The following is a 288358-nucleotide window of genomic DNA, read 5'->3' as shown; positions in this document are numbered from 1 at the left end:
GCAAAGTATTATTTCTCCCCTGCACTCCCCATTCTCCTCCCGATGTCAAAGTCAAAGCCCATGGCGGGCGACGGTAAATAAGTCCCGCGGCCATTAAAGCCGCGCCGGGTCGATGCAAGGCCGCGCTCCGGGTCTTGATGTTGGAGCCCCCGGCAGGCGCTAGCAAGTCCCGCAGCAATTTGAAGCCGCACCGGGCGATGTAAGGCCCCGCTCCAGGTCATCCTCAACCCCGCAACTCGGGCGGGAGAAGTCGCCGTTGCGGAAGCTCCGAAAAGCGGTCTCCCACCAGGGTGCTTGTCTGTACGGAATTTGTACGTCATACACCATTGTTGATTAACTTAATTCCTGTTTTTATTATTGAATTCCAGTACCCATCTGCCCTGTTAGCATTTCAGCTCAGCTCCAGAACTTTAGTGTGCCTCTCAAAGCCAGTGGTTAACTTACTGGACTCGTCTTGCTGTGTAAATGAATAGGACCAGGATGAGATACTCTCCTTCACGTTCAAATAGCTGCTAACCTACCGTATCAGCTGAAAGGCAAGTAACCACATTGATAACCAGTGGCTATACAAAATGACAATTCTTGCAGTCTGCAGGAGTGTTCCTAAGCTTCTGGCTGTTTGCTATTTTGATTCACCATCCCACTCTGATCTCTCTCTCTCTGCACCGTTACAATGAGGCCCAAATAAGCTCAAAGAATGACACCTCATTTCTCATCAGGACAACCTGCAGAACCCAATACCCTTTGCACCCACCCTCCCTCTCTCCATCTCTCCCCCACCCAAGTCTTAGTAGCTTCAAAGTCTTGTTGAGTCTCATTGTCTGTAACTCGTTTTCACCAAGACCCAAACAAGGGCCTGTTTCCTTTATCATCGTTACTTTTTTGCATATCTTTCATTCATTTGTTCTATATCTCTCTATATCACCGTCTATATCTCTCGTTTTCCTTTCCCCTGCCTGAAGAAGAGCCTCGACCTGAAACGTCACCTGTTCCTTTTCTCTAGAGACGCTGTATTTCGTTGTCTCTGTACTGTACACTAACAATGACAATTAAAGTCGAATCTGAATCTGTCTGACCCGCTGAGTTACTCCAGCTTTTTGTGTCTATCTTCGAACCTAATACTGAGTTCTTCAACTTCAGGTCACTTGGTCTGTTTTTGCCCGTCTCAGGATCGGTTATTTGGACGCGCCATTCCGCAACCCCGCTCCTTGCCGCTAATTTTTCTTTCCTTTTTTTCTATTCTGGCCAACTCAGCACATCCCTGTAGACTTTACATCGCCACCCAGGCTTCACAACATTAGCAACACAATACACTGACAAAAGAGCGCAACTCTCCATTCAATAGCAGCTTTGTGTCTCTCTATTACTGACAATCCATCGACTTGCCCAAGAACAACTTGCTTTCTTCTCTTGTAGAAACCAGGAACTGCAGATACTGGTTTACAACAAAAAAAGACAAAGTGCTGGAGTAGGTCAGGCAACATTCCTGGAGAACATGAATATGTAACATTTCATCCCTTCTTCAGACTGATGATTTATCTCTTTCTCAGCTCAGATGGGCTGGTTTCTTCTTCCACAGAAGGTAGGCAAAAATGCTGGAGAAACTCAGAGTTTGTCTTTTTTTTTTACTACCTTCGATTTTTCCAGCATCTGCAGTTCTTTCTTAAACATCTCCTTCCACAGATGCTGCTTGGGTGACTGAGTCCCTCCAGGTTTTCTGTTTGTGTTTCAAATTCGAGCAACTCCTGTTTTGCTTGTTTTCCATTTCAAAATTCAATAACTGTTTTAATCCATTTTTCCTTGACACAGTTGATTCTGTAAGCTGCCTGCAGGCCTAAATTCACAACTTTAATTAGTAACAGAAGAGGATTACGAATTAAAAATGCATTTTTTTCAAATGTTTCCAAAACAGTTTAAAATCCCGTCAAATGACTAGAAAACATTCATGGTGTAAAATGAATCACCTGCTCAATCATATAATCTTTTTCCATCCATTAGGACAAGTTGTTTATAATTACAAAACTAACTTGTAAACAGTCTTCGCAGTCTGTGAAATCGCTTGATAGTCTGTGAAATCGCTTGATACAAGGCAAAATACTGAATTGGGCCATATGGGCAAAAGACTGCAGAGGTTACGGGTAGAGTTGCTGCCTCACAGCGTCAGAGACCTGGGTTCGATCCTGACTACGGGTGCTGTCTGTACGGAGTTTGTACGTTCTCCCCATGACCTGCGTGGGTTTTCTCCAAGATCTTCGATTTCCTCTCACACTCCGAAGACGTAAAAATTTGTAAGTTAATTGGCTTGGTGTAAACGTAAAATTCTCCCTAGTGTGTGTAGGATAGTGTTAATGTGTGGGAATCACTGGTCGGTGCGGTCTCAGTGGGCCGAAGGGCCTGTTTCCGCGCTCTATCTCGAAATTAAAAAAGTCAACTAAAAGTTATAGCAGGCAGCTCGCCACTCTCTTCATGGGCAATTTGGGAGGGGCATTAATGCTGGTTCTACCTGTTGAAGCCCACATCCCTTAACTGAATAGAAAACTTGGCCTATGGCAACTACTCCACCTGTCTTTTCTCACCTGTGACACAGACTGTTCTCATACCTTGAAGTCAGGAGATACTTAGGGTTGGGAACAAGTGACCAGCTGTACACAGTCACTGTACTAGCGACTTTGATTGCAACTAATGACATCCATGAACTCAACCCGCCAAGGGAAAAATGTAAATATAAGCCTGAAGGGAGCGGTAGGAAACAAAGATAAAAAAGCTGTTGCTGTGACAACCTTTCAATCAACACCTGAAAATGAAAACGTCAGCATTACTGCAGACGAGATTCCTTCAATACCAGCAAGACAAAGGAGATTGTGATCGTCTTCAGGAAATGAAGAGGTACACATACCACGGTCAACATTTGACGGTGCCCAGGTCGAGATGGTTGAAAGCTTCAAGTTTCTAGGAGTAAATATCACCAGCAACTTTTCCCAGAACAGCCATATCGAAGCAATGGCCAAGAAAACACACCAACGCCTTTACTTCATTAGAAGGCTTAGGAAGTTTGGCGTGCCCCCAACAATTCTCACCAACTTCTACAGATGCGACTTCGTAGAAAGCATTTTATCAGGATGCATCAGAGCATGGTTTGGGAACAGCTCCATCCACGACCGCAAATATTACAGAGAATTGTGGACGCAGCCCAGACCATCATGCAAACCAACCTCCCTTCCATTGACTTCCTCTATACTTCATATTGCCTCAGCGAGGCCACCAGCATAATCAAGGCCGAGTCTTACCCCGGTCACTCCTTCTTCTCCCCTCTACGATCAGGCAAGAGATACAGAAGTGTGAAAACACATACCTCTAGATTCAGGGCCAGTTTCTTTTCAGCTGTTATCAGGCAACGGAAACATCCCATCACCACGAGGGAATGGTCCTGCCTACCATCTACCTCATTGGAGACCCTCGGACTATCTTTAATCGGACTTTAGCTTGCACTAAACATTATTCCCTTGGATCATGTATAGTCTTTCCATTGAGTGGATAGCATGCAACACAAAAGCTTTTCACTGAACCTCAGTACATGTGACAATAATCTAAACTAATAATCTCTAATAAAACTAAGAAAGACAAAGGTAGTATTTATGACTCAAGGAAATAATCGCTGGTTGGAGCCCTACTCTGTGCAAGACAAACAGTAGCCCATGATAGAAATGTAGATGAAATGGTGGTGACATTGAATTATAACTCTGCAGGTAACACCCATGCCTCTATATCACAAGGGCCATGGGTGTGAATCGCACTCCAGAAATTCGAGCACAAAGATCTTGGCTGATACTCAGAATAGAACTGAAGGGAGTGCAACACAGGACGTGCCATCATTCAAATGAGACATTAAAGCAAGGGCCTGCCTGTTGCTTCAGGTGAACGTATAGATCCCATTCTGTACTTCTGATATGAAGAAAACTAGCAAAGTTACTTCCTATGTTCTGACAAATATCTATTCCTCAACTCACATTGTCAAAACAGATTATTTGGTCACTATTCCCTTGGTTGTGGGAGTTTGTGCTTAACCAGTCACATAATTTGGCATTGCTGTCCAAGCTGACTTGCTTGCGGATTACGACTACTTGAAGTTGGCAGACATAAAAATAAATAAGCAAAATTATTTAAGTAGAGCAAGGCAGCAAAGGTATGGAAGAGGAAGTCCTAGCACATGCAACAAAAAAAGCGTGCAGATACTGTAAGTAATCATAGACACTAGAACAGTAAGGCAGGGGAACAGGCCCTTTGGCCCACAATGTCAGTGCTAATCGTGATGCCATCCATCTGCACAGGGTCCATATCTCTGCATTCCGTCTGTTTTGTTTTGTCTGTCTAAATGCAGCTGTCGTATCTGCTTCCACCACTTCCCCTGTTAGTGTATTCCAGGAATCAACCACACTAAAAAAAGTATTGCTTCATAAACCTCCTTTAAACTTACTATCTCTCACATTAAAGCTACGCCCCCTGTGGTACTTGACATTTTTCTTGAAAGAAATTCTACCTACGCCATCTACCTGACCAGGACGGCTAATGAAATGATGCCTGTTGCAATAGTCAGTGCAGAGATGGCTCACCGTCTCCTGGGCTTAATTGGACGATGTAGGGAGAGATTGAGTAGGCCAAGCCTTTGCTCACTAGGATTTAAGAGAATGAGAAATGATCTTTTTGAGTAAACACCATGTCTGAAGTTCCCCTGAGAGTTGTTATCTAAAATGAGGGGTTACAGTTTCAGAACAAGTGGTTCTGTTTTATTAATGATGAAAAGGGGGTTCTCGAGGGTTTTAGACCTCTGTACTTCTGTATCCCAGGGTTGTAGGGATGAAACAATTGAAAACATCCAAAGTAAAAATGGACATACACTTAAACTAGAGTGAATCAGCTAGTATGTGGTGAAAGCAAACCAGAGGAATGACAAATTATTTTACATTTCCTTTGTCATTCTTTTAGAAAGATATAAACAGAAAATAGGTGCAGGAGTAGGCCATTCAGCCCTTTGAGCCAGCACCACCATTCAACCATGGCTGATCATCCAAACTCAGTACCCCGTTCATGCTTTTCCCCATATCCCACGATTCCGTTAGCCCCAAGAGCTATATCTAATTTAAAAAAAATATGCAAATAATATTTCAAATGAGACTTCAAAACCTGGCCAGATCTGATGCAGTTTCCTGTTATCACAGATGTGTTGGTGTTGTCAGAGGTTTTCCTGGCATTCTCTTTACTTCAGAATTACTGCAACTGCCATGTTCTGTATCGCTCAGTCTCAGCTGGTTTCTTCCCTGCTCAGTCCCCTCCCTTCCTCTATCTCTGGTGGACAGATTAGCTGTTTTTTCTTTTCTCGTGAAGCCAAACCTTCACCATCCCCTCTCAATCAATAGTGATTTATCGTCCATTTTCGTGATCCCCACCGTATCGCAGACATTCCCTCAATTCAACCAACTTTCCTCAGCTTAAAACATCACCACTTGCTGAACTGCTTCCCAGTTCTAACAAAAAGCAATTGATCCAAAATGTTCACTCGGTCTCTCTGGATACTGCCTGCCCTGCTGAGCATCTGCAGCACTTGTTATTTTCATTTTAGATTAATCCATGGAACAGCGTGGCCCTTCGACCCACAATATTTGTACCGACCCTAATGCCAATTTAAACACCATGTCTACCTGTGAGTGGTCTATCTCCCTAAATTCCCTGCTTGTGCACGTGTCTAAATGCTGCTTTAACATTGCTATCGTACTTGCTTCCACCATTTCCCTCGGCAGTGCGTCTCAGACACCTACCACACACTGTGTTGGAAAAAAACGTACCTCCCATTTCTCCTTTAAGCTTTCCCACTCTCATCACTAAACCAACATTCCGAGGCCGATATAAAGTCTCTGGCTATCTACCCTTTCTATTCCGCTCATTTTGATACACTTCTCAGGTCTTCCCTCAGCCTCCGGCACTCCAGAGAAAACAATCAAAGTTTGTCCAACTACTCCTTACTGCCAATACACTCACCCGTTTGTTGTTTTTGTTGCACCTCAGTGGGAGAATGAAATCTGAAATAAAAACAGAAAATGCTGGAAATGTTCAGCATCGAGCGGGACAGTTAATATTACAGATTGAAGATAATTGTGCTTTGCAGCTTGAAAGATTTTGTTCAAACTATTGTGTAATGCTGCCCTCAGCTGGCTCACAATTTATTACAGATTTTTAATAAAAAATTAAATCACATTTTAGTACTCGTCAGTCCCCACGCAACAAATTACACCTCACTACTTATGATCTGAAGAACCAAATTTTAAATTATGGAAATGAATACCTTGTGAAAACATCTAAACTTAATAATGAATACATTCACATGCAACGCACATCTGCCTTCCCCACGCACCTCATGAGAAGGCAGTTGGAAGAGTAGCTACGAGTCTGTGCTTTGTCTTTCAGAGGTCCCATCCATCATCAAGGAGAACCCACCTTGTATAATTCTGCCCTTCCCCCAACCTGCATTGCCGAGGCCATTTGCAGCTGCCTCAACTTCACCTATACTGAGTAACGTAGTTTTACATTCCTTGTTCACTGGATAAGCTTACGGTGTTGTTCTGCAAACAGACTGAACTTGCAAGCATTCTTATCTTAGATACATTAGATAACAAAGCCCTTCTGCAAACTCAGGCAAAGACTTATGGTTCATATCAAATGATTAGGTGGGTGGAAAAGGAGATGGCATTACTAACCACTCATAATAGTTAGTTCAGAAGTCTCAAAATATGAGATTTTTTATTTTATTGTTATTTTCGGAAATATCAATGTTTAAAAAAAAATGTTTTACACAGGTTGAAAACCATTTCAATAGATTCCCCTCATAAATGTAATCGTTAACCAATCATGCTGATATCTTTATTGCTTTCAACATTGTGTGAAATGAACACTTACAGATAAACATTCAATAATGCAGTTTATCACTTGAATATTAACACAGTTTTGAATAAATACGTCAACTCTCACCCACCAGGTCCAAAGTAGTACATGCAGGATGAGCTTGCAGCTGAATGAGCATCTCCATAGTGCACAACTTAAGTACTTAGGCCCCAAAATGTTCACTCCCCAAACCAAAGCTTTCCTTATTTACCACTTTAATTAGTTTAAGGCAGAGATAGATAGTTTATTGATTAGTACGGGTGTCAGGGGTTATGGGCAGAAGTTAGGAGAATGGGGTTAGGAGGGAGGGATAGATCAGCCACGATTGAATGGCGGGCTGGACTCGATGGGCCGAATGACATAATTCTGCTCCCATCACTTATGACCTAACACAGAAGAAGCAGTCTGAAGAGTTTTTGGCTCCCTGCCAGAAACAGCAATTTAGAAAGCCCACTGAAAATGAAGATGCAGTTACTTGCAAAAAGGTTCTGCAATTACCACAAATCATGTGTGGGGAGTTAGGGTTGGTGGTGGGTGGACGGCAGAGAGAAAATGAAAAAACATGTTAGGAAGTTATTCCAGCTCTGTTGTGTTCCAAAGCTGCAAACACATTACTTGGGTTGATGAGGTTCATGATGAGTAACATTTCCAAAATATTTTAAGAAAGTAATTAAAATACACTGAATAATTAAAACATATTGCATATGTGAATGGAGGTGCAAATTGAACAATGGCAGTGAAATTGATGCAATTGTGTGATATCTACAAAATAGTTGCACAAGAGAAAAACATTCCTTCCAATTTTAACTTAATTTTAGGGCTCAGCAAATATAAGAGGGGCAAAGTGTTGCTGGGAACCAACTTCTCCTCTATAAACAAATACCTGCATTATTAAATATTAATATTAGGGAATATTAAAAGTATACCACAAAACAAATTTAATTCCTTTCTCTCCTCCCCCCCCCAAACGGAGAGATAAGACTTTGTGTGGACAAGGGACAAATAAATGAGGCAATAATACGAGACACCCCATAGCTACTGTCGACGAGGTCCTACAAGAGCTATCTACAAGCAAAGTATTTTCAAAGCTAGACCTAAAGTGGGGTTATCATCAGTTGGTGATTAGATAGAGAGTCAACGAAAATAACTACTTTAGTCAAACATTGCGGACTCTACCGATATAGGAAGTTGTTGTTTGGAGATTTGCCAATAGGAAATTCACAAGGTAGTTCAAGGGATTCCTGGAACTGCAAACATCTCAGAAGAGATCACTATTCATGGTACCACACTTGAGGAACAAGGTGAGACTCAGGCAGACACTAGCTTGATTGAAGGCTGCTGGATTGATAGTGAATGTGGACAAATGTTTGCTTGGTGTTTCAGGAATTGGTGTTTGTGGGCCACAAGGTGACCAGTAATGGCATCAATCCAGCTGAGGACAAGATTGAACCCGAGAAAGAAGTTTGAAAACCAAGAGATACAAGGACTATGAGACGTGTTAACATGTGAAAATGATGCGTTATCGATGTAACGAACGCCATATCCCAAATAGGTGTTAGAATGTTCAGTTTACAATATGATGCTGCGGAAATCCTTTTTGTTTGACAAGGGAGGGATGTCATGGTAACTGATGTCGCTTTTAAATGTGTTACTATGAGTCAGAAAGGGCACATGGTGCCAGGATGTAAGGAATGGAGGGGAATTAAACAGCATGTTCCGTGTTCAGTGTCCAAGGAGTGTGTTTATTATATTCGGATCAAGGCGAGGATCTGACAAGAGCCAACAGAGCTATGAGACTTTCTACTCAATGCATCAATCATCATTTCTACACACAAAATCATTAGTATAGTAGTGAATGACAAGCATGAAAATAAATGCTTTCAGTAATTTCTACCACACCTAGGTTTTAATTCGTTTCACAATTAGATTACTGAATACTTGATTATCGTTATTTCTTTAATAGCAAAAATGGATAAACAACTGGAAACATACAAAGCTACTATATTTCTTTGGAAATGAAAATCAATTTTGATTAAACATGTCAAATAAGCCACATGTTTCCTTATGCGCTGCATGCACCTGGTCTCAAATTTAAAAAAAATTAAAATCTACATATGCGCCTCTTTTGTTTTTCAGAACCCTAGAACTATGGTTTGGATTTTGGTTGGGGTGGGTGGGGTGGAATGGGGTAACCAACATCGGAAGGTCTAAAAGCCAAGGTAACCTGCAGCACAATTAAACAGGAAAATCCAGGTTAAATGCCAGGTTAAATCTGACTTTGTAAAGCATGAGCCAGGCTGGTCCATTTTCATTTATCTTGCATTTTCACACAGATACCAATCACTTAATGACAACACTTCCTATTCCGCCTACACTTGGGTAAAGGGAGGTTTGACTGCAGGAGGAACGTGCAATAGTTTAACCACCTCTATTAGGGATGGAGATGGATTCCCTGTCACTTAAACTGTAACTTCCCTACAATGATCCAAAGTTATTAATAAAGCAGTTTTACAGAGGAATGTTTTCTGATAAATCAAATCTAAGTATTTTCAAGACATTGCACAAGAGGTAAAATATGTATTGTTACACCACCAAAAATTAAGAGCTTCATTTGGTTTTAGACCTATTAAACTCCTGTAACGCAAGCCTTGAGCAGAGTGTACAATATAAAGGCCTATTTGCCTAGCCTTACACATCATTCTAGTTCAGAGTAATTGCATTATGTTGCAGATTCCAGCATCTGCAGTCTCATGTCTCTATCTTCTATCATGTCAACAGCCTTACGGTGTCACTGTCAAAAGGAACTCATCTTTTCAATAATTGCACCCACAGTTCATGCATTGACTGCTACAACTGGTTGTTGCAATACTTTCACCTTCACTGTAACACACAAACTACAGAGTTGCTGAGAACACATGTCAAGTAAGTGACAATCTATAACCTCTACCAAAACAGTAACTTACTATTATGCTTTGCAACTATCGATGCATCTAACCCTAAGTTAGGTATCCATTTTACAATCCAATACCATGCAACAAATAAAATTTAAATTTCACACACGGTCGCCATGGTTCTAAACCAACAATAATAAAAATATTCTAAAAATGAAACAGCACAAATTCAAAAAAATCGACATGAAGTTAAAGATCAAAACTGGAAATATGACATTAGCATCAAACTATCAGATTTCTCCTCTTGCTGCTTAATGGTTGTGTGTGCGCATCCCTTAAACAATGATAAATCGGACTGCTGTACACATACTGGAACTGCATTGTGCTTTCAAGGATTTGATCTTTGGGGGCGGTAGGAGAGAGGTGGTGGAAGGAAGCTGAGCATGAAGAAAATATACTTCAACTACAGCTTTTTGAATGAAAAAGTAATATCATCCCTAACACTTCCCTAAACATTTGCAACTCAGCAGCTAAATTCTGCACTGTTGCTTACAATCACAAATTATGAATGAAATAATTTATCCGACTTCAGTGGTGGGGGGGGGGGGGGGGGAAACAGACACCAACGAGGTCACAAGAGCTTGTTTGCACATTTGGATGCAAAAATCGGGGGTCTCAGAGGAACTACTGTTTAAACATTACATTAAGGAAACTGCAGAGCCCTTAACTCATGAAATTTGTCTGGACATTCCAGTGTTGAGGCGCACTGTGCAAGTGGAGAGAAAGTAAACTAGACTAGGGAAAATAAATAAAATAATTATCCATTAATTCAAATACAAACCAACAATTTATGCATTTAACCAGCCCCATCCCTACCACTGTCTCAGCCCACTATCCCCCCCACCCCCCAAAAAAAAAAAAGAGGTAAGGAAGTTATTCCTCCATATGAAATTTTGCAACAGTCAAGGCACAGATACAAGTTTGCTCCATTTATAACCTTGTTTCCACAACCTGTAATATTGCAGTGCAAAATGAACAGGAGTTGTCCTGATCAACTTAGCATTTTGCTCCGAGTTCATTATATATTAGAAGTAGCAGGGTCCACAGGGCATACTGAACTGCCCAAGAGTACAGCAGTTCCTTCCAAAATAACTGCAGTTTTCCATCAACAGTTTGTGTTTTAAACCTAATGGGGAGAGAAAAAAAAAAGACAAACCCATGAAATGCAGTTTAATTCTAATGTTTAACTAACTGGAGAGATATGTGCTTATTGGGCAGATATTTCTTCCAGTGTCACAAAAGCTAGAGACTCCACCAGAATTACCCCCCCCCCCCCCTTCTATGCACTCTCTCAATGACGCCCCATCACCAAAGTGAAACGAAGATCATTAGACATCCCCCCCCCCATCAATTGCAGCTCATGGAAGTTCCCAACGTGACACAATTTTAAACAATGTTTAATAAATCTTTCCTCTTCCCATCCCACTGCGCCCCACTCCACCCCCCTGTGACACTGCTCATCTTCATCAATTTGCAAGTGATTAATTTTTTCTTCAAACAACTGGCTAATCAGAAAGCATTACTACTTCCACAGCAGATGCCCTTTTCAGTCATCAGCAATATTGTAGCCCCTTGCAGAATTTTCACTTGTCAAACTGACCATGAACAGGTGAACACTTCCGAAATACACCAGCCAGATTTAATGAGGAAAAGTTTAAATTTTACTGGCTGAGGAAATAGGAAGCGAAAAGATGAGATGAGAATCAAGGTTTATAGTCTTTTTCTTGCAGGGAATCATGTAGTCTTATTGCAAGAATTTCATTGTCCTATCTGAGACAATAACAATAAACTCACTTGAATCTTGAATCTAGCAACATCATTAGTAAAATTACAATGGACCAAATATTCTCTCGGTATACTTAATTAAGAGACTTACGTTTGTTGGAGTACTATGTCATGTTTGAAGAACTTGCAAAATCAGTCTTCCTTCATAAAAATAGTGTCCGATACAGTAAACTTGCGCTTCAATGCTTCTGATATGAGTACTGATGGGTCATTCTCTCTCAAAAGCTGCGAGCCTCTCCTGGACCTAAACCAATAGTTTCAGTCGTTAAAATGTGCCCTTCCAATTACATTTAAGCATTTGTAAAACAGACTTTGTAAAATAAAAACAGTAAATGCTGGACCACTTAGCAAGTCACAAAGTTTCTTTGAAATCCAAGATGGTGCTTGGCCTGCTGAGTGCCTCCAGCATTTTTTAAAATTCTGCTCAGTTATGATATTAGATCTGTTAAGAAGCAAACACTCAGATCAGGCAGCACCTAAGTGAAGCAGAAATAATGCATCAGATTGTTGACCTTTCCACTTCTGATTAACACTGTCGCTCATAAGTTATAGGAGCAGAATGAGGCCATTCGGCCCATTATGCCTACTCCACCATTCAATCATAGCTGAAAGTGGGCATGCAGGTGCAGCAGGCAGTGAAGAAAGCGAATGGTATGTTAGCTTTCATAGCAAAAGGATTTGAGTATAGGAGCAGGGAGGTTCTACTGCAGTTGTACAGGGTCTTGGTGAGACCACACCTGGAGTATTGCGTACAGTTTTGGTCTCCAAATCTGAGGAAGGACATTATTGCCATAGAGGGAGTGCAGAGAAGGTTCACCAGACTGATTCCTGGGATGTCAGGACTGTCTTATGAAGAAAGACTGGATAGACTTGGTTTATACTCTCTAGAATTTAGGAGATTGAGAGGGGATCTTATAGAAACTTACAAAATTCTTAAGGGGTTGGACAGGTTAGATGCAGGAAGATTGCTCCCGATGTTGGGGAAGTCCAGGACAAGGGGTCACAGCTTAAGGATAAGGGGGAAATCCTTTAAAACCGAGATGAGAAGAACTTTTTTCACACAGAGAGTGGTGAATCTCTGGAACTCCCTGCCACAGAGGGTAGTCGAGGCCAGTTCATTGGCTATATTTAAGAGGGAGTTAGATGTGGCCCTTGTGGCTAAGGGGATCAGGGGGTATAGAGAGAAGGCAGGTACGGGATACTGAGTTGGATGATCAGCCATGATCATATTGAATGGCGGTGCAGGCTCGAAGGGCCGAATGGCCTACTCCTGCACCTAATTTCTATGTTTCTATGTTTCTATCTATCCTTCCCTCTCAACCCCATTCTAGCAAAATGCTAGCTCTTTCCATATACATATTTGACCTGTTGAGCCACAGATAACAACCACAATTTTCCACTTTTATTCCATTTTTTCAGCAACTGGCATTTTTATTTTTATTATATTCCAACTTTTGTGGGGTTATGGTTTTCTTCTGAGCTCTGCCAGTAATGTCAATTAATATAGCAACATTTCTCTTTGGTAACATAGTATTGTTAGCATTGTTAAATTCAGATTCAGGTCATTATCCACTCACGTTACCTTTCCTTCCAACTCACCCTTGTAAGGAGTTCAATTTGACTCTGTTCATGTCTTTCAGGATATCCATCATATCTGCAAAGCTTGTGGACTTTGATAGACAGGAGGTTTCATCATCTTCGTCGATGGTTATATCCTGTCGTTTATTTTCAAAATCTAGGTCAAAGTTTGATGAAGCAGCCATGGAAAATGATGCGATGCTTAAAGAGTCAACTGGATCAGTTTCTGGAACATCATCATTGAGTATAAATGATGCTAAAGGAGGGCATGCTGCTTCAAAATCTGGTAAAGAGCAGGCAACACTTGATGTGTCAGGAGAACCAAGTTCTGGTGTAAAAGGAGCAGATGCTGAAACACAGGAGGAAAATCTTAGACTCTCTTTTAATCCAGCGCAGTTGACTTTTTCATATATACAGACATTCCACAATTTACGCAATAGGTGACTTGTGTCAACTCGCACTTACGTAAACAATTCTGTACTCAGTCCCCAATGCAATCAAGGCAGTTTGTAATTTCCACAACACTGTACAATCACTCAAGCTTACATCGGCAACAAGCCGGCAGTGCTTACCCAGAAGGACGCGCACCTCAGCGAGATGGAACTCAAGCCTGCAATAGCAGCGGGTGTTTACCCTGAAGCCACACGCTGGAGGAAGTGCCCTGAACGCAGCTGAACCAGGTAATACACTCAGTGAGCTATTTTGGGAGGGGTTGATGATGATTCTGATTTATGTAACATCTGACTTAAGTAAGGGTTCACATAATGTAACCCTTACATAAATTGGGGAGTGCCTATAAACACTAATGTAACAAGCATGGAATGTTTAAGACTAGTTAATAACAGAGAGTGTGTAGGAAGGAATTGCAGATGCTGGTTTAAACCGAAGATAGACACAAAATGCTGGAGTAACTCAGTGGGACAGGCAGCATGTCTGGAGAGAAGGAATGGATGATGTATTGGGTCGAGACCCTTTACTTACTGAGACATTAGGCTGTCCTTATTCTATATCCACAAACTAAAAATCCACATATGTATAACAACCAATTCCACATATTAAAAAAAATCATTTACACTCAATCCCCAAATACTTTGGCCCCACAGTTCTGTCAATAATTGCACTCATGTTCAAACACACCAAAAGGCTACCAATTATGCAACCTGCATTAATTAAAGATGCTCCTCACAGGTATTCCAAAAACAAATCACCAATTTCACTATTTGACTTCCCATTCACCATATTTGACTGGCTCCAAGTCTTCATGCCTTCAACAATCTTCACCAACTCTATAGGCTTATGCCTATAAGCGGCCGATTCGGAAACTCCAAGCCGCTGAGTGTGTTCTTCCGTTCCGACGCCGGAGTTCCGATCATCCCGGCGAGAGGGCCTGCGTAGCGGCGACTGCGGAGGGCTCAAAGGCCCCGACCACGGGTGAACAATGAGGAAGATGACTGAACTTTATTGCCTTCCCTCACAGTGGGAACGTTGATTCCGGTGTGTGGGGATGTTTATGTTAAATTCTATCGAGTATTGTGTTCTTTTTTATTCGTATGGCTGTATAGTAACTCAAATCTCACTGTACTAATTGGTGCATGAGACAATGAATGTAACTTGAACTTGAACAATAGCACGATAATCTTCAGTCACCATGACATTTTGAACTGTATCCCCAAACTTTCCAATCTCCACCATATAAACAAACTCAATGTTATTTCTTTTCAATTTTCAACCACACAAATTTACCCCCCAAAACTTGGGTCAGATAGAAACATAGAAAATAGGTGCAGGAGGAGGCCATTTGGCCCTTCGAGCCAGCACCCCAATCATTCAATTGCAATCATAATTTCCAAGTTATTAACCTTTCCTGAATTGTTGTTTTAGGGCTGAGACAATATTTTCACCAACTTACTAATTTCCATTTTACTTTCTGGTTCAGCAACTATTTTAGCAATCTGTCCTCGCAAGCGGCTAAGTTCATCCTGAAGTGCAACCGTATGATTCAGAGCAGTCAGCGCGGGCTTCTTCAGAGTTTCATATTTCTTCCCTTCCCTTCGGAAGTTAGGGACGGATGAATTTCTGTGCATTATCAGCAGAGGAGTAGGATGCCAGTCATCCCGGAAGGGTCTGGCATCAGCTCTGTAATACAAACCAGATAGATTAAAAATATCATTCAGAAGTGATTTTTCACAATAAAGTCTCAAAATACAAACCAAAAATGACCCATAATTCAAGACTCATATGTTAGGTTTATTATTATTGTCACTTCTACCGAGGAACAGTGAAAAAACTGTGTTTTACATGCGATCCAAACAGATTAGATATACCATGAATAAATACAATCAACTCAAAAACAATAGAGTAAAGGGGAAGATACAGCACGCAGACTACAGCTCTCAACATTGTAGCGCATTAATTCCATAGACAAAGTCCAATGTCTTCAATGAGGTAGAGTTGCATTGGACAGTACATTAGCTTATAGAAGGACCATTCAGAACCCTGATAACAGAGGGGAACAGGCTGTTCCTGAGTCTGGTGGGGCGTGCTTTCAAGCTTCTGTATCTTCTGCCAGACGGAAGCAGGGAGTAGAAGAAATTACACTGGGTGGGCTGAGTTTTTGATTTTGTTGGCTATTTTTCCAAGGTTGCGTGAAGTGAAAATAGAGTCAATGGTGGGAAATCTGATCTGTATGATGGATTACATTCACAACTCTCTGCAATTTCTCGTTAAAACTACATTTATGCATGCAGATCAAAACAACTACAGGAATCTTTGCTCCACATATAATAGTTAAACTTTTGATTCCAGTAACCGGAAAAAGGATTATCTTTATTTTATGTTGTAAATAATTAAGATGTTTAATAGTCAAAGAACAGGTTTAGAACAAATTATTAAAAGCATCTTTCGTATGAAAATGTATATCAAAGCAATGGGGGTGGGAAATCCAAGAAATTTTCAATGTCCATCAAGATCACAAATTATTCCATTCACTAGTTAAAATTAGACAAACTGGAAAGTGCACTTTTTCAGGAAAATACAGAATGTATTGTAGTGGAATGCAATTTAGTACTAAACTAGACGATGTTTATATCAGCTAACTTTGTCTGCAATTGCACCGATACAAATGGAGGAGTTAGGTATTGGTTAGTAAAGTGATAAGCTATTGTGATGACAGAAATGTGGAAGATCGAGTTTCACATATAGCCGCAGAATTTAACCTCAAGGCTCCTTTAAATGGAAATCCTGCTCACAACTAGCCTGGTAGACAGAAACCCTTTAGGCAGAAAGCCTATTTCATTGATGCAGCCTCCCTATCCCCATTGACTATGAAGCAAGAGTGGTTGTAGGGCAAATAATTGAAAAGTCATCAGGTGGTGACATTTATCAAATGTCATTTTCCTTTCACAAAACCAATTTATTGGTGTTCTTTGAAGTAACATGGACTAAGTATAAAGTGAATGCACTATACGTAATAAACAAATACTTACTAGAAAATGTGCTGCTACAAAGGTTATTGCAGATAATAAAAACACATGGTTTATAAAGTACCAACGCCCTGGATGGAATATTTCGTAACTAAAAGAGCTTTTTGTTCTGACTGCCAAGTTGTATTATGTGGCGTGATACTGCGATGAGTGCTATTTATAATTATATAAATGACTTGGAGGCAATGTTATTGTTGCCGAATTTGCAGGTGACACAGAAAGGAAGCCAAGCAAGTTGTGGAAAAGAAGAGAAAAATAGATAAAGGGATAAAAATAGGTTGTCAGACCTGACTAATACATATAGTGCGGGAAATGATAAGTCTGCCTAATTGGATTGGAATAATAAAAAAAACATTTTACTTAATTGAGACTAGAGAACTCTGAGATGAAGAGAATTTGGGTGTCCGAGTGCATGCTTCACAAAGCCTTTTTGCAGTTAGTTAGTAATTAGGAAAACAAATTTCTGCTGGGGAAATAATATAAATATAGGGAGTTTATGTCTCAGTTGTACACTTTGGTGCAACACGTCTGTCATTTTGTGTACAGTATTGAGCTTCTTATTTAAGGATGGATGTTAATAGTTAGGAAGCACTTCAGAGAAGATTTAACAGATTAATATGTGTGATGGTCTATCAGGCCTTATGCGGAAAGACTGGACAGGTTCTTGGCTTACATTCACTGGAGAAGAGCAAGAGGCAACCTGATGGAAAGATAAAAGAGCCTAAAAGATCTTGACAAGGAGGAAGTGAACAAGATGTTTACTCTCGTCCAAAAAAACTCAAACTATGAGTCACTGTTTAAAAATAAGGTAGCAGCCCATTTAAGTCCTATGCGGTGATATAATTCCTCGGAAGGTTGCAAGTTTTTGGAACTCTGCTTATTGTGCTCAACAGGCAACAATTGTCCCAGTAGTTCTCAGTAGTTACCGCATGGACAGTCTCAGCAAGTAAGGTTTATTATTAAAATCAACAGTAACATCAACAGAAAACAGTTTGTCAGCAATCACAAAATCTCAGGCCATTGTATCTGATAGGTGACACTGGAATCACCAATGCTATGATTAGTGCAAAGTTCCCAGCATCATTACAAGGATCATATTCAACCTGACACTCAAATGCATTAACCACCCGTGTATGGCAGCTACGTAACATCAGGTCGCATGGAGGGGGGGGGGGGGGGAAATCCTGTGACAATTAACTAGTCACATGCCACCAAGAAAACCTTTCATGACCTGTGCTTGTAAATGGTACTTTCCCAAAATGCCTGATGAAATGCAGTTCCAACAACTATCATGTAGTGTGATATCACCCTGGCAAAACAACCGGGTTAGTTGGCATGTATAAACATTCATTCCTTGTCCTAATGTGGCTGCATGTACCATCTTATATGGCTTTGACAGAGTAGATGTGGGAATGTTACCTCCTCTAGCTGAAGTATTGGAAACTGGGGTCACAGTCACAAAATTAGAAATGGCTATGTGGATAAATGAGAAGATGGCAAATCTTTGGGGTTTCTCTACCAAATAGGATTGTGATGAATTAGAGAAAGGATTTTTAGACACGGGTCAATCGATGCCAAGATAAAATGATGAATAATCTTGGTCTATTTTACTTCTATTTATTTTCTTGTTTGCAAAATGCACTGCAGTTACTCACCTGAGCTACTCTAAACTCATGACCTTGCCACTAATAGAACAAGAGCAGCAGGAGCGTGGGGCCTCCACCATCGGCGGTTTCCCTTTTCAAGTTGCACACATCCTGATTCGGAAATATTTTGGTGTTAATTTATTATCACTTGGTCCAAGTCCTATAACTCCCTACCCAGTTATTGACCAAAAGGACTGCACTGTTTCAAAGAGATAATTTACCACTATCATTTATTACTATTATCATCTTATTATGAATTATGAATAAGCAATAAATTCTAGTCAAGTGATACCACGTCTAGAAAATAAAAATTCAGCTTAAGACTGGTCCAGGTTTTTTTGTGTTTTTTTTAAGATAGCCACCCCATCTCTGTCAAAAGCAGAATTAACTGTGTTCTGTTCCTGTTCCTAATTTCTTGCCAACATTAGAGACAACCCCAATCTGCTGGTCCCATTGGCGAATACCTCATCCTGGTAAAAGCTTCTCCTTCATCTGCAGCTATCCATGCAATGTCCGCCAGAGTTGGCACAGCTGGTTTATCACCATGGACTGAATTTAAAGACTCAGCCGCAGTGAGCCCAGGAACAAGCTGAGGGAAACAAAACAAAGATTACATTAATGAAGTAATCAATTAAATAAGGTAGCAACATATAGAAACATTTGGCTAGACAAAATGAGCCAAAGAAAATATAGCATTTTACTTTCCTTTTTAAAAGTTATATTCAGTATATCATGTATTTAAATTAAAAATCCAGTTAATAATTGCCTGTTAGAGAGTGAAGAAGAGATATGAAGAAGGGTAGAAATGCTTGAATGAATAAAAAGCTGCAAATTTAGAACATAAACATAGAACAGTACAGCACGGGAACAGGCCCTTTGGCCCACAATGTCTGTGCCGAACATGATGCCAAGACTTAGCCTTATCAACCTGAATTTAATCCATACCCTCCATTCTCTGCGTATCCAATTAATTTACAGAGTGTTATTTTTATTCTTTCATTCCATACAACAGTCACCATACTCTTGCATGAGACTTACAGGCACTGTGACATTCAATTATAGTATGTTAATATTTATATTCCTTAAAGAGGAGATGTAGTGATTCAGCAGGTAGTGCTGCTGCCTCAACTTAAGTGACCTGGGTTCTGGGTGAGCTAGCCAATTGGATTCAATATTTGACACAAGAAACGTGCCACAGGGATCTGTGTTGTGTGTTCAAGAAGGAACTGCAGATGCTGGAAGATCGAAGGTACACAAAAATGCTGGAGAAACTCAGCGGGTGCAGCAGCATCTATGGAGCGAAGGAAATAGGCGACGTTTCGGGCCGAAACCCTTCTTCAGACTGATGGGGGATTGGGGGGGAGAAGGAAGGAAAAAGTGAGGAGGAGGAGCCCGAGGGCGGGGGGATGGGAGGAGACAGCTCGAGGGTTAAGGAAGGGGAGGAGACAGCAAGGGCTAGCAAAACTGGGAGAATTCAACGTTCATGCCATCCGGACGCAAGCAACCCAGGCGGAATATGAGGTGCTGTTCCTCCAATTTCCGGTGTTGCTCACTCTGGCAATGGAGGAGACCCAGGACAGAGAGGTCGGATTGGGAATGGGAGGGGGAGTTGAAGTGCTGAGCCACCGGGAGTTCAGGTAGGTTATTGCGGACTGAGCGGAGGTGTTCGGCGAAACGATCGCCCAACCTCCGCTTATTTCCCCCCAATGTAAATCAGCTGACATCTAGAGCAGCGGATGCAGTAGATGAGGTTGGAGGAGATACAGGTGAACCTTTGTCGCACCTGGAACGACTGCTTGGATGTTGATCTGTGTTGTGTGCTCTGTTATTTTACATCTACATAAATGATTTGGACGACAATGTAGTTGATGTTAGTAAATTTGCAGATGGCACCAAAAATGGTGGTATAGTGGACAATGAGGAGGGCTACCTAAGTTTACAAAATGATCTAGATCAGTTAGGAAGGTGGGCTAAGAAATGGCAAGTGAAATTTAACTCCGAAAAGTGTGAGATGTTGTACTTTGGTATGTCACCCAGGGCAGGAGTTACACAGTGAATGGTAGAGTCCTGGAAAGCTTTGTAGAACAGAGGCCCAAGGTTATAGGTATTCCATTCCCTGAAGACACAGGTAAACAGGGTGATAAAGGTGGCTTCTGGCACTCTTGCCTTCATTGGTAAGGGTAAAAAGTATAGGATTTGGGTCATTATGCTACAGCTGCACAAGAGATGAGTGAGACCAGAAATCAAAGTACTGATTTGAGGGCTTGAGTTACAAGGAGTGGATGGGACTTTTTTTGTTTGAAGCATAGGAGGCTGGGTGACGACTGACCTTAAAGGAGTATACAGATTCATTAAAGACAAGGATAAAGTTAAGAGTCACAGCCTTTTTCGGGGTGGAAGATTGCAACCTTCACGTGGTCCGCCCTGTTTCGACGAATGCAATCAACCTGGCGTGCACAAGGAAATAAGATCAAATCGAACAAGTTGTCCTACAACTTTAGGCTGTGCACGCCAAACTCAAGAAGAAGACAGCCTTTTTCCTAGGAAAGAGGAGTCCCAAACCAGAGGGCACACTTTTAAATTAAGAGGGGAGAAATTTAAAAGAGACTAGAGGGTACATTTCTTCACACAGAAGGTAGTGAGTGCATATATGGAACCAGTTGCTAGAGGAACCTATAGAGCAGGGTGCAATGGCAGTTTAAAAACATTGAGCTAGGTATACGTATAGAGGGATACGAGCTAAATGCAGGCAAATGAGAGTAGCTCAGCTCTAAAATGGGTTGGCACGAATGTTGAGTTGCAGGTCTTGTTTCCACACTATATGAATCTATCTTTTATTATCCCACTTACTAAATCTGGCTCATTTCAGAACCGAATGAAATCTTCTCACTTGCTAGTTGTAGGATGCAAAACTATCTTGCACACAAAAAAATATCTACCTTTGAGACATGAGCTTCTTCACAAACCATCTACAGTTGTACACTTTGAATTACTGCTATGAAATAGGATTAAAAATCATTTTTTGTCATACGTGTATGGGAATATTTGATTATGTTTGACTATTTTTCTTAAAACAACCAAATGAGAAAATAAGCAAGATGCATATTTAACACAATCTGATCACTTTCAGTGTGTTAGAAAAACTTTAAAGCACTCAAAGGAATTATTTGAAATCCCCATTCTAACATACAAAAAGTAGTCAGCTATCCAAAGAAAACGTTCAGCATTTTAGAATCCTGTACTTTACATTGCAACACCACATAGAAAAATCTGTATGGATAAACATGGTGTTGTTTTGGTTGTGTTGTGTGTGGTTTCATAGAATTCATAATGGTGTGGTAAATCATGTGCTTTAAACAAGATTGTTTAATAACTATAATTGAGTACCATGGCCACAATTATTTAGTTCACTCAAGGACCAATATGGAAAATAAAACAAGGCCAAATATAAATTTGCATCTTGTCAAATGCAATAGCCACAAAAAAAATTTTTAATGTACAACTACTCCATATAATAGCATTACCTGGAAACAAACTCTAGGACATGGCCTCAGTGGGAGTTTTGACCCAATCATTCGAACAACACTGCGGGACGATCCATAAGGCTTATTCTGCCATATTGGAATCATCTGTAAAATATGAATTGCCACAACATTTGCTTAGAAAGTGGGAAAACATCCACAGTTGCTTGAACAATTATAACACATTGTAATAAGCTTAAACACAAGGCAATTAACTTTAAATATAACATGCATGCGTTTGGAAAAGAGCAGTGTGCAACAAAGGTCACCTGTACGATTGGACGCTAATAGTCAGCAGGAATTAGAGGAGGAAATATACAGTGCCCTCCGTAATGTTTGGGAGAAAGACTCATCATTTATTTATTTGCCTCTACTCCACAATTTGAAATTTGTAATAGAAAAAAAATCATATGTGATTAAAGTGCACATTGTCAGATTTCAATAAAGGGTATTTTTATACATTTTGGTTTCACCATGTAGAAATTACAGCAGTGTTTATACATAATCCCCCCAGTTCAGGGCACCATAATGTTTAGGACACAGCAATGTCATGTAAATGAAAGTAGTCATGTTTAGTATTTTGTTGCATATCCTTTGCATGCAATGACTGCTAGAAATCTGCAATTCATGGACATCACCAGTTGCTGGGTGTCTTCTGCCAGACCTGTATTGCAGCCATCTTTAGCGTATGCTTGTTTTGGGAGCTAGTCCCCTTCAATTTTTTCTTCAGCATATAAAAGGCATGCTCAATTGGGTTCAGATCGGGTGATTGACTTGGCCACTCAAGAATTGACCATTTTTTAGCTTTGTAAAACACGCTTTAGTAGTATGTTTGGGATCATTGTCTTGCTATAGAATTAACCACTGTCCAATGAGTTTTGATGCTTGTGTTTGAACTTGAGCAGATAGGATATGTCTACACTTCAGAATTCATTATGCTACTACTATCAGCAGTTGTATCATCAATGAAGATTAGTGAGCCAGTACCTTCAGCAGCCATACATGCCCAGGCCATAACACCCCCACCACCGTGTTTCACAGATGAGGTGGTATGCTTTGGGTCTTGGGCAGTTTCCTCTCCTCCATACTTTGCTCTTGCCATCACTCTGATATAGGTTCATCTTCTTCTCATCTGTCCACAAGACCTTTTTTTCCAGAACTGTGGTTGTTCTTTTAAGTACTTCGTGACAAACTGTAACCTGGCCATCCTATGTTTGAGGCTAACCAGTAGTTTGCATTTGTATTTCTGTTCATGAAGTCTTCTATGGACAGTGATCATTGACAAATCCACACCTGACTCCTGAAGTGTTGTTTCTGATCTGTCAGACAGATGTTTGGGGATTTTTCTTTATTATGAAGAGAATTCTTCTGTCATCAGCTGTGGAGGTCTTCCTTGGCCTGCCAGACCCTTTGCGATTAGTAGGCTCACCAGTGCTCTCTTTCTTCTTAATAATGTTCCAAACAGTTGATTTTGGTATGCCTAAGGTTTAGCTGAAGTCTCTAACAGTTTTATTCTTGTTTCTCAGTCTCATAATGGTTTCTTTGACTTTCATTGGCACAACTTTGGTCCTCATGTTGATAAACAGTAATAAAAGTTTCCAAAGGTGATGGAAAGACTAGGTGCTGAGAGCTCTCTTATACCTGCATTAAAGAGGCAATTAAATGCACCTGAGCAATTACAAACACATGTGAAGCATGTGTCCCAAACATTATGGTGCCCTGAAATGGGGGAACTATGTCAGTGAGGGAGTACTTTGGACCATTGAGCATAATTCTATTAGGTTTTAAATAGTTATGGAAATGGATGTTTTTGGTCCAAAAGTTGAACTCCTAAATTGGGACAAGGTCAATTTTCATGGTATTAGACAAAAAATATTCAGATGATTATATGGGAGGCTGAAAAAAAAAGGAATGTCTGGTAAGTGGAAGGCCTTTAGATCATAGTTTAAAATGATTTGTACAGTTCTGAAGAATACAAGGCCAAAACACTTTCCCGTTTTCTTTCCTTTTTACCTCCCTTGCGTTATCTTATCACAATTGGCTAACTTCAAGATTAAAGTGCACACAAATTGTGGCTGCGTGAAGGTAAAGTTTTAATTTGGTTCAAAATGAGACAAAGTACATGAACACAAGGAAAATAGCATGCACAAGAATAAGGGGTGGGCCATTTAGGACTGAAATGAGGGAATTGTTCTTCACACAGAGAGTTGTAAATCTGTGGAATTCTCTGCCACAGAAGGCAGTGGAGGTCAATTCACTGGATATTTTCAAGAGAGTTAGATTTAGCTCTTAGGGCTAAAGGAATCAAGGGATATTGGGACAAAGCAAGAATGGGGTACTGATTTTAGATGATCAGCCATGATCATATTGAATGGCGGTGCAGGCACGAAGGGCCGAAAGGCCTACTCCTGCACCTATTTTTCTATCCACCTGGTTCCTCAAGCCTATCAATCTGATCCCAGCTAATCTCATCCAGATCTCAACCCTTCTCTTTTTAATAATCATATAGGCCTCAACCTTTATGTACCTGCAGTTTAAATAAATTATTAATGTAATTCTATCAATGTCATTCTATTTGAAATGAAATTGAAGAAATACTATAGATCACTAGTATAAATACTAGTATAGTAAAATGTAAAATCAAACGTTTTCTGTATTCCAAAATGTTTGAATTCAAGTCAATATTTTTTCAATACATACAAGATGTGTCATTTTTGAACAGTGTAACTTTAACCAAAGATCTTATAGCGGAGCGGGGAGCTCCGCTATAAGATCTTTGACTTTAACCACTGGGTATTTCTATCACCATTTGGATGCAAAAATATTTTTATTTCAGTAAGAAAAACTGGACATCTATGTATGATATTTCAATTAATCATAAACATTTCTTAAATGTCAACTGGGATAGTATGTAAAATGTTACTTGATCTCTAATCTGTGGAGTTGCTAGATAAATAAATTACATTTTGGACATTCAGATATGTACAATATTATAATAGCTTTCTGGCAGTGCTAACAATCTGGCAATCATGTCTCACAAACTAGATGCGGGCCAAGAATTTGCTGGAATTTGGGACAGCCTGTTTTCGGCACTGTTATTTAATACATTACCCAAACAGAACATCAAGGTCAATTAACACCAACAGTTTTCTGACAGCTTGTACAAATGATAATGCACCATTCCTAAAGGCCTACTGAATTTTACTTTATGACAGTAGAGGGTGAATACAATGCCCAGAATATATTCGAATATATATATATTGATATATCTCTCACATATATATATATCTATGTGAGATAGAGAGAAAGAGAAAGAGAAAGAGAGAGAAAGAGAAAGAGAAAGAGAGAGAAAGAGAAAGAGAAAGAGAGAAAAAGAAAGGCCACCTCTAGTTTAAAAAGTTTCTTGTGTACATATTAATTATTAAGCAGCCGTACAATTACCCTTTTTTTAGGGACAACAGCGCAGCTAAATTGAACAATGTTTACATTCCGCTGTGATCTCCGATGTTGAGACAGGCAGGGAATATTAACGTTTTTGTATAAGTACCTTGCCAACTGGTAATTGGCGGTGGGTCGTTCAGGACACGGACACATTCGGGGAGTCGGAGTCCGCCGTCGCCGCCGCAACTCCAGGCTCGTCCAGGCCGCTCGCCGGGGAAGGCCTCATGGTTACCATGGGCGTTTCAACAACCTCGCCTCCTATTGGCCCTCCGTCGGGTTCCCGACCGCTCGCAGCCAATGGGGTAACGGGGATGGGGGGAGGTGACGCACTTGGACCGGGAGGAGGAGGAGGTACCAAGATGGCGGCCACTGGTTTTAATCTCCATTACGTCTTTAAAGGGCTTCCTGGTCTGACTCAGCGGTGTAGAAACTCGCTCGGATGCATGGAACAATCACAGCTAATAACATTCATTCCTGATCTGCCTCAGCGGCGCAAAGCCTAGTTTGAGTGCATGGAATGATCGCAGCAAGAGTCTGAACAGGGTCTCAGACTCTACCCAAAACGTCTCCAGAGATACTGCCTGTCCCGCTGAGTAACTGCAGCATGTTTGCGTCCATCTTCGGTGTAAACCAACATCTGCAGTTCCTTCCTACACTGAACACCGACATTAATTCCTGGTCTGGCTCAGTGGTGCAGAGTTTTGTTAGAGTGCATGGAATGGTCACAGCAAGAGAATGAAGGGTCTCAGACTCTACCCAAAACGTCTCCCATTCCTTTTCTCCAGAGAGATGCTGCCTGTCCTGCTGAGTAACTGCAGCATGTTGCGTCCATCTTCGGTGTAAACCAGCATCTGCAGTTCCTTCCTACACTGAACACCGACATTAATTCCTGGTCTGGCTCAGTGGTGCAGAGTTTTGTTATAGTGTAAAGAATGGTCACAGCAACATTCACCTTTTGTTTATTTAAGAAGGAACTGCAGATGCTGGAAAATCGAAGGTGGACAAAAATGCTGGAGAAACTCAGCGGGTGCAGCAGCATCTATGGGCCGAAGGAAATAGGCAACGTTTCGTCCCGAAACGTTGCCTATTTCCTTCGCCCCATAGATGCTGCTGCACCCGCTGAGTTTCTCCAGCATTTTTGTCAACATTCACCCCTTGCTTGATTCGGCGGTGTGGATCCTCAATAGACTGCTCGGAACGATCACACCAACATTAATTCGCTCCATAGATGCTGCTGCACCCGCTGAGTTTCTCCAGCATTTTTGTGTACCTTCGATTTTCCAGCATCTGCAGTTCCTTCTTGAACACAACATTAATTCCTGGTCTGGCTCAGCGGCGCAGAACCTCGTTAGCGAGTATGGAATGATCACCCCAACATTCATGTGGAGGAAGGAACTGCAGATACTGGTTTAAACCGAAGATAGACGCAAAAAAGCTGGCGCAACTCAATGAGTCAGGCAGCTTCTCTGCAGAGAAGGCATAGGTTCGGGATCTGAAGAAGGGTATCGACCCGAAACGACACCAACATTCATTCTGGTCTGGCTCGGTGGCGAACCAGCTTTCTTTGTGTAAATACAGGTGCGAACACTACTCAGTATAACACCATTGACACTAGGAACGTATGAATAATTTTTTGCATGATATTTGATTGATGGTGTGATTGCATGACATGTGTTTTATATATTTCATATTAAGAATAACGTTTATTTTTAAGAGAATAATATCTCATAAATACCCCCTCGCTGCTTTCTGTCCCATGTTTATACCTCAGTATTCACCTAATGGTGTTTCAATTATCTTTGTGGGTAATTTGCGATTATATTGCCCACTAGCTGTCAATACGTAAAGCGTTGGAGCTGGGCGGTGCATAGAATGACGTTTCATTAAGTGGATGGTTTGTTGTGGTAGGTGATTTGTTAACGCTTAAAACTATTCACATCAGTATTTTCGCTTCCTTTCCGATTTGTGCCATCTAAAATTAGGTGGCGTGTGATAAAATGCAGTAATTCCCGGGATGGTCTGAGAATTCATCTGATTAGACTTGAGAAACCATGTAAATGCTAATCGTTGCATTTGTTGAAGATCGCAATCGCTAAAACGCGGCATGATACAGGTGAGCACAAAAACAGTAATTTTTTTATGTATCTTTGTGGCTTTTATCATGAAGTGTTCTATATGTAGTGGTTTTAAATGCTGTGTATCTCAATGCTTATTTGGAAATGGTATGTGATTGCTGAATCATAGCATCAGATCCATAAATCTGTGCTGCTGATTTTGAAATAGAATCTAATCTTGCATGCAAGTTGTGATTTTATAACAGTAATCATGCTTCTGAGACCATATGCTGTGGGTTCAAATCTCACTTCAGACATGAAAACAAAATTCAAATGCATTACTGAGGATATGGAGGCATCAAAGGAGGTACTGACATATTTGACTCAAAAATGAATGTGCTGCATTGTTGAAAGAAAAACTAGAGGTTTTGCTGCTGTCCTGATAAGTTGTGTATCCCTTGGCAATATCACTGAAGTAGATTCTTTACTTATTATTAAATTAGATCAACGATTGCATGATGAAACATTAATCTTTTCTCCAGGTATTCTATCAAAACTGGTAGAAATATCCCCAACAAAATCTCCAAAAGTATTTTCCTTCATTTCCTATTTTTATTTCAGATTTCCAACACCTGTGTGTTTACACACACACACACACACACACACACACACACACACACAAACACATAACTATATATATCACACACATGCATATATATTATATATATATTTGCTTTTCAATCTGCTCATTATCACTTTGCTTTCTGTAGCTTACCATGTACAAATTATCTATTGCACTTCTACCTTCATAAACATGTATTATCATGGCTGTAAGGTACATTGAACCTTTGGAGTTACTGTTGATATGCTTTTAATACATTTTTCAGCTTAATATTTAACTCGCGTATAAAAATGGTTTGTGGTAGAAATGTCTGCATTTCCACTACTATGTGCAAAGGAATTTGTTTACTGCACGCTACTGTCCTGCTGATCGGGTGAAATAATCTTGTCAAAATATCATAGAATTTCATAATTTTGCAACACTTCATTTTATCAGCTATGTGATACATCTGAACAAAATTGGAATCTTTCATTCTGCTAACATCCATAATATGATGTATCATCTGATTAATAGAGAGCAGATTACAGCTGAGATAGACACAAAATGCTGGAGTAACCCAGGCAGCATCTCTGGAGAGAAGGAATGGGTGATGGTTCGGGTCGAGACCCATCCTCACACAATCTGAAGAAGGGTCGCAACCCGAAATGTCATCCATTCCGTCTCTCCAGAGATGCTGCATGACCCATTGAGTTACAATGGCATTTTGTGTCTATCTTAGGTATAACCAACATCTGCAGTTACTTCCTACACAGATCACATTCTTGGTCTTGGAGATGTCTAGATGTGCAGCATGGAAACAGGTCCTGTGGTCCACATAGCCACACAACCATCAACCACCCAATTTTACACCAATTCTACCCTAAGCTATTTTATTCCACCCATATTCTCATCAAAGACTCCCTGGATTCTACCTCTCTTCCACACAGTGGCCAATTAACTTACCCAACCACTTTCTTGGGAGGTTCGAGCAAACCTATGCAGTCACATGGAAAATGTGTAATCTCATCACACATCGCGGAAGGTCATTAATTATTGCAGATCACACGAGCTCTGAGACAATAACTTTAAGTGTGCTGCCCCTTTGATGGATTTTCTAAAGGTAATTTTGTAAAATTAAGGTGCGGTTGAAAACCATATCTAGGTACCTGTAGTAAGGAGTGAAATCACATTGACATCTTTCTTCTCTGCAAATAGTGACATCAACTTGGACGTATGCTTTATGGTAGTTGAACTCAAATGCTGGGACATTGGGATTTAGTTGGACTTTGTTACAGGTGCCATTAGCACAGATATTCTGCCATTATAGACAGCTCTGACACCAGTATGTCTTTGATCTTTTTGAAGGTTGTTTGCCCATGAGTAATGCTGCTGGTATATTCAAATTTCAGGGTAAATGGGGAAAGGATGACTTGTACATCCAGCATGATGTAGAAGATGGTAATTTGGACCAAAGAGCAATCCTGGAGAAAATTTGAAATGGTAAAGAGGAGGAAGCTATGCAGAAAGTAATAAATAGATTAGCAGTCCCAGATTTTCATGTCTGATAAAAATAAGGTGGTCCAGGGCTGATGTTACACGTGGTAGAATGCAGTTGACAGAATTTTGAAAGCGTTGAAGAGAATATAGTCTCGGGTGACTTTTGATGAGGCATTGAAAATGTCTAATTTCCTCCTTTTATGTTGGAAAACCCAAATTCATATTTCTACAGCTTCAACGCCATGCACCTCGATTCCATAATAAAATACCTGGCTATCACTTGAGTTGAACATGGAACCATGTAACTGTGGGGTGGGGATGGAAGGGAGTGTGAGGAAATGTAACATATACTTGTAGCCTGCTCCCTAGATTCCAGGGATGAAATATGGGGGGAAGGCTAAAGGCCCTGTCCCACTTTCCTGAGTTACTCACGAATTCTCCCGAGTTTTCCCCTTGATTCAAACTGGGAGAATGTCCGTAGCGAGTCCGTAGATATTTCATAGCGGCTCGTAATGCCAGCCGTAGTTACTCGGGGCATCAGGTAAGTCGGGACGTTTTTTCAGCATGTTGTAAAATGTCCACAAGTAAAAACAATAACCCTGATTACCTACGGCTGGCTATTAACGTAATTCTCCGAGTTTGAATCAAGGGGAAAACTCGGAAGAATTTGTGAATAACCCAGGAAAGTGGGACAGGCCCTAAAGGGATAATTTTCTTCAACATTTCAATTTTGATGACTTAAAGGGATAGTCAGATTATTTATGTTACTTGAGGCATTTACGGCTAGAGGATATAACCTCAATCCCAAAGATAAAGAAGACACACAATAAATGTATAGACACAAAAGACACACAATAAATGTATAGATCGACCATAATTTTACTGAATGTTATAACGAGTTTAAGGATCAAATAATAACCTCCTGATAATCCCTAAATTTATATTTGGCCTTTTTCCATTGCCAGCTTTTTAGCTTTGCTTAATCTTTCATTTTTCCACCCAAGGAGCTCCATATCTTATGAGGCCTACTTATTTTGCTTTCAGAGCTGCATAGCTTTTGACTATATAGTTGTTTGTGCAGTCCTTGGGAGAATTTGTAAGTACGGTTTCTCCAGTACGATAAATTAGGTCAACATACCTGGGGATTTTGCAATGTTTCTTGGAATGCAAGATCCAGAAGATTATTTGTTATTCTTGCTGTTATAACTTCATTACTAACCAACAGAACAACAAGAGGTGTGTTGTGGTATGCTAATAACCCTTTTGATAAAATAACATATTTCTTTATGTAGTTGTTTAATTTTAGAAGCATTGTACAAAAATCACAGCTGCATTCACAATGGCAAATGGGTTGGAAATGTTATTGACTAACCCATGAGGCGTAATGTACAACAAGGCCTCTCCAACTATCCTCGTTTTGTGAGAAGCTAGGAAAGAGATTGCTGAGATCCCAGTAGAGATATTTACACCATTAGCTAGGGAAGAGGTAGCAGAAGACTGGATGTTGACTAATATTGTATATGTATTTAAGAAGGAATGCAAGGACAGGTAATAAAACCTGGTCGGCATGGATACGTTTGGCCAAAGAGCATGTTTTGGTGCTGTACGGTTCTGCGACTGTGTGCTACGCAATGGAATTTAATCATAAAACTACTTGCGACATAGGACATAAAACTTACCATGTTGATTGTGAAGTTTGTAGTTTCTTTCTGGGTCCTCTGTCTAATGGGGATTCAAGTTTCATCTACTTAACTAAATTCTAAAAGTCTTTCTTATGAATGAGTAGTCTGATCTTTGAGAAGTGAGAAGATTATTCAACATCTAAACCTCTCCTCTAATTTAAAATTGGTAAAAGGCTCATCTTAACTAAACCCAAACACATCAGCACAGATCATGATATTCTTGTGAACATAAGAGATAGGAGAAAAAATAATCTATTCAGTCCTTCCCAAGAGAACAGAACTGAACTTTTGCATCAACTGTACTTTCTTGCTCCTAATTGCCATAGTTTCAAAACGTTTTATTTTAGTGTTGAGTATTTACGGCTATGTGGGATTCATAATCCTTTGAATGTAGAATCTTTTTTCCATCTCAGTTCTAAATGGTCAATCTTTTATTAAAAATCTTTTATTGAATATCCAGCCGGAAGAAAGAGTCCGTTAGCATTAACCCTGTCAAGCACTTTAAGAATTTTGTTGCGTAGAATGTCCAGTGCACCCTAAGGGGTGTGCACGAGATCAGTGCAGTTATGCTCCCACTGGATCAAAGTGATCAGAAACCAGCAGATCAATTGAGATACAGGGACTGTGAATGGCAATCCAATGGGTCAGAGGGGAATTGGAGATTGTGTGGGTGTGTAAAATTGAATTCCAATGCTTGAGTTGGTGGCAGGGAAGGGAGGGGTTGAAGACCAATAGTCCATTCAGGGTGAAGGGACTGGAGACTGGTGTTGGGTTGGGAGGGATAGGGGACTGATAGTACAGCCAGATTGGGCTCAGTGGTATATTCGGAGAATGACAGTTGAACAAACTAGGGAACCAAGGTGACATTTCCACTGAGGTGGATTACTGAATCTGGGTGGGGGGTCATCGATCAGGAGCAGGTTGAAGATTAGGTGTGAGGGGGGAGATTGGGCGTGGGCAGATGGTGTGAAATAATGATATATTAAAAAATAACTCGAGTGTGTATGCTTCCTTTTAAACCATTATGATTGGACACCGATTTGTAGGAAGGAACTGCAGATGCTGATTTAAACAGAAGATAGACACAAAAAGCTGGAGTAACTCAGCGGGCCAAACAGCATCTCTGGATTAAAGGAATAGGTGACATTTCAGGTCGAGCCCCTTCTTCAGACTGAATTTTGGGGGGAAAGGGAAACGAGAGATATAGATGGTGAAGTAGAGATATGTAGAAAAATGAATGAAAGAATGCAAATAAGTAATGACAAATAAAATGTGTTACTCCTTCCTGCTGCTATTGGCAACCAAATCCTTCTCCCTCTCAGCACTCCAGCTCTCCTCCTTACGAGGAACAGTTAGTGTGGTGATGGGGGTGAGGGGCAGAAAATGGGCCTTTTTATCTCCCTCATCCCTTTCACCGAGCACCAGGTGTTTCATCCTCTTGAGCCTTTTGTTCACTTTAGATAATTCAAAAGAGAGAATGGCTTTCACATCCCTTTCTCAAAGTGAGTTACAGCCATTGAAGTATCCAGATGGCATTGCAATATTTCTTCACTCCAGACATAGCCAGTTTTCACATGCACGGGACTAAAACAAAAGAGTGATACATTTACTGATTTATATTTCTTTACCTTTTTAGTTAATCATAATTTCGTTCTGAATGTTTCCTAACTTGTTGAATTTTATTTCTTTCCTGTGCAGTATTTTTACAAAATGTACACATCGGCACCACGGCACCAAGTCACTTCCTATTAATAATGAAGCTTACACTGAAGACGGAAGTGAAACCGTGTACCCTTTAAAATAACTAACATTTTCACTCTGACGCATTGGTATAACCATGGATAACAATGTCCGAGGAGGGTGAAACGGTAAGATTATTCTTCTAACGTGAGCATTCAACTTTTAGCAATCTTGGAAGTCTGAGAAACTGGTTAGTTTACAAACCTGTTGTGCTGCTGCTAGTAAGAATTTCAGTTTTCAGTTTTGATGGATATGGCAATTAAACACTCTTGACCCTTGGGACGACAACATTTTAGTACATTGGGCAATGAATTATTTCCAGAATCCAGGCTTAAGGGCCTGTCCCACTGACGTGACCTTTCAGCGACTGTCTTCGACCTTCAAGCTCGAGGGCACTCGCCTGAAAAACTTCGAGCTGATCGACCATCAGCGATGAAACCCCGAGCCGGATCGACAGTCTGCGCGCGCGCGCGCGCACACAGACACACACCGACTCACACCGCAAAGGTGGGGGCCGGGGAAAGCGGGGGAGCGCTGTCTGAAATTCACATCCACGATGAACAGAAAGGTAAAAGACGGCTGCACAGTGTATGGTAAGTCCTTTAGAGAGCGCGGGGGGGTGGGGGCGGAGAAGGAGTGGAGACACTTTTAAGAAGCCAGACAATATAATAAAGCATTTTACCTACTGGTCAGTTTTCCTTGGTCTTGAAAACTCCAATGAGCCAATTAAAATGCCCAGTCAGCGAAGGAGATTGCATGCGGCTGCACTCGACTGCCTGTAACTACATAGCGACCCCACTCCACTGCACTACGAGTTCAAAAGAACCATGCCGACCAATTTTTACTTGCGGAAATTTTTTCAACATGCTGAAAATCTTTCCTCGACCAAACTGAGGCCACGAGTATGCGGGAACTTCCCACGAGCATAAAGGAGAGTTCCAATGACCTCATAGGACCTCCTGGGACCACGTGTCGACCATGCTGCGAGTTTGATTCGAGGGCAAACTCTTCTAAACTCGCAAATTAGGTCGCCGCAATGGGATAGCCCCTTTATTGCCTGAAGGAATATTGTTAGTATTGAATTTAGTCCTCGAATCTCAACTAAAAGAAAAATGGATAAAACTGTCTTTTGTGCTAGAGTTGAACATCCTCTTTCCTATCACAATAGAAAAGGAGACAAAAATGCTGGAGAAACTCAGCGGGTGAGGCAGCATCTATGGAGCTAAGGAATAGGTGACGTTTCGGGTCGAGACCCTTCTTCAGCCTGATGTGGAGGTGGGGGGGGGGTGCGGGATGAAGAAAGGAAGGGGCAGAGACAGTAGGCTGTGGGAGAGCTGGGAAGGGGAGGGGAAGAAGGGAGAAAGCAAGGACTACCTGAAATTGGAGAAGTCATTGTTCATACCGCTGGGGTGTAAACTGCCCAAGCAAAATATGAGGTGCTGCTCCTCCAATTTGCGGTGGGACTCACTCTGGCCATGGAGGAGGCCCTGGACAGAAAGGTCGGATTCGGAATGGGAGGGGGAGTTGAAGTGCTGGACCACCGGGAGATCAGGTTGGTTATTGCGAACCGAGCGGAGGTGTTGGGTAGTGTGAACCGAGCGGAGGTGTTGGGCAGGTGTTGTTGTATTCTTAAACAATACAAAAGGGGGGGGGGGGGGGGTGGAGTTTTAGAGTGAATGGTCTCCACTCTAGCCGAATATATGGTATTATCATTGGCCAAGATTGACTGGCAATTAGTTCTAAAAGGGTTGACGGTGGATATGCAATGGAAGGTATTTAAAGACTGCATGGATGAACTACAAAAATTGTTCATCCCAGTTTGGCAAAAGAATAAATCAGGGAAGGTAGTGCATCCGTGGATAACTAGGGAAATCAGGAATGGTATCAAAGCAAAAGATGATGCGTACAAATTAGCCAGAAAAAGCAGCATACCAGAGGACTGGGAGAAATTCAGAGACCAGCAGAGGAGGACAAAGGGCTTAATTAGGAAAGGGAAAATAGATTATGAAAGAAAACTGGCAGGGAACATAAAAACTGACTGCAAATGTTTTTATAGATATGTGAAGAGAAAGAGATTAGTTAAAACAAATGTAGGTCCCTTGCAGTCAGAAACGGGTGAGTTGATCATGGGGAACAAGGATATGGCGGACCAATTGAATAACTACTTTGGTTCCGTCTTCACTAAGGAAGACATAAATAATCTGCCGGAAATAGCAGGGGACCGCGGGTCAAAGGAGATAGAGGAACTGAGTGAAATCCAGGTTAGTCGGGAAGTGGTGTTGGGTAAATTGAATGGATTAAAGGCCGATAAATCACCAGGGCCAGATAGGCTGCATCCCAGAGTACTTAAGGAAGTAGCTCCAGAAATAGTGGATGCATTAATGATAATTTTTCAAAACTCTTTAGATTCTGGAGTAGTTCCTGAGGATTGGAGGGTAGCAAACGTAACCCCACTTTTTAAGAAGGGAGGGAGAGAGAAAACGGGGAATTACAGACCAGTTAGTCTAACATCGGTAGTGGGGAAACTGCTAGAGTCAGTTATTAAAGATGGGATAGCAGCACATTTGGAAAGTGGTGAAATCATTGGACAAAGTCAGCATGGATTTACGAAAGGTAAATCATGTCTGACGAATCTTATAGAATTTTTCGAGGATGTAACTAGTAGAGTGGATAGGGGTGAACCAGTGGATGTGTTGTATCTGGACTTTCAGAAGGCTTTCGACAAGGTCCCACATAAGAGATTAGTATACAAACTTAAAGCACACGGTATTGGGGGTTCAGTATTGATGTGGATAGAGAACTGGCTGGCAAACAGGAAGCAAAGAGTAGGAGTAAACGGGTCCTTTTCACAATGGCAGGCAGTGACTAGTGGGGTACCGTAAGGCTCAGTGCTGGGACCCCAGCTATTTACAATTTATATTAATGATCTGGATGAGGGAATTGAAGGCAACATCTCCAAGTTTGCGGATGACACTAAGCTGGGTGGCAGTGTTAGTTGTGAGGAGGATGCTAGGAGACTGCAAGGTGACTTGGATAGGCTGGGTGAGTGGGCAAATGTTTGGCAGATGCAGTATAATGTGGATAAATGTGAGGTTATCCACTTTGGTGGCAAAAACAGGAAAGCAGACTATTATCTAAATGGTGGCCGATTAGGAAAAGGGGAGATGCAGCGAGACCTGGGTGTCATGGTACACCAGTCATTGAAAGTAGGCATGCAGGTGCAGCAGGCAGTGAAGAAAGCGAATGGTATGTTAGCTTTCATAGCAAAAGGATTTGAGTATAGGAGCAGGGAGGTTCTACTGCAGTTGTACAGGGTCTTGGTGAGACCACACCTGGAGTATTGCGTACAGTTTTGGTCTCCAAATCTGAGGAAGGACATTATAGCCATAGAGGGAGTGCAGAGAAGGTTCACCAGACTGATTCCTGGGATGTCAGGACTTTCATATGAAAAAAGACTGGATAGACTTGGCTTATACTCGCTAGAATTTAGGAGATTGAGAGGGGATCTTATAGAAACGTACAAAATTCTTATGGGGTTGGACAGGCTAGATGCAGGAAGATTGTTCCCGATGTTGGGGAAGTCCAGGACAAGGGGTCACAGCTTAAGGATAAGGGGGAAATCCTTTAGGACCGAGATGAGAAGAAACTTTTTCACACAGAGAGTGGTGAAACTCTGGAACTCTCTGCCACAGAGGGTAGTTGAGGCCAGTTCATTGGCTATATTTAAGAGGGAGTTAGATGTGGCCCTTGTGGCTAAAGGGATCAGGGGGTATGGAGAGAAGGCAGGTACGGGATACTGAGTTGGATGATCAGCCATGATCATATTGAATGGCGGTGCAGGCTCGAAGGGCCGAATGGCCTACTCCTGCACCTATTTTCTATGTATCTATGTATCTATGTAGATGAAACTAACAACTGCAGATGATGGCTAATACACAAAGTGCTGGAGTAACTTAGCAGGTCAGGCAGTATCTCTGAAGAACATCAATAGGTGTTACTCCAGCACCTTGTGTCGAATCACCTTATGGCTCCTTCCCTTTTCACCTGCTGCCACTTCTTCCTGTCGGCCATTTCTATGTCTACTCGGCCTCCCCATGATCCACCGCCGCTTCCTCTTCCTCCCTCGCAGTCACCAACATCTTTGAAGGTGGAGTATATCAGTGACTCCAGGGGAGGAGGTAGTGGAGAGTTGGGGGACCGGCCGAGTGGGCAGAGCAGGAGGAGGCAGCAGTGGAGTGCGGAGCTGACAAAGTGACAGAAAGTGTAGGAGGATAAGTCATTAAATGTATTTAAATGAGAGCTAGATAGTCAGGATCATTTTAAATGGTGGGGCAGGTTTGAAATGAGGAATGGTGTATTCCTGTTTTCTGTGTTTGTTTGTTTTCTATGTTTTGCTGTGAAAAACCATGACTATTGAGGCAAAAATAGTATTTATCCAACATCTTTGAATCTAATTACTTTCATCCTAAAATACTTGTGTGTTCTAATTTCATAGAATGTCCCGTGTCCTTTATTTCAGGTCACAGCCCTCTTCTGGTGAGTCGATCTTTAGTGGTAAGATCTTCATGTCACCACAGGGTGTCCTTGCTGTTCAAAGGTGCAGAGTCAACATTGAAGCTTTCGGAATAAATATGGCCAGTCCTTTTACATTTTCATCGTGGCAGAGTTTTTAAATAGCCGACAAGCAAATATTCTATCTTGCAGACTTACTGACATTTGGAGGGTTCTGTGGTGGAGTTATACAGAGCAGAATTTGCTCGAAGAGTTTTAATGGCACAATTTCTTTCGACAAGATCAAAGAAGAAATTTAAGCAAACTTAAGTCACCACAATAAAGTCTCCAAGGACAGAGCGCAAGAACGAGATGGCCTCCGCAATTAACAAAGCCATTGTGTTAAATGTAGCTTATTCCGCACCATTATTGAATCCATCAGGAAGGCAGAAAACTGATCTTCAGCAATTCTACGCAACAGGTATTTAGATATATATATATTTACACTTGTATGTATTCATGTGTGTGACATATACTATATTTAAAATAATAAAATAGCAGTTAAGGAGACCGGTTTTAAATGTCACCAAGTTTTTGCCATATCATTTTGAAGACATTGATTCCAATATCTCGCTAGCTCCCCTGGCCTACATGGAAATAACTTTTTAATCTTAAACTTACCTTATGTGGTTCCTTTGGCTTCTGTTTCAGCAGAGTTTGGTTGTGTAGCAAAGGCCCTCGCTTGTGCTTTGGTTAAATTAATTTGGTTGTTTAAATAAGACCTCACCAGCTCAGGCAGGTGTCCTTATTGCAGACAGCCATATTAGGAAATAAAATGAATGGATTTGTGTGGTGTTGCATTTTATTTTAACCCCTCCACTCACCCCCTCCTCCCCATCAGCTGGGAGAATTAAATGCACTCCTTCAACTCTATTTCATTTGTAGTTGAGACTTGGACATTGTATTCATATTGTGCTGCTGCAAGTAAGTATTTTGTCGTTCTATCTGGGACATGAAACAATAACACACTCTTGACTCGAGGAAAAATTCCCAGATCACCTCCTCACCTGCCAGTCATCTTACCCAGGGGCAAGAGTAAAGTAATTCAGTTGCATTTACTATCTTTGGAGAGGTCATTAAAGAGGCAAAACTGCCCATACTTCCTGCTCCTAGTCCGACTTTTACCTCTGCAGTGCTTTGATATTGGGTGAGAACAAGATTGGGTCTGTATGCCCTTCATATTAAAAAATTTCCAGGTAACCACTGTCAACTTGCGCAAGGTAATGGAAGTAAATATTGCTGATGAATCCACACTATTGTGAAATTATTTATTTTACAATTTAAAAGAAAATTGAAAATAATGAGAGTATTTTAGAATGTTGGTGCTTGAAGGGGTTTGTTTTGTTCCTGATATGCCAGATTTACAACCTGCAAGAACTGGTGAAATAAGGTGATTCTCTTATTTTATTAATGACTGATGCAATTCCCCATACATCTTCCTCCATCCTCTCGATTACAATTCATTTCGGATCATGAACATGCCTGAAAATAAGACATTTCATAGCCTCAGCCACATGACATATCAATAGTAATAGCTAGGTCCCAAGTATCAATTACTACAGACACAAGCAACTGCAGATGCTAGTTTATAAAATAAAAACCACAGTGCTGGATTAACTCAGCATGTCTGCCAGCATCTCTGGAGAACATGGATAGGTGGTGATTTGGATCTGAAACAGAGATGCTGCCTGACCCGCTGAGTTATTCCTGGACTTTGTGTCATCAATTACAGAAACTACAGTTCCCAATAGTCACAACCTGTCAGTGTGAGAAGGATATATACATTTCCACTCTTTGGTCTGCTCAATAGGTAATTCTGTTTCCATAACAATATATTACTCACAATTCCACATACAAGAGTATCTGGAACTGAGAGAATGCCTCTGAAAATCCAAAACACATTCAGAAGTTCTTCATTATCTATTCAAAGGTTTCAAAGGTCTTTTATTGTCATGTGTATCAATTAAAGTACAGTGATATGCAAATTATCATACAACCATACTAAAAAAGCAGCAAGACACACAACTACATGAAGCTTAACATAAATATCCACCACAGCAGATTCCCCACATTCCTCACTGCGCTTGAAGGCAAATAGGCATTTTTCTCCCACGGTCGGGGCAGTCAAACCATCCGTCAGGGCGATCGAAGCTCCTGCGTCGGAGCGTTCAAAGCTCCGCGTTGGGGCGGTCGAAGCTCCTGTGGCTTGGAGTTCCCGAAGTCGGTCTCTGACCAGAGACCGCGAGCTCCGTGATGTTAAAGTCCACAGGCACCCATGGTATAGCTCGGAGGTCGATCCCCGGTAAAGGGATCGCGGGCTCCCCGATGTTAAAGTCCCGTAGGCTCCCCGTGGTGGAGCTCTCAAAATCAGTCTCCAGCAAAGGCCGGCAATCCTTGATGTTAGGCCGCAGTGCGGATGGAGATACGACATGGAAAAAAATCGCATCTCCGTCGAGGTAAGAGATTAGAAAAAAGTTCCCCCCAAAAGTTCTACTGGTTACATCCTCAAAGAACTCCAGTGGATTAGTCAAACATGATATGCCTTTCGCATTGAATCCATTTTTACCCCCCCACCTCCCCTACTATGTTCTGTTATTAAATCTTTTATTGAGGATTCCAGCATTTCTTGTAATTCTGACATTAGACTAACAGGCTCCCGTTTAAGAAAAAACGAAGTGCTGGAGCAATTCAGTAAGTTGGGTAGGATCTGTGGAAGGGTTGGACAGATGATGTTTTGCATTGGGATCCTTCAGACATTTAAGAAAGGAAGACTCCTCAGTATGAAGACGAGCCCAACCCGAAACGTCACCCATCCTTTTTCTCCAGAGATGCTGCTTGACCCGCTGAGTTACTCCAGCACTTTGTGTCTATCTTCGGTGTATACCAGCATCTGTACATTTAGGAAATGATTGATGGCTTTAAATAATGACCTTGCTCCCCTTCAATATAGCACAGTCTGGCATGCAAATCATTGTATATAATCAGCCAGCTCAACCAGAAACCAAACACCACATTTCACACACATTTCTATTTCAGTGAGTTAATTCATAATGATGAAAAATGGACAAAATAACCTCTAGGTAAAATATTTTGATTGCTTTTGATCCAGAAATATTAAGTGGAAAAATTGCCATGATCTGCACAAGCATGAATGAATTCAATGATTTCAGGGAGCTAATCTTGATTGCTGACTATTCAGATGGAAAACATTGAGTTGACAGTATCAATGTACTGAACACAAAATTATTGTATGTTTCCAAATGAGTTGGCTGTTGCCATCAAACAGGTTACTTCCGACCACTCAGAAATACGAACAAGTAGGATAGTGATCCAAAATAAATACTTGAAAGAAAAGAAAACCAAATGTTTCTGAACTAGAACCATGTGATTACTGTAATATTTTGGCATGTTGATTTTGTTGGTAGTGTGAAGACAGTTCGATTTTTCTTTTTTGCAGTTCACTGTGTATTTGTTCTCGGTTATATTTTTGAAGCATTAGCTCAGTTGGATAAGCGTTGCAGTATTGGCCGTAGCTCCTGGATTCACCCAACCATTCATCTTAGAGTGACAAAGCACATGTCAGGGTGTGGATGGGCAGATGCAGAAAGCAGGCTATGCTGTGGGGATGGGAGCGTGGTTGATGATGGTGAAAAGCAAGTTACGACGACAATCTAACGAAACCAATACTATCTATTGACAGTAGAAACAGAAACCAATGAATGAGATAAAACAAGAGTGAAATCCATCGACAATTCTTTAGAAGTGATAAGATGATAAGAGAAATGAAAAAAGAAATAGCTGACAGGATATTAGATATTTCTTTTAAGTGGGTACACAAAAATGCTGGAGAAACTCAGCGGGTGTAGCAGCATCTATGGAGCGAAGGAGATAGGCATCGTTTCGGGCCAAAACCCTTCTTCAGACTCAGACTTTTAAGTGGGCTGGTTATAATTGTATACACAACAGAACAGTATTATTTGTACTAATTGAATTTTGTACTGCAGTTTGTTCATCCTGTATATGTAATTTATTATTAAATAATTGTTAATTCAAACAGCCTGTTGGTGTGAGATATGAGTACAGTATTTGGAGTGGTTCTGTTTGTCAGAGTTGAAACATTTCAGCCTTGGGATATTACTCCTGGAGTTTTCTGGGCAGAGCCATTGACCATCTTCAGCTCAATCACATTTCTTCCATTATAAAGTCATGCAGCAATACAGCACAGAAACAGGCCATTCAGCCCATCTGGTCCATGCCAACCAAGTTGGTATTTTATGCTAGTCCCATTTGCTTGCATTTGGCCCATATCCCTCTTAAACTGTATATTTATATCTGTCCAAATATTTTTGAGTCGTAATTATATCTGTTTCTCTACCTACCTCTGGCAGCTTATTCCACATATGGACTCCTCTTTGAGTGAAAAAGTTGCCTGGGATGTCTCTCTTAAATCTCTCTCCTCTTGCCTTAAGCCTATGCCCTCTAGTCTTATATTCCTCTACCCTGGGGTAGACTGAACGATCATTTTATCCATGTCCTTCATGATCTGGTACACTGCAAATAAAGTCTCCTGTGCTACAATGGAAAAAATCTTGATGCAATTTCTCCTTAAGGTCAGTTACCATCCTGGTTAATCTCTTTTCCAACATAATGACATCCCACTTTTAGCCCGGCGCCCAGTACTCCAAGTCTGGTCAAAATTAATTATATTCACTGATGTTTGCATAATGGGGTATCAACTCAGATTGTTATCAATTTTTGTACATTTTCTTTCAGAAAATAAAGGAGCAGAGAACAACACTAGAAAACTAATCCAAGGGAAACTGGAAGGCACTATTGAATATATAGTAAGTGCATTCCAAATATATCTAATTATTTACATATCTTAAGTAACATTACAAATCGAGATAAAGTGTGAAATTCTTTTTACAGGCAGGAATAGCGGATACACTCTGCAGCATAGCCCTGAAATTTAACAGTACACCAAATAAACTGGTTCATGTAAACAAACTCTATTCACAAAGTATTATTCCTGGGCAGGTATGTAAAAACCCCCCTGTAATCTTATGTATTCAAAAAAAAAAGAACTGCTGACAGAATATTGCAGGTTTGTTACCATCTAACAATAAAAAAGTTCATATTTCCTCTGAGATATTTTGAGTATTTTGTGTAATAGCACAGAGAGCATACTAGAGCCAACTAGGTTCTGATACCTGTTTTTTCTAATAGTAATTCCAAAATGTAATTTCTAATATATAAGGTTGCAAGATGATTAGAATTTAAATTTAATTGCAGAATAAATTCAATTGCAGAAGTTAAAAAAAATGTTCATGTCAACTAAGTTCTGATACCCATTTTTTCTAATAGTAACTCCAAAATGTAATCTATAATATATAAGGTTGCAAGTTGATTAGAATTTAAATTTAAACAAATTCAATTGGAGAAATTTAAAAAATGGTAGGTAGACACAAAATGCTGGAGTAACTCAGCAGGACAGGCAATATATCTGGAGAGAAGGAATGGGTGAGGTTTCGGGTTGACACCCTTATTCCGACTGACCCGAAACGTCACCCATTCCTTCTCTCCAGAGATGCTGCCTGTCCCGCTGAGTTACTCCAGCATTGTGTGTCTACCTTTGATTTAAACCAGCATATGCAGTTCTTTCCTGCGAAGTTTTAAAAAATGATGAATTATGAGGCTATGTATACACAGATACAATTTTATTAATTTATAATTTATGAAGGGAGTAGTTACAGTAAAAACTACCCTTTCAAGAACATGGGACGTGGGTGGTTGACAAAAAAGTATCTAGAAGTTGAATAGGGGACATAACATTAGCACCAATCCTTACATTGAGGATAAATAGTGAGTTGGCTGGGGTGACCCAATGGAAATTCCAAAATGGAAACAAGTCTGTGCAATTCTAATCTTGGAAGAATCTTCATCCAAAATATACTCAAAAGGCCATAAAATGCTGGAGTGACTTAGCGGGTCAGGCAGTATCTCTAGAGAATATGGATAGGTAACGTTTCGGTTGGATCGGGATCTCTGGATCCTTCTTTAGACTGATTGGGGGGGAAGAGAACTGGGAGAGAGGAGAGGCAGGACAAAGCATTGTAGATAATAGGTGGGCACTGATGAGGGAGGGTTCGATAGGCAGATGGTTGGGACAAAGGCCAGATATTAAAACAGGTGTGAGACAGACTGATTGAAAAGTTGCAAATTGTGAAGCCAGTGGAAGGAATGAAGGAGAGGGGGGTGGGGAGGAAATGGGTGCAAGTCCAGGTGGGGCACGGGGGGAGGGGGGGGGGGGGGATGGGTGCCAGTTGGGGCACGGGGGGTGGGGGAAATGGGCGCAAGCCCAGGTGTGGCACAGGGGGTGGGGTTGGGGGGGGGAGAAATAAAGGGAAAATACACTCTTTGGCTTCTGCCCGAGATTCCCATTATCATGTGTATAACGGCTGAAATCATTTTAATGCAGCAAAGGTTATGAATGGCTGATAGAGTAAATTGAAACAATCTCTGCGGGTACATTTCTCATTTGCCAGGAGTGGAAAATGTGACTAAGATAGTGCAGTTACATGTACATCAGATCAGCAAGAAAGCAATGTTTTGCATAAATGAACAAACTCTGAATTTTTCCCCACAGCGATTGTGCATTCCTTATCCAGCCCGTGCAGAGAGTGAAGACAGTCCTTTATCCTCGAGTCCAAACCAGTCTCCAAGTGTGTCTTCATCAGATGCTGAATATGACAAACTCCTGGTACGTTGTGCCAAGACCAGTATGCCATCGCGACATCCTATTAACTTCCCACATCCTCCATTCCACACCTGGCTTTAACCCAGGCCTCTAAAAATAATCATTTTAGGCTTCTTAGTGATTGCAGTTAAAAAGACGCCTTGTAAACGTTAAACTTGGACAGTGGAAAATAATATTTAGCTATCATAAGCATTGTGTAAGGAGTGGAGAAACAGAAAACATAACAATGCTACTTAAGAAGTACTAAATTAATTTAAAGTAAGAAAATGGATGGACAATTACTAGTCCAAGAATCACACCAAGAAAACTAATGGCATTAATGATATTGTGCCCAAATTATTACAAGGTTAATTAAATAATTAAAGGTTAATTAAAAAGTTGATTATTATTGATTAAAACATGATGTTAATAAACAATAGGTGCAGGAGTAGGCCATTCGGCCCTTCGAACCAATACAGCCATTCAATGTGATCATGGCTGATCATCCACAATCAGTACCCTGTTCATGCCTTCTCCCCATATCCCTTGACTCCGCTATCTTTAAGAGCTCTGGCTAGCTCTCTCTTGAAAGCATCCAGAGAGCCAGCCTCCACTGCCCTCTGAGGCAGAGAATTCCACAGACTCACAACTCTCTGTGTGAAAAAGTATTTCCTCATCTCTGTTCTAAATGGCATTCTAAACTGTGGCCCCTGGTTCTGGAACCCCCAACATTGGGAACATGTTTCCTTCCTCTAGCGTACCCAAACCTTTAATAATCTTATATGTTTCAATAAGATTCCCTCACATTCTTCTAAATTCCAGAGTGTACAAGCCCAGCCACTTCATTCTATCAACATATGGCAGTCCAATAAGATTTGCAGTAGTAAATATATAGTTCCAATAATGCTATCTCCAGAAAAGCTGCAGAATCATAAACATTACAGACAAATCTGTCATGCACAGTGAAACATGCATTATCGTGATATAGACAAAAATGATTTAAAATCATAATTGGAGATTGTTACAGTAGACACCAGAAATTTGTCTCATCAAGTGTGTGCCATCTTTCTTTCCTGTATAGAGGAAATATTCATGGACATGTTTGATAAAGTGAAGCCACAAACAAAATGTGAGAATCCGAGCAAAGAATGGTCAGGAGATTAGCAAACAGGCACGCAAAGCTTTTTTTTTTTTTTTTTACAAACTTTTAGTGACCCGAACTATGAGCTTTGGCCCTTCAACCAGAAATCTTAATTAAAATCCTCCAGCTAAGCCGTCTGCAATTGAAATAAAAAACCTGAACAGCTGTGTGCTACATTTATATTTGCTTGTACTATGCATCCAGGAAAACAATGTATTTTTATGCTACCTTTCATGACAGCTGTTAATAAAGTTCAATGTTTACAGGTTGAATTTAGAAAGCACAGCTGCTCATTTACTACAGTAAGATCCAAAGATCCACAATGTGAAAATTACAAAAGAATCCATTTTTTAAATTGAGGGTTAAATATTGGCCAGGGCATGAAATGAGAGGAAGATGACTAGTATTGACATTATATCACTTCAGAAACAGGATAAAATGTGTATAACGAGCAGCTTTCAGAGCATTTGCTGTTTTCCTTGAAATTTACAGGTAAAACTGTTCATCCAAAACATCATTTATATAAAGACATGATGGTAATATTCTTGTGCAGACAGGTCTAGGTGTTCATAGCATAAATGCATATCTTCTCATTGAAAATAAAACGCAATTCATTATGTTAGCAGTCATGATTACAATGTAATCTTGACAGACTGGCCATTTTAGCATAGAATTCTGCTTCAAGGCAAGATGTAAAGATGAAAAAGGCCCAGGCTATTGACTTTCACAGTGATTTTCATGTAGGAAATTGATATACGTTTGCGTACCACCTTTCGTGACCCACCTCCTGGTTAGTCTGTGCTGAAATGTAGAAAGCATGGGTGCCAATTTTCTCACTTTGAGATCTGAAATAAAATATCTCATGTCTGTCGGCACTATGAGCAAATCTGGGCCCCATAATCTGAGGAAGGATGTGCTGGCTCTGGAGAAGGTCCAGAGGAGGTTTACAAGAATGATTCCAGGAATGAGTGGGTCAGCATATGACTAGCATTTGAAAGCACTGGGCCCCTACTCGCTGGAATTTAGAAGGTTGAGGGGGGACCTCATTCAAACTTACAGAATAATGAAAGGCCACTTCATTATTCTGTAAGTTTCAATGAGGTCCCCCCTCAACCTTCTAAATTCCAGCGAGTAGGGGCCCAGTACTGGTGGGAGAGTCTAGGACCAGAGGGGCCCAGTACTGGTGGGAGAGTCTAGGACCAGAGTTCATAGCCTCAGAATTGAAGGGCGCTCTTTTTGAAAGGTGAGGAGGAACTTCTTTAGTCAGAATATTTTAATCTGTGGAACTCATTGCCACAGAGGGCTGTGGAGGCCAAGTCAGTGGATATTTTTAAGGCAGAGATAGACAAATTCCTGATTAGAACAGGTGTCAAGGGTTATGTGAAGAAGGTAGGAAAATAGGATTAGGAGACTGAGATCAGGCATACTTGAATGGCAGAGTAGACTCGATGGGCCGAATGGCCTAATTCTACTCCTATAACTTGTGAATGTCCTTGCCAATATGTAGTCCTCCATCAACATAAATAAAACCATTATCACCAAAAGATTTTTTTTTAAGTAAGTTGTGCATTCGTTTGGTAGGAATAATTAAATACCAAAGCCATGGTTTTCAAACAGGTGGGAGAACTAATGGATATGTTACTGCTTCACATACTTCCTAAAGATGTAGAAGGAGACATTGAATCAATGCCGGTGTGTTATTGTGTTGGTAACAATCACTCTAATTTGCAGGATGCTGATTCTGCAGAAATATCCAGTGTACAGTGGTGCAGCTCACAAAACATCATCAGCTCCTCATGTCCAAATAGGGATGAAATACCTATTTCTGAAAGATTCTTGAAAATCTGTTGCAAGTATTTCACAGACAGAAAGGTAAAATCCTTTAATTGCAACAACAGAATTAAGGTTACAAACGTTTAATTTAAATTATACATTATAAAAATATTATCTATCTTCTATCTATTCTTCTATATCTATATTACTAAAACTGTCATCTTATTTGTACATATATACATATATTTGTGCTTGAAACTCCACCAAAACGGTACACGATAGTGCTACAATTTTAGGCCCACCTTACTCACCATTGTCCTGTGATGTGCAGTAGCAAGTTTCATTCAGATTGATGTTATATTTTACAAATTATTGACATTTAAAACTTAAATTAACTTAAAACAGCGCCTGCGCAGTTGGGGGAGGGTTTTTTTGTGCATCACAACGGGGATCTCTGCCGTCACAACGGGAACCCTTCAGTCGCGCCTGCAGAGTTGGGGCCTTTCCCGATTTTCAGATGAGCATTTTTTCCCCCTTTCGTCTGTACTAGCAACGGGGACCCATCGGCTCCATGATTAAGTTTTGTTCAATTTTATAAATGCCTCCACGGGTCTTCTCTTCACTTTATTAACTGGAACTTAATTTCTTGTTCAACGGCACAACTTTGAACGGGACAGTCGTGTCTGCACAGTGCGGGTCCGTCAGCCGCACATGCGCAGTTTGGTGAAATATTGCGTTGGGGGAACAGGACCCAACGAGTCCACACTTGGTCTAGTTGTACATTAAAAATAATAGCTCTTACTGACCTAACAGCCAGAAAAGTTTCAGCAAATTTTACACAATTAATTTTGTATGACTATCGCCCGTGGAACATAGCAATGTACGTCACAGGAACAAAATCCCTTGGCCCACAATGTCTGTGCTGAACATGATGGCAAAATAAATTAATTTCCCCCATTCATTAGGGTTGAAGTCATGGTACGAGGGCATATGGGGCATTTTTCAAATGTTATGCTGTATGCACCAGTTTCAGAATGTGTGCCAGCATAAATTAGTTTACATTATCTGCATTGAAATCCCACCCACCCAGCAGTTTTCAACAGCGGAGTACAGAGTTTAACTCCATATGTGCACATACTGTATATTTAGTTGCCTGAAATGCATAAAAAATAGGAAAATTGCCCAATCCATATTTCTCCGCTATGTATACTCAAGACTTATATCATCATGAGATTGCAGTCTGAGCAAAAATAATAAGTGTGGTCCTCATTCAAAAGCTATGTCTGTATCAAATTGATGTTTATGTAAGTGAGTTTAAATATGAATGAACTATTTTAATGGTCAAATTGTGTAATAATGTTATGATTTCACGGTAATTCTCGTATCTAGCTATTGAAAGTAAATTAATTATATTGTAGATTTGTGTTTTAATATTTTACCAAATTACAAGATTGTTTGTCAGTAATCATTTTTCATTTGGTTGTGCTTTTTAATCTGTCTGCAGGGTGTTGTAACGGGAGTCCTATTTGTCACACCAAAAAAGATCTTTTTTGACCCATACAAATCTCATCCTCTTATCATTGAAAATGGCTGTGAAGATTATTTCTTTGCCTGCAGCACACAATCAATCATTTCAGCAGAGTCACACAAAGATATTTCTCAAATGAAGCTTTATACGTCTTCTCCCTTGTGAGTATGTAAGAGCAATCCACTTGAACCAGAATGTTTATGTCAAGATTATCTTCATCCATTCATTCATAAGAGCACTGGCAGGACCAGCATTTGTGGAAAAGATGATACAGATGGTGGTAATGTCATGTACCTGTTGCCCTTGTCCATTTGAGTGGTAGACTCTATAAACTTGTCAAGGAAGATTGGCAAGTTGCAACAGTGCATTTTGTCTATGGCACCCGCTGCTGACATTGGAAATTCGCAATTTGAGTCTATGGTGCAGTTAGAATCATCTATCCCATGCCATATTCTTCCACATTTTAAATAGCACTTCTATTCATAAAATAATATTTGCTTGGACTGCTGGGAACGGCAAACTCTGATGCAGTCCTGTGCAATATTTATTATTCATCGACAATGTTCCACATGGTAGGCTGCTCTGGAACGCATGGAATCCAAGGAGAGATAGGTGAATCCATGGAGATTCAAAGATAAGAGAGATCACATGGGATCCAAAGAGAGATAGCTGAATCGATAGAAAATTGGCTTAATGGATGGAAGCAGAGGGTGGAAGGTGGAAGGTTCTCAGACTGGAGGGTTCGGTGCTGGGCCCGTTACTGTTTGTCATCTATATCAATAGTTTGGATGAGAACATACATGGCAAGATTAGCAAGTTTGCTGATGATACAAAAGTGGGTTGTTTTGCATAGTGATAGAACTATAAACAATTGCTTTTGTTATCTAATTAAAACACACTGCTGGTTTAATTCGAATGTTTCATATCAACACTCGTAGCTTTAATGTCAAATCCATCCTAGGCCATAAAATGAATAAACTGGCTTCAAAGTGATGATCAAGTTATTATTTTTTAACTTTTTAATACTTCTTCCAAATGCTTAATTTACTGAATCCAATTCCTCAGCATTTTCACAATGGAAGAGGCTAGTCAACAGACCTGCATCGAAGAAGTTACTACAATGCTAAGATAATTGAACAGGCAACATGCAAACGCAGGTTCAGTTTACTCTGACCTCTGTGAAGGTTTTCAGTCACCACAATCATGTTTAAATGTTTACACTTGTTCAAAATAAAGTTCAAATTGCAATCAACAATCCATTTATCACATCAAATGCAATAAATAATATAAAAGTCTTCAAATTGTGCTTTGCAATTTCATTAAAAAAATGTTAAACCAACCACTCCCATAACACAAACACCACAGAGTAAAGGGCCTGTCCCACTGTACGAAGTAATTCAAGAGCTCTCCAGAGCTAAAAAAAAAAATCAAACTCGTGGTAAGCACGTAGAATGTACGTGGCGGGTACATCGGAGCTCGGGACGTCTCTTAGCGGCTCGTAACGCTAACGGTAGGTACTCGGGATACGCGGTAAGCTCGTGAAGACTCGTGAAGATTTTTCAACATGTTGAAAATTCAACATTTAAAATCAACATGTTGAAAAATGTCCACGAGAGCCCCGAGTACCTACGAGTGGCTATTACCGTAATTCTCCGAGTTCGAATCAGGGGAAACTCGGGAGAACTCTTGAATTAGCTCGTACAGTGGGACAGGCCCTTAACAGCAGATAAAAACTGGAAGAGTATTGCTGAATTAGAGCGAATGGACCCATCTAATATCCAGTTGTCTTTCCCCAAATGAATACAGAGAAGAAAAATAAACCACAGAAAAAGAAACTGAACCAGAGAGAGAAGGCCTGAAATCTTGGAACAAAGAAAGAGGGAAGGAAGTAGTAACCCAAAATTGAGCGGTCTGGCAAATTGTGGTGGTTAGGCAAACCTGGGTTATGGTTAAACTAAACCAAAAAGAAAATGTAGACCTTTGAGCAAAGGTGGAAGTGGAGTGAGTGGCATAATTAGAAATTAAATCAAAAAAGCAAACCTGTTATAAAGGCAGTCATTATGTTGTTGCCAAAGTCCAACTTCGATAGCCATTACTCCTCGGGGATAGTTTTATAGGGTATATTTTACGCACTCATGACACACTTAAGATAGTAAAAACGGATCTTCCAAACATTGTTTCTTGATTAATTGGTCTTTTATTGAAGAAGTACACAGCAAATAAATAATCCGTCACTTTCCGTTCTTAATCGCTGTTCCATTCATGTCATATAAATCATATGAAAATTTCTTCTTATAAAAGTATGTCGCCTCATTAACTTTGTGTATCGTGATCATGTCATGTGTGTGAATGTGAATGGTAAAAAACTGTATTCTCACCATCCTTCCGAGACCTTATTGACTCCTAATATCTCCCCTAGAAATAGACACACCCCTTCTATGTATCAAATCCCACCTACAAAATACAGACCGATACCCTTAGCCAGGGTAGGGGAATCATAAACAAGAGGACATGTGTTTTCGGGTGAGAGGAGCAAGATTTAATACTAACCTGAGGGGCACCATTTTCACTCAGAGAGTAGTTGGTATATGGAATGAGGTACTTGAGGCAGATACTATAACAGCATTTCAAAAACACTTGGACAGGTACATGGATAGGAAAGGTTTAGAGGGCTAAACAAGGGCAAATTGGACTAGCCTAGGTTAGGTCTCTCGCTCGGATTGGACAAGTTGGGCTGAAGGGCCCTTTTCCATGATACACGACTATGATTAAACTAAGAAAGTTAGGTAGAGTTGGAATAAAAGAGATGAAAAGATAATGATTGAAGACTGTTTTGTCATTAAATTTCCTTCTAATTCTCAATTGTTGCATGTTAAATACCTTAACATTGCTTTTTGCCTGCATAGAATATAAGGATTATTTTTCTCTCTCTCATTTGTAGAAGAAAAGTTCCTATCCAAAGTAAAGTACAAACAGAAAGAGAAACTGTAAACGCCGGCCATAAGAACAGTCGACCAGCTCGGATCAAAGGCAGAGGACTGTGTGCAGAGTTCAAAGAAACCAATTCATATCCTGCTGATCAGGAACCTACAACGTTGACAAAACTTACACCCATTCCGTACTCCTATCTGGATTCTTCATGTCCGGTTAATGTGAAATCATCCAATTATATTATGGAATTACAAGAGAATGTAACGTGTTTGAGCCTGAAAGAAAATTATGAACTTGAGAATGAAGAAACATTTCCCTTCTCAATCAGAGTAAAACACAGAGGGGAAAATGTACTGTCAGAGAACCAAGAGCGTTACTGTTCTGAAAAATGTACAAGAGAAAGAATATTGGAACCAGAGACAAATTATGATGGCAATCAGTACTCTTTATCCCATATATTGACAGAGCATCAGTTGTACAAGAAAAACAAGGTAGAGACACCCTGTGATTCCCGCAACGACACAGATGATAAAACAACATCATTTTGTGAGATAAATCTATCAGATCAAGGATGTAAATATCCGTGGTCTCCGATGGTGGAGAACACAAGAGAGAAAATAATTTCTGCTGAGTTGTCACGTTTGAAGGCTGAAGAAGTTTGCTGTAACATAAACAAAGCCAAAGATGATCAGTGTGGATTATGTAGTAAACAAGATAATAAAGAAAATCATACATTACCCACGTTTATGAAGAAACGTGAATGCGATCAAGGTAGGAGATAATTGCTCCTATATTCAGCAACTGTGCCACCTTCAATTTTTTCTCCCAGATTTGTTTACTTATGAAATCATTACAAACATGTTTCCAATCTGAGAGAAGGCCCTGCACCTAGCTCCCAGAAATTCTCCCATCAATGTTGCCTGTTTTCCTGCTGTATGACTGTGACTGTGATTGAAAGATACAGCATGAAAGGCCCTTCAGTCCACAGAGTCCAAGCTAATCATCGTTCACTCATTCACGCTAGTTCCCACTTTTGCATCAACTCCCTACACATTAGCGACAATTTACAGGGGCTAATTAACCTACAAACCTGCGCATCTTTTGGATGTGGGAGGAAACCCGAGCACTGGCAGGAAACCCACACGATCACAGGGAGGATGTGTAAACTCCACAGAGACAGCACCCAAGGTTAGGATCGAGCCCAGGTCTCTGGTGCAGCGAGGCAGCAGCTCGACAAAATGGTGAATTCTCCCTGAACGCAATGGTCCTGCTTTATCTTATTGATTTTCTAGTTGCAAAATAAAATTCTGTATCGGTTTTAAATAATTCTCCCTTGAAGGTGTTGGGCCAAATCAGGTTTGCTCCGACTAAAAGATACTGCTATCATTGAACTGCCCCACAAACATGAGACGCAGGCACATAAGTCACTCTGCTCCATCCCTCAATTCCCTGCCTTCTGAAATTTCCCTACATTATGCTGAGGAGTCCATCTCTCTGAACCTACAGCAGACATATCCAGCAGTGCACTGGAGACTCTGTTCATTTCATTGAGGTTTACAACCTGGAGATTAGTGGGGAAAGGGCGCATTCACTTTTATTTAAAAAAAATAAAAATATTTGTATTAACTTTGTGTTTAATTTATTGTTAATTTAATTTTTAATTTTAAAGTGTAATTAATTGCTATGTTTTTAATACTTTTTAAACTCTTCAGTCAGTTACTATAGAAACAAGGAACAGCATATGCTGGTTTACCAAAAATAGACAAAGTGTTGGATTAACTCAGCAGGCCAGGTAGCTTCTTTGGTGAACTTGTGGATAGGTGAAGTAGGGCCATCATTGAAGTGATGGACCGAATGGCCGCCACTGGTGTCATGTTTTCTATTAATCTGTTTTATTCTTTGTGGGTTTTTTTGTTTTCATAGTATATTTCATACAGAAAGGAACAATCTCTTGCTAGTTCAGTGACCTAGTTCATATAGCCTCTTTGTTTAAATGTTCATTCGCCATGTGAATCTCCCTTTGCTAAGAAAAGGCATTTCTCCAGCAGGTATGAATGCACAATGACAGAAAGCGAGCAACCCGGCTAAATTTTACCTTTCTTCAGCGAGGGCTGCTGAGAGCAATTGTTAACATGTGACCTTCCGCCTGGCCTGAAGCCAGGCAAGCAATTAGGCGCAGGAGCTTTCACGTCTCTGATATGATGCTAATTGTTTTGACTTCTAAACCAGCTGTGGAAAAGAAACTTTCCCAACGTTACTGTCCTTCCTCCTTCCTACAGATCATAGATTCATAAAGTCATGCAGCATTGAAACAGGTCTTCCAGCCCAACTTAGCATTGTCAACTAATACTCCCCATTAACATTAGTCCCACCTGCCTGCATTTGGCCCATATCCCCCTAACTCTATCCTATTCATGTACTTGTCCAAGTGTCCCTTAAATGTGATGATAGTACATGCCTGAACTACCTCCTCCAGCAGTTCATTCCATATACCCACCACCCTTTATATAAAAAACGGTACCCCTCAGATTCCTATTAAACTTTTCCTCCCCCTCACCTTAAACCTATGTCCTCTGGTTCTTGATTCCCCTACTCAGGATAAATGATTCTGTCTATTCCTCTCATAATCATATACACTGTTGTATTAGTATTTATTTAGTCACAACTATTCTACATCCCTGCTCTTTATTTGTTGAATAATTCATCTTGTCACATCCGGAATATGGCTGTTCCACATCAGCCCCCTTTACGTGCTGTAAGTGAAAATGAGTCATGGTGACTATATAAGTCTCCTACATAATTACATTCATAAAAAAATCCCAGACTTGGTCAATCAGCAAGTCGTTCCCAGCTTGAACATGTTGTGACTGATCATCTACACGTGTATTTCCACTGGGCATAATGGAACAAGAATGTTGCTCACAGGGGCACTGCCTACCTTTGTGACTATCCTCATCTGCAATCATCTGACTCAACGCTGACCAAAGATCAAACCAGGATCTTTCCTGTTCTTTCATCGATGAAACCAGTTTGATCTGACATTGGAAACTTATCACCACCAGGAATGAAATAAACATGATAGCTGGCTTAACAATATTTCAGAACATCAGATAACACAGTTACTACAAGACATTTTAGCTTTCTAGAATTTCTGATCCAATCTCACTGTTTTATAATCAGCTAAAACTCTTAATAAGTAACCATATGCAAAGGGATGTACAAATAAAAGGATTTTATCGCAAAATAATAATTATAAATACAAACAAATATACTCAACTGAATTTCTGGACACAATTTATTCCATTTGCATTAATTACACAAGAACAATTCAACATTAGAACCTGTTTTAACGATATAGTACAGTAAGTGGACAGCTGAATTATAAATGCAGTCAAATGAAATCATTGCAAATTGATCATCCTTCAAAAAGCATGTGGGCAAAATGTCAACTCTGAAAATGGGAAACCAGCTGTGGACTGAAACTGGTGACGACTGAGGTATACTCATTCAGGCTGGATAAAGTAGTTCGGAACATGTTCCAGTTCATTGGCTCAAGGCAGTGCTTCATTCGATCACTGCTCCATTTTGCTCCCCGTTGGTGCCTCTCCGGATAAACAACAATGACGAGACAGAGTTCAGGAAATATATCAGAAACCTGGTGTTACAGTGTCAAAACAGCAACCCAGCCCTTTAGGTATGCAAGATGAACAGGTTGGTTGTTGACCTAAGGGAGATGGTCAATAGCTTCAAGTACCCAGGTATCATGTCACCAGCAACCCAACCTGGTCTCTTAATACTGATGTAGTGATCAAGAAAGAACATCAGTTGTATTTATTTTCTTTGATGTCTGAGAAGATGGGACATGTCCCCAAGGATTCTCTTGAACATCTATAGGTGTGCTATAGAAAGTATTCTGACAGGATGCATCTTGGCCTGTTGTGGCAAGTGCTCTGATCTTGATCACCTGAACCTGCAGCGAGCACAGCCCAGTCCATCACACGTATGTCGTACGTCACTTCCTTCCATCCAGTCCATCTTCATGCGATGCATCGGGAAGGCTGGAAGAATTGCCAAGGATGCCTGCCACCCTGGCCACATTCCCTTTTCTCTATTTGACCTTCAGGCAGATGTTAAACCCCATTAAACCCCAAACATCCAGACTCAAGAACAACTTGATCCCCACTGCTATCAGATTCCTGAACCAACCCCTCTTTCACAACCCATTCGTGAGGTACTGGCTCGTATTCTTACACTTTACCTCATTCACTTATTGCACTTTAGTCTTTTATTTTGCACTACTTCAGCTTTGCAAAAACAAGCAATCCAGGTTGCACTATCTGATCTGATGCACAAATATTTGCATCGGTTTACTGTTTTGCATTTGTCATTGTATTTATTGTATGTTTGGTACTCTATGAGCTTCATGCAAATAATGTCATGACAATAAACTAATCTGAATCTGAATCTTAAACATAGTACTAACTAAATAATTCTCTTTTTTTTTTTAAATTGCAGACCTGTATCGTTCTAAAGATGAAGACAAACTTAGATTGATGTTTTTATGCCTGAAGGTTAAACTTCCTGTGAAAAGGATGCACATGCTTAAGTTAGGAGTCGCTGCATCTCTGGATATGAACAAATCTGAGGAATACTGGTTTGCAATGTCCCAAGAAAAGTAAGTTCATTAACGGGAATCCTTGTCTCTGATCGTTATCTATGGCACCACAGCACTTGAGGGAGTGCAGCGTAGGTTTACAGGGTTAATTCCCGGGATGGAGGGACTGTCATATGCTGAGAGAATGGAGCAGCTGGGCTTTTACACTCTGGAGTTTACAAGGATGAGAGGGAATCTCATTGAAACATAAGATTGTTGAGGGTTTGGACATGCTAGAGGCAGGAAACATGTTCCCGATGTTGGGGGAGTCCAGAACCAGGGGCCACAGTTTAAGTATAAGGAGTAAGCCATTTAGAACGGAGACGAGGAAACACTTTTTCTCACAGAGAGTGGTGAGTCTGTGGAATTCTCTGCCTCAGAGGGCGGTGGAGGCAGGTTCTCTGGATGCTTTCAAGAGAGAGCTAGATAGGGCTCTTAAAAATAGCGGAGTTAGGGGATATGGGGAGAAGGCATATCGAGCCAGCACTGCCATTCAATGTAATCATGGCTGATCATCCCCAATCAGTACCCCGCTCCTGCCTTCTCCCCTGACTCTGCTATCTTTAAAAGCCCTATCCAGCTCTCTCTTGAAAGTATCCTAAGAACCGGCCTCCACCTCTGGGACAGAGAATTCCACAGACTCACAACTCTCTGTGTGGTCTCTTAATCATAACTTGGGAGTGGGAATGGAGGCTGGGGCAAAGGTAAGAAGAACCAGACAATGTTCTTAGTGCAGGAGTTGGTCCGCATTTCATGCAGTACGTGGGGAATGCACTTGAAGCCCTTGAATGAAAATTAGTTCCACTGAATCCACCGTCAAAAAGGGATGGCAGAAAAATGGGCAGAATGAGGAGAGAACATGTAGTTTCCTCAGTTCATCTTTGCAAGGCAAAGCAGGGAAAATAAATATTGCTTTGACAGACGATAAGCAGAGATAATAGGAGCGAGGAAACAGATTACAAGCTGCAACCTGGTAACCAGAAAATGTTCTTCTTATCAATAATATAATAATTCAAGCGGTTAATGAGTGTGATGGTTATGTGTTTGGTCTTCAAGTTTGTTTTGTAAATTGGGACAGAACTACTTTGGACACGCAAGCCACAAAGAATAAATTACTTGACATCAGCAATTAAAACCTAATCATTAACTTAGGTTACATCAGAGATTATAACTGAGCTTTAACTATGTACGTAGACTGGCCTATACTGGCACAATGGTCACTCTAAACCTGTTCTATCCAAGAATACTTTGTTCATTGCCGCAGTTTAAAGATTGACTATTCAAGGTCAACAGAACTTGCTATGATATACAACCCTCAATTTAAAAGGAAAATCCTAAAAAAATATATCATGGGTTGGCAAATGAGGAACAGACCCTCCCAAAAGAAAAAGGGGGGAGCGATAGAACAGAAAATATGAGAAATAAGGAAGGCTTAGGAAAGGAGTCCGAGGAAAGGTCCCGACCCAAAATGTCTCCTATTCCTTTTCTCTAGAGATGCTGCTGAGTTACTCCAGCATTTTGTGTAAACCAGCATCTGCAGTTCCTTCCTGCACATTTAGGAAAGTAAATGTTCACTTGGTGAGCAGCATGATGGCACGGCTGGAAGAGTTGCTGCCTCACAGAAACCTCAGTTCGATCCTGACCTCAGGTGCTGCCTGTGCAGAGTTTGCATGTTCTCCATGCGACTGCAAGGGTTTAATCTGGGTGCAGTTTCCTCCAACATCACAAAGGCATGCAGAAAATAGGTGCAGGAGGAGGCCATTCGGCCCTTCGAACACAGCACCTAGTGTGTCAGGAGTGAGAAATTGGGAATAATATAGAACTAGTGTGAACAGGTGATTGAGGGTCAGCATGGACTTGGGATGGGGGTGGGGGAAGAAGGAATGTTGGAGTTACTTCAAATTAGGGAAATCTATATTCATACGGTATAGATGAGATCAGTTTAGCTTGGCATCCTGTTCGACACAAACATTGTGGGCCGAATGGCCTATTCCTGTGCTTTACTGTTCTATGTTCTTTGTTCTAAAAACGGTGAAAAAAAACTCCATACATTCTCAGTGTCTTTACCTTAAATGGTGTCAATACTCAGTCGTGTTCACATCCATTTTTAAAGAAAGCACTATTGCCACACATGCGGCTGCCTGTGGTGATATTCCTTCCCTTCACTTCCCTTGTTTGAGGGGTGTCCCCAACAGACACTGCCCCTTAACATCCAGCAGAAGAAGGACCATAGACTGGACAACACTCACCGGCACATGGGCAGCTTGTCCTGAAGTAAACCTCCAATTGTTGACTCCAACACAAAGGGTCTATCGCATGAATTGGAATCTGCCTTTCATTCCACATTACTTAATCAAGCTTTGAATGCAAAGAAAATCTCTTACCATAAACATTCAGCATTTTTGTCTTCTTTAAGAATTTAAATCTAACAGCCTTGTTGGTAAAAGTAGAATGATTGTCAAATGAAGGTAATCAGTCTCATTATCATAATTAAATGTCCCACCCATATCATGAGAGTAGATTGGTCAACTGGTCACCCTTGTCAAATCCACAAGTAGGTGGATTTGCATCTTCTTCCAGAGATTTTTTGAATCATTCATTTTTGATGCAGCCTCAACATATCTACATTTAGAATTTAAGTTGGAGCTCTATGTTTTAAAATTTTCAGTGGCTTTTCTAAATATCTCAGCTGCTGATTTATTTAAGCAGTTGGTATGCCATGCTGAGAACTGCGAATGTAAGCTGTATATGATTACCACCATTATCTCTATGTTGACTGGAGCAGGCTCCTGATTAGCCAGTGGAAGATTTATCTTTGTGTGTATAGCCAAATGAGGCAGAGTTTGTTCAGAGGTTGTTTCAGTTGCAAGCCGGGAGCGGTTTGGATTGGAAGAGTCTTGTTTTGTAAGTATAGATCTTTTGAGTGAAGAGACGAATGAGATTTTTAATTCATGTTTCTGGCATATTTCATTTGCGTTAATGTAGACAAAGTGAATCATTGGGAATAATGGAGTTACAATGATTATAAATGATTAATTCATCTACATGGTGATTCTTCACTTCTTAATTAACTTTTAAAATGGTTGTTTTGCTATAGCTTTCAAATACGGTTAAGAATTTTATTTTTTTTGGCATGTGGTCTTAAAAACATTTTATGGAAGAACCAGTCTGTAATTAAAAGGGACACAAAATGCTTGAGTAACTCAGCAGGTTGGGCAGCATTTCTGGTGAACATGGATAGGTGATGTTTCAGGTTGAGACCCTTCTTCAGGCAATTAATTGAGTTGTATCATATAACTTCTATTAAGTGATCATCTTGATATTGTATGTAAACTCTGGGTCTTGAATTCTCATCTGATTTGGTTAAAAAGAACAGAAATCCTGTTGAGTCATCTATATACAAAATTCACAATTTGAACACAAACAGTTGTACAAGTCTAGACACGAGCTGAATTTTACATGATAGTCTCTCACCACAAATGACCTTGTTCAAACACTCCTGGCGTTGCCTGATGTTTAATGAAATGTATACTGTCTGCTTCCTGTGTCGATTGAAGACATTATTAGCTTTCCCTTTTGCAAATTCAGCAAAGGTATGTTCAGTTTTGGACTTGTTTTTAAGAACTATTTGTAAGATGAGAGGAGGGAGGTCAATTATAAAAGTTTTCCAAATCATAATTTAAAATGCCTAGATAATAAACGCGTTTACAAGATGTGAAAATCTTCAAAAGTGTAAAAGGGAAAGTCAACACTTTATCTTCCTATTTCTGAGTATACAAAAAAAATCTATTTGATCTAATTGAATTCTGAGAAGCATAAATGGATTGATTGAGAAAAATGTTTAACACATTCTTTATTTTGTGTTTAGTATTTATGATATTTTCCTTATTTTATAGCAGCGGCCTAAAACATTATATCTTCATGTAGATTTTTTATTAATCAGTTTTTATACAAGTGTTGAAACCTACCAAAATACCTGTTGTTATTTGTATTAAAATTGGATGAATATTTAGAAGGATTGTCAGTGCAAAGCCAAAAAGATTGAGACTTCCAATTATGGACTCTGTAACTTTAAATCTTTCTTCAACAAATACTTGCCTGGCCCCTCGGGTGGACAAATCGATGTTGAATACTGAGGATGTTTTCCAGTACTTTTCCCAATATTAACCCTTTCAATTACCCGATAATTGGTGGGTTATTTTGATTGATTCCCATTTCAAAAGCTCTTCATTTGTTGTGATGCATTTTGATCTGAGGTCATGAAATGAGTGTGTATAAAAGCAAATGTATTGTATATTTCCTGTTCTATCATTGCAGACTGGTTGAATTCCACACGTACCTCAACCATTGGAGACCTGGTATTTATTTATTTGAAGAAATGGGTGACACTCATGTAGATGACTTTGTCCTCTTGGGTGAAAAGTGCCCATTCTCTTTGAACGAGAAGCTTTTCGATAGATTGTTTGATGATTGGGAGGTGAGTTAAATCATTTAAATTAAATAATTGATGTTGATCCACTGATGTTAAAAATGTTTTCACTGATTGCTCAATGCAACAGTAAAATACTGAACTGTACACCAGGTAATGAGTATAAAAGCAAGGAAAATGTGGACACTAATCGCACCTTCAGGTCAATTGGCAAAGGATCAAATTAACTTGTAATCCCATTGTTGAAGCAGTATCTTCTAGCCCATCTTGAAACCCGGAATTAGGTCAAGCTTTTACTTTGATGCACATTAGCTCAAAATGCTCCTGCTGTGCTCCAAATAAATCTGACTGCTTTTTAAGGGTCCAAGTCAATAATGTCCCTCTACCCACGTGACTTTTCTTTGTTCAAGCACTGTATTCCCATGGGTTACAGTTGACATCTTTAGACTTCTTAGTCAATGGGAGTGTTATGGTGCGTTGTCAGTGTTTTTGCTCTCCTGAAGTGCCTTCAGTTTTAAATTGGTAACGAAAGCTTGGCGTGGAAAAGGTCTGTAAGTTGTTTAAATATTTGTTACAGTGGAGGAGAACAACAGTTACTGCTGATGAACTGTGATGTGGGAAGCCTGAGGGAGAATAAACATTGTCCTTCTGAATTTCACATCAACCAGGGACTTAAATATTAAATCTGTGCACAAGTATAATCATAAGGCATAGGAGCAGAATTAGGCCACTCGCATCATTGAGTCTGCTCTGCCATTCGATTGTGGCTGATCTATTTTTCTCCCTCTACCCCATTCTCCTGCCTTCTCCCCCATAACGTATACTAATCTAGAACCTATTAATCGCAACTTTAAAAATATCCAGAGATGGCTTCCACAGCCATCTGTGACAATGAATTCCACGGATTCACCACTCTCTGGCTAAAGAAATTCATCCTCATCATTCATCCTCATCGCCATTCTAAAGGTATGTCCCTTTGATTTGATGGTGTGCCCTCTGGTCCTGGACTTTCCTGCTACTGGAAACTTCCCCTACACTCTATCTAGGCCTACCTGTAAAGTATAGTCTTGCACAGATGGCCTTTTCCAAAAATAAACTTTATTGAGAATATTTTAAAAATGTACAAAACGAGAACAGTGCAAAACTCTCAGCTTTTTCAAACATTGTTGTTATATTTGGTGGTGTTTACAATCTATTCTTATACCAAGCACCCTTGCCACTCATGTTCCCCTCCCCCCATTTTAACTGTATGTTGCCCTGTACCTAGATTTGTGATCTGATAATATCAGAATGCCTTTGACAAAGGAAATTAGTTCACGTGTGAGTCATTGCACAACTCTTATTTAAAATGGAATATAATGGTAGGCTGTGCTATCTGCCTGAATGAACTGTGATCAAATTATAAGCTGGTTTGAAAATGGTAAATTTATTTTGGATTTTCGTCACGTAGCGTACATTAAATTTTCTGTCTGGTTGTAAATTTAGTGGATATCAGGAACTGCAGATACGGGTTTACAAAAATGTTTCAATTTAATATTAAGGATGAGGGGAGACCTCATTGAAACATACTGAATAGTGAAAGCCCTAGATAAAATGAATGTGGAGAGGATGTTTCCACTAGTGGGAGTGTCTAAGACTTAGAGGCCATAGCCTCAGAATAAAAGGACGAACCTTTAGAAAGAAGGAATTTCTTTAGTTAAAGTGTGGTGAATCAGTGGAATTCATGCAACAGACATCTGTGGAGGGCAAGTCAATGGATATTTTTAAGCGGAGATTGACAGATTCTTGATTAGTAAAGATGTCGGGGGTTATGGGACGAAGGCAGGAGAATGGGGTTGAGAGGGAAAGATAGATCAATCATGATTGAATGGCGGAGTAGACTTGATGGGCCGAATTGCCTAATTCTGCTCCTGGATCTTATGAAGTCCAAAGGACTACATGCGCCCATATGAAGATGTGGTGCTGTTCATCAAGCTAACATTGGTCATGTTTGGAGTAGCGTAGCAAGCTGAAGGCGGGTCAAGGTGAAAGTGGGACAATGAGTTAAAATGATGGGTGACTAGAAGCTTAGGGTTGTCAGACTCTGTGTAGTGCTCCACATAGTGGTTGGCTATGTCTGTTTTTTCTAATGTGGAGACCACATTATGAGCAGGAAATGAAATGCACCAAACTGGATGAAGTGCAAGTGAAATGTTGCTTGTTGCGTCCCTGAATGTTGGAAGAAAATGTAAATTAAAAATATTTCGTGTGATTAACGATGTCTGCAGTGTTGAACGTATTATGTATGTAGTATAAGTGCACTCGGAACCTAAATTGTAACTGAAATTGACTCGGTGGGTCAGTCAGCATCACTGGAGAACATGAAATGACACCCCTTGTTCTCTGAGGGTGCTGTCTGACCTGCTGAGTTACTCCAGCACTTTGTTTGTTTTGTAAACCAGCTTCTGCAGTTCCTTGTTTAGTTTTGAGATAAAGCGCGGAAACCGACCCTTCGGCCCACCGAGTCCGCACCAACCAGTGATCCCCGCACATTAACACTATCCTACACACACTAGAGACAATTTACTATTTTACCAAGCCAATTAACCTACAAACCTGCACGTCTTTGGAGTGTGGGAGGAAACTGAAGTTCTCGGACAAAACCTACGCAGGTCATGGGGAGATCGTACAAACTTCGTATAGACAAGCACCCGTAGCCAGGATCGAACCCTGGCCTCTGGCGCTGTAAGGCATCAACTCTACCGCTGAGCCTATCCCCCTAGTATCCCATCTAATTTGTAACTGAGTCTTTCTGGATTAAAAGGCAAATTGCTCCGCTGGTTGGTATTTCCATTCATAGTGCTATAGGTAAGGGTTTGTGGCAATTTTAAGATTGTAAAACTAATTAGCTATTTCCTGCCCTTCACAGATTATAACGGAGGACAATGACCCTTTGAAACATTACAAAGATGCTTTTGATGCAGAATTTGGGAACATTGCACCTGTTCTTCAGGGGAACAGCTGTATCATGGAATCTTTCCACATTGAGAAGGTATGGCTCAGTACGATTATCCATAGGAAACGGGCCCTTCGGCCCACCGAATCTGTGCTGACCAATGATCACCTGTACATTAGTTCAGGTAATAAACACTAGGGAAAATTTACAGAAGTCAATTGGTCTACAAACCTGCAAATCTTTGGAATGTGTGAGGAAACTGGTGCACCTGGAGAAAACCCACGCGATCACAAGGAGAATGTACAAACTCCATACAGACATCACCCATAGTCAGGATCAAACCCGGGTCTCTGGCGCTGTGAAGCAGCAACTCTACTGCTGTACCACCGTGTTGCCCCTTGGTATTTGGCAGCACCTTGGCCATCTCCCTAAGAGTGCATTGTTGAAACAAGGAAACAATTAACAAAACCAAAACAGAAAATGCTGGCAGCATCATTGAGGAGAGAAATGGTTGACATAGAAAAATAGGTGCAGGAGTAGGCCATTCAGCCCTTTGAGCCAATCATGGCCGATCATCTAAAATCAGTACCACATTCCTGCTTTTTCCCCATATCCCTTGATTCCTTTAGCCCTAAGATCTAAATCGAACCCTCTGTTGAAAACATCCAGTGATTTGGCCTCCACTGCCTTCTGTGGTAGAGAATTCCACAGATTGACAACTCTCTGGATGAAGAAGTTTTTCATCATCTCAGTCTTAGTCCTATATGGCATTAAGATTGTCGGAATTTTAAGAAGCAATGAATACATTTTTGAGGGGGAGGAAACTTGCACGTGGGAACCAAACTGTGTTACGTAATTTAGTTAAGAAATATATTACATTGCAGAACCTTAATTCCTTACTCTGCACAGCTTGAGTAGTGCCTAAAATGGGTAGTTTACGTCTATTAGTAAAGGAGTGAGAATGGGTAATTAAATAGTTGATAAAGTTCATGAAAATAAAACTAGATACAGCAAATGTGAAATTAAAATGGCGTTGAAACACTTGGGTTAGGTGGCATCTGTGGGGTAAAAACATAATCAATTGAGCCTTTAACCTGATCTATTAATTCTGTTTCTAATTCTAAAGATCCTGCCAGAGCTGCAAAGTATTGCCAGCATTTATTGTTTCTGACATAAGATGGTAAAGAGAGCACTTTAAATTCTGGGTCAGTGAACACTTTATAGTGAGAGGGGTTGAGGCAGAGAATGAGAAATCTGGCTGAAATGAAGTGTTGGTAAGAATTATAAGTCTCCTTGTTAAAGTGTGAATTAAATTGTTTGTATAATAGGATTATAAACTTGTTGGGGATCTTAACACAACTGTTAAAAGAGCCATGGGGGGGGGGGGGGGGTGCTGAGGCGCGGAGGCTCCCTGTGCTAACTATTGTCGGCACCCTGATATTGTCTTTAACATTGACCGATGGGAGAATAATCCACAGGACTTCCCAAAAAATAATGAATTGGTAGTTTTTTGTCATGATTGTCACTTTATTTTTTTTAAACTTCCTTGGCATTTGGGTTTGGCAAATCTGCTGTTTCCTGGTGCTGGCTCAAAGGGCTGAATGGCCTACTCCTGCACCTATTGTCTATTGTCTGGCTTTCATTAAGACCAAGTCTGCTCTTCCAAAATCAAAACTCTGCTCCAGCTCTTCCCCAGTGGCTTGTACCAGGTCCTGGGAAGATGATGCACAGTAATCTCTGGCCGATTCCACTCGCTCTTGATAATTGTTCAATATCCAAAGGTTAAATTTGCAAGATATTCTGCAGCTTTGAAATCTCAGAATAAATGTAGTGTGTTGGAGATGATAGAAAGCCCTACTAAAATACGTAAATTGTTTTTGATAGTTGAGCATTGAAAACAAATTGTTTCCCACAAAATCTGTTTTAGAATTGTTTCAAATAACCAGATACTACTTTGCTGACATTCTCGCAGAATGCTGGTTAATAGACAAAAGGACACAAAGTGCTGGAGTAACTCTGTGGGCCAGGCAGCATCTCTGGAGAACATGGATAGGTGACATTTTGGATCAAGACCCTTTGAAATGAAGAATGTGTGCGGACTTGAAACGTCACCTGTCCATATACTCCAGAGATGTTGCCTGACCTGTTAAGTTACTCCAGCACTTTGTGTCCTTTTGCTGCCATTCTCCTTGGATAAACTGTGCTTTAATCTATATTCCTCTCTTGCTCTGTAGATTTCAAAATATCTACCACCCAGAACAGTGGGCTATCCCTGGCGATTGGCATTCAGCACCTCCGTGCATGGCTTCAGTCTGAAAACCTTGTACCGCAAAGTAGCCCACGCTGACTCGGCAGTACTGCTGGTCATAAAGGATACGTGTGGTCAGGTGAGAGAGAGGTGAAGATAGTGCAACTTCCTCCTCTGATGTACACGGCCAGCAAATGCTTAACTACCCTGTGTCTATTACAGGTGTTTGGTGCTTTGATTTCACATCCCCCAAAGCCGAGTGCCTATTATTATGGAACGGGAGAAACCTTTCTCTATACTTTTAACCTTGATTTTAAGGTATGTCTATCACAGCCTTGTTCTAAACATTTGTATCTATGGTAATGTCTATATAGATTTTTTTTCTTAATTGATTTTCTCCTTGATGGATACACGTACAACTGTGCAGCACAGGAACAGGAACTTTGGTCCACAATGTGTTTCAAACTGTGTGTGTGTGTGTGTGGCATCTCTTACCTTAAAATATGCCCCCTGCTCTTTGAAATTTTCACCCTGAGAATAAGGTCTGACTGTCCTATCTATTCCTCTTATTGTTTTATGTACTTTCATTGGATCTTCCCTCTGCCTCCAATGTTCCAGAGAACACTATCTGACTTTGTTAAATCTGTCCTTGCTAATCCAGGCAACACATTAGTGAATCAGTTTCATTCAGATCTGTGGCAACTTTTTGCAATTGTGATATACACCCATGTTGGGGTTCCAACCATGGACGTAGTTATATTCGGGCAATTTAATCATGGGGTGGATCGTAACCGAGCTTGTGGTTTTCAGCTATTGGATGAGAACTCTGCCATTGCACTGCTCTCAAATTGCCTTTCTGTGGCTTTCCATGGAGACTAGAGCTCGAACAGACTAGATGCTGGTATCCGAGCTCTGTTACTGAGCATGAAAATAACAATGCATATCCTTTTGTCATGTGAGATTAACTTTATTCAGAACATTTCTAATTGGGTGCAGTCTGATTTTAAATTTTCTTTTATTTTGCACATCAATCATGAGTTTTAGGTGACATCACCTGACCACACGGCGCGGCTTTAAATGGCTGCGGACTTGCTAGCACCCGCTGGAGGCTTTGACTTTGACTTCGGGAGAGGAATGGAGAGCAGGGGAGAGACAAGACTTTGCCTTTCATCACAGTGAGGAGGAGATTCACTGTGATGGATGTTTGTGTAAATTGTGTTGGTGTGTCTCTTGGTTCTTTTCTTGTATGGCTGCAGAAACCAAATTTCGTTTGAACCTCATGTGAGGTTCAAATGACAAATAAACGGTATTGTATTGTATTGTATTTCAGGTCAGGACCCTTTTTTCAGTTTGAAATATGGTCACCTATCCATTTTCTTCAGAGATGCTGCCTGACCCACAGAGATACAGCAGCATTTTGCATCTATCTTTGGTATAAACCAGAATCTGCATTTCTTTGTAATTACATTATGATTTTTAAGTGTCGCTCTTCTGAAGTGAGACTCTAGAAGATAGGGTTATAATTTTCTTGGGTTTTGATTACTTGTTGTGTTGGGAATGAAGTTGTAGCATACATTGGTAACAATATTAATACACTTGGAATAATTATCAATTACACAATACTTTTAGAGGTGCTTTGTGACCTTAATGAGGCAAAAGTTGATGCCAACCAAAAAGAGCAAGCTGCAACGGGCAACAACCGATCCATCTGGAACCTTTCCAGTGTTGGGGATACAGACTTTGAAGGGTGGCCATGTGTGGTAAAAGAACTGCATGAGTACAGGAGAACAGAATTTGTGTTCTGGAGAATGTTACACAGAGATGTGTAGAGTGAGACCGGGTGGAGATATGTATACAAGGGTGAGTATTTTGTGTTCATGAATGGATGCATAAGCATCAAGGTGTGTTCTCCAGTTCACGGTATTGATGGGCGAATTGCATGGTGTTGGGTAGGATACAACCAATAGGCTTTTGGGATGGTCTCAAATGATCCACTTGATCCTATTTGCAGGAATGTTGTTCGACGGCCTGACGTCAGTGTATCAGTTTACACTCGCACTTTATTTACTAAGTGTTATTAGTGTTGTAAAAATGTGAAGGTCTTTAGCTTGTCATAGCAAGAAGATTGGTTGCATCTATCTTTTTTTGTCTCTTTAAATTAAAGATTCAATGGCAGCTAGATTAAAAATCTGTAAAATAAGGGTCCCAATTTGAACAGCTGCTGAATTTGAAGAACCTGGGAGTAAAACTCCACCCCACATTTGCTTGCACACGCACATTTACTGTTTAAATGCTGACCATGTAAGAAGTGTGTTTCAAGAGGTCTCCGTTTGATTGGTACAAGTGGTTTTGGTGATATAGATTGGTTTGAGATGTAGATTGATCAAGAAAGTAGAAGCCGGCGTGGTCCAAAAGTGGCAAACTGGTTTAAGAATTGGCTCAGTTGGGGAAAAAGCAAAAGCTAACAGTTGACCAGAAATTTGGTAAGTGGGACTGATCTAGAATCCTTTGTGATTTTATGCTCATATTTAACTGGGGCATATGGGCCACATTTAATTTGTTGTTGATTTTTATCAAAGTGTAATTGAGAAAGGAAGTTCATGGTTGCAGGAAGCTATCAAAGGGCTAATTTGGTAGGCACAAAAGGGGCAAATGTAGAAGATTAGAGGGCAGACAAAACGAAGTGGTTTGGAGGAACACAAGATCTTGAGTGTATGGCCCTACAATATGAGCACATTTAAAAAAAAAAACCAACACAATTATTGTCACATTTGTCCTGAGTGAAGTTCCTTTCATGAAATAACGGGCTTCATTTCATTATTTTTCTTTTCACAGATCTTCCAATGGACTGGAGAGAATTCTTTCTTTATTAAAGGAAGTTTGGACTCGCTGGCATTGGGAGGTGGAAGGTATCTTGGAAAATAATTTCTGCCTTTTGGGTGGTAGGGAGTTGTCTAATAGTTCAATGTGCCTGCAATTGCAATTAAGTTGGAGGAAGGGTAAGGTAGTATCTCAGAGGCTAAAACTGGGGATGACCAAGGGAGTAAGCTGTAAATAAGATGATCTGCAGATGCTGAAAAATCGATGGTAGACAAATTTGCTGGAGAAACTCAGAGGGTGCGGCAGCATCTATGGAGCGAAGGAAATAGGCAACGATTCGGCCCGAAACGTTGCCTATTTCCTTCGCTCCATAGATACTGCCGCTCCCGCTGAGTTTCTCCAGCAATTTTGTCTACCTAAATAAGATGCTCTGATCAATGAGTGAAATGGGAGCAGTTGGAGAGCAGGAACTGACAGAAACGTTGCAGTTGCAAAATGTAGCGCTTGTATAGCTGCTGCCGCGGCACTAGACACGGGTTCGATCCTGACCTCTGGTGCTGTCTCTATGAAGTTTGCATGATCTCCCTGTGAACGCACGGGTTTCCTCCGGGTGCTCCAGTTTTCTCCCACATCCCAAAGACGTCTGTAGGTTAATTGGACCATGTAGACGACCACTAGTGTGTAGAGTGGTGAGAAAGTGGGATAACATAGAACTAGTGTGAACAGGTTATTGGTCGATGTGGACTGAAAGGCCTAAAGAATAATTAATTCAAAGATGTGCCCGGTAAGTCACACTGGGCATCTCCTGCCCTCCCACAGGAGGGTTGAGGAACAAGCTGAGCCAATATCTTCACATTGTGTTTTTTGATTTTTTTGTCTTTGGAGTGATTTCTGTCTTTAATTTGTGTATGGTGATGTCCTTATTATTTATTTTACTCCGACTATATGTTTTTTCTCTTCTGTTAATTTCTGTAAGGTGTCCTGGAGACTTTGAAAGGCGCCCAAAAATAAAATTTATTATTATTATTATTAAGATTTTATTATTTTTTAAACCCAGCTGATCGGGGAATCTTTAAAGTATGGTGAAAGCTTTGGTGATAAGTTTAATGTTTCTCTTCTGTTAAGTGGACATTTTGGCTTGTGGTTGGATGAAGATCTCAATCATGGAAGAAGCAATCCCTGTACAACATTCAACAACTCCATTCTGTCCAAAACTGAAGATTTCATGGTGCAGGATCTTGAAGTGTGGACATTTCGATAATTTTGTGTTAATGTCCCGTGTTTACCAGCTGAGTATGTGCTTGAGTATTGCTTGCCCGAAGCATCTGGGGAGGGTGGGGGATGCTGCATCAAATGGTCTAAGGTCCATTTCCCCCACTTGTGGACTAATTCAGTTATAAAGGACAGGACCTGCCATTCTGATTTTACACAAGGTACAGTATCTTGTGTGCAGCTGGGCGTATTAATATAGTGAGGAAGGCGAGCCTAGAAAATGGCAAATTAACCAAGTATGTGAGGTGATGAAACCTTGCCACCAGTAGCTGAGGGCTCCCTGATAGTGTTCTGAAAATAATGCTTTGCACTGCCAAAGTTAAGGTGGTTGTAATTTTAAATGCTGAAGCATTAGCTTGCTTCTGGAATACCAATCTGCTCACGTAATATCCCGATGTATTCCAAGCAAAGCATGGGGATAAAACCAAGTTTACCTACTTGCACTTTGCTACTACCTTGTCACTGTGTATCTGCAGTTTGTACAGGAACATTTATTTAATACACCGGAATGAGTCTATGTTTATTGCAGCCTTGATCTGCTGCTGCTGCCTTGAGAACTGTGGATTATCAATTGTGGATGTCTGTGGTGATGTTAATAACTTCATAGTAAATACCTTATTGTAATCACAAGTATAACTGGATTGCATAAGATCTAAAGTGTAGGTGATTTTAATGTTTTGAACTGCAGTCATGACAAAGCTGCAGAAAAATAAAATTCTGGCATTAAGTACTATAACCATACTGTGGATTAATATGCTGCCTTTCTGATGCAAATTGGGCGAATAATCTTGCTGTCACAATTTTTAAATGTTGAGTCCATTGCCAACATCTGGTAGTATCTGGAGTAACTCAGCAAGTCGCACAGTATCTGTGAAAAACTATGGATGGGTAACGTTTTGGGTTGGGGCTCTTCAGTCTGAAGAAGGGTTCCAACCTGAAACATCACCTTATCTATGTTCTCCAGAGATACTGCCTGACACACTGACTGAGCTTTTTGTGTCTATTTTCAGTTTAAACCAGCACCTGCAGTTCCATCCTACACATTCTCCAGAGATGTTGCCTGACTATTAAGTTACTCCGGCATTTTGTAAACCAGCATCTGCAGTTCCTTGTGTCTCCAGCTAGTAAACGTGCTTTACTAAAATAGTAACAATTGCTTGCTTCGTGACACAAACCTAGTTACTATAGTTTTGGATCAATGACTTTGTATTTAAGGTAGGGACCCTCTCAATAGCTGAAATAGTTCCTATTTATATTGAGCTGCAGAGTTACTGCGCTATTGATGTACCAATCTAAGATGGTGCTTAGTCCAGTTCAGAAGCCAGCAATTAATCCTTTTGGTCTACAAGATGCTACATAAGTGATATGGTAGTCTGTAAGACTCTAAGTGTTGATGGTATTATACTGTGTTTTTTTTTAATGGCTTGAGTGAAGGACTGCAGATGTTTCAAAGGTCTGTTTATTGTCATGTGTGTACAAATTAAGGTACAGTGAAACCCGATTGCCATACTAAAAGAAGCAACAAGACACACAACTACATAAAATTTAACATAAACATACACCACAGCGGATTCCCCACATTCCTCACTGGGGTGGAAGGAAAAAGTCTAATCATCTTCCCTCTCTATTCTTACCCCACAACACGCGTTACAATAGAGGTAGCATTATTAGGAGACATCAATCATTCTAAGGTAGATAAAAATGCTGGAGAAACTCAGCGGGTGAGGCACCATCTATGGAGCGAAGAAATCTGTGACGTTTTCGATCAAGTCCTCGTCTCCTCCTCTCTCCTACTTCTTAACTCAATCATTCTAAAGTGAGCTTTCCCAGGCTGGTCTGTCATCCGACTTTATCGTTGAGCCCTATCCCTTTGGCACCTTTGTGCTTTCTTCCAGATGATTCCACACAATGTAAATTAAAGGTACAGTGAAATTCTTTTTTTTTGCATACAGTTCAGTAAAGTATACCCAAGCACAATCTCCCGATCAAAGATCCTATAGCGGAGCAAGATAGACCACTCCTGCTAAATGCAATGGGCTGACGTGTAGTACGCAACGGAGCAGAAGCCTTTTATTCCATCCATTTCAGTGACCCGACCCCACCCGCAGTGTAATCAAGTTTGTGTTAATAAATTAAAATTCTGAAAATGAGAAGATTTTTACCAAATAACTTTTATTTTTACGAGGATGTTTCCGTAACCGGCTTTCGTCTCCGCACTAGTATTCTATGGGGTTTAGGATAGTTCCATACAAATTAAATTACCCATTACCGTACTACGTCTTTTTCGTCGAGTGGACCATCTTGCTTGCTTGCTATAGGATCTTTGCTCCCGATGAAGTAGAACGTGTATAGAAATCAAAGATTATAGAGGAGCTCCTCTATAATCTTTGATAGAAAGAGTCCACTGTGGCGGGGGTTAAGGGGAGCAGGTTTTTGGCGACATTGGTCCACTCAGACTCAGAGCGGCGCCCGATCCAGGCAAGCCCCAGGCTTCCCACCGATGCAACTAGGCCAGCCCAGGGCTTCCCGCTGCCGCTTAACCATGAGACTCAGGGTTAGAAACTCGGGGTTCCAACCCCCGTCCATGAAGCCCTCCTGCAAAGCACGGGAGGACACCGGTCCTTGCTCCTCGCGCCGGTTATCGTCGTCGTCGACCCCCTCCTCTCCGGTGGTCGTGGGGCGAGCAGGGGGCCGGGCTCCGCGGCTTCCAGTTACAGGCGGCGGCCGGAGGCCCTCTGCACTCTTGCCGGCCGGGCCCAGACCCCGGCATTGCGGACGGTAGATGTCGTACTGCCCGGCGGAGTAGCTGTGCGGCATCTCCATGGGTGACTGTGGTTGGCGGACGGTGGGGAACATTCCGAATAGATTTGCAGATTGACTCAGCAGTATGGGCCGCCCCGGCCCCACTGCTGGCCGCCCCGCCATCTGAGAAAGCTCATTGTTCTGGCCTTGTGGAGACGGAGTCCTCCGGTAACGAGGACCGAGGACCATTGCTCCTTGTGGAGTGGGTGGCTCTGGACGCGGAATCTTCAATTCTTCTATCATTGGTGCTGGTGGAGTGGGTGGCTCTGGAGACGGAGTCGTCCAGTAACGAGGACCGAGGATCACTGCTCCTTGTGGAGTGGGTGGCTCTGGACGCGGAGTCTTCAATTGTTCTATCACTGGTGCTGGTGGAGTGGTTGGGAAATGTTCAGATGGTACCACAGCTCTGGATCTGTATTATCCAGACTCTGAAATAGTTTTTCAATGGCGCGAGGTCCCTTTCTAGACACAATATCAATTAGGCATCTTGCCTTGTTTTTGGTTGTTTTATTTACTTGACGAATCTCTTCACATTCAGACTTGTTTATCACGTCTGCGTCCAGCATTCTATCCATTAGATCACCAATGACGCCCTCGCTGAGGCCATTCACCAAACCGTTCCTCAACCTTTCCAGCTTCTTGTCTGCAGCTTCCATCTTCTCTCAGTGGATCACCAAACAAACTCCTCTGTACTGGCACAGGGTAAGTAAAAATCAAAATTGCGCAATTTCCGATTATTGGAAGGGAAACGAGTTCCGGTATCAAGAGTTTAAGAAGGAACTGCACTTGCTGGAAAATCGAAGGTAGACAAAAATGCTGGAGAAACTCAGCGGGTGAGTCAGCATCTATGGGGCGAGGTTTCGACGAAACCCTTTTTCAGTCTGATGTCAGGGTGGGGGCGGGAGTAAGGACCAAGGATCCTATAGGGGGTTGCACGAAAGGTCACTGGGTCAGAGGGCACGACGCACGGAGCCGCTAAATCCAACTGGAAGACATCCGTCACTTCCGGTATATGTTATTAATGCAAGAAACGCGTACTTTCCTACTTGTTAAAAACCGCCAAAATGTTGAATTTTTGCGCTGAAAAAATTTGTGGGAGTCGGGGTAAATGTGAGAGACATGTACCCAACTTTAGAATTCCAAAAGTGAAGCGAAATGAAGGTATAGAGAAGCGAGAGCTGAAGGGACAACAGCAGCTAAAGTGCTTGGTAAACATTGAAAATATCGGGAATTATCGCGTTTGCTCACTGCATTTCATCAAGTAAGGCATTATTTGTGTTTTTTCTTGGTTCCTTTGGTATCTAAAAATTCTCAGAAGTGATAAATCTGGCTGTAAATTTTTCTTCAGATGCGTTTTTATTTTGTATGTAAAAACCCACGAGAACCATGGGCGATTTAAAAAAATTACAGCCAGATTTATCACTTCTGAAACTTTTTAGATGCCAAAGGAAATAAAACCCCCACAAATAATGCCTTAGTTGATGAAAGGCAGTGAGCAAACGGCCAATGTTCGCCAAGCACTGTCTGATGTTGTCCCTTCAGCTCTCGTTTCTATCTACCGTCATTTATCCTCACTTTTGGAATTCTGAAGTAGGCTAAATGTCTCTCACGCTTATCCCGATTTCCATAATTATTAACAGCGCAAAAATTAACAATTTCAGCGGGTTTTAACGGGCCCGCTACGCTGGAAACAATGGTAAGTGCCTACCTGCAGTACATCGCGTGTAATCCATTTGGAGTAGCGTAGCAACAGTACGGGTCATGGGTCGTGACCCGACTGCCGTGAAACCTCCCTATAGCAAGATAGATCACGCGACGAAAAATATGTAGTATGGTCATGGGCAGATTCAAAGACACTAGAGGTAGATTCATGCCCCTTCGGCCCTATTTCTGTAACCGGCTTCTGTCTCGGCACCAATACAGGCACGTGCCGTGAGTAATTACTCGGGGTAGGCAGTCAGTCGGCTTAAAAAAAAACTTAAACCGCGTATGCACAGATTGTTCTCTCAGTAAAAATAAAAATAAAGACAGTAACAATTCAATTTGCCCAAGGCTTCCAAGTCTCCTTTATTCTGAATTACTGAATGGGTGGGGGGTGAAGGGTGATGGCAGGTGGAGAGATGGTGGGAAAAATGGGAGCACACTGGGACAAGTTGAATCAGTTGTCATCTTATTGAATGACTACATTTGTTCAAGGGACCAATTGGGGGGAGAGTTCCTTTCACAGCGTGTGGAGAGTCCGTGCCAGGGGTAAAGTTGCGGGGAGAGCAGGAGTGTTGAAAAGAAGGGGGTCGGGGATAATGCCAGTAACTCACTCACTCCCCGCTGTTGCGGAATTCCAGACGAGGAGCCACCGCATTGTAGCCGGGGATAGAAGCAGCTCGGGTGGCTACAAGCGGCCGCCGGGACCCGACAGCAGAACTGGCCGCCACTTCAGAGCCTTCTGCCGGCCCGCTCACCTCTGGCAGTGCTCTCCATCTGAACACCTCTCGCCTGCCGCTCGCCAACGTCCCTCTTCCCGCAAATCCTTAAATTCCCACAGCCGAGTAACCTCAATCGCGCTGTCGGGATTGAAGGATTTGCGGGAAGCGGTTGACATGAATGAGGCCAGCGAGCGGCAGGAGAGAGGTTTTTAGACGGAGAGCTGCCAGAGGTGAGCGGGGGCCGGCAGAAGGCGCTGAGGTTGCGGCCGGTTCCCCTGTCCGGTCCGGCGGCCGCTCACAGCCACCCGAGCTACTTCTCTACCCTGGCCACAATGCGGTGGCTCCGTGCAAGGAGCGTCGCAAGTGGCATGATCCCGACCCCCTCCTTCACAACGCTCCTGCCCTCCCCGCAACTTTACCCCGGGCCAGACTCCCCAAACGCTGTGAAAGTAACTCCCCCCACCCTGGGAAATACGTTATTTAAAAACATAGAGCACCAAGAAAAGTACTTACCACATATCTGCCCCCCCCCCCCCCCCCCCCCCCATATCTCACTGACCTCTCCCCCTACCAACCCTCACGGTCCCTCAGGTCCACATCAGCCGGTCTCCTCTCCATCCACAAATCCAACCTCCGCAGTTTTGGGGACAGAGCCTTCTCCAGGGCAGCTCCCAGGCTCTGGAACTCCCTCCCCCAACTGATCCGCAATTCCGTGTCCCTCACCATCTTCCAGTCCCGCCTCAAGACCCATCTCTTCACCTCTGCCTATCCTTAGCCCCACGTCCCCCCTCCCTTTTCATCTGTGCTTGAATTGCCTCATATTGTGTTTTGAATTGAATTCTGTCTTTAATTTGTGTACTAGTCATGTCTCTACTATACTATTTATTTTATTCTGCATACATGTTTTTCCCCTACTTGCTAAATTTTTGTAAGGTGTCCTTGAGACTCTTGAAAGGCGCCCATAAATAAAATGTATTATTATTATTATTGGTACACAAACTCCATTCTTCTCTCTTTGTTTCCTAAGATACTCTTCAGATAATGGCAATCCATATTTGAAAAACCCGCCAAGAAACTAGCTCTGCGCATGCACAGTACAACAAAGACAGAATTTCAGCTGCCTTCAGCTCCCCTTGAAATTGACAGCTTGAAGCAGCGCTGACCAAAGATCTCATAGCGGGCTACACAGACCTTTGCGTGTTGCAAGTGCTGCGGTGGAAAGGCACGGAGAATTATGCCTGCCTAACAGATCAATCTCTTAGACAGGCATAATTCTCCCGTGCCTTTACTATTTATATTTAGTAATTATCATTATATAATTTTAGTCAGGGTAGGCAGTGCCTACCTTGCCTACCCTGGCAGCACGTGCCTAGCACCAAAGATCTCATAGGATACTAGTGCGGAGACGGAAGCCGGTTACGGAAACATCCTCGTAAAAATAAAAGTTATTTGGTAAAAATCTTCTCATTTTCAGAATTTTAATTTATTAACACAAACTGTTCCCCCGCAACGTCAAGTCGGGTTACGGAAATAGACGGGGAAAAAGGCCCACGTTCCGCTCCGTTGCGTACTACACGTCAAAGATCTTATAGCGAAGCCCATTGCATTTAGCAGGAGTGTTCTATCTTACTCCACTACAGGATCTTTGGTAAGGACAACCTGAAATTAGAGTCCTTCCTGTCTCCTCCCATTCTTAGCTCTCCCTCAGCCACCTGGCTCCGCCTCTTCTTTTCTTCTTCCCGCCCCCCCACCACCAAAGATTATAGAGCGAAGTCTTTGGCCCCCCACCTCACATCAGTCTGAAGAAGGGTTTCGGTCCGAAACGTTGCCTATTTCCTTCGCTCCATAGATGCTGCCTCACCCGCTGAGTTTCTCCAGCACTTTTGTCTACCTCCGGCATCAAGAGTTCAGGTGCTGCGGGTACTGGTGGAATTGCAGGGACTGGGTTAAGGAACTGCAGGTGCCGGTATAAACCGAAGATAGACACTAAATGCCGGAGTAACTCAGTGGGACAGGCAGCATCTCTGGAGAGAAGGAATGGGTGACGTTTTAGGTCGAGACCCTTCTTCAGAAGCTGGATCTGAAGAAGGGTCTCGACCCGAAACGTCGCCCATTCCTTCTCTCCAGAGATGCTGCCTGTCCCGCTTTTTATGTCCATGTACCTGCATCAAGAGTCTCAGCAGATGGATTTAGCGGCTCCGTGCGTCGAGCCCTATGACCCAGTGACCTTGCGTGCAACCCCCCCTATAGGTGACGCTTCGGGTCGATTCTAAAGTCAATCATCCTAAAGTGAGCTTCCTCAGGCTGGTCTGTCATCCCACTTTATCGTTGAGCCCTACCCCTTTGGCAGCTCCTACCGGATGTTGTGCTTTCTTCCAAATGATTCCACACAATGCAAATTAAAGGTTCTTTATTTTCAAAAGTACGGTGATTTTTTGGATTTTTTTTTGCATACAGTTCAGTAAACTATACCCAAGCACAATCCCTCGATGAAGTAGGACGTGTATAGAAATAGTCCACTGTGGCGGGGTTTACGGGTCGCAGGGTTTTGGCGCCATTTCCAAAGTCGAGTTGGTCCGTTCGCGCGTTCTGACTTCAGTAGCGGCGCCCGATCCACGCGAGCCCCCAGATCAGATCAGATCCACGCGAGCCCCCAGATCAGATCCACGCGAGCCCCCAGGCTTCCAGCCGTCGCCCCCGTCGATGCAGATGCAGCCCACCTCCAAAGCACGGAAGGAAGGCAAGATTCCGGCCCTTGCTCGACTCCCTGCTCCGCGGCTTCTAGTTACAGGCGGCGGCCGGCCGGGCTCCTGCCTTGCGGACGGCAGGGGTCCCTTTCCCTCGAGGCCGACTAGGGTGCTGGTGCGGCGCGGCCCCGCGGCTTCCCCTTGCCCCGCGACCCACCGGCTTTCTTCGGCTTTGGAGCCCCGGCTTTCTTCGGCTTTGGAGCCCCGGCTTTCTTCGGCTTTGGAGCCCCGGCTTTCTTCGGCTTTGGGGCCCCGGCTTTCTTCCGCTTTGGAGCCCCGGCTTCCCCCTGCTTTGGGGCCCCGGCTTTCTTCCGCTTTGGGGCACCGGCTTCCCCCTGCTTTGGGGCCCCGACTTTCTTCGGCTTTGGAGCCCCGACTTTCTTCGGCTTTGGAGCCCCGACTTTCTTCTGCTTTGGGGCTCCGCGGCCCACCGGCTTCCCCTTGCCGGGCTCTTTCTGCTCTGGTGCCCGCCGGGGTGTCTTTCCTCCCCATACAGATGGGCTCATGCTGAAATGCGGCTGAACGGAGACATTTGGCATAACAACCTGCTGGAATATCTGTGTGGCAGCTCCATGGGTGAAGGTGGGTTTGGTGGGGATTGTTCCGTCGTATTCCTGCGGCACGGCCCGCCCCGGTCCCACTGCTGGCCTGCCCGCCATCTGAGAAAGCTCATTATTCTGCCACTGTGTAGACGGTGTCGACCGGTCACCAGGACTGAGGAACACTGGTGCTGGTGGAGTGGGTGGCTCTGGACGCGGAGTCTTACATTCTTCTATCACTGGTGCTAGTGGAGTGGTTGGGACACGTTTGTTTTCCTTCGAGGAAATGTCCAGATGGTGGCACAGCTCTTTATCTGTAGTATTCAGACTCTGAAATAGTTTTTCAATGGCGCGAGATCCCTTTCCCCGCACAATATCAATAAGACATCTTGCCTTGTTTTTGGTTGTTTTATTTACTTGACAAATCTCTTCACATTCAGACTTGTTTATCACGTCTGCGTCCTGCATTTTATCAATTAGATCACCAATGACGCCCTGGCTGAGGCCTTTCACCAAACCGTTCCTCAACCTTTTCAGCTTCTTGTCTGCAGCTTCCATCTTCTCTCAGTGGATCACCAAATAAACTCCGCTGTACTTGTTCAAAAGGGAACTGCAGATGCTGGAATATCGAAGGTACACAAAATTGCTGGGGAAACTCAGCGGGTGCAGCAGCATCTATGGAGCGAAGGAAATAGGCGACGTTTCGGGCCGAAACCCTTCTTCAGACTGGCACAGGGTAAGTACAAATCAAAATTGCGCAATTTCCGATTATTGGAAGGGAAACGAGTTCCGGTATCAAGAGTTTAAGAAGGAACTGTACTTGCTGGAAAATCGAAGGTAGACAGAAATGCTGGAGAAACTCAGCGGGTGAGTCAGCATCTATGGAGCGAGGTTTCGACGAAACCCTTTTTCAGTCTGATGTCAGGGTGGGGGCGGGAGTAAGGACCAAGGATCCTATAGGGGAGGTTGCACGAAAGGTCACTGGGCCATAGGGCTTGACGCACGGAGCCGCTAAATCCATCTGGAGGACATCCGTCACTTCCGGTATATGTTATTAATGCAAGAAACGCGTACTTTCCTACCTGTTAAAAACCGCCAAAATGTTGAGTTTTTGCGCTGAAAAAAATTGTGGGAGTCGGGGTAAATGTGAGAGACATGTACCCAACTTTAGAATTCCAAACGTGAAGTGAAATGAAGGTATAGGGTGATTTCACGAAAGGTCACTGGATCATAGATCCTCGCCAACGTGACCGCAAAATCCAACTGGGGTACAAACGTCACTTCCAGTACATGTTATTGATGCTGAAAACGCGCACTTTCAAACCCGTTAAAAACCGCGAAAACGGTCAGTTTCTGAGCTGTAAATAACTGCCAGTCGGGGTGACCGCGAGGCACAGCTATCCTGCTTTACAGTCCAGAAGATAAAGAAAAACGAAGGTAAAGACAAGAGAGCGCTGAAGGGAAAATAACAGCGGAAGTTGTTGGGCGTGCAGATATAAAGATCGAAAATATCGGGAATTACGCGTTTGCTGACTGCATTTCATCAAAACATCAATAATGCCTTAGTTTTGATGAAATGCAGTGAGCAACCGCGATAATTCCCGATATTTTCGATCTTTATATCGACCCCCCCCCCCTCCCTTTTCATCTGTGCTTGAATTGCCTCATATTGTGTTTTGAATTGAATTCTGTCTTTAATTTGTGTACTAGTCATGTCTCTACTATTTATTTCATTCCGCTTACATGTTTTTCCCCTACTTGCTAAATTTCTGTAAGGTGTCCTTGAGACTCTTGAAAGGCGCCCATAAATAAAATGTATTATTATTATTATTATTATTGGTACACAAACTCCATTCTTCTCTCTTTGTTTCCTAAGATACTCTTCAGATAATGGCAATCCATATTTGAAAAACCCGCCAAGAAACTAGCGCTGCGCATGCACAGTAGGCTGCTGCGCCTGCACAGTACAACAAAGGCAGAATTTCAGCTGCCTTCAGCTCCCCTTGAAATTGACAGCTTGAAGCAGCGCTGACCAAAGATCTTATAGCGGGCTACACAGACCTTCGCGTGTTGCAAGTGCTGCGGTAGAAAGGCACGGAGAATTATGCCTACCTAACAGATCAATCTCTTAGACAGGCATAATTCTCCCGTGCCTTTACTATTTATATTTAGTAATTATCATTTTATAATTTTAGTCAGGGTAGGGCAGTGCCTACCTTGCCTACCCTGGCAGCACGTGCCTGCCTAGCACCAAAGATCTCATAGGATACTAGTGCGGAGACGGAAGCCGGTTACGGAAACATCCTCGTAAAAATAAAAGTTATTTGGTAAAAATCTTCTCATTTTCAGAATTTTAATTTATTAACACAAACTGTTCCCCCGCAACGTCAAGTCGGGTTACGGAAATAGACGGGAAAAAAGGCCCACGTTCCGCTCCGTTGCGTACTACACGTCAGCCCATTGCATTTAGCAGGAGTGTTCTATCTTACTCCACTATAGGATCTTTGGTAAGGACAACCTGAAATTAGAGTCCTTCCTGTCTCCTCCCCTTCTTAGCTCTCCCTCAGCCACCTGGCTCCACCTCTTCCTTTCTTCTCCCCCCCCACCAAAGATTATAGAGCGAAGTCTTTGCCCACATCAGTCTGAAGAAGGGTTTCGGTCCGAAACGTTGCCTATTTCCTTCGCTCCATAGATGCTGCCTCACCCGCTGAGTTTCTCCAGCACTTTTGTCTACCTCCGGCATCAAGAGTTCAGGTGGTGCGGGTACTGGTGGAATTGCAGACACTGGGTTAAGGAACTGCAGGTGCCGGTATAAACCGAAGATAGACACTAAATGCCGGAGTAACTCAGTGGGACAGGCAGCATCTCTGGAGAGAAGGAATGGGTGACGTTTTAGGTCGAGACCCTTCTTCAGAAGCTGGATCTGAAGAAGGGTCTCGACCCGAAACGTCGCCCATTCCTTCTCTCCAGAGATGCTGCCTGTCCCGCTTTTTATGTCCATGTACCTGCATCAAGAGTCTCAGCAGATGGATTTAGCGGCTCCGTGCGTCGAGCCCTATGACCCAGTGACCTTGCGTGCAACCCCCCTATAGGTGACACTTCGGGTCGATTCTAAAGTCAATCATCCTAAAGTGAGCTTCCTCATGCTGGTCTGTCATCCCACTTTATCGTTGAGCCCTATCCCTCTGGCAGCTCCTACCGGATGTTGTGCTTTCTTCCAAATGATTCCACACAATGCAAATTAAAGGTTCTTTATTTTCAAAAGTACGGTGAATTTTTAAAAAAAAATTTGCATACAGTTCAGTAAACTATACCCAAGCACAATCACTCGATGAAGTAGGACGTGTATAGAAATAGTCCACTGTGGCGGGGTTTACGGGTCGCAGGGTTTTGGCGCCATTTTCAAAGTCGAGTTGGTCCGTTCGCGCGTTCTGACTTCAGGAGCGGCGCCAGATCCACGCGAGCCCCCAGATCAGATCAGATCCACGCGAGCCCCCAGATCAGATCCACGCGAGCCCCCAGATCAGATCAGATCCACGCGAGCCCCCAGATCAGATCCACGCGAGCCCCCAGGCTTCCAGCCGTCGCCCCCGTCGATGCAGATGCAGCCCACCTCCAAAGCACGGAAGGAAGGCAAGATTCCGGCCCTTGCTCGACTCCCTGCTCCGCGGCTTCTAGTTACAGGCGGCGGCCGGCCGGGCTCCTGCCTTGCGGACGGCAGGGGTCCCTTTCCCTCGAGGCCGACTAGGGTGCTGGTGCGGCGCGGCCCCGCGGCTTCCCCTTGCCCCGCGACCCACCGGCTTACTTCTGCTTTGGGGCCCCGACTTTCTTCGGCTTTGGAGCCCCGGCTTTCTTCGGCTTTGGAGCCACGGCTTTCTTCGGCTTTGGAGCCACGGCTTCCCCCTGCTTTGGGGCCCCGACTTTCTTCGGCTTTGGAGCCCCGACTTTCTTCGGCTTTGGAGCCACGGCTTTCTTCGGCTTTGGAGCCACGGCTTTCTTCGGCTTTGGAGCCACGGCTTTCTTCGGCTTTGGAGCCACGGCTTTCTTCGGCTTTGGAGCCACGGCTTTCTTCGGCTTTGGAGCCCCGGCTTTCTTCGGCTTTGGGGCCCCGGCTTTCTTCTGCTTTGGGGCTCCGCGGCCCACCGGCTTCCCCTTGCCGGGCTCTTTCTGCTCTGCTGCCCGCCGGGGTGTATTTCCTCCCCATACAGATGGGCTCATGCGGAAATGCGGCTGAACGGAGACATTTGGCATAACAACCTGCTGGAATATCTGTGTGGCAGCTCCATGGGTGAAGGTGGGTTTGGTGGGGATTGTTCCGTCGTATTCCTGCGGCACGGCCCGCCCCGGTCCCACTGCTGGCCTGCCCGCCATCTGAGAAAGCTCATTATTCTGCCACTGTGGAGACGGAGTCGACCGGTCACCAGGACTGAGGAACACTGGTGCTGGTGGAGTGGGTGGGACACGTTTGTTTTCCTTCGAGGAAATGTCCAGATAGCAGCACAGCTCTGGATCTGTAGTATTCAGACTCTGAAATAGTTTTTCAATGGCGCGAGGTCCCTTTCCCCGCACAATATCAATAAGACATCTAGCCTTGTTTATGGTTGTTTTGTTGTCTTGACGAATATCTTCATATTCAGGGTACACAAAATTGCTGGAGGAACTCAGCGGGTGCAGCAGCATCTATGGAGCGAAGGAAATAGGCGACGTTTCGGGCCGAAACCCTTCTTCAGACTGATAGGGGGTGGGGAAAGAAAGAAGGACAAAGGGAGGAGGAGGAGGAGCCCGAGGGCGGGCGGATGGGAGGAGACAGCTAGAGGGTGAAGGAAGGGGAGGGGGGGAGGGGACAGCACGGGCTAGCCAAATTGGGAGAATTCAATGTTGATGCCAAGGGGACGCAAGGACCCCAGACGGAATATGAGGTGCTGTTCCTCCAATTTCCGCTGTTGCTCACTCTGGCAATGGAGGAGACCCAGGACAGAGAGGTCGGATTGGGAATGGGAGGGGGAGTTGAAGTGCTGAGCCACCGGGAGGTCAGGTAGGTTATTGCGGACTGAGCGGAGGTGTTCGGCGAACCGGTCGCCCAACCTACGCTTGGTCTCACCGATGTAAATCAGCTGACATCTAGAGCAGCGGATGCAGTAGATGAGGTTGGAGGAGATACAGGTGAACCTTTGTCGCACCTGGAACGACTGCTTGGGACCTTGAATGGAGTCGAGGGGGGAGGTGAAGGGACAGGTGTTGCATTTCTTGCGGTTGCAACGGAAAGTGCCCGGGGAGGGGGTGGTGCGGGAGGGAAGTGAAGAGTTGACGAGGGAGTTGCGGAGGGAGCGGTCTTTGCGGAAGGCAGACATGGGGGGAGATGGGAAGATGTGGCGAGTGGTGGGGTCACGTTGGAGGTGGCGGAAATGGCGGAGGATTATGTGTTGTATTTGCCGGCTGGTGGGGTGAAAGGTGAGGACCAGAGGGACTCTGCCCTTGTTGCGTGTGCGGGGATGGGGAGAGAGAGCAGTGTTACGGGGTATGGATGAGACCCTGGTGTGAGCCTCATCTATGGTGGCGGAGGGGAATCCCCGTTCCCTGAAGAACGAGGACATTTCCGATGCCCTAGTATGAAATGTCTCATCCTGGGAACAGATGCGGCGTAGGCGGAGGAATTGGGAGTAGGGGATGGAGTCTTTACAGGGGGCAGGGTGGGAAGACGTGTAGTCCAGATAGCCATGTGAGTCAGTGGGTTTATAATGTATGTCGGTCAGGAGTCTGTCCCCTGCGATGGAGATGGTGAGGTCAAGGAATGGTAGGGAAGTGTCTGAAATCGTCCAGGTGTATTGGAGTGCCGGATGGAAGTTGGTGGTGAAGTGGATGAAGTCAGTCAGTTGTGTGTGGGTGCAGGAGGTGGCACCAAAGCAGTCGTCAATGTAGCGGAGGTAGAGGTCGGGGATGGGGCCCTGGTACGTATTGAACAAGGATTGTTCAACGTACCCGACAAAGAGGCAGGCGTAGCTGGGGCCCATGCGTGTGCCCATAGCTACGCCTTGGGTTTGGAGGAAATGGGAGGAGTCAAATGTAAAGTTATTGAGGGTGAGGACCAACTCCGCTAAGCGGAGGAGAGTGTCAGTGGCTGGGTATAGGTTGCTCCTCTGGTCGAGGAAGAACCGGAGGGCTCTGAGGCCATCCTGGTGGGGGATGGAGGTGTAGAGTGACCGGACATCCATGGTGAAGATGAGGGGGTGAGGGCCCAGAGAGTGGAATGCGTGGAGGCGGCGGAGAGTGTCTGAGGTGTCTAGAACATAGGTGGGGAGGGATTTGACCAAGGGGGATAGGATGGAGTCAAGGTATGTGGAGATGAGTTCGGTGGGGCACGAACACGCAGAGACAATGGGTCTGCCGGGAGAGCCGGGTTTGTGGATTTTGGGGAGAAGGTAAAAACGGGCCGTGCGGGGCTGGGGAATGATGAGTTTGGAGGCTTGGTCAGGTAGGGCGTGGGAATTGATGAAGTCGGTGATGGTGCTAGAAATGGTGGCCTGGTGCTCGTCAGTGGGGTCATGGTCCAAGGGTAAGTAGGAGGAGGTGTCCGAGAGTTGGCGCGTGGCCTCAGCTTTGTAGAGATCGACGCGCCAGACTACCACGGCACCTCCCTTGTCGGCTGGTTTGATGACCCAGTCTGGGTTTGTGCGGAGTGATTCGATGGCAGTGCGTTCAGAGGGGGAAAGATTGGAGTGAGAAAGGGGAGTGGAGAAGTTGAGGCGGTTGACGTCGCGGCGGCAGTTCTGAATGAAGAGTTCCAGAGCCGGGACTTTCTGAGGGGGGTTCCACGAGGAGGGGGTGCGTTGGAGACGGGAAAAGGGGTCATCATTAGGGGGCGAGGACTCCTTCCCATGGAAGTGTGCTGTGAGGCGGAGACGACGGTAGAAGCTCTCCAAGTCATGGTGGGCGCGGAACTCATTGAGATGGGGACGGAGGGGGACAAAGGTGAGGCCTCTGCTGAGGACAGACCGTTGGGTGGGGGAGAGGGGGAGGTCGGGGGGGATGGTGAACACCCGGCAAGGGTGGGAGTTGGGGCCAGAGGGAGGCAGGTGGGTAGACTGGGGACGGGGCGATGTGTGGGGGGGGGGTTGTGGGTGTTGGAGGGGTGGTGGGTGGTCAGGGGGTGGGGGGGAGAGAGGGCTGTAAGGTGGGTGGGGAAGAGCGGGTGTGACATGGTTGGGGGGGGATGGGGGAGGGTCAGTGGAGCAGCCACTGAGGTTAGCACGGCTGGGCAGACGGGCGCTAGGACCCGGTGGAATTAAATCGAGGAGAGTGGGAGTAAGCAGCGTGAGGGCTGCAGGCCCAGTGCAGAGTCCAGGCTCCAGGTAAGGCGACGGCTGTGGGTTGCTGGAGGGGGGTGGAGTGGCGCGGGTCAACGGACCCGATGGTCGGAGTCCAGTGGTAGTTGAGTCGGGGTCCGCGGGCGATGCGTGGGTGGTCCCGGTGGGCGGATGGTCGGCGGGTCGGCGGCGAGATGAATCGGGTGCGTAGCGGCGGCCATGTTGAGATAGCCCCGGTCCGGTGGCGTTGTCGGGTAGTTGGGGTCGGGTGGCGATGTCGGAGGAATCAGCGAGGGGGAGCGAGTCCAAGTTACCGTTGAAGCTGCGAGGCTGGGCGTCATCGGTCGGCAGGTGAGGGTCGGCGGCGGCGGCGGCATCGATGTAGAGGTCGGTGAAGGCGGCGTCCCGGTCAGTGTGGAAGTCGCTCCTAGTGGCCAAGATGGCGTCGCGGGACTCGGGCAGGCGATGCGGGCCAGGGTTGGGGCCCGGAGTCTGCGAGCGGTCGAGTCGCGGAGTGTAGGCGTCGGGAGCGGCCTGGAGTCGGGATAGTTTAAGGTCCTTGGTGGAATTAAGGTAGGCCAGGAATTTTTTATTAAAGAGGTGGATCTTCCGGCGGATGAAATACAGCTGGGGTCCGTTGCAGGTATGGGTTAGTGAGGCCTGAAGTCCAGGGAGTGTGGATGTGAGGTCCTGTTGGTGCCGGCGCATCGCAACCAGGGTGGATCTCAGTGCCCGGTTGGAGAATTGCTGGGTATGCCGGTGGATGGCCAGTCGGTACCGATGGTCCGGTTGGGGTCCGAACTGGGAGGTAGGGAACTGGAGCTGGAAGCCGTGGGGTATGAGATGGAGGCGCAGGCAGGCCCCGAGGAAGCAAATGTGGCTGTGGTATCGAGTCTGGGTAAGGGTATGGTCGTACAGTTGGAGGGCAGGGGGGATCACAGAAGGTGTGCAATTAGAGAGGAGGTTGTGAAACTGTCTCCGGAGAGAGGAGGAGAACTTCTTCAAAGTAGGCATACCTTGAAGAGATATCGCAGTGGAGTAGACAAAGTGTTCAAAAGGGAACTGCAGATGCTGGAATATCGAAGGTACACAAAATTGCTGGAGGAACTCAGCGGGTGCAGCAGCATCTATGGAGCGAAGGAAATAGGCGACGTTTCGGGCCGAAACCCTTCTTCAGACTGATAGGGGGTGGGGAAAGAAAGAAGGACAAAGGGAGGAGGAGGAGGAGCCCGAGGGCGGGCGGATGGGAGGAGACAGCTAGAGGGTGAAGGAAGGGGAGGGGGGGAGGGGACAGCACGGGCTAGCCAAATTGGGAGAATTCAATGTTGATGCCAAGGGGACGCAAGGACCCCAGACGGAATATGAGGTGCTGTTCCTCCAATTTCCGCTGTTGCTCACTCTGGCAATGGAGGAGACCCAGGACAGAGAGGTCGGATTGGGAATGGGATGGGGAGTTGAAGTGCTGAGCCACCGGGAGGTCAGGTAGGTTATTGCGGACTGAGCGGAGGTGTTCGGCGAACCGGTCGCCCACCCTACGCTTGGTCTCACCGATGTAAATCAGCTGACATCTAGAGCAGCGGATGCAGTAGATGAGGTTGGAGGAGATACAGGTGAACCTTTGTCGCACCTGGAACGACTGCTTGGGACCTTGAATGGAGTCGAGGGGGGAGGTGAAGGGACAGGTGTTGCATTTCTTGCGGTTGCAACGGAAAGTGCCCGGGGAGGGGGTGGTGCGGGAGGGAAGTGAAGAGTTGACGAGGGAGTTGCGGAGGGAGCGGTCTTTGCGGAAGGCAGACATGGGGGGAGATGGGAAGATGTGGCGAGTGGTGGGGTCACGTTGGAGGTGGCGGAAATGGCGGAGGATTATGTGTTGTATTTGCCGGCTGGTGGGGTGAAAGGTGAGGACCAGAGGGACTCTGCCCTTGTTGCGTGTGCGGGGATGGGGAGAGAGAGCAGTGTTACGGGGTATGGATGAGACCCTGGTGTGAGCCTCATCTATGGTGGCGGAGGGGAATCCCCGTTCCCTGAAGAACGAGGACATTTCCGATGCCCTAGTATGAAATGTCTCATCCTGGGAACAGATGCGGCGTAGGCGGAGGAATTGGGAGTAGGGGATGGAGTCTTTACAGGGGGCAGGGTGGGAAGACGTGTAGTCCAGATAGCCATGTGAGTCAGTGGGTTTATAATGTATGTCGGTCAGGAGTCTGTCCCCTGCGATGGAGATGGTGAGGTCAAGGAATGGTAGGGAAGTGTCTGAAATCGTCCAGGTGTATTGGAGTGCCGGATGGAAGTTGGTGGTGAAGTGGATGAAGTCAGTCAGTTGTGTGTGGGTGCAGGAGGTGGCACCAAAGCAGTCGTCAATGTAGCGGAGGTAGAGGTCGGGGATGGGGCCCTGGTACGTATTGAACAAGGATTGTTCAACGTACCCGACAAAGAGGCAGGCGTAGCTGGGGCCCATGCGTGTGCCCATAGCTACGCCTTGGGTTTGGAGGAAATGGGAGGAGTCAAATGTAAAGTTATTGAGGGTGAGGACCAACTCCGCTAAGCGGAGGAGAGTGTCAGTGGCTGGGTATAGGTTGCTCCTCTGGTCGAGGAAGAACCGGAGGGCTCTGAGGCCATCCTGGTGGGGGATGGAGGTGTAGAGTGACCGGACATCCATGGTGAAGATGAGGGGGTGAGGGCCCAGAGAGTGGAATGCGTGGAGGCGGCGGAGAGTGTCTGAGGTGTCTAGAACATAGGTGGGGAGGGATTTGACCAAGGGGGATAGGATGGAGTCAAGGTATGTGGAGATGAGTTCGGTGGGGCACGAACACGCAGAGACAATGGGTCTGCCGGGAGAGCCGGGTTTGTGGATTTTGGGGAGAAGGTAAAAACGGGCCGTGCGGGGCTGGGGAATGATGAGTTTGGAGGCTTGGTCAGGTAGGGCGTGGGAATTGATGAAGTCGGTGATGGTGCTAGAAATGGTGGCCTGGTGCTCGTCAGTGGGGTCATGGTCCAAGGGTAAGTAGGAGGAGGTGTCCGAGAGTTGGCGCGTGGCCTCAGCTTTGTAGAGATCGACGCGCCAGACTACCACGGCACCTCCCTTGTCGGCTGGTTTGATGACCCAGTCTGGGTTTGTGCGGAGTGATTCGATGGCAGTGCGTTCAGAGGGGGAAAGATTGGAGTGAGAAAGGGGAGTGGAGAAGTTGAGGCGGTTGACGTCGCGGCGGCAGTTCTGAATGAAGAGTTCCAGAGCCGGGACTTTCTGAGGGGGGTTCCACGAGGAGGGGGTGCGTTGGAGACGGGAAAAGGGGTCATCATTAGGGGGCGAGGACTCCTTCCCATGGAAGTGTGCTGTGAGGCGGAGACGACGGTAGAAGCTCTCCAAGTCATGGTGGGCGCGGAACTCATTGAGATGGGGACGGAGGGGGACAAAGGTGAGGCCTCTGCTGAGGACAGACCGTTGGGTGGGGGAGAGGGGGAGGTCGGGGGGGATGGTGAACACCCGGCAAGGGTGGGAGTTGGGGCCAGAGGGAGGCAGGTGGGTAGACTGGGGACGGGGCGATGTGTGGGGGGGGGGTTGTGGGTGTTGGAGGGGTGGTGGGTGGTCAGGGGGTGGGGGGGAGAGAGGGCTGTAAGGTGGGTGGGGAAGAGCGGGTGTGACATGGTTGGGGGGGGATGGGGGAGGGTCAGTGGAGCAGCCACTGAGGTTAGCACGGCTGGGCAGACGGGCGCTAGGACCCGGTGGAATTAAATCGAGGAGAGTGGGAGTAAGCAGCGTGAGGGCTGCAGGCCCAGTGCAGAGTCCAGGCTCCAGGTAAGGCGACGGCTGTGGGTTGCTGGAGGGGGGTGGAGTGGCGCGGGTCAACGGACCCGATGGTCGGAGTCCAGTGGTAGTTGAGTCGGGGTCCGCGGGCGATGCGTGGGTGGTCCCGGTGGGCGGATGGTCGGCGGGTCGGCGGCGAGATGAATCGGGTGCGTAGCGGCGGCCATGTTGAGATAGCCCCGGTCCGGTGGCGTTGTCGGGTAGTTGGGGTCGGGTGGCGATGTCGGAGGAATCAGCGAGGGGGAGCGAGTCCAAGTTACCGTTGAAGCTGCGAGGCTGGGCGTCATCGGTCGGCAGGTGAGGGTCGGCGGCGGCGGCGGCATCGATGTAGAGGTCGGTGAAGGCGGCGTCCCGGTCAGTGTGGAAGTCGCTCCTAGTGGCCAAGATGGCGTCGCGGGACTCGGGCAGGCGATGCGGGCCAGGGTTGGGGCCCGGAGTCTGCGAGCGGTCGAGTCGCGGAGTGTAGGCGTCGGGAGCGGCCTGGAGTCGGGATAGTTTAAGGTCCTTGGTGGAATTAAGGTAGGCCAGGAATTTTTTATTAAAGAGGTGGATCTTCCGGCGGATGAAATACAGCTGGGGTCCGTTGCAGGTATGGGTTAGTGAGGCCTGAAGTCCAGGGAGTGTGGATGTGAGGTCCTGTTGGTGCCGGCGCATCGCAACCAGGGTGGATCTCAGTGCCCGGTTGGAGAATTGCTGGGTATGCCGGTGGATGGCCAGTCGGTACCGATGGTCCGGTTGGGGTCCGAACTGGGAGGTAGGGAACTGGAGCTGGAAGCCGTGGGGTATGAGATGGAGGCGCAGGCAGGCCCCGAGGAAGCAAATGTGGCTGTGGTATCGAGTCTGGGTAAGGGTATGGTCGTACAGTTGGAGGGCAGGGGGGATCACAGAAGGTGTGCAATTAGAGAGGAGGTTGTGAAACTGTCTCCGGAGAGAGGAGGAGAACTTCTTCAAAGTAGGCATACCTTGAAGAGATATCGCAGTGGAGTAGACAAAGTGTTCAAAAGGGAACTGCAGATGCTGGAATATCGAAGGTACACAAAATTGCTGGAGGAACTCAGCGGGTGCAGCAGCATCTATGGAGCGAAGGAAATAGGCGACGTTTCGGGCCGAAACCCTTCTTCAGACTGATAGGGGGTGGGGAAAGAAAGAAGGACAAAGGGAGGAGGAGGAGGAGCCCGAGGGCGGGCGGATGGGAGGAGACAGCTAGAGGGTGAAGGAAGGGGAGGGGGGGAGGGGACAGCACGGGCTAGCCAAATTGGGAGAATTCAATGTTGATGCCAAGGGGACGCAAGGACCCCAGACGGAATATGAGGTGCTGTTCCTCCAATTTCCGCTGTTGCTCACTCTGGCAATGGAGGAGACCCAGGACAGAGAGGTCGGATTGGGAATGGGAGGGGGAGTTGAAGTGCTGAGCCACCGGGAGGTCAGGTAGGTTATTGCGGACTGAGCGGAGGTGTTCGGCGAACCGGTCGCCCAACCTACGCTTGGTCTCACCGATGTAAATCAGCTGACATCTAGAGCAGCGGATGCAGTGGATGAGGTTGGAGGAGATACAGGTGAACCTTTGTCGCACCTGGAACGACTGCTTGGGACCTTGAATGGAGTCGAGGGGGGAGGTGAAGGGACAGGTGTTGCATTTCTTGCGGTTGCAACGGAAAGTGCCCGGGGTGGGGGTGGTGCGGGAGGGAAGTGAAGAGTTGACGAGGGAGTTGCGGAGGGAGCGGTCTTTGCGGAAGGCAGACATGGGGGGAGATGGGAAGATGTGGCGAGTGGTGGGGTCACGTTGGAGGTGGCGGAAATGGCGGAGGATTATGTGTTGTATTTGCCGGCTGGTGGGGTGAAAGGTGAGGACCAGAGGGACTCTGCCCTTGTTGCGTGTGCGGGGATGGGGAGAGAGAGCAGTGTTACGGGGTATGGATGAGACCCTGGTGTGAGCCTCATCTATGGTGGCGGAGGGGAATCCCCGTTCCCTGAAGAACGAGGACATTTCCGATGCCCTAGTATGAAATGTCTCATCCTGGGAACAGATGCGGCGTAGGCGGAGGAATTGGGAGTAGGGGATGGAGTCTTTACAGGGGGCAGGGTGGGAAGACGTGTAGTCCAGATAGCCATGTGAGTCAGTGGGTTTATAATGTATGTCGGTCAGGAGTCTGTCCCCTGCGATGGAGATGGTGAGGTCAAGGAATGGTAGGGAAGTGTCTGAAATCGTCCAGGTGTATTGGAGTGCCGGATGGAAGTTGGTGGTGAAGTGGATGAAGTCAGTCAGTTGTGTGTGGGTGCAGGAGGTGGCACCAAAGCAGTCGTCAATGTAGCGGAGGTAGAGGTCGGGGATGGGGCCCTGGTACGTATTGAACAAGGATTGTTCAACGTACCCGACAAAGAGGCAGGCGTAGCTGGGGCCCATGCGTGTGCCCATAGCTACGCCTTGGGTTTGGAGGAAATGGGAGGAGTCAAATGTAAAGTTATTGAGGGTGAGGACCAACTCCGCTAAGCGGAGGAGAGTGTCAGTGGCTGGGTATAGGTTGCTCCTCTGGTCGAGGAAGAACCGGAGGGCTCTGAGGCCATCCTGGTGGGGGATGGAGGTGTAGAGTGACCGGACATCCATGGTGAAGATGAGGGGGTGAGGGCCCAGAGAGTGGAATGCGTGGAGGCGGCGGAGAGTGTCTGAGGTGTCTAGAACATAGGTGGGGAGGGATTTGACCAAGGGGGATAGGATGGAGTCAAGGTATGTGGAGATGAGTTCGGTGGGGCACGAACACGCAGAGACAATGGGTCTGCCGGGAGAGCCGGGTTTGTGGATTTTGGGGAGAAGGTAAAAACGGGCCGTGCGGGGCTGGGGAATGATGAGTTTGGAGGCTTGGTCAGGTAGGGCGTGGGAATTGATGAAGTCGGTGATGGTGCTAGAAATGGTGGCCTGGTGCTCGTCAGTGGGGTCATGGTCCAAGGGTAAGTAGGAGGAGGTGTCCGAGAGTTGGCGCGTGGCCTCAGCTTTGTAGAGATCGACGCGCCAGACTACCACGGCACCTCCCTTGTCGGCTGGTTTGATGACCCAGTCTGGGTTTGTGCGGAGTGATTCGATGGCAGTGCGTTCAGAGGGGGAAAGATTGGAGTGAGAAAGGGGAGTGGAGAAGTTGAGGCGGTTGACGTCGCGGCGGCAGTTCTGAATGAAGAGTTCCAGAGCCGGGACTTTCTGAGGGGGGTTCCACGAGGAGGGGGTGCGTTGGAGACGGGAAAAGGGGTCATCATTAGGGGGCGAGGACTCCTTCCCATGGAAGTGTGCTGTGAGGCGGAGACGACGGTAGAAGCTCTCCAAGTCATGGTGGGCGCGGAACTCATTGAGATGGGGACGGAGGGGGACAAAGGTGAGGCCTCTGCTGAGGACAGACCGTTGGGTGGGGGAGAGGGGGAGGTCGGGGGGGATGGTGAACACCCGGCAAGGGTGGGAGTTGGGGCCAGAGGGAGGCAGGTGGGTAGACTGGGGACGGGGCGATGTGTGGGGGGGGGGTTGTGGGTGTTGGAGGGGTGGTGGGTGGTCAGGGGGTGGGGGGGAGAGAGGGCTGTAAGGTGGGTGGGGAAGAGCGGGTGTGACATGGTTGGGGGGGGATGGGGGAGGGTCAGTGGAGCAGCCACTGAGGTTAGCACGGCTGGGCAGACGGGCGCTAGGACCCGGTGGAATTAAATCGAGGAGAGTGGGAGTAAGCAGCGTGAGGGCTGCAGGCCCAGTGCAGAGTCCAGGCTCCAGGTAAGGCGACGGCTGTGGGTTGCTGGAGGGGGGTGGAGTGGCGCGGGTCAACGGACCCGATGGTCGGAGTCCAGTGGTAGTTGAGTCGGGGTCCGCGGGCGATGCGTGGGTGGTCCCGGTGGGCGGATGGTCGGCGGGTCGGCGGCGAGATGAATCGGGTGCGTAGCGGCGGCCATGTTGAGATAGCCCCGGTCCGGTGGCGTTGTCGGGTAGTTGGGGTCGGGTGGCGATGTCGGAGGAATCAGCGAGGGGGAGCGAGTCCAAGTTACCGTTGAAGCTGCGAGGCTGGGCGTCATCGGTCGGCAGGTGAGGGTCGGCGGCGGCGGCGGCATCGATGTAGAGGTCGGTGAAGGCGGCGTCCCGGTCAGTGTGGAAGTCGCTCCTAGTGGCCAAGATGGCGTCGCGGGACTCGGGCAGGCGATGCGGGCCAGGGTTGGGGCCCGGAGTCTGCGAGCGGTCGAGTCGCGGAGTGTAGGCGTCGGGAGCGGCCTGGAGTCGGGATAGTTTAAGGTCCTTGGTGGAATTAAGGTAGGCCAGGAATTTTTTATTAAAGAGGTGGATCTTCCGGCGGATGAAATACAGCTGGGGTCCGTTGCAGGTATGGGTTAGTGAGGCCTGAAGTCCAGGGAGTGTGGATGTGAGGTCCTGTTGGTGCCGGCGCATCGCAACCAGGGTGGATCTCAGTGCCCGGTTGGAGAATTGCTGGGTATGCCGGTGGATGGCCAGTCGGTACCGATGGTCCGGTTGGGGTCCGAACTGGGAGGTAGGGAACTCTGACCGACATACATTATAAACCCACTGACTCACATGGCTATCTGGACTACACGTCTTCCCACCCTGCCCCCTGTAAAGACTCCATCCCCTACTCCCAATTCCTCCGCCTACGCCGCATCTGTTCCCAGGATGAGACATTTCATACTAGGGCATCGGAAATGTCCTCGTTCTTCAGGGAACGGGGATTCCCCTCCGCCACCATAGATGAGGCTCACACCAGGGTCTCATCCATACCCCGTAACACTGCTCTCTCTCCCCATCCCCGCACACGCAACAAGGGCAGAGTCCCTCTGGTCCTCACCTTTCACCCCACCAGCCGGCAAATACAACACATAATCCTCCGCCATTTCCGCCACCTCCAACGTGACCCCACCACTCGCCACATCTTCCCATCTCCCCCCATGTCTGCCTTCCGCAAAGACCGCTCCCTCCGCAACTCCCTCGTCAACTCTTCACTTCCCTCCCGCACCACCCCCGCCCCCGGCCCGTTCCGTTGCAACCGCAAGAAATGCAACACCGGTCCCTTCACCTCCCCCCTCGACTCCATTCAAGGTCCCAAGCAGTCGTTCCAGGTGCGACAAAGGTTCACCTGTATCTCCTCCAACCTCATCTACTGCATCCGCTGCTCTAGATGTCAGCTGATTTACATCGGTGAGACCAAGCGTAGGTTGGGCGACCGTTTCGCCGAACACCTCCGCTCAGTCCGCAATAACCTACCTGACCTCCCGGTGGCTCAGCACTTCAACTCCCCCTCCCATTCCCAATCCGACCTCTCTGTCCTGGGTCTCCTCCATTGCCAGAGTGAGCAACAGCGGAAATTGGAGGAACAGCACCTCATATTCCGTCTGGGGTCCTTGCGTCCCCTTGGCATCAACATTGAATTCTCCCAATTTGGCTAGCCCGTGCTGTCCCCTCCCCCCCTCCCCTTCCTTCACCCTCTAGCTGTCTCCTCCCATCCGCCCGCCCTCGGGCTCCTCCTCCTCCTCCCTTTGTCCTTCTTTCTTTCCCCACCCCCTATCAGTCTGAAGAAGGGTTTCGGCCCGAAACGTCGCCTATTTCCTTCGCTCCATAGATGCTGCTGCACCCGCTGAGTTCCTCCAGCAATTTTGTGTACCTTCGATATTCCAGCATCTGCAGTTCCCTTTTGAACATCTTCATATTCAGATTTGTTTATCACTTCTGCCTCCTGCATTCCATCCGCTAGATTACCAATGACGCCCTCGCTGAGCCTATTCACCAAATCGGCCCTCAACGTATTCAGCTTGTCCACAGGGTCCATCTTCTCTCAGTGACTCACAAAACAAAAGCAGTACCTATATAAACCCGCCTTGTGCAAACCAAATTGCGCAATTTCCGATCAACGGAAGGGAAAGCACCTGCAAGCAAAGATCTTGTGCAAGAAGGAACTGCAGATGCTGATTTAAACCAAACATACTAGAGGAGCATCTTTGGTTTAAACCGAAGATCGACACAAAGGGCTGGAGTAACTCAGGGACAGGCAGCATCTCTGGGGAGAATGAATGGGTGGCGTTTGAGCCAATTGTGCAGGGCCGGCCTTAAACCAATTGGGCCCCGCGCAAGAGTAATCTACACGGCTCAGGTAGATCTACCCCGGGTGGAGGGGGGTGAGACGGGTGGAGAGAGTAGAGGCGTGGAGGGGGAAGAAAGGGGTAGACGGTGAGGGGGAAATGGAGAGGGGGAGGTGGGTCGTTTCCTTACGGTCCTGGGGTAGCGCTCCCGTCCCTCCAGTCGCCGTGCTTCACGCACACAGCCCCGGCTCCACCCCTCTCTCCCCGGGGAGACGCGGTTAACAATACAGGAAGGGCCGGGCAGGAGGTTGGAGCAACGTTTACAAACCTCGGCCTCTGCTCACACCCGTCCGCTCACACCCCGGCATCCGCTCCTGCCGCCGGCCCTCTCCTTCCCTCCCTCCCTTCTCTCCCTCTTCTCCTTCCCTCACACACACATCACGCACAGACAACTAACACACACACACACATAACTAAGTTAGGATGGGGTAGAAGCCGAAAATCTAGCCTGGACTGGTTTTTCGCCAATGGTTATTGGTTTTCCAGGATCGAGTTAAATAACTTTTTTTTTCCATTTCAGTCACTAAAACAAGTGGTATTGTAACTATGTACTTTTCATAGGTGATCTACACATTTTGTTTGTTACTTGTAGGCTTACCTATGCGATTTTATATTAAAATGTAGCTTAGATCTGTTGGTCCATTAACTCGCAGGCACTTTTTAAGCGCACATTTTGATTACTTTCCATTCTACCATAGAGATACAAAATCTATAATAGACTTTATTTATATTTCTACGATTCTACAGACATTGGCTGGGAACCTGGGGCTCACCAAAATTGTTCCCAATTGGGCCCGGCACCTCCTAAGGCCGGCCCTGCCGCTGAGTTACTCCAGCTTTTTGTCTCTCATTTCGTGCATCAAGAGTCTCAACAATCAACATCGAACGAAGGAAAGAAGCCACACTGAAAGACCACAAGTTGGATTCATGACTTTGATTTATTCAGCAAGGGTGGCATCAGGAAATTCTTTCTGAAAAGCAGCTCTCTATCATCAGGCTGAACCCCGTCCTCTTCGGGCTTTGGGGCAGAGCCGTCACAAAATGCTGCTTGTGTGAAAAATAACCCACGCCCATCTTGACCTTGCTCCAGATGGCCAGGTCTGGATTGTCTCCACAGCCATTTGTTTGATACATATCATGGTACCACCAGCATAAAAAATAATACTGATAAAAGCTGGGCTGTAAGTGTACAAAATTAAAACAAAGCACAAAAATCTACTTCTGATTATAAATATTTTGTAAACTTGATAAAAATAGTTTTAAATGGAGATGTCATCTTTGCATAGGTACAGTAATGGGATCAGATTGTAGATGCAATGGTTTGAAATGACATGCATGATATTAAATGACATGGCTTGGAGCGCACAGTGGTGCAGCGGTAAAGTTGCTGTCTTTAGCGCCAGAGACCCGAGTTCGATCCTGACTACGGGTGCTGTCTGTACGGAGTTTGCACGTTCTCCCCATGACAGAGTGGGTTTTCCCCGAGTGCTCCGGTTTCTTCCCACACTCCAAGACGTACAAGTTTATACATTAATTAGCTTCTGTAAATTGTCCCTCGTGTGCAGGATAGTGTTAGTGTATGGGGATTGTTGGTCGGTGCAGACTCGGTGGGCCGAAGGGCATGATTCTCTTGAACAAAAGAGGAAACCTGCAGAAAATCTAGAGGCGGTTACATTTACCTCTTTCAACTAGCGCCGTGCTCAGATTGCAAGACAGTCTGACAGCATTTTTAGCTTCATGTCTGCCTAGGTTTTAGTTTAGTTTAAGATTAGAAACAGGCTCTCGGCCCACTGAGTCAGCGCCAACCAGTGATCCCTGCATACTAACACTATCCTACACCCACTAGCGACAATTTACAATTATACCAAGCCAATTAGCCAACAAACCTGCTCGAAATCGGAGATCCCGGAGAAAACATGGTTCCAGAACCAGGGGCCACAGTTTAAGAATAAGGAGCAAGCCATTTAGAACGGAGACAAGGAAACACTTTTTCTCACAAAGTGTGGTGAGTCTGTGGAATTCTCTGCCTCAGAGGGCAGTGGAGGCAGGTTCTCTGGATGCTTTCAAGAGAGAGCTAGATAGGGCTCTTAAAAATAGCGGAGTCAGGGATATGGAGAGAAGGCAGGAACGGGGTACTGATTGGGGATGATCAGCCATGATCACATTGAATGGCGATGCAGGCTCGAAGGGCCAAATGGCCTGCTCCTGCACCTATTGTCTATAAAACCCACGCAGGTCATGGGGAGAACGTACAAACTCCCCACGGACAGCACCCGTAGGCAGGATCGAACCCGGCTCCCTGGTACTGTAATGCAGCAACTCTACCGCTGCGCCACCGTGCCGGTTTTGTATGGGACTAGATGATGCTGACATTACGACACCCCAATTCCTCTTTCCCCAATGATAAGATCACATTGGCATGTGCCAAAGTTCAGGATAGAGGAGTTGTCTGCATGGAAGGTGAAGATCCCTCCAGCATTGTGAGGCAAACACTCTCTTAGCAGAAGAAAGTGGAAACATAGTTTAAAATTCTGCTATGGGCCACAGCAGTCTTCCTTGGGCAGTGGTGGAAGCATTTAATACAGATTTACCAAAATAGAACGCTGACAAGATTTATATCAAAAATAACATTTTGAGACATGGAACATTAGATGATAGGGTTGGATGCAAGCAGACTAAGGAGATACATAGGTTCACTGGTTCCTAAAGCATTCCAACCCTTGGATTCCCCTCTACTATAGGGACCTGGGGTAGAGTACTGGTAGAACCTGACTGGATAACAACACACAACACAAAATATTGGAGTAACTCAGCAGGTCAGGCAGCATCTCTGGAGAACGTGGATTGGTCTCGTTTTGGGTCAGGGCCCTTCAGACCCAATACAGTAACAACATTATTACTGCTGTATAATGGGACAGTGAGCTGGATGGATTTTTGGTTCTGAAGACTGACAAAATAACCAAAGGTTTACCGTTCATTAACAATTTTTAAGGGGTGGTTAATTGTCATTTAGGTTAATTCTGTGCGAGTTAATAAAAGTGGAGGGCCATTCATTCTCTGCACAGCTGCCAGCTCTTTCAACAAGACAATTAATTCTATTTCTAACAAACCTTGTCTTTCAAACATCTATCCCATTCCTTCAGGTATGCTATGCTGCTCTCCCATCCTTTCCCCCATTACATTTGTGTGGTCTTCTAGTTATTCATTCTTCCATCAGTGCAAACAGTTTAGCTTAATTTACTTTTAAAACCCTTCACAATTTTGGCTTATTGTTGATTCAAATTTAGTCGAATCAGGCTTGTAAATTACTGCAAGAGGTTCTAATACCAAAACTGGGTTATTATGCAGGAAATGGGCCATCTTCCCAAAAGCTCAATAATTGCATTGGAAAGTAGTATATTAAGTACACCTTCCAGTTTGCAAAAGTTGTCACAAGTCAGTCTCTCTTTTTCAAGATGTTGTAACAGATAAAGGGTGCTGCTACGAGGCATAGTTGCTGACTTTGAGGGCCTTATAAAGAGTGGTCTTCCTGCTAACTAGAATCAGTCTCATTAAAAAAAAAAATACAAGTATACGCCAACACACGTTTTGTGCCAATTGTTTTGACTGAAACAATTTTGAGGGGCTGGAGACAAACAGATCCTATGCCCCAAACCAGCCTCTTGCATTTTTGCTCCTTATCTGAACCTTAACCTTTACAAAATGAGCTTGTATTGAAAACTTTGGGGGCTAAAATCTAGCATTTGACACCTAGTATTTGGACCTCTCTCCCGTTCTGCCCTCCCCTCTGTTGACCTTGCAGAGCAGGTGAGAATGTACAGCATTAATGAGCCGCACATTTGCGTAATGGAGGAGCAAGATCTCTTCAAAGCAGGCAATTTAAAAAAGTATTGGGACCTGAAGTTGTAACGGGGTTTCAAGCAAATCACTCAAATATCCTGATACGGGAACAAGGATGGAGAGGGCAGGGAGGCAAGGATTCAAGCTCCAATAATCAAAGTCCCTTTCAGTGAGGAACTAATTCAGAAACTGACTCTCACCAGCGCTGCTTACTGAGCGGGAAATATGAAATTCATTGACGTCTTGGAGCCTGCCAGGAATCATTAAAATTTTACCAGAAAAAGAGGTGAGAATGTAAAATAAAGTTCCTGAAATAATACTGATTACAAGTGTTGAAATTGACTTTCTTTCTTTCACTTCCTCTTCTCCGACTATTAACGGGAGAAGGAGAGTTCGTAAAGCGACAATGAAATCTTTCAGTGATAACTCGAGCAGCACTAGTTTCTCACTGTAGCTCTTCATTCCGCCCAGCAAGATTTACGTAGAACGATTGATTCATTATCTTAGGAGGTTGAAGAGCAACATATACCTCATACAGACTTCAGCTACAAAAGTCGTCTGCTTCAGGGTTTCCGATTTGGTTTTCTGAAGTCCGACTTACTGGGTTCCCTGGGCATTTAGTTAGCGAGGTCCATGCACCAAGGCATGCAGAGGAGGAGCAGCAAGATCACTCCCTAGTTTCATTCCGATGTTATGACGGTACAAACTGCTTGGCCAATTCGAGCCCTTCCTTCAAAAACTGGACGTAAGCTGCAGTGGAAGGGTCCTCGAACCGTGAAGAGGTAAAGAGGCCTTTGTCCATCTCGTCTTGCTTCATGGAAGTAACATCCAGGAAATAGTTTGCATTGATGTGGTGAACCTGTTAATACCAATCATGTTGAGTTTAGTTTACTTTAGAGATACAGCTCAAAAACAGGTCCTTTGACCCACCGAGTTTGCACTGACCAATGATACAATAGACAATAGGTGCAGGAGTAGGCCATTCGGCCCTTTGAGCCAGCACCGCCATTCAATGTGATCATGGCTGATCATCCCCAATCAGTACCCCGTTCCTGCCTTCTCCCCATATCCCCTAACTCCGCTATTTTTAAGAGCCCTATCTAGCTCTCTCTTGAAAGCATCCAGAGAACCTGCCTCCACCGCCCTCTGAGGCAGAGAATTCCACAGACTCACCACTCTTTGTGAGCAAAAAGTGTTTCCTCGTCTCCGTTCTAAGTGGCTTACTCCTTATTCTTGAACTGTGGCCCCTGGTTCTGGACTCCCCCAACATCGGGAACATGTTTCCTGCCTCTAGCGTGTCCATCACCCATACATTAGTTCTCGCCTACACACTAGGAACAATTTACAGAAACCAATTATTCTGTAAATCTGCACATCTTTGGAATGTGGGAGGAAGCTGGAGCATCCGGAGAAAGCCTAGACAGTCACAGGTAGAACGCTCAAACTCCTTACAGGCAGCACCCGTAGTTCACGATCGAACCCAGGTCTCTGGTGCTGTAAGGCCATCGCTAGGTCACTATGCCGTCAAACAAACCAAGAAACATAGGGAAGTACGGTGGGAAAGAAGGCTTTTGGTACATTGACGTTCATCAGTTAGGGCCTCGAGTATAGTAGCTGGGATGTTATATTACAATTGCACAAACGTCGGTGAGGCCGCATTTGGAGTATTTCCATTTCCATCCTGCATTGAAATTCACTTGGGCCATCTCCGACATCTCCCTACCGTTTCTGATCTCACCGTCACCATCACAGGAGACAGACTATTGACCGACATCTACTACAAACCTACTGACTCCCATAGCTATATATACGACACTTCTTCCCACCCTGCTTCCTATAAAGATTATATCCCCTACTCCGTCTATACCACAATTCCTCCGTCTATACCACATCTTCGTCGAGGATGAGGTTTTCTGTACTAGATCATCGGAGATGTCCTCATTCTTTAGGAAACGGGGGTTCCCCTCTTCCATTATAGATGAGGCTCTCACTAGGGTCTCCTCGATATCCCCCAGCACACTCTTGCTCCCCCCCCCCCCATTCACAACAAGGACAGAGTCCCCCTTGTCCTCACCTTCCACCCCATCAGCCGTTGCATACAGCATATAATCCTCCAACACTCCCACTACTGGCCACATCTTCCCATCTCCACCCCTTTCTGCTTTCCACAGAGTCCGTTCCCTCTGAAACTCCCTGGTCAACTCATCCCTTCCCACCCAAACCACCCCCTCCCCGGGTACTTTCCCCAGCAACCGCAGGAGATGCAATACCTGTCCCTTTACCTCCCCCCTCGGCTCCATCCAGGAGCCCCGACAGTCTTTTCAGGCGAGGCAGAGGTTCACTTGCACCTCCTCCAACCTCATCTACTGTATCCGCTATCCCAGGTGTCAACTTAAGTACATTGGCAAGACCAAGCGCAGGCTCGGCGATCGTTTCGCTGAACACCTCCGCTCAGTCTGCATTAACCTACCTGATCTCCCGGTTGCTCAGCACTTTAACTCCCCCTCCCATCCCAATCTGACCTTTCTGTCCTGGGCCTCCTCCATAGTCAGAGTGATGCCCAGCGCCCCCCCCCCCCCTCCCCCACATCAGTCTGAAGAAGGGTCTCGACCCGAAATGTCACATATTCCGTCGCTCCATAGATGCTGCCTCACCCGCTGAGTTTCTCCAGCATTTTTGTCTACCTTCAATTTTCCCAGCATCTGCAGCTCTTTCTTAAACAGATAAGATGACCAGCTGGTTTTGACTGACATCAACAGGCAAGTGGACTTACCACATTTCCATTTGGTAAAGCGATCATCATCTCAACAGGAAAGTTATAGTGTTCTAAATGCAGGCTTGCTAAACGGGCATGCTTTTCATTGCCTTGGTTGCTCTAGAGAAAATAAAACACATATCAGCCACATGTTCACATCTACAACTCCACACCTATGCTCTAGTCAAACATCAAAAGGTGTTAGCAGGGAACTTCCTTCTCATTGGAACTTCACAGCATGTTAACACAATCAGTGCAGAATTTCCCATTTAAACAAAACCCCCATTTGCATTTGCTATACTGCACCTTCACACACACCAGACTATTTTCCATCTCATTCACAATCAGTTCCCTAATCACCAACTCCATGGTAACAGACTGAAACTAAATCAGCTTTGATGTTGTTTGCCACAAACAAGTAAGTAAGTAAGTTTATTGGCCAAGTATTCACATACAAGACGAGCTTCCAGCTACACTTGGATTGGCTGGCCTACCTCTTGTCTCTAAAGAAGGGCGCAAAATGCTTGAAAGTACACAAAGTGCTGGAGTAACTCAGCAGGTCAGGCAGCATCTCTGGAGAAAAGGAATAGGTGATATCTGAAGATGGATCTTGACCCGAAACGTCGCCTCCTCCTTTTCTCCAGAGATGCTTGCTGCCTGACCCGCTGTGTTACTCCAGCATTTTGTGTCTATCGTCTATCTTTAATCTGGCAGCTACCGCATATAAGTATGCAATAATATCGCATCCAGGGTATACAAAGTTATGTGAAGGACAGATAGGGTAGACAGTCAGAACCTTTATGCCAGGATGGAAATGTCAAAGACTCAAGGGCAAGGCTTTATGGGGAGACTAAATTTAAAGAAAAATGCAGGGCAAGTTTTTTTAACACAGTGAGTGTATGGAACGCGTTGCCGGGTGTGGTGGTGGAGGCAGATATGACAGTGGCTTTTAAGAGACGTTTGGATAGGCACATGTATATGCAGGGAATGGAGGGATCTGGATTATGTGCAGGCAGGTAAGAATTGTCCTTGGCATCATATCTGGCACAAACAAGGTGGATCGAAGTTCTTGTACAGTATGTTCTATGTTCTATCCTAAATCATTCACTGAATTCACATATTTCCTGTGAATCTCCTAATGAGGTTGAGCCTGTTTAAGCCAACCGCTTCAGGATTCCAACATCGCTCATCATTCCCGCATTTACCTGAAGATCCTCCAGCTCCTTAACCAGGGCCCAGCTGCTGACAAAGCTCTCGTTCAGCAGCGAGAGAACGGGCGAACTCTCGAGAACGGTCTCTCGAAGAGTCCGCCCCGAACCTGCACAAACAAGTAAGTAAGTAAGTAAGTTTATTGGCCAAGTATTCACATACAAGGAATTTGCCTTGGTGCTCCACCCACAAGTAACAACGTGACATACAGTGACAGTTTTGAATGACTCAGAAAACACTAAACATTAATAATAATAAGACATTAATGATAGAACACCATTGATCAAGCATGTGAACCAACAAAATACCAGATCAAAGGGAGGCTACAGATTTTTGGCTGTTGAGTAGAGCAACTACTCGTGGGTTAAAAACTGTTTTTATGTCTGGCTGTGGCAGCTTTGACAGTCCGGAGTCGCCTTCCAGAGGGAGAAGGAGAAGTAAAACGGGGCGTTCAGTTTGTGGAACTGTGTTTGGGGGTTTATTATGTAATCTGAGTACTGTTAGGCTGCTCCAAGTGAGAATCTCATAGTTCCATTTCAGTACCTATGATAATTAAATGCTCTTGACTCTTGTCCAAGTGATGTAGCACTAACCTACCTGATCTCCCGGTGGCTCAGCACTTCTACTTCCCCTCCCATTGCGAATCTGACCTTTCTGTCCTGGGCCTCCTCCATTGCCAGAGTGAGGCCCAGCACAAATTGGAGGAACAGCACCTCATATTTCGCTTGGGTAGTTTACAGTCCAGCGGTATAAACATTGACCTCTAATTTCAGATAGTCCTTGTTTTCTCCCTACTTCCCCATCCCCTTCCCAACTCTCCCACAAGCCTGTCTCTGCCTCTTCCTTTCCTTTTCCCGCCCCCCCACCCCCCGACATCAGTCTGAAGAAAGGTCTCAGCCCGAAACGCCGCCTATTCCTTCTCTCCAAAGATGCTGCCTCACCCGCTAAGTTCCTCACGCATTTTTGCCTACCTTTGAACAAAGGGAAGCTCGCATTACACAAAGCAAAAGAGCCGAATCTCGCTTTCAGTGCAATGAGCCGTGACGTGAACTAATGCAGATCCACGGCCACTGTCCCCTCTCCCCCCCCCCCCCCCCCCCCCCCCCCCCCCCCCCCCCCCCCCCCCCCCCGTCCCCACAGACACTGCTCCAACCCTCACCTGGCACCAGACCCGGTTGGCACTTGGGCAAGGCTGAGGATGGCCGCGTACAACAAAAGCTTTCACCATACCCTGGTACACATGAGAATAAACTAGACTAATCACTGCACAGACTGAAGACTAGAACATACCTCAGCAGGACTGGTCATCAAGTGCCCCCCAAAGTAGTATGGAATGCACAAGCTTGTCTTCTGCCTTGGCCCGGTCGAAGGCTTCGATGAAGGGATGGTAGGAAACCTGGAAAGAAAATGATCCAAAGAGTTAGCTCTTCTCTCTCGACCAGCTGAGTCACCAAAGCTAAGAAACAGAGACCCGACCTGAAACATCACCCATCCACGTCCTCCAAAGACTCAGCCTGACCCACTGAGCTACTCCGGCACTTTGTGTTCGAAGTAAAATTCCACCAAAGTCAAAGTTAATTTTATTCGGCACATGCACCCGAAGGTGCAGTGAACTGAATTTGCCAGCAACGACACACCAAAGGGCCTGTCTCACTGTACAAGCTATTCAAGAGTTCTCCCGAGTTTCCCCTGATTCGAACTCGGAGATTTACGGTAATGGCCGCTCGTCGGTACTCGGGGCTCTCGTGGACATTTTTCAACATGTTGAAAAATCTTCACGAGTCCTCACGAGCTTACCGCGTTTCCCGAGTACCTGCCGTTAGCGTTACGAGCCGCCAAGAGACGTCCCCGATCTCCGACGTACCCGCTACGTACATTCTATGTGCTTACCACGAGTTTGATTTTTTTTTAATATGGGAGAGCTCTTGAATTAGCTCGTACAGTGGGACAGGCCCTTTAAAAATAACACACAATACACAATAAGATTGAACACAAACATCCACCACAGCATTCTTCACTGTGGTGGAAGGCAACAAAGTTCAGCCAGTCCTCCTCCTTTGTTCACTCATGGTCCGTTCACCCATCTGCGGTTCCTCATCTCTGCAAGTTTGGAAGCGCCTAGTTCCAATCCCCATTAGAACTGGAAGTGGCGGAATAACTCAGCAGGACAGGCAGTAAAGGAAGCTGCCGTTCCAGGTTTCCCAAGCCGCTGTGAGGATTCTCCCGACGCCGGAGCACCATCATCCTGCGAGAATGGCCTGGAACATCGGGCCTCCGTAAAGGCGACTGCGGAGGCCTCAGTAGGCCCGACTATGGGTGGACATGGGGATGGGGACTGGACTTTGTGCCTTCCCTCACAGTTATTTTTATGTTTAAATTTCTTTATTGTTGTTAGGTTGTTGTCTTTTTTATGTGCTACAATGGCAATCCACATTTCACTACGCCAATTGGTGTATGTGACTAATAAAGAACCTTTGAACCTTTGAACATGGATAGGAGACGTTTCAGAACGGGCCACATCTTCACACACAAGATTACAAATTTGATGCACGATTCCAGCATCTGCAGTTCCTGTTGCCTCCATTTTCAAATCTCCTCAACTTTTACCCACTTAGAGGTCTCCCCCCAATACTGTGTGTTCATCATAAGATTCCAGCATATGCAGTCCCTGCGGAGATATGAGGGACTGCAGATGCTGGAATCTGTTTAAGAAGGAACTGCAGATGCTGGAAAATCGAAGGTAGACAAAAATGCTGGAGAAACTCAGCGGGTGCGGCAGCATCTATGGAGCGAAGGAAATAGGCAACGTCTCGGGGCGAAACCCTTCTTCAGACTGGGTGGGGGATGCTGGAATCTTATGGATTACCTTTTTGAACGGATAAAAAGTAGTCTCCAGTTTCCCGACGGCCTCTTCGAAGCTGAATTCCTGCTGCCAGATAATCTCCTCGAAAACAAACTGAATGGGCTCCCCTGCGGGGTCTAAGCTGTCGATGACGTTCCCATTCTCGTCCACGATGACGCTCGGAATTGACGGACCAGCAGACTTGAGTTCCATCTGTAGAGGACAGAGGGAAGGGCACTTTGAAGTACACGTCCGCCACCGATTTTCCGGCAACTGATCCGGGCCAGCACCACCTTTAAACTGGACAAGCGCACGCACTTGAAATTCACCCGCGGAAGTCTCCCGGAAAATGGGAGTTTTGTGTGCAGTTTTTGGTCCCCTAATTTGAGGAAGGACATTGTTGCTATTGAGGAGTGCAGCGTAGGTTCACAAGGTTAATTCCCGGGATGGCGGGACTGTCATATGTTGAGAGAATGGAGCGGCTGGGCTTGTACACTCTGGAGTTTAGAAGGATGAGATGGTATCTTATTGAAACATATAAGATTGTTAAGGGTTTGGACACGCAAGAGGCAGGAAACATGTTCCCGATGTTGGGGGAGTCCAGCACCAGGGGCCACAGTTTAAGAAAAAGGGTTAAGGCATTTAGAACGGAGACTTTTTCTCGCAGAGAGTTGTGAGTCTGTGGAATTTTCTGCCTCAGAGGGCAGTGGAGGCCGGTTCTCCGGATGCTTTCAAGAGAGAGCTTGATAGGGCTCTTAAAGATAGCGGAGTCAGAGGATATGGGGAGAAGGCAGGAACGGGGTACTGATTGTGGATGATCAGCCATGATCACATTGAATGGCGGTGCTGGCTCAAAGGGCCGAATGGCCTACTCCTGCACCTATTGTCTATTGGGCGAGGCGATCGATCTCGACCTCATTGGGACTTCCGATCAGCGGGTCGAATCCCCACCGGAGGCCGGGGCGTTGGAACTCCGGCACGGCCAGAGCCGGCGGATCCTTTACCAGAGCCGGCTTCTGAGTCCGACTTTGCGTACCGGTATCTCAGCTCCCCGGCGGCCTAGGCAGACCGCGCAATTCCTCGCGGAGGCCATGACCACTGTTGGTCCAGAAACACGGATAACCAGGCAAGGCTCAGGAACCAAGAGTTCCAGAAAAAAAAATCGATGGTGGTTCTGCACGAAGTTAGGTTTTCCAGGCAAAAATCTAAAACATTTTGCGACCGAGCAAATTAATAATATTAATATAATATCAAGGGGGGTAGTTAGCGTGTGTGTGGGGTGGTAGTTAGTGTGTGTGACACCACATGCCGCCCCCCCCCCCCCCCCCCCCGCACAACCGCACGTTGGGGGAACAGACCCAACGGGTCTGCACTTGGTCTAGTATATTATAACATCGTCCCTCCTCAACCCACCACGAAACAGCGTGAAATTTCGTAGAATTACTGAGTTTCATATCTCTGGAAAAACATATAGTCCTTCATCTTCAGTGTCGACTTTCTGGAAACACGATCAAAGCCCCACTCCTCCTCAGCTTCAGCTCTCCTGCAGTGACAAGCTTCTCTCTGCATGTGTCTTACTGACAAAGCCTCTTCCACCAGTAAACCCATGAGGTGTAATAAAGACTACTCCACTCTCCACTGGCTCTTCTGCAAAGGAACCTCTCCCTGCATTTGCTGATTATTGATCTTCCCATCGGGGATATTGATCTTTATTTACCAATTATTTACAGGAGCAGGGAAGCAGGGAAGCAATGGTGAGAACCAACCTGGGGCAGGTAGCCAATGTCCACTTCCATGTTGCCCCCGTCCCCAGTCCCGTACAGCCACTCCATGTCCACATTCAGAGACCTGGATGGGAAGACAAGCCGGCCTTTACAAAGCTGCGTTAAGCTGGAGTGTTGATGAATGGCAAAACTCCCAACATATCCGGGGGCAGGGAATCATCAAACCACTGTCAAAGGACAAGCACTCAACCCGATAGGGCAAAAAAGGTAGACACAAAATGTTGGAGTAACTCAGCGTGTCAGGCAACATCTTTGGAGAGATCTGTCTGAAGAAGGGTCTCAACCCGAAATGTCGCCCATTCCTTCTCTCCAGAGATGCTGCCTGTCCCGCTGAGTTACTCCAGCATTTTGTGTCTATCTTCGATTTAAACCAGCATCTGCAGTTCTTTCTTACATTCTAAATGCCTTACTCATTATTCTTAAACTGTGGCCCCTGGTTCTGGACTCCCCCAACATCGGGATCATGTTTCCTGCCTCTTGCGTGTCCAAACCCTTAATAATCTTATATGTTTCAATAAGATTCCCTCTCATCCTTCTAAACTCCAGAGTGTACCAGCCCAGCCGCTCCATTCTCTCAGCATATGACAGTCCCGCCATCCCGGGAATTAACCTTGTAAACCTACGCTGCACTCCCTCAATAGCAAGAACGTCCTTCCTCAAATTAGGGGGGACCAAAACTGCACACAATACTCCAGGTGTGGTCTCACTAGGGCTCAGTACAACTGCAGAAGGACCACTTTGCTCCTATACTCAAATCTTCAATGATAATGACACAAAGGCAAGAGAAAGGTTGCACTAACCGGCTATTGGGGACGTACATCCAGAAGTCTCGAACGTGCGATCCGTCTTTAGAGAGGATGACGTGTCCCGTGAACTGTCCTGGCGTGAACCAGAAGGGAAAGTCTGGCGGCTCATTCAACTGAAATTCCCCATGGATCCTGAAACACAAACACCATCAGATTCACGGATTGTCAAACCCATGGCCTGCACTCATTAGACACAGTAACTGGCACAGGCTCATTAATCCTCAACACTGACATCACCAGGGGGATTTCACACACACACGCACGCACACACACACACGCGCGCGCGCGCACACACGCACGCACACACACACGCGCACGCACACACACGCGTGCACATACACACACACGCGTGCGCACACACACACTAATCCAGCCTTCTCCGTCACAATTAATGGAAATCTTCACAATTAGCATGAATTTAAGATGCTTATAAATTGGTTTCCACAGTAAAATACACAGACAATATTCAACAGAATTACTTGAGGTTTAAGGGCGGCAATGTGGCACAATTCACCGCGATCATGGCTGATCATCCACATCCACGTAACGAGGGCGGCACGGTGGCGTGGAGGTAGAGTTGCTGCCTTACAGCGAATGCAGCGCCGGAGACCCGCGATCGATCCCGACTACGGGTGCTGTCTGTACGGAGTTTGCACGTTCTCCTCGTGACCTGCGGGGGTTTTCTCCAGATGTTCCGGTTTCCTCCCACGCTCCAAAGACGTGCAGGTTTGTAGGTTAATTGGCTTAGTGTAAATGTAAAAATTGTCCCTAGTGTGTGTAGGATAGTGTTAGTGTGCGGTATTAGGTTATACCCAGCAAAACAGGCTGTACTCACCGGAACACAATGTCGTAATAGAAGTCGCTGACGGCTCGGACACAGGCCACTGCTCCCTGCGGGGCAAATCTCGTCTTTACAAACGGCCGTGGGTGAAACATGGCGAGAAGTTTATGAATAAGGACCTGTTTCAAGAAAGGAGATACACTCTGGAGATGTACAAAAGCACAGGCCACCCAACATACACACCACAGTTGCCTCCATATGAAGGGACATAATTCCTTCGAGATACGGCAGCGCAAGGATGGCACGGTGGCGCAGCGGTAGAGTTGCTGCCTCACAGCGCCAGAGACCCAGGTTCAATCCTGACTACGGGTGCTGTCTGTACGGAGTTTGTATGTAGACAAGTGCTGGAGAAACTCAGCGGGTGCCGCAGCATCTATGGAGTGAAGGAAATAGGCAACGTTTGTTCTCCCTGTGATGGTGTGGGGTTTCTCCGGGTGCTCTGGTTTCCTTCCAAAGACGTGCACTGTTGCAGGTACATTTTTCTGCTGTAAACTGTCCCTAGTGTGTGGGATAGAACTGGTGTACGGGCGATCGCTAGTTGGCGCAGACACAGTGGGCCGAAGGGCCAGATCCCACGCTGAATCTCTAAATTAAAACCCAACTAAACACAAGGAACTGCAGTTGCCGGTTTAACACAAAGACACAAAGTACTGGAGCAACTCAGCGGGTCAAGCAGCATCTCTGAAGAACATGGCCAGGCAACGTTTTGGGTCTGGGCCCATCTTCAGTTATTTCTTCTCTGGACCTGGACCTGGCGTAACTGCAAGGGGCCCAGCACGTGGCCCAGATGTGACCTCCACCGGCACGGAGCGGTGGAGCAGCAATGGAGAGAAGGACCAATGACCGGGCCGACACTGTGACACCAGGTCAACAGGCCTTCATGGCCAAGTTAAGAAATCTACACCTGCACGGAACTGCAGATGCTGGTTAAAATCAAAGGTAGACACACAATGCTGGAGTAACTCAGCGGGGCAGGCAGCATCTCTGGAGAGAAGGAATGGGTGACGTTTCGGGTCGAGACCCTTCCAGGGTCTCGACCCGAAACGTCGCCCAATCCTTCTATACCTATACAACTGGGACTTGAAAACGGCTCCAAATCTGCCGACTCTGTATACTGTCTCAGTGTACGACTACTGTACACGTATTGTATCTGAGATGCATCTAAGTGCTTATACTGAACTGTATACAGAAACACTTTTGCTCACAGAGAGTGGTGAGTCAGTGGAATTCTCTGCCTCAGAGGGCGGTGGAGGCAGGTTCTCTGGATGCTTTCAAGAGAGAGCTAGATAGGGCTCTTAAAAATAGCGGAGTCAGGGGATATGGGGAGAAGGCAGGAACGGGGTACTGATTGGGGATGATCAGCCATGATCACATTGAATGGCGGTGCTGGCTCGAAGGGCCGAATGGCCTCCTCCTGCACCTACTGTCTATTGTCTATTGTCACTGTACCTCGGTACAGGTGACAAATAAAGTACCACTGTTTAAAAAAGAACTGCAGATGCTGGAAAAATGGAAGGTGGACAAAAATGCTGGAGGAACTCAGCGGGTGAGGCAGCATCTGTGGAGAGAAGGAATAGGCGACGTTTTAGGTCGAGCACCACTGATCGTTCTCCGTCATTTTTACAGGACACATTTACAGTAGTACGGTGGTGTGGGCGAGATGGATCAAACAGCAGAGGGGGAAAGCCATTACATTACCTCTCTCCCTCGTGGTGTCGGCGGGTAAAAGCGATTGTTGGAGAGGTATCCGGTGTAGATGTTTAGCTCGCTGGGGATGATCCACCATGCCTCTCCCAGCTCAAATGTATTCTTCAGAGGGAGGAAGGCCTTAAACAGGCTGGTGCTGAACACAGCAGAGGGCGTTCCCGCAGTTTTCCAGCTCCTCAGACCAGACAGGGTGCCATGGGAGACCTGGAACACAAGAAAACACGCAACATCTCTGAACCATTCAAGTGCTTTTAAACAACTGACCATGACATTGCTCGATATCTGCTCTCAGACTTGGCATCATGAATGAATGAATGAATGTATGAATGAATGGATGAATGAATGGATGAATGAATGGATGAATGAATGAATGCTGTATTGTCACATGTGACAAGTCACAGTGACATTCCCATGGTATACAAATAGTCGCTACGTAAAGGGCGACGACAAAGCTACAATGTATCTGGCGCCCGGTCCCCCTCCCCTCTTCACAACGTCAGTGCTGACCATGATGCCAAGTCTGCACCTGATCCATATCCCTGATAGAGTTAGTTATTAATTGATTGTTGTCATATTTAAGCTTTCCTGTTGTAAAAAGCCAATTGTATTGCTTTGGCCAAAATCATCATGACAAAGGTTTTTCTTTACTTACGTTGAATAATTCACAGCTCTCTTACAAGGTTTTTTATGTAAGTTGAAGAGGTTAATCAGATAAGAAGGGGCCAGAGGATGCCATTGGGATGACTGGCTTTTGGCAAAGAGTGAAAAACAACTCCATATTTGGAGGTGTCTGTAGGTATATTAACCCCGGTTTTCTGGTATTTCTGTGTGCGTGCTGCTGGAGATTCAGACGTAAAACTGTTGCCTCAGGGTCCCTGGGTCCACACCCATCAGATGTCAAATTAAAGCTTTGTATGGTCTTAAGAATTTGTACCTTGTCTATCTTTATTTATTTATTTATTTATTTATTAGAAGTAGACATATTATAAAATGTAGTTACATATTATAGTAAAAAAAAAAAACTTTTCATATACATCAGTCATACATTATTAAAATTTTCCATTATCAATTACTTCTGCTTCTAGTATTTTTATTTTTTATAGAAAGCGAGAAAAAGAGAGGGTAGAAAGTTTCAAATAAAAAAGAAAGCAAAAAAACCCCAAAAAAACAACACAACAGAAAAACAAGGGAGGTGGAATGGGTTACCTGTAATACATCAATGGAGATAGGTTCGTAGGTTATAAAGTATAGTTTTTCATCTGTTCCTGAGTTCAAGTTTCAGCTGGGTCCTCGTGCTGTGCCAATCTATCCCTTCAGATAGTTAATGAATGGAGCCCAAATTTTATGGAAAAGATCTTGTTTGTCCATTAAGACAAGTCTAATTCTTTCTAAGTATAGGGTCTCCGACATTTCCGTAATCCACATTTTAATTGTGGGGGTTGTAGGGCCTTTCCAAAATTTTAATATTAATTTTTTTCCGGTTATTATACTGTAATTGAGGAAGTTTCTTTGGTTTGTTGTGAGTGTTAAGCTTTGTTCTGACCTTGTCTATCTTTTTAAGTGAACTTTTTCATCCCTCCATCCCCTGTGTAATGGCAATTTCTTATCTTTCTAATGTCCCACTTTTGATTGCCATGACTACGCTGGCAGGGAGGAGTGGAATTTACGCAGTCGATGTTAAAAAAAAGGAATCTTCCAGTCGTTATTGATTCTTTGTTGAAGTAGTACAAACAAAGAAGTGAACTCTATATTTGTTATACTAATTGTAGCTTTCCGTTCTTACTATCTGAGCTGTTAAAACAAACTCTGCCTTCTTTCCCGTGCCAGCTCCCGTCTCATCTGACCGCTCCCTGTCATTTGCTTAGTTCAAGGTAAGACGTTTATGTATCAGAATCCCTCCCCCTATCATTCAAAAAAGATACAGCTAGAAATATCTATACAAAATACTATAATATACTAACAGTAACTAATTTAAGCATGAATGGCTCCTCCGCCCCGCATACACACGGGTCTCCCAAAGGGCCTCTTAAATGCCCCGATCATACCTGCCTCCACCACCACCCCTGGCAGCGCATTCTGAGCACCCACCACTCCCTGTGTAAAACAAAAACTTGCCCCACACACCTTTTCTAAACCTTCCCTTTTACATCCTGAAAATAGTGTTGGACATTTCCACCCAAGGTAAAAAGATTCTGACCATCGACCTTCTCACAGTTTCTAACAATTTTCAATACTTCTATCGGGTCTCCCTTCAACTTCTGACGCACCAGAGAAAACAACCCAAGTCTGTCTAACTTCTCTTTACCGCTAATACCCTCCAATTCTTAGGATTCCAAATTCGAGAGAAACTGATGGCAATTTAGCTCCTTGCAGTCGAACCCAAGTATAACTGGTTCATTCCTGCTGTCGTTGCTCCAAGGCCAATCTATCCTTTCCCAAGCATGGTGGCCAGTTTAGCTCTCGATGCCCCACGTTAATCAGCAGAAGGGTCTCGACCCGAAACGCCAACCATTCCTTCTTTCCAGAGATGCTGCCTGTCCTTCCGAGCTACTCCAGCATTTTGTGTCTATCTTCAGTATAAACCAGTCCCTCCTCCACACACCTAATATTCGTCCTCGTGCCCCAGATAGAAACACCATCGTTCCGTTCACCTTCATTAGTTTCTGTGCTTAAAAATGACGTTTTATATCAATTGGACAGCACAATATTCCACACCGTCTCTTTACACAATGAATGGTTCCTGCATTAAGAATATTTTATCCTATTTAGATGTAAAATGGATGGCTGCACAATTGTTACCTGAAACCCCCCTAAAAAAATCCATGCTGTTAGAAATACAAAGACACTCCTACTTGTGTCCCTGGTTGAGAATAACCTGGGCGGCACGGTGGCGCAGCGGTAGAGTTACTGCCTCACAGCGCCAGAGACCCGGGTTCGATCCCGACTACGGGTGCTGTTTGAAAGGAGTTTGCACGTTCTCCCCGTGACCCCGTGGGTTTTCTCCGAGATCTTGGGATTCCTTCCACACTCCAAAGACGTGCAGGTTTGTAAGCTAATTAGCTTGGTATACATGTAAAATTGTCCCCAGTGTGTGCAGGAACGTACAGGGGTTGCTGGTCGGCGTGGACTCGATGGGCCGAAGGGCCTGTTTCAGCGCTGTATCTCTAAACTAAACTGAATTAAACTTCCAGGAGATGCTGCCTGGGTAACGCAAGTGCACAAACCAAACACGTGAACAAAAGGTGGAAGGCAAAGCCCACTCACTCCAAGAAACCCATCTTTGCTCTTGGTCATAGTTTCCAGCATCAGAGGCTGGAACTCAGCTTCGATTGTCAACGTCTCCGCGTTAGGATCCGTCTCTCCGTCACTTTCATAGTCGGGCGCTTGGCTGATTCCTGCAGGCATACAGAACACATTCAGTCACAGAGACACACAGCAGAGAAAGGAGCCCTTCGGCCCACTACGGCCATGCTGACCCTTCTAACCATGCGCCCAACCCAGGCAAGTGATGTTGCCACAGGTAAGATTTTCATTGTACCTCTACCTCACTGTGCTTGTGCATATGACAGTGAACTTTGACGTGACTTTTCAAGTGGTTGCCTAAATGCCTCTTAAAAGTGCTATGTTTGACTTCACCACCTCCTCTGGCAACTAGTTCCTGCCTTCTCACCACATCCCCTGACTCCGCTATCTTTAAGAGCGCCTTCTAACTCTCTCTTGAAAGCATCCAGAGAATCGCCTCCACTGCCTTCTGAGGCGGAGAATTCCACCGATTCCAAATTCTCTGGGTGTAAAAACGTTTTTCCTCATCTCCGTTCTAAATGGTCTACCCCTTTATCCTCAACCAGATTTTATTGTATCAAATAATATGGAAACACAAAAGGTTACATTTACCTGGCCTTCATCATGGGCCGTTAACACCACATAATTAAATGTTGAATAATCCACATTGAACACCAGACCCAATATATCTGGAATAGACCCAAAATGTTGGAGTAACTCAGCGGGTCAGGATCAGGCAGCATCTCTGGAGCAAAGGAAAAGGTGGCGTTTCAGGTCGAGATCCTCACAAAACTATGACGAAGGGTCTCGACCCGAAACATCACCTATTCCTTTTCTCCAGAGATGCTGCCTGACTCGCTGAGTTGCTCCAATATTCTGTGTCTATCTTTGGTGTAAACCAGCATCTGCAGTTCCTTCCCACGGATCAGTATATCTGGGTCTCATTTAGAGAGGGATTATACCGTTTATACCTGTTAATTTTTCAGCTAGGGGTTTAAATTCTTCAGGACTGAGGTGTAAGTCGTTGTTGACATCAAATGAGGAAAACAAGAACAAGCCTTCGTTCCCAAGTGACTTCAGGGCATCCTCCTATAAAAATAAACACTTGTTTAAATACCCAGCCATCAAATAAAAAACTACTCAACACAATAAATAGCATTCAGATTTTATTTTTGGTAGAATTTGTAAAAAACCTCGGTCCCAACCCAAAATGTCCTTCAGTATTTAAGAAGGAACTGCAGATGCTGGAAAATCGAAGGTAGACAAAAATGCTGGAGAAACTCAGCGGGTGCAGCAGCATCTATGGAGCAAAGGAAATAGGCAACGTTTCGGGCCGAAACCCTGAAGGGTTTCGGCCCGAAACGTTACCTATTTCCTTCCTGAAGGGTTTCGGCCCGAAACGTTACCTATTTCCTTCGCTCCATAGATGCTGCTGCACCCGCTGAGTTTCTCCAGTATGTCCTTTGGTTGTGATTGTCGGCAGCCCAACTTCCCTCCTGGGGATGAATAAAGGTTTATCGTATCGTAGGGAGGGTCGAGGTCTGATGGGGCCAAGGACGGAGTCTCGGGGTTCGAGAGCGAGGTTGGGCCGAAGTGGAGCGAACTTCGATCTGGGACATTGCGTGCAAACGTTGATTGTCCAAGGACAACAGTATTATAAAAGACCCCACACATCTCCATCACGGACTGTTCACTCTGCTGCCCCCGGGGCAAAAGGTATTGCAGTATAAGGAGCAGAGCGGCCAGGTTTTGCAACAGCTTCCCCCCGGGCCATCATAGAAACATAGGTGCAGGAGTAGGCCATTCGGTCCTTCGATCCTTGACCGCCATTAAATATGATCATGGCTGATCATCCAACTCAGTATCCTGTACCTGCCTTCTCTCCATAACCCCCTGATCCCTTTAGCCACAAGGGCCACATCTAACTCTTAAATATAGCCAATGAACTGTGGCCTCAACTACCTTCTGTGGCAGAGAATTCCACAGATTCACCACTCTCTGTGTGAAATTTTTTTTTCTCATCTCGGTCCTAAAGGATTTCCCCTCTATCCTTAAGCTGTGTGATCCCTTGTCCTGTACTTCCCCAACATCGGGAACAATCTTCCTGCATCTAGCCTGTCCAACCCCATATAGGCCCTTGAATTCCAGAAAATGTGCCGCCTCTATTATCTATTTTATCTTTTTATCTATTTTGTCCTTTTAAAATAGAAACATAGAAATTAGGTGCAGGAGTAGGCCATTCGGCCCTTCGAGCCTGCACCGCCATTCAATATGATCATGGCTGATCATCCAACGCTTGTTATTTTATGTTGCACGATGAGCCAGATGCAACGAAGTTTCTTTCAGATTTGCATTTGTTGGTGTATTTTTGAATGATAATAAAATCTTTGATTGATTGATTGATTGAGTTGCCGAGAACTAATGGGGGCCCGGTGGGGGAGGGGGGGAGGCAAAGAAGCGATGAGTGCTTTTTGTAACTTTGCGTCCGCGCCTTTGGGCGACTCTTCTGTGTACCTGTATATGCAAAAACAAAGATTTTCACTGCACCTAGCCAGGTACAAGTGACAATAAAGTATCATCATCATCATCATCATCAGTGTAGGTCCATGAATCACCCAAGCAGTTGAATGGAGATACAAGGAAGGTCAGATGCTGGTATCTGCTGCAGAACGCAGAGACACTGAGTTACTCCAGTACTTTGTGACCTGCGGCTCTCGGCTCGCTGAAGACAAAGGACTGGGCCACAGCACGTGTCTCAACCCCAGACCCCTCTGAGATACAATCAAAGATGATAGATCGATCATTGGATACACCAGACTCGCCCCAAGTGGATTTACAAAATGCTCTAGGAAATGGAAGGAATAACGAAAATCTGCAAGGAGAGATTAGTGCAACTTGGCAGCACAGCCACTGTGGGCCGAAGGGCCGGTTCCTGTGCTGTACTGTTATATGAGGAAATGAGGGCAGACAAAATGCTGGAGAAACTCAGCGGGTGATTGCAGCATCTGTGGAGCGAAGGAATCGGTGACTGAGGAAATGAGGAACTGCAGATGCTGGTTTACAAACAAAGACACAAAGTGCTGGAGTAACTGTTCTAGCTAGGTTCCCGATGACATAATTAGAGAAAGACTCGGTGTGATTTCATGGTGAAAACACGCACTGGATTGTTTAGGTTCTCTGCGCAAAAAAAAAAAAATCTGCCCCAAAACACAACCTCTCTGATCGACATGATTTCTCCAAATCCAAATTCTTAATTTCAATACTTAGTGAGATGCATATTCCAGCAGCCGGGTGCATTAGTCTCTCTCTCTCTCACACACACACACTCACTCACTTGCTTGGCCCGTTGGTAATCCAAGGAATATTTCCAGCCCATGGATGCCAGTCCCAGCCCGAGTCCGAACAGGAACAGCAGCAGCAGCAGGGCCGAGCGGCCGCTCCTCGCCGGACCCATGCCCGGCTCCTCTGTCTCAGCGACCGGCGGCGGGGGCTCCTCTTCCCCGATCCGCTGCGCCTTGCGTTGCCTCACGGCGGCGGAGGCCATCGCTCCTGCAATCTTCCTGACTGACTCTGACTCTGACTCTATCTCCAGCTCCGGTCCGCCCGCTCCCCGCTGCATTGAATCAAATGCATTCTCGTTCCCTCTCCGGCCGCCCAGAGCTACGAGCCACCGGGAAACGGAGGCAGCGACGGCAGCAGCAGACTACAACAGCCAGCGGAACTGCTACACTGTAACAGGCCCCTTGCAATTGCCAATCACATCCCTGCAAACACACTTCCCAAATCCTCCATAAACCCCTCCTCCACCGCTAATGTTTCCAAAAACAAAAAAAGTGCCGAGCTCTGGAGATTTCCTGCTCTGCCTGTGGAAAATCCCAATGCAAAACGCCAGCGAGTTTGGAGAACGAGTGTGCGTTGTATCTCAGAGCGAGCGAGCGTGTTGTATCCAAAAAAACTCAGCGGGTGCAGCAGCATCTATGGAGCGAAGGAAATAATAATAATAATAATAATAATAATGGATGGGATTTATATAGCGCCTTTCTAATACTCAAGGTGCTTTACATCGCATTATTCATTCACTCCTCAGTCACACTCGGTGGTGGTAAGCTACTTCTGTAGCCACAGCTGCCCTGGGGCAGACTGACGGAAGCGTGGCTGCCAATCTGCGCCTACGGCCCCTCCGACCACCACCAATCACTCACACACATTCACACACAGGCAAAGGTGGGTGAAGTGTCTTGCCCAAGGACACAACGACAGTATGCACTCCAAGCGGGATTCGGGCCGAAACTTTACCTATTTCCTTCCTGAGGGGTTTCGGCCCGAAACGTTGCCTATTTCCTTCGCTCCATAGATGCTGCTGCACCCGCTGAGTTTATCCAGCACTTTTGTCTACCTTCGATTTTCCAGCATCTGCCGTTCCTTCTTAAACATGATTGATCGATATATCATCTTTGGTTGTATCTCAGATGGGTCTGGGGTTGAGACACGTGCTGTGGCCCAGTCCTTTGTCTTCAGCGAGCCAAGAACCACAGGTCATAATTAAAGTGCTGGAGTAACTCAGTGTCTCTGCGTTCTGCAGCAGATACCAGCATCTGACCTTCCTTGTATCTCCATTCAACTGCTTGAGTGATTCATGGACCTGCACTGATGATGATGATAGAAACATTGAAAATAGGTGCAGGAGTAGGCCATTTGGCCCTTCGAGCCTACACCGCCATTCAATATGATCATGGCTGATCATCCAACTCAGTATCCTGTACCTGCCTTCTCTCCATACCCCCTGATCCCTTTAGCCATAATGGAACACATCTAACTCCCTCTTAAATATAGCCAATGAACTGGCCTCAACTACCTTCTGTGGCAGAGAAATCCACAGATTCACCACTCTCTGTGTGAAAAGAAAATCCTAAAAGACTTCCCCCTTATCATTAAACTGTGACCCCTTGTTCTGGACTTCCCCAACATCGGGAACAATCTTCTTGCATCCAGCCTGTCCAACCCCTTAAGAATTTTGTACGTTTCTATAAGATCCCCCCTCAATCTTCTAGATTCTAGCGAGTACAAGCCGAGTCTATCCAGTCTTTCTTCATATGAAAGTCCTGACATCCCAGGAATCAAGTCTGGTGAACCTCTGTACTCCCTCTATGGCAAGAATGTCTTTCCTCAGATGCTTTATTGCCACTTGTACATGGCTAGGTGCAGTGAAATCTTTTTTTTTTTGCATACAGGTACACAGATGAGTTCCCGAAAGTAGCAGACACAAAGTTACAAAAAGCACTCATCGCTTCTCTGTCCCCCCCCCCCCCCCCCCCCCCCCCCACCCCACCCCACCCCACACCAGGTCCACCTTAGTTCTTGCCGCTTACCCTTCATCATCGGTGGTCACTCGAAACGAGTATGACTGTCCTCTCATGGAGGAAGCCTGTGCGTGACTTTGTTTAACGTGGGGAGACTGGTGCACAGACAGCCACCCCACGGTCCTTGACAGATCTGGGTCAGGATCCAGTGGCATGGAGTCCAAGACAACCGGAGACCCTTTTCTGCCGCAGCCTTCATCCGCCTTCCCAGCCGTTGTGACGCTCCACTAAGGTCAGCCATCGTCCTCCGCCTGTTCCACCGTTGAGGTCTTGATTGGATTGGCTCTTTGTCAGAGACCTCCCCCTCGACCTTATCAATAGACAATAGGTGCAGGAGGAGGCCATTTGGCCCTTCGAGCCAGCACTGCCATTCAATGTGATCATGGCTGATCATCCCCAATCAGTGCCCCGATCCTGCCTTCTCCCCATATCCCCTGACCCCGCTATTTTTAAGAGCCCTATCTAGCTCTCTCTTGAAAGCATCCAGAGAACCCGCTTCCACCGCCCTCTGAGGCAGAGAATTCCACAGACTGCGAGTTTCCGTTGCAAAGGTCTGTTTATTGTCACATGTACCAATTACGGTCTGATTAGAGATAGTCCGAGGGTCTCCAATGAGGTAGATGATAGCTCAGGACCGCTCACTAGTTGTTGTTTGAATGGTTCAGTTGCCTGAGAGCAGCCGGGAAGAAATTGTCCCATGAATCTGGACAGATTCGTATCCCTTCGTTATCACCTCCTCCACAGCCAACGTTGGACCATTGTGGGCTCCTTCACCATCGGTGACGGCTGATTTGTTCTGTATCTTTTCATACCTCTTTTCAGCCAAGAATGGCGGTGCTGGCTCAAAGGGCCGAATGGCCTACTCCTGTGTCTATGTGCCTCCCTTTCCCCTGACTCTCAGTCTGAAGAAGGGTCCCGGCCCGAAACGTCAACTGTTCCTTTTCTCCAGAAATGCTGCCTGACCCACTGAGTTACTCCAGCACTTTTGTCTTTTGTTTTGTAAACTACCATCTCTTGTTTCTACAGGCCAATATAAATGCTGCCTTACAGAGTAATGTGTTTGTGTTAATATGAAGGAATTCCAATTGATGCTGCAAAGGTCTTGTGCCTGGTGATTTTGTAGCCTGCAGCAGGTAATCAAACACGTGAGGCACGAGGATCTCGAAATAAAGTGAAATGTACGAAGAAGATTTGCAGATGGCCTCTGCAGTGTTCTATAAATAAAGTTGCAGCCCAGGAGCTGCTGGGCACATGACACAGTCTAACAGGATTTTTTTTCTTTTCATTTTAATATGTTTTATTTATTTATTATTTATGATACTTGACTGTAAGGAGAATTCATTTCGTTGTCTCTAATATGAGATAATGACAATAAATTGAATGCAACAATGGTTGTTTATAACTGGTGTTATTTATACCACTCTTCTGGGGGGAAAAAAACCTTTCTGATTTTAACCAGAACATTAATTTTTGAATTCCCTGCATCTTCCCGGATGATGCTCCTCGCCTCCAGCTCTTCACCCCCCCCCACTACTTTCTGCCTGAAGAAGGGTCCCAACCCGAAACGTTTTCTCCAGAGATGCTGCCTGACCTGCTGAGTTACTCCAGCGCTTTGTGTCCATCTCTGGAAGAACTCAGCAGGTCAGGAAGCATCTGTGGGGGGAAATGGGCAGATGGTGTTTCGGGTCAAGACGCTTCTTCAGACACTTGTTGAACCATGATTAAAACCAGATTTATATTGGTAATACAGGGCAAGTAACCTACAATCCTGACCTCAGATGCTGTCTGTGTGGAGTCTGCACGTCCTCCCTGTGACCAGATGAGTTTCCTCCGGGTAATCCGGTTTCCTCCCACATCCCAAAGACGTGGGTTTGTAGGTTACTTGCCCTGCGTAAATTGCCCCTAATATGTAGGGAGTGGATGAAAAAGTAGGATGGAACTAGTGTGAACTGGTGATCGATGGTCAGCATAGACTTGGGTTGAAGGGCCCGTTTCCATGCTGTACGTTTCAATCAATCAATTCAAGATGCTGGAAGATAGCCACATTCAGCCAATAAAGCATCACAGTTTGCTTCATGTTACTGGTTTTGGGTGTATTTTTAATATAATTTTAACAGAAAGATGGTCAATAAATCAGCGAGATCAAAGCCAGTTCTTAATTAACAGTTGCAAGAACAAAACGTATCTTGTCCATGAGTTATGATACTGTCATTTCCTCTTCTGTGGCCTGTGTCTTGACCTTGACCTTCTTTGCTGGGATGTAGGAGCCCATCCCGGCTGCTCGCTCTGCCTCCTCCTGCGTGTACGGCTCTTCCCTCAATTTTTTTAGTCTGGAAAGAAAACAAACATACAAAAATCAGGACAAGAGCTTGATACTTTTGATTTTATTCATCAGCAAAGGTTAGCAGATCTCTGTCATGGTTTTGTTCCATTTGAGACACTGATTTAAACATCTTCAACTGAAGACGACTACCTCAAATGGTCAACAAGTTTAATTTGTTAAGTCCCTGATACAGGTGAAGTTGTGTCTCTAATCTGTCAAACATAATGCTGCATTGGACAAACGAGACGCCAGGATCCCCATTATCAAGCACCAAATACACTCTTAGAATTGTACATGCATGAACATCAGAAATGGTGACATCAAATTTAAGTTTGGAGATTTCCTCAGTTCAGAGTAACAAGCCATTATTATGCAGAAGATGTTGTGGAATTGGCTTTCATGATGGCCAGTGGGTGGGGACTGAGACAATGGAGGGAATGTAAACTATTCCAAATTGCTGTCCTGTAATCTCGACGGAAACATGCTCAAATAAAGCTAATGAAAGATTCAGGAGATCTGCAATGCCACATATCATACCCTGGTGTGTACAGTCAAGGTCTACACATGAGTGGCCAAATGGACAAAGTGCCAGGGATTTGTTGGATCAATTGAATGGTATCATCCATTAACACTCGATATTAATCCCATTTATGCTGATATCATATATCATGACTCAATTTCAACGGCATTTCTTGACACATCCCAATTAAAGCATATTTTGTAAGATGCACAGGAAGTGTCAGAATGTGGTTTGCTGAAAGGAGGCAGAGGGTATTGTTGGATGGTGCCTTTTTTAAATGGTCTGTAACAAGTGGTGTCGCACGGTGACCGGTTCTTAGATCGTGGTTGTTTGTAATAATGGTGGTATAATGAGTTACGTTAGCTGGAAAGTTGGCCGGCGCAGTGACAGATGGAATTTAACTCAGACAAGTGTGAAACCAGATCAATTTTTCAAACCAGATCAATTTTTCAAGACATGGACACCCTTTACCGAATTCGTACAAGGATAGTATAGCGCAACACAGCTTTGGATTTAAATCCAACTATGGGTTGGGTGAGGTTCATTTTTTTCCTTTTCCTCTCTTATATCTTTATTCACTCTTTGGCCACACTACTTTGGCCACACTACTTTGCTAGTCTAGGGGTCCTATCTTTTCACTTTGCACTTTTTCCCCTTTCTTGGTCTTTCTTTTTTTCCTTTCCCTTATTTTCAGGTAAAGAAAAAATGTAATAGAGAAAAAAAAGACAAGTGTGAGGTAATGCACTTTGGAGGGTAATAATTCTGGAAGGACACATACGGTAAAAGGCAGGGAACTAAAGAGCGTTGAGGTACAGAGTAGTGGAGTACAGAGGCAAATAAATAAACGATGGGTCTTTGTCCCAAACATTAAGGAGGGCACTGTAGCATGCAGGCGTCAGGGTTGAGGAGGGTTGAAAGGCCTGTTTCCGTGCTGCAGCTTTCTACGAGTTGATGCCTCAGACATTGCTCATCTTCCCGAAACATTAGAGTCTTCGACTGCTTTTCAAGACAATTAAAGTTACCTGCGTTTGTGAACTTTTGTTCTGAAATGTTCTTTGAGACTTCTCTGATCAATAAAGTATCGCCTGCAAATGAAGCAATAATAGGTCACTAACATGATTTGGAAACATTTTAAACCGATGTGACTATCTATTAATTCTTTATATTTTGCTCCCTCACCTTTCAAATCTGTTTCCAATGATCTCCTCATGCACCTTTGGTCACTGCTGCAGTAGACAATAGGTGCAGGAGTAGGCCATTCGGCCCTTCGAGCCAGCACCGCCATTCAATGTGATCATGGCTGATCATCCCCAATCAGTACCCAGTTCCTGCCTTCTCCCCATATCCCCTGACTCCGCTATTTTTAAGAGCCCCATCTAGCTCGAATCAAATTCAAGCATCCAGAGAACCGGCCTCCAACGCCCTCTGAGGCAGAGAATTCCACAGACTCACAACTCTCTGTGAGAAAAAGTGTTTCCTCGTCTCCGTTCTAAATGGCTTACTCCTTATTCTTAAACTGTGGCCCCTGGTTCTGGACTCCCCCAACATCGGGAACATGTTTCCTGCCTCTAGCGTGTCCAAGCCCTCAACAATATTATATGTTTCAATGAGATTCCCTCCCATCCTTCTAAACTCCAGAGTGTACAAGCCCGGCTGCTCCATTCTCTCAGCATATGACAGTCCCGCCATTCTGGGAATTAACATTATAAACCTCTGCTGCACTCCCTCAATAGCAAGAATGTCCTTCCTCAAATTAGGGGACAAAAATGGCACACAGTACTCCGGGTGTGACCTCAATAGGGCTCTGTACAACTGCAGAAGGACCTCTTTGCTCCTATATTCGATTCCTCTTGTTATAAAGGCCAACATGCCATTCGCTTTCTTCACTGACTGCTGTATCTGCTGCTCTCCTCTCCTTTGAATCACCCTTTGGTCAATGGTTCTTTATTATCATATGTACCGAAGTACACTGACATTTTTGTTTTGTACACAGTTTAATAAATTATTACTATACACAAACACAATCTCAGATTAAGTACAGAGTATAGAAATAGCCCGCTGAGACTGTATACAAGTTGCCAGCTTTTGGCACCATTTTCAAAGTCGAGGCAACAAGCTAGCATTACTGTATAAGAAGGAACTGCAGATGCTGGAAAATCGAAGGTAGGCAAAAGTGCTGGAGAAACTCAGCGGGTGCAGCAGCATCTATGGAGCGAAGGAAATAGGCAACGTTTCGGGCCGAAACCCAAAGGGTTTCGGCCCGAAACGTTACCTATTTCCTCCCTGAAGGGTCTCGGGCCGGAAACGTTGCCTATTTCCTTCGCTCCATAGATGCTGCTGCACCCGCTGAGTTTCTCCAGCTTTTTTGTGTACCTCCAGAGATGCTGCCTGACCCACTGAGTTACTCCAGCACTTTGTGTCCTTTTTGTGGGCTCTTAAACTTAATATTCAACTCTTGACATTGAATGTGAAGTTAGCGTTAGTTTAGCTTAGAGATAGATTAGCCTGTTGACCGAGTTTAAAATCCACGTCAAGCTCTGGTGTAAAAATGCCCCTCAGCATTGTCCAAGTGTACACAGAATAGAATGAATGAATAGAATAGAATGCCATTTTATTGTCACTATACACATGTACAATGAGATTAAAAGCAGCTCGTACTCAGTGCAGACATGTAATTAGTTCAAAAAAACAAAAAACTAAACAAAAGGGGGGGGGGGGGGGGATAAGGTGCACAGTTCTGCGGCGCTATATACATATCTATAAAAAGACAATGGGTGAATAGAGTGAATAAATAGGATTCCTATATACAGTATGGGTTATTGCACATATTAAAAATTACAGTTACAGTACAAATTACAGTAGGTGGGTAGATGGAAGTCCGGGGGTTAGGCTGTGACGTCAGTACATGTGTGAGTTCAGAGAGGTTATAGCTTTTGGAAAGCAACTGTTCTTGAGTCTGTTTGTCCTTGTTCTGATGCACCTATAGCGCCTCCCTGAGGGCAGCAGGTCGAACAGGCCAAATGCAGGATGGGAGCTGTCCTTGATGATGTTCTTGGCCCTGCTGAGGCAGCGGGAGGTGTAAATGTCCATCAGGGAGGGGAGAGGGCAGCCAATGATCTTCTGTGCTGCCCTAACTACCCTTTGAAGCCTCTCCCTGTCTGCCATGGTGCAGCTGCCGTACCATGCTGTAATGCAGTTTGTCAGCAGGCTCTCAATGGACGAGCGGTAGAAGGTCAGCAGCAGGTTGGAATCCAGGTTGTGATTCCTGAGGACCCTCAGGAAGTGCAGCCGCTGCTGAGCTTTCTTGATGACCGCTGTGAAGTTGTCTGTCCAGGAGATGTCAGCGGAGATGAGGACGCCGAGAAACCGGAAGGTATAGACCCTCTCCACACACTCGCCGTTGATGTATAGGGGGGCTAAGTCGGTGCTGTGCCTCCTGAAGTCGACAATGAGCTCTTTTGTTTTTTTTTGAACAAGCGAGATTTAGCACCGGAATTTTAAAACTTTATTCTCCTTGTGTGTTTTGCTTGTTAACTGCTTTTCTAAACTGCTGAGATCACAAAGAAACATAGAAAATAGGTGCAGGAGTAGGCCATTCGGCCCTTCGAGCCTGCAACGCCATTCAATATGATCATGGCTGATCATCCAACTCAGTATCCTGTACCTGCCTTCTCTCCATACCCCCTGATCCCTTTAGCCACAAGGGCCACATCTAACTCCCTCTTAAATATAGCCAATGAACTGGCCTCAACTACCTTCAGTGGCAGAGAATTCCAGAGATTCACCACTCTGTGCGAAAAATGTTTTTCTCATCTTAGTCCTAAAAGATTTCCCCCTTATCCTTAAACTGTGACCCCTTGTTCTGGACTTCCCCAAAATCGGGAATAATCTTCCTGCATCTAGCCTGTCCAACCCCTTAAGAATTTTGTAAGTTTCTATAAGATCCTCCCTCAATCTTCTAAATTCTAGCGAGTACAAGCCGAGTCTATCCAGTCTTTCTTCATATGAAAGTCCTGACATCCCAGGAATCAGTCTGTTGAACCTTCTCTGTACTCCCTCTACGGCAAGAATGTCTTTCCTCAGATTAGGAGACCAAAACTGTACGCAATACTCTAGGTGTGGTCTCACCAAGACCCTGTACAACTGCAGTAGCACCTCCTATACTCAAATCCTTTTGCTATGAATGCTAACATACCATTCGCTTTCTTAGTTTCTTAAACAGACAGTTTATGGAAGAATTTGTTTTAAAACTATTTGTTATTTTGAGGTTTAAAAGTATTTTTAAATAACTGGCTGCAACTAAGTTTGACCTATAACAATAGGAAAAGTGAAGACAGTATCACCTCAGTGTCCGATAAACAAGTTAGTGGACGAGTCTTGTCATCTTCATAATCCCCACCCCTCTTACTACCTGCAGCAAAATCAGTTTTATCACGTTCCAAAATTCCAAGCACAGATGGACTGAAGGGGCCTGTCCTTTGGGAATCTCTCTGGTTGCAGATGTGTTCAATACCATTAAATGTAACATTCCCACAGAAGATAAATTGCTAAGGGGAAGTCTTTTAGGACCGGGATGAGAAAAAAAAAATTCACACAGAGTGGTGAATCTGTGGAATTCTCTGCCACAGAGGGTAGTTGAGGCCAGTTAATTGGCTATATTTAAGAGGGAGTTAGATGTGGCCCTTGTGGCTAAAGGGGTCAGGGGGTATGGAGAGAAGGCAGGTACAGGATACTGAGTTGGATGATCAGCCATGATCATATTGAATGGCGGTGCAGGCTCGAAGGACCGAATGGCCTACTCCTGCACCTATTTTCTATGTTTCTAAGGTGTACATTAATGTAAATAACACATTGTTCATACAGGACAGTTACTTACGCGCAGTGCAAGCAGTAGAACTGTGCATTTCCAGTAACGTCGCAGTCTGCAGTCTGGTGCAGTAATTTGCTTGCATTTTCAGGCTTCATGTCTTCATGAACCTGGTCTAAATCTTTAGTTCGCCTTTTGGTCTTCCACAGCTTTGCCATGTTTTTCTTTCTGCCATTGTTGTGATTCCCGATCTTCTTTGACCGAGTCATTTCCACCAACAATCCTGAAAGGAAAAAATAGGTAAAACTACCATTTAACATTTCGTAGGTAGACCAAAAAATGCTGGAGAAACTCAGCGGGTGAGGCAGCAACTATGGAGAGGAATAGGCAATGTTTGGGTCGAGACCCTTCTTCAGACTCATCAGTCTGAAGAAGGGTCTCGATCCGAAACGTCGCCTCTTCCTTCTCTCCATAGATGCTGCCTCACCCGCTGAGTTTCTCCAGCATTTTTTGTCAACCTTCGTTTTTTCCAGCATCTGCAGTTCTTTCTTAAACATTTAACATCTCGTAGTCATCCATCCCTTCTCTCCGGAGATGCTGCCTGCCCCGCTGAGTTACTCCAGCATTTTGTGTCTATCCTCAGTGTAAGCCAGCATCTGCAGTTCCCTATAAAAATGTAAACTACTGCTTCTGAAAAGAAAAACAAAAATATTTTTCTCTCCATATATATTCTCTCCATAGATGCTGCAGCACCCATTGAGTTTCTCCAGCACTTTTGTCTACCTTCGATTTTCCAGCATCTGCAGTTCCTTCTTAAACAAAAATATTTTTATTGTTTGAAATTCAATTGCCAACTGACATCTTGATCCCTAGTTGTTGCAACATGTTTGGACTAAACTTGACAGATTCATTCAGAGCAGTAACATCCACCAAACCATGATAAACAAGGATGAAGTCACAGAGGGTGGAGCAACATCTGTGGAGGCCTAGTAGAAAAGCGATGGATGTTTGGGATCCAGGCCCTGCCCTGGTGAGGTGAAGCCACAGGATCACCCAACATGATCGACACAACATGAACATGTTGGTGTAACTCAGCGGGACAGACAGGCGGGCAGCATCTCTGGAGAGAAGGAATAAGTGACGTTCCCCCGTCCCTTCTCACCAGAGATGCTGCTGCCTGTCCCGCTGAGTTACTCCAGCAGGTTGTGTCGATCTTGGGTGAAAGCCTGCAGTTCCTTCCTACAGACCGACAAGCGTGCCCGGCCTAGTCCAAAGTCAAAGTAGCCTTCCCTCCCTCCTTCAGCCCCGCGGTGGAGCCGCCTCCCCGCACGTACCGTCTGGACGCTAGAGGAAGAGGGGTCCGAGGCCACGGATGATGAAGGAGGAGGAGGTGGAGAGGAGGAGAGTGAAGCCACCGCCTGTAGGAAAAGAGAAATCGTCGGCTTCCGGGAGCTCGGCGCGTTCCCGTGCGCGCTCCCGCCGCTCCATGCGCGCCCCCCGTTTCAGGCGCGTTCCCGTGCAAAGATTACAGAGGAGCGCTCCTCTAGGAACTTTGCTCCCGCCGGCTGCCTCCAGCACACAATGCAATGGCAGCGGCGTTCTTGGTTTCTTGGTCCTCCAAATGGAATTTAAACTGGAGGTGGTGGAGGGAGGGCTTAAGCCAGGAAGGGTTATTGGGAAGAGAGAGCTACTTTAAATTTAGTTGCATCTGGCTGGGTAACTATAGCAGGGTGGAGATTATTCCCATGCTTTTACTTTTTGAAAGGATGAAACAAAGCTGAAACAAAGTCTTCCATCCCAGAGAGTCAAGAGAGTTTATTGTCATTTGTTTAATGAAGGAACTGCAGATGCTGGAAAATCGATGGTAGACAAAAATGCTGGAGAAACTCAGCGGGTGCAGCAGCATCTATGGAGCGAAGGAAATAGGCAACGTTTCGGGCCGAAGCCCTGAAGTTACCTATTTCCTTCCTGAAGGGTTTCGGCCCGAAACGTTGCCTGTTTCCTTCGCTCCATAGATGCTGCTGCACCCGCTGAATTTCTCCAGCATTTTTGTCCAGAGTTTATTGTCATGTGTCCCAGATAGGACAATGAAATTCTTGCTTTGCTTCAGCACAACAGAATATAGAAGGCATGAATACAGAACAGATCAGTGTGTCCATATAGCATTGTATAAATATATACACACATGAATAAATAAAACCGTGTAGCGGCGCGCGCTAGCGCACGCATATGTCGAACCCGGCGTTCGGAAGCCGCGGTCACATGACTCGGGAGGGGCTGCTTGTTTCGCGCGGTTTTTCACTTGCGCGCGTTAGTTCAGCGCTGTGGGCAGACGTGTCTGGAGAACCTGTAAACTGGATATCGAACTTTTGAATAAAGATCTCTTTAAAACTCCAGTAGTCGTTTCTCAGACCACTAACACAGATAAAGTGCAAATAAACAGATAGACGCGGAATGCTGGGGTAACTCAGCGGGACGGGCATCTGCATCTCTCCTGCCCTCGAGCAGTTGCTGGATAGAGTGGATGATTGAGGAGGAGAGGATGTGCGAGAGTCTTGGAGCAGAGGGCACGTCTCAGAATAAAAGGACGTACCTTTAGAAAGGAGATTTTAAAATTTGGAGATTTAAAAAGGACGGATCTCTTTGGCCGGAGGTTGGTGATACTGTGGAATTTTTGTATTCCAGTCCTCTTGATATAAATGCTAGCATTGAATTTACCTTACTTACTACCGATTCGACTTACAAATTTACTTTTTAGGAGTCCTGCACCAGCACTCCCAAGTCCATTTGCACCTCGGAGCCCCCGGAGGAAACCCATGTATTCACAAGGAGAACATGCAAACTTCACACAGACAGCACTCAAGCTTAAAGATCAAACCCTGGTCACCGGCACTGTGAGGCAGCAGCTCCACCACCTGTTTTGAATAATTTGCATGAAATTTGAGTAAAGTGTGCTTAACGAGCCCTCTCTGTACATTGATATTTCACTCTGAAGAAACTGCATTTCAGAACAATATTGATGAATGACTACATGTTTTGTGGGTGAGTATTTAAACTAAGGCCTCATTCGTTATGTGTAATCGAAATCGGAAACATCTCAGGTCGGAAAATATATGTGGGGAAGGGAACAGATTTATTCAAGTTGATTATCTTTCGACAACTATCTTGTGCAAATTAATTGCCTTGTTTCCTACATCATAATAAAGGTTTTAAAAAAAAAAACATTTGTAAGGTGCTGATTATCAAAAAATGTAAGGGCACTGAGTTAATGACATATGCTTAGGTATCTATTATACATGTTTCTATGATGTGTAGCATCCTGATCTAATGTCTTTTCCAATTTTGGTTCCACCAATTCATCTCAGTATAACCTTCTATTCTCTTCATCACACCCATGCCTCTGATTTAAAAAGCAGAAGCATAAACGAGCCAAAGGTAGACACAAAATGCTGGGGTAACTCAGCGGGACTGGAGAGAAGGAATGGGTGATGTTTCGGGTCGAGACCCTTCTTCAGACTGGTCAGGGGTGGGGGAAAGGGAAACAAGACATATAGACGGTGATGTAGAGAGATATAGATCAAATGAATGAAAGATATGCAAAAAAGTAACGATGGTAAAGGAAATAGAGGCATTGTTAGCTGTTTGCTCGGTGAGAACAAGAAACTGGTGCGACTTGTGTGGGGGAGGGATGGAGAGGGAGGGAATGCAGGGGTTGCTTGAAATTAGAGAAATCAATATTCATACCACGTTACTTCTTCTACCCCAATGCTCCAAGGATCTTTTCAGTCTACCTGTGAGGCAAGGTCATGACTTCATTTGAACATTTCATCCATCTCTGCTCAATGTTTTTTTTACACTTAAGTCTTTGGACTAGATTTGAACCGACAACCACCATGAGTAGAAACGAATGCCGTCAACTGAACCCGTGCTGACACATATGTTTTAATTTTTACAAAGTATCTCACAAATGCTGATATGATTAAAGAGTAAATTTTGGTAGAACTATAATTAAAATAATTGGATTGATACAATATATTTATAGCGCTATTATCTTTAAATCCGAGTAAATAAAGTGGCAGTTTTCTGAAAATATATTTTGAAAGCTTTGTGGGAGGTGGGAGTGTATTCTCCAGTGATTAAATTAATCGAGGAAACATTTAACAATTCGCCACTAAACTGATTCCATTGGGCATTAAAAAAATGCTCATTCATCAGTTCAAGCTGAACATTTGACGAATGCAATATGTAGCTTATGCTCGAGGGAGTATTGTTAATTATCGTAATCTTTTGAGGTTGGGTGTGGAAAGCATCTTGTCCGGAAACATCACAATTTGGTTTGGGAACTGCTCTGCCCAGGACATGAAGGCTCTGCAGAGAGTAGTGCGTTTGGCCGAACGCACTATGGGAACTACACTCGCCCCCCTTCCACCCCAGCAACAGACTTCCCAGCTGCTACGCCTCCGTTGCCATGCTGTGAAAACAGAGAGGATGAGAAGGAGTTTCTTCCCAAAGGCCATTAGGACTGTAAACTATCTCATCAGGGACTAACTTACTGTGCCAATTTAATGTTGTGTGGTGTTTTTTTTTTAAATGCTGTTTCTTTTTTTTCACTCCCACAAATATGTCATTACTGAGATTCTGTTCCATTCTGTTTTGTAGTTTTTTTGCACAATCGCGAGCATTGCCACTTTTCATTTCACTGCACATCTCGTATGCGTATGTGACGAATAAACTTGACTTGACTTGACTTGATAAGACATACCGAGAAACATTAAAACATACATTTTAGACGCACTAAAAATAACAAAAAAAGTTGAAATAACACACAGGCTACTGGTGAGGCTGCCATCTCGGCGCCACCCGGTGGTTGATGTGCAGATAATTAACTAATTGGCCTCTGCAAATTGCTCCCAGTGTGTACAAGGTGGATGAGAGAGTGGGATAATATTGCATAGAACTAACGTGAATGGGTGATCGATGGCTAGTTTAGACTCGGTGGGCCGAAGGACCGGTTTCCATGTTGTATCTCTAAACTAAACTAAACTAAACATTAATTAATGCCTACTGTTAGAAAGTAGTTGCTGAATAAGGGCAAAATTAAGTAAAAAGATGATTCACCCCCTCAGTTGTGATATGAGAAACGACTGCGATAGAATGGTAAAATGTGAATGAAAACTAAACACTACTCGAAGATGCCACCTACTGCCTGTGAGCCCTGAATTTTACAGATATTTCGCTCTGATCCTGTTTCACTATTGTTAGAGCTTACACATTGCAAGTTGTGAGACCCCCAGAATTGTTGTTTCTGATAAGACAGGGGGCTTCAAAAGCTGTGTCTCTGTGAAGTACAGTAAGTGTGAACTGGATGCAAAGCAATTTAACCCCTGTGAGTTTCGTCCTGGATAGCTGTACTTAAAGGGCATCAATCACCCTATATAGACAAGGAAGCTTGTTTTTCAGCAGTATATTCTGTTGTGTAAGAGCGTTAGGTGGATATCTTTTGTCTCTAGTCATGTTCAGTCTTCAGTCCTTTAGTTACAGTTCCATGGTTTCTTTATTTTACTAGTTATGACATTAGTTATATTAGTTAAGGTCTCCAGCTAATGTAATGCTTTGCTCTGATGCCATATAACCATTGTGGTTGAATAAAAGTTTTTAAACGCTACTACTTAACTTGGCAAATCATTAAGAATTCAGTGATCCTACACTACAAAAAAGGTATTTTGAACATGTTTAGTCATATTCACCTAAACTATCAAAACACAAACTGCATGTTTATTATGTTCTATTTTTAATATATCATTGTTTTATTTTTTCATAGTAAATACCCTATTTTATCTGTTTGCTGTTACAGAAATAATAGAATTCTGATACCATTCAGCCCATTGTGCTCCATGAGTTATCCAACGAGCCGCTCAACTCCTTTTCTCCACAGCTTGCAACTGTGTACATGTTTTAATGTCCCATGTGCATGAATATTACTTTTCCTTCTCATTTTCACCATCTCTAATTTACCATTTTTGCTTGTACTTCAATTTCATTTTTTTTAATTTATTGCATGAATAGTGTTTATATACTACATTTAACAAGTGATTCATTGGTTGCATCAACTTGAGATGATGAACAAGAGTACAGGACTTCCATTTAATTTGATGTGTCTATTGCAAATTTATGATTGCTAAAGTTATATTTTAAAATGTTTTGTCTGCTTTCCTGTTGTTATTAATGTCTGCAGAGGAGTAATTGTGGATGATGAATTAGTGATAAATGTAATGTCATTCTTTCCAAATGTTGCCTCTGCTGTTTCTATTATTTTCTAGGAGGGGAACAAACCCAATTATAAACCACACTCAAATTATTCTCTGTATGAAATTTCTACGAGTACACTCCCTAGTTAGAGTAGTTATGGATATTTATAAGCAACACTAACTCTAGAAGAGTTGTGAGAGCTAAACAAAGTAAGGTCAATGACAAGTAGACGTAAGGAACTGCAGATGCTGGTTTGCCGAAAAAGGAACAAACTACTGGAGTGACTCCACTGGAAGTCATCGAAAACTGACCTTTCGGGTCGGCACCCTTCTTCTTGAGTCTGAAGAGTGGTCCCAACCCAAATCGTCCGTGTCTTCCAAAGATGCTGCCTGGCCCAGGCCAGAGCTGTTTCCTGACCCACTGAGTTACTCCAGCACCTGTGTCGTTTTTTTAAAGATCAGTGACAAATACAAGTCCATGGATAGGAAAGGTTTGGAATGATATGGACCAAATGCAGGCAAATGGGGCGAGCTTGGATGGGGGAACTTCACATTCGGCATGGATGAATTGAGTTGAAGGGCATGTTTCCATGCTGGAAGCCTCTATGAGTTTACCCTGAAAATTTAGGGTCCAGCAGATCCTTAACAATTAGCTTGCTCAAACGAAAGCTTTGATAGGAAATTGACGGAAATGAATGGCAACACTTTAACATAGAACTTTACAGCACAGGAACAGGCTCTTCAGCCCATAATGTTGGCGCTGAATATTGTCAAGTAAGACTAACTCCTCTGCCTGCACGTTTTAGTTTTAGAGATACAGAGCGGAAACAAGTGTTGCGGCCCACCGAGTCCATGCTGACCATCGATCAGCTGTACGCTAGTTCTATGTCCTACAAAGCAGGGAGAATTTTTATAGAAGCCAATTAACCTACAAACCTGCATGTATTTGGAATGTGGTAGGAAACCGGAGCACTAGGGAGATACCACACTCAGTCACAGGGTGAACATAGAAACTCAGCACAGACACCACCTGTGGGATCGAATCCGGGTCTCTGCACTGTGAGGCAGCAGCTCCACTGCCTTACAGCAGCAGTACAGTGATCCATATCTCTCTAATCCCTGCATATCCATGTGCCGATCCAAAAGCCTCTTAAATGCCACATTCATATCTGCCTCCACCACTCTTCCTGGCAGGATGTTCCAGGCATTCACCACCCTCTGTGTAATAAAAAAACTTGCTCCATGTTTTTTAAGTATTGTTACAATAGTAAAACAGGGGAACTGTGGATTTAAACATTTGGAGACACTGAGTGAATGAGGCAGCATTATGGATAAGAAAACAGTAAACATATCAGGTTGACTATCCTTCATCAGAATTGTACATTCACTTCAGAAGTTGAGATAACATAAAAAAATATCCAGTAATGTTGTTGGGAGTGATCTTGACCCCAATTTAAGAATGACTAATGTTCCTTTTCTGTTGGCGGATCATTTTAACTTGGAAGAGATCTGCGCTGTCAAACGACTTTGAACTGAATAGCTCACTGCTTTCTCAAGAGAATGTAAAAGATCATCTGATGATGATCTCTGTGTCCATGCCAAGTTTTTAATTCAAATACAGAATATGATGGTTGCTGCAAGACCAGAGATTATTACCCATCCCGGGGTGGAAAATTGCAACCTTCACCTGGTCCGCCCTGTTTCGACGAATGCAATCAACCCGGCGTGCACAATCAAATACGATCAAATAGAAGGTACACAAAGTTGCTGGAGAAACTCAGCGGGTGCAGCAACATCTATGGAGCGAAGGAAATAGGCGACGTTTCGGGCCGAAACCCTTCTTCAGACTGATGGGGGGTGGGGGGGGGGAGAAGGAAGGAAAAGGGGAGGAGGAGGAGGAGCCCGAGGGCGGGCGGATGGGAGGGTGGGAGGAGACAGCTAGAGGGTTAAGGAAGGGGAGGAGACAGCAAGGGCTAGCAAAATTGGGAGAATTCAATGTTAATGCCATCCGGACGCAAGGTCCCCAGACGGAATATGAGGTGCTGTTCCTCCAATTTCCGCTGTTAGATCAAATAGAACAACTTTGTCCTACAACTTTAGGCTGTGCACGCCATACGCAAGAAGATTACCCATCCCTATTTGCCATTCAGAAGGATGTGGAAAGCTACCTTCATGAACCACTTAAGTCTGTGTGGGTTATGATACTATCAGCCACAATACTGTTAAGGTCTAGTTGAGTTTATTGTCATATGAACAAATACAGTAAGATTCAAGTGCAACGAAAACCATGTTTACATCAGCATCACAGACACATAGACACACAAAACTAAATTATACATCAAATCTAAAATTTCTAAAAGATAGAAAACTATGAAAAAAACAAGGAAAAATAAACGACAGTGCAAAAGCAAGGGGGTTTATGAATAATGAAAGACCTAGATAGAATGGATGTGGAGAGGATGTTTCCTCCTGTGGGAGAGTATAGGACCAGAGGGCACACTCAGAATAAGAGGACATCCCTTTGTAAAGGAGATAAAGAATTTATTTAGCCAGAGGATGGTAAATCTGTGGAATTCATTACCACAAACGGCTGTGGAAGCCAAGTCATTGGGGTATTTTTAAAGCAGAGATGAATATGTTCTTGATTGGTAAGGGTGTATAAGGTTACAGGGAAAAGACAGGAGATTGGGGTCAAGAGGAAAAAATAGATCAGCTATGATTGAATGGCGGAGTTGACTCGATGACCTAATTCTGTTCCTATGACCCAGGAGCATGATTCTGACACATATTTGTTATAGTGATTTCCAATGCAGCTTAACTGAGTGTGTGGCTGAAAAGACATTTTGGAGATGGTGGCACTTCAATCCTCCAACCAGATCTTGTCAAATCTTTTGCAGCCGTGGTGAGTTAGGTTTACAGCCCACAGATGCTGCTTGACCCACTGAGTTACTCCCGGCATATTGTGTATATCTTCAGTGTTAAAAACTAGGATCTACTGTTCCTTCGTACACACTCAATAAATACACATTGTGTAGGAAGAAACTGCAGATGCTAGTTTACGATAGAACTTTATTTATCCCAGGAAGGAAATGGTCTGTCAACAGGGCCACTGGAGATCAGTGGGTTTCACTGGAGATCAGTCGGCCAGCCGCCTGTTCCGCTGAGTTACTCCAGCATTTTGTGGCTATCTTCAATAATAATAATAATAAATAATCATACCTTTTATTGTCATTGCACAAAGGTGCAACGAGATTTGGTATGCAGCTTCCATCCGATAGTCATAACTTAAACAACTAATAACATTTAGATACCCCGAGAAACATGATTTATTTAAAAAAAAAGAACAGTAAAACAGTCTAAAGTGCAAATATGTCTGTGCCGGGTCGATGTGCGTGAATACAGTTCATGGGGGTGGGAGGGGGGGCACTCAGCAGGGCCGGTTCAGAGCAGCGATAGCTCTGGGGAATACCAATAAATACCATTGACTGATGAAGGCCAACTGTGCCACTATGTTTTTCACCACTTTCGGCCATTGGGGACGAAATGGAAAACTGTAACGTTGTCGGCGCCCAAGATGTGGCGACACTTTATACAAAACAAAGAACCTCACTGTGACAGGTCACATGTGATAATAAAGTACCATTCATTTCGGGGAACTATGTACCTGTCTGTACTCCTACTCCTGTACTCCGCTCTACAACCCTGGTTGACCTCTAGGGCATTTCCAGTGCGCTGGTGGGGGGTTGCAACCTTCACGTGGTCCACCCTGTTTCGACTAATGCAATCAACCCGACGTGCACAAACAAATAGATGTAGTGTTTTTGGTGTCTACAACTTTAGGCAAGAAGAATCAGATGTTGGGATCAGATGTTGTCCTTGAAGCGCACTCGGCAGCTCTGACCCAGATTATGGCGGCGCCCGAGGGGCTAGGCCCCGTTGCTATGGAACGTGATGACGTCGCGGAGAGGACGTAGGGGGCGTGGTCGAGTGTACCCGCGTCACTTGTGTACCCGGAGGGGGCGTGGCCAGGCATGCCCGGTGACGTCATGGCGAACGTACCCTCCTTCCGCTCGGTCACGTGAGCAGTGTCTACGCGCAACAGTGGAGAGCGAAGATGGCGGACGGAGAGAGCGAGCAGGCCCCCGAGCCTTTAACCGAGCGGCTGCGGCTCGTCCAAGGCGAGCTACGGAGGCACGGCGTGTCCCCGGAGTCTTCTGCGCTCTACTGCCAGCGTTTCTGCGAGGTGAGGCGAAGGTTGCTGAGGCTGAGGTGTTTGTGCAGAGGCTGGGCACGGAGGAGGTAGAGAGAGAGAGAGAGAGGGGGGAGGGAGGGGATGTGCTGCTCTGGTGGAGGGGGGCCTCTTCACCACCTCCTCCTCCTCGCCTCTCATCGCCCTCTTGCTGCCCGTCCACGGTCACCCAGCTCCAACAACAGCAGCAACAACAACACTCCCTCCTCGTCCCCTCTCGCCATTTCCACTCCTGCTTTTTACACACAAAGTGTAATCTGCAAGAAAACATCGTGGTGCAAAAGTTAACCTTTACGTGAATTCTTGTTTGCTATGCTTATAGCGACGCACCCGAGTACTAAATAGTTAAACGGGTTTTATTACACCCCCTCCCCTTGCCCAGTCTTCCCTCAATACTGAACAATAGCCTGAGCAATCAGGGCAGAGGAGGGTGGAAAATAAGCTGCCACATCTTTACATTGAACCCTCTATCGACTCCAGAAAGAAACACTCGATTGTCTTAAAATATTTTCCTTGCTGTTCGTCAAGTGTAACATTTTAATCGTGCAGGGTTTACCATGAAAATACTTGTAGTTTCACTGCAGTGACCGATCGAGGTTTACCCTTTTCTCTGACTGGTATCTGTTTAAGTCGGCAATTGGCAACCAGTTCTTCGCTGTTTGTAAATACAGCCGATCTGTTTTAATTTCTGTGGACTTTTGCTTCTGTTTAATCGAACTTTTGATGAGTTAATCGTAGCATTTTAAAAAATGCTGATTTTGAGGCTTTCCTGAAAATGAAACAGCTGCAGTAGTTTGTTGATATTCTGTTGGGATAATGGATGTGTGTTTTTGTATGTTGTTCAATCTGGAAATGGTGCACGGTCATGTAAAATCTATCAAAATTAATTCAGGATTTCTAACAAAGCAAAATTCAACGATAGGATTTCATGCCTTTAATATTTTTTATTTATTATAAATTAAATGGTTTAATAGTTATTTGTTTGGATTGATCACAATACAATTTTCCGTGGCTTCTTTATAATTTGAGTGGATTGTCACATTTCCTACTGACGGTAGTTTAAGTATGCATTAGTTTGAAAGCAGAAAAAAAAAGGATCTGACATTGAATTCAGCTTGGTACAAGCCACATCCTTCCAGGGTTCTAATTGTTCTCTGGTAGAATTGTGAAGGTGGTTAAATAGCATTGCTCCTTCAGGTTGCCTCATTTCATTCAGCCAGGATAAAGCAATGCAGTGGGTATATGTGCAATTAATGATTGTAACTGCAGTGTTACAGTTTTTGAAATGTTATATAGGTCATAATCCATATCTCATTTTGTATGTTCTTAGACCCTATTAAAGCTATTTGGAGAAACTTGGGTAAAGTACTGTTCATCCTGTGCTCTAGGTTTCAGGGAATATAATTCCAGGAGCTTCAGTAACTCAACATCTGATTTTTGCCGATGATAGAAATATTGTAGAGTAATTATTTTGTGGCATTCAACTGTTCTCGATCACATTGTAATGGATTATTTAATAAGCATTTTATTCAATGCTTCAACTGTTTCGCATAGTTTCTAACCATTGGTCTTATTCTGTTGTGCCACCATCCCAAAGAAATTTTACATTGTTTACATTTTATGATAGAATAATTTGATATTAAATTATGTGATTGGATGTGTTCCATGCCTTTATCATTTCTTTTAAATAGAACAAAAAAAATAGCTGTTTGATTAGAAATGCATTGATCTCAAACAACCAAAAAAATCAAATTCAGTACACTTTGATGTTTGAACCAACGATGATACAAGGTGGCAGATGCAATAATCTTGAACAAAAAACAAACTACTGGAGGAACCCAACAGGTAAGGCAATATCTGTGTTGGGAAATGGGCGTACAACATGTCTTGTCGGGGCCCTGCTTCAGTCTGAAGAGTCCTGACCTGAAACGTTGCCTGTTTCCCTCCTTGGATTATGCCAGACCCACTGAGTTCCTCGAGTAGTTTGGTTTTGCTCCAGAATAAACCTGCTCTCCACTTTATTTAACACAAAAAATAGCACTTGAATAATGTAGGGGAATATGTTTGGTTCCCTTCAGATAAGTTATCATTGAATACTCAATTCCACCACAGTGAGATAGACTACATCAGAATGACTTCCTAGGTCCCAACAGATTCAGGTTAGTTATTTTTGGTCATATACATAGAGCTATGAAATATCTTATTCACATCTAGTGTCTAGAATACACAGTATATATGATAATAATAGATACAACAATAAATACAATGAAGAATTCAAGAATAAAGAGTAAGCCATTTAGAACGCAGACGAGGAAACACTTTTTCTCACAGAGAGTGGTGAGTCTGTGGAATTCTCTGCCTTTGGTGGAGGCAGGTTCTCTGGATGCTTTCAAGAGAGAGCTAGATAGGGCTCTTAAAGATAGCGGAGCCAGGGGATATGGGGAGAAGGCAGGAATGGGGTACTGATTGGGGTTGATCAGCCATGATCACATTGAATGGCGGTGCTGGCTCGAAGGGCCGAATGGCCTACTCCTGCATCTATTGTCTATTGAATGTAAACAGCAGGATGGTGCAATGATTGTAGTGCAATTTGAAGAAGTGCTGAAAAAAAATCAAGAAAAGAATGTCCCAGCACAGGACAGCGCAGTTCACCGCTTAATTTGTGCTCAAAGTTCCTTTGAGGTTGCTTGGAAATGTTGTGACAAATAGTGTGATATCACATTGGTTGTCATGGTTCCTAATGAATTGGAGTAGGAGTTGGGCAGAGGAGTGAATATTATATGTTAAAACAGTGTGATTTGTTTGGTCATTCATTTGCTAGCCTTAGTTAAAAGCAAACACGCCAGATTCACTGCACATTTTGGGGTGTTATTCTATTCTTATTTTATTTTCTGAATGCCAATCGCAGGCACACCTGATGCTAAACCATATTGCTACCTTCCTTAACTGCTCTACCGGCTCTTGATTTCAACCCAACCTGACTGTTGCATAATACAAAGTATTTGGAAGATTGAAGTCATTGTCTACAGTTTCCAGCATGAGCATGAACTCTGTTTCTTGGCCAGTGTCTTCCCATTGTAATCCATTCTACCATCTGAGACAGAAAAAGCCTGTTTACAGCTGTAATGAATCTCTTGGTCCTTATGTGGGGCTTTATTACATCTAGTTTCAACCACTCTTCCTTCCTTCTCTCCCTTCCCACCATCCCATTTCCTCACCCTGACATCCTGTCCCAGAGATGCTTTATTTCTAAACTCCATTCTAATTTTGTCCAACTCCATCATTGTCCTGTCCACCCACAACCATCCAAGATTTCTATTAATTCTCTTCTGACAGCTTTTGCTTCCTTAGTTTTATTTACTTCGTAACGGGCAATTTACCTTCGGCACCCTTGATGGTAAGCTTTGGAATTTCCTATCAAAATCCTTCTGCCTCCTATTCTTGTGTGAAACGCTGAAAGTTTTCCTCATTGATTGCGTTTCATGGTTATCTTCATTTTCTTGTGTGTCTTTGTGGCTATTGTTTGATTGTCTCATTGATACTTTATTCATGTCAGAACATAGAACGGTTCCACAGGGACAGGCCCTTCCACCCATCATGTATGTGCTGAACATGTTGCTAAATTAAGCTACACCCTTCCCAGTGGTTCAATGGTACTTTATTTTCATATGTATAATAGGTACAGTGAAATTCTTTTTTTTGTTTTTGCCTCCAGTTCAGTAATCATCATGCACGTCAGCACAATCAAACTTAAGAACAAAAGTGTAATATAAGACAACACTGAGTACACGAGAGTTGCTATCTTGTACCCTTCCTATTCACAGTTGTCAAAATGTTAGTTTTGGCTTGGTCATAAAGGCCCATTGTCCTGGTGGCGGTACTGCGTAGTAGGGGTTGACTTGGCCACACAATATTGTCGATTTTCTCCACTGCTGCTCCACCACTCCGTGCCACTGAAGGCCACATCTGATCCGCGTTTTTCGGCCTCTTGTAGTGGCAGCCAATCTAATCGAGCTCCAGGCTGCTGCAGAGACTCCAACAGCCCACTCCACTGATGCATCGACCTGTGAATGTGCATCCCTCACCTCGCATGGCCACTGCTCTGCTCCAATGCCCAGGGCACCTCCTACAGCCAACCTCAGTATTCCCGGAGTGCCTCCAAGGATGGGCGAGTTGCGTCACCGGCCTGCTCCGGTGAAGCTTGATCTATAGCCCTCCATTCCCTGTGTATTTGCATACTTAAAAGCATCATAAACATCGCCATCATATCTGCTCCTCTGTAACCTGGCACTTTTTGTTGTTTGTTATAGTATCTAATGAGAGCTATGTTTACATACTTGTGCTGCTGCAAGTAAGAATGTAATTGTTTTGTTTGGGATATATGACAATAAACTGCTTAACTATATAAAAAAAACACTTCCCCTGCAAGTTCCCTTAAAGCATTTGGCCTCTGACCTTGAATCTATGTCTCATGCTTTACATTTCAACTTTAGGGGAAAGAAGTTTCTGATTGTCGACCCTAACTATGCCTCAGATGTATAAACGCGTATCAGGTCTCCTCACAGCTCCTGCTGCAGAGAAACCAATCCAAGTTTGTCCAATCTCTCCTTATACAATGCCTTCCATAATGTTTGGGACAAAGACCCATCATTTATTTTTTTGCCTCTGTACTCCACAATTTGAAATTTGTAATAGAAAAAATCATATGTGGTTGAAATGCACATTGTCAGATTTCATTAAAGGCCATTTTTATACATTTTGGTTTCACCATGTAGAAATTACAGCTGTGTTTATACATAGTCCCCCCATTTCAGGGCACCATAATGTTTGGTACACATGGCTTCACAGGCATTTGTAATTGCTCTGGTGTGTTTAATAGCCTCCTTAATGCAGGTATAAGAGAGCTCTCAGCACCTAGTCTTTTCTCCAGTCTTTCCGTCACCTTTAGAAACTTGTATTGCTGTTTATCAACATGAGCAGCAAAGTTGTGCCAATAAAAGTCAAAGAAGCCATTATGAGACTGAGAAACAAGAATAGAACTGTTAGAGACATCAGCCAAACCTTAGGCTTACCAAAATCAACTGTTTGGAACATCATTAAGAAGAAAGAGAGTACTGGTGGGCTTACTAATCACAAAGGGGCTGGCAGGCCAAGGAAGACCTCCACAGCTGATGTCAGAAGAATTCTCTCTATAATAAAGAAAAATCCCCAAACACCTGTCCGACAGATCAGAAACACTATTCAGGAGTCAGTTGTGGATTTGTCAATGACCACTGTCCGCAGAAGACTTCATGGACATAAATACAGAGGCTCCACTGCAAGATGCAAACCACTGGTTAGCTGCAAAAATAGGATGGTCAGGTTACAGTTTGCCAAGAAGTACTTCCACAGTTGCGGAAAAAGGCCGCAACTTGTGGACAGATGAGACTAAGATGAACATATCAGAGTGATGGCAAGAGCAAAGTATGGAGGAGAGAAAAGGAACTGCCCAAGACCCAATATAGCCTTTGCTTTCTCTCTCCTTCCTCTTCCCAGTTCTCCCACTAGTCTTACTGTCTCCGCCTACATTCTATCTTTGTTCCACCTGTCCCTTGACATCAGTCTGAAGAAGGACCTCAACCCGAAACATCGCCCATTCCTTCTCTCCATAGATGCTGCCTCACGCGCTGAGTTACTCCAGCATATTGTGTCTACCTTCGATTTTACCAGCATCTGCAGTTCTTTCTTGCACAAGATCCAAAGCATACCACCTCATCTGTGAAACACAGTAGTGGGAGTATTATAGCCTGGGCATGTATGGCTGCTGAAGGTACTGGCTCACTTATCTTCATGAATGATAATGAATTCTGAAGTGTATAGACACATCCTATCTGCTCAAGTTCAAACAAATGCCTCAAAACTCATTGGCCGGCGGTTTATTCTCCAGCAAGACAATGATCCCAATCATACTGCTAACGCAACAAAGGAGTTTTTCAAAGCTAAAAAATTGTCTATCTTGAGTGGCCAAGTCAATCACGTGATCTGAACCCAATTGAGCATGCCTTTTATATGCTGAATGGAAAGCTGAAGGGGACTAGCCCCCAAAGCAACCATAAGCTAAAGATGGCTGCAATACAGGCCTGGCAGAGCATCACCAGAGAAGACACCCAGCAACTGGTGATGTCCATGAATCACAGACTTCAAGCAGTCATTGCATGCAAAGAATACGCAACAAAACACTAAACATGAGGACTTTCATTTACATGACATTGCTGTGTCCCAGACATTATGGTGCCCTGAAATTGGGGGGGTCTATGTAAAAACACTGCTGTAATTTCTACATGGTGAAACCAAAATGTGTAAAAATGGCCTTTATTAAAATTTGGCAATATGCACTTTAACAACATGTGATTTTTTTTCTATTACAAATCTCAGATTGTGGCATACAGAGGCAAATAAATAAATGATGGGTCTTTGTCCCAAACATTATGGAGGGCACTAGCTAATACTCTTTAATCCCAACAGCATCATGATAAACCACTTCTGCACTCTCTCCCAATCCTTCATATGCTCCTTGTAATGTGACAACCAGAACTGTGCACAATACTCCAAATGCAGCCAAAATCTTGACCCTTGTACTCAATGCACCTGTTCATGAAGGTAAACATGCCATACACCCTCTTTACCGCTCTATCTACTTGTGTTGCTACTTTCAGAGAGCTATGGACATGGTCCCCAAGATTCCTCTGTACTTCTGTGCTGTTACGAGTCCTGCCATAAAATGTATACATTCCCTTACATTTGACCTTTCAAAGTACAGCATCTTACAATTCTTCACCCATATCTGTAACTGATCTATCTTCCTGCATCCCATGACAGCCTTATTCACTAAAAGCAACTCCACCAATTTTTGTGTCACTTGCAAAACTATCAACCAACCCCTCTACATTTTCGTCCAAGTCCTATATATATTACAAACAAGAGGTCTGAGTACTGATTCATGTGGAACACCACTGGTCATAGGCCTCCTGCCAGAATAACACACTTTCACCACTTTCTATGGGTAAGTCAGTTCTGAATCCAAACCATCAACTCAGTGTGGATCCCATGCAGATTAATCTTCTGGATCAGTGTACCATGAGGGGCCGTATTAGTACCACGTGAATGCAGTTTGCTGTTGTAATGCCATGCGAGGGAGCCTACCCATAACAACATCGAAGATGTAGAAACCAGGAACAGCAGGTGCTGGTTTATACAAAAGCATACAGTTCATTTTAGTTTAGTTTATTGTCGCGTGTACCGAGGTACAGTGAACAGCTTTTGTTGCGTGCTAACCAGTCAGCAGAAAGACAATACATGATTACAATCAATCCATTTACGGTGTACAGATACATAAGGGAATAACGTTTAGTGCAAGGTAAAGCCACAGAGTCCGATCAGGTTGTAGTAGGATGATTCTGTTGCCTGATAACAGCTGGGATGAAACCGGCCCGGAATCTGGAGGTGTGTGTTTTCACACTTCTATACCCTTTGCCTGAGGGGAGAAGAGGGAGTGGCAGGGTGTGACTCATCCTTGATTGTGCTGCTGGGCTTGCCGAGGCAGTGTGAGGTATAAATAGTCAGTAGAAGGGAGGTTGGTTTGTGCGATTGTCTGGGTTGCGTCCACAGTTCGCTGCAATTTCTTGCGGTCTTGGATGGAGCTGTTCCCAAACCAAGCTGTGATACATCCTGATAAAATGCTTTCTATGGTGCATCTGTAGAAGTTGGTGAGAGTTGTTGGGGGCATGCCAAACTTCTAAGCAAGTAGAGGTGTGCTTTCTTGGTTGTTGCTTCAATATGGGTGGTCCAGGAGAAGTTGTTGGTGATATTGACTGAGGAATTTAAAGTTTTCAACCATCTCTACTTCGGCACTGTCAATGTAAACTGGGGTATGTGTCTGGGGTCGCTTCCTGAGGTGGATCACTGTCTCCTTTGTCTTGCTGACATTGAGAGAAAGGTTGTTGTCTCGACACCAGGATACAAGGTTCTCAATCTCCTTCCTGTACTCTGTCATCATTATTTGATATCAAAATTCTGGATTAACTGAGCGGGTCAGGCAGCGTCTGTAGAGAACATGGATAGGTGACGTTTCGGGTCGGCACCCTTCTACAGACTGAAAACGTCACCTCTCCATGTTCTCCAGAGATGCTGCATGACCCACAACATTAAAGATACCTGTTGCACCTTTATGTATCTGGCTGCATTTACCTGGTTGCATTCCATTTATGTCAAACTGCCTTTAAAAGCATTAGGTTATTTGTTTTGCTTTGAAGTTGAAAACATTGACAGAAATTGTAAATCTTGGCTTTAAATAGAACAAAATGTGATGTGAATGATAGATGATAAAATGTGGGGATATGGTCGGTGTGACTATTCTAAAGTTACCTTCATATCAAGGAAGTTTGGCATCATTGATTTTTCTAATATGCAATACAGAAAAAGATGTACATATAAGCACAAATTACATTTTGCAGTTGAGTTTGCATCCTCAAGTACCTGTAGTATCATTGGGATTACCTTGAATAAAAATAGCTTTCCTATTAGAAAGCAATTTTTACTGAATGCGTTCACTATGGTAATTAGTGTAGTTATATGAAGCGAATTAATTATAAAAAAAGTTATACCAAATCTGTTCTATGTGACACATCAGATTGGTCCAATGTGGAGCTGAGCCATACACCTACATTCTGCTCTCTTGGCAGCATCCAAATAGGCCACAAGTACATGGATGACACACACCTCTACACCATAACCATATAACATATAACCATATAACAATTACAGCACGGAAACAGGCCATTTCGACCCTTCTAGTCCGTGCCGAACACATAATCTCCCCTAGTCCCATATACCTGCGCTCAGACCATAACCCTCCATTCCTTTCCCATCCATATAACTATCCAATTTATTTTTAAATGATAAAAACGAACCTGCCTCCACCACCTTCACTGGAAGCTCATTCCACACAGCTACCACTCTCTGAGTAAAGAAGTTCCCCCTCATGTTACCCCTAAACTTCAGCCCCTTAATTCTCAAGTCATGTCCCCTTGTTTGAATCTTCCCTACTCTCAGTGGGAAAAGCTTTTCCACGTCAACTCTGTCTATCCCTCTCATCATTTTAAAAACCTCTATCAAGTCCCCCCTTAACCTTCTGTGCTCCAGAGAATAAAGCCCTAACTTGTTCAACCTTTCTCTGTAACTTAGTTGCTGAAACCCAGGCAACATTCTAGTAAATCTCCTCTGTACTCTCTCTATTTTGGTGACATCCTTCCTATAATTAGGCGACCAAAATTGTACACCATACTCCAGAATCTATCTCCTTCGGCAGATTAAATTGTCAGACTACTTTTCCACTGTCCAATATCCATCTTCCTTCCACAGAAGTCTTTATCCAAGCCGCTGACTGGTCGTTCTCTGACAACTGTGTGAGGCTGATCTCAACAGTTCACAAGGTAGTGATGAATTTAACCTTGAGTTGAACCAAATCATACTGCCATGTCATCACAAAATCCCTCCAATTCTTCAGCATGTCTTCAGCATGTGAGCGTTGCCCGATATGAAATCCTCATTTATCATTGTAATCCCCACAGGCTTCACAATTCTAGCACATACCTGACTGCTTTAATTTTAACTCTACAAACAAACGGAGTTGTCCCAACACAGGTACTTTTGTCTGAGAACTAATTTTCACTCGTTACCCCTGCACTCACTCCAGCTCTAGGTTAAGCAATGTCTTGATTTTAAATCAACCTTTGCAAATGTGCTGGATTCCTTGGTTTTTATTAACATTATAATGTCTAACCAAATAGTGATATTTTTCCAATTCTGGCATTTGACATGTTCCTGATAAGTTCTCCATCATTGGTCATGCCTTCAGATGCCAAGGTCCCATGAACGTCCCTCTAAATCTCGATCTCTTTCCTTTTACAATGTTCCATTGAAACTTAATGTAAAATTCCTTTGTCAGTATTCTCCTTTAACTTAGAGATAGGGCATGGAAGCAGGCGACGACGACCATAGATCGCCTATTCACTCTAGCTCTGTTATCCCTCTTTCTCAACAACTACCTACACTGCAGGGGCAATTTTACAGAGGGCCAATTAACCTACAAGTCTCCACGTCTTTGGGATGTGGGAAGAAACCAGAGCAGGAAACCCAGGGGATCACAGGTAGAATGTGGAAACTCCGCACACAGACAGCACCCAAGGTCTTAATCAAACACGGGTCTCTGGCGCTGTGAGGCAGCAGCTCTACCAGCCTCACCTCTGTGCTGTCTTCAACTTAGCACCACACTTGCCGGGATGAAGGATCTGCCCATTTACTGCATGCTGTCCTTCCACTGTATACTAATACTTCCTGTGAAGTGTTAATAAATTAAAGTTGGCTACATAAGTACGAACTGTGGTTGAAAGTTCCAAGTTTGATCCCAAGTAGTTGCTAGATGGAAACAAAGAACTGCAGGTGTTGGTTTTACAATCAAATGCAGTGCTGGAGTATCGCAATGGGTCAGGCAGCATCCTTGGAGAACCTGGCGGGGTGATGTTTTGGGTTGGGACACTACTTCAGACTAGACTAGATACGAGATCCAATTTTCCCAGTTTGATGTGAAATTGTTTATGATTCCTGTTAGAACACAAAAAAAAGTTGGTCTTGGCTATCATTCTTTTTGTCCCCATGTGATCATTAAAGATTGATTTATAAATGTGGATTTTCGTATGTACATCATAATGAATATTGATTCTTTGTATTATAGCTTTTTTAAAAAACTATATGTAGTAGTTCTCAGGCAGTCGCGTAGGTGAAAGGCACATCAACTCATCAGTCATCTGAGACAATAATAGTGTTTTGCTTTTCCTCTATCCAAGGATGTGTCCTTGGCCACGAGTCCACTTTGTTCACTACCGATACAAGCCATAGTCAAGCTTTTGAGAATGCTGTTTCGGTGTTCCCCTTAAATCATGCTAATCTTGAATATTTTTGCTTCTTATCACATCTTTTCAAGGCTGAAAAGAATAAGCAGGCTCTGTTTCTCCTCACAGGCAGGTCACTTGTCACTGGTATAGTCAATGCATCTCTGTACATTGCATCCAGAATTCAAATTCTGCTTAGTATCCCACTGACAGGACCTGGAGTAGTCTAATAGAATGTTGATTTAATGAAAACTGTTGAAACAGAATTTGTTTCAAATATATATAACTTTGAAGAGCCTTCACTTTATCCTTTTCCATTTTAATACCATTCATGGAGTGTTTTGTGGACGTCCTATGTGTAGAACTTGTCCAGTTTGAGTACTTTTGAGAAGCTTCTGCCATCTAAATGTTTTTTATCAAATGCATCTTATAGGTCCTGTACACCAATTCTCAAAGATATACAGTATTTGATTTGGAAAATGGTTATTAGCTACCTTGCACTGTTTCTCAAATTGGCAATGTTGATTGCGAACAGTGGCAGTTCTATCATCAATTTTTGGAGATCTTCACTCTCCTCTCTTCCTCTTTTACATAATCGATTAAGTTTATGTCCAATTTATTATCCATACCCCCAATGCTATCTTGAAATTGCCAGTTATTTAATCTTTGGAAGTGTATTTTGTAGATGTGGTGAAGATATTTCCACTAGTGGAAGAGTCTAGGACCAAAATAGATCAGCCATGATTGAATGGCAGAGTAAACATGATGACACACAGAATGGCCTAATTCTGCACCTTTGATTTATGGGACTTATTGTCACTTTAAAATATATGCAGTTACAAGGTGATAGCAGAACCCTTGCCGATCCATTTCCCCGTCTGGGGGGGGGGGGGGGGTCACATCTCTTGTTACAACATGGGCTTAATTTATTAAAGAGTGCTTTAGTTCTTTGAAGGATGCTTTTGCCCATTAAAGTTTATATGAATTCCAGACTACTATTCTAGAACCATGTCTGGAATAATTAAAGATGAATGAATAGACTCTAGGCCATGGATATGGAGACAATGGTGGGTGATTAAAAAGCTTTTTTCATGTTTTAAAGATGAGGCAAACTTATACAGAATTGATGTTGTTGAGGTGTCTGTTCACCAAACCTCGGGTAAAGGAATTCTGCTGAAAAGGCAGGAAGGAGTAGAGGGTTGCTGGAAGGTGTTTGTTATTGGTTTGTTATTGTCACATGTACCAAGGGACAGAGAAAAACTGTTTTGCATGCTATCCAGGCAGATCATCCCATACATTAGTACAATATGTAATGCAAAAAGAGAAACAGTTCAGAATATGGGGAGATGGCAAGAACGGGGTACTGATTGGGGATGATCAGCCATGATCAGATTAAATGGCGTGCTGGCTCGAAGGGCTGAATGGCCTACTCCTGCACCTATTGTCTATTGTCTAATATAATTGTAAAAGCTAACAAGTCTAGATTTTTCTTTTAATTTAAAAAATGGTGGTGTGTGGCTGATAATTTAAAATTTAATGATTGGGTTGGGGAAGTGCTTTGTAAAAGCAAAAAAAAAAAGGGATTATTCCCCCGTGAAGATAGACACAAAATGCTGGAATATCTCAGCAGACCTGGCAGCATCTAATGTGGATAGAAGAAATGGGTGACGTTTCCGATCGAGATCCTTCTTCAGCCTGAGCGTCAGGGGAGAGGGAGTTACAGAGATATGGATTTAAAAAAAGTCTCCCTAGTGTTTGCAGCAGTACCAAATATAAAGGTGCATTTTTGGTTTAGCCAATGCAACAACTTTGTTTTACACTCAAGGAAACAGTTAGAAACATAGAAATTAGGTGCACGAGTAGGCCATTCGGCCCTTCGAGCCTGCACCGCCATTCAATATGATCATGGCTGATCATCCAACTCAGTATCCCGTACCTGCCTTCTCTCCATACCCTCTGATCCCCTTAGCCACAAGGGCCACATCTAACTCCCTCTTAAATATAGCCAATGAACTGGCCTCGACTACCCTCTGTGGCAGAGAGTTCCAGAGATTTACCACTCTCTGTGTGAAAAAAGTTCTTCTCATCTTGGTTTTAAAGGATTTCCCCCTTATCCTTAAGCTGTGACCCCTTGTCCTGGTCTTCCCCAACATCGGGAGCAATCTTCCTGCATCTAGCCTGTCCAACCCCTTAAGAATGTTGTAAGTTTCTATAAGATCCCCTCTCAATCTCCTAAATTCTAGACAGTTGAGTGTTAGCATTTGAAAGGTCATGGAGTTTGATCCCAATTTTTAATTCCTATCGTCAGGTGTTCCTTTATATGACCCTGTTGCGATTTTTGATGAAATGTAAAACTAAATATGTACATTTGGAAAGTTACCATTACCTATGTCGACCTGTCTTTCTAAATGTATCTGATAATTTGAGATATTGCAATCATAAAACATTTTAGATTTGGGAGTTGGAGTGATTTCAGTTAATATGCCATGGCATTGAAGTGTAATTCTTCAGTCCATTTTATATTAATGTGATGTATTGTATACTGTGACCTGTGCAGATATTTTGGTTCATAAAATAACTGCAGGCTTTGCCAAGACGAGCAAGTTATCTGTTTGCAGAGATTGTAAATTTTCTTAGTTCGTAATCTTTTGTAGACCATAATAGAGGATGTCCATCATGTTCCATCTTTTGTAGTAAATGAAAGGATTTTCTTTGGGTGCCACTCCTTATAGTAACTGTATTCATGCTTGTGAAGAATTTGTTAAATGGCATTTGAGGTGCACAAATTGAGATGCACAAATGAATGCTAATAGTAAAGCATCTTTAAAAATCGTATTGTAATCATTCAATGAAGAAACATTCGCTTCTTCATTGAATGATTATAATACAATTTTTAAAAATGCTTTTCTATTAGCATTCATAGAAAAGGATAGAAGGTAATTTCTGAGTCTCTGCCTGCATCCCAGTTTGCCTAACATTTATCTTGTTAAAATTATCAGTCTGAACCTTTCTATATCGTGCCTCGTGTGTATTTGTGATGTGAAAATAAAACAGTACAGGAATAGGCCCTTCAGTCTGCGGAGTGAATGAATAATGCGATGTAAAGCGCCTTGAGTATTAGAAAGGCGCTATATAAATCCCATCCATTATTATTATTATGATGCCTGTGCCAAGCATGATCCATATCACTCCATGCCCAGCATATCCATGTGCCTATCTAAAAAAACCCTGCTATCATTTCTGCTTCCATCATCGTGTGTCTGGCAGTGCATTTCAGTCATCTAAAATACTTCATGTGAAACATAATTTGCCCTGCAAATTTTCTTTCAAGCGCTCCCTCTTGCCTTCATAAGTATGTCCTATAGTATTTAATATTTTCACCTTGGGATAAAGATTCTGCCTGAATATCCTATCTGTCTTTCATAACCGTATAAACATCTATCAGATATGCTCCGGAGTGAATGATCTTAGTTTGTCCTTGCTGTTAATACCCTCTAATCCAGGCAGTATCCTAGTAAACCTTCCCAAAGCCTCCTTGATTTGGTAAATGTTTATCTTACACTGTTCATGTAATCGTGTAACCAGAGCACAGTACTCCAAATGCTGCCTAACCAGAGTTCTCTAAATCTGCAAATTCACTACCTGCCTCTTAGAATTAATGCCATGATCAGTGAAGTCTAACATTAACGTATGCCTTCTTTACCACTGTGATATCTCCACCCGTATTTGTACCTGATCAATATCCTGCTGTATCCTTTAACAACTGCCTTCACTGTCCTCAACTCCAATTATTGTGTTGCCTGCAAACGTGCTAACCAACCCATCCATGTCTTTGTCCAAATCATTTATTTATATATTGCAAACAATAGTGATCCCAGCAATGATTCCCACAGTATGCCAGCCAGAATGACACCCACCACTACCGATTGTCTTTTATGGATAAGCTAGTTCTGAGTTCAAACTACCAAGTCGTTGTGTGTCACATGCATCTTAATCTTCTGGATCAGCCTACATTGATTCAATGATTCTATAAATTGCCATTGGTAATTTCTTTGCAATGTCATGCTGGCAAGACTGCGACGTTCGGTTCTCTTCACAAGGACTTGGGTGCGCTTGTGTTCTTGGTCACCTTCCAATGTGCACTGCAGTTTTATATCATTGCTCATTGAAAAGTTCCTCTTTGACATGCTAGAGGTGGAAGTCTTGGAATAGAATTTGGAACACAGTCGGTTGGATTATCTGCAGTGGCTACTGTGTGTGCTTTTCTTGTTCACAGTGTTTTCCTGAAAGCTGAGTGTTTTGAGATCATCTGCGAGGCTGATGCTGTTTCATGATTTGTGAAAGTGGTGGATCTTTTCCAAATGAAATCCCCTGACATGTCCTTATCAACGCTGAACAATTTCCAGCTGCTGAGGTTGTACAGAATTTAGTAAAAATTGGCTTATTGCTGCTTATTGGTTTCTCATGTAGTTTATTTGAACTAAAAAGATTGCCCTCTTGGGAATTTTCAGAAAGATTTTATTTGGGAATCACCCAAGATCCTGGAATATTTATTGAACAGAATTTGAATTTGTTTTGGAAAGGTGATATATGATATGCACCTTTTTATGAACTCTTTATTGCACGCATGTACAATTTGTGAACTTCAAACTTTGGCTGATTCTATCATATCTCCTTCGAAATATGACTGTAGATACTTGAACCTGTATTTTAGTTTTATTGGTAGTGAGGGGAGCAGGCTCTGCAGAGGGTAGTGAGGGGAGCAGAGAGGATCATTGGCGTCTCCCTACCCTCGGTACAAGAACTGTTCCAGAGCCGCTGTCTGAAAAAAGCTCAGAGAATTGCTGACAAACTGCACCCCCTCCACATGCACCTGGATCTCCTGCCATCAGGCAAGAGATATCGAAGCATCCACAGGCTGTGAGGCTGCTAAACAGTCACTCTGTACTCGCAGTCACTTGATTCTGCGGCTGGCACGGACACTTTAATAACTGGCACTGGCCACTTTAATAACTGGCACTGGCCACTCAAATCAGCTGCCCTGGACATTTTTATGATTGGTTTATTGTATTTTAACGTTGTGTTTTACCTGCTTTTAACTATTTATACTGTTCCATCAGGGACTGGATTGTTTTTAGTGTTATGTGTGAAATGTTTTAAATTTCATGTGCGATGCTCCGCTATTCCCTGGGAAACGTCTTTTCATTTTGCACTGTACAACTGTTCCTTGCAAGATGACAATAAAGGTTGATTGATTGATTCATTGATTGAATTTGTGAACTTCAAACTTTGGCTGATTCTATCATATCTCCTTCGAAATATGACTGTAGATACTTGAACCTGCATTTTAGTTTTATTGGAAGTTGAGGTATCAGTTTTAGATTTCCACAACTTTTTTCAAGTTTCATCTCTATCTACTGCCTAGCCATGGCAACATTGTGGGTGATGCTAAGTTCCATAAATTTGTGAACTGTCTGTTGCAAGTATAGGTCCTCCCCAGCTTCTAAGAACTGTTTGTGACCCATACAGTTCACGTAGAAACACAGAAAAATAGGTGCAGGAGTAGGCCTTTTGGCCATCCAAGCCAGCACCGCCATTCAGTATGATCATAGTTGATCATCTAAAATCAGTACCCCGTTCCTGCTTTTTTCCCCCATATCCCTTGATTCCTTTAGCCCCAAGAGCTAAATCTAACTCTCTCTTGAAAACATCCAATGAATTAACCTCCACTGCTTTCTGTAGCAGAGAATTCCACAGATTCACCACTCCCTGGGTGAAAAAGTTATCAGCATCTCAGTCCTAAATGGCCTACCCCTTATTCTTAAACTGTGATGTGTTTTTTTTTTTTGTTTAAATTAAACTGTGGCCCCTGGTTATGGACTCCCCCAACATTGGGAACATTTTCCTGTATCTAGCCTGTCCAATCCTTTAAAAAAATTAAATGTTTCTATAAGATCCCCTCTCCTTTCAAAATTCCAGTGAATACAAGACCAGTCAACCCATTCTTTCATCATATGCCAGTCCCGCCATCCTGAGAATTGACCTAGTGAACCTACTTGACCTAGTGAATCTTCCTCAAATTAGGAGACCAAAATTGCAGATTCGGATCCACTTGCTCGAGCACTCAGCAGCCTCGTGTAAACAGAACAGGAGGAAAGACAACCGACCCACTCCAACAAAACGATCACTCTTTTATATCCTTATACAGTGACGGGAAACTAACGGCGCGAAAGTACAGGGGGAGGCAACCCCTTTAGACCAATCATGGCAACTATCCAGTACACAGAAACAAAGTAGAAACATCTTCAGAACAAAGTGGAAACATACAGAGGAAGGCAACCCCAATCACAGGTACCGGTGGGAAGTTATAGAAATAAAGTAGAAACATAAAACTCGCCTAACCAATCACAGACAGGGAACAAGCGTCAGTGTATTGAAACATAACAAAAACCCCTTTAGGAGCCCAGACTTAGTGGCGACCCAGCACCTTGCAATGTAATGTCACCATCAGTGAAGCCCAGTCTCTTGCAGACACCTGCCATTTCCCAAAGTACCCAAATTCCTGCATATTCACAATTTCATCAGCCATTATTACAGGCTTTATCTCAAGTCAAGAGTGTTTATAGTCATATATCAACGAAACAGAACAATGAAATTCTTTCTTGTAGCAATATAATAGATATGATGTTGATTTAGCCCTTTGTGGGTCAAACATAAATCCTGCTACAATTTGATGGGACTTCACTGAGGAATTACTCTTTGATGAATGGACGTGGAAGGTTATATATATTTTTTTTTAAAGGGCATGCCAAATTGATTACACTAATATTAATAGTAGTTTTGAGAAAATCTACAGCATGGGCCTGTTCTGGAGTTTTGAAGAATGAAGTGATCTCTTTATGTCCAGAATGCTGGGAGGTTGAGACGAAGAATGCTGAGGCTTTTTTTTCCTGACCAAAGAATCCAGAAGTTGGTGAGAATCGATGTGTTATTAGAACAGAAGGGAATTTTCATCCTTTAACAAAGCAATAGGCTAGCAGTGGAGTAGATTTAAAATTCACACTAAATTGAGCATTAATTCACCAGGAGTTGGCACAGATTAGTTGCAATTTTCCTGAATAATGCAGTCTTAAGAGCCTGAATGGTATCTTCCTTCCATGGTAAATGGTGAGTCAAAAAATTTGCGCTGCCTTTTCTCTTACTGAGGCTTGGCCGTCACTGAGATAATTTATAACGTCCTTGTTTTTATGGTAACAATAGTAGGGGTGCGTAATTGGATGAATACTGGTATTCCTGGTTTGCGCAACTCAATTTAAAAGAAAGAAACAGGTTATTGTGGTGCTTGACAATATTTTGCCTGGATTTGTGGCAAGGGTAAATGTATATGTATTCAATGTCCAAGATATACCAATGTGTCCTGCTTCCTAACTTATACAAACACCATCTGTACCCTTTCGTCTTCTCCACTTATCACCTCCAGCTTTGGTTGCTATCTCCACCCTTCTCCCCCCCCATCAGTGAATCAAGCCCTCCACCTAGATCCTTTTCCTTCTGCGATTGCTGCCTAACCCAGTGAGAACCCTCTAGGACTCTGTATTTTACTAGTGAGATACCATTTCTAGACTGATTTCTGGTATGCTGGGTGCCATAAATCACCTTTTCCCAAGTTGGTTTATTTCAAGTGGAGGTTATTGTTTCTGACCATAGCTATTTTGTGTCTTGGCCTAATTGGTTTTTTTTAGTGTCTTGTATTGGAAGCAAGTTAATTGACTTTCTATGAATAGTGTCTTTAGCCAATATGCCAGCCATATATAAAGTGAGAATTACTTCCTCTGATCCTGGTTGTCTAATCACCCAATTTATTTATGAATTATTGATTTTAAATAAAACCATGCAAATCAAAGGCTGTATTTTAATGTGTCAGCAGCTTGGAAATGTAGCAGATTATGCCTATTACCTACCTTATAATGAAGTCATTACATCTCAGGTGTAGTGTCTGAAGCATTTCATTTTGGTAGATAGCTCTAACAAGCCTTGGAAAATCTAAGCATATCTTAATCTATAGCGATTCCTGCAATCACATTATTAATTATAACTGCACAGGTTCAAGTTGAAGATTTTTGTTCAATTAATAATGGCCATGTTGGATTGAGTTATAAAATTGAAAGCTAAAGCAGAGCCTGGAGATTCTAATGTTGAAATCTGGAGCAGCAAACAATCTGCAGGATGAAGTCGAGCAGGTCAAGCAGCATCTGTAAGGATGACAAGTGTTGTTAATATTTTGGGTGAAAATGCTGCATCAGGGCTAAGAGTGGAAAAAGGAAGATAGCCACTCTAAAGAGGAGTGAGACGTGGTGAGACAGGAGCCAGAAGGTGATTAGTAGACTGAGGAGGGGGTGATGGATTGGGTCAAACAGCTCTTCCATCCTAATCTACATTCAGTGCTCCTGAGGTGGCCTTTTCTACATCAGCGAGACCAAGTGCAGACAAGGCGACCTGCAGAGTCTGAAAAGGAGACCAAACCCGAAACATCACCTATCCTTTTTCTCCAAAGATGTTGCCTGACCCGCTGAGTTGCTCCCAACACTTTGTGTCTATCTTTGGTATAAACCAGCATCTGCAGTTCTTTGTATCGGCACTCTGAATCACAGAGCACCTGGACTATGATCACAGTGGTCATGCTGTCCTCCCATTTGCATGCCATTTAATTTGTTCTTCCACGCTGACCCAATACAATCCCATGGACAACTATGCTAAGGGTGACTTTCCAATCTACCTCGATGATCCTTGCACTTTTTAATCTGCATTTTTCCTGTAACACTATATTCAATACTATTTATTACCTCTTTTGCATTCCTGATGTACTCGATTATGGTCCGATCTGCCTGGATAGCATGCAAAGCAAAGTATTTCATTGCATCTTGGTACACATGACAATAATAAATCTTTTTGGTACCTGACTAAAAGCCTAGTCATAGTCCAGTCCTATTGAAATTGGGTAGAGTTTAAAGTAAAGCCCTGAATGCAGAAATTGGAGACACAAAGAACTGCAAATGCTGGTTTCCCACAACAGACAGGAAAGTGCCGGAGTAACTTAGCAGGTCAGGCGACATTTCGGGAGAATATGGATAGGCGACGTTTTGAATCTGAAGAAGAGCCCGTCCATAAAAGTCGCTTATCCATGTTATATAGTAATCCTGCCCGAGTTGTTCCAGATTGAGTTATTCCAGAGCTTTGTGTCTATTTTTGCAGAAATTGGAACTGCTTCCTGTGCTACCTGCACTCCTGAACATTTGACGCCAGTCCATGATCATTTTAAGTTAACTTTTCATTTTATATCTGAGCAAAATCATCCTGAAAGAAGAACACTGACCACTGCATTGTGTATTTTCTACATTGGCATTTTTATGAATGATGGCATTGTAGAGCTATAACCACGAGAGCAGGCCAAATCTAGTCCCTGAAGCCTGCCACTAAATGTTGTTTTGTCATGCTTGATGCACTGTAGATAACACCTACACCCAAACAAACAGGTGCTTTTAGTTTTCATATTGATATTTTTCCATATCTGAAACCAGGCCACTGTTTGAAAATATAACTTTAGTTGGCATAATATCCTCGTAATTTAGCCCTAGTGGTCTGAGACATTCTTGTAAATGTCTTGTAAGGTCACTGAATCCTGTTTCGGGCACAGAGCTGTTCAATATTCTTGGGTTTTGCATGATTAGCAACTTGTGCTTGCATTCTATTTCACTATATCTAAATAGTGGGCTCAGCGGTAGTATTACTGCTTTGCAACACCAGAGACATGTGTTCGATCCTGACTACGGGTGCTGTCTCTACAAAGTTTGTACGTTCTCCCCGTGACCTGCGTGGGTTTTCACTGGGAGCTGCGGTTTCCTCCCACACTCCCAAAGACGTATAGGGTTGTGGGTTAATTAGCTTGATAATTGTAAATTGTCCCTAGTGTATGTTGGATAGTGTAAGAGTGCGGGGATCGCTGGTCGGCGCAAACTCGGTGGGCCGAAGGGCATGTGTCTGCGTTATATCTCTAAACTGAACTAACCTAAATCTGCATTCTGTCAACGTTCTATATTTTCAATCCAAGCCTATATACCATGTAATTTTAAAAAATCAATTCTTGCTGTTTACTGTGCTACCTTTCTGTCATTGCAAAGTTAAATGTTTTTCTTTGATTCTCTCATTCGCTGCTATCTTCCTTTCCTTCATATCTGATATCACAGCATCTCGTCAGAAACCAGTTCCCCTTACAATGCAGATAACTATCTGGCTATAAAAATCATAAACTTTCATTCTGTACAAGGCAGCAATTCAATCTATCATGCTCACACTGGTCAAAAATAGATTTCAATCTGCTTATCAACTTTTGATCTAAGAGCTCTGTAGGCTATTGCTCTTTTTTTTTAAGTGCTCTTGAGATACTTTTAAAATATGATGAGTTTTTGCCTCCTATACACTTGGGCATGTAGCTCTAGGCCACCACTATTCATCGTAAAAATATTCCTACAACTCCTTGCTCAACCTTCTGCCAATCACTTTCATTTTATGTCCTCTCTACATTGTCCTCTCTGCTAAGACAAATGATTCTTCTATTTATTCGCCAAGATCTCTCTTAATCTCCTTTCAAGTCCCTGAAGATGTTAGTCTTCCAGATTATGTCCACCTTTGCCAGACTGCCTGTTTGTACCTCTTTAATCATTGTCATGCCTGCCAAAGTAGCAGGACATTCTCTCCTATTAGTCAGTCTTCAGACTTTGACATGGTTGAACACATCTTTCTCCGACAAAGCCTCCACCATTTTGAGACAAAAGGACGAGTTCCTGAATTAGTTGAACCAGAAAATTGCATGCATGTAAAATATAGCAAAATAATTAAGCATAATGATACTTTTGAAAATGTAGAATCCTTCTCTACCACATGGGTAAAACTGACTGCTTTGTTTACAATAGTAAGTGCATGTAGATTGTTTGCAAAATAATAAGGTCGTGTTGCTGATTTAAAGGCCATTTTGAATAAATCACATCGAGGTAATAAACTGGTGTTGAAGGGACATGATTTCTATTATTTAATGTGGTTTGGAGAATGACGAGACTTAAATCCTATATTGATAGACTTGCAAACAAATATGCAAAGAATTAAAAGGTGATTTTGCACAATTTTGCATTTAAAACGTATGTATTATGAAGGTGGTTGTCTCATGGCTAATGGCAATTTTGATCTATAGTTTCACTTTTGTAGGGCACGTATAGTGAACAACTTCACTGGTTGTCTAGTGTGTGAAAGTTTTTGTGTGTTTGTTTTGACTGACTTATTCCTAAGTGCTCTATTTTTAAAAGGCACTTCCAATTTTCAGCTTGCTTTAAAGAAACCAAAGATTCAATAAATATATTTATTGAGTTGGAAAACTAATGAGTTAGGAACTAATATATGTAACACAAATAGCCTAATAAAAGTACACAAATAAAAAGCAGAGGCTTCTTGTCCAGTATCATATTTACTATTACATAATACATAATATTCCACTTAAAAATAGCAAGCCACTGCGATTGCTAAACAGTTGGCACAGTGGCAGCTGTAAGATATTACGTGTAGAACCATCTCCTTACACAAATCTTTAAGTGATATTGCTTATAATCATATGCACATTTTATTGAGAGATCTTTTTTAATAAATAATTTCAATCCTTATTAAGCTGCTTTTATGGGTGGGCTAAACAAATTGCATCTGCAAGTTCCATCCGAGTCTGTTTCACAGGATTCCCTCGAGACTGTGATGTGTCTCATAACATCTGCAGTTCTAGCTAATCCCTTGTTAGAACTCAAAATTATGAATGAATCCCATCCCCCATATTGTACCTAATTTACAAATTGTGCATGAATTATACATTATGCAAATTCTGCAGTACAGTAAAAGAAAAAGACTGCAAAAAATAATTGCCGCAAAGCACAATTAAAAAAAAACGGGATCCTGGTAGTGCAAGAGGTGGTCTGTCGTGTTCAGTTGCCGAGGTTTGATTAAAGGGCCTGTCCCACTTGGCCGTCATTTACACGACAGGCCGGTAGTGACTGACACGCTGCGGTCGCGCGTGTCATCACCCGTCATCGTGCGCCTTCAAATATTTTATCTGCTCTGCAAGTAGAATTAGTCAGTGTATTGACACCATTTGTTAAGTGAAACATTAATAAAATTATTGTTTGCTGGAAAAATTCATTTACTTAAACTTTCTGAAATACTCCCAACAAACACAAAATTATTCCATTATAGCAGTTTGAGGGTTTGAAACCCAGCTTAAGAATTAGTTTGCACATTTTTTTTTAAATAGTAAAATTGTTGGTTATTTAAAAAAAAAAAAAAACGGATTTGGTTATTAGTGTTCTTTTAGGATATAAAATTTGCAATCCTTACCTGGATGTTAACTTTTGAAACATCCTTAACTAATTATTTTCTCCTTGTGGCCGACTGCGTATGGGCGGCGGCGCATGGTTACACAAGGTGACGTAATCATGCGTCACCACGAACTACATGTACGAGGTCTGGACGTCAGCGTGCGATCTCAGTATGTCCGCGTGCATAAGCGACATGCCACGCCAGTGGCGCGCAAAGATTTCGTGCAGCACAAAATCCTGGAGCGCTGCGCGATACAGCGAGCAACTCCATACTTCTCCATGCGCCTGTCCCGCGCTATCCACACGCTACCCGTGCGTCACAACGCAACGACCAAATTTTTGCAGGTTGCATAAATGGTGCTCAAATTACGGCCAAGTGGGACAGGCCCTTAAGACTATTGTATCAAAACCTAGCAATTTGGCCATTTCCTAGCAGTACTTGGACAAGATTGCTTGATCAGAAATCTTGGATCCTAACACATTTTGGACTATGAACAAGACTGTTTAATAACAGTTTGTTAGGATCCCCATAATCATGTTCTATTCAAGCCAGCCAGGTGGATTGCACCCATTTATAAGGCTTTGTGTTGCCCCTATCCCTCTTCCAGTTCTTCCCCTCCCCCACCTCCCATCAGTCTGATGGGTTCCGACCTGAAACGTCTCCTCCAGAGATGCTGCCTAACCTGCTGAGTTACTCCAGCACATTGCATCTTTAAAAAAAAATAATCGATGACTGCTTGAACCATCTTTGCAGTCATGCTGTTATGATGCCTTTTGCTGAATAATTGATAAGATAACACACTTGCATTGTGTTAGTGTGTCAGATAGTGGATCTGTAATTGGTAACTTAAATATCACAATTGCTAAAGAGTAATATACACTACTGAGCATTTGTCTGAAAATTATTTGAAGAAACTCGTTTCCTTCTCCAAAGACTGTTAATAACTTAAAGTGGCACTCAATCTCGAAGACACAAGGGACTGCAGTTGCTTACTTACAAAAAAGACAAAGTGCTGGAGTAACTCAGTGGGTCAGACAACTTCTCTGGGGGTAGACAAAAATGCTGGAGAAACTCAGCAGGTGCAGCAGCATCTATGGAGCGAAGGAAATAGGCAACGTTACCTATTTCCTTCCTAAAGGGGTTCGGCCCGAAACTTTGCCTATTTCCTTCGCTCTGTAGATGCTGAGTTTCTCCAGCAGTTTTGTCTACCTTCGATTTTCCAGCACCTGCAGTTCCTTCTTAAACAACTTCTCTGGGGTTCATGGATAGATGGCTGATGTATTAGTCTGAAGAAAGGCCTCGACTCAAAACGACCAATTTCCCTCCTGGGATAATGTATCATATATGCCAAGACCCTTTTTGCTGTGGGGTGAGAAAGCTGGAAGACAGGTGGGGGTAGGATAAAGCCAGGCAAGTGATGGGTGGATACAGATGAGGGGAGTTTGATTGGCCGATGTAGGAACAGAGATGAAAAGACAAAAGGCTGTGATATTGAATTTGATTTGAAATTGATTCCTTTATTGTCATTCAGACCTTTCGGTCTGAACGAAATTACGTTGCATATTATGGAGGGAGATGACGTTAAATGTGAACTCGGAGGAAGGGATATAGATGGAAGCGGACAATGTTATGGGGAGAAAGGAGTGGATCAGAGACTCTCATTTCATGGTCTTGCGTGAATGATTTCAGAGCTCATTGGGTCATCTTTATACATGCCAAGATTTACTGCTGTTAATTGATTCTGCCTAAGTTGTCTGGATGTTACTCATCTGTTGATATTAAACAGTCTAAGTTCTGTACTAGTTTATTGAAGATGCTCTACCGAAGGCAAAAGCTGGTATTCTGAACTGAAAAACCCCCCAAAGTTATCAATATCAACATTTTCTGTAAATCTCCACAATCAAATTCAAGATATAATTACTCATGATCTGGTAGAAGCTATAATGAAAACTAAGCTGTATTTTCTTTGATTGTAAACTAACCTGTGAGAACCATATCCCCTTCAAAATTTTCAATCAGAAAAATAATGATCTTTAGTGAAAGCTGACAATTCAATGCTTGTGATGTAAGGAGTCGATCTGAAGAGTCTCGACCGGAAATATCCAGTCTGAAGAAGGGCCTCAACCTGAAACGTCGCCCATTCCTTCTATCCAGAGATGCTGCTTGTCCCGCTGAGTTATTTCATTTTGTGTTTATCTTCGGTGTAAACCAGCATCTGCAGTTCCTTCCTACACATCCCAACATTTGTATTTGCCTAAAAATGATTGTGAATTTGATTCGGTTCCTTGCTTTGCATTCTAGTTACAAAAGCAGTTCTTCTGGATTATAAAGCTGTATTATTGACTTTGTAGATCTAGAGGAAGTTGTAACAAGAGTTTGAATAACATGATTTCCCTTTGTGAGTAAGCGCTGAGACACCATATGGAAATGAATTGTGTCATGCTTTAGTTTCAATGATGGGCCTGTCCCACTTGGCGACTTTTTTCGGCGGCTGCCGGCATCATTGACTGACTTATCAGATCGCCGAAACGTCACGGCGTGATGACGTATGACCCGTGGTGTTTTATTCGAGTGTCGCGACTTTTTTTGTTGCCGCTGGATTTTGAAATGTTCAAAATCTTTTGGTGATCTTGATGTGACGCCGAAAAAATCGCCATGTGGGACAGGCCCTTTAAACTTGAGCTTTCGGGGGATGAGAACTTTTTAAAATCTCTTTTGTAAACCCTATTGGTGCCAGCTTTGGGTGCCCTATAATAATTGCCAGCAGTACTCTGAATCTCTGCTTTTGTCACAGCAGATGTAGTTATATTTTGCATATGAAGGAACTGCAGATGCTGGTTTAAACTGAAGATAGACACAAATGCTGGAGTAACTGAGCAGGACAGGCAGCATCTCTGGAGAGAAGGAATGGATGAAGTTTCGGATCGAGACCCTTTTTCGGACTGATTTGGTCTCAAGAAGGGACTCGACCCAAAGCTCACACATTCCTTCTCCAGAGATACTGCCTGTCCCGCTGAGTGTCTATAATTATATTTAGCAAGTCGTTTGAGCCCAAGGTACAATTTGATGACTTCGTTTTGGGAATAAATTAGAAAATAAAATCATTCTCTATAAATCAATTTTCAAACCATCCTTGTTAATAATTTTGGTTCTGTTCAGACTAAAAGAACCAAAAAAGAAAGTGAAAGTAACATTTTCAACTGTTTTTATGTCGCAACATATTTGTGATCTTTTGAGATCTGTTTAAATCAAAAACCTCTGTTCAAAGCCTGTACGTTGAATGTTCTAAAATTCTTAATTATGACCCCCCCCCCCTCTCCATAAATAACAAATGCTTTGTAGACATTTCATCCTGCTGCAGTCAACAAATATTTTGCTTTAATTTGGTAGAATGTCAAAGAATTGTAAAGAGAATTTGCAACCATGAACCATGACATTTAAGCCCTGTAGGCATATTCCATTAAAAACCCATTCATTGTAAAAAGGAAAGCTTTCTTTTTTATGAATGTGGTTTAAATGAGTTTAATGTAAACTACCCATGTACACTTGCAACCCAAATATTCTGGTTAATGTTTAATCTGGCAAAAGATTTTGGGGCAAATGTCCAATAAAATTAATTTTCTGTGAAAATCTATGATTCATATCCTTGCTAATTCTCGGTTTAACTTTGGTGCATACTCTTTTACTATGCTTAGTGTTGTGACCTTTTGAACTGAGTCACTCAGAGGATGAAGCTGGCTGATATAAAAGTCTTTATTCTTCATGAGAAACAACCTTGGGGCTGCTTATGGTAGATTCTCCCAAGCTCAAAATTATTGAGTTTATGCTTCCTTTAAACCCAAGGACAGCAATAAATGATTAACTACAGTTTTGATAGCTATAACTATCAACTAAGCTTTAACAAGTTGTGTATAGATAAGTAACTTTGCAGACTTGAAAATTGCAAGCATGTTGTAACTGCTAAGATATCTATACATTGAAACACCGTTGCTGGGAATTAAAATGGTTAACAACTGGGAGATCCAGAGGGCCTTGGCAGACTTAACTGCAAGTCTTTGGTGAAACGGTCACCTAGTCTCTCCGATGCATTTCTGTTTGAAGTATTTTAAGAATAAGGAGTAAGCCATTTAGAACGGAGACGAGGAAACACTTTTTCTCACAGAGAGTGGTGAGTGTGGAATTCTCTGCCTCAGAGGGCGGTGGAGGCAGGTTCTCTGGATGCTTTCAAGAGAGCTAGATAGGGCTCTTAAATATGGGGAGAAGGCAGGAACAGGGTACTGATTGGGGATGATCAGCCATGATCATTGAATGGCTCGAAGGGCTGAATGGCCTACTCCTGCACTTATTTTCTATTGTCTATTTAACGTGTTTATGGTGTGCACATTGAATTTTCCAATTTTAAGTAACAAGCCCACAAACCTCCCCTAGCCCACTTTTGTCCCTCTCCTTGACCCACCTGGATACGTACCCATTTCTCCCTTTACCCTGGTTCCCTCCCACCTATATTTTAACCTCTGACTTTACAATGGAGGAGGCCCAGGAGAGAAAAGTTGGTATGGGAAGTAGGGCTAAAATGGTTCGCAACTGAGAGATTCAGCTGTCCTTGGTGGATGGAATGCCAGTGTCCAGCAAAATGGCTGCCTAGTTTTTGTTTTACCTTGCCAATGTAAAGGAGGCCACACTGGAGAGCACCAAATACAGTAAACTGGGTTTGAATAGATGCATGTGAACGTTTGTCTCACCTGGAAGGGCTGTTGGAGACTCCAGATAGAAGTGAGAGAGGAGGTGGAGAAACAGGTGTTGCATCTCCTGCGGTTGCTGAGGAAAGTACCTGGAGAGCTTGGTAGGAAGGAATGAGTGAACCAAGAAGTTACGGAGGGAGTCTTATCTATGGCAAACAAAGAAATGGTGACAGGAATATGTGACAGGTGATGGGATTGTGTTGTTTGTGGTGAAAATGCCAGAGAATGATAGGTTGTATGTCGAGGCTGGTGGGGTGAAAGGTGAGGACCAGGGAACTCTATCCTTGAAATTTAATGTACTTAATTCAAGTCCCTTTAGTTTAGCATTTTGATTTTGTGTATTAAAAATAAAGATAATTCTGCCGGTGTTTTCGGAGATGAGAGTTTATATTTAAAAAAAACTATTTTACAGTGTGCAATTAGAATCTTTTGGTGCTATGGAGTTGAAAGGGTGTTTGTAATGTTGAATGATCAGAAACCAGGTGCTGTATACTTCATACCAATATGCAAAACAATAATTTGATTGTTAGATCCAAGTCGTTATAATTTCAAAAGACTAGGAATTGTTTTTGTTGGCATGGGAAGTCATCGTGTCCTTATAAGGAAAATATAAATGGGCATAAAGACTCCTTTTGTTTTTAAATCTAGTGTTGGGCAAACACCTGGGTAAAATGGACTTGTGCCACGTTGCCCAGGTAAACTCAGTCAGGCAACTTGGCACAAGTGCTTATTCTGTAACATTCTGATCTCATTGAAACCTGGTCATGGTCTCTCAGATTATGAATGGACATCCTACGCTTTATGAAAGAGTTATCACGAGGACAAATGCGTCTGGGATAAAGTGTATCAGGCATCATAAACTAATTGCAGTTGGTGCCAGTTTTTGATAAATGTGAACTGTGTAAACCGATCCTTAATCAAAGGTAGACACAAATGCTGGAGCAATTCAGAGGGTCAGGCAACATCTCTGGAGGGAAAGAATGGGTGACGTTTTGGGTCGAGGCCGTTCTTCAGACTGGTCTTCAGGCTTAATCAAAGGTAATTGTGTTGAATTTATCATACACTATTACTCATTACCTAGGTTAGGCACCTCTGGAAATTACACAAGTATTTTGTTTTAAAATATGTTAAGTTTTCTGTTTAAGAGTCACTGAGCTGGTGGTGAAAATTAAAAACTGCAGATGTGGGAAATCTGATATAAAACAGAAAATGCTGTAGACTCGGCAGGTCAGACTACATCTGTAGGAAGAGAACCACTTCAAGTTTCAGGTCTGAGACTGTCAGGACTTTGTTATAAATTTACATGTTTTGTTTCCAAAGGGATACTAAATCAAATCACATGATTGTCTGCTTTGGCAGCTTGCTTATCACGGTGCAGATTATTTCATGGCAATTTCCCAAGGAAATGAAATTACCGAGGAACTGAATGGTTTGTTATTTGCATTTCAGGTCACTTCAGAGTCTAGTTTATTAACCTCTGCTCAGAAGTTTTCTTCTCGCATGAAACTCGGGATTTCTGTCACACTCTTGAAAGGGCTTTATGCCTCTGTACTCTTGAACTGCGTTTTAGCATTCTTAATTATATACGGATGCATTATATTGTTGCAGTGAATGTACTGTGTGAGTGGAAAGGAGGCTGCAGTGGTGATATAAAGAAAGTATTGTATCAATTCTCCAGTATCTTAAAACATTTTTTTTAAATGATACTTCTGCAAACACTGCCATCTCGGTGGAGTTAATATCCAAATTCTTGTCAATCCTACTGTTAGCAAAGACAGTTTGGCAAATGTCACGATTGCAGTTGTAGGAAGCTAAATCTGTACATTTATGTGTAATTAATTCATAATATTCCACAATTTACCTGTAAGATGCTGAGTGAATGTTATGGTAGAGTATGTATGTATAAGTTTTTTTGGCCTTCCATCACAGCAATGTGATGGATGTTTATGTAAATTATGTTGTGCCTTGGGTCTATTTGTTTGTAATGTATGGCTGCAGAAACGGCATTTCGTTTGGACCTCAAGGGGTCCAAATGACAATAAATTGTATTGTATTGTATTGTATTGTGTTGTGCTTTAAACTTGAAAATCATTTGAAAGTCAAATTAAGTCGTCGTCGTCCCCCCAAGTCAAAAACAAATAGTCACACTTAGTAAACATCAGTTCTGTCCCTATTTATTGCAGAATTGGGAAGTGGAAGGAAGGAAAGAAATTGCTATCAGCAGGTAATTGGTGCTTAGAAAAAAGTCAGAGCTGTGGCCAGGCAAGTCTCTGGATCCTGATGGTCTTCAGTCCAGTGTCATAATAGATCATTGAGAACGTCGATAGTGTGGTTTTATTTTTCCAAAATTCCTTAACTTTATGGAAAGTCCCATTTGATTGAAGAATAGAAAATATAACTCCATTATTTGAAAAGGGAAAGAAGCAGGAAACTATAAACTATAGGGATGGCATGGTGGTGGAGCGGTAGAGTTACTGTCTTACAGCGCCAGAGACCCGGGTTCAATCCTGACTGCGGATGCTGTCTGTACGGAGTTTGTACGTTCTCCCCGTGATCTGCGTGGGTGTTCTCTGGGAATTCTGGTTTCCTCCCATATTACAAAGATATACGGGTTTGTAGGTTAATTGGCTTGGTAAAACTGTGAAGTGACCCCAGTGCATGTAGGATAGTGTTAGCGTGCATGGATCGCTGGTTGGCGTGGGCTGAGGGGCCTGTTTCCGCCCTGAATCTTTATCTCTAAACAATACTATAGACCAGCCAGTGTCAAATCAGTTAAATGGGGAGTACATTAGAGGCCATTATTTAAAGATTTTATTTCAAGAAAATTTAAGACGTCTAAATTGTTTGAAAGAGAAAAAGTATTTGGCCAATTTATTGGAGTTCATAAAGAAGTAATGTGCTGTGTATTAGGTGGTTGTGCTAGACTTGAATTCCCAGATATTTTTGATAAATGTGTGCTACCAAAGAATATACAGTGCAAACAGGAAGTTGTGAAGTTTAGACTTTTAATCATTTGCCATTTCAAACCAACCACCACCAACCATTTGCTGTGCTTTATTTCAAACCAACCCCATTTTCATTTTCAAACCACATTAAGGGCACTCAAGGTCAGTAAAACCACACTCACAGTTTAGTAGACATGTGTTCAGTGTTATTCACAGCACAGACTGAGAGACGTGACCCTCTCGTTCCCCCATCTTGCAGAGACTGACTGAGGCACTCAACACTTCTGGGTTGTATAGTCCCTCCGGAAGGGGCGTGGACTTTAGGAGAGAGAATCTCAACATTTTTTAAACACTAATAACTCTTTTATTTTTCATCGATGTGAAAAATCCTCTTGTCCTGCACAGCGAAGGGAGACTATGAGTAAGATGGCCAAAAATCACAGCCATAAGTGGCAGCGTTTTATCTAAAATCAATATGCAGAACAACAGGAAGTGGTCAAGATCAGACTTTTAGTAATATAGATAGATAGTGCTTGTATTTCTGATCAATTGGGGAACCCTAACTCTTGTGGTGTGGTGTGTGGTGGCTGCTGTGCAGCTGAAGCCTGGAACCAGGGACTGTTTCATATAGTGTCTGAAGAGAAATCGGTTATTTAAGGGGTAACTGCAAATTTCAATCTCTTTGATATGGAACTGTTTTCAAACACTATTTTGTAATACAGTCTGATCCGATGTAAAGCGTTATTTCCGATTTGGGAATATAGTGCAATCTATGAGAGATCATGTGGAAAATAAGTTTATTTGAAAAGAGGAACTAGTATTTCTCACTACTTATCCCATTGAAAGAGGAACTTCATTGTGGGTTCCTGCTTTGAGTTTGGGCCTATGATTACTACCCATTGTTATGCATTGAATTGCAGACTGTCTTGCTCAACTCTGTTATGCTGCCTTTTGCTAAGCATAAATTGGTTCAGTGCAGATCTGTTTGAAGTTTGAATACCTTCAAGTAGTTTGTTTGACTGGTGAAAATACAATAATGGTGAGCTCCTTTGGTCATTACTTGCAGGGTTGATTATAACATTCATTGTTATCTTATGGTGTGAAAATAGTAGTCAACAGTGCATGATTTAAAAAATACACAGTGCTGTAGTAACTCAGCAGGTCAGGCAGCAAACCTGAACTAAGATAGGTGATATTTCTGTGTTTAAGAAGGAACTGCAGATGCTGGAAAATCGAAGGTACACAAAAATGCTGGAGAAACTCAGCGGATGCAGCAGCATCTATGGAGCGAAGGAAATAGGCAACGTTTCGACCCGAAACGTTGCCTATTTCCTTCGCTCCATAGATGCTGCTGCACCCGCTGAGTTTCTCTAGCATTTTTGTGTACCAGGTGATATTTCTGGTTGGGACCCATCTAACCAACCCATGTTCTCCAGGGAAGTTGTCAAGTCAAGTTTATTTGTCACATACACATACGAGATGTGCAGTGAAATGAAAGTGGCAATGCTCGCGAACTTTTGTGCAAAAAGACAAACAACCAAACAACCAAACAAACTATAAACACAATCATAACACACATATTCTTTTACATAATAAATAATGGAAGGAAAAACGTTCAGTAGAGTTAGACCCTCCAGAGTTCAGTAGAGTAGACCCTCCAGAGTTACTCCAGCACTTTCTTTTTTTTGTAAACCAGCATCTGCAGTTTTATTGTTTCTACAAGTATGCATTAATACTGCACCAAATACCCAATTATTCAAAGATGATGTAAAGCTAATTCCATCACCTCTCATTTACACCACTGTTGTTTTTTTGTATATGCAAGAATGTATTTTGGGCTTTCTTTTCCTGAAGTAACTTTGTGAGAGATTAGGCACAGGATGATTGTTTTTAGCTTTTTTCCTTAAATTTCTATCTGGGAGTTCATATCCCAGTATCAAAATCGTTAGGTTTTCCCTTGCACCACTGGGTCTATTTTGATCATGATCTAAATGTACAAAAAATAATCGCACCGTACCCAGGTTTATTGGCCTATCAATGAGCTGCCGATTCACAAAATCAATCTTTACTATTCGCCAGTACAGATAGTTATATTATAACTTAACTTAACCTGTAGAGAGATCTCCATTAAAGTAAAAAGACTTTTGTTTATTAAAGTTGTGGTATGTGTTTTGGATCAGGTGGCAGCTCAAATGCTCAAACAAATATACAAGCACTCAGCCAGTCAAGCAGCATCAGTGGAAAACGAAACCAGTTGACATTTCAGGTCAAAGACCCTTCATCGGAACTGAGCAAGTTGGTCTAGGAAGCAGAGAAGATGGGGGAGGGCAAGAGGAAGGAACACAGGGAATGTCTGTAATGGAGAATTAATAGAGAGTAAAGCCCCTGTCCCACGATGCGAGTTTACCCAAGAGCTTTCCCGAGTTTAAAATAAATCAAACTCGTGGTACTTCATCACGAGTATTTTTTTTTTACTCTTGGAAATTTTTCACGCTATTGAAAAAAACGTCACGAGTTTCCGCGTTTCCCGAGTGCCTGCTGTTAACATTACAAGCCGCTACGAGACATCCACGAGCTCCGACGTACCCGCTACGTACATTCTACGTACTTACCACAATTTTTTTTAAACTCGGGAGAGCTCTTGGGTAAACTCGCATCGTGGGAAAGGGCCTTTAAGCTCTATCTCTGCATCATCTGTATCTCTCGTTTCCCTTTTCCCAAACTAGTCTGAAGAAGGGTCCCAACCCAAAATGTCACCCATCCCTTCTCTCCAGAGATGTTATTCCATCTTTTTGTGTCTATCTTCAGTTTAAACCCGCACCTGTAGTTCCATCCTCACTATAAGAGCTCAGCAGGCCAGCTCAGTGGAGGGAAATGGATAGATGATGTTTTGGGTCGAGACTTTTCTTCAGGCTGTATGGTAACTCAAATCTCACTGCACCAATTGGTGCATGTGACAATAAATGTAACCGGAACTTGAGTAGAGGGGTGAAGCAAAAATTGTCAAGTGACCGGTGGGATACAGGTGAGGAGAGATGATTGGCTGACGGGTGGAGATTGTAACAAAGGCTAGAGATGAAATTGAGTCAAAGGGGTGCCAGATAAGGAAGGAAGAGGGGGGGGGGGGGGGGAAGTGAAGCCTTTGGGATCATTGTTGAAGCGGGGGAAGGTAGAGTTGAGCTTTATCTGTGTATCATGTTACTAACGTCGTCGTACAGTCTGTGATGTTATATAGCCTGCCTGCAATCCCTGGTCCAAACAAAGGAGTCCTGCAGGTTGCAGTGTGTGCCCAGATGGAAAAGTGTGCCTTGAGCTGATGATGCGTTTTGTAACAGTACAGGAAGCCACGGAGAGGTCAGTGAGAGTGGAACGGTGAATTAAAATGGCAGGCAAACTGAAGCTCGGGGTGCACCCCACATTGCAAAGCGATGGCCCAGTGTGTGGTTGGTTTCTCCACTCTCGAGGAGGCTATATTATGAAAACTAAACATGGTGCAGTGGATTGGCAGAAGTGTAAGTGATTCACTCCTTCACTGGCGAGGAATGATTTTGTTTTATCTGATGGCATTGAGAACCGTATTGAAAATATACTTGTGAAAACTGGTATCTTGCCTAATTAGACAGAAACTCCAATCTATTACACAGTCCTTGAACTTAGATACTAATGTTTCAATTTGTAAAATGAAGAGGATTGAATGTTACTTGCAAACAGAATGGCATGTACCAACGGCCTTCCCACTGAATTAACTGCTACATGGATCTGCACAAATATCCTGTTGTGTCTTCTTACAACTGCAAGTTCTTCCTGCTTGTATTGCTTTGAATCGAAAGTCGCAGCATGAAACAGTTAAAAGCTCCTTAAATCCGTTGAGTTAAGCACACATTAAATCGTTTGAATTTAATTTGCATTCGAGTTTCAATGTTTTCATTCTCCCCACTGCAGATCTTGATACAATATGGTGAGAAATACAAAGCTACTGAAGAACTCCTACCTTTACTGGAAGTCTATCGGATTTCCATCCAGAGCTACACAAGTGCAAGGCCTTGCCTAACGACGGAGTGCGCTCACATTAATTTTGTACTCGGTCAGTTAGTCGTGTAAGTGTCTCTTCAGATGCCAGCTTTTTCAAGGACATTAGAGCTGTAAGAATCCTGTGTAAAACAGCAATTTAAAAAAAAAAAAAAAAAATATCTGCCATATTCTATGTTGTTGACTATATTTCTATGGACTATAATGAGATGTGACATGAAATGGTCGTTGTTGATGAATTTGCTCAGTACAGCTTGTGTCTTTAGTTACAATCAAATGCACATCAGGTAATCTTTAAATCTGAATCTAACCACATTAAGGAACTTCATTATTTATGTGTAATATATAAAATACAAATTGCATTTCGTAAAACCATTCAGAGATGTTTTGTCAGCAAAATAGCTTTAAGTTCAGATGTTCTGCAGCTAGCTTGTACAATTTTCAAAAGCTGTTTTTGACTACCTTATAACTATGTAATTGGAACCCGATTACAAAAAAAGCTTGATTTTTACTTTGGGTGCAAGTGTAATAAATTTAATAAAACGGTTCTGAATCTTTAATAATCCAGATTACTCATGTATTTTTTAAAACCACTTTAGGAGCTGTTTTGAAATATTACTTTCACTTCCTGACAAAGATGTTCCACAAGACTTGTGGCAGCAGCTGCAGCAGACATTGCAGGTGAGGGAATTGGTTCTGAAACTTGCTTAAATGTCTGATATTTCAAACATAAAATTGCCATTTGGGTTCAGCATTAACTTCATAACATGCAAGTCTAATTTATCAGTGTTCTAAAACAGCGTTATCTGTATTTGGAGTTGAAATGAACCACTTAATTCTTAGAAAAAGCATTCTATTTCAAAGTCCTTGTTTTGTCTATTTTTTGATTTAGCTTTGAGTCAGTTGAAAGTCTAGCCTGTATAGAAAGAAAAAAACTTGCATTTATATTGCTTGTGTATCACACCTTTCAGATATTCAGTGTCGAAATTTTGCATTGACCTGAGGGGAAATGTAGCGATGTTTATTTCTATTGCTGTGTATTTTAGCTATACATCTTTACTATGCAACTGCTTGCATGGAATTGTCATTTTGATCTAAAATCGAGACGTTTCGAAGCTCATTTGCTATCTCTTAGATTGTAGCCAAATCATACAAACTCGCTGCTTGAGATCTATGAAAAATAAATATGCCATAGCAGAAAATGGTGCCCGTACAAAATGTTGTGTCTTAATCTTTGTTTAATACTGCAGTTGGGCTTAATTCAGTGAATAATTCTGAAGAGTCTGTACTCTTAAATTATCGTTGTTTTATTTTGATAGGATTCTCACGATGCTTTACTGGAATTTGGAAATAATGAATTGCAGGCACTACTTGCAATTTCTAGAGAAGGGGGAGCTTGGAAAAATCCAGTTCTACAGTGTATTCTTTCCAAGCAGACAGCATCTATCGACGAGGGTAAGCATAGTGTATCCTGTGTGATTTGATTTTTAATTTGGCAAATTTATCTTTTCCCTGTCTCTTTTTCCCCAAGCAATTTAGCCGATATACACTTAAGATAGAGATTAAAAAGCTGGAGTAACTAAGTGGGTCATGCAGCATCTCTGGAGAAAAGGAATAGGTGAAGTTTCGGGTCAGGAGTGTCAGGAGAAAAGGAAATGAGAGATACACATGGTGATGTAAAGAGATATGGAACAAATGAATGAAATGTATGCAAAATAGTAACTGTTCATTGAAAGGTAGAGCCCACATTGTTGGCTCTTGTCTAGGTGATAATGAGTTATACAGACAATGAAACTCAACAGGATGGCGGTGAGACTAGTCCGATGACTAGAGTGGGGGTGGGACGGAGAGAGGGGGGAGATACAAGGATTACTTGCATGCTGCTGGATTGCAATCTGGCCAGGCGAAATATGACATGATGTTCCTCCAATTTGCATTCGGCCTCACTCCGACAATGGACAGAATGATCTGAATGGGAAGGGGAGATAGTGTTTGGCAACTAGGAGATCCCATATGCCACGACAGACTGAGTGAAGGTGATCAGAGAAAGGATCTCCCAGACTACGCTTGTCTCTGCTTGCTGCACTTATCTGCTTTGAGGCACAGAGCAATGTACAGAATGGGATATTGTGGGGGGGAAAAGGATAAACACAGGGATAAATAGACAATAGGTGCAGGAGTAGGCCATTCGGCCCTTCGAGCCAGCACCGCCATTCAATGTAATCATGGCTGATCATCCAGAATCAGTACCCCGTTCCTGCCTTCTCCCCATATCCCCTGACTCCACTATCTTTAAGAGCCCTATGTAGCTCTCTCTTGATAAACAATCAGCTCACTGAAAGTTAGCATGCAGGTTAGCAAGGTAAATGTTTGCTTTGACTAGGAGTATCCAAGGACAATAATAAATGTCTTGCAATTATACAGAGCCATGGCTACAGCATGCCTGGAGTATTTATGTGCAGTGGATTGACAGAAGTGTAATGCCCTACGGTGCTATCAATGGTTTCACGTGAAGGGTTGCTCGGAAACGTAACAGGGAAGCTTTCATGAAGATACAAAATGGACAGGCCGTTTAGGGTGTTAGGAGAGGTCAGGAATTGCCCACGGTAAAGTTAACAAATGGGAATAGAGGTTAACATAACACTATGTACAACATTTAATTTCTAGCATTATTCAATTTTCTACATTGCAATTAGTCAGTACCACTTGCATTGGCAAGGAAGAGAGGGAAAAGATGACCTTCCACTTAATTATAAACTTACTGCCAAAGCTGCTTTAAATCAGTCCACATTTCTTTTGCCTCCAAAGACAGACATTTTGCATATATTATAGAAAACATAGCAAATAGATGCAGGAGGAGGCCATTCGGCCCTTTGAGCCAGCACGGCCATAATCTATGTAGTTTTGAAATTACTGATGCACATTATCTTTCCAGGATGTTATGATGGTGTTTCTGAATTACTATTACACAAATTAGTTTAGTTTTATAATTGTCACGTGTACCGAGGTACAGTGAAAGGCTTTTGTGTGCAGAAAAGACTATACATGAAATCAAATCAAGCCATCCCCAGTGCACTGATAAAGGGTACAATACTGTTGCAGGCAGACAAAAGTGCTGGACAAACTCAGCGGGTGCAGCAGCATCTATGGAGCAAAGGAAATAGGCAACGTTTCCGGCCGAAACCCTTCAGGGTTTCGGCCCGAAACGTTGCCTATTTCCTTCCTGAAGGGTTTCGGCCCGAAACGTTGCCTATTTCCTTCGCTCCATAGATGCTGCTGCACCAGCTGAGTTTCTCCAGCACTTTTGTCTGCCTTTGATTTTCCAGCATCTGCAGTTCCTTCTTAAACATACTGTTGCAGGCACAGTGAAGTGCATTTCAAGCTAAACTAATTCTACTTTTCTTAATCTGACTAAAGTTTTCCTGGGAACAAAGCTTAATTTAATTCAAAATATTTTGGTTATATTTGGTGGTGACATACCATCAGGAGTTTGAAGCTTACAGAATATAAATGACCTATTGGGTGTACTTGAATCTCTGGCAAAAAGTTAAACTTGTGTAAATTAATTGTGGAATATATTTTTTAGTGCAGGCTAATGCCGATACGCTACAAGGTTGGATTCTGCAACCTGCACCTATATTTGTGGAATGTAATTAATTAACAACCCTTTTTGTTCATACAGTGAATGATTATTTGATCCAGGAAGGACCAGCATTTCTTGAGATTCGCATTAAACATCTGATGAAAACTGATCGCAAGTTTGATGCAGTACTGCTTGCAAAGTGTTGTACAGAAAATGCAGAAATTAACAGCAAAGGTGCTTTTCGACAAATCTACCTCACTTGTCTCTGCACTATGGGATCCAATGAGGAGGCAGCAAAAGAGGTTAATGACTTTATATAATTACGTTTACCAGCAAAGTAGCTCCATAGAATGATTAGCTCTCCAGCTAAAAATGATTTGAAGTTGCCACTGTCCTGTCCATAATTCAGTTCTACACTAGCAAAAGCATATTCCTCCATAATTGGTGTCACTGAATGTTGACAAAGAAAGAAGATCCTTCACAGCACCAGGGGCCCGGGTTCGATCCTGACCTTGGGTGCTGTCTGGGTGGAGATAACTAGAACGGACTGTGGAATTTGAATGATAAGCCATGATGATGTTCAGTGGCTGCGCTCAGATGCTCCATTTTTCTGTGTGAATCTTGAGTGGAATAGAATTCAATATGAATTTGGAGAGTTGGCTGTTGGCAACATTGGGAAGAGCTGTCCATTTTGTTGGGAATGTATACTGACATTTTGAGAATCAGCATGTGTATACTGGTCTCACCAAGATCATCCATTCTAAAACTTGCAGCATTCCTTTTGTAGATCGCACGTGTTGACTGCAAGGAAGTGCTGGATATTATTTGTAACCTGGAGTCTGATGGTCAGGACAATGCTGCCTTTATCCTGTGTACAACATTCCTAACCCATCAACTGCAGCAGGAGAGTGTCTATTGTTCTTGGTAAGTTAGTGCGTGGTTGTTTAAGATGGCCAAGCAGCAGCTTTATGCTTCATGTATTGTTCATGCTTGTTACTGGTGTATCTGGCATGTTAACTACTTGTTTCCATTTAAAATCATCCATTTTGCTTTGCAGTCAATTGAGGTTTGGGAATGGTTGGGAGAGAAAGATTGCAAACGTATCTGAATTTATTGTACATCATGTTTTGTCATTAACTTTAAGGCAGGAACTGCACATGATGGTCTCCAAACTTCACTTACTCCTCTGAAGAAGTAATTTAATTTTGTGCTTTGTGTCAGTCCTTTTTAGATCTTTGCTTGGGTATTATCATTAGTTTTCATTGTATGCACCTTTTGTGAGGTTGGTTTTGTGCCTTTAGTAAGACCAGCATTATTATCCCATCTGAAATGCCCTTGAGGATGGTGAGCTGCCTTTCAAAATAGCTGCAGACCTTTAAGTGGAAATACTCTCATAATGCTTTAGCAGAGGGAGTTTCAGGATTTCGTCAGAGAGTGGCAATGAGAAAATATTGACATGTTTCCAAATTGTTGTGGTGCATAACTTGGAGAGGGCATGCCGCATCGTGGTGGTGTTCCCATGAGAGGCAATCTTGGCACAGGCACAGCATTAATCATGCTTGAAAGCCGAGCCAAATGTTGAGACTGTCCTCATCTGAAGTCTCTTTGGATAACTAACAGCAGTGGCAAGTCTTGTTGACTCTCTCTAATCAATTGAATCTAAATTCTAATGACTTCCTAGCACCATGGCTTAGAATAGATAGTTCAGGACAGAGCAGAAATAATTCTTGATGCTTATCACTGGCTTGTTTTGGGAAACCATGGCAAAGCATTTTTGTTATGTATTAGTTTCTGTTCAAAATCCTCTTCAAAATGTAGTTTCTTCCAGATCAAAAGCAAGTTCACGTGGCAGTCGATATTCTCAGGGTGCAAGTGGTAGTCGAGAGTGTTTGTCATGTGTCCCAAATAGGATAAAGGAATTCTTACTTCCAGCAGCATAACAGAATTTGTAAACAATATAATAAATGGAGGGGGGGGAATATTTCTGTGTGTGTGTGTCTGTGTATGCACATATGCGTGCACACACACATAAAAACAAGCAATAATAGTGCTGCTTCTTCTTGCGTATGGCGTGCACAGCCTAAAGTTGTCTGAAAACTTGTTCTATTTGATCTCACTTGATTGTGCACGCCGGGTTGATTGCATTTGTCGAAACAGGGCGGACCATGTGAAGGTTGCAATCTTCTACCCCCAGTAATAGTGCAAAAAGACAAATTCAATGCCTCCCAAGTCTATGTAGTTCAGAGCTTAGCTAGAGGTAGCTGCACCTCAATAGCATCTACCCCCTATAGCCACTTATGATTTTGTTTTTGTTCAATGTATATGTTAGAAACCTACACTCTACGGCTACACTCGGTCAAGGTTGGAGAATTGAATCAGTGCACTACCACGTTATAAACTCAGGTGGCGTAAAAATCTGTAAAGATATAATTGAACATAAGATTCTTTTTTTTTTTCCCCCCACAGGGAGCTCACTCTGTTTTGGAGCAAGTTGCAACGGAGACTGGATCCATCTCTGGGTTCCTTCCTGGATCGTTGTCGGCAGCTTGGTATTATTGCTAGGACTGTGTATCACATATTCTTCCTTATAAAAGTTATCCAATCTGAAGTAAGTAGCCTGATGATTTCTTGTAGTTGAGAACTACTGAATATGTATCTATGTACAACGTTTTCCTTAAGTAGATTTTTAACTATAATCTTGAAATTTAATACTTGCAATTTGTTATTCGTAACTAAAATTTCCTTATTGTCATCATATACATTTTTTTCAATTCGGTGCTGCTCTTTAATTATTTTAGTTATTAATTTGATTTTCCCTAAAAAGCCCTTAAACCCTTGGTTTGAATATAATAAACAACCATAATAATTGTCATAAAATTGAAAAAGCCCGTAATGATATCATGCCACTTGCAGTTAAGTCAGCTTGCAATCGCTAAATCAATTTTGATGGAACTCTGAGTTGGAAAGGAGTAATTACTCTTTCCAGCGGATGGATATTTATCACACGCCAGAGAACACCGGCGTGTTCTGTTTAAAACAAACGATCAAATTTATTTTCTGTAGGGGAGATGCTTTGAACCTTTTTCTCATGTTGTAAATTCTACCCCTTTTTTTCATGCTGCATGCATCAGTAGTTGTTTGCGTGAGGTTGTAAGTGTCTGAGATGGAGGGGTGCAGCAATTGACCTGCTTATTAATGTTCTTCCCCCATCTCCATATGATGCACTCGTTTGTACCTCCTTGCGCAATAATGTCACAACTTTCTTTTATTGAAGTAACGTGAGGAGATCCTAACGTGGTATACATTTATTCAGCAAGGGTAAATCAAACTTAACCCTTTCTCCCCTGTTTGCTTCACAGGCAGAAGGAGCTGGTCTCCCAATCTCAATTGAACTTTGTGTTGGAGCTCTTCGTATTCCGTCTAATGAAAACGCAGAGATGAAGATTTCCATTTGTAAAACCATCGCCTGCTTGATGCCGGATGATCTTGAAGTGAGACGTGCTTGTCAACTCACTCAGTTCCTTCTGGAACCCACAGTGGATGCGTACCACGAGGTGGAACGGCTGTACAAGCAACCTGACCAAAAATACGATGAGGAGAACGGCCCTATTCCCAACTCGTTACACTGTGAGCTGTTGTTGGCTTTGAAAGCCCACTGGCCTTTTGATCCAGAGTTTTGGGATTGGAAAACTCTAAAGCGTCATTGCCGTGGGCATTTGGGTGACAAGGCTGATGCCATTTCAGAAGATGAACTCAGCGAAAACGAGCTGGATGGTAATGAGCTCTTTGATCAAATGAGTAGAATACCAGAGACAATAAACGATGGAAGGGATAAGGATGGAGATGCGGGCAAAAAGAAAGAGAAGGTGATGTCAGACCGATATTACAGGTGGCTTCAAAATATGTTCTTCTGCGTGTTGTGCAAGAAAGATTATGTTGTGGCTAGAATGGTACATCATGCTAAGACGCATGTCAGAGATGGGATATTTTCCTGCCCTGTTTGTGCAAAAAAGTTTAAGAGAAAGGAACAGTTTACGCCACATGTAAAGGAACACATTAAAAAGCCCAAGAGAGAGAAAAAACAGAAGAAGAAATTAGTAAAATCTTTGCTTCCTGGAATGAACGTGAATGCTAAGCACTTCGATGATGTGAAAGTTTCGGTTAAAAAAGAGATTGAGGAAAATGACTACATAATCTTCAGCGGAGCGGACTCTGTGGACGAAGATCAAGGTGATGTGTCCAAGCCTGAAGTAGATGACGCTGTAGTGACACAGTGGACAGAAAGCTATCCGTGTCCGGGTACGGCATGCTCGAGATCTTTCAAATACTACAAGAACCTCACTGCCCATTTGAAGAATGATCACTTGGACAATGATGAGAATGTAAAGCACTTCCTTGAAATGAACAACAGGAAGGCACTATGTAAATACTGCCGGCGCCATTTTGTCAGTGATTACCATCTGAAAGCCCATTTAAAGGTCCACTCTGGCTTGGAACCGTATATTTGCATTCAAATGGACTGCAACGCCAGCTTCCAGGCGTTTGCGGATCTGGTGAAGCACAGAAAGCAACACAAGGAATTCCTATCCAAGTGCACGTTCAAAGGCTGCAACAAGGTTTTCAGCGGATCGTGCTTACTGTACCACCACGAAGCCCAGCATTACAGGGAAGCGGCCTACTCGTGCAATTTGTCGGGCTGCAAGAAATTCTATTTTTCCAGAAGGGAATTCCAAACTCATCTGCAAACGCATGGCTTGACGAGTCTGGAAGAATTTGAGGCCAGACTTCTGAAAAAAGAAAAAGGAAGCGGCGACTCCTCGGAGGATGTGACGGAAGACGACTCTCAGCTCGTGACCGGAGAGGAGAAGCCTTGTCCTGTGGTTAGCAACGTTGCAGAAAATGCAACTGAGAACCCATTACAGAGTTGCAGCTATTCTCTGCCGCAAGGAACGATAAAAAAGGAAAAGGAGTATAATCCAGATGATTCTTATTGCCCCGCAAGGCTGGATACGGACAGGGCTGATTCAGCAGGCAAGGGTAAATCTGCATATCCTAACCTCCGGGGTGTTTATTCAGAAAACTTGCTTGTGCCATTAGAAAAGCTTGCATCCTTTAAAGAGTTAAGTGACATTGAGGACATGATGAAGGCTGCCACACTTCACCCTGAAATCAACAGGAGCTTAGCCAAGCACAAAATCACCACTAATGTTGCAGATAGCTTGCCAGCTTTCAATAGGTTTGCTTGTGGTATCGTTGGCTGCAGCATGGAGTATGCCTTGGCAAAGGACCTGAAGAAACACATTAGGGCAGCACATTCAAATTATTATAAAGGAAAGAAGATTGATAAACACAGCAGAAGTGTTCTGAAAGGTACTGCTACAAGTCAAGACAGGGTTAAAGCTGAGATGGGAGAGCAAGCCTTATCAACGCAGCTGTTGTCATTGCAGGGGCAAGAAGGACAGTTAGGTGCACCCATTGATGCACTTCGCAAAAACAAAAGTGTGTTACACAAAGCGCAAAGAATTAAGAGGCCCAAGAATAACAGGAATGCCAAATGGCCCGCTATCTTTAAGGGCGATAAGTTTGTATGCTCTCGATGCTTCAAGGAGTTTACGAACCCCAAGTCACTCGGTGGCCACCTTGCTCGCAAAATAAAATGCCCTTTACTGGCCGAGAATAGCACAGAGGCTAATGCAGTTGTGCAGGCTAATGCAGTTGTGCAGGCTAATGTAGTTGAGCAGGCTAATGCAGTTGAGCAGGCTAATGCAGTTGAGCAGGCTAATGCAGTTTTGCAGGCTAATGCAGTTGAGCAGGCTAATGCAGTTGTGCAGGCTAATGCAGTTGTGCAGGCTAATGCAGTTGTGCAGCCTAATGCAGTTGAGCAGCCTAATGCAGTTGAGCAGCCTAATGCAGTTGAGCAGCCTAATGCAGTTGAGCAGCCTAACGAAGGCGAGCCACCAAGCCAGCCCGCTAACATTCCTGAGGTTCCAACTCTCGAGGAACTCGTAAGGGCTCTGCAGAAGCTGCAGCTGAATAAATCTGAAGCCGTTGTGGGCAAAATGACGGTGTGTGCCTCTGCTTTAACTTCATCCCTGATAGAGCCTGTGCCGACCTCCACCAGTGCCGCTTCCATGTCCACACCTTTAGATAATGTTTCCCAACCACAGCCACACTCTCGTGAGCTCCTCCAACTCGATTCATCGAAAGAGGACTCGGGGGTCATTAAGCCATTTGTTTGCGACAATGACGGATGTGCCTTTAAGGCGATGACCAAAGATGGCCTCATTAACCATTACGTTAAAACTCACAAGTACCCCAAGGACAAGGTCCTCAAGTTAAGCCGCTTTCAACTCAGGTTTGCCCCATTCAAATGCCACATCTGCCTAAGAACATTTACGAGAAAAACAAACCTCAGAACTCATTACAAACAAATGCATAGGTTCAGTAAAGAGGACATGCAGAAAGGAAAGTTCTCGTATATAAACTGTGTTTCTGTTCCTGGCAATAGAAACCCTCAGCTGATTGTGCCAAATATATTAATTAAAACTGAGAATGGGAGTCCACTCCGCACTGAAGAGATATTGTGCGGCGCTCCCAATGTCACTGAAAGGTTGGGTTTGTCTGAAGACGCTGAGCCAATTAAAACAGAAAAGGATTCCCTTTATCCAATGACCGTTCCTTACCAGACTGAAGACTGTAATTTATTTGGAGATGATGAGCATGTACAACTTGGCACAGTGGGTGGTAGCTGGCGGCAGCCTGGCAGTGATTCGGAGAACACGATGAATGAGTCTTTCACGACTGAGATTGAATGTTCTGAATCCGCAGAATCGTTAAAATCCGAGGAGCTGCATCTGAACGGCAGCGTGGAGTCTGGCGGCTTGATGCCGGACAGCGCGGACGAATCCGAATCCAAGGAAGAGGGTCGGGGGAGCCGAAGAGTTGGTGCTAAAAGCAACCTGTGCTACATGTTGAACAAGTATCACAAACCTTATCACTGCATTCACAAGGGCTGCACTGCGGCTTTCACCGGCCAGCCTAACCTGATCCGACACTACCAGACGGTTCACCAGTACAACCGGGAGCAAATGAGTCTGGAGGAAGATCAAGGAAATGCCAAGAAAGACAATACCAAAGTCAAGAAAATCTTCAAGTGCAAGTTTGAGGGTTGCACCAAGCGTTTCCAGTATCCTCGCGTGCTTTTGAGGCACTACAGTGAAATCCACAAGCTCGCCGGGGGCGAGTCGGGGAAGTTTGCTTGCAATCAGACGGATTGTCTCTCCCCTTTTAACATGTACGGCAACCTCAGACGGCAGGCTGCCGAGTTACAGTTCAAGTGCAGCATAGACGGCTGCAGCCGTAACTACACGATCCGCTCCAGCTACCTGCGTCATGTCCAAAGACAGCACAAAGCCCATTACAAGTCAATACTACTGAGGCCGCGGAAAAACTCAAAATATGACCGCAAGTCTAATTTGGAAAGATGCAACTTGGACTGCCTGGCTGGAGGTGCCAATGGATCCAGTTCGTCTGTTAAGCCTGAGATGAAGCTGTTTAAGCAGGAGCAACTCACTGATGAAGACAGTTCCAGCTCCGTGCCACTGCGTCCACCTAATTTGGGTCGAATCAGCGGAGAGAATCTCTCGGACGAGGAAAGCTGCGATTCCGAGTCTGATGTCGACTCTAATTTTGAAATTTACAAGGCGAACCTCGACTCGTTGGGTTCAGCCCTGAAGCAGGAGTCTGACTTTGAAAGCCGTCAGCACGGCGGGCATCTCACAGGCAAGGCTTGCAACAGGAAAAGAAAATTGGCAGCGGGTTTCAAAAGGAGTCTCGCGGACGATCATTCGGACAACTCGAATGACTCGTCGGCGGTGCAGGACGAGGACTGTGGGAGGAGTGGATCCTCCCTGGTTTACTGCGGTTCCTCAGTGGACGAGTACGATAAGGAATTGAGGAAATTGGGCAAGTGTCGTGATTTTTTGTTGAAGAGCGCCGACTGCGGGCTTGCGATGTGCAAGATTGAGATTTTGAGGGATCAGTTTCCGTGCATGGTAGACAACTGCCAAACCGTGGTCCTGAGCCGGCGCAGCGTGATGAGACACTACAAGATACTCCACAAAATGAGTGCCAAGTACATTGAGCAGAATTTTAATACTCTCCTAATGTGCAAGAAATATTCCGATCCATCCCGCGAGAAAAAGGAACCCGATTCTCCGTTTCCCAAAAAAGCCCACTCTGAGCAAGTGGACGATGGTCCAGGCTGCAGTGTTCTGCGGCAACAAAACGGGGAAACACCGCTGAAAACCGAGTTCAAAATTGAGCCCGAGCAGATTGGGCCAGGGCAGCAGTTGCAGAACTGCAGCGTGGCGCACGGGAACGGCGCCTTTCCCGGTGGTGGGAACGCCCTGTTTCCTGGGAAGTCCGTGAGCAGCAGCCTGGCTATGGGGATGGCAGGCAGGGGTCCGGGCTTCAAGGAAAACGATGCCAATCGGGCCTTCCTCCCGAAGAACGGAGGAGTCATTGCAAATATGGTGAAGAAAAGTGGCACCCAAAATGGCTCCGTCTTCACCAAGTTGAAGCAGCCTCTGAAAAGGAAATCTGAAATGGAAATCCAGTCGCAGAGAACGGACTCCGCGTATTTGTCGCAAGGCTCCTTCTTTGGTAGCAAGGAGAACCAACAGAACCAGAGTCCTCCACAGAAACCATTTGACCTGACCACCTATAAACCTCTTGGCTTCGAGGCCTCCTTTCTGAAGTTCATTCAAGAAAGTGAAGACACTGAGAACGACGTGGATGAGTCGTGGCATTGGGAACCACCTAAACGATGCAAACAATTTAATTCACCCCAGAGGGAGTCAGCAGTGGACACTGGCCCGACAGATTCGACAGTGGAAAACTGTAAAGGGTGCAGTACAGACTGTGACAAAAACAACACTGCTGTGCATGACAGTTTTGCAGCAATCCAGCCTCTAATTTCACAAGGGTCAATTCCTTCTTTGGAGAACTTACGAACGATATTGGATAAGGCGTTGACAGACTGTGGAGATCTTGCCTTAAAGCAGCTTCATTTTCTTCGGCCTGTTGTGGTCCTGGAAAGGTCGGAGTTTTCCACTCCCCTCCTAGAACTGTTTCCAACAAAAAAGAGTGATGAACTGTGTGTGGGAAGTTCATAGGACTATTTGTATCAATTTTGCAAACTTAAAATCACCATACTGTAAAACTATGTAGAGAGATAAAAGCAGTGCTGCAGAGAATAAAAAGTGAATACGCCTGGGGCTTCCATTTGGGAAACGAAACCTTGGTTTGTTCTGGTTTTGTGCATGATTGTGTGTGTGTATACGAACGAGTATTAGGGTACTTATCGGGGGTTAGTAGTTCGCACTAAGAACTTGAATGTGCACATACATACTGGTGCTTTTCTGTAATATATTGTACACTACATCTCCTTTATGTATGGGTTTTGAGATAGTACACTGTCAATTAAATGGCAATTTTTCACAAAAAAACATTGTACTGATGGGTTTTTACTATGTCACATTGTATTGATGCTTTTGGAAAAACAGATTGGTCACCTTATTAATTTTTGGGATCAAAGAAATCTTGACAGTTATCAATTTTAATTTTTTTTAAAGCTACTTTTACTGTAGTGGGACTTTGGCGAACCCAGACGTTTTTTCCTGAAATATTCTTGTAATCGTATAAGAAATCTTCAAACTGGAACGTAATTTTTGATGAACTTCACTTTTACCGTGACCATCCACACAAGTTGACTGAAATGTTATTTAAAATGGGCTCAAGTTTTTTTTTTTTTTCTCTGCTTTAAATGGAATTCTCCCTTTTTTTTATAACTTACTACTGTGTAGCAATTTTGTTCTGAATTCAGCTTTTGTTTTAAAAAAGGACCAAATTGATCACTGCAGTATTTTCCTCTGTACATTTTACATATTCTGCCCTCGTAATATAGATTTTAACATGAAAGGTAGTGATCTCATAAAGAAAATTAATTTGGTGTGTATGTATTTGGAGGTGGTGAAATAGCAAGAGATGACCTTCTGTTTAAGATATTTTGAAGTAATGTGTTACTTATTTAACATGCAGTTTTTGCTAAGAAATTTCAAAATGTCTGAATAAACCTAGAACATTTTTGCCAGTAAACTATACTACCTTTCAAGTCAGGTTTATTAGTGACACTTGGTGACGAACACAGAATGAATGATCATAGCATAACAAACTTAAATGGTTCCTTGGAAGCACCGAAAAGGGTTTGGTAACATGAAATTTTTAAGATAGACACAAAAAGCTGGAGTAACTTAGCGGCTCAGGCAGCATCTCTGGAGAAAAGGAATACGTGATGTTGAGACCCTTCTTTGGGTCTCTCTTTGGTTTAAACCAGCATCTGCAGTTCCTTCCTACACATGAAATTACTAAGTATGTAATCAAGTTTGATATTTGATACATTACTTTAGAACAGTCCAAGACAATCCATAGATTTTTCAATGGAGCTGTTGAAATATTCCATGGTAGGTTAAACTTGTGAACCCTTGAATCAAATGCCATTAATTGGATTTAAATTAGTGGTATTTAGAATCACATTGAACTGTCTGTCTTGTGATTTTTAAGGATAATGAAATCTATTGTTGTATTCCCTGTGGGCAGAGGTATTCCCTCAGAGAATGCAAAAAGTGTTTACTAGTAACAGTGGGGATTTTAGAAGCTCTTGAGATACCCTCGTTTCTTTATAACCGCTTGATATATTCTGGGTTGTAGTGTTAGAAATATTAAGAGGCTCTTAGTCCAAGATTTATGGCCCATCATTAACTAAAATTACTGGCCCGTCTATGCATTGGCTTGGAATGGTAGGGACAATTATGATGAGCAGATTTTTTTTTTTTTTTTTAGTCTCAATGATTTTTAAATCATTTTAAAATGATTCAATAGTCAGCATAATAGGGATTTCAAGCTTGCTTCCAGCCTGGGCCTGTAGGAAATGTAATCTTAATTTATATAATTAAGATTAAAGCCTAATTCTGAAGAAGGGTCCTGGCCCAAAATGTCACCTATGCATATTCTCCTGGGATGCTGTCTGACCCGCTGATTCACTCGGGCACTTTGTGTCTATCTTCAGCCCATCTTGTACTGTTTTTTCCTCATTGAACCATTGTGACCTTGATGGTGAATTTACACTCTCCTGATGCATGGAACTGTAGGCAGTAATCCAGCATTTCTTGATCGGTTTTGAAAGCATACCCACTGGAACTACAGACTTTGATTTCAAGTAACCAAATAAACATGTGGCTGAAATTGGAACTGCAGCCTAGCAGAATTGAGTGCGTGCGGTGTGGCTGGTAACCAAAGATTCCTGAAAAACATCAGTAAGAAAGATTTTGTTTAAGAAAGAACTGCAGATGCTGGCACTGTTGAAGGTAGACAAAAAATGCTGGAGAAATTCAGCGGGTGAGGCAGCATCTATGGAGAGAAGGAATAGGTGATGTTCGGGGTCGAGACTCTTCTTCAAGCTGCCAATTCCTTGTGGCTGGGGTGATTGCATCATCTTGGAGATAAAAGGCACTCACATCCTCTCATTCTGGCTGTTATAATGTACTCGGGACTGTTCTGACATGTACTCGGGCAGCCCTGATGTTTATATATATTAGATTTCCACAGCCTGAGAAAGCAAATCTGGCACAGAAAAGAAACAGCTAAATTATTGATCCATGAACTGCAGATACTGGTTTACAGTAAGAAAAGACACCAAGTTCTGGATTAACAGAGGGTCAGGCAGCAACTCTGGAGAACATGGATGTTTTTAGTCAGTAGCCTTCTTCAGACCAAAATCCAATGAATTTTTGAGTTGCTACCAACCTGGATACTGAAGATCGACACACAGTGCTGGAGTAACTCAGTGGGTCAGGCAGCATCTCTGGAGTAAAAGGATGGATGACGTGTCAGGTCAAGACTCTTCAGACACATCTGAAGAAGGATCCCGACCCGAAACGTCGCCCATCCTTTTTCTCCAAGAGGCTGCCTGAACCACTGAGTTACTCCAGCACTTTGCATCTATCTTTGGTATAAACCAGCACCTGCAATTCTTTGTTTCAACAACCTGGATACCCAGGTCTATGCAGTAAATCTAATGGAAAATGGATTTGTAAGTGTCAAAAGCATAACCTGAGTGCTTGCTTTGTGGGTTGTAGGAAATCTGCATGTGTATTTCATCTCCATTGACCTACAATGTGTTAACATTGACTTCAGCTTGGCAGCAACCCCAATGTTCTTATTTCACTTCAACGTGCTCAGCCAAAGACAACTCTGGCAACACATTTCTGGCACAAATCTTCTGGCTAGATTTAGAATATAACTCTGGTGCAAAGAGTTGCAAAGAATCCTGTCCCTTGAAGAAGAACAACTCTGATATCATCTTAAAAGGCAGCTCACTAGTTTTAGGTACCGTATGCCAACTATGTCACAAACTATACTCATGATCACTGAATTACACTTAAACAATAATCTCTGACGTCCAGCCTATTCATTTCAATAGACAATAGGTGCAGGAGTAGGCCATTCGGCCCTTTGAGCCAGCACCGCCATTCAATGTGATCATGGCTAATCATCCCCAATCAGTACCCCGTTCCTGCCTTCTCCCCATATCCCCTGACTCCGCTATTTTTAAGAGCCCCATCTAGCTCTCTCTTGAAAGAATCCAGAGAACTGGCCTCCAATACCCTTGAGAATTACTACTTTCAGTACAATCATCTTACATTTGTCCAAATTCCAATGACTTTCAACCTTTTAATACATCGGAGTCTTTATTACATAGAGCTCTTTATCCCAGATATCAACCAAGTGGTCTTCTGCACTGTCTTCAATATGACTACATCCTTAAGTTTAGTTTGTGAAACAGCATGGAAGCGGCCCCTTGAATCACCGAGTCCACACTGACCAACGATCATCACCCCTACACAACTTCTATGTTGTCCCACTTTTGCATCCTACACACTGAGGGCAATTTACAGAAGCCAATTAACCTACAACCCTGCACTTTGGAATGTGGGAGGAAACCGGAGCACCTGGAGAAAACCCACGTGGTCACAGGGAGAATGTACAAAACTCTGCGCAGAGAGCTGTTGCGCCACTATGCCTCCCTTAAATATGGGGACCACAACTGTGTTCTTAATAGTACTCTATACAGTTGCATCAAATCTCTTTTCTACTCCATAACCTTTGTAATAAAATCCAGCATCCCAATGGCATTTTAATTTTGTGCTGCATGTCATAATCTTTTGTGTTTCAAAGCCAGCCCTTTGAACTTGTTGGACAAACCAAGCAGAATGCCTGTAGCGGCTGATATATGGATTGCACCTGTTGTTTTGTGCAGTATTAAGTTGCTGTTAAGATTTGGGAAGGTCTTTAGTGAAGGCCATCAGTTCAGTTTTGCTCCGTAGATGCTGCCTCTCCCGCTAAGTTTCTCCAGCATTTTTGTCTACCTTCGATGTTCCAGCATCTGCAGTTCCTTAGGCAGTTCAGTTTCAGTCCAGTTTAGTTTATTGTCACGTGTGCCGAGGTACAGTGAAATGTTTTTGTTGCGTGCTAACCAGCTAACGGAGCACCCACATGAAACCCACGCTGTCCCAGGGAGAACATGCAAACTCCGCTCAGACAGCATGTTGTCTACCAGCTGTGTCACCCTATAGTTAATAGATTTTATTTTGGTCGAAGACACACCAGGAGACAAGAACTGAGGAACTCCAGCCAGAATCTAAACTCTCATGAATATAAATTACAGTCTAATTTATATTGTTAATATTTCAGTGTGTATTTACACGGGGCACTTTGAACCACATGTTACATATTCATGAACCTCATGAGAAATTAGCAAGAGTAAAGGACCACATCGGATAAGTGAGAATGAGCCGCCTGGTCTCAGCTTTGAACCGGGTTCAATGTGTCAGTCACATGAGAATAGTTATCACTAGAACCTTGAAGGCCAGGAATGCTGATAAGGACGGGAACAAAAGCTGAATAGCTGGGATCGACGTGTGAATTGCTAACCAGCTACGTACTCTGCTACAGTCCCTGCATCAAACCTGCATACAAAGTGAAGATAAAAAACGCTGCAGTAACTCAGCGGGACAAGCAAAGCAAGGGGGGTCGGTAACCTGACAAATAGTCATGCACATATCTCAATGATTTGTATGTAAAATACCTTGTGGAGACAAGGAACTGCAGGCAGACAGACACAAAGAGCTGGAGTAACTCAGCAGGTCAGACAACATATCTGGATAAAAGGAAGAGGTGGCGTTTCGGGGCAAGACCCTTCAGACTTTAGATGCTGGTTTACCAAAAAAGACATAATGCTGGAGTAACTCAGCGGGTCAGGCGGCATCCCTGGGGGATAAGTGATGTTTGGGGTCAGCATTACAGTTATCTGCCTGGCTTGCTGAATTACTCCAGCACTTTGTGTCTTCTTTTGTAAACCAGCATCTGCAGTTCCTTATGTCTCAATGCTATTCTTCTGGCTGCCTGTTCCACATGACCTTTGATTTTTTTTTTTTTTAAGAGTATCAAAGGAAAATGATGTCAGGCTTGAAAATACCCAGTGCTTCCTGAGAGGGGAGTTTGTAACTCTTGCAGCTCTTGAGATAAGAAATTCCTCCTCCCCTCGGTTTTAAACGAGTGACCCTTTATTTTATCCTGACACCGCTCCCATCACCACTCACTCTCACCAGGAGCAACACCCTTGAACTTTCGAGCCGCTGAAGCCGCTCAGAATATTGTACACTTCCAAGAAATCCAAAGGGATATGTGTACTCTTCTTGCCCGACCGCCATACGTTGTGTGTTCTCTGCAAGGGCCACGGGTGAGATCTGTTGGCCAGACACGTGGTGACATTTGTGTGCTGCCTAGGTGAGGTCCGCTGTCTGATTCTGCTGGGTTGCATGCAAAACAAAGCGTGTCACTGCACATGGGGCACATGTGACAAAGTAGCATTTAATCAATAGATTAGATTCGATTTTATTGTCATTGCACTTTTCAGTGCAACGAAATGGTTTAGCCTGCAGTCATAACGTAGAATAAATAACAAAAACACACACAAAAAGGTCCCAACGTCCTTGCTTCTTTCCTCCTTGCTCTCCCTCTGCGCTGAGGCGATGATGTTGTGACCCCGCCGGGTGATGGTGAGTAAGTCAGTCCCGAGGCTGAATCCGAGCTCCGCGAACGGGCCGGTTCAAACTCCGCGGCCCGGGGCGGACGAAGCTGCCGCCCTCCAGTCCAGCGGACGAAGCTGTTGTTGCGGGAGCTCCGGGAAAAAAACAGGTCTCCAACCTGTGACCTGCGAGCTCCCGACGATGTCGTCCACTGAGCCCGCGGCGGAGGCTCCAAAGTCGGGTCGCCGGGGCTCCAAAGTCGAGATCTGTTTGTTTTTTTCCAGTGGAGGCTTCAGTGTGACGAGTGGGAAGAAACTGCAGACACTGGTTTACACCGAAGATAAATACAAGATGCTGGAGTGACTCAGTGGGACAGGCAGCATCCATGGAGAGAAGGAGAGAAGAAATAGATGATGTTTCGGGTCAAGACCCTTTTTTCAGACTAGTCTGAAGAAGGGTCTCGACCCGAAATGTCACCTATGCCTTCAATATGATGAGATTCCTCTGCGGCTGTGTACCTTACTGGATGTTGCCTTAATGGAGTATTTCTCCCACGCCTGAGTTGCAACTTATACCAGCCATGCTTTTTCACACAGAGAGTGGTGAATCTCTGGAATTCTCCCCCGCAGAAGGTAGTTGAGGCCAGTTCATTGGCTATATTTAAGAGGGAGTTAGATGTGGCCCTTGTGGCTAGAGGGATCAGGGGGTATGGAGAGAATGCAGGTACAGGATACTGAGTTGGATGATCAGCCATGATCATATTGAATGGCGGTGCAGGCTCGAAGGGCCGAATGGCCTACTCCTGCACCTATTTTCTATGTTTCTATCCAGCTCCTCCTCTCTTCTAGTATCTCCCAATCACCCAATTTAACAATCCCATACACAGGGATATCTCTCTACTTTTATTTGGTAGCAAGTTTAGTTTGGGTAATACAAATGAGTCGGAATAATGGTAAGATTAAGTTTCAATACATCAACCTTTACACAAAGTGAGCAATTGAATTGAACAATAGTTCCCCTAAGTACTTCCGTCTGAAGAAGGGTCTCGACCCGAACCATCACCAATTCCTTCGCTCCATAGATATTGCCTCATCCGCTGAGTTCCTCCAGCATTTTTATCTGCCTTAGTACTTCCCCGAACATTGTTTTAACAGATTAGTACCAATGGTATAACATTTGAATAATTGGATTGCAATGATTTTCAGTAGGCCATTCATGTTACATCCACTTTATACAGTTGCCAAGTTACAGTTATACAATACAGCGTTATTGATGGAGATCAGCACTTAATATTCAATTAATCCTGCTATGGGACGCTCAAAGAACAATTCTGAAAATGACTGAAGTAGTTCACACATAACATGTAGCAGTCGGTGAAGCCAGCCCTAGACACCAAGACCAAAGATGCTCACAATACAGTACATAGTCTTGTTCTCCCACCGCACTGTGCAACTTCCTGAAAGTGAAAAAAAGTCTTTTGACTTCAGAGATACAGAGTGGAAACAGGCCCTTCGGCCCACCGCGTCCGTGCCCAACACTAGCACTATCCCACTAGGTGTTTTCAATTTTACACCAAGAGCCAATTAACCTGCATTTCAAGTCGTCACGAGAGTTTATTGTCATGTGTCCCAGATAGGACAATCAAATGCTTGCTTGCTGCAGCACAACAGAGCATTGTAGGCATAAATACAGAAAAGATCAGTGTGTCTATATAGCATAGACCTTATATATACACATAAATAAACAGATAACGTGCAATAGGCTATAGTTCAGAGTTTGTTTGAAGTTGTGTTTAATAGTCTGATGGCTGTGGGGAAGCAGCTATTCCTGAACCTGGATGTACCAGATTTCAGGCTCCTGTACCTTCTACCTGATGGCAGCGGAGAGAAGAGTGTGTGGCCAGGGTGGTGTGGGTCCTTGATGATGTTGGCAGCCTTTTTGAGGCAGCGACTGCGATAGATCCCCTCGATGGAAGGGAGGTCAGAGCCGCTGATGGCCTGGGCAGTGTTTACAACTTTTTACAGCCTTTTCCACTCCTTGGAGTGGAGTGTGGGAGGAAACCCACGCGGTCACAGGGAGAACGTGCAAACTCTGTACAGACAGCGCCGTAGTCAGGATTAAACCTGGGTCTGTGGCGCTGTGAGGCAGCATCTCTACCGCTGCACCACCGTGCCTGCACGCCCCACAGTGGAGCTAGTGACTATATTAGATAGAAAGATGAACATATAAGATTCATCTTGGTTTTTACTTTGTTCCTTCAAGATTACTGTGCTTAGGAAAGTTTATTTTTTTTCATAAATTCATAAGTGATAGGAAGGAGCCATTTGGCCCATAAAATCTATTCCGCCATTTAATAATGGCTGATCTATCTTTCCCTCTCAACACCATGGTCCTGCCTTCTCCCCGTAACCCCTGGCACCCGTGTCCTGGTGTGTTCTTTACTCTGGTTTCCTTTTGGCACTAAACATTTTGGCTGACAATGTATTCAAAACTGTAATCAAATACTAAGTTGTCTTGCTCATTTAGTCAATAGACAATAGGTGCAGGAGTAGGCCATTTGGCCCTTCGAGCCATTCAATGTGATCATGGCTGATATTTAGAACAAGCTGAGGTGAAGGGAATAATGAGACGTCTCATCTCATGGTGTAACATCGAAGGTGATGAGACCTCGGCATTACCCTGAATACCCAATGGAATTGGTGCGGAGCTGGAGACGTCAGCCGTGAGGGGCAAGGGCCGGTGGGAGGGTGAAGAGGGGTAATACCTCCAGCGCCTTCAAGGATGGCTGCAGGAGGCATCCCCAGGGACACTAAGATGGCCGGGAGGAGAGGAGGGGGATGTCAGTTTGTGGGAACTGCTCCAGAACATCGAGCGCGAGGGCCGACTGGACATTAGACCTTGAATAATGGCTCCAAAAATGGTGGTGCCCGCAAGTGTAATATATGCAAAAACAATTTCACCGTGCAGTTACACGTGTGACTAATAAAGCACAATTGACTATTGAGGTGTTTTGGCCTGTTAGACCCAGAACAGAGATGATTTTTGCCTGTTAGACCCAGAGCTGAAGAGGCAGAATGCAGTGGCCAGGGAGTGGCACAGATGAAACATTAAACCAAAGCCCCTTGTGAAGGACAGCTAGAATGTTTCCTGTCTGGCTGCTGAATCAGTGATGTGTAGGAAGGGACTGCAGATGCAGGTTCAAACCGAAGATAGACACAAAAAAGCTGGAGTAACTCAGCGGGTCAGGCAGCATCTCTGGAGAGAAGGAATGGGTGACGTTTCGGGTCGAGGCCCTTCTTCAGTTTGAAAGAGGGCCTTGACCCGAAATCTCTCCAGAGATGCTGCCTGTCCCACTGAGTTATTCCAGCATTTTGTGTCTATCTTACTGAATCAGCGATTCCTGGTGAATCTCTTAACAACAACTAAATTATGAGATTGGGTTCCTCTTAATTAAGTTTAATTATTGTCACGTGCACTGAGATACAGTGAAAATATTTCCTGTTGTGTGCTGTCCAATCAGTGGAAATTGAATTTAATAATTCATAATTACAATCAAGCTGTCCATAGTGTACAGATACAGGATAAAGGGTAAAAAGTTTAGAGCAAGATAAAGTCTGATCAAAGATAGTATGGGGTCTCCAATTAGGTAGATGGGTGGTCAGGAGCGCTCTCTAGTTGGTGAGAGGATGGTTCACATTCTGACATTATAAATAATATTTTGATAGTCCCCCTTTGGTATGGGGCACAATAGGTCACAGAGCTGTGCAGCACAGAAACCGATCCCTTGGCCCACCATGTCCGTGTCCTCATTCTGAAACCTGCTACATCAATGCAAGTGTTATATTGATTGATTGATCAGGCAGGCTTGGATAGAGTGGATGTGGAGAGGATGTTTCCACTAGTTTTGAGAGTCTAGAGGGTCATGGCCTCAGAATTGATGGATATTCTTCTCGAAAGGAGATGAGGAGGAATTTCTTTAGTCAGAGAGCGGTGAATCTGTGGAATTATTTGCCACAGAAGGCTGTGGAGGCCAAGTCAGTGGATATTTTTAAGTAAGTAAGTAAGTAAGTTTACTGGCCAAGTATTCACATACAAGGAATTTGCCTTGCTGCTCCGCCCACAAGTAACAACGTGACATACAGTGACAGTTATGAATGACACAGAAAACAATAAATATTAATAATAATAAAACATTAATGATAAAAACACCATTGATCAAGCATGTGAACCAACAAAATACCAGGTCAAAGGGAGGCTACAGATTTTTGGCTCTTGAGTAGAGCAACTACTCGTGGATAAAAACTGTTTTAAGGCAGAGGTAGACAGATTCTTGATTAGTACGGGTGTCAGAGGTTATGGGGAGAAGGCTGGAGAATGGGGTTAGGAGGGAGAGATAGATCAGCCGTGATTGAATGTTGGAGTAGACTTGATGAGCCAAATGGTCTAATTCTGCTCCTATCTCTTATGATCTAAGATCTTATGACTGGTGTTGATAAGCTATGGTCAATTTGCCCCCGCAGCCCCCACCCCCCACTCACAGCTGGCCATGTAGGCGGGTGAGTGTACTGTTTAGCAAAGGGTCTTGTTCCACCACCGGTCCTTGTCTGAGATGGATCATGATGAATCTTTTATGATCTGAAGCTGTGGAAGGGATTGACGGGGAGCTAGACTCCTGGCTCCTAACAATCTGACAGTGCACCCTGCTGGACAATGTAGCATCTAATGTGAACATGGCTAAGCCTTAGACATTGTTCCCATCTGAGGTCACAGTGCTGGATGTAACTCAGAGGGTCGGGCAGCATCTCAGAAGAAGTGTCCCGACCTGAAACGTCACCCATCCACATTCTCCAGAGATGCTGCCTGACCCACCGAGTTACTCCAGCACTCTGTGTGTCCTTGTGTCTAAACCAACATCTGCAGTTCCTTAGGTACACAAAAAAGCTGGAGAAACTCAGCGGGTGCAGCAGCATCTATGGAGCGAAGGAAATAGGCAACGTTTCGGGCCCGAAACCCTTCTTCAGTATGAAGAATACGTGAATATGTGAATATGTAAACATAGTACTTAACGGGGGAAGAGAAAAAAAAGTTCAATAAATAACAAAAAGAGTTGAAATAACAAATAATATAGTCTTTTGCAATTAAGAGCTCAGAGCTTATTCGTTGTTGTGTTTAATCAATGTTATTATCTGAATGGTGGCCGATTAGGAAAGGGGGAGATGCAATGAGACCTGGGTGTCATGGTACACCAGTCATTAAAAGTAGGCATGCAGGCAGTGAAGAAGGCGAATGGTATGTTAGCATTCATAGCAAAAGGATTTGAGTATAGGAGCAGGGAGGTTCTACTGCAGTTGTACAGGGTCTTGGTGAGACCACACCTGGAGTATTGCGTACAGTTTTGGTCTCCTAATCTGAGGAAAGACATTCTTGCCGTAGAGGGAGTACAGAGAAGGCTCACCAGACTGATTCCTGGGATGTCAGGACTTTCATATGAAGAAAGACTGGATAGACTCGGTTTGTACTCGCTAGAGTTTAGAAGATTGAGGGGGGATCTTATAGAAACATACAAAATTCTTAAGGGGTTGGACAGGCTAGATGCAGGAAGATTGTTCCCGATTTTGGGGAAGTCCAGAACAAGGGGTCACAGTTTAAGGATAAGGGGGAAATCCTTTAGGACCGAGATGAGGAAAACATTTTTCACACAGAGAGTGGTGAATCTGTGGAATTCTCTGCCACAGAAGGTAGTTGAGGCCAGTTCATTGGCTATATTTAAGAGGGAGTTAGATGTGGCCCTTGTGGCTAAAGGGATCAGGGGGTATGGAGAGAAGGCAGGTACAGGATACTGAGTTGGATGATCAGCCATGATCATATTGAATGGCGGTGCAGGCTCGAAGGGCCCGAATGGCCTACTCCTGCACCTATTTTTTATGTTTCTATGTTTCCATGTTCCCAAACACTGAACGTTCCCAACTGGAGCAGGAAAGAGAGGAGCAGAGAAGATGCTCTGTACTGGGGTGAAGGTGCCTCGTTACAAACTCTCTTGCCTTCTCGCTGCCAACAAGACTCCAAGGTCAAGACTTCTCTGAAGGTCTGAAAACTGACAATCTTGCCACTGAACTTAATACAGACACAAAATGCTGGAGTAACTCCACAGGTTAGGCAGCATCTCTGGAGAAAATCGATAGGTGACGTTTCGGGTTGGGACCCTTCTTCAGACATCTACTCCATCGCCACAAAACTTGATGTTCAACCCTTTCCCTGTGAAGGATGATTTGTGAAGGATGATCTTTGCTAACAGGGTGCTGACTCCTGTGGATCTGAACGGACTGAATTGCTACTGTCTCGGGAAGAAATTCAAGATGGAGTGAGGTGGAACAGTGACATGTTCGACAGTGACAGAAAGACTGGATAGACTCGGCTTGTACTCGCTAGAATTTAGAAGATTGAGGGGGGATCTTATAGAAACTTACAAAATTCTTAAGGGGTTGGACAGGCTAGATGCAGGAAGATTGTTCCCGATGTTGGGGAAATCCAGAACAAGGGGTCACAGTTTAAGGATAAGGGGGAAATCTTTTAGGACCGAGATAAGAAAAACATTTTTCACACAGAGAGTGGTGAATCTCTGGAATTCTCTGCCACAGAAGGTAGTTGAGGCCAGTTCATTGGCTATATTTAAGAGGGAGTTAGATGTGGCCCTTGTTGCTAAAGGGATCAGGGGGTATGGAGAGAAGGCAGGTGCAGGATACTGAGTTGGATGATCAGCCATGATCATATTGAATGGCGGTGCAGGCTCGAAGGGCCAAATGGCCTACTCCTGCACCTATTTTCTATGTTTCTATGTTCAGTGGGAGCACAGATACCCTGGATGGTCTCAAATGTCCACGATCTACACAAAGCACACAATGATTGTAACGGTTGAATAACCATTCTCATTCTTGTCCGTACAGACCTTGAGACGTTTACACAGTTTCTGGCTGTTTAATAATTCACCGTACCCCGCTGCAAAGGGATCGATGCTTCATGGCCTATATTTTACTCTGCCCATTTGTCAAGACATTGCCAGGCAGTAACTCGAGGCAACGACCAACATTGGTTGAAACAGCATGTTCTACAATTCATAAATGTTGCTTAAACTGCAGCGGGGGCTTTTCATAAACACCATGTGCAGAGCTGGGAGCAACTTGCACATCTATAACTCAACCAACAAGATTCAGTTGTTGGTGCACAAAAAATGCTGGAGAAACTCAGCGGGTGCAGCAGCATCTATGGAGCGAAGGAAACAGGCAACGTTTCGGGCTGAAACCCTTCAGGAAGGAAATAGGTAACGTTTCGGTCCGAAACCCTTAGGGTTTCGGCACGAAACGTTGCCTATTTCCTTCGCTCCTTAGATGCTGCTGCACCCGCTGAGTTTTATCCAGCATTTTTGTCTACAGCCTATTTTGTAATGTTTCCCAATCTAACACAGCCCATTCACACTTAAGCCAACAATGACCATTCTACATTTCCTTGTGCATTGCCCGCTTTGATCTGTCATTTTCACACCTTATCCTTCCATATCTCTAGTTTCCTCTCTCCCCGATTCTCAGTCTCAGGAAGGGTCTCAACCCGAAACGTCGTGGAGTCCTTCCGCTCAGCCAACAATGAACGATTTCCTTTGGTCATTGGCTGTTTTGATCTGTCCTTTTCACACCTTAACCTTCTATATCTCTAGTCTCCCTCTCCCCAACCCCCAAGGGGTTTCAGCCCCGAAACGTTGCCTATTTCCTTCGCTCCATAGATGCTGCTGCTGCACCTGCTGAGTTTCTCCAGCATTTTTGTGTACCTTCGATTTTCCAGCATCTGCAGTTCCTTCTTGAACAAAGCTTCTGTTGTTGAACGTATTATGATGCTCCCCCCCCCCCCCCCCCCCCCCCCCCCACACCCCGTGCCCCCAACTAGACTCACACCCATTTCTCTCGTCCCCCTCCTACATTCCTTCCTCTGGCTTCACAATTTTCGATTTGGGTTTGAAGAAGGGTCCCAACCTGAAATGTCACCCATCCATTTCTTTCAGAGATGCTGCCTGTCCCGCTGAGTTACTCCAGCCCTTTGCATCTCTCTTCAGTGTAAACCAGCACATCTGCAGTTCCCTCCTTCACAATTTGCAACCTTCCAATCCATCTTTTTCACACCTTTTTGTTTTCCAATATCCGGCCTTTGATCCAAACATCTGCCCTATCAAGAAAAACACACGTGTCTGTGCCGACCCAATAATGCTCTGTCCTGCCCCTCCCAGCCTTTCTTCCACCCCCCCCCCCCCCCCCCCCCCCCCCCATCCGTCTGCAGAAGGATCTCGAACCTGAAAGGTCACCGATCTGTCATCTCCGGAGAGGCTGCCTGACCCGCTGAGTTTTAAACCCCTGTCCCACTGTACGAGGTAATTCAAGAGTTCTCCCCTGATCCGAACTCGGAGAATGTCCGTAGCGGGACCGTAGGAGTTCGTGGATGTCTCGTAGCGGCTCGTAATGCTGCTAACGGTAGGTACTCGGAACATCCGCTAAACTCGTGACGTTTGTTCATCCCTGCAAACAAATGTCCACGAGTACAAAAATACACGTGATGAAAAAAATAGTTACTTTTTACTGGTACGAGCCGCTACGAGACATCCGCGAACTCCTACGGACCCGCTACGGACATTCTCCGAGTTCGGATCAGCGGAAAACTCGGGAGAACTGACTCCCAATAGCAATGGGTGAAGTTTGTTCTTTCTTACCGTCCATGGAATTGTCCCAGAAGCACGAACTGGCAGTGTGTAAGCCCGCTCCATTCTTCTGCATTATAACACAGGTCACTGAAAAATGGGAGGAGAAAAATCGTGAAAGGCAGAAACTGTTGCAGTCGCTGGAAATCTGAAATGAAATCATTCTGGAAAAGCTCATCAGGTCAGGCAACATCTGTGGTACCAGAAAACACAGAAACTGAGCGGCAAGGTGGTGCAGCGGTAGAGTTGCTGCCTCACAGTGTCAGAGACCCCGGTTCGATCCTGGCTACCGGTGCTGTCTGTACGGAGTTTGTACGTTCTTCCTGTGACTGCGTGGGTTTTCTCCGGGGGCTCCAGTTTCCTCCCACACTCCAAACACATGCTGGTCTATCGGTTAATTGGCCTCTATTATTATCCTGAGTGTGCAGGATAGAACGAGTGTGGTCTGCTCAGACTCGGTGGGCCGAAGGGCCTGTTTCCATGCTGTATCTCTGAACTAAACCAAAACCAAACTAATCAATAACCCTTCATCAATTATATTTATTGATTAAAGGTAATTGATCTGAACAGCAGAGTCCAAAGAGAGGTTTTCTTCAGGTGCTCCGGATTCCTCCCACACTCCAAAGTTTTGTAGATTAATTGGCTTTGGTAAAAATTGTAAATTGTCCCTAATATGTGTGGGATAATTTTAGTATACGGGGATCGATGGTCGGTGGGCCGAAGGGCCTGTTTCTGCGTTGTATCTCTAAAGTCTAAAGTATAAAGGCTGGATGATAGAGATTCAGTGTCAGAAATACAAACTATGAGATGTAAAGAACTCACCGATATATTTGAAGGGCTTGGCCAACTTGGTAAGTTGGTTCAGACACTGCTCCACCACTGAAGATGTCCACTGGTTCACCTTATTGTGCTGATAGGCATTTGCTCCTATGGTGTTTTCCACTGCCTGTAATATTAACCCAGGAGACGTCAACAGAATGAAAAATGATCAGCAGGTCAAGGAAAACCTGGCTCAGAAATGGAGTCAAAGCACTCAGAGGGTGGTGGGTGTATGGAACGAGCTACCACTCGATTAGTACGGGTGTCAGGGATTATGGGGAGAAGGCAGGAGAATGGGGTTGAGAGGAAAAGAAAGATCAACCATGATTGAATGGCGGAGTGGACTTGATGGTCCGAATGGCCTAATTCTGCACCTATCACTTGTGAAGGAGGTAGTTGAGGCAAAATGTAGAAACAAAGAACTGCAGATGCCAGTCAATACAGGAAAGGACACAAAGTGCTGGAGTAACTCAGCAGGTCAGGCAGCATCTCTGGAGTTTTGGGTCAGGATCCTTCAGACATATTGTGGGGAGGGGGGGGGGGATAATACTAGAAGAGAGGAGGGGCGGGATATGTGACATTTCACGTTGAGACCTTTCTTCAGACGGTACGAAAGATTCAAGATTCAAGAGAGTTTATTGTCATGTGTCCCTGATAGGACAATGAAATTCTTGCTTTGCTTCAGCACAACAGAATATAGTAGGCATGACTACAGAACAGATCAGTGTGTCCATTATATAAATATACACACACACATGGATAAATAAAACAGATAAAGTACAAATAAACAGATAATGGGCTATTAATGTTCAGAGTTTTGTTTGAGTTGAGTTCAATAGCCTGATGGCTGTGGGGAAGTAGCTATTCCTGAACCTGGTCGTTGCAGTCTTCAGGCTCCTGTACCTTCTACCTGAAGGTAGCGGGGAGATGAGTGTGTGGCCAGGATGGTGTGGGTCTTTGATGATGCTGCCAGCCTTATTGAGGCAGCGACTGCGATAAATCCCCTCGATGGTGGGGAGGTCAGAGCAACATTGAACAGTCATTTGGAAAGGTACGTGCAGAGGTTTAGGGGTATATGGGCCAAATGTGGGCGGGTGGGACTGGTGTAGATGGGACATGTTGGTCAACATGGGCTGGATGGGCTGAAGGGCCTGTTTCCGTGCTGCATGACTCCATCATTCAGCGGCACTCACTTCTTTAATGATGGTGCTGATGTCGTCAACGACAAAGGCAACCTGCGGGGAAGATAGGAATGAACCTGGTCACTATGATGCAAGTTTAACATGTCTGGAGTTAATGCTACCCCGTTGTCTCATGCAGTGTGAACTACTAAGCGCACACATACATATACACACTAATATACACTAATGCACTAATACACACTACTACACACACTACTACACACACACACACACACACACACAGATATATCTCACCACCTCAACACCTGTACACATAATCCTGCATCCACTTTCTTCCCCTCACCCACTCCTCCATCCCCTCCCCTCCACCCCCACTCTCTGCCCCCTTTTACAAACTGCTCCCCCCAGCCTTCCCACTCCCACCCCCCCCCCCTCCCCCTCCCCCTCCCCCTACACTGATCTTCCTCTCCTGGTTCCCACCCACCCCATCCCAACCTCTCCCAGGACTCCTGGGCACGGACTCGAAAGGCCGAATGGCCTACTCCTGCACTTATTGGCTACGTCACGGTGGCGCAGCGGGTAGAGTTGCTGCCTGACAGCGAATGCAGCGCCGGGGACCCGGGTTCGATCCCCGTCTACGGGTGCTGTCCGTGTGGAGTTTGCACGTTCTCCCCGTGACCTGCGTGGGTTTTTCTCCGAGATCTTCGGTTTCCTCCCACACACTCCAAAGACGTACAGGTTTGTAGGTTAATTGGCTTGATAAAAATGTAAACGTTGTCCCGTCTTGAGTGATGGTCTACCTAGAGTACTACATCCAGGCCCAGACTACGGGTACAGACTCCAGATATTGGGTTAAAGAAGGAACTGCAGATGCTGGAAAATCGAAGGTAGACAAAAGTGCTGGAGAAACTCAACGGGTGCAGCAGCATCTATGGAGCGAAGGAAATAGGCAACGTTTCGGGACGAAACGTTGCCTATTTCCTTCGCTCCATAGATGCTGCTGCACCCGCTGAGTTTCTCCAGCACTTTTGTCTACACTGTTTCCCAGCCCTCCGATGCGCCGCTCTGTACCGGGGCCAGGGGTTTAGACAATAACCAGAGCAACTTGCAACCAAAGACCCACTCTCTCCTCGCCCGTGCACAATCGTCGCTTTTGAAGCTGGAGCGAGTTTCTCGAACGTACGAAAGAAAGAGTTTAATCGCAGTTTGGCAGTTACCTCCTCCGCCTGCTGAAACTCATCCATGGCCGCTCCTTGCAGTCCCGCCGTTACCACAACAAAGGCAATCACCAAGGAGCCACAGCGGGCTGGGCCGGGCCAGGCCAGGACAGGCACTGGTGGACACATCCCTCCCTGCAAAGCAGACCGGCCCGCCTCACTCATCCTCGTCCCGGGACGGGTACCTGTTGCAACTCACACTCACACACACTCACACTCCCGCTCACACTCACACTCATACATACTCACACACACTCATACTCACTCCCACATACACCCACTCACACCCACGTACACTCACACACACATACTCACACCCACTCACACTCACACCCACACACACTCACACTCACATCCCCACACACTAACTCATACTCGCACTCATACTCACTCCCACATACTCACACTCACACTCACACTCCCACTCATATTCACACTCACACCCACGTTCACACACTCCCACTCATATTCACACTCACACCCACACCACGCACACTCGCTCATTCGCTCACTCACATTCATACTCACACTCGCACTCACGCACACTCACTCACTCACACACTCACTCACTCACTCACTCACTCACACACTCACACACTCACACACACACACACACACACACACACACACACACACACACACACAAAGTGCTGGAGGAACTCAGCGGGTCGGGCAGCATCGGTGGAGGTAGTGGACAGGTGACTATCCGGGTCTAAACCTTATTCCATTTATCACGTATAGCCGTGATTTTCCCCTCGCTCCATAGATGCTGCCGCACCCGCTGAGTTTCTCCAGCAATTTTAGAAACATAGAAACATAGAAAATAGGTGCAGGAGTAGGCCATTCGGCCCTTCGAGCCTGCACCGCCATTCAATATGATCATGGCTGATCATCCAACTCAGTATCCTGTACTGGATTTTGTCTACCTATCACGTATAGTTTTTTCCGCTGACTGGTTTAGCAGGTAACAGAAACGCCGTTCACTGTGCCACGGTACACGTGACAATAAACTATAGACTAAACGTATGGCGCAGCGGTAGAGTTGCTGCCTTACAAAGGGGTTCGATCCTGACCACGGGTGCTGTCTGTACGGAGTTTGTACGTTCTCCCCCGTGACCCTCGTGGCTTTTCTCCGGGCGCTCCGGTTTCCCCACACCACTCCAGAGACGTACAGAATGGCTTGGTATTAATTGTAAATTGCCCCCTAGTGTGTGTGGGATAGCGTTAGTGAGCTGGGGGTCGCTGGTCGGCGCGGACTCGGGTGGGCAGGAGGGCCTGTTTCCACCCTGGTGGACAAAAGTGCTGGAGAAACTCAGCGGGTGCAGCAGCATCTATGGAGCGAAGGAAATAGGCAACGTTTCGGGCCGAAACGGTTCTTCAGACGCAGCATGGGAACAGGCCATTCGGCCCACCCAGTCCGTGCTAACCACCCTTCACTCGTTCACACTAGTTCTGTTATTTCCATTTTCGCATCCACTCCCCATACACACAACTAGGGGGGGGGGCAAAATACAGAGGGGCCAGTTAACCGACAAACACGCTCGTCTTTAGGATGTGGGGGGGAAACCGGAGCGCACGGAGGAAACCTACGCGGTCACGGGGAGAACGTGCAAACTCCACACAGGCAGCACCCGAACCCAGGACTCTGGCGGTGAGGAAGCAACTCCACCAGTTAGGGAGGTATCCCAGAGCCGGTCAGTGGGTCGCAAGGCTAGGTTTTAAAAACAAACTTGTGCAAGTATAAACCCGTAGGTAGACAAAAAGTGCTGGAGAAACTCAGCGGGTGCAGCAGCATCTATGGAGCGAAGGAAATAGGCAACGTTTCGTCCCGAAATGTTACCTATTTCCTTCGCTCCATAGATGCTGCTGCACCCGCTGAGTTTCTCCAGCACTTTTGTCTACCTTCGATTTTCCAGCATCTGCAGTTCCTTCTTAAACACCATGTTTCCACCCTGTCTCTCTAAACCAAAATTCCTGGGATGGCAGGACTTTCATATGAAGAAAGACTGGATAGACTCGGCTTGTACTCGCTAGAATTTTGAAGATTGAGGGGGGATCTCAGTTTAAGGATAAGAGGGCTTTTAGGGCCGAGATGAGAAAATCATTTTTCGCACAGAGAGTGGTGAATCTGTGGAATTCTCTGCCACAGAAGGTAGTTGAGGCCAGTTCATTGGCTATATTTAAGTTAGACGTGGCCCTTGTGGCTAAAGGCATCAGGGGGGTATGGAGAAGAGAGTGGTGAATCTGTGGAATTCTCTGCCACAGAAGGTAGTTGAGGCCAGTTCATTGGCTATATTTAAGTTAGACGTGGCCCTTGTGGCTAAAGGCATCAGGGGGGTATGGAGAAGAGAGTGGTGAATCTGTGGAATTCTCTGCCACAGAAGGTAGTTGAGGCCAGTTCATTGGCTATATTTAAGTTAGACGTGGCCCTTGTGGCTAAAGGCATCAGGGGGGTATGGAGAGAAGGCAGGTACAGGATACTGAGTTGGATGATCAGCCATGATCATATTGAATGGCGGTGCAGGCTCGAAGGGCCGAATGGCCTACCCGTGCACCTATTTTCTATGTTTCTATGAAACGTTGCATATTTCCTTCGCTCCGTAGATGCTGCTGCACCCGCTGAGTTTCTCCAGCACTTTTGTCTACCTTCGGTTTTCCAGCATCTGCAGTTCCTTCTTTAAACACCCTGTTTCCACCCTGTCTTTCTAAACCAAAATCAGAAATCGGTATTCAAATGAGTTGCAATTGAATGCATAATAAGGGAACATCACAAAGATCTGATGACTGTGATCCACCTCACAAAACACCGATTGTTCCCATTGTCCAGGACCGCGGTGTTTGAGAGAGTGTGCACTAGTGTTTCTGAGGCCGCCTTTGACGTCTGATCAGTTTGTCTTCCTTCAGCCTGAAAATGGCCAAACTCGCCTCTGATCTCTTCAATTCGAAGTGTGCGGCCGGTTCGAATGGATGCAAACCCAAGGATTCCTCCACCTGGTCTCAGATCCGGACAGAAAACATCCCCAACGATTTCACGGGCGGGGCCGGCTGCCACAGTGCCTCGCCTCTCTCGAAAGCACCCGTGGCCGGCAAACCTCACGCTGAGCTTCTCGCCAGCTCCCCGGCGGCAGCCGCGCTCACCGCCTGCCTCATAGTCCTGCTTTTCATCGGCCTCTTTAACCTCAAGAGAAGCAACATTCGTTCTAGGTTGGAGGTGAGTTACAGATAGCGTCTTTCTCGCCGCTGTAGGGTTTGCCCACAAAAGTGCTGGAGAAACTCAGCGGGTGCAGCAGCATCTATGGGGCGAAGGAAATAGGCAACGTTTCGGGACGAAACCCCTTGGGTTTCGGCCCGAAACGTTACCTATTTCCTACCTGAAGGGTTTCGGCCCAAAACGTTGCCTAAACCCTCGACTGAAACCCTCGAGGCAGCGGCCTCACAGCGCCAGGGACCCCGGGTTCCATCCTGACCTCGGGGGTTCTGGCTGTGTGTGTGTGTGTGTGTGTGGAGTTTGCCCGGGACCTCGCGGGTTTACTCCGGGGAGCACCGGTTTCCTCCCAGAGAGAGGAGCGTAGGGAGAGAGAACGAATGTATAGAGATGAGGAGTGTAGCGAGGAGAGTGGAGAGGAAGGAGTATATTGAGAGAAGGAGTAAATGCAAGGGCTATACAGAGAGAAGGATAGTAAGTATATAGACATGTAAGTTTGTGTGCTTGTTGAACTCAGGGGTAGATGTATAACAATTTGCGTCGTAGGAGGGAAACCAGGCGGTCCCAGGGAGAGCGCGCAAACTCCACACAGGCAGCACCCGAGGTCGGGATCGAACCCAGTCTGGCGCTGTGAGGAATTGATAGCTTCTTTCTGTTCCTGGCAATAAGTAAGACATTTACAAAACATAAGACAAACACAAAATGCTGGAGTAACTCAGCGGGACAGGCAGTATATCTGGAGAGAAGGAATGGGTGGTGTTTCGGGTCGAGACCCTTCTTCAGACTTAAGACTTCAAGGGACAGCAGATGCTGGTTTACAAAGTGACGAAGTAATTCAGTGCGTCAGACAGCATATCTGGAGGACATGTTCTCCATAGGTGCTGCCTGACCCGCTGAGTCACTCCAGCACTTAGTGTCTATCTTCGGTGTAAACCAGCATCTGCAGTTCCTTCCTACACAGATACAAACCCTTCAGACCCACACAGAACAGCGGCCTTCGATCACGGCAGATCTCAGCGGCATAATTAATGATCACAGCCTGCGCTTGCCCCCCCCCCCCCCCCCCCCCCCCTCCCAACCACCACCCCTCTCCCCACCACCCCCACACTATCCCAGTCCCACTTCACCCTTTCCCCGGCCAGTATAGACTCCCGCTTGGCAGGGGTCTTCCCACCGAGGAGCAGAATGAGGTGGGGGTCGCCTCATGCATGAACCAGAGCCGCTGGAATGCAGGCAGGGACTCGAACAGCTTCCCCCAGAGTTAACCCCTTAAACATAGACACAAAATGCTGGAGTAACTCAGTGGGACAGGCAGCATCTCTGGAGAGAAGGAATGGGTGATATTTCGGGTCGAGACCCTCCTTCAGACTGAGTCAGGGAGTGGGACATCTTGCACAAAATGTTGCTCCGTTTATCCTATATCAATACATTGAGAACGGCATGATTGCTGGAGTAACTCAGGCAGGCCAGGCAGCATCTTATGGCATCAACATTGAATTCCCCCAATTTGGCTAGCCTGTGCTGTCCCCTCCCCTTCCTTCACCCTCTAGCTGTCTCCTCCCACCCTCCCATCCGCCCGCCCTCGGGCTCCTCCTCCTCCCTTTTTCCTTCTTTCTTTCCCCACCCCCCATCAGTCTGAAGAAGGGTTTCGGCCCGAAACGTCGCCTATTTCCTTCGCTCCATAGATGCTGCTGCACCCGCTGAGTTCCTCCAGCAATTTTGTGTACCTATGATTGTAATAATGTCAGCTTTTCTTTGACTGGATAGCATGAAAACAAAAGCTTTTCACCTTGGCACAACGTGATGAACCCATCTACAGTGGTGCAGCGGTAGAGCCAGTCTGCACGGAGTTTCTGCACGTTCTCCCCGTGACCGCGTGGGTTTTCTCCGGGTGCTCCGGTTTCCACCCACACTACAAACACGTACAGGGTTTGTAGGTTAATTGGCTTCGGTAAAATTGTAGATTGTCCCGTGTGCGTGTAGGAGTGCGCGGGGGTCGCTGGTCGGCACGGACTCGGTGGGCCGAAGGTCCTGTAACTGCACCGTGTCTAAACTAAACTAAAAACTACGACACAATGCGATACGATAGAACTTTATGTATCCCAGGAGGGAAGTTGTTCTGGCAACACTCATGAAACACAAGGCACATAGAAACATGAAATTAAAGTCCAGGATTGAGGATGTGCAAAGATTGGGGGGGTGAAAGGGGGGGGGGGGGGGTGGAGGAGGGGAGAGGGGGGGGAGAGGGGGGGAGAGAGTGGGGGAGAAGAAGGGGGAGAAGAGGGAGGGAGGGGGGGAGAGGGGAGTCAGTCTACCCCACGACAGAAGGGTGAGGAGTTGCACAGTTGATGGTGATGCTGTTAACATCAAAGATCTTATAGCTCCGCTATAGGATCTTTGGTTAACATGGTTGAAGTCAAGTCCAGTCAAGTCACTTTTATTTCTATAGCACATTTAAAAAACAACACTCGTTGGCCAAAGTGCTTTACATTGGTTAAAGGGCTTGTTTGTCGGCTGGGCAGGTTTATACACCTGAGCCCTGCAGTCTGAGTGACTTCCTGGCCTTGGGGGTTGGGTGGGTGGGGGAGCGGCAAGGGAAACAAAGAGCCTCCTTCATCTCATGCCGCTCCGGTGTCACTGGTTATCTTTCTCAACTGATTCAGCTTCACTGAGCCGGGCAGGCGGTTGTCAGCAAAGATCCTATAGCTATAGTTGTTTAAGAAGGAACTGCAGATGCTGGAAAATCGAAGGTAGACAAAAAGTGCTGGAGAAACTCAGCAGGTGCAGCAGCATCTATGGAGCGAAGGAAATAGGCAACGTTTCGGGCCGAGACCCTTCTCCAGACCGAGAGTCAGGGGAGAGGGCGATGAGATATCGAAAGAGGAAACAAAGGTATGGAAGGCTAATGGGCATGAATTCCTCATTCAGTAATTTAGAGTCAGGGAAGGGCTTGGCAATAGACAATAGACAATAGGTGCAGGAGTAGGCCATTCGGCCCTTCGAGCCAGCACCGCCATTCAATGTGATCATGGCTGATCATCCCCAATCAGTACCCCGTTCCTGCCTTCTCCCCATATCCCCTGCCTCAACTATCATTAAGAGCCCTATCTAGCTCTCTCTTGAAAGCATCCAGAGAACCTGCCTCCACCGCCCTCTGAGGCAGAGAATTCCACAGACTCACAACTCTCTGTGAGAAAACGTGTTTCCTCGTCTCCGTTCTAAATGGCTTACTCCTTATTCTTAAACTGTGGCCCCTGGTTCTGGACTCCCCCAACATCGGGAACATGTTTCCTGCCTCTAGCGTGTCCAAGCCCTTAACAATCTTGGCGTGGGTCTGCTGACTGGACTTGTTTATACAGTTGCCGTGTCGTGAGTTCTTCCTGCCAGTCTCCACCTGCACTATCACACACGTCCTTTCCAATTAGCGTGACGTTTCCAAGTGTATGTGTGTGCTCATGTGGTTATAATGTGTGTACTTGAAGCCTTACAGCTCCACACACAATCTGTTTGAATGCCCTAGTGATGCACAGCGCCAACCAGGTCAAAGCAGACCCCCCCCACCCCCCCTCCGCCCAAGGGCTACCCCCACCCCTCACAACTCACAACCTGTCCCACACACAAACACCCCGGGATTGGTTCACAGAGAACATAAAACAACACAACGTGCAGGAAACGCTGGTTTAAACCGAAGATAGACACAAAGGATAAACCGAAGATAGACATCTTCCCATCAGAACTGCCCCCTCCATCGACTCCTTTAAGCCGAGACTTAAAACTCATCTCTACGCTCAAGCCTTTCTTGACGTCCTCTGAGTGAGGGCTATATGTATGTATTTATGTATGTACTTAATCTATGAACCACTGTTGTATAACGCTAGGTATACAAAAATGGTGGAAAAACTCAGCGGGTGCAGCAGCAACTATGGAGCGAAGGAAATAGGCAACGTTTCGGGCCAAAACCCTTCTTCAGACTGTTAGTACCTCCACCAATGTAAAGCACTTTGGCCAACGAGAGTTGTTTTTTAAAAGTGCTATAGAAATAAAAGTGACTTGACTTAAAAAAGCCGGAGTAACTCAGCGGGACAAGCAGCATCTCTAGAGAGAAGGAATTGGTGACGTTTCAGGTCGAGACCCTTCGAACAGATGCGAAAAAATCGAAGGTAGATAAAAAAGCTGGTGAAACTCAGCGGGTGATGCAGCGTCTATGGAGCGAAGGAAATAGGCGGATGTTCTCGACCCGAAATGTCGCCTGTTCCTTCGCTCCATAGATGCTGCCTCACCCGCTGAGTTTCTCCAGCATTTTTTGTCTACCTAGTCTGAAGATGGTTCTTTTTCCCATGTCTGACGAATCTTATAGAATTTTTCGAGGATGTAACTAGTAGCGTGGATAGGGGAGAACCAGTGGATGTGGTGTATCTGGACTTCCAGAAGGCTTTCGACAAGGTCCCACATAAGAGATTAGTTTGCAAACTTAAAGCACACGGCATTGGGGGTTCAGTATTGATGTGGATAGAGAACTGGCTGGCAAACAGGAAGCAAAGAGTAGGAGTAAACGGGTCCTTTTCACAATGGCAGGCAGTGACTAGTGGGGTACCGCAAGGCTCAGTGCTGGGACCCCAGCTATTTACAATATATATTAATGATCTGGATGAGGGAATTGAAGGCAATATCTCCAAGTTTGCGGATGACACTAAGCTGGGGGGCAGTGTTAGCTGCGGGAGGATGATGCTAGGAGACTGCAAGGTGACTTGGATAGGCTGGGTGAGTGGGCAAATGTTTGGCAGATGCAGTATAATGTGGATAAATGTGAGGTTATCCATTTTGGTGGCAAAAACAGGAAAGCAGACTATTATCTATGGTGGCCGACTAGGAAAAGGGGAGATGCAGCGAGACCTGGGTGTCATGGTACACCAGTCATTGAAAGTGGGCATGCAGGTGCAGCAGGCAGTGAAGAAAGCGAATGGTATGTTAGTTTTCATAGCAAAAGGATTTGAGTATAGGAACAGGGAGGTTCTACTGCAGTTGTACAGGGTCTTGGTGAGACCACACCTGGAGTATTGCGTACAGTTTTGGTCTCCAAATCTGAGGAAGGACATTATTGCCATAGAGGGAGTGCAGAGAAGGTACACCAGACTGATTCCTGGGATGTCAGGACTGTCTTATGAAGAAAAACTGGATAGACTTGGTTTATACTCTCTAGAATTTAGGAGATTGAGAGGGGATCTTATAGAAACTTACAAAATTCTTAAGGGGTTGGACAGGCTAGATGCAGGAAGATTGCTCCCGATGTTGGGGAAGTCCAGGACAAGGGGTCACAGCTTAAGGATAAGGGGGAAATCTTTTAAAACCGAGATGAGAAGAACTTTTTTCACACAGAGAGTGGTGAATCTCTGGAACTCCTTGCCACAGAGGGTAGTCGAGGCCAGTTCATTGGCTATATTTAAGAGGGAGTTAGATGTGGCCCTTGTGGCTAAGGGGATCAGAGGGTATGGAGAGAAGGCAGGTACGGGATACTGAGTTGGATGATCAGCCATGATCATATTGAATGGCGGTGCAGGCTCGAAGGGCCGAATGGCCTACTCCTGCACCTAATTTCTATGTTTCTATGTTTCTAAGTTTCGGGTTTAGCCCCTTCTTCAGGTAATAACGAGCCTACAGTCAGTTGGATACCGATTAAGGAATCAAACACGGCTCCATAGATGCTGCTGCACCCGCTGAGTTTCTCCAGCATTTTTGTGTACCTTCGATTTTCCAGTATCTGCAGTTCCTTCTTAAACACGGTTCAATCGGCTCTGACCTCCCTTCCATCGAGGGGATTTATCGCAGTCGCTGCCTCAAAAAGGCTGGCAGTATCATCAAAGACACACACCATCCTGGCCACACACTCATCTCCCTGCTACCTTCAGGTAGAAGGTACAGGAGCCTGAAGACTGCAACAACCAGGTTCAGGAATAGCTACTTCCCCACAGCCATCAGGCTATTAAACCTGGCTCGGACAAAACTCTGATTATTAATAACCCATTTTCTGTTATTTGCACTTGATCAGTTTATTTATTCATGTGTGTATATATTTATATTATGGTATATGGACACACTTACCTATTTTGGAGTAAATGCCTACTATGTTCTGTGTGCGGAAGCAAAGCAAGAATTTCATTGTCCTATACAGGGACACATGACAATAAACTCACTTGAACCTGAACTTGAATCTTCTTGTTTTTTTCTTAGATGCTCTGTAAGAAGTTTACACATTTCAGCCGGAGGTTGTTGGCTTGTGGCAACAGCGCCAATAAGGCTCTATCCGAGAGGGATGTCCACTGCTTGTGCAGAGAAATATTTGCCCAGGAGAAGCTGGCGAAGAGGCTGCGGGTGGTGGAAAGCAAGCTGATGGCGGTGGAAGATATCGTGGTGTATGTTCTGGATCAGCTGAGCATGCAGCGAGCCGTGCAGCCGCCCCCGCAACACTGCAAGTACACTTGCTGCCAATGTCGAGACGGCTCCAGGTCGGGCTCCCCCTTCACAGAGTACGAGCGAGGGAGCCCAGTGTTGCGCACAACCGTGCGGAGATGGGAATATTAACCCCCCCCCCTCCCCACCCACCCAAAAGTTGTTCCAGAATGAATAAAATGTGAACGAAAAATGCGTCTGTGTGATCTCTGCTGCCTGGAGGCTGATGGAGTTTTTGTTTAGTTCATAAGACATGTATCGGCCAGGATTCTGCTAGCACGCTGTAACTGCGTTCGAGAGTGGCAATGGTATGGCCATCCCTGTCCCACTGTACGAGTTCATTCCAAGAGTTCTCCCCGAGTTTGCCCTGATTCGAACTCGGAGATTTACGGTAATGGCCACTCGTCGGTACTCGGGGCTCTCGTGGACATTTTTCATCATGTTGAAAAATCTTCACGAGCCTTCCCGTGCTTACCTGCCGTTAGCGCTAAGAGACGTCCCCGAGCTCCGACGTACCCACTACGTTCATTCTCCGTGCTTAACACGAGTTTGATTTTTTTTTAACCCGGGAGAGCTCTTGGAATGAACTTGTACGTGGGACAGGGCTATTAAGTCCATAAGCGATAGGAGCAGAAATAGGCCATTCGGCCCATCAAGTCTACTCCGCCATTCAATCATGGCTGATCTATCTCTCCCTCCTCACCCCATTCTCATGCCTTCTCCCCATAACCCCTGACGTCCGTACTAATCAATAATCTATCTATCTCTGCCTCCATTGGCTTGGCCTCCACAGCCTTCTGTGGCAAAGAATTCCAAAGATTTACCACTCTCTGACTAAATAAATTCCTCCTCATCTCCTTCCCAAAGGAACGTGACATCCTTTAATTCTGAGGCTGTGCCCACTGTTCATAGACTCTCCCACTAGTGGAAACATCCTCTCCACATCCACTCTATCCAGGCCTTTCACTATTCGGTAAGTTTCAATGATGGCCCCCTCATCCTTCTAAATTCCAGCGAGTACAGGCCCAGTGCAGTTAAACGCTCATCATATGTTGACCCAGTAAACATAGATAGTTTAGTAATGATCGTATAAGATAGCTAGTAAAGATACATCAGCCATGTTTGAATGGCGGAATAGACTTGATGGGCCGAATGGCCTAATTCTGCTCCTATCTGGATGGACAAAGGGCAGAGATGAAAGGGCGACGAAAGGGTAGACAGAAATGCTGGAGAAACTCAGCGGGTGCAGCAGCATCTATGGAGCGAAGGAAATAGGCAACGTTTCGTCCCGAAACGTTGCCTATTTCCTTCGCTCCATAGATGCTGCTGCACCCGCTGAGTTTCTCCAGCATTTTTGTCTACCTTCGATTTTCCAGCATCTGCAGTTCCTTCTTAAACAGGACGACAAGGGGTTTAGGTTCATTTTTGTCGCGTTTACCGGAGGGTCACAAAAGAGGACAAAGGGGTGTCAGGGAAGCAGTAGAGTGAAACGTGACACCAGAGGGAGGGATCTCGGTGGAAAAACGGTCCCAAGGGAACGTGAATGTGATCATCAGGCAGGCCCAGCAGTGCTCTCCTGAGAGCGGGCAGCGAATGTAACCTAATGAGATGTGCAGCAGTGTGGCCACACACACACACACACACACAGCGCTGCGGCTTTTAGCAACATTCACATCAAAGAAATGCTAACCATGTCTTTGAAAATTACTTCCTTGCTTGGAGTTGGGGCGAGCTGCAATTAAATGAACACATACACTCACACGCACACACTGATACACACACACACACGCACTGATACACACTGACACACACACACTGACACACACACATACTGACATACACAGACACACACGCACACACATACACAGACCCACACACACACATACGGTGCCACATACACAGTGACACACACACAGACCCACATACACACCCACACACACACATACACAGACCCACACACACACATACGGTGCCACATACACAAACTGACACACACACAGACCCACATACACCCACATACACACCCACACCCACACACACACACACACACACACACACACACACACACACACACACACACACACACACTGAAAGAGGACTGACTGTGTTTGCCGATGGACTTCAGCTGCTGGGGAAAGGTTGGAGGAGGTGGGGAGAGGAGGAAGGGGGGTGAGGGGAGAAAGGACGGGGGTGGGGGGTGGGGGGATGAGGGGCCGTCGGAAGGAGGGCAGGCCAGAGGGTCAGCGTACAGCCGTGCTGACTGCTCACAAACCACCCCCTCCCCCTCCCTCCTCCCCTCCTCCACCTTCTCCCAAGAGTCTGGGGCTTGTTCTTTAAAAACCGGACCCTCAGTTGCCTTGGTGACAGCGATGACACTGCAATGAAATTCAAGTCAAGCGGGGCTGATGGTATCAGCGGGCAGAGCCGGGCAGATGAACAGCAGACGGCAGCCAAGCGGAACACGAGAGCGAGAGAGTGGGGGGAGAGGGAGAGAGAGGGACAGAAAGTGAGGGAGAGCGAGGGAGAGTAGGGGAGAGGGGGTGGGAGGGAGAGAGAGGGGGAGAAAGGGGGAGAGGAGGTGGGAGGGAGCGAGATAGCGCGGAGGGAGGGAGAGAGAGAGCGAGGGGAGAGCCTTTGATCAGCTAGAAGGAATCTCCCATTCATTTCACATTCCTCCCCGTCGCCGGCACCGCTCCGCCCTCCCCTCGTCTCGCCGATCTCTCTTTGTACACCGCCTTCAAAGGCAGCACCAAATGCCTGAGCCTTCAGCTGGCTAAAGTCCAGAGGCTCCGTGCAAATCGCTGCCTGCCACAAAGAGCTGAATGCAAAACCCTCCCTCGGCTGTTGACACTTAAGAGATGAGAGAGAGAGCTATCTTTATTTTTACTCTAGAGAGATACAGCGCGGAAACAGGCCCTTCGGCCCACCGAGTCCGTGCCGACCCCGAACACTAACACTAACACGATCCTACACACACACTTGGAACAATTTACATGTTTTTTTTTTTACCGAACCCAATTAATAACCTAAAACTTGCACGTCTTTGGAGTAAACCGGAGCACCCGGAGAAAACCTACAAACTCCGTACAGCCAAGCACCCGTGGTCAGGATCGAACCCGGGTCTGGCGCTGCAAACGCTGTGAGGCAGCAACTCTACCGCTGCGCCACCGTGGTCTATAATATACCATATAACTAGTGTGTACGGGTGATAAATGGCCAACATTGACTCAATGGGCCGAAGGGCCTGTTTCCGAGCTGTATCTTCAAACAATCATTCTCTACAATCTTGTACAAGTGAATGTTTAGCCTGAGATAGACACAAAAAGCTGGAGTAACTCAGCGGGACAGGCAGCATCTCTGGAGAGAAACATAGAAAATAGGTGCAGGAGGAGGCCATTCGGCCCTTCGAGCCTGCACCGCCATTTAATATGATAATGGCTGATCATCCAACTCAGTATCCTGTACCAGCCATCTCTCCATACCCCCTGATCCCTTTAGCCGCAAGGGCCACATCTAACTCTCTCTTAAATATAGCCAATGAACTGGCCTCAACTACCCTCTGTGGCAGAAGGAATGGGTGACGTTTCGGGTCGAGACCCTTCTTCAGTTTCGCCAATTCCTTACTATCTCTTCCATTGTTTTAATCTAGTACTGGTCAGATCGTTAAACGATTCTCTGTCATTACCGGGGGGGGGGGGGTGATCTGTCCTTGTGTTAAATACTACCATGACCCATTGCTTTACTGCAGACTCTACTTCAGAGATACAGCGTGGAAACAGGCCCTTCGGCCCATCGAGTACGCGCCGGCCAGCGATCACCCCGGACACACTATCCTGGATACACGAGGGAGCATTTTTTTTTTACAATTTACGGAAGCCAACACCTCATATTTCGCTTGGGCAGCTTACACCCCAGCGGTATGAATATTGACTTCTCCAACTTCAAGTAACCCTTGCTTTCCCTCTCTCTCCGTCCCTTCCCCACCCCGGTTCTCCGACTATTTCCACCGTCCTCCTGATTAAATATGTTTAAGAAGGAACTCCAGGTGCTGGAAAATCGAAGGTAGACAAAAGTGCTGGAGAAACTCAGCGGGTGCAGCAGCATCTATGGAGCGAAGGAAATAGGCAACGTTTCGGGCTGAAACCCTTCAGGTAGGAAATAGGTAACGTTGCCTATTTCCTTCGCTCCATAGATGCTGCTGCACCCGCTGAGTTTCTCCAGCATTTTTGTGTACCTTCGATTTTCCAGCATCTGCAGTTCCTTCTTAAACAAAGTGCCTGTGGATCCTGGCACTCACTAATCCTTGCAATTCCACAAGGGGGATGGGGTGTGGAGGGGTGAAATGAACAGCGAGTCCTCCCTCAGAATCAAAGATCTTATAGCTCTGCTATAGGATCTTTGCTCAGAATGGCAATGAACAGGTCTGCTCTCCATTTGTACCCAGGGCCGGATGAGTGATGTGTTCAGTCGAGCTTCCAAACAAAAGATTGCAACATTTCCCAGTCCCGGGACCCGAGCAAGCTGCTCGCCTTTGTTCCTCGCCAGCATTGCCATGTGCATAAATACTTGGTGATGGCCAAACCTACTTCAAAAATGAAAAAGGTGTGTGTGTGTGTGTGAATAAACCCACACTCATCCGCGGCTGAATCCCCCAATATATTTTTGCAACTTCTTGAGGCTTGTATCTTTAAAATGAGTAAACAGACAGAGAGGAGGGAGGCAGGCTTGTCCCGGGCCTGACCTGGGTGACATTAGGAGCGGGGACGACAGCTGTGACTGAGAAGGCAACCCCTTGTCCCTCACGCTGACAGGCAGCTTTGGACGGGTTCCACGCCTCCCTCCCCCCCCCCGTGTCATTCTGAAGAAAGAGCCTTCACATCATTCACGAGTCTCCGCGCCGGCGATGTGAACGGGGAGTGAATGGACGGGGAGTGCGGCGTTGGCCCGGGCCAGAGGCGGGTAAAAGGGGCCACTATTCCCCAGCACCAGCGGCTTCCTGCACCCTTGTTCACAGTCCCTTTCAAACGTTACCGCAGATACATCGTAAACATCGTCTCATGGGGCAGTTGCTGAGGGATTGCCGCAACTGGCCCCGTTTATGAATCAGTTAGAAGTGGGAGTTGGGGAGGAGCAGGCTGGGGGTGGGGGGGGGGGGGGGGGGGGGGGGGGATTAGGCACCGACCCTACCCCCCTCCTTCACACTTCTCTTTGTCAGCAAGTGAGTCTGGCCACCAGTGTGTGTCTGTGTGTGTATACATGCACTGTGTCCATGTGCGACTTTATAGGTGCATTAGTGCCCAAGGGGTGAGGACAGGTGTGCATGCATGTGTAGATGTGTGCGGTTTGCACATGCACAAGTGTGCAGAAGTGTTCTCGTCTGTGTTTTTGTGTGCATGTGCGTGTGTTCGTGTGCGTGTGGCACAGGTCAGCACTTTGTCTGTGTGTGTGCATGTGTGTGATATGTTCTTGATGTGTACATTGAAATGGGCGCATAGTTTAATAATAATAATAATAATAATAAATACTTTATTGATCCCCTCAGGGAAATTTAGATGTCCAGAAGCCCCCAATCAACAAACCCACAGATTCAAAACGAACGCAGACAGAAAATACATAGAATACAATGTGGACACTACCTGAGAGCAATAAATACTTAAAAAGACCAATAATTAACAATTAAAAATTAAAAATTGCAAAATGCATCCCCCTACAGCCTAGCGGTCCGAATGATAAAATCTAATGGCTGCAGGGGTGAAGGATCTCCTGAACCGCTCCATTCTACAGGGCAGGGAGAGGAGCCGGTTGTTGTTCCGAGTGCTCTTTTGACTCTCCAGAATTACATGGAGGGGATGCCCGGGGTTTTTCAGGATGACCTGCACCTTGTGCCTCATACGCCTCTCAAGCACATCCATCCCAGAGTCTACTCTCCCCTCCAGCACTGAGCCAGCTCGTTTAACCAGTTTGACCAGCTTCTTCTTGTTTTTTGTACTAATGCTGTTGCCCCAGCAGACAACAGCGTAGAAAATAACACTTGCAACCACAGTGTTGTAAAACATGTGCAGCATATCATTACACACATTGCAGGATTTGAGCCTTCTGAGGCAAAAGAGTCTGCTCTGGCCTTTTTTGTAGAGGGAGTCAGAGTTGACAGACCAGTCCAGTTTGTTATCAAGGTGCACTCCAAGGTATTTATATGTCTGCACCACCTCAATGTCAGCCCCTGCAGCGTTGACCGGCTGAAGGGGGAGATTGGACCTGCCAAAGTTAACCACCATCTCTTTGTTTGACGCAGAAACAAAGAACTGCAGATGCTGGTTGATACTAAAGATAGACACAAAGTGCTGGAATAACCCAGTGGGTTAGGCAGCATCTCTGGAGGTAAAATACACTTTGTGTCTACCTTTTATGTAGCTTTACGCACAAGCATGTGTCAATGTATAACATATATGGAATGTTGGCCTTCATAACAAGAGGATTTCAGTATAGGAGTAAAGAGGTTCTTCTGCAGTTGTATAGGGCTCTGGTGAGACCACATCTGGAGGATTGTGTACAGTTTTGGTCTACTAATTTGAGGGGGGACATCCTTGTGATTGAGGCAGTGCAGCGTAGGGTCACGAGATTGATCCCTGGGATGGTGGGACTGTCATATGAGGAAAGATTGAAAAGACTAGGCTTGTATTCACTGGAGTTTAGAAGGATGAGGGGGTATCTTATAGAAACATATCAAATTATAAAAGGACTGGGCAAGCTAGATGCAGGAAAAATGTTCCCAATGTTGGGCTAGTCCAGAACCAGGAGCCACAGTCTTAGAATAAAGGGGAAGCCATTTAAGACTGAGGTGAGAAAAAACTTTTTCACCCAGTGAGTTGTGAATTTGTGGAATTGCCTGCCACAGAGGGCAGTGGAGGCCAAATCACTGGATGGATTTAAGAGAGAGTTAGATAGAGCTCTAGGGGCTAGTGGAGTCAAGGGATATGGGGAGAAGGCAGGCACGGGTTATTGATAGGGGATGATCACAGTGAATGGTGGTGCTGGCTCGAAGGGCCAAATGGCCTCCTCCTGCACATATTTTCTATGTTTCTAAATGTATAAGACTGCAACAACCAGGTTCAGGAATAGCTACTTCCCCACAGCCATCAGGCTATTAAACCTGCCTCGGACAAAACTATGATTATTAATAACCCATTTTCTGTTATTTGCACTTTATCAGTTTATTTATTCATGTGTGTATATATTTATATCATGGTATATGGACACACTGATCTGTTCTGTAGTAAATGCCTACTATGTTCTGTTGTACTGAAGCAAAGCAAGAATTTCATTGTCCTATACAGGGACACATGACAATAAACTCACTTGGACTTGAACATGTATGTTTACGTGTGAGTGAGCATGCATGTAGCGTGTTTATCTGTACAGTGTTTCCTGAGGCATCAGGTTGAATTGCCCCAAGGACAGAAGCAGAAACAGTAATGGCTTTGATTTCCTGCACAGCCAACACACCCCGTTCTGTTCACAGCAGCAGAAAACATATGTCCCTTCAGCGAGCCAAGCAATGTTAGAACAGGTGCCAAGAATGTGGTCAAAGAGTTTTGATCTCACTGGGAGAACATCAAAGTTGGTATCAGGCCATTATATACCCAGTGTGTTCAGGCAGTGAGGCTTTGGCTCAGTGAATGCCTCTCTGTGTCATAAGGTCATAAGTGATAGGAGCAGAATTAGGCCATTCGGCCCATTGAGTCTACTCCACCATTCAATCACGGCTGATCTATCTATCTCTCCCTCCCAACCTCATTCTGCTGCCTTCTCCCCATAACCCCTGACAGAAGTACTAATCAAGAATCTGTTTTAAGAAGGAACTGCAGATGCTGGAAAATCGAAGGTACACAAAAATGTTGGACAAACTCAGCGGGTGCAGCAGCATCTATGGAGCGAAGGAAATAGGCAACGTTTCGGGCCGAAAACCCTTCCGGGTTTCGGCCCGAAACGTTACCTATTTCCTTCCTGAAGGGTTTCGTCCCGAAACGTTGCCTATTTCCTTCGCTCCATAGATGCTGCTGCACCCGCTGAGTTTCTCCAGCATTTTTGTGTACCCTCATCAAGAATCTGTCTATCTCTGCCTTAAAAATATCAATTGACTTGGCCTCCACAGCCTCCTTGGGCCTTTATGTTTTCATCTTTTGGATTTCGACATGCAGCGAGCAAACAGGCCCTTCGACCCATCAAGTCCCGCAATCACCTCACACAGTAGCACTGTCCCGCACACGAGGGACTATTTACCAATTTTACCGAAGCCAATTAACCTACAACCTGTACGTCTTTGGAGTGTGGGAGGAAACCGGAGCACCCGGAGAAAACCCACACGGTCACAGGGAGAACGTACAAACTCCGTACAGCCAGCACCCGTAGTCAGGATCGAACCTAGGTACGTGGTGCTTGTAAGGCAGCAACTCTACCGCTGCGCCACCGTGCACGAACCTTTATGTCACAAAGGTCCACTGAACATAGACAATAGACAATAGGTGCAGGAGTCGGCCATTTGGGCTCAGCGGTAGAGTTGCTGCCTTTCAGCGCCAAAGTCCCGGGTTCAACCCTGACCACGGGTGCTGTTTGTATGGACCCCGTTCCTGCTTTTTCCCCATATCCTCCGACTGCTATTTTTAAGAGCCCTATCTAGCTCTCTCTTGAAAGCATCCAGAGAACCTGCCTCCACCGCCCTCTGAGGCAGAGAATTCCACAGACTCACAACTCTCTGTGAGAAAATGTGTTTCCTCGTCTCCGTTCTAAATGGCTTACTCCTTATTCTTAAACTGTGGCCCCTGGTTCTGGACTCCCCCAACATCGGGAACATGTTTCCTGCCTCTAGCGTGTCCAAGCCCATAACAATCTTATATGTTTTAATGAGATAACCTCTCATCCTTCTAAACTCCAGAGTGTACAAGCCCAGCTGCTCCATTCTCTCAGCATATGAGTCCCGTCATCCCGGGAATTAACCTTGTAAACCTACGCTGCACTCCCTCAATAGCAAGAATGTCCTTCCTCAAATTAGGGGACCAAAGCTGCACACAATACTCCAGGTGTGGTCTCATTAGGGCTCTGTACAACTGCAGAACGACCTCTTTGCTCCTATATTCGATTCCTCTTGTTATAAAGGCCAACATGCCATTTTCTTTCTTCACTGCCTGCTGTACCTGCATGCTTACTTTCATAGACTGATATACAAGATGTTGGGGGTGGGGGGGGGGGGGAGGCTGGGGCTGAAGATTTTAGTGTTGAGGGCAGTTGGGAGCAGAGGAGGCATCACAAGCAGTGTTGTTACCTCACAATGCTCTCCCCGTGAACACTGCCAGGGTCAGATGTACCCGGGCACAGTGTGGCCCATCCCTACCGCTGAGCGCACTCATCTGCCACTCGCTCCTCTTCGCGACGCCAAATGGCCGCACTCCTCTCCGAGTTCTTTTCCTCCAGGCGGCCGGCTCCCCCCGAGCACTGCGAGACCACCGGGTGCCGAGCCTGGCAGCGGGTCCGGACAGAGACCATTCCTAATGACTTCACCAGCAAACCCTCTCGGCCCTGGTGCATGCCGCAGGCAGTGCAGGAAAATGACCTCAGCTTCATCTTCAACAATGTCATGGTCAGGGCCTTCCTGGTTGCCTGCCTCATCATCATGATATGTTTCTGCATTAACTATCTGAAGAAAAGTCGGATTCAGAATACACTACTGGTTAGTTGCGAAGACGAGGAAGATGTGGTGCTAAACTTGGCAATTACTTTTTGTTAAACATTTAGTGCGATTGTGTGTTTAGAGGGATGTGGGCCAAACATGGGGAAATAGAACCAACTTAGATGGGCATCTTGGTCAGCATGGACGAGTTGGGCCAAAGGGCCTGTTTCCATGCTGTATGACTATGTGGAAGATTAGATGGGGCAGTATGGATAAGTTGGGCCGAAGGGCCTGCTTTCATGCTGTATTTAAGAATAAGGAGTAAGCCATTTAGAATGGAGACGAGGAAACACTTTTTCTCACAGAGAGTGGTGAGTGTGGAATTCTCTGCCTCATGGCAGGTTCTCTGCATACTTTCAAGAGAGAGCTAGATAGGGCTCTTAAAAATAGCGGAGTCAGGGGATATCGGGAGAAGGCAGGAACGGGGTACTAATTGAGGATGATCAGCCATGATCACATTGAATGGCGGTGCTGGCTCGAAGGGCCAAATGGTCTACTTCTACTCCTGCACCTATTGTCTATTGTCTATTGACTATGTGGAAGATTAGATGGGGCAACTTGGTCAGTATGGACGAGTTGGGCCGAAGTGCTCGTTTCCATGTTGAAAGATTATTTGGAAGCTTAGATTTAAAAAATCTGTTTTTTAAAAATCGTTTGTTAGCTTAGATGGGACATCTTGGACAAGATGGTCGAGTCAGACCAGAGGGCCTGTTTCGTGCTCTGTGACCAGGATACAAGGTCATAGGCTCAGGATGCAGGGTGTTCCATTTTGGAAGCGAGATCAGGAGAAATCTCTTCACCCCCAACATTGGTGAACACATGCAACCCACTTCAGTAGCGTTTTTCCTTGGCTAAATGTCCAGTGCTGTTTTGTACCATGTCCAGCAACACAAAGACTGTAAATTCCTCTTTTTACAAATTTTAATGTCTGTTCTCTCCGGTTTTTTTTGTTGGTTTTTTAAAAAATTATTTTTATTAGAAGCAATTGTACAAGAATAAAACATTCGGCGTGTAAAATTGTACAATTATTGTACAACTTCAATTTTGACCTTTAAACCTCAAAATGTAGGAAAAGGAAGAGAGAAAGAAGAAGAGAGAGAAAAAGTGAAAAGTGAAAAAATAGAACCCCTAGACTTCCAAAGTAGTGTGGCCAAAGTAGTGTGGCCAAAGTAGTGTGGCCAAAGTAGTGTGGCCAAAGAGGGAATAAACATATAAGAGAGGAAAAGAAAAAAAGAAGAGAAAAAAAAGGAAAATGTGGAATTAGAAACATAGAAAATAGGTGCAGGAGTAGGCCATTCGGCCCTTCGAGCCTGCACCGCCCATTCATTGTGATCATCCAACTCAGTATCCCATCCCTGCCTTACCTCTCCATACCCCCTGATCCCTTTAGCCACAAGGGCCACATCTAACTCCCTCTTAAATATAGCCAATGAACTGGCCTCAACTACCTTCTGTGGCAGAGAATTCCACAGATATACCTGCCCTTCGCCCACCGACCACCCCACCCAACCCATAGTTGGATTAAATCCAAATTTGTGTTGCACTATACGATCCTTGTAAGAATTCGGTAAAGGGTGTCCATGTCTTGAAAAATGGATCTGGTTCTTCTGCCAAGACATGCCTCTCTCCGTTTTCTTCTTGAAGGCATTGACTGGTGCTAGGCTACCTGGCCAAATGGTCACCCATGGCATTGGTTGGACTAAGTCCGACACTCAATCTTGGATGGCGTAACATGTCAGTCCATCCTTACTTTCGGTCGGGTTAGTTTGCGGAAAGGTCCAGACCCGAAGCGTGGTCTGTCCATTCCCTCCGCAGATGCTCTAGAAGGAACTGCAGATGCTGGAGAATCGAAGGTACACAAGATTGCTGGAGGAACTCACCGGGTGCGGCAGCATCTATGGAGCGAAGGAAATAGGCAACGTTTCGGGACGAAACCCTTCCGGGTTTCGGCCCAAAACGTTACCTATTTCCTTCCTGAAGGGTTTTGGCCCGAAACGTTGCCTATTTCCTTTGCTCCATAGATGCTGCCGCACCCGCTGAGTTCCTCCAGCAATCTTGTTCATCCTTCGCAGTTGCTGCCTTTGGCCCACTGAGTTCTTCCAGCAGAAGACAGACACACAAAAAGCTGGAGTAACTCAGCGGGGTCAGGCAGCATCCCTGGAGAAAAGGAATAGGTGACGTTTCGGGTCGAGACCCTTCTGTGCGGGACTGGGAGTCAGGGGAAAGAGTAAGGAGAGATATAGACAGTGATGTAGAGAGATGTAGTACAAATGAATGAAAGACTTGCAAAAAAGGTAAACAATGATAAAGGAAACAGGTTGTGGCTCCGTCAGGATCAAAGATTAGTTTAGCTTAGTGTCATTTGTTACTGTCACGTGTACCGAGATACAGTGAAAAGTTTCAATTTGCATGTCATCGTCAGAAAAAGACAATTTCTCAAAAGACAAAATAGACAATAGGTGCAGGAGGAGGCCATTCGGCCCTTCGAGCCAGCACCGCCATTCAATGTGATCATGGCTGATCATCCCCAATCAGTACCCCGTTGCTGCCTTCTCCCCATATCCCCTGACTCCGCTATTTTTAAGAGCCCTATTTGGCTCTCTCTTGAAACAAGATCTCGTTGTCTCTGTACTGTACACTGACAATGACAATTAAAATTGAATCTGAATCTGAATCTGAAACATCCAGAGAACCGGCCTCCACCGCCCTCTGAAGCAGAGAATTCCACAGACTCACCACTCTCTGTGAGAAAAAGTGTTTCCTCGTCTCCGTTCTAAATGGCTTGCCCCTTATTCTTAAACTGTGGCCCCAGGTTCCTGTTCTCTAGTATGTTTCCTGCCTCTAGTGTGTCCAAACCCTTAACAATCTGCCTCGTAGTTCCAGGGACCAAAGTCCATCCAGAGCTTCGGTGCTGCCTATGTGGCTTACACCATTTCCCCTGTGACCACTTGCGTTACCCCTAGGTGCTTAAGTTTCTTCCCACATTAAGTTTGGTTAGTTTAGTTTAATTTATTGTCATGTGTACCGAGGTACAGTGAAAAGCTTTTTTTTCTTGTGCGCTATCCAGTCAGCAGAAAGACTATATGTGATTACAGTCAAACCATCCACAGTGTGCAGAAGATACAGGATAAAGGGAATAACGTTTAGTGCAAGACAAAGTTCGGAAAAGTCCGATTAAAGGTAGTCCGAGGGTCTCCCAAGGAGGTAGATGGTAGGTCAGGCCCACTCTCTAGTTGGTGAGAGGATGGTTCAGTTGCCTGATAACAGCTGGAAGGAAACTGACCCTGAATCTGGAGGTAGACAAAGATGCTGGAGAAACTCAGCGGGTGAGGCAGCATCTATGGAGTGAAGGAATAGGCGACTTCTTCTTCTTTCGTGCGACGTGCACAGCTTAAAGTTGTAGGCAACTTGTTCTATTTGATCTTCTGTTTGTGCACGTCGAGTTGATTGCATTAATCGAAACAGGACGGACCACGTGAAGGTTGCAATCTTCCACCCCCCGAATAGGTGACGTTTCGGGTCAAGACCCTTCCTCAATCTGGAGGTGTGCGTTTTCACAACTTGATGAGGATGTGGCCAGGACTTTAGTTGCCGAGCTGTAAGGGGAGGATTGGGCAGGTTAGGAGTTCATTCCTTGGAGTGCAGGAAGCTGAGCGGTGATCTTGTAGAGGACTACAAAATCAGATAGGATCAACGCACAGTCTTGTACCCAGGAGAGGGGAATCACGAACCAGAGCTCATCGGTTTAAGATAAGAGGGGAAATATTTAATAGGAACCCGAGAGGCCCCTTTATCTCTCAGATGGTGGTGGGTGTATGGACCGAGCTTCCAGATAGCAGGTAGTTGAAGTAGGTCCAGAAACGGATGCACAAGACACTTGAAGAAGAAAGGTTTAGAGGGAAATGGGCCAAATGCAGCAAAATAGGACTAGGTTAGAATGGGGCATCTGGGTCGGCATAGACGTGTTGGGCCGAAGGGTCTGTTTCCCCGCTGTTATGACTATGGCATGCTGAACCTCCGTAGTCTCCTGAAGAAGTCGAGGTGTTGGTGTTTTGATAGCTCTCTGTGAGCAGTGGCGCAGCGGTACAGTTGCTGCCTCACAGCGCCAGAGACCCGGGTTTGATCCTGACCTCGGCTGCTGTCGGTACAGAGTTTGAACGTTCGCCCTGTGACTGCGTGGGTTTCCTCCGGGTGCTCCTGTTTCCTCCGAAATTCCAAAGAAGTGCGGGTTTGCAGGTTAATTGGCTTCTGTAAATTGTCCCTAGTGTGTAAGGTTAGAGGTACAGCATGGAAACAGGCCCTTCGGCCCACCGAGTCTGTGCCGAACAGCGATACTCCATACACTAACACCATGCTACACACTAGGGACAATTTTACAAACCTCTTTGGAGTGTGGGCAGAAACCGGAGCATCCAGAGAAAACGCACGCAGTCACAGGGAGAATGTTCAAACTCTATTCAGACAGCACCCATGGTCAGGTTCGACCATGGGTCTCTGGCGCTGTAAGGCAGCAATTCTACCGCTGCGCCACAGTGCCGCCATAGACCTAGTGTACGGGTGATTGCTGGTTGGCGTGGATTCGGTGGGCTGAAGGGCCAGTTTCTAAACTAAACTAAACTAAACAGCGATGTGTTTCTTGCAGAAAATGTGGGAGAAATACGCCTGCATTTTGAAAATAGGGTCCTCCTCTAACAAAAAGTACCAGAAGAACGAGAAGAAGAGGAAAGAGATCAAACGTTTCCGCAGAGGGCTCGCCATCCAGGAGAAGATAATGCGGAAACTCCAGCAGATGGAGATGAAGATCCGTGACATGGAGGACATGATCATGAAATTTGCAAAGAAGATGACCCGTCGTGTCACGGGCTCGGAGTGTACCAGCCGATCCTCGAGTTGTATCTGCTCACGGTGTCACACTCCTAGCGCCTTCAGCACAGAACCGGAATCCCACCATACAGTCTGAAGCAAACTCCGACCCATGGCAGAAACTGTCAAAAGTGAAACTTTCTTCCTGATCATGTCAAGGCAACAATTGATTGCAACAAATCACTTAAATAATCTTCAACTTGTTGAATTGTCACAGTAAAGAACTTTTTTATTGAATGCACCAAACCTCATATGTTGTTTGTTCATTATATCTGCTTATCGGTACTGCTTCTCATAGTCATAGCGTGGAAACAGGCCCTTTGGCCCAACTTGCCCACACCGACCAACATGCCCCATCTACACTTGTCCCATTTGCCTATATCCCACTTCTTCTTCTTTTGTGTGGCGTGCACAGCCTAAAGTTGTTGGACAACTTGTTCTATTTGATCTTCTGTTTGTGCACGTCTAGTTGATTGCATTAGTCGAAACAGGGCGGACCACGTGAAGGTTGCAATCTTCCACCCTGCCCATATCCCTCTAAACCTATCCTATTAATGTCCTAATGTCTTTTAAATGTTATGATAGTCCCTGTTTCAATTACCTGCTCCAGCAGCTCATTCCATACGCCTACCACCCTTTGTGATAAAATGTTACCCCTCAGGTTTCTTTCCCCCCCTCACCTCCCCTGGTTGAAAATGAGTTTAGTTTGGAGACACAGCATGGAAACAGGCCCTTCAGCCCATCAAGTTCACGTCTAGTTTTGTGTTATTCCATTTTCACATCCACACCCTCCACACGGGGCAATTTACAGAGGGCCAATCAACTGACAGACTTGCATGTTTTTGGGATGTGGAAAGAAACCGGAGGAAACGCACGCGGTCGCAGGGAGTACGTGCAAACACCACGCGGACAGTACCTGAGGTCAGGATCGAACCCTGGGTCTCTTGCGCCGTGAGGCAGCGGCTCTACCCGCTACGCCACAGTGGTCAGTCCTCAACAGCTGAGCTACTCCAGAACTTTGTATTCTTTGGTGTTACAGTGCCACCATTGGTGGGAGGGTGCAATAACAGCAATGGATAAAACACAAAGTGCTGGAGTTATACAGTGGGTCAGCCAGCATCTGTGGTGGGAATGGATAGAGGACATTCCGGGTCAGGACCCTTATTCAGACTGGAAAACTTGTGTTGTTAATTGTGAGAAAGTTCTCGAGCACAGGACTTTATCGTACCTTGTAGAACAGCACAGAAACGTTGCTTTACTTTATAGTACACCATAGAAACAGGCCCTTCGGCCCACAATGTCTGTGCTGAACATGATGCCAAGACCAACTCTTATCTGCTTACACATAATCGATATCCCTCCAATTATTATAAAAAAAAGAAAACGGAGGTACACTTTTGCAAGCTGTTTTTTATGTACGACATACATGGGAATGTTTAAATTCAGTGTTGTGGTCTACACTGGGTTAGTTAAACACAGCTGGGAAGAGGATGAGAATGAACGAATGAATAAGTTTATTGGCCAAGTATTCACATACAAGGAATTTGCCTTGGTGCTCCGCCCGCAAGTGACAACGACATACAGTGACAGTTAGGGATGACACATAAAACATTAAACATTAATAATAAAACATTATCGATTAAACATGGGAATTGAATAAAATACCAGAGCAAAAGGAGGCTACAGATTTTTGGTTATTGAGTAGCGCTACTACCCGTGGAAAAAAGCTGTTTTTATGTCTGGCTGTGGCAGCTTCGAGGGAGTTAGTATTTGATCTAGGGACGGGGAGAGTGAAGGATTCCTGCATTTCACCATTATTCTGCAAAACCTCCTGGGTACATGCGGAGGAAGTGATTGTATTCAACTCTGAAGGTAGACAAAAATGCCGGGGAAACTCAGCGGGTGAAGCAGCATCTATGGAGCGAAGGAATAGGTGACGTTTCGGGTCGAGACCCTTCTCAGTCTGAAGAAGGGTCTCGACCCGAAACGTCACCTAAAACAGTCTGAAGAAGGGTCTCGACCCGAAACATCACCTATTCCTTCGCTCCATAAATGCTGCCTCACCCGCTGAGTTTCTCCAGCATTTTTGTCTACCTTTGATTTTTCCAGCATCTGCAGTTCTTTCTTAAACATGTTTAGAGATACAGCATGGAAACAGGCCCTTCAGCCCATCGAGACCATCAATCACCCACTCACACTAGTTCTATGTTAATCCCACTTTCACATCCACACCCTTCACACGAGGGGCAATTAACCTACAAACCCACATGCACACGTCTTTGGAGTGTGGGAGGAAACCGGAGCATCCGTAGGAAACACAAGCAGTCGCAGGAAGAACGTGTAAACGTAATTTAGCATTTAGCTGTCTTGTTTTAACCATGTGCATGTATTTACCATCCTGACAACTGATTCGCAAAATGACTCCATCTAGAAACCAAATTGTTGTGTTAAAATTTTTTTTTTTAAACTTAATAAGAACAAATAAATCAGAGATAATAGAAATCAAAGAAAGAGTTCTTGGGTTGTGTGGTCCAAATGTCTGGGAAGGAAATGGACAGATGACATTTCAGAGATAGACACAAAGTGCTGGAGTGACTCAGCAGGTCAGGCAGCATCTCTGGAGAAAATGTCCAGGTGACTTCGGGTCGGGACCTTTCTTCAGACTGAAAGAAGAGGGGTGAAGAGGTAGACATTTTGGATCAGGACTCTTCTTCTGAAGAAAACTGTCTGTACAATACCATTGTTCCCACAATTAAACACTCTCGACACTCTTGGAGCAGCGAGACCTGGGTGTCCTTGTACACCGGTCACTGAAAGTTGGCTTACAGGTACAGCAGGCAGTGAAGAAAACTAATGGAATGTTGGCCTTCATAACAAGAGGATTTCAGTATAGGAGTAAAGAGGTTCTTCTGCAGTTGTATAGGGCTCCGGTGAGACCACATCTGGAGTATTGTGTACAGTTTTGGTCTCCTAATTTGAGGAAGGACATCCTTGTGATTGAGGCAGTGCAGCGTAGGTTCACGAGATTGATCCCTGGGATGGTGGGACTGTCATATGAGGAAAGATTTAAAAGACTAGGCTTGTATTCACTGGAGTTTAGAAGGATGAGGGGGCATTTCATAGAAACATATAAAATTATAAAAGGACTGGACAAGCTAGATGCAGGAAAAATGTTCCCAATGTTGGGCGAGTCCAGAACAAGGGGCCACAGTCTTAGAATAAAGGGGAGGGTATTTAAGACTGAGGTGAGAAAAATCTTTTTCACCCAGAGAGCTGTGAATTTGTGGCATTCCCTGCCACAGAGGGCAGTGGAGGCCAAGTCACTGGATGGATTTAAGAGAGAGTTAGATATAGCTCTAGGGGCTAGTGGAGTCAAGGGATATGGGAAGAAGGCAGGCACGGGTTATTGATAGGGTACGATCAGCCATGATCACAATGAATGGCGGTGCTGGCTCGAAGGGCCAAATGGCCTCCTCCTGCACCTATTTTCTATGTGTCTATGTTTCTAAGGGAGAGGCAACTGCTTTTGGAATGACGGGAGAATATCCACATGCGCCGTGGAGCTCGATAATCCAGTCTAGAGACCGATGTGACTGTGAGGATAATCATCCTGCAGAAAGATTGACTTGTATTTACATGGCAGCTTTTCCTGGCAACACACAGGACTTTGCAACTGATATTATTCAAGCATGGTTACCATTGTGATGTAGGAAGTGTAGCAACCACTATGACCACATCACAATGGTAACCATGCTTGGATAATATCAGTTGCAAAGTCCTGTGTGTTGCCAGGAAAAGCTGCCATGTAAATACAAGCAGATATTTCTGCAGGATGATTATCCTCACAGTCACATCAGTCTCTAGACTGGATTATCGAGCTCCATGGTGCATGTGGAGATTCTCCTGTCATTTAAAAAGCAATTGCCTCTCCCTTGACTCTGTGTGCAGTGGGATTCATTAGACAATAGACAATAGGTGCAGGAGTAGTCCATTTGGCCCTTCGAGCCAGCACCGCCATTCAATGTGATCATGGTTGATCATCCCCAATCAGTACCCCGTTCCTGCCTTCTCCCCATATCCCCTGACTCCGCTATCTTTAAGAGCCGTATCTAGCTCTCTCTTGAAAGCATCCAGAGAACCGGCTTCCACCGCCCTCTGAGGCAGAGAATTCCACAGACTCACCACTCTCTGTGAGAAAAAGTGTTTCCTCGTTTCAAGAGTTTAGTTTAGTTTACGTGTAGCGAGGTAAAGTGAAAAGCATTTTTGTTGCGTGCTAACCAGTCGACAAAAAGATTATACAGTACATGATTACAATCAAGTCGTCCACAGTGTACAGATACAGGATAAAGGGTTTGTCATGCAGTGTAGTACTGAAGATAGTCTGAAGGTCTCCTAAGAAGTTGATGGGAGGTCAGGACCATTCTCTAGCTGGTGAGTGGATGGTTCAGTCGCCAGATAACAGCTGGGAAGAAACTGTCCCTGAATGTGGAGGTGTGCGTTTTCACACTTCACTGCCTCTTGCCTGATAGGGGAGGGGAGAAGAGGGAGAGACCAGGGTGAGATTGGTCCTTGATTATGCTGCTGGCCTTGCTGAGGCAGCTTGAGGGAGTAAATGTCAAGAATGTCAAAAGAGTCTCGAGAGTGTTTGATTGGCGTATATGCACCAACAACGGAACTACTCCCAGGAATAAAAATGTAAATGGTCGATAAAATTAAACGTATATTTATTGGTACTACCAGCAATATCAGTGTTTAAACATTAAAAAACATGCTTGTACAGCAAAGATTAATCAACACAAACGTTTGAACAACGGGTGGCACCCTGAGCCGGCAGCCTCGCCAGCAGCTGTTCGTCCTTTCCCCTTTTGTTTTTAGTATGTCTAAAAGTGTGTTTCAGTGTGTGGGGGGGGTGTGGGGGCGGGAATTGGGGGAAACATTTTTTTAGTCACTTACCTCGGTGAAATACGGCTTTTCTACCTAGTTACATTTCTCCCTCCCTGGCGGCCTAACAGCTTGGATTGGTGCGGCCTTTCCCGGAGTCGGGTCCAGAGCTTCAGCAGCGGGCTCAGCGCGGACTTTCTATCGCGGAGCCAGGCGATCCCTTGCCGGGGGTCGCTAGAAGAAGTGCTCCGATCGTTGGCCCGCGGACTACGACATCCTGAAGCCGCTGTCTGCGGAGCTTCTAAATATGCATTTTTCAATAACAAATATTTATAGTTTAGTATGGTATAGTATTTATTTATTGACAGCAAGTCACAACATACATAGATTAGCATGGGGCCCCGGGCAACTGCCCAGCATGCCTATGCGTTAAGATGACCCTGCCCAGTGGTACGAATATTGATTTCTCTCACTTCAAGTAGCCCCGGCATTCCCTCTCTCTCTCTCTCTCTCAATCGCTCCTCCACCCAAGTCGCACCAGCTTCTCGTTTTCACCCACCTTGTGGGCGGAGCACCAAGGCAAATTCCTTGTATGTGAATACTTGGCCAACAAACTTACTTACAAACAGCTAACAATGGCCTGTTTCCTTCATTATCGTCACATTTTTTGCACATATTTCATTCATTGTCCTTTATCTCTTCACATCATCGTCTATATCTCTCGTTTCCCTTTTCCCTAAGAAGGGTCTCGCCCCTGAAACTCCTCTCCAGAGATGCTGCCCGTCCCGCTGAGTCACCCCAGCAATTTGTGTCTATCTTCTATTCCCCCATTCTGGCAAATAAATGTCTCTTGTATTCTGCACCTCCATCGAAAGGGAACGGAAGACCGTGACGCTGCAGCTTCCTGCCCGGGCCGGACTGATTAAAGTGCGGCACAGCCGGCATCGAGGTGGGCCTGGCCGGGTCGGACCGCTGAGTGAGGAGCACACGGAGCTGGAGGGGGCAGAGAATTGTCACTGAAATAGAGATTAAAGTCGAGAGTTTCAGCCCCAGAGAGAGACAGAGAGAGAGAGACAGAGAGAGAGAGACAGACAGACAGAGAGGGAGGGAGAGAGGGGGAGGGAGAGAGAGACAGACAGACAGAGATAGACAGACAGAGATAGACAGAGGGAGCATCGTCTCCGCGGTTCACAAACAAGGGCCGAGTCATCTGAAAGAACCGTTTAAACGTCCAATAGTTGTTTTTCCCGCGGGTCGAGGGGCGGAAGCGGCGGAATCATCATCATCACCATCATGATCCAGGCCGTGGCGGAGTTAAACACCGAGAACCAGATCTTCTACTCGGTCCTCGTCTTCTCATGGGCCGTGTACATGTGGGAGGCCCACCTGGCCAAGCGGCAGGTGAGTGGGTGGGGGAGGGGAGGGAGGGAGGGGGGGAGAGGTGGGAGAGGGGTAAGGGGTGGGGAGAGAAGGGAGAGGGGTAAGGGGAGGGGAGAGAGGGGGGGAGGAGAGATAGGAAGAGGGGAAGGGGAGGTAGGGAAGAAGGGGGGAGGGAAGGGAAGGGGAGAGGAGGAGATGGGGAGGGGGAGAGGTGTAAGGGGTAAGGAGAGATAGGGAAGGGGATAAAGTGGGGAAGGGTGGAGATGGAGATAGGGAGAGGGGGATTAGGTGAGGGGGGAGGATGGGGGGGGAGGATAGGGGAAATGGGGAAGATGGGATGGGGGGGAGAGGGCAGGGGGATAGGGTGGGGAAAGGAAGGGTGGGGAGGGGAGTGTAGCTGGGGCAACTTCAGGGGGAGATTCCCCACCTTGCAGCGTGTGGCCGACTGTTGCAACTTCCTCTGATGTTAAAAAAAATCCCCTCAATGCAACAATGTATCGAGCAGCTGGAAACAATGTAACGGGCAGATTGTAACATATTGTGACAGATTTTTGTAACAAAAAGGAGATAGCTTGCATCACCCAATGTGTGCACTTTGCTGCCTGACCCGCTAAGTTACTCCAGCATTTTGTGTCTACCCGTATGTTTATATCTAATGCAATTTGAGAATTATCTTTTATTGTAAAATTATAGAGTCATGCAGCACGGACTGTGGCTGTGTTGTAAAATAAACACGAACGGTTTGCAAGAATGAATGAACTATATTACATATTAGTACGACAGATCTGCCAATGCCAGAGAAGACCTGCTGGGCTGAATTGCTTAATTCTGTTCCTCAAATTTATGAATTTATGACACTTCAAATAACTCGAGGGAGATAAAGGATGCGTCATACAGCAAGGAAACAGGCCTTTAGACCCAACTCATCCAAGCTGCCCCATCTAAGCTAGTCCCACCTGCTCCAGTTTGGCCCATATCCTGCTAAATAGGAGCAAAGAGGTCCTTCTGCAGTTGTACAGAGCCCTAGTGAGACCACACCTGGAGTATTGTGTGCAGTTTCGCTCCCCTAATTTGAGGAAGGACATTCTTGCTATTGAGGGAGTGCAGCCTAGGTTTACGGTTAATTCCCGGAATGGTGGGACTGTCATATGCTGAGAGAATGGAGCGGCTGGGCTTGTACACTCTGGAGTTCAGAAGGATGAGAGGGTATCTCATTGAAACATATAAGATTGTTGAGGGCTTGGACACGCTAGAGGCAGGAAACATGTTCCCGATGTTGGGGGAGTCCAGAAATAGGGGCCACAGTTTAAGAATAAGGAGTAAGCCATTTAGAACGGAGACGAGGGAAACACTTTTCTCACAGAGAGTGGTGAGTCTGTGGAATTCTCTGCCTCAGAGGGCGGTGGAGGCGGGTTCTCTGGATGCTTTCAAGAGAGAGCTAGATAAGGCTGTTAAAAATAGCGGAGTCATAGAAACATAGAAACATAGAAATTAGGTGCAGGAGTAGGCCATTCGGCCCTTCGAGCCTGCACCGCCATTCAATATGATCATGGCTGATCATCCAACTCAGTATCCTGTACCTGCCTTCTCTCCATACCCTCTGATCCCCTTAGCCACAAGGGCCACATCTAACTCCCTCTTAAATATAGCCAATGAACTGGCCTCGACTACCCTCTGTGGCAGAGAGTTCCAGAGATTCCAGAGAGTCAGGGGATATGGGGAGAAGGCAGGAACGGGGTACTGATTGGGGATGATCAGCCATGGTCACATTGAATGGCGGTGCTGGCTCGAAGGACCAAATGGCCTACTCCTGCACCTATTGTCTATTAACCTTTTCCTATCCATGTATCTGTGCAAATTGTCTTTTTAAATGTTGTTATAGTACGTGAGAAGTCTAAAACCAGGGCTCGATCTTGGAAGAAGGAGTTGCATGATGTTTAGGTTTGAGCAGTGGGGAAACTCCTTCGTGCAGGGGATGGTGAATCTTTAGATTTCTCTAATCCAGCGAGCTGTAGTGACTCAATCATTTGAATCCATCCAAAATGGATTTCTGGATATGAATGATGGATAAAATTAATTATTCTGTTCATTGATCACAATAATGATTCTAGGTAATAATTAAGAGATCTAAGGAGGAGGAATTTCTTTAGCCAGAGGATGGTGAATCTGTGGAATTTCTTGACACACAGATGGCTGTGGAGGCCAAGTCAATGGATATTTTTAAGGTGGAGATTGCTAGATTATTAGTAATGGGCATCGAAGGTTATGGGGAGAAGGCAGGAGAATGGGGTTGAGAGGGAAAGAAGGATTAGCCATGATCGAGGGTGGAGTAGTCTCGATGGATCGAATGGCCTATTTCTACACCTACATCTTACGGTGGACAGTGCAGGAAGATGGCGTTGAAATAGAAGATGTGTAGGAAGGAGCTGCCGATGCAGGTTTAAATAGAAGACACAAAATGCTGGAGTAACTCGGCGGGACAGGCAGCATCTCTGGAGAGAAGGAATGGGTGATGTTTTGAATCGAGACCCTACCGACTGAAATAGAAGATGTTTAAGAAAGAACTGCAGATGCTGGTAAAATCAAAGGTAGACAAAAAAATGCTGGGGAAACTCAGCGGGTGAGGCAGCATCTATGGAGAGAAGGAATTGGCGATGTTTCGGGTCGAGGCTCTTCTTCAGACCAATAGAAGATCTTGATGACTGGTGGGGTGGACCTTGAGGGCCAGAGGATCTCCTCCTTTTCCTTATGGTTTTGTTTTGGACACCGTCCGATTAACATCATGTCTGATCTTGTCTCTTTGTTCACAGCTTTGCTTGTCCCCACCCCCCTTGTGTCTGACCCTAATGAGTGGGTTGTTGAGCCCGCAGCTCATTCATGCTTTCCCCAGTATTTTGTGAATGAGTATGGATTTGACTTGAGCGAAATTCCAGTCGGTTGATGTGAGGTTTTGAGGAACTGCAGAATGTTCCACAATTAAAGTCTGATAATGTTTTAACAAGTCGATTGGGTCATTTTGTTCGGTTTGTGTCAACAAATTTAATCTCTTTGCATAAAATTGTCCCCCTCTTAAAAAATGAATAGTTGAGAATGTTTTCACTAGTGGGTGAGTCTGGGACCAGAGGGCACAGCCTTGGAATAAAAGGACATGCCTTTAGAATGGAGATGAGGAGGAATTTCTTTAGCCAGAGGCTGGTGAATCTGTGCAATTCGTTGCCGCAGATGGCTGTGGAGCCCAAGTCAATGGATATTTTTAAAGCAGAGATCACTAGGGGAGAAGGCAGGTGAATGGGGTTGAGTGAGTAAAATAGATCAACCGTGATCAAATGGTGGAGCAGACTTGATGAGCCAAATGGCCTAATTCGGCTCCTGTGTCTTATGGGAGTCTGAAGAAGGGTCTCGACCCAAAACATCGCCCATTCCTTCTCTCCGGAGATGCTGCCTGTCCCGCTGAGTTACCTCAGCATTTTGTGTCTACCTTGTGTCTCGTGGGATCTCCACATCATCGCAAGTTACCGGGGATGGGGAGGATTAGGATTGTAGTAGGGATAGAGTACTTCTTGTAAATATGTTTGTATTCCTATCATTTAGCGCAAGACGTACAGAAACACGACACTGGTCCCCGAGGAGCTGGGCATGATCATGGACTCTGAAACATTTGAGAAGTCTCGCCTCTACCAGCTGGATAAAAGTACTTTTGGATTCTGGTCCGGCCTTTACTCTGAAACCGAGGGAACGGTGAGTAGTGATCATAGACTCATGCAGCACGGACACCAGGCAGGCCCTTCAGCCCAACTTGCCCATGCTGACCTACAGTCCCCATCTATCTACACTAGTCCCACCTGCCTGTGACTTTCATCATTGTTCAACTTCTGTCAAGGAGAAGCTAGACCCTCGTTAGACCTCATTTGGACTACGCAGTTGCAGCATGGGACCCATACACAAATAAAAACATTTCTTCCATCGAACGTGTCCAAAGACAGGCAGCTCGATTTGTTACTAACACCTATGTGAGAGAGAAGCGAGTGTCACCAAACTTCTGAATTCTCTGGGGTGGAACCCTCTCCAAGACAGACGTGAAGCTCACCGTTTGACCTGTTTTTACAAAATGTTAAATGGTCAGCTCGACATAGATTACAAGACCTACACCAAACCCAAAGCAATTAGGAGCAGACGAGGGCATTCGATCCAATTTGTGATCCCAGCTACAAAGATAGATGTGTACAGCAATTCGTTCTTCCCCCGCACAATTAAAGCATGGAATAATCTCCACCCAACTATAGTTACCCAACCAGATGCAACTAAATTTTTAAAGTAGCTCTTTCTTCCCAATAACCCTTTCTGGCTTAAGCCCTCCCTTCACCACCTCCAGTTTAAATTCCATTTGGAATATTTTGGAGGACCAAGAAACCAACCAAGACTGGCCCATATCGATCTAAACCTTTCCTATCTATGTACCGGCCTAAATGGGGTCTGGGAAAGAGTGTTCACATACGCGGCCCTGTTTTCACTAATCTTCCCACCACCACGCACATGAAGCACAAGACAGACACCATTGTACGCAGATGCCGAGACGTGCGTCCAGCTCTGGCTGAACAACTTCTAATCTTGTGTGTGTGGACTCGACAAGAAGACCTGCCTAAAAAAAATACCTCAGCGCAGGGGGAGAACAAGGAGGGAAGAGACAGAGACTTTAAGACTTTTGCCTCAATCACAGTGAGGAGGTGCCTGGTGAACTCACTGTGGTGGATGTTAATTTGTGTTTATATGTATGTTTTGTTATTTATTATTATATGTATGACTGCAGGCAACGACATTTCGGTCTGAACGACAATAAAAGAATCCAATCCAATCCAATCCAAATGGCTTTTGAAAGTTGTGATAGTACCTGCCTCAACTACCACCTCATTCTATAGATCGCTCCATATACCCACTGTGAGGGGAAAAAAACTTGCCCCTCGAGTTACTCTTAATTCTTTCCCCTCTCCCCTTAAGCCTATGCCATCTAGTTCTTGAATCCCCTACTCTGGGGGGGAAAATACTCTGCGTTCCCTCTATCTATTCCCCTCACGATGTCTTGTTTAAGAAGGAACTGAAGACGCTGGAAAATCGAAGGTAGACAAAAATGCTGGCGAAACTCAGCGGGTGCAGCAGCATCTATGGAGCAGAGGAAATAGGCAACGTTTCGGGACGAAACCCTTCAGGAAGGAAATAGGTAACGTTTCGGGCCGAAACCCTTCAGGGTTTCGGCCCGAAACGTTGCCTATTTCCTTCGCTCCATAGATGCTGCTGCACCCGCTGAGATTCTCCAGCACATTTGTCTACTCCCTCATGATGTACACCTCTACAAGATCATCCCTCAGCCTCCTGTGCTCCATGGAATATAGTCCTCGCTGCCCCAACCTTCCCGTATAGCTCAGGCCCTCACCCTGGCTACATCCTTGTGTTCTTGAAACAACCGCATCCATTAGTAGTGATTCACTTTGAGCATCAAATGAAAGCGAGTTCTTAATTTTCTAACCTCCAGTTCTCTCTTCATTCACTCTAAATGTCACCGCACACTCTAACTAGACATTAATCTCTTTCAGCTAAACATTTTTCTGGATTAGCGAGGTTCTATTTTATAACTAGCTAGTTATATGTGAGACTGCTGAAAACTATTGTTTGAATATATTGATAGGTTTATGTTTTTCTGGTTTTGGGGTTTTGTTTTTCTCTTTTTTTCTCTTTTTTTCTCTTTTCTCTTTTTTTCTATTTTTCTCTTTTTTTCTCTTTTTTCTTATCTTTTTTATCTTTTTTTCTCTTTCTCTTTTTTTCTATTTTTTTCTCTCTTCTCTTTTTTTCTCTTTTTTTCTCTTTTTTTCTTTTTTTTCTTTTTTCTTCTTTTTTCTCTTTTTTTCTCTTTCTCTTTTTTTCTCTTTTTTTCTCTTTTTTTCTCTTTTTTCTCTCTTTGTTTTTATATATACAAGTTCTCTTTTAAACAAACTATATTTACATAGAGACCGGGAGGTCGATACTCAGTGTATTTTGACACTGGACTCGTATTTAGGTTATACTTGTTATTAATGTAATCCTGATCCCTATGTATCAATATCATTGTTATCTTTATCATTATATTTTTGTTTTTGAAAAAAGCTAATAAAAAGATTTTAAAAGAAAGGTTTTAATTTATTTGCTGTCTTTGCAGCTTATCCTGTTGTTGGGAGGAATTCCCTTTCTCTGGAAAGTGTCTGGAAATCTCACTGGGCGTTTTGGGCTGGGATCAGAGTACGAGGTGAGTGTTCCTTGGCAGATCCATTTCCTGACGAATCCAGCTGAGGGAAATTAAATTCACACGCTCACTTTGTGCCCAGTTTATGTCGCATGGATTGAATTAGGATTTGAATGATGGACTGGACTATTTTGGTTATAATAACACTTTGGGCAATTTTACGGTCTAGCTTTAAGACCCTGAATGGAATTGGTAATTAGTTAAACGGGTCTGCATCAAAAACTTGGCATAATCAAGGACGAGTCGCATCCTGGCCACTCACTCTTCTCCCCTTTCCCTTGTAACAAAAGGTACAGAAGTGTGAAAACGCACACCTCCAGATTCTTCCCAACTGAACCATCGTACCACAACTAAAGAGCAGTCCTGAACTGCCATCCAGCTAATTTGGAGACCCTCTGGCTATCTTTGATTGGACTCTGTGTTTAAGAAGGAACTGCAGATGCTGGAAAATCGAAGGTAGACAAAAATGCTGGAGAAACTCGGCGGGTGAGGCAGCATCTATGGAGCGAAGGAAATAGGCAACGTTTTGGCCCGAAACGTTGCCTATTTCCTTCGCTCCATAGATGCTGCCTCACCCGTTGAGTTTCTCCAGCATTTTTGTCTACCTTTGATTAGACTCTATTGGCTTTACCTTGCACTAAATGCTATTCCCTTATCACGTGAGTGGCTCGATTGTAATCATGTATTGTCTTTCCGCTGAATGGTTAGCATGCAACAAAAGCTTTTCACTGGACCTCAGTACACATGACAATAAACTGAACTCAACTTTGTTTCAAGCAGTGTCACTCACTTTCCCCCCTCTCCTACCTGGCAAGCTTTGAATGCCCAGTTTAATCTCCATTGCAATCCTTTAGCAGTGGCTTTGGAAAGCAGGTGTGTTGAGTACGGATAGTGTGATAGTAGAATATGGTTGGCACAATGTTATGTTTTAATCCATGGTTTATGAGGCGATGAGACATCAGCAGGTGCAAAGCCTGAGCCCGGGCTGTCTCTATACGGGGCTTTATTCAATAAACCCTCAGTAGTGCTGTCGTTATACAGGTGTTTTCTCCCTCTGTCTGTCTCTCTTTGTGTGTTGTGCATTATGGCAACTACTTGAGCGGCTGCATTAATGGGCTGGAACTTACTGGAAAGTAAAGACATCGACAATACATGCATTCAAATTAAATTCAAGGGATCAGGGCACCGTAAGTTGTGACTCTACAGAACCTACTGACAGACCTAGTGTTTGCTTGTATTTGCTTTGTACAAGCAGTATCTCTGTTTTTGGTCTCCCTTTTATAATTTGTAAGAACCGGCAAGTCCATTTTAAAAGCATTTTATAAGAACCTCCTTTAACATGAGTTTGAGTTTAGTTTGTTGTCACGTGCTCTGAGGTACGGTGGAAAAACTTGTGTTGCGTGCTAACCAGTCAGTGGAAAGACAATACAGGATTAATTCTCATAACAGAAAGTTGAAGCCGTAAATGTTTTAACAACTAGTTTGTGCTTTAAGGCAAATCTACTAACATCTGACAGAAGTTTATCCCATGTATAGATTGCTAGATTTAAAAAAAAAAAATGTACATTACCGTTTTACAATTTTAACTTTTCTTTTCATTTGTCCTTTCCCCCTCGGTTCCCTCCTCCTGCAACACCCTCCTCTCGTGCCAAATACTCTTTCATATCTCTCGGTTCCCTCTCTCCTGACTCTCCGTCTGAAGAAGAGTCTTGACCTGAAGCCTCACCTATTCCTTCTGTCCAGAGATGCCGCCTGACCCGCTGAGTTAGTCCAACCTTTTGAGTCCATCTTCCCCACAAAATGAATGTTGAATTCTATTAATTTGCTGCAATTTGCAATAGTTACTCAGCACATTCACCTTGTCCGTTCTTTCGCTCGTGTACCAGACGATGTCGCTCGCTATTGGCTTCTGTCATCGTCCAACTTGTTGACAGAATTGTCGCCCGACGCGTCACGAGTGCATCGCGTCATTGTTTCCAGGGATCGCCACCAGGAGGCTTCTACCATGATCCCCGTTCACCTTGTGAGGGAGAGGGGTGTAGGAGGAAGCAGTTTGAACTGCGCAAAATGTGTTATTTTAGTTCATAAAATGTTGAAATCGTTCCATTAACTAATACACTTGGTGCGTTTTAATACTTGGTCTTTCCAATGGCATCCCTTGGTGTTTAACTTTTGTTTTGCAGTGCTGCACTGCTGTCCGTTGCCTCTAGATGCTCCATGGGACATAGCTGGGTTTGGTCTGTGGGGTCTGAGCTAGTTTAGGGTCTGAGACGGGGGTGACTTAGCAAGGGGCTTCGACGAGATGAGAGAGGGGCCAGGAATCCCAGCAGCGATGAGGATGTGGACATGGGACATGTCGGCCGGTGTGGGAGCAGGTCAGACAATCTGACCCTTTGCAGCTCAGATTCAGATTCAGATTCAGATTCAGATTCAATTTTAATTGTCATTGTCAGTGTACAGTACAGAGACAACGAAATGCATTTATCATCTCCCTGGAAGAGCGACATAGCAAATGATTTAAATAAATAATAATAAGTGATAATAAGTGTCCGGGGGGTGGGGGGGTGATTGGCAGTCACCGAGGTACGTTGTTGAGTAGAGTGACAGCCGCCGGGAAGAAGCTGTTCCTGGACCTGCTGGTTCGGCAACGGAGAGACCTGTAGCGCCTCCCGGATGGTAGGAGGGTAAACAGTCCATGGTTGGGGTGAGAGCAGTCCTTGGCGATGCTGAGCGCCCTCCGCAGATAACGCTTGCTTTGGACAGACTCAATGGAGGGGAGCGAGGAACCGGTGATGCGTTGGGCAATTTTCACCACCCTCTGCAATGCCTTCCGGTCGGAGACAGAGCAGTTGCCATACCATACTGTGATGCAGTTGGTAAGGATGCTCTCGATGGTGCAGCGGTAGAAGTTCACCAGGATCTGAGGAGACAGATGGACCTTCTTCAGTCTCCTCAGGAAGAAGAGACGCTGGTGAGCCTTCTTGATCAGAGTTGAGGTATTGTGGGTCCAAGAGAGGTCATCGGAGATGTTGACTCCCAGGAACCTGAAGCTAGAAACACGTTCCACCTCCGTCCCGTTAATGTGGATGGGGGTGTGCGTGCCGCCCCTGGACTTCCTGAAGTCTACAATGAGCTCCTTGGTCTTCTTGGAGTTAAGGGCCAGGTTGTTGTCAGCGCACCATGCTGCTAAGTGCTGGACCTCCTCCCTGTAGGCCGACTCATCGTTGTTGCTGATGAGGCCAATCACCGTTGTATCATCTGCATACTTGATGATGGTGTTAGTACCATGTACAGGTGTGCAGTCATAGGTGAAGAGGGAGTAGAGGAGGGGGCTCAGCACACAGCCCTGTGGAACGCCGGTGTTCAGGGTGAGGGTTGAAGAGGTGTGCTTGTCTAACCTAACAGACTGGGGTCTGTTGGTTAGAAAGTCCAGTATCCAGTTGCAGAGGGAGGGGTCGATGCCCAGGTTACCGAGTTTGGTGATCAGTTTTGATGGTATAATGGTGTTGAATGCTGAGCTGTAATCGATGAACAGCATTCTTACGTAAGTGTCTCTGTTGTCGAGGTGGGAGAGGGCGGAGTGAAGTGCCGTTGAGATGGCATCCTCCGTACTCCTGTTCTTGCGGTAGGCAAACTGATAGGGATCCAGTGTGGGGGGTAGGCAGCTTTTGAGGTGTGCCAGGACCAGCCTCTCGAAGCACTTGGTGATGATGGGGGTAAGTGCAACTGGGCGGAAGTCGTTGAGGCTTGCCGCAGTGGAGTGTTTTGGCACTGGCACGATGGAGGTGGATTTAAGGCACGTGGGGACAACTGCTTGGGCAAGTGACAGGTTGAAGATGTCAGTCCAGACGTCTGTCAGCTGCGCAGCACAGGCCCTGAGCACGCGCCCGGGGATGCCGTCAGGGCCAGCAGCTTTACGTGCATTAGTCCTACTCAGTGCCACGTGCTCGGGCTGGAACCTGTGGATTCTGCGGCCTCCGTGAAGCTGTGGCTCGGGCTTTCTGGGAATTCTCATGTCAGAAATGCTTCCTCCCTTGAGGATCGTCAGGATTGCAACTGGTTTGTTTTGTATGTAATAGAAAACTTTTCTTCTTGTTCTTGGCTGTTTACAGATAACTCAGTCGCTGTCGTTCTTATTCCTGGCGACCTTGTTCAGTGCCATCACCGGCCTGCCCTGGAGCATCTACAACACCTTCATCATTGAGGAGAAACACGGTTTCAACCAACAGGTCAGTCGCTTCCCGCTAAAGTCTGCTCCGAATGTTGTTAGATTGTAGTGTGGCCCCTATGAACTATATTGTCAATTGTAACAGTTTGGAACGGGCACCGTTTCGGTTCGGAACACATCTTCGGTCTGAAGGAATTCCTCCTCGTCTCCATTCTAAAAGGTTCCATTCAGTCTGAAGGGCCCTGACCCAAAACGTCGCCTATTCCTTTTCACTAGAGACGCTGCCAGTCCCATTGAGTTACTCTAGCATTCTGTGTCTTATCTTCAGTGAGAACAGGGCCTTCAGCCCAACGTGTCCATACTCCAGCCGACATGTCCCATGTACACTGATCCCATCTGCCCGTATTTCGCCCGTATCCCCCTAAACCACAGTGAGGAGGTGTTGGAGATTCACTGTGATGGATGTTTGTGTTAAGTGTGTGTCTTGGTTTTTTTGTAATGTCATAACTGCAGGAATGAAATGTTGTTCAAACCGTGTCTGTTTGAATGACAATACAAGGCATTCTATTCTAATCCTATCCACTTCATCTCTCTCCACAACCACACCTCTGCTACAGCCACAGTCACTCAAGGCGTTCCCCAAGGCTCCGTACTCGGCCCCCTCCTCTTCATCATCTACATCCTCCCCCTTGGTCAGATACTCCGCCACTTCAACCTGGACTTCCACTGTTACGCCGATGACACCCAGATCTACCTCGGCACCAAATCCCCCCACAACCCCCCCCCCCCCCCCCCCCCCCCCTCTCCCATATCAACACCTGTTTGTCAGCTATAAAAACCTGGATGCAACATAACTTCCTCAAACTCAACAGCAATAAAACAGAATTCCTCCTCATAGGCTCCAAATCCACACTCAGCAAATCAATAACCCCACTCTCACCATCGACGGCACCACTGTCTCCCCATCTCCCCAGGCCCGCAACCTTGGCGTGATCTTTGATTCCACCCTCTCCCTTGAGCCTCACATCCGCCGTGTCATTAAAACCTCCTTTCACCTCCGCAACATCGCCAAAATCAGACCCTCTCTCACACCTCCCGCTGCTGAAAAACTCATCCATGCCTTCATCTCCTCCCGACTGGACTACTGCAACTCACTTCTCCTTGGCATCAGCTCCACCTACATCAACCGACTCCAACTGGTCCAGAACGCAGCCGCCCGACTCATCACCCACACCAAATCCTGGCATCACATCACTCCAGTCCTCAAACAACTTCACTGGCTTCCCATCTCCCACCGGATCACCTACAAAATCCTGATCCTCACCTACAAAGCCCTCCACCATCTGGCCCCCCCATATCTCACTGACCTCCTCTCCCCCTACCAACCCTCACTGTCCCTCAGATCCACATCTGCCGGTCTCCTCTCCATCCACAAGTCCAACCTCCGCAGTTGATGGGACAGAGCCTTCTCCAGGGCAGCTCCCAGGCTCTGGAACTCCCTCCCCCAACTGATCCGCAATTCCGTGTCCCTCACCATCTTCCAGTCCCGCCTCAAGACCCATCTCTTCACCTCTGCCTATCCTTAGCCCCACGTCCCCCTCCCTTTTCATCTGTGTTTGAATTGCCTCATATTGTGTTTTGAATTGAATTCTGTCTTTAATTTGTGTACTAGTCATGTCTCTACTATTTATTTCATTCCGCTTACATGTTTTTCCTCTACTTGCTAAATTTTTGTAAGGTGTCCTTGAGACTCTTTGAAAGGCGCCCATAAATAAAATGTATTATTATTATTATCCATGTACCTGTCTAAATGTTTCTAAAATGTTGTAATTGTACGTGCCACAACTACCTCCTCCGGCAGCTCATTCCATACAACCAATACATTTGAAAAAAACTCCCCCTCGGGTTCCTATTAAACCTTTCCCCACTCACCTTAAACCTATGTCCTCTGGTTCTTGATTCCCCATACTCTGGGCAAGAGACTCTGTGTGTTTACCCGATCTATTCCTCTCATGATTTTGTACACCTCTATAAGATCATCCTTCATCCTCCTGTGCTCCAAGGAATAGAGTCCTAACCTGCCTCAACCTCTCCCTATAGCTCAGAAGTAGACAAAAATGCTGGAGAAACTCAGCGGGTGAGGCAGCATCTATGGAGCGAAGGAATAGGTGACGTTTCGGGTCTCGAAACATCAACCATTCCTTATCTCCATAGATGCTGCCACACCCGCTGAGTTTCTCCAGCATTTTGTGTTACCTTTGATTTTGTCCAGCATCTGCAGTTCTTTCTCACACAATAACTAATGTGCTTTTTGCTGTGGGGGGGGGGGGGGAGTTGTCATTAATACAGCGCCAGAGACCCGGGTGCGATCCTGACCTTGGGTTCTGTCTGTGTGGAGTTTGCACGTCCCTTCCGTGACTGCGCGAGTTTCCTCCGGGTGCTCCGCTTTCCTCACACATCTAAAAGGCACGCGGGTTTGTAGGTTAATTCTGTACCTCTGTAAATTGTCCTTGCTGCGTAGGGAGTGGATGTGAAAGTGGGATAACATAGCACTGGTGAGAATGGGTGGTCAGCGCTCACTCGGTGGGCCGAAGGGCCTGTTTCCAAACTCTATCTCTGAACTGACTAGCGTTGAGGAGGTGTTAATACATTCATTTGTGTACAAGTAAATGTTACTGTAGCTCCTGTAGACATTGTGTTTTGCGTCTCGGCTGGGTAGTAACAGGCTGCCTTTAATTTCCGCAGACTTTAGGTTTCTTCTTCAAAGACGCCGTGAAGAAATTTGCTGTAACTCAGTGCATTTTGCTGCCCGTCACCTCGCTACTGTTGTACATTATTAAAATCGGTGGAGATTATTTTTTCATCTATGCTTGGCTTTTCACATTAATTGTTTCTCTGGTAAGTACAGTTATACTTTCCTTGTTTTAAATTCTGCCTTTCTTCACTTTCTAGTTGAAGTTGTTTGTTCTTTACACTCCCAAAGTTTACAGCTTCATGTAATTTTATTTGAAAGGGAATCTGAGGGGTAACATTTTCATACAATAGGTGGTGGGTGCATGGAACAAGCTGCCAGAGGAGTTTGTTGAGGCTGGGACTATCCCAACGTTTAAGTAATAGTCGGACATGTACATGGATAGGTGGGAGGTGGGACTAGTGTAGCTGGCAGGTGGGACTAGTTTCTTCCTCGTGTCCGGCCACCTTCTATATCACGTCTTTCCAGTGGTTGGCGCAGGCGAGCGCAGCGGCATTTGGTTCGGCCAGGTCATCTTCGCTACATTGTGGAACTTGGCTACATCTCATGATGTGTTCCATGGTTTGGGATTTGCCACACGCGCCACACACACACACACACACACACACACACACACACACACACACACACACACACAGCGCCACCCACACACACGCAGCGCGCCACACACACACACACACGCACACACACGCAGCGCCACACACACACACACAACGCCACACACACACACACAACGCCACACACACACACACACACACACACACACACACACATACTCTCGCCGACCTGCAGGCGGTTCAGTGTTTTCCAGACAGCCCAAGGTTGATTAATCCGGGCGCATCCCCGGGCCATGCTGGCAACAGAAACTGTACCACAGTGACTGACTGAAGTAGCCAATTCTGCAACCACCGACCGTCAACGACAGTCAAGTATTTCCCTGCGAGCCACAATGCCGCATTAGTGGTGGGACTAGTGTGGCTGGTCCTCTTTGGGCCGAAGGGCCTCTTTCCATGCTGTATGACTACTATTAGTTCCTTTTTGGGGGTTTTCTTGAAGATTTTGTCAGAAAACTTTTATTCCAATGTTGCAGTGATGTAGTTATTATCTGTGTGTGAATGAGGTGGGATCTAAAATGAAATCATATAAACTATGGCTTTTGTTCATTGGCAGTATTGCTCTTTGTACAGCGCTGTTTGGTGTCACTGACTTGTGACCAATCCCAGAATATTGGCAATCTATGAAAGAATGTTGTTGTTTGTATGTACGTTTGGTCAGGTCACACAGTTTACATGTAAGTGCATGAAAGTGAAGCATTTGCCTAGATTCAGGAGACGGATGTGATTAATTGCCGATCGTCCCAGCAACAGAACAGTGAAAGTCTTGCTTCCTGCAGGGTGTACAGACCCATTGATGCAACAGCCCACACTTACAAAAATAAGTAAAGGGCCTGTCCCACGAACATGCGACTCCATGCGGCAAGCGCGACCTAAAGCCCGCAGCCGCCGTGACGCGGTATGCACGGAGGTCGAGTGAGTGACGTGAAGTTCGAGCGAAGTCCGACGGGCGTAGGGCGTCAAGGCGTTGCGTACGGTGTCGAGGCGGCTGCGGGTCGGCAGGCTGTTGCCGCGTGGAATTTTTTAACACGGTCAGTTTTTCGGAGCCCCGCGTGATGTCGGGACCAGCTCCGCACAACTCCATACGGCTCCGGCGATCGAAGTGGGACTGGCCTCGCGAGGCCGTACGGCTCAAGCGACCACGTTAGGTCGCGCTTGCCGCATGCAGGCGCATGCTGGTGGGACCGGCCCTTAATGCAGTAAGTTAACACTCAGTAATGCCTGGTAACCAGACCATTATAGTGCAAAACCAAAGCATGCAGTACAGAACGGCGGCGCAGCGGTACAGTTGCTGCCTCACAGATCTTGCAGGACCGGAGACCTGGGATCGATCCCGACTACGGGTGCTGTCTGTACGGAGTTTGTACGTTCTCCCTGTGACCTGCGTGGGTTTTCTCCGAGATCTTCGGTTTCCTCCCACACTCCAAAGACGTACAGGTTTGTAGGTTAATTGGCTTGGTATAAATGGAAAATTGTCCCTAATGTGTGAAGGATAGTGTTAATGTACAGGGATCGGTGCGGACTCGGTGGGCAGAAGGGCCTGTTTCCGAGCTGTATCTCTAAACTAAAGTCCATAGCAGGGCACAGTTGCTGCAGTGGTACTTACTTTCTTTTGTCTCCCAATCCCTGTCAGGTTTTAGTGACCATCTACGCTGACTATATTGCACCGCTGTTTGATAAATTTACTCCACTCCCTGAAGGAGAGTTAAAGACAAATATTGAAGAAATGGCCAGGAGCATCAGCTTTCCTCTAACCAAGGTTTACGTGGTTGAGGGTAAGGAATCTATCTACCTCTCGGGCTCTTTTTTTTCTTTTATCCCAGATGAAATATTTTGAGTTGCTTCATGCTGCCACTGAAAGTAGCTTGGTTGAAGACCATAGGAATCTGAGGAGGAACTTTTTCACACAAAGGGTGGTGGGTGTATGGAGGTAGTTGCGGCTGGGACTATCCCAACGTTTAAGAAACAGTTAGACAGGTTCGTGGATAGGACAGGTTTGGAGGGATATGGACCAGGTGGGACTAGTGTAGCTGGGACATATTGGCCATTGTGGGCAAGTTGGGCCGAAGGGCCTGTTTCCACATTGTCACAGAGTGATACAATGTGTTGTTACAAAGAGCCGTGCAGCATGGAAACGGGCCCTTCGGCCTAACCAAGATGCCCCTATAGCTGATGTATAACAATGTGGGCTGAAATTCATGAACTCTGCATTAAAATTGCCGAACTAATTGTTGATGAGTTGAATGAAACTTGGCTTTTTGACTGCAAAGTCTGCCAGAAACTTGAATTCAAAGCAAATGTCGTTGTAATAAACAGCAATGATGTTCATTGTTTTTTGACAGGATCGAAGAGATCGTCGCATAGCAATGCGTATTTCTATGGGTTTTTTAAGAACAAGCGCATTGTTCTGTTTGACACACTGCTTGAAGATCATTCCCCATTAAATAAAGCAGCAGGCAATGAGAACATTGAAACGCACACGGCTGCTGGAGATAGCAATGAAATTGAGACTGCGGAGACCAAGCAAAGACCAAAAGTAAGTCTTCGGTTTTATTTCTCATAACTCCGATGAAACTTTACTTATTTTGTTGTTCCTGGGATATGAGCAACAGGAATAAGATTGAGGTTATTAACCATCTTGTTTTGGTTCAAAATGGACTTGAGTTGTCATCTTGAAACCCTGCAGTCCTGGAGAATCCCAGGAGTATGGGGTTAGGAGGGAGAGATACATCAGCCATGATTGAATGGCGGAGTAGACTTGATGGCCTAATTCTACTCTTGTATCTTATGGTCTTTTGCTTTTAGTCCTTGTGATGCTATACCCATATTATGTTGATCTGAACAAGTGGTGTCTAGGATGTGGAGTCTGTCAGTGAAGGATTGATGGCAAGAAGTGCTAGGTGGTACAATCAGGATATTGCTGACCTTGAGTGGGTCCTGGCAGGACAGTTAAGTGCTTGTGCCTATCTTTGGTGTCAACCAGCATCTGCAGTTCCTTCCTACACACTAATAGCCCTGTCCCACGGTACGAGTTCATTCCAAGAGCTCTCCCGAGCTCTCAAACTCATGGTAAGCACGGAGAATGAACGTAGCGGGTACGTCGGAGCTCGGGGACGTCTCTTAGCCGCTCGTAACACTAACAGCAGGTACTCGGGAAGACTCGCTAACGGCAGGTAAGCACGGGAAGACTCGTGAAGATTTTTCAACATGTTGAAAAATGTCCACGAGAGCCCCGAGTACCGACGAGTGGCCATTACCGTAAATCTCCGAATTCGAATCAGGGCAAACTCGGGAGAGAGAGCTCTTGGAATGAACTCGTACAGTTGGACAGGGCTTTAAGATTTTGCAATGTGTTCAGCAGATAAAGTTTTTTGTTTTGCATTTAGACAGCTAGGGAAAAGAGGGTTGAACATCAAGTTTTGTGGCGATGGAGTAGATGTCTGAAGAAGGGTCCCAACCCAAAACGTCACCCATCCATTTTCTCCAGAGATGCTGCCTAATCTGTGGAGTTACTCCAGCATTTTGTGTCTGTATTAAGTTCAGTGGCAAGATTGTCAGTTTTCAGACCTTCAGAGAAGTCTTGACCTTGGAGCCTTGTTGGCAGCGAGAAGGCAAGAGAGTTTGTAACGAGGCACCTTCACCCCAACACAGAGCATCTTCTCTGCTCCTCTCTTTCCTGCTCCAGTTGGGAACGTTCAGTGTTTTAGAGTCTTGATTAAACACAGCAACGAATAAGCTCTGAGCTCTGAATTTCAAATTACTATATTATTATTTGTTATTTCCACTCTTTTTATTATTTATTGAACTTTTTCTTTCTCTTCCCCCGCTATGTACTATGTTTACATATTCACATATTCTGTTGTGCTGCAGCAAGTAAGAATTTCATTGTCCCAATACACAATAGATGCAAGAGTAGGCCATTCAGCCCTTCGAGCCAGCACCGCCATTCAATGTGATCATGGCTCATCATCCCCAATCAGTACCCCGTTCCTGCCTTCTCCCCATATCCCCTGACTCCGCTTTCTTTAAGAACCCTATCTAGCTCTCTCTTGAAAGTATCCAGAGAACCTGCCTCCACCGCCCTCTGAGGCAGAGAATTCCACAGACTCACAACTCTCTGTGTGAAAAAGTGTTTCCTTGTCTCCGTTATTAATGGCTTACCCCTTATTCTTAAACTGCCATCTTGGGACATTGGGACATGTGACAATTAAACACTCGTGACTCTTCTGACCTAGTCGCTGCCTCGTGTTCGACTTGAGATGGCAAGCATGGATAATGTCCAGCTGCTACTGGAGACTGCCACTGATTACTCTTGTATTTTTTTGGTAGGGGAGTTGAAAATGGAGCTAAACATTGATCACTCTTGCATGATGGTCTAGCACCCAAGGATAATATTAACAGGTGGAATCTACAATTAAGACTACATGGAAATTGAGATGTATTGCAGCAACTTAACTTTGGTTGTCACATTAAATAAATTTCAGTATTTCATTCCGACTTGATATAAGCTTAACATTGGTTTTGAGATGGACACCTTGTGTGGCTGACATCAACAGAAGAACAAATCCAATCCATTCCAAAAATGTAGCCTTTTGGACTGTAATCTGTGACAGTCTCCAGTGGGGCTGGACAATTACCACCTTCCGGTCCAGAACAAGGGGTCACACAGTTTAAGGATAAGGGGGAAGTCTTTTAGGACCGAGATGAGAAAAAATGTTTTCAAACAGAGAGTGGTGAATCTGTGGAATTCTCTGCCAGTTGAGGCCAGTTCATTGGCTATATTTAAGATGGAGTTAGATGTGGCCCTTGTGGCTAAAGGGATCAGGGAGTATGGAGAGAAGGCAGGTTCAGGATACTGAGTTGGATGATCAGCCATGATCATATTGAATGGCGGAGGTACACAAAAGTGCTGGGGAAACTCAGCGGGTGCAGCAGCATCTATGGAGCGAAGGAAATAGGCAACGTTTCAGTCCGAAACCCTTCTTCAGACTCGTTGAATGGCAGTGCAGGCTCGAAGGGCCGAATGGCCTCCTCCTGCACCTATTTTCTATGTTTCTATGTTTCTATGTACCTGCGTCTCTGTCCATGTTCTTGCCTAGCTCCACCATGGAACAGACTGACTAATTAGTGCCTGTTTTGTTCGGCTTGGCATGGGGACATTACCTTTCAAGTGATTTGGTTTCTCTCTATTTGCAGAACAAGAGACAAGGCTGCAGTAATCAAGAGGTTCTGGCAGTGCTGGGCCATGAACTGGGACACTGGAAGCTTGGTCACACTGTGAAAAACATCGTCATTAGCCAGGTGACTCCAGCAGATACATTCATAGCCAACGTGTGTTGTTTGAGCGGTGGGTGGACATCCAGGCAGCAGCTGGATTGTGATAGTTGATCTTGTCCACTGAAGGGACGTTCTTTTCTTTTTGCTTCCTTCCCCCCCCCCCCCCCCCCCTCCCCCCCTCCCAACAACGGAGAAGGAAGTGATCACTGTACCCAAGCATCACTGCTAGCTGTTTCTCAGTGTCGTGGTCATCTCCCAGTCAGAAGATCACGGATTCAAATACCACCCCAGCACCAAATGCAAGGCTGAAGCTCTTGTCAAGTAGAGGAGAGGATGTTTCCACCAGTCGGAGAGTCTGGGACCGGAGGCTACAGCCTCAGAATAAAAGGACGTTCCTTTAGAATGGAGATGAGGAGTAATTTCTTCAGTGGTGAATCTATGGAATTCATTGCCACAGAAAGCTGTGGAGGCCAAGTCACTGGGTGTTTTTAACGTAGAGATTGTCAGATTCTTGATTAGTACGGGTGTCAAGGGTTATGGGGAGAAGGCAGGGGAATGTGATTGAAAGGGAGAGATCGATCAGCCATGATCGAATGATTTAGTGGAGTAGATTTGAAGGGCCCAATGGCCTAATTCTGCTCCTCTAACTTGTGAAAGTGCTGTACAGAGTTACAATCTTTCAAATGGGATAGAAAACTGGTCCAATCTGTTCTACAAACTGGGCAAAAATGTGTTATCTTCAATATCCAGGGCTAATATTTGTCCCTTGTCCAACATCGCCAATTATCCAGCCATGTTTATATATCCACTTGTGGGAACAACAGATCCGAGAATTAATTAAATATACAAATTAAATTCTACCATATGTCATAAGTGATAGGAGCAGAATTGGGCCATTCGGCCCATCAAATTTTCAATCATGGGTGATCTATGTCTCCCTCTGAACTCGTTAGTTGCCTGTGTCAACTAAATAGTGTTTGGCTTTTCTCTGATATAATAGTTTGGGTTGCATTTGCTCCTTGGAAATGCCTCCTGCTGGTCATTTCCCGGTTTATCGTTATGTAACACTGATGTTTTTATTTCAGGTGAACTCGTTCTTTTGCTTTTTCCTCTTTGCTGTTCTCATGGACAGAAAGGAGCTATTTTCTGCCTTTGGTTTCTACGACACCCAGCCAACTCTCATTGGGCTGATGATCATCTTCCAGTTCATCTTCTCCCCCTACAACGAGGTGTGTATGGACTCTGCTGAGGTGTTCTGTCATTTCATTGACTAATTATTTTCACTTCATCACTTGACTTATTCTGTGCATTGTGAGCTGGTGTAAGTCAGAGTAAAGTGCGGCACAGTGGTGAATCTGGTAGAGCTGCTGCTTCACCGGGATTAGCGGTCAGGGCGGCACGGTGCGGCAGCAGTGAGAGTTGCTGCCTCACAGCGCCAGAGAACTGGGTTCGATCCTGACTGCGGGTGCTATGTGTACAGAGTTTGTACGTTCCAGAACCAGGGGCCACAGTTTAAGAATAAGGAGTAAGCCATTTAGAACAGTGACGAGGAAACACTTTTTCTCACAGAGAGTGGTGAGTCTGTGGAATTCTCTGCCTCAGAGGGTGATGGAGGCAGGTTCTCTGGATGCTTTCTAGAGAGAGCTAGATAGGGCTCTTAAAGATAGCGGAGTCAGGGGATATGGGGAGAAGGCAGGAACGGGGTACTGATTGGGGATGATCAGCCATGATCACATTGAATGGTGGTGCTGGCTCGAAGGGCCGAATGGCCTACTCCTGCACCTATTGTCTATTCTCCCCGTCACCTGCGTGGGTTTTCTCCGGGATCTCCGGTTTCTTCCCACACTCCAAAGACGTACAGGTTTGTTGGTTAATTGGCTTCAGTAAATTCAGGTAAATTGTCCCCAATGTGTGTAGGATCGCACTAGTGTACAGGGATCGCTGGTTAACACTGACGCGGTGGGCCAAAGGGCCTGTTTCCTGTGCTGTATCTCTACACTAGGGTGATGTAAAAGTTCTTGTACATTAGCCACATTCATTACAGAAGCTCAGATCTCTGAGGGTTTGTGGGGCCAGATGACGTTATGAAGATATGGAGAGACAATGTCGGGGCGGATAGTCATGCCATTCAAGCCATCCGCGATTTGCAAGAAATGTTCTTCCTAATTAAAGTTGTGCCCTGACGTCTGGTGACTTCTTGTTTCTCATAGGTTCTCTCCTTTAGCCTGACCGTACTGAGCAGGAGGTTTGAGTTCCAGGCCGACGCATTTGCAAAGGAACTGGGAAAAGCCACGGACCTGTACTCTGCCCTGATCAAACTGAACAAGGACAACCTGGGCTTTCCTGTGGCAGACTGGTTGTATTCCATGTGGCACTACTCCCACCCTCCCCTCCTGGAGCGGCTCCGGGCCTTAAAGGACAAAAGGGACTGATGGGAAATGTGAGAAGGAAGTGGAACTTTGAACTTGAAGAAATTAAAATAGTGTTTTGTTTTTTTTTTTATTTTGTTTTTTTTAATTTCTCATTCCACAGGTGGTGCAGCTTTGCACAGGTTGCTTGTATTGTGGGAACTGCCTCTGGTTATGGATGCATTTAGCTTGAGAACTGACGGGCGGAGTCTGCACGACCGATCAATCTGATATTTTAAGTTGTTGAAGAATGCCTTGGGACTTGAATTTGTATTTTATTTAAAGCAGTACAATGTCTAATGTGGTACAGGTGAGGCAGTGCATGCCACACTAGCACAGATGCCCAATAATACATATTGTAAGAATAACCTTGCATCATATCTGAAATCTTATCCCAAGTGCTCTTGGAAATTGCCTTTGTCTATTATACATTTAAAGTTTCATTTCCATAAGGGTTTTTTTTTCTGTTCATCTCGCAAATATCTTTTACACCAGCAGCCCATGCAATATCATTTGTATCACTTTAAAAATAAGTGTTTGTTTTATGGGAACTCTGATGTACTGGCAATGATCCTGCAGGGCAGTAATGTTGGAGTTGCTTTTCCAGGGAAGAGTTGGAGGCTCAATGAAAGTTGTGAATATGTCGGGTTATAAAACCAGCTCACTTCAGGACAAGTCCACTCAGCTCCAAAGATGCCCTATTTTTAGATTCAACCTTTGAGGCAGGCAAGGAATTTGTCCCCTTTTTATCACCTCTGTGTCATGAAACCTTAGGAAGGGTAAGTGTAGAGAGTTTGGGCGTAAGGAGCTACTCGTCCATTCTCGGGATCTGTTAGTAAATCTGTCGAGGGTCTCGACCCGAAACGTCACCCATTCCTTCTCTCCAGAGGTGCTTCCTGTCCCGCTGAGTTACTCCAGCATTTTGTGTCCCCCTTCTGAAAATATCCTGTCTTGTTCCTGAATTGGTGTGTGGACATGAAAATGGATTTTTAACTCGATACCTGTGGAGATAATTTTTGTTGAGTCCTTAATTCTTCTATGTTGCCGAGACTATTTCAATTCCTTCTGGTCATGTTGATGTGCAGCAAAATGGGCCAAAGTGTGAAGGTGCTGCTAATTTCATTCAGTTCAGTGTATCGATGTTCACAAGCTGCCCACATTGGAAGAGGTTTGCGTGTGCTTTGAGTAAGACAATGTCTGGTTTGTATTGCCACCATACTAAGCTTCACAGTTTGTTGTCCTAACTCCAGGAAATGGCATCAACAGGGGGTTAAAATGACCCACTGCTCTCCCACCTGTTTGAATTGGCTACCAATGGAAGTGAGATTGCTACACGCTTCTCTTCCCCTCTGTTACTCTTCCATTCCAAGCTGCCTCTCTGGTTGAAACCCTTCTTTTTCTCTCCCACCATCCTCTACGTGAGCTGGATGCTGTTCGTGTGTGGAGGTTTAGAAGTGTTACAGGAATATCAGTGACTGCTGCCTAGCCCAGTTCAGCTCTTCCCCATTCAGCTGCATGGGTGGTTCAGGAACAGTGGGTGGCGTATCTGCCCCCGGTAACGTGAGGTGCAGAAGCTAGTGGTAGAATATCGAGCGTCTTTGGCGTCAAGGGACCAGTTTAGAGAGATGAAAAAGCAATGTTTATCTTCCAGATCCAGGGCCCCGCAGAAAAGCGTGGGAACGGGAGCTAGGAATCTTTTTCTCATGTGAGATTTAGATGGGAGGTTTGATACGTTGAACAGGTCTCCCTCCGCCTGTGGCATGTTCATTCAAATGTCTACAGTTTGGCCTGTTCACTGTGCAAAATGTTGATTGTTGGAACAGTTAGTCAGAACCAGACAACATTGTACATAGTTAATGAAAATGAAGAACATTGAAAATCTGTAAGTTGCGCACTAGCTGTTCGTGGCATCCTGTTAATATTGCTGTCCTTATTTACCATCCTGTATAATCTAAATGTTGGACAGAATTGACACTGTTCCACCCATTTCAAAGGTTAACATCAGCCCCCTTCAGGCACCGATTGTATTTCCAGTTTTTTTTCCCCTCCAAGTGATGAAGCTATGTGTTTAAAATGGTCGTTATAGTTGGACAATTGAAATTGAATTGACATTAAAATCTGGAATTTAAATACAATGGAGGGTCCAAAGAAGGGTTCTGACCTATTATTTTTCTCCAATGATGCTGCCTGGCCCTCAGAGTCACCCCAGCATTCTGTGTCCATCTGTGGAGATACTCAGCAGGTCGGGCAGCATCTGTCGAAGGACTAACAGTAATATGTCAGGTCACCACTCCTGCATGTTGACTCTTTCCCTCTTCAGTGCCAACCTGTTCAGAAGATTTCCGGGACATGCGGTACTTTGACATTTCATTAAAACAAGCAAACTCTTAAATAGAGTGTGAGCACTTGGGTGAGAAAGGAAGGCTTTTTTTTTTTAAAGTAAGATAATATTTGCAGAAAGGATTGGTGAGAAACTTCATTAATTGTAGATTGATGGTGCGACCTCGTTTGGTTGAAACCTGTGTGCAATGTTTTGCTTGGGAGGGAGGGGTGGGGCGGGGTGGGATGTAATGGAGGCAGAGGAGAGGAGTCCTGAAGGTTGTGTTGAAATCTAAATTAATGAACATATATATAAATCATGAAAAGATTGGCATGTATTGGAATTGTGAAACCAACCCTAATCTATAAAGATGTGAAATTGCATTCCCTTGTGAAGGTTATCAATAAATTGGAGAAACTTGAACCTGAGGGCAGCGACTTTTGTGACTTGCTCATTGCTTTTTTTTTTATAAAGAGAAAAGAAAAAACACAACTGATTAACCTGTTCAATATTTTGAATGTGCCTGGTGTTGAGATTTGTAGATCATATCATCTTGAATGAAGGAATGTGCAGTTTTGTGATAATGCCACCTTGGACTTGAGGGTGCTATTTTTCTGTGGCATATTTTAATATTATTTTGCTCATGTGGTGCAAATTATTTTTATTTTAAATCCCTCTACCAGTCACCCAAGTTTCCCAATGCTGCAGAGAATGCTCCATTGAGAATGGAAAGGATGACTAAGTCTAAAACTCCTGTCCCACGGTACGAGTTCATTCCAAGAGGTCTCCCCGAGTTTGCCCTGATTCGAACTCGGAGATTTACGGTAATGGCCGCTCGTCGGTACTCGGGGCTCTCGTGGACATTTTTCATCATGTAGAAAAATCTTCACGAGTCTTCCCGTGCTTACCTGCCGTTAGCGCTAAGAGACGTCCCCGAGCTCCGACGTACCCGCTACGTTCATTCTCCGTGCTTACCACGAGTTTGATTTTTTTTAAACTCGGGAGAGCTCTTGGAATGAACTCGTACCGTGGGACAGGGCTGTAAAGCTGTTAAGATGTGTACACTAAGGGAGACAAAAGTGCTGGAGAAACTCAGCGGGTGCAGCAGCATCTTTGGAACGACGGATGTGTACACTATTGACTTTAGTGACTTGTGGGAATGGTCTTGGCCACTTTTTAACACTTTTTAAAATTACTGTATTCTCTTTTGATGTTATCTGACCTTGTACTGAAAAAAGACATGCTAAATCTCCTGTTCAAACCCAATCTCTTCATTCAAGACTTACTGTCACAATGCACCTGTGACAAGATAGTACCACTGAGATGATATGTAGCACCGTCCCAGCTTGTATCAGGCATGTGGAGCCATAACCAGAACCTTCCTCAGCAGTTTCCATTATCGATTTTAACTGAAGATTGAGAATGGGGGGGCATTTAAATCATTGCATTTAGTATTGAAGAAGATATGATTTTTCAGTGTTTTGTTTAAGAATGACTTGATCCACAATACAAAAAGATGTGTGTTTCTGCAGTGCACCACTTCACTGTGACCCGGGTTCGATCCTGATCTCTGGCACTGTCTGTGTGGAGTTTGCATGTTCACCCTGTGGCTACATGGGTTTCCTCTGGGTGCTCTGGTTTCTTCTCACATACCAAATATATGTTGATTTGTTAGTTAATTAGGCTCTGTTTTTAAAAGTGCCACTAATTTGTCTGAAGTGAATGAGAAAGTAGAATAACATAGAACTAGTATGACCAGGTGATTGGTGGTGGGCATGGACTGTGTGCTGAAGGGCCTGTTGCTATGCCGCATCTCTAAACTAGACATTGATTCCAAGTTCATTATATCTGGCCATTTTGTGATAGTCAACTTGAAGTGCCAAGCAATGTGATGTCTATTTTTCAAATTGATTATTTTTAAAAAAAACAATCAAATTTAAGCTTTATGATCATCAACCAGAAATATTAACACCCATTCTTTACAGATGCTGCCTGACACTGAGCATTCCAACATTTTGTTGTTGGGCTTGAAAGTTTTGAGTTTAAAACAAAAAACAAGGACTTTCTGGCTGCCAGTTCCTGAATTTTAGGGACTGTTGGTTGAGATCAAAGAGTCGTCTATGATCTTTGGTTGAGATGGGGTTCCTTGCTTTGATCTGGAGCCTGATCCATGCTGCACTTCTCTGACTAATCTTGGCGAAGGACCTACATTTTCCTTGAACCCCGTTCACTTTGTCTTATTTTCACACCTTACACTTCCTTATCTATGTATCTCCCTTTCCCCTGACATCAGTCTGACGAAGGGTTTCGACCCGAATAATAATAATAATAATAATAATAATATCTTTTATTGTCATTGCACGTCAGTGCAACGAGATTTAGTATGCAGCTCGAACCGATGTAAGAGAAAAGTAAAATAAATAAATAAGCCTTGTGACGTGACCATCCGAGGGGGACAGTCCAGGGGGGGTGGGGGGGCACTCAGCAGGGCCGGTTCAGAGCCGCTATAGCTCTGGGAATAAAGCTGTTTCTGAATCTGGAGGTTCGGGCGTAGAAGGCCTTGTAACGTCTGCCGGAGGGAAGTAGTTCGAACAGTCCGTTACAGGGGTGTGATGAGTCTTTATGGATGCTGACGGCCTTCCTGAGGCACCGCGTGTGGTAGATGCCCTCCAAGGCTGGTAGCTGTGTCCCTATGATCCTCTGCGCTCTGTGGACGACGTGCTGAAGAGCTCTCCTCTCCGCCTCCGTGCAGCTGAGGTACCACACAGAGATGCCATACGTTAATATGCTCTCTGTGGTGCAGCGGTCACCCATTCCTTCCATCCGGAGATGTTGCCTGTCCCGCTGAGTTACTCCAGCGTTGTTGTGTCAATATCTTGGGCATCAAAGACCCGTCGGCCTCCGAGAACGACGACCCGATGCCCAGATGCGGGGGGAAGACTGAAGAGTCGAGGGAGATGCTGGCAGAGATGTACACGTGACAATGAACTAAAGTACTGATGCAAGATGGTGCCCAACCCAGGTGACAATTTGTGCGCCACTTTACTGAAGTGGATATATTTTAATCAGCATTTTACTACTTTGCACTCTGGTTAGATGCTAAACTGCATTTCGTTGTACTTGTACTATGTGCAATGACAATAAAGTTGAATCTAATCTAATCTGCGATCACATATTACAATCGCTCCACACTTTTTAATCTCCAATCCTACAGTAATCTTTCTTACCTTAACTATGATCTTAAACTCCTCTCAGATCTGTCCATTCTACCTCATTTGTGGCCCTCGGACTATCTTTTTTAAAAATGTTTTACATTTTTTATTTTTTATTTATTAGAAGCAAATGCACAAAAATAGAACCAACGGCATATACAATTATACAGTTATTGTACAACTTCAATTTTTAAAAACTTTTTAGCTTTGAGTTGGAAGAAAAGAAAGGAGAAAAAGCAAGAAAGAGGAAAAAGTGAGATGTGCTAAGATAATCCCCTAGACCACCAAAGTGGTGATATACCTGCCTCGCATCCCTCCCCACCCACCTCACCCAACCCATAATTAGATTTCAATCCAAAGTTGTGTTGTGCCGTGCTATCCTTGTAATAAATCAATGAATGGTGTCCGTGTCTTCGAAAAATGATCTGGTTTTTCTGCCAAGAAAAGTCTAATATTTTCAAGACGTCGCTTCCTTGGACTATCTTTGATCGGACTTTACCAGCCTCATTATTCCCTTTATCCTGTATCTGTACACTGTGAATGGCTTGATTGTAATCGTGTATTGTCTTTCCGCTGACCGGTTAGCACGCAACACAAGCTTTTCACTGCACCTCGGCACACGTAACAATAAATAAACTCAACTGGACTGATATCCTTTATTTTCCATTGCTTATGAAAAATAATTCAAATAGCTTCTACTCGCTTCAATGCATAAACACATCAATAACCAGAATTCAGATGATCTGGAACTAGAGTAGATTACTTTATTCTTCAGATATTTGATGTTTTTTTAAATTTAGCGGCATTTCCTCTGCCTTATCTGGCCATGCTAATCTCCGATTCACAGCTGCAGGAACTTTGGTTGTTGCAATAGGTGCAGTAACAAGGGACGATCTTGTGGTGACTAATCTTTACTTTCCTCTTCTTGTTCAGGGAGCTCAGGATTGCCTTGAGCAAACCTATCTTCAGCTCAACCAGCTGCATCTTTTTCAGGATGACCTTCTGAATGGTGATACCATAGTGCAATCTCCTCGTTTCATCCGGTGTCAGGGGATTAAGTTTGTAACATTTCTCCTGAATTCAAAAGAGCAGAATGTTCAGCAGGAGATGAGATCTTAAATAGCTTTAAGATCTCATCTTTAGACCTCGCCTTTAGGACGGAGACGAGGCAACACTTTTTCCTCACAGAGTGGTGAGTCTGTGGAATTCTCTGCCTCAGAGGGTGGTGGAGGCAGGTTCTCTGGATGCTTTCAAGAGAGAGCTGGATAGGGCTCTTAAAAATAGCGGAGTCGGGGGATATGGGGAGAAGGCAGGAACGGGGTACTGATTGGGGATGATCAGCCATGATCACATTGAATGGCTCGAAGGGCCGAATCCACTTTAGACCTCCGAGATACAGTGCGGAAACAGACCCTTTGGCCCACCTAGTCTGTGCTGACCAGCTAACACTATCCTACACACTGGGAACAATTTACAATTTTACCGAAGCCAATTAACCTACAAACCTGTACGTGTTTGGAGTGTGGGAGGAAACTGGAGCACCCAGAGAAAACCCACGTGGTTACAGTGTGAACATACAAACTCTGTACAGATATCACCCATAGTCTGAATCGAATCCAGGTCTCTGGGGCTGTGAGGTAGCAACTCTACTGCTGTGCCGCTGCACGTGGGTTGGTTTTGCCGGTAGGTTTGCCACGCTTGCTCTCATTGACTGGAAGAGTACAGTAAAACACGGCAATTGATAAATTTGTAAGTGATGGGAGCAGAATCAGGCCATTCGGCCCATCAAGTCTACTCCGCCATTCAATCATGGCTGATCTATCTCTCCCTCTCAACCCCATTCTCCTGCCTTCTCCCCATAACCCCTGACACCCGTACTAATCAAGAATCTATCAATCTCAACCTTTGCCCTCCACAGCCTTCTGTGGCGATGAATTCAACGGATTGACAGATACAGCATGGAAACAGGCACTATGGCGAGTCCAACACTGGACATCCATCACCAATTCACACTAGTTCCATGTTACCCAATGGTCTTATCTGTTCCCTATCCACCAGCGGCAATGTACAATTAACCTTCAAACCTGTACATCTTTGGGATGTGGGAGGAAACTGGAGCACCCACAGAAAGCACATTCGGTCACAGGTAGAGCGTCAAACTCCACACAGACAGTACTCGAGGTCCAGATCGAACCAGGGTCTCCGATGCTGTGAGGCAGTAGCTGTAGCTGATGTGTGTGCAGTGCTGCCCCCTTATCTGTTCTATCCACCATGTACAGCACTGCAATTAGTCATAGAGTTTATACAGCACAGAAACAGACCCTTCGGCCCAACTTGCACATGCCTACCATCATGCCCCATATCTACACTAGTCCCATCTGCCCATATCCCTCTAAACTTATCCTATCTTTGTTCTTATCAAAATATTTCTTAAACATTGTGATATGACCTACCTCAACCACTTCCTGTGGCAGCTCGTTCCATATACCCATCACACTTTGTGTAATTAATAAAAAAGAATCCCTCGGGTTCCTATTAAATCTTCCCTCCCTCACCTATATGCTCCAGTTCTTGATTTTCCCAACTCTGGGTCAAGAGAGGTCGCCTTCCATTTACTGTGGCTACTCAAATATGGGGCCTCTCTCCGAGATACGACAGTAAGCAACGTGCACAGCAAGCCTAACGTGTCAGGATTACACACTGAGAGAGGTTTTAAGCGCAGCCTGCAAGTGGACCGTCACTTTAAAGAGGCGACCAACCTTGGTAGGACGAGGTGAAAAGTAACTAATGGCAAAGCTAATGGTGTGAACCACTAAGACAGCGATGCAGAGGAAGAGAATGGCATCGATGATAATCTGGCCAAGGAGTGTGTTTTGTGGCGGTGGGCTTTCAGTGGTCACCCACAGATTGAAGTCCTCCGGTACCATTTCCATCGTCTCCTGGTGGTTTGAGAAGTTTCAAACCTGCAGGAGGAAACAAAATGCCATTGAAATTTGTCAAAGGCCTTGAATATTACAGCCCCTTCATGAGATCAACCAGGCTGAAGTAACGTCTCGACCCGAAACATCACCAATTCCTTATCTCCAGAGATGCTGTCTGACCTGCTGAGTTACTCCAGCACTTTGTCTTTTTTTTTTGTGGTAAACCAGCATCTGCAGTTCCTTGTGCCTCCTAATCGGTGCTGACTTTCTTCTCGCATATCAGAGGCGGTGGAGGCAGGTTCTCTGGATGGTTTCAGGAGAGAGCTAGATAGGGCTCTTAAAGATAGCGGAGTCAGGGATATGGAGAGAAGGCAGGAACGGGGTACTGATTGGGGATGATCAGCCATGATCACATTGAATGACAGTGCTGGCTCGAAGGGCCAAATGGCCTACTCCTGCACCTATTGTCTATTGTCAATGTTCTATATCGATATTGGTTTCTTATTGTCACATATAGTGAGATACAGTGGAAAAACATTACATGCTATCCTGTCCAACCATCCCATATGCAATCCTGCATCGTACAATCAGGCCTTAAGCAAGAACAACTGCTGGTGCAAACAGAAGCATAACAGAGTGCAGAATACAGTGTTACACCATTAGTGTGTCCAAGTCAACTGATATTTTTAAGGTGGAGATTGATAGATTCATGATTAATACGTGTGTCTGGGGTTATGGGGAGATGGCAGGAGAATGGGGTTAGGAGGGAGAGATCGATCAGCCATGAGTGAATGGTGGAGTAGACATGATGGGCTGAATGGCCTAATTCTGTTCCTTCAATAGACAATAGGTGCAGGAGTAGGCCATTCGGCCCTTCGAGCCAGCACCAGCATTCAATGTGATCATGGCTGATCATCCACAATCAGTACCCCGTTCCTGCCTTCTCCCCCTATCCCTTGACTCCGCTCTATCTAGCTCTCTCTTGAAAGCATCCAGAGAACCGGCCTCCACCGCCCTCTGAGGCAGAGAATTCCACGAAACATCACCCATCCTTTTTCTCCAGAGGTGCTGCTTGACCGGCTGAGATACTCCAGCATTTTGTGTCTACCTCATGTTTTGTCCACGGAACAGGGAACAGAAGGATACTATCAATTCCTCATAGCGTCAGACCCGGGTGACCTCGAGTGCTGTCTGTGTGGAGTTTGCACGATCTCCCTGCGACTGCTTGGGTTTCCTCCCTTCCTTTCACCCATCGTTTTTCTCCAGAGATGCTGAGGTACTTCAAAGCACTTTGTGCCTATCTTCGGTAGAAACCTTCATCCGCAGATACATTCTGTGCAGATGTGAGTGCTGGTGCTTGGGAAGGATTCTCTGAATCTGAACGCAAACTCCAGTCATGGGTCAATATCTTGGAGCTTGTCTGTCTGATATTTACTACAGCTCTTGGTACTGAAGACATTTGATATCCCTGTGGTTCCACTCCTGTGTCATTGCCTGTGTGAGGTAGTTGGCAGCAAGAAGGGGGGCATTGATTTTTGAAGACCTGCTGGTAAATTTTTTACTGTTTGTTGCTGAATCAGATGGTATACCAGCCCTAAGTTTAGCTGCAAGGTCAGAGTCAGCGCAATATTTCTGGGATTTGAGATCAATATCCTCGTTTTATTTTCCCCTGGAAGGTTGAACGGTGCGTGGGCGTTGTTAGAATATTTTGCAGGCAAAAAGGCTGCACGCTTCAGTGAGAAAAGACTTTGGGTGGCGTGGCTGCTGCCTCACAGCACCAGAGACCCAGGTTCGATCCTGGCCTCGGGTGCTGTCTGTGCGGAGTTTGCATTCTAATCTGAGCTATTGTTTTGGAGTCCAGCGAGTCTGAAATGGATTAGTGTGGCTGTCATTTCCTCAATCTCTTGCTTCCATCCCAACTGAAGTAAGTATGGTTCTGAAGAAGTGTCACTGTACATGCACTGTAGTTTAGAAGGATGAGGGGGGGGGGTCTTATAGAAACATATACAATTATAAAAGGATTGGACAAGCTAGATGCAGGAAAAATTTTCCCAATGTTGGGCGTGTCCAGGACCAGGGGCCACAGTCTTAGAATAAAGGGGAGGCCATTTAAGACTGAGGTGAGAAAAAAACTTTTTCACCCAGAGAGTTGTGAATTTGTGGAATTCCCTGCCACAGAGGGCAGTGGAGGCCAAGTCACTGGATGGATTTAAGAGAGAGTTAGATAGGGCTCTAGGGGCTAGTGGAGTCAAGGGATATGGGGAGAAGGCAGGCACGGGTTATTGATAGGGAACGATCAGCCATGATCGCAATGAATGGCAGTGTTGGCTCGAAGCATATGAATATTTTCTATGCTTCTATGTCATGTTTTCACTTGCGGGCGGAGCACCAAGGCAAATTCCTTGTATGTGAATACTCGGCGAATAAACTTAAACTTATTCATTCATTCTTATTCAAATGTCTTGTACAACTGCCAAAATTACACTGAAGTAGAGTCTCAACCCAGAACGTCACCTATTCCTTCGCTTCAGAGATGCCGCCTGTACCCGCTGAGTTACTCCAGATTTTTGTGTCTATCTTCGGTTCTCTCTTAGATAGACACAAAAGACTGGAGTAACTCAGCGGGACAGGCAGCATCTCTGAAGAGAAGGAATAGGTGGCGTTTCGGGCCGAGACCCTTCTTCAGACTAGTCAGGGAAAAGGGAAACGAGAGATTATAGATGATGATGTAGAGAGAGATAGAGAACAGCGAGGGAGAACTCTCATCGGAGAACTTCAAAGTAGACATACCTTGAGGAGATTTCGCAGTGGAGCAGACAAAATGTGTAGGAAGGAACTGCAGATGCTGGTTTAAACTGAAGATAGACACAAAAAAGCTGGAGTAACTCAGCGGGACAGGCAGCATCTCTGGAGATAAGGAATGGATGACAATAGACAATAGGTGCAGGAGGAGGCCATTTGGCCCTTCGTGCCAGCACTGCCATTCAATGTGATCATGGCTGATCATCCCCAATCAGTACCCCGTTCCTGCCTTCTCCCCATATCATAGAAAAATAGAAACATAGAAAATAGGTGCAGGAGTAGGCCATTCGGCCCTTCGAGCCTGCATCGCCATTCAATATGATCATGGCTGATCATCCAACTCAGTATCCTGTAACTGCCTTCTCTCCATACCCCCTGATACCTTTAGCCACAAGGGCCACATCTAACTCCCTCTTAAATATAGCCAATGAACTGGCCTCAACTACCTTCTGTGGCAGAGAATTCTAGAGATTCACCACTCTCTGTGTGAAAAATGTTTTTCTCATCGGTCCTAAAAGATTTCCCCCTTATCCTTAAACTGTGACCCCTTGTTCTGGACTTCCCCAACATCGGGAACTATTCCCCAATATCCCCTGACTCCACTATTTTTAAGAGCCCTATCTAGCTCTCTCTTGAAAGCATCCAGAGAACCTGCATCCACCGCTCTCTGAGGCAGAGAATTCCACAGACAGGCAGAGAATTCCACAGACGTTTCAGGTCAAGACCCTTCTTCAGTGTCTCTCGCCTATCTCCCCATTTCCTTTGCCAATTCCAATTGTTCGATCCATGGGACTGTTCTGAGCTTAAGCAACAGATCCCTGCAAGAACTCGGGAGATTTGCACCGTGGTATTGATTTCCTGCACTAAGTAGACAAGTGCAACTGAACCCTCTTCCTCTTACATGCAATCCATTTAACATTTCAACCGTGCAATGATAATCTGGGTTCCTAAACTGCAAAGGAACAAGGTACAAGTTGTGAATGAATGAGGTGGAACTGTTCTCACCAGGAAGCAAGAGCACTGGAACCCTCCTGATTGAAGAGCTTCTCCAGACAGACTTCCTGCTGCAAGTGTAGAGGCAGCAGGCACCGCACCTTCCCAACCATGTCACAATCAGCCTTTGATGTCACAAACCTTTGCCCCATGACAGCTCAAAACTAACACACTTGTTGAATAAAACTTTTAAAAATAAGACTGAGAAATATGAGCCTTGTGGATGTGAACTGACGTTCGATATTTATATTAAATGATGCGTTAGCCTCTGAGAAATTGAGGCATTTTTGGGCTGCTGCTCAGTTGAGTTTAGAGATACAGTGCAGAAACAGGCCCTTCGGCCCGTGCTGACCAGCAATCTCCCTGATCCCACACCCACACACACACTTGCCACTTTTACCAAAGCCGTCTTTGGAACGTGGGAGGAAGCCGGAGCTCCTGGAGGAAACCCACGCAGGTCACAGGGAGAATGTACAAACTCGGGACAGATCGCACCCGGTAAGGTGGCAACTCTACCCCTGTGCCACCCATTCACTGATTGAATCACCTTGTCTATTCTGACAGGGGCTTAAAATGCATGGTTAAAGCTCACATGTATTGTGTGTGTGTGTGTGTGAGCGCCTGCACACACACACACACACACACACACACCAAGGCTATCAAGAAACGTGGCCAATGCCCACGATATTGATTCTTCTTGCGTTTGAGGCAGCAGAGTTTATGTAACGTCCTCCAGGTTGGTGGTACAGTTGGCACTAAGGTAGAGCTACACCCGGAGTCAGGATCGAACCTGGGTCTCTGGCACTGTAAGGCAGCAACTCTATCGCTGCGCCACCGTGCCGCCCCTGGACAACTTTGTCTCTGACACGCATCACAGATCACCAAAAACAGGACAAACTATTTGGAAAGGTTTTCACGACTAAATGTTTTTCAGACTTTCACCGTGGGATATTTTGCTCTTGGAGGAAGTGCCACGTCGATTTACCAGAATGCTACCCACATCCAAGGGTTTTATATCCTGAAATTCAGAAGAATGCGGCAAACTGATAATTACAGTTCAGTTTAGTTTATTGTCACGTGTACCGAGGTGCACTGAAAAGCTTTTGTTGCGGGCTAACTAGTCAGCGGAAAGACAATACATGATTACAATCGAGCCGTTCAATACAATACAATATAATACAATTTATTTGTCATTTGAACCCCTTGAGGTTCAAACAAAATGTTGTTTCTGCAGTCATACACACAAGAAAGACCCAAGACACAACACAATTTACACAAACATCCATCACAGCGCATCCCCTCCTCGCTGTGATGGAAGGCAAAGACTTCTCTCCCCTGCACTCCCCATTCCCCTCCCAATGTCAGAGTCAAAGTCAAAGCCCCCGGCGGGCGATGGTAATTGTCCCGCGGCCATTAACGCCGCGCCGGGTGATGCAAGGCCACGCTCCGGGTCTTGTTGTTGGAGCCCCCGGCGGGCGCTAGCAAAGTCCCGCAGCCATTCCAAGCCGCGCGGGGCGATGATGTAAGGCCCCGCTCCAGGTAATCTTCAACCCCGCAACTCGGGCGGGTGAAGTCACCGTTGCGGAAGCCCCGAAAAGCGGTCTCCCAGCAGGGACCCGCGGGCTCCCGGTGTTCCTGTCCACCAGACCTGCGGTTGGAGCCTCCGAATCCCCGGGGTCGGGTCGCAGCCGAGCGCCACCACCGCTCCGAACTCGGCCAGCTCCGCGATGGTGAGTAGGTCCGCAGGCTCCGCGACTGGAGCTCCAGGTCGTTCCTGCCGGAGGCCGCTCCACATTGCTCGGCCCCAACGACAACGGAGACCCGACAGAGAAAAGGTCGGGTTCTCCGTGCAGGGGATAGATTTTAAAAGTTTCCCCCACCCCCCCCCCCCCCACACACACACACCCACACACATACACAAAAAAAATAATAAAAACTACATTCAAACGAGACAAAAAATAATAAAAAGACAGACGGACTGCAGAGGCCGCTGCGACATGAATCACTCCGCCCACCGGAACAGTGTACAGATACATGATAAGGGAATAACATTTAGTGCAAGGTAAAGCCAGCAAAGCCCGCTCAAGGTTAGTCCGAGGGTCACCAAAGAGGTGGATAGTAGTTCAGCACTGCTCTCTGGTTGAAGCATCTTCAGGCTGTTTCCATTTACACAGGCTGGCACATCCAGAAACATTTTTTTTTAAATTAAATATTTTTCAGAAATAGTTACAAAATGTTTTGACAGCAGGCAAAATTAGCTGCCAACACCATTTAATGTCAGTTGTTAATTTTAAGTGCTAGATTGATCTATGAACCAAAGGTATTAATATTGGGGGCACAAGATTGGGCGGCACAGTGGCGTAGTAGTATAGTTGCTGGCTCAGAGCGCCAGAGACTCTGTTTCGATCCTGGCTACGGGTGATTATCTGTACGGAGTTTGCACGTTCTTCCCGTGACCTGTGTGGGTTTTCTCCGAGATTGTCGGTTTCCTCCCACACTCCAAAGACGCGCAGGTTTGTAGGTTAATTGGCTTAGTATAAATGTAAATTGTCTCCAGTGTGTGTGTAGGGTAGTGTTAATGTGCGGGGGATCGCTGGTCGGTGCGGACTCGGTGTTTCCACGCTGTATCTCTAAACTAAACTAATCTCTAAAAAAAAATCTGCAGGTGCTGGAAATAAGTGTAACTGGCATTTAAGATTGAAAATAAAGACTAGGAGAAAAGTTCAATAGAATTTTACCACAAGCGTTGAACAAATATGTACAAAACCAGAGAATATTTCTTTACAATAAATCTTGCTCCACAATTATCTTTCAGCAAAGTAATGTCTCAAGGAAAATAGATCTGTTTCAATCATAATAACACATACATATAGATCAGTATAATGTATACATTTAAATGTAGTTACTTGCTCTAATCTGTAAAGTACAGATAATGAAATAATTCTGCTCCCTGATGAAAGTTAACACACACAGTTAAGTTTTAGTGACCGCTATACCCTGGTAAACGCATAGCCGTAGCCAAGCAACTTTCACACCCCAATGATTTGTTAATAACTACTTCTCCATGAATGCATGCGCTCCTTGGTACTTAACGTAAACGATGAACATCACCACTGTTGTTACAATACAGACACAGCCACAGACAAGATAAGCGATTCCCAGGAATGGATTCCTTCCACCCATCCAGGAGATGGTGCTGAACGTCACGCGCTTCTGTCCATTGAAGCTAATCACCGGGTAATCTGGGGGAACAAGGCGTCAAGGAGAAACAAGTAGACAATAGACAATAGGTGCAGGAGTAGGCCATTCGGCCCATCGAGCCAGCACCGCCATTCAATGTGATAATTGCTGATCATCCCAAATCAGTACCCTGTTCCTGCCTTTTCCCCCCAAATCCCCTGACTCCGCTATTTTTTAAGAGCTCTATCTAGCTCCCTCTTGAAAGCATCCAGAGAACCTGCCTCCACCGCCTCTGAGGCAGAGAATTCCACAGTCTCACAACTCTCTGTGAGAAAAAGTGTTTCCTCGTCTCCGTTCTAAATGGCTTACTCCTTATTCTCAAACTGTGGTCCCTGGTTCTGGACTCCCCCAACATCGGGAACATGTTTCCTGCCTCTAGTGTGTCGAAGCCCTTAACAATCTTATATGTTTCAATGAGATAACCTCTCATCCTTCTAAACTCCAGAGTGTACAAGCCCAGCCGCTCCATTCTCTCAGCCCCGCCATCCCGGGAATTAACCTTGTAAACCAACGCTGCACTTCCTCAATAGCAAGAATGTCCTTCCTCAAATTAGGGGACCAAAACTGCACACAATACTCCAGGTGTGGTCTCACTAGGGCCCTGTACAACTGCAGAAGGACCTCTTTGCTCCTATATTCGATTCCTCGTGTTATAAAGGAGGAAGCCATTCGGCCCTTCGAGCCAGCACCGCCATTCAATGTGATAATTGCTGATCATCCCCAATCAGTACCCCATTCCTGCCTTCTTCCCATATCCCCTGACTCCGCTATATTTAAGAGCCCCATCTCGCTCTCTCTTGAAAGTCTTTGTGGCCAGCGGAGGCTGGGACTGTGGAATCTGTGGAATTCTCTGCCAGAGAAGGCAGTGGAGGCCAATTCACTGGATGTTTTTCAAGAGAGAGTTAGATTTAGCTCTTGGGTGCTAATGGAATCAAGGGATATGGGGGAGAAGGCAGGAACGGGGAACTGATTTTGGAATGATCAGCCATGATCGTATTGAATGGCGGTGCTGGCTCGAAGGGCCGAATGGCGTATTCTTGCACCGATGTTTCTATGTTTCTATTCACAGGGCAAGGATACTGTAACTGATCTCCACAGTGTAGTTGCCGCGCTCCAGACCTCTCTCCACGCGACGGTAGAGTTTGCGGAAGTTCGGCAGAGCCGCCGTTCTCATCCAGACGATGAAATCTTCGTTGATGAAGCCGTTGTTGTCCTGGTTCGTGTCCAATTCGTAGGCGGGCCTGGGCCAGTTGGTCGGCTTCACCGTCCCTGTGGTCAAGCAAACCAGTTAGACGTTGGGCGGCCACGGAGGCGCAGCGGTAGAGTTGCTGCCTCACAGCGCCGGAGACCCGGGTTCGATCCCGACTACGGGCGCTGTCTGTGTGGACTTTGTACGTTCTTCCCCCTGACCTGCGTGGGTTTTCTCCGAGATCTTCAGTTTCCTCCCACACTCCAGAGACGTGCAGGTTTGTAGGTTAATATATGGTCCCTAGTGTGTGTAGGGTAGTGATAGTGTGCGGAGATCGCTGGTCGGTGCGGACTGGGTGAGCCTGTTTCCACGCTGTATCTCTAAACGACACTAAATACAGCCTGTTCTAAATCCCAATGCGTTAGTATCACATTTACTGCAATTGCATATTACCCGCAAACACCTCCCGTAGATCAGTCCCGTTGTCTGTCGGTGGGTTATTGAACTTGACATTGTAGTCAGTCCACCAAGAAATTCCCTTGGCATTTAAAGGGACCATGGTTCGTGTCCCGTTGTTATTCATCTTATAGACCACGAAGGAATCTGAAAGAAAAGAAAAATACCGATCTTTTTATTTTACAACTGAGAGCCGAGCACCCGGAGAAAACCCACACAGGCCACAGAGCAAACTCCGTACAGACAGCACCCGTAGTCAGGATCGAACCCGGGTCTCTGGCGCGGTGAGGCAGCAGCTCCACCCGCTGCCCCACCGAGCCGACACTTCTATGCCTACAACCTGACGAGCCCAGTGGTGGCACGGTGGAGTTGCTGCCTCACAGCGCCAGAGACCCGGGTTCGATCCTGACTACGGGTGCTGTCTGTACGGAGTTTGCACGTTCTCCCCGTGACCTGCGTGGGTTTTCTCCGGCCGCTCCAGTTTCCACCCACACTCCAAAGACGTGCGGGTTTGTAGGTTAATTGGCTTCTGTAAATTGTCCCTAGTGCGTAGGGAGGGGAGGGGATGGGATAGGAAAGAGCTGGTGTGTAGAAAGGAACTGCAGATGCTGGTTTATACAAAAGATGGACACAAAGTGCTGAAGTAACTCAGTGGGACAGGGACCATCTCTGGGGAAAAACGGATGGGTGACGTATCAGGTCAGGACCTTCCTCAAAATAGCGTGAATGGGCGATGATTGGGGTGGACTCAATGGGCTGAAGGGCCTGTTTCCGTGCTCTTAAAAAAACCCTCTAATTTCCGCTGGCATCTATCCAGGGAAACATAGAAAAATAGGTGCAGGAGCAAGCCATTCGGCCCTTCGAGCCAGCACCACCATTCAATATCATCATGGCTGATCATCCAGAATCAGTACCCCGTTCCTGCTTTCTCTGCATATCCCTCGATTCCGTTAGCCCCAAGAGCCACATCCAACTCTCTCTTGGATATATCCAGTGAATTGGCCTCCGCTGCTTTCTGTGGCAGAGAATGCCACAGAGTCACAACTCTCTGGGTGAATGTACAGGGTGAATATACATAGACACATCAGATGATATACAGGGTGACGGAGATGATGACAGCACGGATTAGCCGAGGTAACGGCACTCTCTCCACAGGGAGTAGGTTGAACCGTGGGCCGAGACGGGATGTGCGGGAACTCACCATTAAACATGCTGTTGGCGATGGCTCCGCACGGAGCGATGGGCCTTCCCTCGCTATCCTTGCGAAACGGGAAGCAGTATTCTGATGGATTCTGTGAAAGCAGGAAAGCAAGAATGTCGGCAACGTCAGCTTGGTCAGGTTGTACAGAGTCTCACTACTGAAATCCGCCGTCATTTCTCTGTTTAGTTCATTTTATTTTAGAGATACAGCATGGAAACAGGCCCTTCGGCCCACTTAGTCCACTCTGACCAGCGACCCCCCCAGTACACTAGCTCAATCCTCCACACTAGGGACAATTTACGATTTTTACCGAAGCCAATTAACCTACAAAACCTGCACGTCCATGGAGGAAACCGGAGCACCCGGGGAAAACCCACGCTGTCACGGGGAGAACGTGCAAACTCCGTACAGACAGCGCCCATAGTCAGGATTAAATCCTGGTCTCTGGCGCTGTGAGGCAGCAACTCTACCGCTGCACCACTCTATGGTTCTGTATAAGCAGTATAGACTGTCTCAGATAAAGTAAAAAATAATGCAAGATAGAAACATAGAAGGTCGGGCGGCGTGGTGGCGTATTGGTAGAGCTACCGCCTAACTGCGCCTGAGACCCGGGTTCCATCCTGACTACGGGAGCTGTCTGCACTGAGATTGTCAGTTCTCCCCGTGACTTGCGTGGGTTTTCTCCGGGTGCTCCGGTTTCCTCCCACACTCCAAAGACGCGCAGGTTTGTAGGCTAATTGGCTTTGATATAAAGTGTAAATTGCACCCAGTGTGCGTAGGGTAGTGTTAATGCATCTGCAGAAGCTGGAAATAAATGTAACTGGCATTTAAGATTGAAAATAAAGATGTGGAGAAAAAAATCAATAGAATCCCACACTGTATCTCTAAACCAAACTAAATTAATCTCTTTCATTAATTTCCAAGCCGCTGAGGAGTGTTCACGCGACGCCGGAGTTCCAGCTTCCCGGCAAGAGGGCCTGAAAACATTGGACTGGCTGCAGAGGCCACAAATAGGCCCCGACCTCGGGTGATTCACAGAGGAAGAGGACTGAAACGTTCTGATGCCTTTCCCCACAGTGGAACATTTTGATTCTGTTGTGGGGGGACGTTCATGTTGAATTCTATAATGTGTTGTGTCATTTTTCTTTTTTACATTTTTCTATGGATGTACGGAAACTTAATTATTTTTTTCTATGTAAAACACTTTGGTTTCAACGCGAGTTGATTTAAACGTGCTATATAAATAAAATTGACTTACTTACTTACTAAAAAAAGGCAGCACAGTGGCGCAGCAATGGAGTAGCTGCCTTACAGCACTAACAGCGCCAGAGACTCTGTTTCGATGCTGGCTACAGGCGTACCTGTACGGAGTTTGTACATTCTCCTCATAACCTGCGTGGGTTTTCTCCGAGATCCTCAGTTTCCTCTCACACTCCAAAGACGTACAGGTTTGTAGGTTAACCGGCTTGTTATAAATGTAAATTGTCCCTAGTGTGTGCGCAGGGTAGTGTTAGTGTGCGGGGATCGCTGGTCGGCACGGACATGATGGGCCAAAGAGCCTGTTTCCACGCTGTATCTCTAAAACTAAACTAAAGGTCATATCGACAGATAAAATGGATTAAAATTCCAGTTTGGTCACTTTTTTTTTTAACACTCATTCATTAAAACATAAAATTAAAAGGCTAGGTAGACAAAAGTGCTGGAGAAACTCAGCGGGTGCAGCAGCATCTATGGAGCGAAGGAAATAGGCAACGTTTCAGGCCGAAACCCTTCTTCAGACTGAAATTAAAAGGCTAGAACTGCTATGTTGGATTTGTCTTACTGCTGTCCTTGACAGGAAATATTAATGCTGTCTTTGTCCCCGTGATTTTGCCTAATCCGCAGGCTATTTCCAGCACTTATTGTTTCTATTTTTAGTCGAGGTCACATCTGTCCCTTGGTACCCAGTCAGTCCAGATGGATTCTGGAACGTTTCCTTCTGCATGTTCATAAGTGACAGGAGCAGAATTAGGCCATTCGGTCCTTCAAGTCCATTCAATCATGGCTGATCTATCTCTCTCTCCTAACCCCATTCTCCTGCCTTCTCCCCATAACCCCTGACACCTACACTAATCCAGAATCTATCTATCTCTGCCTTAAATATATCCATTGACTTGGCCTCCACAGCCTTTTGTGGCAATGAATTCCACAGATTCACCACCCTCTGACTAAAGAAATTCCTCGTCATCTCCTTCCTAAAGGTACGTCCTTTTATTCCGAGTCTGTGACCTCAGAACCTAGACTGTCCCACTAGTGGAAACATCCTCTCCACATCCATCTATCCAGGCCTTCCCCCTTTCCTTCCCCTCCACTCCCCTGTACCCAAACTGTGTGTGTACTAATATCTCCCACTCTCATGCCCCCCCCCCCCCCCCCCACCTCCTCCTTCCACCTATATCCCTAACTCTGGCTTCATATTACACTCCCCATCTCTCCTTGTCTCTCACCCTTTTCATCTCTGTCCCTTTGTCTGCCATTCAACCCCCCTCACCTGTATCCACTGGTCCAAGATTCAACATGAATAAATCCAGCGTTTTTGTCCATCTTCAGTTTAAACCAGCATCTGCAGTTCCTACCAACTAATTTCAGGTAACCCATTCCCTACCTCTCCGTCCCTCCCCCACCATAGACGTCCTGCTAGTCACAACCCTCTCCACTGACTCTCAGTCTGAAGAAGGGTCTTGACCTGAAACGTCATCTATTCCTTTTCTCCAGAGATGCTGCCTGACCCGCTGAGTTACTCCAGCATTTTCGGTGTAAACCAGCACCTGCTGTTCCTTCCTACACAGGAACAGGCCCTTCGGCCCACAATGTCTGTGCCAAACATGATGCCAAGTTCGGAACTTCTCCCTCCATTCCCTGCACATCCCTTAAATCCTTAAACATTTACCTTCAAATATTGCAAATCACCGTTCAACTGGTCATCATCCCGAGACACTCCATATTTCCGCTGATTTTGATAGAAGTTCGACAGTTCATAGTACATGAAAACGGGGCCCTGTGCAGCAAAACAGCGCGTTTGTTACATGTTTAGTTTAGAGATACAGCGTGGAAACAGGCCCTTCTGCCCACCGAGTCCTTGCCGACCAGCGATCCCGCGCATTAACACTATCCTACACACACACACTGGGGTCAAATTATATTTATACCAAGGCAATTAACCTACGAGCCTATATGTTTTTGTAGTGTGGGAGGAAACAAAAGATCTCGGAGAAAACCCACGCGGTCACGGGGAGACGTACAAACTCCATAAAGACAGCACCCGTGGTCAGGATCGAACCCGGGTTTCCTCCCACACTCCAAAGACGTACAGATTTGTAGGTTAATTGGCTTTGGTAAAATTGTAAATTGTCCCTAGTGTGGGATAGTGCTGGTGTACGGGGATCGCTGGTCGGTGCGGACTCGGTGGGCCGAGAAATATGCAATATACTGGAAGTACAGAAGTCAAAAACAAGAAGTGGAGTGGCAAATTCCTGGATGATGTCTTGGGGAAAACAAAGCAGACCATACCCACAGATGGGAGAGTCTAAGATTAGTGGTCATAGCCTCAGAATTAAAGGACGTTCCTTTAGGAAGGAGAGGGGGAGGAATTTCTTTCGTCAGAGGGCGGGGAATCTGTGGAATTCTTTGCCTCAGAGGCTGTGGAGGCCAAGTCAGTGGATATTTTTGAGGCAGAGATAGATTGGTTAGTATGGGTGTCAGGGGTTATGGGGAGAAGGTAGGATAATAGGGTTAGGAGGGAGAGATAGATCAGCCATGATTGAACAGCGGAGTAGACTTGATGGGCCGAATGGCCTCATTCTGCTCCTATCACAATGTCCTTCTAATGTTCTTACCACCAGTAACGTGTCCACCTTGAACTGCACGGAGCACTTGCAACCCTTGATGGTGGTGTTGGTACACGGGTAGCACGAGCTGTTCGGCAGGTTGCCAGTGTAGTCGAGCTGTGGGGGAAGTGAAAAGATTTCCGATGTAAGACACACAGAGACCTTACGTGGCAAGTTTCTGAAGTTGAATCCATAATTTCCTTCGTAAAGCCCAACCCAGGTGACCATTTGATTGCTGGTCACAGAAGTGAATCTGCAATCACTCATTACAAATCATTCCACTCATTTAAATCTCTACCCCTACAGCAAGTCAAGTCAAGTCACATTTATTTATATAGCACATTTAAAAAACAACTCTCGTTGCTTTACATTTGTTATAAGAATAGCACAACAAAACAGACTACATACATATATACATGTAGCCCTCACTCAGAGGACGTCAGGAAAGGCTTGGGAGTATAGTCTTGACTTAAAAGAGTCGATGGAGGGGGCAGTTCTGATGGGAAAGGGGATGTTGCTCCACAGTCTAGGGGCTGCAACCACAAAGGCACGGTCGCCCCTGAGCTTATGCCTAGACCGCGGGATATTCAGCAGCCCCAAGTCGGCCGATCTGAGGGGCCTGGAGGTGGAGTGGTGGGTGAGAAGACTTTTTATGTAGGTGGGCGCAAGCCCATTGAGGGCTTTGTAGACATGGAGGAGGATCTTGAAGTTTATACGGAACCGCACAGGGAGCCAGTGGAGAAAGGCCAGGATCTGGGTGATGTGGTCCCTTTTTCGGGTGCCCGTCAGGAGTCTCGCTGCGGCGTTTTGGACCAGTTGCAGGCGGGACAGGGAAGGTTGGCTGATGCCAGTGTAAAGGGAGTTGCAGTAATCTAGGCGGGAGGAGATGAATGTGTGGATGGTCTTTTCCAGGTCATCAAACTGGAGGAATTGTTTTATTTTAGCTATCGTCCGAAGCTGAAAGAAGCTAGCTTTTACCACGGCATTGATTTGTTTGTCAAATTTCAGTGCTGAGTCAAATATCACGCCAAGATTTTTGACGTGAGGTTTGAGTAGTGGGGTAAGGCTTCCAAGGCCGCCTGCTATCATTTTGATTGAGTCCGAGGGGCTGAGAAGGATGACCTCAGACTTACTCTCGTTTAGTTGGCTGTACCTTGCACTGAACACTGTTCCCTTATCACCCATCTGTACACTGTGAATAGCTCGATTGTAATCATGTGTTGGCTTTCCGCTGACTGGTTAGCACGCAACAAAAGATAGAAAATTAAACAGAGGGTAGACAAAAAATGCTGGGGAAACTCAGCGGGTGAGGCAGTATCTAATTTTTGATTTTTTTTCCAGCATCTGCACTTCCTTCTCAAACTAAACTGAGCCTTTATTTTGAAGATGGTGTAGCGGGCGAGATCGAACTCGGCGTTCGGTAGCCGGGGTCACGTGACTCGGGAGGGGCCGCTTGTTTCGCGCGGTTTTCACTTGCGCGCGTTAGTTCAGCGCTGACCACCGTCGTGGGCAGACGTGTCTGGAGAACCTGTATACTGGATATCAAACTTTTGAAATAAAGATCTGTTGGAAACCCCAGTTGTCGTTCTTCAGACCGCCAAAATGGACACAAAATGCTGGAGTAACTCAGCGGGACAGGCACGTTTCGGGTGACGTTTCGGGTCGAGACCCACTTCAGCCTTTATTTTCTTGACTTGCATGTAGTTCTGCTATAACATGACAGATGAGTTCCTACGAACGCTCATGTTTCAGAAGATCAATTGTGCCAATGCAGACCAGGGTGTAAAGGGCGGGAGGGTTTGCGTTAAAATAACAAGGTTATTTTTCCTAGCGGGCTGTCTATAATAAAAGGTGTTTTTAAGAGCTATAAGTTTACTTTGTTACTGCAAACCAAAAATACTAATGGCTGAATGTTACAATGTTTTATAGAGTATCACCACACATGTCGCAACACAAACAATTGCTTGTTGAATGACATAGGTGTCTGATTACTACCGGGAGTTAACATGGAGGTTTTCTCCCCCCCCCCCCCCCCCCCCCCCCCCAATAGCGATACAGTGTAGGAACAGACCCTTCGGCCCGACTTGCCCACACTGGCCAACGTGTCCCTGCTACACTAGTCCCACCTGCCTGCATTTGGCCCATATCCCTCTAAACCTGTCCTATCCATGTACCTGTGTAATGCCCCTGTCCCACTTAGGAAACCTGAACGGAAACCTCTGGAGACTTTGCGCCCCACCCAAGGTTTCCGTGCGGTTCCAGGAGGTTTTTGTCAGTCTCCCTACCTGCTTCCACTACCTGCAACCTCCGGCAACCACCTGCAACCTCCGGGAACCACACAGAAACCTTGGGTGGGGCGCAAAGTCTCCAGAGGTTTCCGTTCAGGTTTCCTAAGTGGGACAGGGGCATTACTGTTTCTTAAATGTTGCGATAGTCCATGCCCCAACTACCACCTCTGGCAGCTCGTTCCATACACCCACCGCCCTTTGTGTGGAAAAAGTTACCCCTCGGATTATTATTAAACCTTTTCCCCTTCACCTTAAACCTATGTCCCCTGGTCCCTCGATTCTGGGCAAGAGAACTGTCATTAATGAGAATAGACACACAACGCTGGAGTCACTCAGCAGTACAGGCAGCATCTCTGGAGAGAAGGAATGGGTGACGTTTCAGGTCGAGCCCCATCTTCAGAACATCCTCTCTCTCATTAATGAGAACTCCTTTGTCCATTGTCTGTCAGAGACAGGGAGAGAGTGCTGTTCCAAGTAATGTCAATTATCAAACAAGAGACAATGATGTCTGATTACTGTGATGTGGGTTCTCAATTGATATCATGTCACAGGCAGTTCGACCTTCGTTATACAAGTAGTGTTGCACAATTCATGACTCGCATGGTATCCAATTTGCAACACGGAAACTTGCGTTATAGTAGAGTTAGTTCAATTTTTTTGCGTAGGATGGGTGTGAGTAATTGCTGCAATTGGTGCATGCATTCTTTAAATATTATCCATTGCTTACGCACTGCCAGCCTATTTTGTGTTTAGGTAGGAACTGCAGATGCTGGAACATCGAAGGGAGACAAAAATGCTGGAGAAACTCAGCGGGTGCAGCAGCACCTATGGAGCGAAGGAAATAGGCAACGTTTCGGGACGAAACCCTTCAGGAAGGAAATAGGTAACGTTTCGGGACGAAACCCTTCCGGGTTTCGTCCCGAAACGTTGCCTATTTCCTTCGCTCCATAGATGCTGCTGCACCCGCTGAGTTTCTCAAGCATTTTTGTCTACAGCCTATTTTGTAATGTTTTCCAATCTATCACAACCCATTCACACTTAAGCCAACAATGACCATTCTACATTTCCTTCAGCATTGTCCGCTTTGATCGGTCGTTTTCACACCTTATCCTTCCATATCTTTAATTTCCCTCTCCCCCCTGACTCTCAGTCTCAGGAAGGTTCTCAACCCGACACGTCGTGGAGTCCTTCCGATCAGCCAACAATGAACGATCTCCTTGTGCATTGTCCGTTTTGATCTTAACCTTAACCTTCCATATCTCTAGTCTCCCTCTCCCCGACTCTCAGTCTGAAGAAGGGTCTCGACTTGAAATATTACCCATTCCTTCTCTCCAGAGATGCTGCCTGTCCCGCTGAGTTACTCCAGCATTTTGTGTCTTCCACGGTGTAAATCGGCATCTGCAGTTCCTTCCTTCACACTTGTTATGAGTTATGAGTGTAGTTTATTGTCTTGTATACTGAGGTACAGTGAAAAGTTTTTGTTGCGTGCTAACCAGTCAACGGAAAGACAAGGGCAGTCACGGTGGCGCAGCGGTAGAGTTGCTGCTTTACAGCGAATGCAGCGCCAGAAACCCAGGTTCGATCCCGATTATAGACAATAGGTGCAGGAGTAGGCCATTCGGCCCTGCGAGCCAGCACCGCCATTCAATGTGATCATGGCTTATCATCCCCAATCAGTACCCTGTTCCTGCCTTCTCCCCATATCCCCTGACTCCGCTATCTTTCAGAGCCCTATCTAGCTCTCTCTTGAAAGCATCCAGAGAACCGGCCTCCACCGCCGTCTGAGGCAGAGAATTCCACAGACTCGCCATTCTCTGTGAGGAAAAGTGTTTCCTCGTCTCCGTTCTAAATGGCTTACTCCTTATTCTTAAACTGTGGCCCCTGGTTCTGGACTCCCGCAACATCGGGAACATGTTTCCTGCCTCTAGCGTGTCTAAACCCTTAACAATCTTATATGTTTCAATAAGATACCCTCTCATCCTTCTAAACTCCAGAGTGTACAAGCCCAGCCGCTCCATTCTCTCAGCATATGACAGTCCCGCCATCCCGGGAATTAACCTTGCAAACCTACGCTGCACTCCCTCAATAGCAAGATTGTCCTTCCTCAAATTAGACGACCAAAACTGCACACAATACTCCAGGTGTGGTCTCACTAGGGCCCTGTACAACAGCAGAAGGACCTGTTTGCTCCTATACTCGACTCCTCTTGTTATAAAGGCCAACATGCCATTTGCTTTCTTCACTGCATGGACCCCCAGATCCCGTTTACTTCCCCTTTTCGCAACTTGACGCCATTTAGATAGTAATCTGCCTTCCTGTTTTTGCTACCAAAGTGGACAACCTCGCATTTATCCGCATTAAACTTAATCTGCCATGCATCTGCCCACTCCCCCAACCTGTCCAAGTCACCCTGCATTCTCATAGCATCCTCCTCACAGTTCACACTGCCACCCAGCTTTGTGTCATCTGCAAATTTGCTAATGTTACTTTGAATCCTTTCATCCAAATCATTGATGTATATTGTAAATAGCTGTGGGCCGAAGGGCTTGTTTCCACCGTGTGAGTCTATGACTCTAATTGTGCCAGAAGGGCCTGCTTCTGTGCTGTATGAAACCAAGTCAGTGGATAAGGGGGAAGTCTTTTAGGACCGAGATGAGGAAGAAAAAAATTCACACAGAGAGTGGTGAATCTGTGGAATTCTCTGCCACAGAAAGTAGTTGAGGCCAGTTCATTGGCTACATTGGATGATCAGCCATGATCATATTGAATGGCGGTGCAGGCTTGAATGGCCGAATGGCCTACTCCTGTACCTATTTTCTATGTTTCAATGATATTAGTTCGGGTGTCAGGGGTTATGGGGAGAAGGCAGGAGAATGGGGTTGGGAGAGATAGATCAGCCATGATTGAATGGGCGGAGTAGACTCGATGGGCCGAATGGCTCAATTGTGCTCCTATCACATGGACGTATGACTGACTCTGTGACTTTGTTAAACGACCTGGTGAAGGAACGGGTTGAAGGGGGAGCGGGCGAGGGTAACACTCACCTCCAGCTCGATGACACTGTTGGAGGAGAAGAAGAGACCGAGGCCGATGCCGATGAAGGCCAGGCCGAGCAGGAGGAAGGTGGGTAGGACATACCCCGCCGACATGATGGGCTGCCAGGCCGGCAGCCGCTGCTGCGTGAACGCCGTGTTATCCGGCTTGTTCTTCAACAGCACCCCGTCCTCCTGTCGGTTCATGTCTCTTGTCCGCAGTCGAAAGGAGGAGAGACGAAAAAGTTTTAAACTCCGGTCTCTTCCGCGTCAAGGAGCCTGTGGGATTCAGAGTGAACAAAGTCCTTGTGTCTCCTCCCTCTGTCCCACTTCCACCTACTCAGTGCCGCTCAGCTGCTCCGCCCAGTATCACATGGGGCCACTACTGACTTACCTGTTCAACCAGCTCCCAGCTACACCTACAGTCAGGAAGCTCTCAGCACAGAAACCTCAGGAGGACGGGGTGCAAAGAGTAGGAGTAAACGGGTCCTTTTCACAATGGCAGGCAGTGACTAGTGGGGTACCGCAAGGCTCAGTGCTGGGACCCCAGTTATTTACAATATATATTAATGATCTGGATGAGGGAATTGAAGGCAATATCTCCAAGTTTGCGGATGACACTAAGCTGGGGGGCAGTGTTAGCTGTGAGGAGGATGCTAGGAGACTGCAAGGTGACTTGGATAGGCTGGGTGAGTGGGCAAATGTTTGGCAGATGCAGTATAATGTGGATAAATGTGAGGTTATCCATTTTGGTGGCAAAAACAGGAAAGCAGACTATTATCTAAATGGTGGCCGACTAGGAAAAGGGGAGATGCAGCGAGACCTGGGTGTCATGGTACACCAGTCATTGAAAGTGGGCATGCAGGTGCAGCAGGCAGTGAAGAAAGCGAATTGTATGTTAGCTTTCATAGCAAAAGGATTTGAGTATAGGAGCAGGGAGGGTCTACTGCAGTTGTACAGGGTCTTGGTGAGACCACACCTGGAGTATTGCGTACAGTTTTGGTCTCCAAATCTGAGGAAGGACATTATTGCCATAGAGGGAGTGCAGAGAAGGTTCACCAGACTGATTCCTGGGATGTCAGGACTGTCTTATGAAGAAAGACTGGATAGACTTGGTTTATACTCTCTAGAATTTAGGAGATTGAGAGGGGATCTTATAGAAACTTACAAAATTCTTAAGGGGTTGGACAGGCTAGATGCAGGAAGATTGCTCCCGATGTTGGGGAAGTCCAGGACAAGGGGGTCACAGCTTAAGGATAAGGGGGAAATCCTTTAAAACCGAGATGAGAATAACTTTTTTCACACAGAGAGTGGTGAATCTCTGGAACTCTCTGCCACAGAGGGTAGTCGAGGCCAGTTCATTGGCTATATTTAAGAGGGAGTTAGACGTGGCCCTTGTGGCTAAGGGGATCAGAGGGTATGGAGAGAAGGCAGGTACGGGATACTGAGTTGGATGATCAGCCATGATCATATTGAATGGCGTTGCAGGCTCGAAGGGCCGAATGGCCTACTCCTGCACCTAATTTCTATGTTTCTATGTTCCTAAACACGTGCCTCGGCCCAACTCATCCATGCCTAACATAGACACAAAAAGCTGGAGTAACTAACACAGCGTCTCTGAGAACATGAATGGGTGACACAAAAAGCTGGAGTACTAGGTTTACAAGGTTAATTCCCGGGATGGCGGGACTGTCATATGCTGAGAGAATGGAGCAGCTGGGCTTGTACACTCTGGAGTTTAGAAGGATGAGAGGGTATGTCATTGAGACATACAAGATTGTTAAGGGCTTGGACACGCTAGAGGCAGGAAACATGTTCCCGATGTTTGGGGGAGTCCAGAACTAGGGGCCACAGTTTAAGAATAAGGAGTAAGCCATTTAGAACGGAGACGAGGAAACACTTTTTCTCACAGAGAGTGGTGAGTCTGTGGAATTCTCTGCCTCAGAGGCAGGCTCTCTGGATGCTTTCAAGAGAGAGCTAGATAGGGCTCTTAAAATAGCAGAGTCAGGGGTTATGGGGAGAAGGCAGGAACGGGGTACTGATTGGGGATGATCAGCCATGATCACATTGAATGGCGGTGCTGGCTTGAAGGGCCGAATGGCCTACTCCTGCACCTATTGTCTATCTTTGGTGAAAACCAGCATCTGCAGTTCCTCCCTAAGCACACTCTTTATCTATCGTTTCCCTTATCCCTAACCAGTCTGAAGAATGGTATTGATTTGAAACGTCACCCATTTCTTCTCTCCAGAGATGCTGCCTGTCCCGCTGATTTACTCTAGCATTTTGTGTCTATCTTCGGTTTACACCAGCATCTGCAGTACCTTCCTACACATGTCTATCTCCCTTAGTTCCAGGTTCAGGAACAGCTTCTTCCCTGCAGCCATCAGGCTATTAAACAATACAACCTCAGAGGTGGGAGATTGCAACCTTCATGTGGTCCACCCTGTTTCGACTAATGCAATCAACACAACGTGCGACAACGATAACTTTAGGCTGTGTACTCCATACACAAGAAGAAGACTACAACCTCAAATAAGCTCTGAACCACAATAGACTATTATTATTATAAGTATATTTATTGGCCAAATATTCACATACAAGGAATTTGCCTTGGTGCTCCGCCCACAAGTAACAACATGACATACAGTGACAGTTATGAATGTCAGTATTATTATTGCATTATCATTGTTTGATTTTTGAGTATGTGTGTATGTGTATATTTATATGTGTATGTGTGTACTTGTGAGTATGTGTACATATACACACTGAACTTTGTTTTCTCTCGTTTATCATATTGTTTACAGTGTACTATGTTTATATATTCTGTCGTGCTGCAGCGAGTAAGAATTTCATTGTTCTATCTGGGACACATGACAGTAAAACACTCTTGACACAAACAAACCAAGTATCTTGGCATCAAATTGCAGAATGATCTGCGTTGGAATGGTCAGGCTCATCATGCAACGGTGAAAGCAACAGGTGCCCTAAACTTTCTGAGGTGCAACTTTCATCATTGTTCAACTTCTGTCAAGGAGAAGCTATACTTCACCCTCGTTAGACCTCATTTTGACTACGCAGTTGCAGCATGGGACCCATACACAAATAAAAACATTTCTTCCATCAAACGTGTCCAAAGACAGGCAGCTCGATTTGTTACTAACACCTATGAGAGAGAAGCGAGTGTCACCAAACTTCTGAATTCTCTGGGGTGGAACCCTCTCCAAGCCAGACGTGAAGCTCACCGTTTGACCTGTTTTTACAAAATGTTAAATGGTCAGCTCGACATAGATTACAAGACCTACACCAACCCCAAACCAATTAGGAGCAGACGAGGCCATTCGATCCAATTTGTGATCCCAGCTACAAAGACAGATGTGTACAGCAATTCGTTCTTCCCCCGCACAATTAAAGCATGGAATAATCCCGAAACGTTGCCTATTTCCTTTGCTCCATAGGTGCTGCTGCACCCGCTGAGTTTCTCCAGCACTTTTGTCTTCTTCTTTCGGGTGGCGTGCACAGCCTAAAGTTGTTGGACAATTTGATCTTCCGTTTGTGCACGTCGAGTTGATTGCATTAGTCGAAACAGGGCGGACCGCGTGAAGGTTGCAATTCTCCCACCCTGTCTACCTTCGATTTTCCAGCATCTGCAGTTCCTTCTTAAACACTGAGCAAGGCAGCGCGTGCACGCGCCTCACCTGTACGTACGTACTTACGTGCGCGGCCCCGTCCGCCGCCGCTCCAGCTAACTCGCTACCCCATCTCCCTCCCCCCCCCCGTTGTAGTACCGCCCTCCCAACATGATCGACACCGGGCTTATCCAATGGGCAGCGCTGCTGTCGGCGCGGCGGCCAATGGGGGCGCGAGGAGGGAGGCATCAAGCTAGGTTGTGGTGGGGGGGAGCGACGTGCGTCGAGTGAGCGGTCGATCGGTCGCCCGTGTTTTTGTTGTTTTATTGTTGAAGCCGCCCGCCCGCCCCTCCCTCTCACACCCGCCCGCCCGCCCGCGGCTGCTCACTCCCACTCACCGGCTGTCCATCCATCCATCCATCCATCCACCCGGCGGCTGGTTGTGAGGGGGAAAGGCCGGTGATCGGGGGCCCCGAGGCGGCGGCGATGATGATGTTGACGGGGAAGAAGAGTGAGGAGAGACAAAGCGGAGCTGGAGGTGGAGGCGCCGGGCCTGAGGGAGGCCTGGAGGCGCCGGCGGACGGGCCGGGCCCGGGTCCTGGGCCCGGTCCTGGTCCTGGGCCGGGTCCATGCATCGGCCCCGGCCCCGGCCCCGGCTCCGGCCCCGGTCAGGGTCAGGGTCAGGGTCAGGGCATCGGCCTGGGGCTGGGGCTGGGCTTGGGCCTAGGCCCCGGGGGTCCGTGCCCGGGACTGGGCCTGGGCTTGGCCGCCGCCTCCTCCGCCGCCGCCGCTGCCGAGCGCACCCCCAAGAAGAAGGAGCGCGCGTCGCCGCACAGCAGCAGCAGCAACGAGGGCACCGCGGAGGGGGGCACGGCCGAGACCCCCGACGGCCGCAGGACCAGCAAACGCAAGCGGGCCAAGGTGGGGGAGATGGGGGATGGAGGGGGGGGGGGGGGGGGTTGGAGAGGGGATGGAGATGGGAGGGGGGTGGTGGGGATGGGGGAGGATGGAGATGTGGGGGGTGTAGAGGAGGGGGGGTGGATATGTAGAGGAGGGGAGGGGGGGTGATGGAGATAGGGGGTGGAGATGGAGGGGGGGGGGTGGAGAGGGGATGTTGGAGATGGAGGGGGGGCAATTGATTCAATGGGGAGGGGTCAGATGGTGGAGTTGACAGGGTTTCTGAGGGATCAGGGGATGGGGAGTGGGCAACTGGGTGGGGAGGAGGCAATTGGGTGGGGGTGAGGAGAGTATGGGGAGGGGGGCAATTGGTTGAATGGGGAGGAGGCAATTTGGTGG

The 288358-nt window shown here is 45.0% G+C and overlaps 13 protein-coding genes across 19 annotated transcripts in view; 6 read left to right on the top strand and 7 right to left on the bottom strand.

The window, feature by feature from the left end:
* Nucleotides 1-6761: 6761 nt before the first annotated feature.
* Nucleotides 6762-25580, bottom strand: mtfr1l (mitochondrial fission regulator 1 like). 3 transcript variants are annotated; one of them, XM_033044923.1, is made up of 7 exons: nt 25444-25580; nt 21900-22004; nt 18840-18964; nt 15157-15383; nt 13269-13596; nt 11757-11913; nt 6762-11010 (listed from the first exon to the last, which is right to left on the bottom strand). In XM_033044923.1, the coding sequence occupies exons 2-6, from the start codon at nt 22002-22004 to the stop codon at nt 11802-11804; spliced, it is 897 nt and encodes a 298-aa protein (XP_032900814.1). In that variant the 5' UTR covers nt 25444-25580; the 3' UTR covers nt 6762-11010; nt 11757-11801. The 3 variants fall into 3 exon arrangements, with proteins under 3 accessions (XP_032900814.1, XP_032900815.1, XP_032900816.1); XM_033044924.1 differs by having other exon boundaries at nt 11761-11913; XM_033044925.1 differs by having other exon boundaries at nt 25427-25577.
* Nucleotides 25581-27237: 1657 nt separating this feature from the next.
* Nucleotides 27238-70665, top strand: LOC116988327 (nuclear receptor coactivator 7-like). Its single transcript, XM_033044922.1, has 16 exons — nt 27238-27450; nt 32870-33039; nt 37431-37883; nt 42236-42306; nt 42392-42499; nt 44109-44222; nt 47071-47211; nt 48617-48801; nt 51582-52342; nt 56087-56246; nt 60543-60702; nt 63563-63685; nt 65824-65976; nt 66060-66155; nt 68673-68746; nt 69783-70665. Exons 3-16 carry the CDS (start codon nt 37775-37777, stop codon nt 69916-69918), a joined length of 2391 nt encoding a protein of 796 aa, XP_032900813.1. The 5' UTR covers nt 27238-27450; nt 32870-33039; nt 37431-37774; the 3' UTR covers nt 69919-70665.
* A 7340-nt stretch (nt 70666-78005) lies between these two features.
* On the bottom strand, nt 78006-79031 carry LOC116988210 (skin secretory protein xP2-like). Its single transcript, XM_033044763.1, has one exon. It carries the CDS (start codon nt 78996-78998, stop codon nt 78006-78008), a length of 993 nt encoding a protein of 330 aa, XP_032900654.1. The 5' UTR covers nt 78999-79031.
* A 3210-nt stretch (nt 79032-82241) lies between these two features.
* On the bottom strand, nt 82242-82811 carry LOC116988209 (histone H1A-like). Its single transcript, XM_033044762.1, has one exon. The coding sequence runs from the start codon at nt 82809-82811 to the stop codon at nt 82242-82244; it is 570 nt and encodes a 189-aa protein (XP_032900653.1).
* A 16237-nt stretch (nt 82812-99048) lies between these two features.
* Nucleotides 99049-118513, bottom strand: selenon (selenoprotein N). Its single transcript, XM_033044921.1, has 12 exons — nt 118055-118513; nt 115692-115809; nt 114703-114833; nt 111430-111642; nt 109726-109850; nt 108885-109022; nt 108067-108148; nt 106325-106513; nt 104749-104854; nt 103455-103567; nt 102268-102369; nt 99049-100353 (listed from the first exon to the last, which is right to left on the bottom strand). The coding sequence occupies exons 1-12, from the start codon at nt 118337-118339 to the stop codon at nt 100186-100188; spliced, it is 1770 nt and encodes a 589-aa protein (XP_032900812.1). The 5' UTR covers nt 118340-118513; the 3' UTR covers nt 99049-100185.
* A 3643-nt stretch (nt 118514-122156) lies between these two features.
* Nucleotides 122157-137944, bottom strand: znf593 (zinc finger protein 593). 2 transcript variants are annotated; one of them, XM_033044920.1, is made up of 4 exons: nt 137643-137944; nt 127800-128013; nt 123946-124008; nt 122157-122410 (listed from the first exon to the last, which is right to left on the bottom strand). In XM_033044920.1, exons 2-4 carry the CDS (start codon nt 127997-127999, stop codon nt 122278-122280), a joined length of 396 nt encoding a protein of 131 aa, XP_032900811.1. In that variant the 5' UTR covers nt 128000-128013; nt 137643-137944; the 3' UTR covers nt 122157-122277. The 2 variants fall into 2 exon arrangements, with proteins under 2 accessions (XP_032900811.1, XP_032900810.1); XM_033044919.1 differs by lacking the exon at nt 137643-137944 and adding an exon at nt 129065-129200.
* An 88-nt stretch (nt 137945-138032) lies between these two features.
* On the top strand, nt 138033-187023 carry rlf (RLF zinc finger). Of its 2 annotated transcripts, none has more exons than XM_033044917.1 (8): nt 138033-138221; nt 173193-173347; nt 173879-173960; nt 174599-174734; nt 176962-177164; nt 177650-177786; nt 179329-179470; nt 180222-187023. In XM_033044917.1, the coding sequence occupies exons 1-8, from the start codon at nt 138093-138095 to the stop codon at nt 186036-186038; spliced, it is 6801 nt and encodes a 2266-aa protein (XP_032900808.1). In that variant the 5' UTR covers nt 138033-138092; the 3' UTR covers nt 186039-187023. The 2 variants fall into 2 exon arrangements, with proteins under 2 accessions (XP_032900808.1, XP_032900809.1); XM_033044918.1 differs by lacking the exon at nt 138033-138221 and adding an exon at nt 172399-172762 and having other exon boundaries at nt 180222-186482.
* A 6198-nt stretch (nt 187024-193221) lies between these two features.
* On the bottom strand, nt 193222-204111 carry LOC116988323 (dynein light chain Tctex-type 1-like). The gene is made up of 5 exons (XM_033044916.1): nt 203927-204111; nt 202761-202802; nt 201571-201694; nt 200761-200838; nt 193222-193467 (listed from the first exon to the last, which is right to left on the bottom strand). The coding sequence occupies exons 1-5, from the start codon at nt 204089-204091 to the stop codon at nt 193397-193399; spliced, it is 480 nt and encodes a 159-aa protein (XP_032900807.1). The 5' UTR covers nt 204092-204111; the 3' UTR covers nt 193222-193396.
* A 2651-nt stretch (nt 204112-206762) lies between these two features.
* Nucleotides 206763-213765, top strand: LOC116988320. The gene is made up of 2 exons (XM_033044914.1): nt 206763-207137; nt 213360-213765. Exons 1-2 carry the CDS (start codon nt 206838-206840, stop codon nt 213708-213710), a joined length of 651 nt encoding a protein of 216 aa, XP_032900805.1. The 5' UTR covers nt 206763-206837; the 3' UTR covers nt 213711-213765.
* A 9093-nt stretch (nt 213766-222858) lies between these two features.
* Nucleotides 222859-228411, top strand: LOC116988321. Its single transcript, XM_033044915.1, has 2 exons — nt 222859-223302; nt 227945-228411. The coding sequence occupies exons 1-2, from the start codon at nt 223012-223014 to the stop codon at nt 228260-228262; spliced, it is 609 nt and encodes a 202-aa protein (XP_032900806.1). The 5' UTR covers nt 222859-223011; the 3' UTR covers nt 228263-228411.
* Nucleotides 228412-233988: 5577 nt separating this feature from the next.
* On the top strand, nt 233989-258659 carry zmpste24 (zinc metallopeptidase STE24). The gene is made up of 10 exons (XM_033044913.1): nt 233989-234447; nt 238018-238164; nt 240614-240700; nt 244810-244926; nt 247611-247763; nt 249865-250006; nt 250574-250767; nt 253428-253532; nt 254594-254737; nt 255719-258659. Exons 1-10 carry the CDS (start codon nt 234340-234342, stop codon nt 255938-255940), a joined length of 1419 nt encoding a protein of 472 aa, XP_032900804.1. The 5' UTR covers nt 233989-234339; the 3' UTR covers nt 255941-258659.
* Nucleotides 258660-270881: 12222 nt separating this feature from the next.
* Nucleotides 270882-283794, bottom strand: LOC116988318 (cell cycle control protein 50A-like). Its single transcript, XM_033044912.1, has 7 exons — nt 283449-283794; nt 278126-278233; nt 277180-277287; nt 274251-274341; nt 273047-273196; nt 272485-272673; nt 270882-271406 (listed from the first exon to the last, which is right to left on the bottom strand). Exons 1-7 carry the CDS (start codon nt 283641-283643, stop codon nt 271219-271221), a joined length of 1029 nt encoding a protein of 342 aa, XP_032900803.1. The 5' UTR covers nt 283644-283794; the 3' UTR covers nt 270882-271218.
* A 3601-nt stretch (nt 283795-287395) lies between these two features.
* The window catches only part of kdm1a (lysine demethylase 1A), a 46081-nt gene continuing 45118 nt past the window's right edge, over nt 287396-288358 (top strand). For 2 of the 3 annotated variants that reach the window (XM_033044910.1, XM_033044911.1), the window contains exon 1: nt 287396-287983. In XM_033044910.1, the coding sequence (XP_032900801.1) occupies nt 287549-287983 (435 nt within the window). In that variant the 5' untranslated portion in view covers nt 287396-287548. The remainder of the gene's footprint in view (nt 287984-288358) is intronic. The other variant, XM_033044909.1, reaches the window with a different exon arrangement.

The sequence above is a fragment of the Amblyraja radiata genome, chromosome 27, assembly GCF_010909765.2.
Source record: "Amblyraja radiata isolate CabotCenter1 chromosome 27, sAmbRad1.1.pri, whole genome shotgun sequence".
Classification (NCBI taxonomy): Eukaryota; Metazoa; Chordata; class Chondrichthyes; order Rajiformes; family Rajidae; genus Amblyraja; species Amblyraja radiata.
This window is presented reverse-complemented; position numbering and strand designations above follow the sequence as displayed.

Bases quoted from the DNA above. Each gene is read 5' to 3' on its own strand.
- mtfr1l (XM_033044923.1), bottom strand. From the start codon at position 22,004: ATGATTCCAATATGGCAGAATAAGCCTTATGGATCGTCCCGCAGTGTT. The intron at 13,597-15,156 runs GTAAGTTGGTGA...CCTGTGTTTCAG, and splicing joins AGAAAGTAAAATGGAAATTA to CATCTGCTCCTTTTACACCA. The intron at 11,914-13,268 runs GTGAGTTGGAAG...CTATTGGTTTAG, and splicing joins AAATTGAACTCCTTACAAGG to GTCCAGGAGAGGCTCGCAGC.
- LOC116988327 (XM_033044922.1), top strand. From the start codon at position 37,775: ATGGCCTCCGCAATTAACAAAGCCATTGTGTTAAATGTAGCTTATTCC. The intron at 42,307-42,391 runs GTAAGTGCATTC...TTCTTTTTACAG, and splicing joins AAGGCACTATTGAATATATA to GCAGGAATAGCGGATACACT. The intron at 60,703-63,562 runs GTGAGTTAAATC...TGCCCTTCACAG, and splicing joins GATTGTTTGATGATTGGGAG to ATTATAACGGAGGACAATGA.
- LOC116988210 (XM_033044763.1), bottom strand. From the start codon at position 78,998: ATGGAAGCTGCAGACAAGAAGCTGAAAAGGTTGAGGAACGGTTTGGTG.
- LOC116988209 (XM_033044762.1), bottom strand. From the start codon at position 82,811: ATGGCGGGCAGGCCAGCAGTGGGACCGGGGCGGGCCGTGCCGCAGGAA.
- znf593 (XM_033044920.1), bottom strand. From the start codon at position 127,999: ATGACTCGGTCAAAGAAGATCGGGAATCACAACAATGGCAGAAAGAAA. The intron at 124,009-127,799 runs GTAAGTAACTGT...CTTCATTTGCAG, and splicing joins TTCTACTGCTTGCACTGCGC to GCGATACTTTATTGATCAGA. The intron at 122,411-123,945 runs GTAACTTTAATT...TTTTCTTTCCAG, and splicing joins ACAAAAGTTCACAAACGCAG to ACTAAAAAAATTGAGGGAAG.
- rlf (XM_033044917.1), top strand. From the start codon at position 138,093: ATGGCGGACGGAGAGAGCGAGCAGGCCCCCGAGCCTTTAACCGAGCGG. The intron at 173,961-174,598 runs GTGAGGGAATTG...TTATTTTGATAG, and splicing joins AGCTGCAGCAGACATTGCAG to GATTCTCACGATGCTTTACT. The intron at 179,471-180,221 runs GTAAGTAGCCTG...TTTGCTTCACAG, and splicing joins TAAAAGTTATCCAATCTGAA to GCAGAAGGAGCTGGTCTCCC.
- LOC116988323 (XM_033044916.1), bottom strand. From the start codon at position 204,091: ATGAGTGAGGCGGGCCGGTCTGCTTTGCAGGGAGGGATGTGTCCACCA. The intron at 201,695-202,760 runs GTGAGTGCCGCT...TTAATATTACAG, and splicing joins TCAGCACCATCATTAAAGAA to GCAGTGGAAAACACCATAGG. The intron at 193,468-200,760 runs GTAAGAAAGAAC...TTTCACTTTCAG, and splicing joins CTGGGACAATTCCATGGACG to GAAGTTGCACAGTGCGGTGG.
- LOC116988320 (XM_033044914.1), top strand. From the start codon at position 206,838: ATGGCCAAACTCGCCTCTGATCTCTTCAATTCGAAGTGTGCGGCCGGT. The intron at 207,138-213,359 runs GTGAGTTACAGA...TTTTTTTCTTAG, and splicing joins ACATTCGTTCTAGGTTGGAG to ATGCTCTGTAAGAAGTTTAC.
- LOC116988321 (XM_033044915.1), top strand. From the start codon at position 223,012: ATGGCCGCACTCCTCTCCGAGTTCTTTTCCTCCAGGCGGCCGGCTCCC. The intron at 223,303-227,944 runs GTTAGTTGCGAA...TGTTTCTTGCAG, and splicing joins GGATTCAGAATACACTACTG to AAAATGTGGGAGAAATACGC.
- zmpste24 (XM_033044913.1), top strand. From the start codon at position 234,340: ATGATCCAGGCCGTGGCGGAGTTAAACACCGAGAACCAGATCTTCTAC. The intron at 238,165-240,613 runs GTGAGTAGTGAT...CTGTCTTTGCAG, and splicing joins ACTCTGAAACCGAGGGAACG to CTTATCCTGTTGTTGGGAGG. The intron at 250,007-250,573 runs GTAAGGAATCTA...GTTTTTTGACAG, and splicing joins CAAGGTTTACGTGGTTGAGG to GATCGAAGAGATCGTCGCAT.
- LOC116988318 (XM_033044912.1), bottom strand. From the start codon at position 283,643: ATGAACCGACAGGAGGACGGGGTGCTGTTGAAGAACAAGCCGGATAAC. The intron at 278,234-283,448 runs GTGAGTGTTACC...CTTCCCCCACAG, and splicing joins ACAGTGTCATCGAGCTGGAG to CTCGACTACACTGGCAACCT. The intron at 277,288-278,125 runs GTAAGAACATTA...TTTGCTGCACAG, and splicing joins AGGTGGACACGTTACTGGTG to GGCCCCGTTTTCATGTACTA.